The 210645-nt window shown below is 41.2% G+C and overlaps 2 protein-coding genes and 1 long non-coding RNA gene across 7 annotated transcripts in view; all 3 read left to right on the top strand.

The window, feature by feature from the left end:
* The first annotated feature begins 5538 nt into the window (after window positions 1-5538).
* Window positions 5539-17995, top strand: LOC137193706 (uncharacterized). Of its 3 annotated transcripts, none has more exons than XR_010930887.1 (3): window positions 5539-6671; window positions 15070-15177; window positions 16703-17086. It is a non-coding gene; the product is annotated as an uncharacterized lncRNA (long non-coding RNA). The 3 variants fall into 3 exon arrangements; XR_010930885.1 differs by having other exon boundaries at window positions 5540-6671; window positions 16700-17086; XR_010930886.1 differs by lacking the exon at window positions 16703-17086 and adding an exon at window positions 17476-17995 and having other exon boundaries at window positions 5543-6671.
* Window positions 17996-40661: 22666 nt separating this feature from the next.
* Window positions 40662-169553, top strand: LOC137193705 (uncharacterized). The gene is made up of 14 exons (XM_067605037.1): window positions 40662-40735; window positions 81020-82834; window positions 98164-98458; window positions 107743-107862; window positions 111095-111262; window positions 133701-133882; window positions 145764-146020; window positions 147257-147393; window positions 149626-149747; window positions 153385-153502; window positions 157374-157694; window positions 160321-160528; window positions 161766-162255; window positions 163543-169553. Exons 2-14 carry the CDS (start codon window positions 81311-81313, stop codon window positions 164545-164547), a joined length of 4947 nt encoding a protein of 1648 aa, XP_067461138.1. The 5' UTR covers window positions 40662-40735; window positions 81020-81310; the 3' UTR covers window positions 164548-169553.
* A 27491-nt stretch (window positions 169554-197044) lies between these two features.
* carmil3 (capping protein regulator and myosin 1 linker 3) overlaps window positions 197045-210645 on the top strand; it is a 77183-nt gene continuing 63582 nt past the window's right edge. For all 3 annotated transcript variants that reach the window (XM_067605035.1, XM_067605034.1, XM_067605036.1), the window contains exons 1-3: window positions 197045-197324; window positions 201351-201445; window positions 210599-210645. The exon at window positions 210599-210645 is cut by the window's right edge and continues 4 nt beyond it. In XM_067605035.1, the coding sequence (XP_067461136.1) occupies window positions 197267-197324; window positions 201351-201445; window positions 210599-210645 (200 nt within the window). In that variant the 5' untranslated portion in view covers window positions 197045-197266. The remainder of the gene's footprint in view (window positions 197325-201350; window positions 201446-210598) is intronic.

Genomic DNA, 210645 nt, shown 5'->3' with positions numbered 1-210645 from the left:
TGACAATGCTAACATGCTGATGTTTCGCAGTTCATGTTTACCATGTTCACCATGTCAATCTAGTGTGTTGGCATGAATTTTGCAGGTATTTGGTCATAAACCAAAGAATTTTGACAAAATTTTGATGTGATGACACCGCTAGATAAAAGTGAGGGGGTCACCATGGTCATTGCAGTTCATCCTGGGGGGAATATGTCTGCACCAAATTTCATGGCAATCCATCCACTCGCTGTAGAAACATTTCACGGAGAGCCACAAATGTCGACATCATGGTGGCACTAGAAGGGAAAGTAAGGGGATCACTAATGTCAACAGGGTTCATCCTCCTGGAACCATAGGTATCTGCACCAAATTTCATGACAATCCATCCAATAGTCTCTGAGATCGAATCGAATCCATCCAACAGTTTTTGACACATATCAGTCTGAACAAAAGTAGTGAACAGACTGACCAACTGACTGACATTGACATCCCTCGGGCCATGCAGCTAGCGTGGTTAAATAACCTCTTTATCATTTACCCTATTGTTATGTAGAGCAATGCAGATACGATGTCTGTGAAGATTCTCAGTTATCCAGGTCATGGTTATCCAAGAAGGTTTGAATTGAGGGCAACTGGACTTGGTTGTAGACTTGGTTGTACCACATTGCCAAACATATATCTACCATCCTAGCCCCCTTGGTTGGTAACGCTCCTCACCATATTAAAAACTCCATGGACTTTGTGAACAAGGTTCAAGGATTGAAACTGGACCTAGATGAAACCGTGATGTCCTTTGATGACCTCATTGTTTACATGTATCTCACTATGGAGGCAATGGAAACCATAAGGAAATGACTGCTACAGGAAAACACCCTTAACAATAACACCAACCTCTGCTCAGGCCAGATTTGCACCACCTATTTCCAGTACAACAGGTACGGGGGTTACAGACAAACGCATGGCTATGTAGATGACACATGGGTCAAAATTAACACATTAACTCAATGGACAATAACATCAAGATCACACAAGAGGATGTCAGGAACAACAGATTGGCCTTTTTGGACTGTGCTGTACACTTTGAAGGGGACTCCAAATTGGAATATATAGGAAACCCCCCCACACACAGACTAATACCTATTCTTTGACTCTCACCACCCATTGGAGCGTAAGCTAGGAGTTATTAGGACCCTGCACCACCAAGCTGGTAATGTACCAACAAGTGCCCAGGCCCAAGAGAAGGAGCATAAACACCTGAAGGATGCACTTAAAGCTTGCGGCTACCCTAATTGGACCTTTTTTTAAAACAGCCACAAGATCCAGGGGGAACAGCAACACTGTGGGTGGTGAAGAAAAGAAGAATAAACACAACAACATTGTCATGCCATACATGCCTGGTGTATCTGAGAAACTCAGGGTGATTTTCAACAAACACCACATCCCTGTTTTGTTCAAACCCAGCAACACACTAAGACATTAACTGGTCCACCTGAAAGACCACACACCCAAACACAAGAAAAGCAATCTAGTGTATGCAGTCCAATGCAGCGAGGAATGCACAGACTTGTATATTGGGGAAACTAGACAACCATTGAACAAACGCATGGCTGAACACAGGAGGGCCAACTCTGCAGGTCAAGACTCAGCAGTTTACCCACACCTGAAAGATAAGGAACACTCTTTCAAGGATACCAACGTACATATTTTGGATAGGGAGGACAGATGGTTTAAAAGAGGAGTGAAGGAGGCCATCTACGTCCAAGTAGAGAAACCATCCCTCAACAGAGGAGGAGGTCTATGACACCAGTTATCCCTCACCTACAATGCTGTCCTTTCATCCCTTCCCAAGAGACTTAACAACCACTCACATTTGGCCTCACGTGACAACGCCAACGACTGTCATTTACACTTGGCCTCAGGTGACTCTAACGACACTAGCGACTCTAATGACTGCCATTACAACAGCCAGGAGCACTAACGAACCAAGTGGTATCAATGGCCCTGATAACGACCCCACAAGGGTGAAATACCTGGGGCTCCCCACCACTCAGTTAGAACTGAAGAAGCCCCTTGGATGAGTGGTAAAACATCTTCAAGTATTTATAACCAAGTCCAGTTGCCCTTGATTGAACCCTCCTTGGACAATGCAGATAAATCTGACATTGTGGAAAATATACTTATTTGCTTTCTTGCAGTGTGTAAGCTGAGAAGATTGATACCACTCTCTTGTCTTTATGGTAAATATGTAGCTGGAGCCATCAGTCAATTAACTTAACCTGATGTAAAGACTGGAAACAGCTAGCCTGGTTCTGTCCAATGATTAAAAAAAATCATTATATCTTGATTGTTTAATACGCACAAAAATCGAAGTGCAACAACAATTTCTTGAGTCTTTGAGATTGCCAGGCAACCAGCAGGAACTCCAGGAAGTCACTGTGTACAGCCAAGAAATAGTCAAGCACATAACCCTGTAAAGTCACAAATTGTTGGTTTTACACTTTTTTGAATGGATTAAACAAATGAGATTCAAAGATTAATGAGGTTTATAGGTACTAGTGAGCTGATTTTTTAAAAACCTGTTTCTAGTCTTTATGCTAAATTAAGCTTCCGTCTGATGGCTGTAACTTTATATTGCGAGTTGGATGGTTAACCACACCTGTCATCACAGAGCTTGTCACACTATTGGTGTGCATGGATGTATACTGTATATATGGGTGTAGTATACATTTTTACGAATATTTTGACCTGGCAAAGATCTGAGTAGGATGTTGTCCTAACTGAATAAATTTTGTGGCTTGGATTATGTGTGCAGGCGTTACTACTTTTTTCACCGCAGCTTTATATTTACCATACCGATATGAAGAATTTTTCCATTAAAGTTCTAAAAAGCTAGGAGTTGAGGAGTTGAGATCATTGGTAACTCATACTATGAATTTTAAAGTCAGAGAGATAATTTCAGATCAAATATTTGTTTTTTTCCTCCACATTTGAACAGTTGTATGAATTTTGATTGAAAAGTGACAGCCCTAATGTATATACAGTAGTAGTACAAGGAGGAGTACTGAAATTTTTGCTGTCTCCCCAATAAAAGAGCTAAATAAAAAAAATATTGTGCTTCCCCTGTTACTCCGGATAATCCAAACACTGTGAACAATTTCCATGGGAACATCTACTGAAGAAAATGTCTCAGTGAAACTACCAAATGTACAAATGGCAATGTGGTCTGAGAGTTCAGTTCAGTAGGTGAACCGTCCAAAGAGTCAACTATTTTCCAATACCAAAATTTCTCCAGTGCACTTGATGTTCAACAAAGCAAATCTCCAGAATGCACTGTAAAAAACAGTGAGCATTGCTTGGAACTGACATCACTGAATATCCCCTTGTCTGCACTTCCTATAGATCTTTTTTAAAATTTAATGCCAAGAGTACAACAATGCAGAGCTGACACAGTGAAAAAAATAATTGTCACACTATCTTGTTACAACAGGAAAGCTTTCTCTTTATAAGTAGAGGGATTTCCCATGAAATCAAGACGATTATTGCAAGACTTTATCCACAGTTATAAAGAGAATAAACACTACACTGCTGGTTGAAAGTTAGGGAGATGAACAAATAATGAGAGAACAGGCTATCCCACGAGTAATAATGCAACATCTTTGATTAGCCAAAGTAGCTCTATTGAATAGAAAAATCTCTGCAACAAAGCTGCGGATAAGACACAATCCCATATACTGTCCTCTTACTAATGACAGACTTGTTGCCTAACAAGAACAACATTTCATAGTGTGTTTTTAAGCCCTATAATAAAGACTTAGATCACTTAATTCAATGCTCACTCATTCATTTCTGTAGTATAACAACTTTTAATATTTTGATGGCAGTTCAAGGGTGTTGCTTAAGGAAGACACAGCTGTATCTTATAAAATAATGATGCTACTAATGAGTAAGTCTGATTTAGGTGAGCCAGTATGGCAAGCACTTAGATTATACTGAAAAAAATGCAATCAAATATACCTATGATTAATTTTATTAGCTGCAGCTGTGGTTTCCACAGTATGACACCTCTATGAAAAGGCCTCCCTCAGAAGCAAATGTAAACACTGTTACACATTCATATGCTGTACAGTGTAGTCTCTATTTTTATGTCTTTTCTTTTTTTTTTTTTTTTTACTCAAGACCATGATCACATGGTATGGAGCACAAACAGAACACACAATAATAACAAAACAATAGCACAGAGCATGGCTTAAGTACAACAAATGTTACATAAACAATGGAAGTACATTTTTCAAAAAGGCACCTAATTTACAAATAACTTTTGGCTTATCTGATTGTAATAACAAAATTATTTTAAACAAAGATAGCTGGTTTAAAGGTCCAGTGTATAGGATTTAGTGGCATCTAGTGGTGAAATTGCAGATTGCAACCAACTGAATCCTCCCTCCCCTTTAAAGCATGCAGGAGAACCTACAGTGGCCCTCTCTAGAGCCAGTGTTTGGTTTGTCCATTCTGGGCTACTGTAGAAACATGGCAGTGCAACATGGTGGCCTCTGTGGAAGAGGACCCGCTCCCTATGTAGATATAAAGGGCCAATTCTAAGGTGATAAAAACACAATGATTCTTATTTTCAGGTGATTATACACTAATTAAAACATACCTTTGAATATTATATTCCATTTCTTCTTCTACACACTGCACCTTTAAGAAATATGAGTTGTAGTTTTTCCAATATATCTATTTTTTTGAAACCTCCAAACTTCACATGCATACAACATAACTGGTGTAACTGTGTTTACATTTTATTCTTCATAAGTCAGGGAAAATAGTTAATGTGTAAGTCACAAGTAATGTCCTTTTTGCTAGTAGAGTTATTGTAGCTCTATATCACGTAGCTCCTCTCCTAGGGTGCCAATCTCAGCGAAGGTGACTTTGAAATGAAGCCCACTACATCTTTATACCATACAGTGATATGTCCTAAAGCAGGGGTGGCCAGCCATATGCCATAGAGAGCATACAGTCTGCAGGTTTTCATTCCAACGGATCACTTCAGCAGGTGTCTTCACTGATGAGTTCTTCCCTTCTACCTGAAGGAGTGCTAATTAGTGGGTCCTTGATCAGAACGGAAACTTGCATACAGATGGCCCTCTATGGCACATGGTTAACAACCCTACTGTTAGTATACAAGAAATTGAAATGATGTACACCAACAGAAGTCCGTCAAAATGTGACTTCAGAAATGTATTGCCAACTGAACTCAACAAAGAGGAGGCAATTTTTTCCTCCCAAAGTTTTAATAATATATTGTTTGTTTACTGAGATTCTCCTGGAGCTGTCTTGACACCATCTGCAATTTGTTTAAATTATTTCCAGCTGTGAGCAGCTCCTCCATTTCCTTTGTGCAATTTATTGTGGGGTGATAGTGTCCATCAACAGCACACTCAAAAATGAAGCAAATTTAATATGCATACTGATAAATTTCCGTATAAATAATTTCAGTTTTTCAGTGTGAAAGCGGTACAAACTCAAAACTGTGTTAGAATTAGTATTTATTATGGAATTGGGATACAACTCACGACTCAAAATGTCATTCAAGAAAAAATCCACCACAAAACTAACTGCTGTATTACGTTAATTTGAACATGTGTTCCAGTGTCATGTTCTTGTGCAGCACAAAATTTGCAGGGAGGTGGTGGATGGATGATGGACATGCAAAGCAGAAGAAGCTGTTTTTCCATCCAAATGGAGAACAAATTTTAATTGAATTTCCAGAAGATGGGCTAAATTCGAATTAATGCGCATTTCCATGCACCTCCATTATGCGAATTTTGAAGTAAAACAGCTGGTTGCTCTAATTTTCCAGTCAGGGGCAACAAGATGATGTAATTAATAGAGAGGCAGTCAAACCTCAAACGGTGAAAAACAATTTAGAAAACATGATGGAAATATGGCATTTATGATTGTTTCATGTATTAATTTGAGGAGTATTACAGTCTCTTAATCGCTCCACACAGATCCGATGTTTTTGCTCTCTGCTATTTTTTAAACTTTTTCTTCAGGGAGCAGAAGCTCCATTTGATATCTGTTTCTCGTATGTCATGATTTATTTGCTCATTGCATTTTGTCGCATTTGGTTTCATCGATACACCAAATTTTCCACTTCAACCAAGTGTAAAAACGTTTTTGTGATATTTTGGGATTTCTTCAAATTTCTAGCATTTCCATACAGGTTTTTATTTGTGCAGATTGAAAATGTGAACAAAAACAGGTGGATGGAAATGCATGTTATTGACACTAGAAACTGAGGTTCACATCCTGTGTCCTATGTGTGGTTACCTTAGGGCTACAAAGGCACATTGGATAAGGGCAGGTGAGATTGTGGTTTTGGTAAAATATTGAAATGAATGAATGAATAAATGAAATAATATCTATGAATGTTTTTCTAATTCGTATGGAATGAACATTCTGCTTTTTAAATGTTAATTTAAAACATTTCCGTATTATGTTGATAAAAAACCTAATCCAATGGCATTACCTTTCTCTCAAATCATGGGAAAGCACAGGTGTAACTAATATAATTAATCGCTCTGGCCTATTCAAGTATGCCAGTATGCCATGCCAGAGAGCCAACATGCACAACAGTAGAGTGCTGGAACTGGAACACCCAATGATACGCAGTCGTCGATTATGTTGTAAGTCATGCCCGTGTGTGATGATTCACAATGTCTACTGATAGAAGAGTCTGCAAGCCTTTTTTTTCAGAGCAGATATTTTGACATGTCACAGCAGGGAAAGCACAGGTGTAATGTGTAACATTAATAATAACTGAATTGCATTCTGGTGTGCCAGTTCCAGGGCCATCCAGTGACTCCCTGCCAGTGGCATACTGGGACACCAGTGGAACAGAGCCATCATTAATGTGATAGGTCCCACCTGGGCTTCTCATGCCAAGACGAGTCAAAATGTTTGCTCAGAAAAAAAAGGCCTGTTTGCAGTGTCCTTTGATTTCTGGGTTTATTTAGTTGTTCTGGTGTATTTTTCTTGTTTTGCGGCTAAGTGGCCAAACCCACAAAATATAGCAATAACATTTCCAGCCAGTATGTTCTGTCTCAACTCACCATTTTACACTGACATAACTATTATAAAGGTAGAAACCCATCATATAAAATGCAGAGATACCAATTACTCCACCCACAGTGGCCTCAATGGACTAGACTTAACCACAGCAAAGATATTGAGCAATGTTGTGGTTTGAGTACGGGGCATGTCTCTGATGCTCCTTGAAAGAAAGAACTCTTGCTCTGGCAACACTAAATTACAAAATATCACTTTACATTGCTTGTTATTAATATAAAAATGTATCTAAGAATATTTAATTATGGCTTTTTCTTTTAGACACCACTGTTGTCTTTGCCAGATGTTAAAATTCTTGCTGTGTCTGCTCTGTTTCATCCACATCCTGTCTTTTTCTGCCAAGCCAGCTCTGCTGTTTTCTCCCCTTTTTTCTCTTGTTAAAACATATCAGAGTAAGCCTAGTCTTTGCTTTGCTTTTGCCTGTAATCCCTATAGTGCTTGTTACTACAATACCCTTCATCTAACTATTCAGTAGCGGGGTTTCTTATTGCTTTGGGAGGGTCTTCCAGTACCGATGCTTGTTGTGGATATTTACTACTGTGTCTCTCTGTTGCGGTGCATTGTTGTTCCTCAGCACAACCTTGTAAAACTGTTCAGGTGTATTTATACAGTGTCTCCTACACAGTAAGCTGTGCCGCCGCTGTCCCAGAACATAAAACATTAAAGTGTTTTTCTCACCTCTGAGCGTGGCAACACTTCTTTTTGTATACTTTTTCGTTTCATAAATATATATTTTTTCAGGACTGTACCCCTTATCCTCTGTCAAAATAGATATAAACCCTTTTATTCTCTCATTCTTTATCTTAACCTTTTGCTTGTTATTGTATCCTGTCTTATTCCCATAAATAAATGTAAGCTTTCTGTTGAACTAAGAAGAAAAAAAGAGAAAGCAAAAAACAGCCTTGAGATCTTAACTAACTCTACTTCTCATTGTCTGTCCCTCCTCTCAATCTGCAAATATCACAATGATTTGCAGCCTTAAATTAAATTTGTTTGTTTGCTTGTTTTCCCTTCTCACCTGATTCTTGGTAATCTCTCCTCTCCGCCTGTGATGTGGCGGGTCTGCTTTGGCGTAGGCTTTCATCTCGCCTAATTGGTTCTGATGGCCTCTGCAGGGAATTTCAGGAGCGAGATGCCGCGGTGCTCGCCAGGCACAGGCGACGAGGGGTTAAAAACTCACTGCGTGGGATTAATGAAGGGTTAAAGCAGCAGATGAGAGGAGAGGGCAGGCGATCTGACCGGCGTGCATAACCCAACTGCTCCTCTTCCTCTTTCCTCTGCTGTCTGCTGCCAAGACCCCAGGCACGAGATAGAACAATGGAGAGGAGTTGGTGGCAACTGTGAGCTACACTGTAGAGCATTATGATGCTTGTTAACATGTGGGATGCATTTTGCTCACTTGTTTTTGCCTGTGGTAGTCTTTCTAATTTGTTTACGTGTGGTGGATGGTGTGTGAGTATGTGCATGTGCAGGGTAGCATCTGTGCATGCTGCGTGCGTGCAAGTGGACGGCATCAAGGCCGCCGTTCCCTATTTTCCGTGTGGTTTCATCTTGTCCATCGGGGGATGCGGGTTTCTGATGGTCTTCCACTTGAATACAGTTGACCTGGTGCCCATAGCGGCCCCTGTGACCTCCTTGTTTCTCTCCCTCTCTCCTTCCCTCCCTCCATTCTCAGCATTGTCTCGCCACACCTGAGGTCTCCGAGCACAGGCTGCTTCTGCCAGGTGTGTCCCTAATACCAACTGAGACACACAAGCACATATAAATACACACAGAACTAGTGTGTGTCTACCATCCACGCCTGTCCACAGATGTTAAAAGTGGATGATTCTCATCCTGTGTATGTACTTTGCTTTCTGTCCTTTACTGAATATTTGAACTAGCTGAACATCTGAGGAAAAAGTCCCATCACTGCACTCTCTATTCCCACTCGTCTCTTTCAAAAGACTGCGATCACATTTTGTGACATAGCTCTTCTGTCTCTAAACCAAATATCACTGTCTCCACATCTGATATGCATAGGCTTTGTGCAAGTTGAGGTGTATGTGGGTTTTTTGAAAATGTCAAAATTCAGTTTGTTTTTCATTTCCATGCTGTTTCTGTGCTTGTGCATAGATATTCGTATCAGGGTAACGCAGCAGGGGCTTGCATAGCAAAATATCAGTCTGTCTGTCAGTCTGTCAGTCTGTCAGTTTTCCCATCTGTGCATCTGTGTGATTGTCCAGCATGCCTGTCAGACTGTCTGCTTTGCCATTTTTTCCCCCCCTCCCTGTTATTCTCCTAGTTGACTCTTGCCACATGTGTGAAGCAATCACTCCCCTCCTCAGGCTTATGGCGTTTATCTCCCTCTGTGCCTGAATTTGCCTCATGGCTCGTGTGTTTGTGCTTACATGTGTTTGTGTCTATCCATCCACATGTGGGCTTAGTAAATGTGTGTCTGCATGTTTGTGTGTCAATCTCTGTTTGTATAAGAGTGCTGCGTGCTTGCCCACCTGTCAGTCAAATGTCTCTTGGCATGCCATTAGCTATCTGTAAAGGCAAGGTCATGGTGACTGAGACACACAGAAGCAGGTAGAGCTACCACTGAGCCTTCAGGGCAGCACTACAGTGCTCTTCATTCCTTTCTCGAGTGGAGGAAACATTAAAGAAATATTTTGGTTTATTACAACTTGGGACCAGTTTATATTATAACCAATAGCCAATAGAAATTAACCAGTTTCTTTTGGTTATGGTAACACTATTCACCAAGTTAATTGCTGACATTCCAAAAAATAGTTAGACTGGCAAGAAATAAGTAGTCAGACAATCATACAGATGATCATCCAGTCATCGTTCCTAGTAAAACATTTAACTAGGAAAACTAAGAAGGGTTAATTATGTCTTCCAAGAACAAAAACAAATGATTTGAAAGGTACTGTACTATACAGAGCATCCTCAGACTGGAACTGTTTACCAACCAACATCAAATACATTTCTAATCCATAAAGATTCAAACTGCAAGTCAAATATATATAAATTCATATGGTGTAATATAAACATCTAACATCTATTTAAACTGACTGCAATTAATTATTTTAATTTTATATTCCACTTGCAACTTTAGTTTTTCAATTACTGTTATTGTGTAGATCTTGTCCTGAATATATTTGTGTGTACGAACGGACCCCAGGAAGACTAGAAACCACGTCAGCGGAGGATAACAATAAACAGGTTTTAAACCTGCGTTCATTGATTTGGCCACTTGGGGGCAGTGGAAACAAGCTGTAAATACAACACTTACATATTATGACATTAAAGTAATCTGGCAAACGTGTTAGCAAAAAGCATGGCATATTTACATATCTAGCAGTTAAGCAACATTAGCATTCAGTCATATTTCTGGCCACCTGATGTCCAGTATTCACTCTCCTTTTAGCTCTATTTTGTTCTCCACCATCTCAAGACTCAGGGAAATGTCTGACTCTTTATCTGGCCCTTTTTAAAAAAAATCTTTAACCGCTTGGTATTACTGTATGTTCACCAGCTGGTCACTAACTTTGTCCGTGTGCCGTTTGGTGCTGGCACGTAGCATAGAGTTGGTTTATAGAGCTTTTTCACTGAAAACAGCTGTCTGCTTCTGCTAGAAACCATGCAGATGAGAGCGGTGAGAATGAATCAAAACAGCAAAGCTGTAGACAGTTAAACCAAAACAATTAGCTTAAAGATGCTGAAATCCTCTATAGAGCTGAAAGGAACTGCAGAGTTGTGATAATTCTTTGTGGGTTCATCACTACGAGCAACCCCTTTCATGCGTGTTTATTAGTTGTTCAACTTTAAACAACCACTTTAAACAGACTCCCTGGATAGCCTAGCCCCAGTTTGTGCCTCTCATGTATTATCATTACATTGGCATCACAGAGTAAGCATCAGTTTTTCTGAAAATAAATACCTGCAATTTTTGAAAAACCTATAAGGTAATTTAACAACACATATTGCAGTTGGTGAGGTAATTCTGAAGGCATTTCTAGGGTCCTGAAAGACTAACCTGTTTCCCATGTTGCAACTGTATTTCCTATCCAGGTAGGTGGAAATGACATATCTTCAAAATGAAAATATAAATGTAATAGAGAATGACATCAGTGCAGACAAATACAACTAATAGACATTTTAAATTGTTTTCATGTTCACATATATGCCATATATCATTTCCAAGTATCAATTTTGTTTGTATTAGGGGAAAGAGTCACAGCTCAGGAAACAGGTTAAACAGAATAGTTTCTCGTCCAGATGGCTAGAGACTTTGATTATTGTTGTTAAATGGCCTTCTGGTTTTATTTTTCAGAAAATTGGACACTTAAGCTTTGTTATCAAACTGTAACACATGAGAGGCACAAACTGGTGCGAGGTTAGCCAAACTTTGTTGGAAGAGAAAACAAAGGCAAACAGTAAAATTATTACCCAAGCCATTGTGAACCTCCATCACAGTTTACAGACTGATTTCATGGTCCAACTGAGCTAGAGGCACACAGTTTTCCTGTGCAATAAGGGATTATTACCAAACTTTTGTGTGCTCTCACTATCTGTATTACCTCTAGATAACATAGTTTAGAAAATTTGGCTTAACTGTTGGCTTGTTTGAAACCTTTATGATTTTCTGACTGCTCATATTTCTTGCCTCGGCTGACTTTTTATTTCATGATGTTCCCTTGTTATCAAATCTCAGCTTGTTAAATAGAACGTTATCATAATGGCCAAAACTTTGAAGATATAACCCAAGTTGCAATAAACCGTAGTTTTCCTTGACGCTTTTGGCAAGCAGATAAAGCAGGATAATCAATGCTGAGACAAAAACAAATATTACATGTACACTTCACTCTCAAGTGAAAACACATTTTAGTCTGTAATCAGACAAACACCCCCCAAATGCATAAATACACTAACAGATGGTGGATGTGCTGCACAGACACACAGACAAATTTGGCTACCTAAGCAGATGTGTACACAAATGCAAACATACACACACACAGACACACACAGAAGGAAACACATGAGTTTTCAAGAAGAACCATTGTCAGAAATGGCTTCAAAATGTGGGCATACACACACAGAAACTGGCAACCAAACAGATGCGCGCAAACACACACAATCCGTGTAAGAGGGGAGCGAGTCACCCCAGTGAATGCACAGCGTCGGAGGGAACTGAGGGTCCTGTGCATACAGAACTTGGATCTCTACCACATGAAGCACAGAGCAGTGGGGGAGAGAGGGAGACGGAGGTGGAGAGTGAGGGAAGGAGAGGGGGAGCAGATGGGTCAGCCATCTGGTGGATGGAGGAAAAGCGAGGGAGATGAAAAGAAGAGGGAGGGTGCGCTGAAGAGAGAGAGAGTTGGAGGGATATGTGTGTGTGTGTGTGTGTGTGTGTGGGGGGTTTCATGGGAAATATCCGTGTGTGTGTGTGGATGGAGTAGGAGTGAGAGATGCGTTTGCGTGGGACTGTTTATGTGTGCAACGGGGTTGGTCAGCCGAGAATCAGGTGCCAGCGGACAGTGCAGTTGAATTACTCTGGCATGCTGTTGAATGCACTTATGTCATATTCACAAACACACAAACACACACACATACATACAGACATACATATACATACACACCTACACACGGGTGGTAAGTCCAAGCCTAAAGACACAGCATAAGATTTTCAAATATGATCACTCACTACTGACAGTATATCTTATTTAAAAATGTAATCATTTTCTCCTTATTTATAACTCATTTAAAATATGTTGGTTATCATTTGATGGCAGAAGCAATTTGTTACTTAGCAATTAGTAATAATTACTTGTTACATTACTTTCCAACATTGCCTTCCAACAGTTCCAGCCACCGATCCTACTAACAAGCCTGATAGATAAAGCTTGTTCCTCTGTGCCACAGCAGAGCTCTACTGTTGTCCAAAAACAATTAAATACCAATCAGATAACCACTAACTACATTTACATTTCCTGATGGGTCTCTGTGGCTCAGGGGGTAGAGAGGGTCCTGTCCATGTGTTGAAGTGAATTCTCAAGTATCTTCTGATGGTCAGGCTAGAGCTTTGCATTTTACCTCTGCTGCCATCAGTGTGTGAGTGTGTGTGTCCGAATGGTTGAATGAGAGTCAAAAATTGTAAAGTGCTTTGTCCATTAAGGTAGGAAAGCGCTATATAAGTGCAGTCCATTTAATAAATATAGTGACAATTTTTGTTTTACATGAGGTTATGTGCCAGACTCTCTTTTGGCAGACAATGGAGACTCCAGGAAGTAACCAGTCCCAGCCAAGAAATAGTCTGGTGCATAATCCTTATAAACGTTTGTTAGCTTTTTATACAAATGAAACAAGAAGTGCTAATTAGTGATATTTAGAGGTGTTGATAGGAAGATTTTCATAACCGTTGGACAGAGCAAGGCTAGCTGTTTCCACTTGTTTTGAGTCTTTGTGCTAAGCTAAGCTAACAAGCTGCTGTCTGTAGCTTTATGTCGAGTTGTATTGAGAGACTGATCGAAACATTATTGGTTTTGGTCTTTTCATGGGATTTTTTCAAAACAAATTAGCTAGCCAAGAGAAACTCCACCTAAAACCACAAAGTGTGGATTTTTACTTTCCATTTCTGTTTTTGTACAGATTTAAAAAATGAGATATATGTATAATTAGTAACCTTTAAAGATGCAGGAACATGTATTTTTGAAGTTTTGGGAGAGCCAGGCAAGCTGTTTTCGCCTGCTTACAGTCTTTATTCAATCCTAGGCCACTATCACCCCCTGGCTCCAGTGCACAGACATTTACCAATCTCATCTTACTCTTGAAAGCAAATAAGCGTATTTTCCAAAATGCTGAACCATTCCTGTAAAACACGCATCCTGTCACACAGGAAATCATTTTGCATATATATGGAAAACCAAGGACACACGCACACACAAGTCAGGACCTAAACACATGTGTACATGTATGTACGTGTATGTGGCTTTATATTCTTACTCATATGCAGAAAAAATGAAATACACACATTGATATTCACCATATACACTGAGTAAAGAACATCAGCTAAGTATTAAGTGTTAGAGGTAGTGACAGAGGCACAGCGAGAAGCAAAAGGAAAAAGGAGATGAAACTGGAAGATAAGAAAGAGGATAGATAAAGAAAAGATAAGTGACAGGATTGCAAAAAAAATGGGGGAGGCAGATAGTTTGATGAGACAGAGAGAGAGATAGACAGTATAAGAAGAAAGAGAGAGAAGGAGGCAGAGAGGGTGATGATGTAAAATGGAATACCAGAAAACGTCTGGTAAGGCTGAAAAGATCAAAGAAATCATACTTCCAAAAGCCTAGATGTCAGAAAATGGAGACCAATTTATTGTGGATGGCAGGAAGTCTGGCTCCACCTATAAATTACACTCTGTCAGCCGGAGCAGTGCCGAAACAATACCGGCCCCTGATGAAAGAGAAAGCGAAACATGATGGAAAATGACTTTACATGGAGGGACGACAGAGATCCTCTTTCACATTCCACCTTGAGTGCGGTAACTTTGTATTCCGCTCACGGACGCCGCTTTCATCACTGTATGAAATACACTAATGCTGTAATTATTGTTAATATGATCGCAGGTATGGACAATTTATCATTGTTAGCTGCTCAGCCACTGCCAACTCAATTTTCTCTGTGTGCTGGGTGGGGGGAAAAAATTAACCAGCATATAATTTGTTCAAACTTTATTTTCTCTCTGCTTGGATGGCTGGTGATTATCATCATTACAGTGATTATCACTCACTTGGCTCTTGTTGTTTTCGTTGTTCATGAGCAGGCTTTTCTTGCAGGCTTGTCCCGATGGATTGTGCAGATGTATTTCTGCTTTTTTTTTGTCCTCCCTTATAAGCGTTATGATATTAATGCAGATGTGTATACTCTTTGTTGTCTTGATATTCTGGTGTGGTCTCTCACCTTCAGGGACACGCTGATGCACAATCTTCACTATGGGAACATAAACTAGAAAGGCAGAAAATCCTTCCATCAGCTGGCAGGTTGACATTGAGCCTGTGCTCTTGAAGATCAAAGGTGACACCACACGCCCACACACATATTCAAATCACACATTTTCAGACACTGGATACATTTCCAGACATTTCACACATTAACAATGTATAGTGAGACAATACTACGAAATTCAGTTTGAAGAACATGTTCATTTATTTATAGTGGATGAAAAAGCTTTTCTAAAGGTATTCACTTTCCTTGTTTTTTTAAAGTTACAATGTATTCATCAGGTTTTTCTCTTTTTTGAGAGCCTTGTGAAGTACTCTCATTCAGAAAAATAAATAGATGTAAATTTTAGGAAATGTCATATACAAAAGAACATTATCCTGCCTAGTTACAGCTAATAACAATAATGACATATTTGTGTAATTTATACCTACCCATATTAGGTTCAACTTGTGTTTTCAAGTCATCAGTTAAACACTCCACCATTCACTACACACGTGTGCTGTAGCACCTCTGTATAATTAATAGTGACCTCTGGGCTCTTTCTCTTATGTGTCATAAAGCAAACCTGAAAATTTGTAAAATAAATCATAGATGTTACTTGAGGCTCTCCGCCACTTCGATGATGGTCTCATTGGACCACAGTAATTACAGGCTAATCCTCCAACTAATTTATGTATTGCGCTACTCGAACTGAATGCAATTTCACTTAAAACAGTTTTGCTTAAAGTATATGTTTGGGTTTTCCCAAGTCTGTCTTATTACAATACTGACATGCCTATATGTACATAGAAATGGGTTTTGGTTGCTGTAACAATTTCTACTCTCCATACTGACCCTGAAGCTATTCCCACAGAGCCTTTTTACATTGTAAGAAATGGAGGCTAAAATCTACATCTCTCGTTCTGTGTAAAAATGCGTTCCAAAGTTCAGCTGAAACTACGATGCTATATCGGGTCGGTATCTTCCGATGTTACAGTAAAAGCTAGGATGTTTGGATTGTCCATGGTCGGCAATCAACCCCTCTTGACGGATGAAGGCAGCCTATGAAAATGCTGATGTTATTCAGTGTTGAAACACCAGAAAAAATTGTTTATGACATAAGCTTTAGAAAAATAGTCCAACTTGTCCACATGTTGGCTATAAAGACAAAGAAAATCAGTATGCTTCAAACAAAGTAGTGCTTGTCGGTTCGTCAAACAGAATCTGAAAGCATCTTTCTCCAAACCCTTCTAACATCAGAATTGAGGGGGCTACACAGCCTAACCTTTTACACAGCAATTGGAAATATTCATATTTACAAATGAGTGTAACACTATGAATCCTTTTTAGGAAAGACTATGCAAGTGTGTGTGCCGTTATCCTCATTTGAATAATTATTGCCTATCAACACTTTTGCCTTTAGATGAAAGTCGGATGGCCCCAACTACTTTATTTCAAGCTTTATCCAACCTTTAATGTTCTATGTAGTAATTAAGCCTTAGCCGGCCCTCTTCAGAATTTGCATATTTAGGATTATGAATTAATAAATTTGAAATCCATGAATTGCTTAATAGTGTGACGACCCTCTGTGGACAGACTCCTTGTCCTCTCTCAGCAGGAGCTTGTTGGGCAGAGTCGGGTTGTCAGGGAGATTCAGCTCATCTGGACTGACTGGTTTCTATATAAGCTGGTAGCAGTCAGTCACTCCCTCTCTCCTCTGGCTTCCACCATGTTTGGTTCTGGATGTGTTTAGTTTCATTTATCTTTTAGTTATACACAATAAATCTCTGTTTTAGTTACAATTCATGTGTCGTCTCCCCTTCTTGGTCCAGCCTTGAGCCAGGTTTTGACAATAGTAATCAGATGAAATACACCATCATTTAGTACAAATTTTAACAATATTAAGTCGTGGTAAGGAAATATTTGCAGAGAGTGTGGTTTTAGAGGGATCATGAAGATTTTATTTAAAATGAAAACTATTCAATTGAGAAGAAGTTTGGGGAATTGAGTGTTTCGTTTTTTCTAAAGCCCTGGCTAGGCTTGAGGTAACTGATCATTTTTTGGAAGTCAGGATCTCTATATTTTACATTTCTTGACAAAATTTGTTTTAAAAAGGTTGAATCTTTTACAAAAACAACAGCATTATTGTATAGGATTAGAGGTGAGATGCCACCTCAGTAGTGGCAGCTTGTTAATTTCCATTTACAACCCAGATTAGTCTATGTTAAAGTCTAAAATTTAATGTTGAATGTTGCACCTTTAAGAAAAGTGAAACAAGGTCGAAGTTCAAAATCTTCACACTTTTGGCTCCACCAAGCCCCAAAATCTGCAGCTGCATCTTGTCGGGCTCGGGGCTCATTTGACAGGGAACCTCTTGTGTTGTTTGGGCAGTGGTCCTGGAGGCCAGGCTGTGAAGCTTTCCTCACCGTGGGAGCTGGTTGTGAGCTGGCCAGGAGAGAGACAACAGAAGCCACAGCCACTGGCACGACTCCTGCGCAGGCACTGGCCTGGAACTGCTGGAAGATGAAGGACAGGTGGCTTTCAAAGGGGCCCAGTGGCCGGCAAGTGGAAGGAATGCCCGAGTATAGCAAATATTTGACAGCGGAAAATGAGTCTAGAAGGACGTGTTCGATCTCTGGTAAATCTGCTGCAAAGAATCCGGAGATGATAATATACAAGGTCAGTTTAAAAATTAGGTTTCTGGAATGTACCATAACTATCTGCAACAACATCTCATTTATCAAGTGTCGCCTTGTGTAATGGGGATGTTTGGAACATCATGCTTTTTTCCAGCAACAATGTCAAACTTGCTGCTTTACAAAATAACAAAATAAGTATCTGATTACAAGCAACCGTACAGGAATTAATTTGTCATGAAACCTTGGAGTAAAGAGAAGTGAGCTTTCTTTTAGACTGAGTATACTTTTACTTCCTGGACCAACTGCAGGTTTGAATAAATGTTAGTTGTTTGTTATCATTGGTTTATTATTATTCCCAGAGGTGTTTACATGTTGATGTCTTTAAACCTTTATTATAGAACCCTCTATAGTGATGTCCTAAAGGCAATCTGCCTAGCAACAGGACTGAGAAGCACTGTGTACTTAATGCTAATAGTTGTTTCACACTATTTAACACTCCATTTAAAAAAAATTATCAACTCAGTTTGGTTCAGTAGAAAATTGAGCAAAATTGAAACATAGCCCATCTGAACTGATGTGATTGTGAACTGCTTCAGTGTAAAAAGGATTAAAAGCAATAATTAGAAATGAATAGAATCAGAAAAAACACAATTTTGTGCAGCACGTTTCTGATACACCAGTCCTGGAGTGAATATGAACTTCTTCTCATTAAATTTTAGTCCAAGCCGCACACAATAAATTGTTGCCAGATCCAAGTCATGAGATTAAGTTTAAAGCTGAATTTTGATGGATTAGATTTATTCCATGCATGATTGATGAAATAAGGTATTTAACCTGCTACGGAATCAACTTATAAGGCGAGTTAAGAGAGCTCTCTCTGTAGTTATTAAGGTGTTGGAAAATGTTACGCTTGCTGTAGCGGCTTAAATGAGGCTGATTTGGCCAGGGGCCGAGGTGTTTTACCTGATTTTTCTGCTCTGTTGGAGCTGCTGCTGATGACAGCAACATCTTCTGCTTGTGGGCTCCGTTTGGCTTTTGTTGGGTTATTTTGCATCTGAGATCCAGCTGGTAGGCAGCTAGCATCTGGGTGCACGTGCCCTGTTTGCTCTCCAGCATGCACACTTGCAATTTAATATGCTCACTGACACTGTTAATATTCATCCTGTAATTATCTAGGTAATTCACTGACCAACTAAGTGACTGTTGTCCTGCTTTGACATAATGTTAATGCTATGATCAGATATGATTAACTGCTGCCTTTCTACATATCTGATTCAGATGAATGTAAGTGTGTCATGGTGTGTATGTGTGTTTTGTGTGCTTTTCTTGGATGAAACAAAGCAAACAGGTTATAGCAGTCTATTATTGCAAGGTAATATAAAGGCTAATGTAATATAATATGCAGCAACACCCTCCCATTACACACACACACACACATACATTGTTATAAACAAAAGACACACATATACAGTTTTTAATACAATATGGGCATATTTGTTTTTTCACACTTCTAAAAAAAATTGTGTAATGTGCATATACTGCTTAATGTGTTTGTTGGTGTTTTTTGTGTCATTACCATATCCAATGTGACTTTTTGAGATATCATCATAAGAGACAAGTACTTCTGCACAGTTTGTGGTAGTGAAGCAGAAACAAAAAGAAAAGAAAGAAAAAAACCTCAAATTGCATCTGTGCTTCTTGCAGCTCAGACAAAGAAGGGTTTAAGTTCTGTCTAATCAGATGTTCGCTATCACAGTAAAGTAATCCTGAGCAAGCATTCCTAAGACCATATATTAGACTAAATATGCTGTCTACTTGAAGTTCATGGGGCCTTCAACTAAGGGTTGTGAGGTAGAATAAATTCCATCAAGGTCTCGCTTAATTGGCACAGCGCAGTTTCCCAGCTCATTCTGATATATACGGGTATGATTTTTTAAAGTATTTCTTCTTCAAAAGCGTTGCGTAGGTGTAGTGTGGGTGAGACTGGTTTGAAAAATACAAAACATGTCTGGAATTAACTCATCAGAATCAACTTTTGTACAGTCTAGAAATATATAGAGCTGTGCAAAAATCTGTATTTTGGATGTTTTTTTAATCCCAGGGTTAAATGATAATGAAGAAGGAAATTATTCAGCAGAGTTGACAGAGACTACATTACCTCTTGGTTGAGAAAGCTAAATACAAATTTTATGGATGTAAAAAATACTTTGAGATTAGTGAAACATTTGTTTTCTCACCAGGGGAACCAGCAAGGACAAATTAATGTGCAAATCAAACACATTTTTATGTAATTCTGATTTCAAGAATATATCATTTTTCATTCAGATATATGCACAGTTTTTAAAGGTAATTTTCCCTGAAACTTAAGGCATATGACAAATACATGAAATGAGATGACCCTGAACACACTGACTGCCTTTGGCATTCGTTTGATATCTGTGATTCAGATGCTGCTAAAAACTTCACTTTATACTGTAGTGAAATCAAATCCAAATACTATTGAATCTATTTAGGGTTACCTTTCAACCTTGTATGTAGCTAAAATTAAAAGTAACAAACTGAAAGACTCAATTGACATCTAGGTAAGTCCGGGTCAATTCATCACACTTTTGGACCGCATTGTCATAGATATTAATGAAACTTGGCATGCTGATAAGAAACCCATGGAACCGCAATTGCACCTGTCTCGGGTCGCTATTAGGGGAGATGAGGGCTAACAAAGTTTGAACTGATTAGCGTGCCTCTGTGACTTTGACTTGCCATATCTCCCTTAATATAGGTCATAGAGAAATGGTTCTCATATCATGTGAAAGCTCTTTTCCAGCTCTATATTTTACTCTCATCGTGTTAACTCCAAAATGAAAGTTTACAGTATTATGTGTGATTATCATCTTGAAAGTTGAATTGTAAAAAACACTATTTTTCAAAATTTTCACCAAAGTTAGGTTATAATGTCATCAACACCTCCAGAAATTTCAGTCTTTGGTTTTTGAGTTGTTGCCGAGATGTCATTACTTATCTGAAGTGGCATAACATCATTAATTCCTTACAATGTTGTTGAACAGCAGTTACTGATCAGTGCATGGTCAGGCACATGCAAAATTACAATTCAATACTTTCCTGATGGACTCCCAGGCCACTGGATAGTGTGCTCAAAGAAATACAACATGGGTGGAATCATGAATCTGAAGACAAATGTTAATTCAATTTAATTGCAAAAGTACTCTTACCTTACTGTTTGAATGTTGAGGCGGTAATGAAGTTAGGACGCAGTGGCTACACTCTCAATTTGTGCTCCTTCAGAGCCTTTAATGCAGCAATTGTGTCTTTGTTCGACATTGTGTACGTCCATCCTGTTGCCGTCACAGGTTCAACTACCAGTAGCACATGCTGGTGGTCCATCACAAATGTATCAGGGCGGTATGGGATGTTTGATGCATATGTTTGATGGAGATGGTCCATGAGGATGCAGAAAGTTCAATCTCAACTCTCCAGCGCTGGGCATCGTCTCTTCAACACATCCCAGCCACCACTCATTATCATATGCAACCACAACGTAACCTTTGACGCTCACAAAGTCGAGTAATTCCTTAAGTGAGCACACCCTTTCAATCCTGCTTTCCTAATATGCCGAAAAGGGTCCGACATCCAGTTAATCAGCTGACAATGGACGAAAGCTATGAAATTTCAGAGTAGCTGGTGAAAAATGCAGGCTTTTGATTGAATCTTGTATCTTTCCTACTTCTTTTTAAGTAAAGAGCAAACTACAAAGCGTCCAGGTAGGAGGCCTCTCATTTCATGCCAGTGCTGACCTTTGCTATCACTTGTTGAAATGACAAAATGTTGTTGGTAAGAAATGATGTCAGCTCACACGATACATATTTCTATTTTTACACATAAAAACACTCCACTTGCAAGTTTTTTCAAGTATTTGAATGGTTTGGCTTCATGCAGAGCACTTGCATTGCCAGTTGGACTCAACAATCCTACGATATACAAATGTGACCAGCTGGACTGCTAAACCCCGCTATATCAGACCCATGGTAATGCTATTCAGTGACTATTTTCCACACGGGCACACGTGAAGGATGATGTCCAGATTTAGCATAGAAGAGCAGCTTTTTCACCCACACCCCCTTCTCCCCTTCCTCCTTCTTTCTTAATTCATACCTTTCCTTCTTTCACTGATCCTCAACAGCCACTCAAAGGCTGAAATTATTTGCTAAAAGGATCTGTGCCAGTTGGATGAGTGACAGAGAAAAAGAGGCTGAAAGAAAAACTAAAATACAGCCGCAAGCAGCAATTGAAGGGGTCCAAGCAAAATGCACAATTTTAGAGAAGAACAGAGCTTTAAAAGCTTGAAGAGTAGGCAAGATGAAATTGACAGTGTTCGTAAGGAGGACTTGATCACCCTGGAACTTGAACCCAGGACCTTTGTATCCACAGGTGAGGTGACTTACACTGTGACCCACTGATGACATGCTTTGTCATGTGCCTTCTCACACTGTGAGGGAACTAAATGACACAGACCAAACAGGAGTGTTCTTGTTAGTTTAAACCTCACAACAATTTAACTATCGGATACAATTCTGAGAAAAATCACACATCAATCTGCTTTTCTCAGGTGTATTGTCAAAGATTTTGGTGATATTTGCTCAAAAATCGGATGAAACAGAAAATGTTGTTTTTACAGTAGAAATTACAGTAAGACACTGAATATCACTGCAGACTCACTGTTTGACACCTCTGAACACCAACTGAAACATGTGGTGTCTAGTATCTAAAGAATGTCAATTTTGGTAGCATTTAAATGAAGATTTGTGGAAATATAGATGTTAATTGATTTTGCATATTTTGAATAATATAGTGACAGTCTTCTGAATTGACCATAGGTTCCAGTGAGGCAAACGTTTGTCACACATAAATGGATGTGCTGAAAAAATTTAAATGGTTTTGGGAGTTTTGACTGCAATATTGATTAAAATGTGAGCTTACACTTATAAACCACTACCCTCTTCACCGATCATGACCAAACTTTATACAATGATTTGAACATGACCGTAGAACATGTGGGAAAATTTTCACTTAAATCCATGCAGCTAATTATGAGATATAAACTTTGACATTTTTAGAGCAGAAGACTAGATGCAGATGACTTGAGAGATTAAAATTATGTAACAATTTTGACTGTAGGCCAAGCTGTTTTCAACATGAGGTCAATGAGTATCATTTTATGTGCCTGAGTAGTGGGTGGAATTTGCAACCCACTTGCCAAATTTGGTGTTTCTAAGTTTTATGGTTTTTGCTGCATAAACACTTTTAGCGGAGAAAAATAATAATAAGAAGAAGAATAATGAGAACAAAAACAATAGGGTTCCATCAGCTTCGCTGCTTGGACCCCTAATAATGCATCCATATATGGTCATGTGCACTCAGACAATTGCTCATGCACCCTCTCTGGCACAAAGCCCTCGTCAAGTTCATACCTGGAATCTTGCCACCAACAGACACACAAATATACCATCCACTGGCTGTGCTGTCTGTCCATGGTATTATTGTGAGGGCAGCATCACTTTAAATGGTAAATGCCACAGAAAAATGAAAAGGAAAGGAAGGGAAAGGAAAGGGTAAGGAAGGGGAAGGGAAAGGAGACATGAGCGAGGAGGGGAGAAAAAGAGAAGATGACAGTGCCTGAGGGAACAAACATCACCTCCTGTCTGGCTCCCTGACAGCAAGGAGCAGACAGGTGGAGAAGGGAGGAGGACAGCAGTGTGTGTGTGTATGTGTGTGTGCGTGTGCGTTTGTGTGTGTGTGTGTGTGCGTGCGTGTTTGTGCGCGTGTGCAGAGGTGCAGCATCTTTCAAGCCGAGAGAAGGGCATCTGTCCGTCTCTGCTCGACTCAGGCTGTAGCGTGCAGCAGATGTCTGTGTCTGTCTTAGCGCCGTGCTATTAAACGCTATACCTGGCCAGTGTCTCACCGTAGATCTGGAATACCATCATGCATCTGTCCAGCCGTCTGTTATCCTCGTGCTATCTGTCACTCTGCCTGTCTGTCCTTGTGCCTGTCTATCTACGAGGCAAAGCCGCACGTTCCGTTTGCAGTGAGCACACTTTCTGTCTATCTGCCCACCTGCTTGTCTATCTGATAAATCCATAGCTGTGTTGCTTTTCTGTCACCTCACATACCATCACTGACTTTCAGTATACGCTGTGCATATGCCAGCACTGCCTGTCTCTCAGTTCCCCGTGGATCTCATATACTGATAGATGACTGGAAGATATACTGGGATCAAAGCTCCGTAGTTGCTGCAGGGAGCATCCCCTCCTCCCCTCTTTACAACGCATGACAGTGGCCTTCAAAACACACGCATGCTGTCAGCCTGTACACATGTACGCACAACACGTACACACTCGCTGCACAAAAATAAAGTGTCTAGAAGCAGTCATGGGATTGGGAGGGCGGTGGATAAATCAAGTGTGCACGTGTGTGTGAACACGGATCTACACTATTGCGCAGGTTTGTTTGATTTTCGTGGTTGTTTTAGATCCCTGAGGGTTTAGAGAGTGGCTTAGCATTAAACTGTGGGCAGACTGACACAGAAAACAGAGCAATTGAGATTTTAACCTCACACCAGCTACATCTGATAACTTATCTGAGTTAAAACAACTCACTAAATAATTATCTCTGATACTGTAATTTAAATAAATATCAGTTTTGTTACTCAAACACGATTAACATTCCACAAAAATGATTCATCCCACTCCCTGTTCATGAAAGCGTTTACATTTGCTATTAGGTCTTTCCTGAGATAAATCGCTTTGCCACACAGGTAGTGATGAATTTTGTATGTGTGCTTTTAATAAACATAATAAGGGGTTATTATTATGTTTGATCAGAGATAGCCTCTGTGGGCTAGAGAGAAATAAAACCCCATGCGCAGATACACAAACCTCTGTAACTGAGAATTTCTTCAACAAACTTATGAACAATCTTTTTTGTCTAATTTGAAAGACAAAACATGCAACAGAATATGAGGTAGTGTGTATTGAACATTCAGCATCCATCACAGCTGAGAAGGTGGCAAGTTTCCCTGTCAATCCTCAGACAAAACTGTTGACCATTTTCACAAGAACATTACTTCAGTAATAAGTAGTTCCAACAATACTAAACAGCTACGCTAGCAGCTCTGTGACGATGCACTTGGCCCGAATGGTCCTTTGTGCAAAATGTGATGATGACAATTCTACCACACTAATAAGTAGATGTGTTTACCATGTTTGCCATCTTAGTTTAGCGTGTTGGCATGCTAACATTTGCTAATTTGCACTTAACACAAAGCTGATGGAAATGTCATTACTTTTGCAGGAATTTGGTCATAAACCAACATATTAGAGAAATTGAAATTATGACCTGATGATGTCGCTAGATGAAATGTCAGAGGATCATTACGTCAGTAGAATTTATTTTCTAGGGATCTTGAGTATCTGGAGCAAATTTAAGAAGAGTCCATCCAATAATTTTAAAGATAATTCACTCAAACCAGTTAACTATTAAACTCATGGTGGCACTAGAGGAAAAGTCAGTGGATTACCAAAGTCATTAAGATTCATCCTCTGAGGACCATGACTGTCTGTACAAAAGTTAACGGAAATCTATCTGATAGATGTTGAGATATTTCAGTCTGGACGAAAGTGATAGACCAACCAACTGACAGACCTACAGTCTCTGTTAACGTGCACTTAAGTAACCAGGTTACAATCAGCTTTCTCCAGAAAGGTAACTAGGTTTTTGAGACTGTCCTTCCAAGAAATACATCACAGTGGGTCATAATGTCAATTGCCCAAAAATGACATATTGTTAGGTTTAAGTGACAGATGCCATCTAGCAGCCGTAGTAATTATGACCTGTAGCAGTGGTGCAGTTGAAATGATGTATATATAAGTTGACGAATTTTGTCATTCAGAGGAGGTGGGGTGGATGGATGGTGTAACCCAACAGTAGACCACAGGAGACTGCTGTTTGTTTCCCATTTCCAACCATGTGTGTCACAACTCCAACCATGAGTCCCCTAATCTTAACCCTGTGATTATTATTGTATTATTGTTATTAACAAGGTGATCATTTTAACCCAAACCATGATCTCTCCCCAAACCTTAGTGTTTTTTGTACATAAACCTAACCAGACCTTAATCACAGTGTTGTCACATCAAGTGATTTGTAACGATTTTGGAAAGCACAGACAAATGATGTTGTCCTGCAGATTACTGCTTAGAAAACGCTCCTATGTGTTATTCTGGAGTGCACACAGTCGATCGATGTATTTGGTCGTCTAATTTGAAGGACTTGTTGGTCTTTTTACAAGTGTGCATGTACATAACAAAAGACTGCAGACAGAGAAAGCGCTTTGTGGAGAGGCTGAATGAAAGAGCTGACATGCAGTGATGCGTCCTTGTATTTGAAATAATTCCCCACGTTCGGCTAAAACTGTAACAAACACAAAGTAGCCCTTAGAAGAAGATGAAAAAGCCACGCTTCCAAAATAAGGTCGGGGGTAGGGGAAATCTGGTTACTGATTTGACTGCATGTAATACTGTGTATACATGCAGCAGATCACAGGTTACAGATTATTACAGGTTGCGACAGTAAACACTGTCGCAACCTGTAATAACCTGGTTTCTGTGAGTAACATTTTTACATAAGTGCATGTAAACAAACTGATTGCCATCCCTAGAGCCTGCTCACAGCAAAATCTGTGGATTATCCAGAACATATTGTCCTTTAGTGCTGTTTCTGGAAGGAGATGTTTCTGTTGATTTTTTAAAATGTGATTTTTCATGGCTGTGACACCACAAGCAAAATTCCTTTCACGCACATTGTATTTGGGTGGAGGCATAAATCTTAGAGAAAAATATCACATAACTTGGGCTAAAAAAATCTGAAACTATCTACATGACTCGATACCACAAGGGGTTAGTGAAAAAAGCTTTTTTTTTTTTTTTTGTAAATTGGGTGAACTGACCCATTTAAGTAGAATAAGACATAGCTCACTAGATCATAAACTGCACAGCTAAGACAGAATTGGTCTGACATACAAGCTGAATTTGAATCTAGCTTGCTGTGGCACAAGTTGTCTCTTTACACAGTGCGTAAAAGCCTAAAAGCATATTTTCTGGTTGTGTGTACAGTACATCCAGCCTGGTTCTGCTGCCTCGCCAACTGTCTTTGCCTGCCAAACACATGTATGGCAAAACTGACTCTGCAGGCTGCAGCAAAGTGCGGCACATCCAGGCAGGCGTGTGCTCCCTGGCCAGAGGGAGAGAAAGAATCAAAGCCGGCTGTATCACACAAACACACAGATGTATGCGTTCACTTTAATAATGCACACACACATATGCTCCGTCGTTCAATAATAAAGTCAGCAAAACAGGCAAATACACACTACTCCCTCTCTTTCTTTCGCTCTTCCTCCATCTTGCTCTTCCTCACACGCACACACACACACATACACACATTCAGAGTCACTCCCGGGTGGATAAATCAGTCCTTTCATGCTCTGTCGTCTGGCTGGCCCTGTTCTACTGTGTTTCTATAATAGAGAAGGAGCAGTCCCTCTCTTTTACTATTCTAATGGTCACACATACATCTTCCTCTTCCCGCTCTCTCTCTCTCTGTTCTTCAAAGGGCTTCTGCTGGAGTCAATCTACAAGTACAGTGTAGACTGATGATAGGAGAATTACAGCATGTGTAATGACTGAGGAGGATATATAAGCCTAATGAAATGTGTGCACGTGTGTGGTTGTGTGTGTGTGTGTGTGTGTGTGTGTGTGTGTGTGTGTGGAGATGATGAGGTATAATTTGCTCTTAAGTGATAAGGATGGAGGTAATGGCTTTTTGAGATAGGAAGATGAAGATGGTCTGATTAACATGAATATTGTAATGTTATCATTGACCTGTAATCAGGTGATGTCTTAGTGTTGATAATGATGGTGTTAATGATGATGGCTCCCCTGTTGAAACACATCTGCAACGATTCAAAAGAGACATTTTATAAAGTTGCTATACAATAATAACAACATACATGTGTATGTCCACATGTTATATATTATAGGAATAGGAAGAGTACGCTGTATGATAACTGACAAATACTGCAAATATAGGAAATTTTAAAAATAAACTTTTGGTACCACTTTCTGATAAGACACTGTTTATAAAAGGTTTATGATTTGTAACTAATGGCTTAAATAATAATTCATACATCCATTACTAAACCATCATAAATCAGTTGAAAGTCAGTAATAAAAACAGCTCTTGGGTTGTCAGATTTATTATAAAGTGAGAAACCATTTATTAATGGCTATTAATAAAAAACTCTTATTTCTCTTATTAATTGTGACTGTGTCGTTACCACAGGGAAAGAAGTATCATTTTCCAATAAGACATCCTTTATAAAGGGTTAAAGTTGTAAGTAATGGCTTTAGTAATGTTAATTAAGTTAAGTTAGTTAATAAATAATTTACTGATGCTTTATAGAAGCTTGATAGACATTGTAAGCATTATAAGTGACACATTAGCATTTATGGTTCTATTAACCCTGGCAGCCCAAATGTTGTTCTTATTAATGGCTTATAACGGATCTATAAAATATTAGTAAATGATTTCCATTAATTAAGTATTACTTACAACTTATACTGTAAATCTTTTCTACAGGGTTCCTAAAGTGGTTTCTTTCTACTAATGCAGCCTTTGTTGGCTAGACATTAAGAAACACATTTATTGGTTATATACTGTATTAAAAACCACTAAAAAATACTCTCCATTTCTAAGAAGCATGCAACCACAAACTTAATGGCTTTAAGATGGATCAATTCAGCATCTTTAAATGATTTATAAACCATTAATACAGCCATAATGTACTACTTATAAACCTTTTATAAGGGCTGTCTGATTAGAAAGTGATATTAAAAAGGTCCTTAGTATTATGAGTGTTCCTGTAGTGACTTGCAGTAGGAATGTATTGTGTTGTTATTATGATATCCTCCTAAAATGAGCATTTATTAATAGCCATCAATAAATACTTATGTGTTCCAATAAGCCTGGCAGTGCTAATCCAAAATTAATGGCTTATAACTGATCTATAAAACATTAGCAGATGATTTATGAACTTTTTTGTGTGAAAAGACACAACAGTCACAATGTTTGTTCATACTAGAATATTGTAGAAAAGAATGATACAGATACCTGTTTTAAGCCACATTGTACACACAGTGTCTCACCGCGGGGATATTACGCAAAGTAGAATACCATTGATATTTGGATGTGATGATGGTGTTGATGATGATCATGATGATGGTGATGATGATGATGGTGATGGTGGTGGAGGAGGAGGAGGTGGTGGTGAGTAGGCTATGTCTAATGATGGGAATAATAGCAACACTTCCGAGAGAGCGGTGATGAAGAGATCAGGAAAAGAAAGAGAGACAAAACCGAGAAATTAGAGGGTGTAGAAACGTGCTGAGGGATTTTCAAGAGTCACGGTATTATTGAAGAGAGAGAGAGAGAGAGAGCGAGGGAGAGAGAGAGAGGGAGGGAGAGAGAGAGAGAGAGAGAGAGAGAGAGAGAGAGAGAGAGAGAGAGAGATAACAGCGTTTGTCCTTCTTGGACTCAGTTTTGTGACCGGCTGACGGGCAGAACGGGCGACGGACGAAGAAACTTGAGACAATCAGATCGACATTCAGAGGTAAATAATCAGTTTGTCTAAAAGCAGATAATCCTGTCATTGTGAGCATGTATGATTTTTTTTTTCGGCGGTCAGGCTGACTGAAGAGCAGACCTAGTTTCCCCTCGCTTGGTATTTGGGAATTGCGTCTCTCTCTCTCTCTGACTGCCTGCTCTTTGGCATCACCGCTTGACATTCATCATAGATTCCTCTTTAAACTGAAACTACGGTACGTGACACTTAAAATACTCAATTACCAATTTGTGCTGTTCTTTGATTCTTACAGAGAAATAGATGCATGTGTTTTTTTTTCTCACGGCGGACAGGTTCCGTGCGTATTTGCGAGACCCTGAATGGTTCTAACTGGATTTTCGTCATTTTTAAGGTATATCCTTAACAGCTAAATGTTAAATGACTTGAACTGTGGTTCTAACAGTGGAGACAGTTTTGCAATAGATGCCATCGAACATAGAGTCCTAATTGGGAGCTCTTGGTCAAAGAGACGGAGGACCTGTCCGCTGGCGCACACTCATATATCTTTTTATGTGGGGGAATTTCAGAGCCATAATAACCAATGTGTACACTGATTGAGTCATTTATTGACCCGTTAATCGATTCTACCAGAGATGTAGTCCATATCTTCCTCCGGTTGAGAAAAGGGCTGTCACTTTTTTGTGCAAATTGGACCAGCGCAATATTTTTACGCGTGCGAGCTGTCTCCTAACAGACGGCGTGCGTGTGCGCTATCCTGTCTGTCTGCAGGCAGCCGTTACCGGAGAACGACAGGGGGGCAGCGACTGACAGACTGTCACATACCGAGCACCAACACCCCGGGGCAAATATTTTACCTGCGTGCCGTCCGTATGCGCAATTTCTATTCGGTTCAGCGCGTCTCTAATGAGGTTGATCGGCTCCGAGTCGCTTCAAAACCCCGGCTTAATTGCGTCCATTTATTACGCGACCCTATAAGTCGGTGATAATAAGTATTTGGCTTCATATCCAGCGGTGTCGGTGATGCGCTTGTGCTGTGCAAAAAAATGCTCCTTTTTACGCTGTAAACAAGTGTAATAATGTTAGTGTTTGTGTGGGACCTTAAGCATCCACTGCCCTTCTGGGAAATACATTTGCTTAGATTTATGACCCGCCTTCTCAGGTTATATCGATTATTGCAGCCTGCCGTGCAGTATATTTTTGTTAGAGCAAGAAAAGTGGGTCTGCTATATCTAGATATAATTTCTTGATGTTGTAGACAGCACAGCCAGCTTTTGATACAGTCATCTCTGCAGCTGGGTCAATTCTCAAGTGGAAAATCTGTGCTCTTATGGCCCCTTGTTGAACATATACATAAAAACTAATGTGAGACATGAATGACTCCCACATACACACTGACAAACACACACACTCACATGATTACACACAGACAAACACACACACACACACACATGATGGGCCTTTAGTGACTGTAATGGCTGTGATCAGAGTGGGATATGTTTATGTATGTGGAAAACTCATGTATTATACATCACTGTTGCACCAGGGTACATGGATACAATCAACTTAATGTGTGTGAATGCTATGATTCTATATTTGTTTATGTGTGTGTCTGTGTGTGTGTATGTGTGTTATGATGCGTGCACATTTATTCATATGTTTATCTCGGTGTATCAGTATCTTTTACTGCATGAGCACTTTTCTGCTCAGCCGTGGCATCGCAAATCTTTTTTTTTTTCTCTCTCTCTTTTTAGGCAAAAAATAGGACGAGGGAGACTAGTGATTGGCCACACTCTCTCCTCTTTTAATGTGTTTAAGAGAGACAGCGCCGCAATCTGTGTGTCAGCATTCAGTTAGTAATTGTTTACACCAGATAGCTCTTGCATTTACCCAGATGGGGACCAGTGAGTGATAGGGAGCTGTAAAGGAGGGGCAGGGGAAGGAGAGGGAGAGGGGGGGGGATGTTAGGAGACATCAAGGGAGGAGAGGAGAGGTAGTTAGATTGAGGGAGTAGATGAAAGGTGGACAGAGGTAGGGGTGGGACAGAACATGAGGAGAGATTAAAAGACTGGAAAATGAATGGAGAGTGGGAGGAAGATAGAGGGGAAGGGGAAGGGGTGAGGCTGGCTCGCCTGAAAACAGACAAGTCGCTCTGAGTCGGTGACTTACGCCGGTGATAAAACTGCCTGAGGAATAGAAGCTGGAAAGAGAGGTGCTGTTGTTGTGACAAGAGAGGGACCCACCGAATCTCATTAGGGGACATTACTTTGTATTATAGCCGGCAGTTGAGGAAGGGGTTCAGGGTAGATGAAATTAGAGAGAAATCAGGTTGGACCGGCAGACAGAAACCCCCCCACCAAGGACGTATAAAAAGGTATATGTGAGTTCAAGAAAGAAACTAGAGATGGAACAGAATTTGAATTCAGGTCTTGACTGAACATTTTCTTTGACCATTTTTTCCCACCAATATTACATAACCTTGTTTCCTCTTCTGCCTGGGGTGCCTTGTAATGTTTTGCCAGGAAGACAGATTACTTACTAATACTGTTCTAAAGACTCCACTGGCTGTCCTTCTGAAAAAACTTCATCAAACTCTATCAATGATGTACCCTCAAAAACGTTTGAGATGCTTCTAAACATTGCTGATCACCCTTCTGTGGTGAGAAATAATAGCTTCAAATCCCCCCCTCCTGCCCCCCCTTCAACCCATGGGAGACATACACAGGGAACGCGGTAAACGATCAGGGAGCCTCTATTTCCTTTTGATTCCCTCCTAATGAGAATGGGAGAACCCCCAAGATGAGCACCCATGGGGGCTTTTCTCCTCCTAAAGTGTGTGGCAGTCGACGGACGCATACCATTCATTAGCTGACAATTCAGTGAAAGGAATCAGACAACATGGCCTCCTAGGGATCCTCTTGAAGAACAAGGAAATAAATGCTTAGTGCTCAAGACGTGAACATTCCCTAGGGCCCTTGCACAGAGAGATAATGTAATGGCAGAATTCAAACGGGAAAGGAAACAAGGAGCTTCCAGGATCTAACATCGCCTCAGATCCTGCTTGTACTCCCCTCTTCTTGCTTTCCAGGCACGGGGAAAATGTAATGAGCTGTATAAAACCATTGGAGGAGTACTCTTTTCCTCTGGTGTCAGTCTTTTGAAGGGGGAGTGAAAAGCCGGTGACTCTGCAGTGACTTTTGCGAGGAACCGAATCTCAACTATATCATCTCCAATTACCTACTCAAGGCAAGTGACTGACGAGCCATCTTTCATCCATACGTGATGCCCCCTTTAAACTCCTGATAGATGTAAAGGATGATGCACTATACCTTCCCTCGGTGCCCTTTGATGGTGATCGTGCATCAAAGGAAGAGAAGACACATGATTGCTGATGCTGACTTTTAAAGACTAGGAATCAGCCAAAGCGTTCGCCCAGATTTCATAATAAGCATCTCCCAGGAAAATGTGGGATTTAGCTTGAACGTCCTTCACACCCTCCGCGACCCCATCGTCCCCCCGATGCAACGTCGCGTCCCCGGCGTCCCTCGTTAGAGGTTAGAGCAGGACACACTGACCCCATCCCTGAGCAGTGTTATGTCGAGACATGGAGCCATTTTCTCCCCGGTGGTGATGAGAGGAAGGGAGGGGAGGCCAGCGGTCATTTAGAGGAAATGGCTATATGTCTAACGGTGCAGTGTTTTTCCTCTGTGGAGGCCTGTGGGATGGTGCTGCAGAGTCTGTCACGGTCTGATTGTTTTCAGACCAACAACGCTATTTACTCTCGTGCGTGTGGCAAATGCATGCAGGTGGGGATGCATATTTGCACGCACGTATTCATGAGAGGCCACACACAGTCTGCAACTGCGAAAAAGTCATACATAATCACTATCTTCAACCGGCATCTAGAAAGCGAACATGCACACATTCACCTTATTCTGATTTTTCTCAATTTTCTCCCCTCGACAAGAATCGAAAGTATGGAGGCGCATTCTCTATCTGCTGCCAGCAGGGGGTCTGTATTACTGCCTGAGTGGACTGAATTTCAGTGCGGGATGTTAGATTGGTGGACGCAACTCCCAGCTCGGTAGTGGATGGATATTTGGATTTGTGAAGGATGAAGGAGGACTCCAGTGAGAAAAGTACAGCAGCTCGCTCTACTGTTATACAGAAAGACAGGAGGCTGCTCAGGGCTGAATGTGTGTGTCCGTGTGTGTGTGTGTGTGTGTGTTTGTGTATTTACATGTGTAGAAATGAGAGAGAGAGAGGCCAAGAGGGTCAGACATTGACAGAATGAGAAAGCGTCTATGACTTTTGGTCAGTTGTTTGTGTTTGTGTGTGTGTGTGTGTGTGTGTGTGTTGGTTATGGACTTGCTGCCACTGGCTGGAGTATTGGAGGAGCAAGCTAAAATGAATCGATTCTGTAGTTATTTCTGATAGAAAGTTGAATTTCAGCCAGGAATCGAGTGCTGGATAATGATTCAGGGCATTTTCTTACATTTCTTTCAAATCCTATTGGAAAGATTTCAATGTTTGCACGTGTCAGGTGCACAAATATCAAGAGCATGTAGTGTAGGAGGAAGAAGAACACAAAGTAAATAATTACATCCCAGGATCCCTTCAGTTGAATGGAATTAGCAGCAAAGAATTAGCTTAAAACCAGTGTTGTTTCAGCAATGTGATTGCTTTTTCCCCATAACGAGTAGTGTAAGGATTACAATGTATAATTCAGTAATTACATTACACTCACAAATCCTGGTGACCCTACGTTGCGTTTTATAAGGTTGACTTGTTTGAGGTCTCCCTGGGAGTTTGATGGCAGGTTGATTTTAATATCTTCTTTATGTGCTCAGAGAACTGACTGCTGTGGGATGTGTTGGCTTGTGTAGGGGTAGTAGGTGCGGGAAGATAGATAGTCTCCACCACAAGAAGAAAAATGTGCCTCCCTGTACTTCAAAAGTTGTCTTACTTACATGTTGTGTCCTCTTAGCTTCGTTACACTGGTTAGCCTTTTCTGGAGAGGTGCATGTGGTCCATCAGTCAATGAGTATTTTTGGAAAAAAGACTTTTTGAAGATACACTTTCACGCTCCTGTTGGGAAAGTTTCCCCTAAGATACTATTTATCCAAGGAGAAGCGAGTCCTCATCCTTGAAGCCTCTTCTTCCATAAAAATGAGATACTTCCATTAAAGCAGAAGACAAATTGCACATTTGTGTAGCTTGTCTATCAGTCACACATACACACACTCTCTCCTGTCAGGCTGTTGGAAGCATTGAAATGATTTTCTCCAGCATATACCATTTTTCAGACTGTCTTTTTGTCTGTTTGAGCTCCTCATCATCTGTGACAGCGGTAATTCTTGGCTGCTTGACAGATCGGTTCACCATCCGTTTCTAAAGTAAAGATGTCGGAAGACACCTTTGGACTTGTTTTCACTTGTGATTAATTTATTTCCTCCGTGGCAGAAAAACACGCTACACATGCCTTCAGAAACTCCTGCAGGTTAAACTGAGTTAACAAAACACTTTCATGGCTGACTAACTCTAACAGACACACTAACAGACCTGGAGACACTCACTAGCCTAGCAACGTTAATGCTCCAAACAACCAATAATGCAACTCTCTCATAGGAGACGGTGTTACAGCTGATCTTGTTAACATGTAATTGTCTAGTCCTGGAATATAAGAGCACCCAACGTTGCTTAAAGCTCATTTATGTCAAGAAAAGGTCTGCTTGCTTGTCAAAACTGCTTGTTATACAATAATTTGACCTTTTACTACTCAGCAGATGTAATATAGGCGTCAACCTGACAGCACTTGAATATATTGTGATTGACATATTTACTTGCCTCTGTGTTAGGACAGCAGCTACAATCCCTCCTACGTAACTCAAGTGAGGCTCAATTTATAAAAGAAACTTGAATTTTGGTTGATATTTGTATGGAGATTTGCCCACGAAATTAGCATGCTCATAACATTCCTTGAAATCATGAGTCATGTTGGTGGGAGGACTAAGGTGTACCAGTGATGAACAGATCAAAGAACATTCATATCAGTCACACAGCTCAGTTTGCATTACTTACATGTACAAGGATAATGAGGGTGGAATCCATAAGCAGGGTCAAATCTCACCAAGCTGCACTGAAATGGAGGAGGCTACAATTAAGACTTTAGCACATGGTATCGCTTATCATAATATTAAATGTTAAATTTGGTTTTCTCTATTTAGACCGTGAACTGAAGTGATTAGTTCTGGTGGAAATATTACACGTGACGGACTTGCAGTTTTCAATTTTACAGCTTTCATTGGCTTTTCATTGACTTGGCCTGATTTCTCACTTCATAAGCACACATGAAATTGAAAGCACTAACTGTAGCTACTTACTGTAAATAATTTCACCGTGGTTTAACACAATTTAGAAAGACTTTAATAAGCTCTGCAACAAAAGGTGCCATTGACTGTAACCAGTGTTTTGGAATTGAATTTATCACACTCTGAAAATGAACTATTTTTCTGAACGTCTGCCTTTTGAATGGAAAATTTTGCTTCGTTTTCTTGCACAGAATGTAGCTCATCTTTTCGGGTTATTCATCACTTCTTTGTTTTGACTCATCTTTATCAAGGCTGTCAGTAATTCTGGGAAATGCTGCGTGTGCCTGAAGTAGGAGTGACTGTGTAGGTGTTTGCTTGGTCTGGTGCTAATGTGCATCTGCACGGCTGCATGTATCACATCAGCTCCAGACGTGTGTGTGTGTGTATGTGTGTGTGTGTGTATGTGTGTGTGAGTGTATGTGGGGGGCCATGACAGAAATAAACCTACAGTATAAGCTGCCACCCCTGACATAGGAGTCCTGTAGGAATTGAGTAAATCCTATTGTAAATTTGCCTACTCCATGAAGATAATTGGCTTATTCCTGTGTTAAATAGCCGGTCCTACAGGACACTGACTGGGCTTAGCATGCTCCGTGTAGACAGTGTGTCTGTTCCTCTGCTTCTTGGGGACTTAGAGGCACATTACATACTGAATTACTGTATGACAATGATGAACTGATAGCAGCAGTGTCTAGCCCACAGCTCCTGTGCAGGGACTGACAGGAACCTGCAAGGGCACAAAGTTTGATTCCCACGTGGTGCTCCCTTTTAGAGATGAGCCCACGTGGTTCATGCTGCTTGATGTATGAAAAGTATGGTTACACAGACAGGCTGGTTTAGGAACAATCTGCTTTTTAGAGCTACATTTCCCATGCCTCATAAAGCTCTCATAAGTGAAGTGAATTTCTGTTTTTCATGCTCAAGTCTACACGACAGTTTCAGGCTTCTATTGAGCTTGGATGTGGAGAAAGTGTTGCATAGCCTTACCTAAATCATTATCCACACATCAAACACCATCTGGGTTTCACTCCGATACTTTGAAGATTCCTTCCTCATCAGTCTTGTGCCTAAAGGAAACACCTCCGATAAATGTGTGTGCTTGCGCACATGCAAACGAGCTTACATGTGGCTCTTTTTATGCCCGTTTTAACCCCGTAGTTGCTCAGTAACCACACTAACAACGGTTGCCTCTCTGTTTCTTGGCCTCTGGGCAACTGCTTAGTGATGAACCCGGCTCCAGCTGATCCAGCAGCTCAGAAGGGGAAAAAAGCACCAAAATGCTCAAACCAGAAAATGAGAGATTCAGAGATGGATGAATTGTCAGCGGATGTGCAGCTGTTCGTATGTGTGTGTGTGTGAGGGAAGCTAGAGTGCTAGCACGCATAATTCTGGGACATGACCGAAAACTGTCTAGTTAGAGTGCATCAGGAAATGGATGAAAGGGAGAATTCCCTGCACGTGGTGAGAGGAGAGAGATGGAGCTCGAAATGCTTCATCTGTGTGTGTCCTGATGGCTGCTAAGTTGAACAAAGACAACCGAGAGACAATATCTTTTCAAACCAGCGCTGTGAAAACACGCCGGACATGCTGTGAAATGAAATGGTTGAAAGCATCTTTTTAAAGGTTGACTGATAATATTGAGCTGATGAAGTGGCAGCACCCCAGGGAGGGTTTTTTGAAGCTAAAAATACAGAAGCAAAGGGAACTTTTGTTCATTCTTATCTCATTGTCAAATTACATTGATAAATACCGTGATTCTCGGTTAGGAATGACACACTGCGTGTCCTGTTAAGTATTGGAGAGCCAGCTGCCATTTCTGACACTGTTCAGACTCTCTTCTCATGCATTTCAGTGCAAATGTACATTTGTCCAGGTGTGTGTGCATCTGTGCCTCTTCCAGCCCCTCTACAATCAGAAGGAGGCGAGCTCCAGAGCACGAAGGTTCATCAGTAGTGTAATTAATGTGGTGCGGTTCAGTTGTCATGCGTGATATTTCAGCACTGCAATCTACTTGAGAAGCTTTTTGATGAATGGCCAATTAGGAGCAGACTCCTCATGCCTGGTGGCTGACTGATCTCTTTTTAATGGCACTCCTGTTTCTTTGATAAAACGCAAAATGAATCATCGATACCCTGGCCCCCGGAGGAGCACCGAGCACAGAATTTAATTGTAATTGGGTGTGTGGCAGCACTTTGGGGTCGAGGCTATGACTGTGCGTGTGTGTGAGAGCACTTTTGTGGTAATGGTGGTCAGTCCTAGTCATACTCTGATGCACATGGTTGCTTTTCCGAAGCATTATATATAATCCACTGGTGAATGTGTGTTCGCCTTTATTCCTCTATCTCCATTATCTACATTGATCTGCTAAATGTAGATTTCAGCCACAGCGTGTGAGTAACCAGCTGCGTGTGCTTACAGCAAAACCAATTGAGTCTCATTGTTGTTGATTTTTTTGCGTTTGATTGCTATTAAAGCGTACTTCAATTAAACCTGGCGAATTTTCCCTTCCGAAAATCCATGCTTAAACCGCGCTGCTGTGTTTTTTTGATGTTTTAATCAAAAAGTCTCATTGTATATGCATAATTCATGTTATAGAAATGAGGAGACGACAGGGAAAAAACAGCCTTTAAATGTTCAAAGAAATACTAAGTCTCTTTTCTGCTTTATTTGCCATTTCCTCAGGAGATGGCCAAGATGCATTTGCTTTTTCTCAGAAGGGGGTGTCATGGCAGGGGAGGGGATTGTTTGAACTGAAGCTGTGAAAACACACCGTGTAACAATTTGAGCAAGCAGCTAGCATCTTGAACCAACGAGCCCACCAGGAGCTTTTGGACCACCCGACGGGCAGCACAGATCTCTGCTACGCCTTTTATTTTGCTGCAGCGTTTTCCTGGGTTTCAGCCGCTGGAGATTTCTTTGCTTCCCCAAGCAAACAGAACAGGTTCAGAATGAGGTGATTAGTGTTGTCAAAATGTCACTGCGTCCCCCGCTGATGTCGGAGGGTTGGCACGATAATCTTATAATTCAGTTTTTGAAACTGTGGAAATGTGCCACTTGTACCTTCCTGGCTGTAAATGGAACATACGTACACAATGAGCGCACCCTGCACTGTTCGGTTTATGTGTGTTTTCCTCAGCCTGCTTCCACAACTCCACCGCACAATGTGACGTGGCTTCTAGAAGAAATTGCGAACCGGACCTTTCACACTTAGTCACAATAGAGGCTTGCTCGGCAGGTAGGCACTTGGGGAGATACAGAGGGAATCCTATTTTGTGGATTTAGACTTCATAAACATCATTATCATCTCCCCGACCTTGAGTTGCTGCGCTGTTCAGCAGCGACCCCAATTTTGTCAGGAACCTTGAACGGGGGATGTACGCGCTGTCCCGGGCACATGGGCAATCGAGTCAACAAAAAGGAATTTTCAGTGTGGAGTGTGCGGCATGTCTGCATGTGTGTCTGAGAGAAGGTTCGCATCTACGTTTGTGCGCTGACTCAGTAATCTTTCTAGCCTGCTGCCTAGAACCGTCAGCATCTTTCCACCAAACAAAGTTTTCTGACTGTGCCTCTGCCAGATTTAAACTGTGTAGAACATTAGTGTAACAGCTCGCGCTCTTAGAATACAGATTTGTTCTTGAGTGCACGCCAAATGGCCTCTATATTTTATGAGCCTTCTCTCTACTAACATACCGTCTTGAGACTAATTATCATGGTCGCACTCAAACACAAAGCTCGTTTATTATTGCATTGACATCACATTTGTTTTGGCTTGGCCTACATGGCAGGGACTTCACAGTGCTACGATGCTGGAATCATGTTTTGAGCTTGACAGAGCATGCTTTGGATGGAGAATCTGTTCTTTCTTCCATTGTACAAGGTGTTAGGCAGAAAGGTTGTTTGTTCTCTACAGTCTTGTCATACATCTCTTTTCAAGTGGACTGTTTTTATTTTTGTACACACAGGGTTTCTGCACACCAAGTTAGCTGCTCACTGGGGAGTCAAGCACGATTCTTGGGAAGCAGTTTTCCTCTCTTGGTCCTGCCCTAGAAATGCCTTGATACTTTTTTATTATCATAATACTTCCCCCCAGCATATTGTATCTGTACACTGATTCCAGCTATTTTTAAGCACACTGCAAGACTATTAATAAAAGCTTGAGTAATGTTGATCTGAAAAAAGTAGAAATGGTACATAAAAGGGGACTTGGAAATTTAAAGGAGCTCCTAGTAATTGATGTATAACTGATTTTGGCCTTTTTTGCATTTTTTTAGTATTGCTTCCCAATGTAGTCATGTAGTGTGGAAAACATTTAAATACAATGTCTTGAATATTGCAAAACATATCACAGAATAGCACATTCTTTAGGGATCCACAACTCGTTCTTAAACTGAATAACAAATAGGTATTTCAGCAACTATTCATTAAACAGGCCAACTTATTCCTGTACATGGTCATAAGTATGGCAGAGCCTATCCCAGCATGCACTGGGAAGAAGGCATGACATATTCTGGGCAGGTTGGCACTCCAGGTTGAGAACATAGACACACAAACACATAAACTGACAAATAACATAGGCAGGGTTTGAACTATGATGCTTTCATGGTAGTCTCTAAAAATAACATTTTTTGTTTAATGTGTAGGAGTCAATGATTTTCACATGCATGGCATAAAACACGGCAATGTAGTACAGAAAATATAACCATTAAATTACAAATGTCCAGAAACAAATAGGCCTCGTAGTGTGAAATCTATGCACATCTACAGCACATTAGAGCTCCTGCTCACTGGTGGTGAACCCACACAGGTGTTTTCACTTAATTAGCTCCATCATCTCAGTTTCTAGACAGGATGAAAGCAGTCATTTCCCCAGCCAGTTTCCAGACCTCTGAATCAACACTCACATCTCAGATTTGTTCAACAATTCAACTGGTCAGGTATCGAGCCCATTGACAACTGTTTTCGCCGGTTAGGGAAACACTCGACATGTTATGTTAATTGTACATGTTATTGTAAATTGACTTAAGGACCTGTCTTGACTTAACATCTTTCTGATTGGTCCGAACCACCGGACTCCTAAGGTAAGACGGTGATTGACAGGTGATAAGTTAAAATGTGTGCTACATTTGGATGGAAACCTATCTAATGTACACCTTTAAGAGTTTTGGTGACTTCAGCAGTCCCCCAGCATAGCTCTGCCCACACTACCTCTGTTAGGTATAATCAGCCACAATAAGTGAAAACACCTGTGTGTGGGTGTGCAGGGCTGTTGAGGCCAATGTCTCTGTGCAAAACAGATGAATATCATTGTTATTATTCAATGCTGCAATCAGCTGAATTAATACCTAGTACACACTGGCAAATCAATTTGTCAGGAAAGGGGTTGATTACAGTACGTATCACCATCAGCTGGATGTCAGTAATATATTTAACGAAGTTGCAATGGTACATACAATGCAAACTATATGAGAAAATATCTTAGGAATGGCAATTCACTCTGACTGCAACTAAAGTGAACCTCTCAAATATATAGCACTGGTTTTTTTTCGCTGAAAGACTTGCAGTGTATTTTGCAGTAGAACTCAGCTTTCCTGTGCCTCCCCTCTGTTTAAAACCATGACTGACACATCATTTAAAAGCCTGCAGCAATCACAAATTCCAGCGTAGCACTGTAGGAACAGATTGTTCCTATGCTTGCTTGACATTTCTCCTTATCCACGAGTAAATAAGTCATAGGTGTATCCAAACATAATAATTACATGTGAATATGTGCTCGTTGACTGAGGTGTTTGTTCACCTGTTGCCAGCGGTTGTGCACGAGACGCTTTTTCATGGTGGTAGCATGGACTCTTCTGTTGCCTTCTGTTGTGTTTGTCATCTATGATCACAGGCTGTGACGATGACTACTGTACACCACTGATGTTCAGATGACTCCCACAAATTGGCTCATAAATTTTATGGCTATTTATGTCTGAACGCTTTCCAGATTGAAATTTGTTCTTTCTCGATCGGGCAGTTGAAATGCCTCTGAATGCCTAATAATCTGTGCCAAATATGACTGGCCCGGTGCACTCCTAATATTGGATTCAATGTACTACATGTATCATCTCTGCTCTTCCCACTTCTTCACTGCATTTGATGCGTTTAGAGTGTGTCAAGCTGACATGTTCTGAATTGTTGATTCGTTCCTGTGTTGTCCCAACAACATACACACTAACATCTTCCACTGTTCTACTTTTGTCACCCTCTCTTTGCATGCATCCACGCAGATATGCTGTGACACACGCAATATGGCGAGTGTCAGCAAAGACAAAAGTATGCACATGAACAGATACTCCTCTGATCTGTACTGTAGTTCTGCACACACACACACACACATACACACAATCGCAACCCTGAAGTACATCCCCCACCCTCTACTTACGTACTTGCAGTGGGAACAGCTGGAGATAAAGCAAATGTGTAGGGTGTGTGTGTGTGTGTGGTTGTGTGTGTTCTGGTGTGACACATCTGGGTAAAGCGACAGAGGGGGGTCCTGACAGATATGGGCTGAGTGAGAGCCTGTTCTTTTTGTGCTCTGTCACGCTGAGGCTTCTTCCACATGCCTGCCTTCCACCGTCTGCTTGACACTCCCGCTAGCTGTTAGGTAACCTGATGCTATTCTGTGTGTGCGTGTGTGTATGTGTGTGTGTGTGTGTGTGTTGATACTGGTGCACTTGCAGGATTAAAAAGCACCAGTTCCTGTGCACCGTGGCCTCGGAACAGTGCGTGACTTGACATTGTGTCCCTTGAAAGATGGCGGGTGAGAGATTAAAAGGACGTGGCGCAAGGGCGTGATAGAAGAAGCGGCGACGTGAGCTGCTTTATGTCACTTGCGTCTGAAACGGGTACAAAGTTCAGCTGATGAATGAGCACGTCGGCCACATCAGCGCATCGGTATGTGACTACGGAGGTGACATCGAAGGACTCGGCAAACACAAACGATTTCCATTTTTGTATGAAATTCCATTTCTCTGCTTCTTTTGCCACCATGTGCTTCAAGGTTAGCTCATGAGTTATGCTTTGTGTATGTGTGTGTTGATACCTGACATTTTTTTGATTGTGTATAAGCTTGCAAAGGTGTGTGTGTGTGTGTGTGTGTGTGTTTGGGCTCCCAGTGGGGATTGTATTTCGGTCGGTCAAGCCTGACAGATAACAGCCCACCGTGCTCGTCACATCTATTATTGAGGGGACGGGAAATTGATCGGCTCTAACGGTGAATGTTACCCTGCCTTCCCCTGCGCTGCAGTTCCTCTTTCTCCACTCTCTACCGCTGTGTTCCCTGCGTTATTTGTCCTTCATCCCTTCTCGCTGTCGGACTCCCCACTGCCCTTGTTTTCAGTCATCCTGTTACTTTTGCCTTCTGTCCTCTCTTTCATCTCTCAACCTCCGTGTCTGTCCCGCTTCCTCCACTGCTTTCTCTTTGAATTCCCTCATTTTGTCTGTCCTCTTTCTCTTAGATCCTTATTTTCTTGGTAAAACTTTAGAATGCAGACAACCACGCTGTCTCACTTTCTCAATTGACTTCTTGCTTTTCTGGCAAGCTATTCCTCTGTTGAAGTTGTTGTTAAACAGTGTATCAACACACCCGATTCCTCTTCCCCCTCAGTCTGCACAAGCGAATTAAGGCCCTTTTCACCCTCCTCCTCCTCCCTTGCCTCCCCGCACTCTCCCCTCTCTCCCCATCAGCTAGAAATCACGACTCCGGCTCACCTTTGATCACACTCCCTGGGAACTCTTCATCGCAGAAAGTCAAGTGTTTTATCTTTGTTGTGTGACAATTCACTCTGGAAAGACCACGCTCTGCCAGCCAACACGGCTGTTTGCGCCGAATATGAGGCCCGGAGAAGAAGAAAGCCTAATTTGAGCTCAATTCATCATGGCAAGATTGCCCTGCATTTATTGATAATTGCTTTTTTCCGTTTAAAGGCATGGCGTTTAAATCGTCAGTCGTGTAAACATGAGAGATGCAGCTGTTGCCGCAATTAACTTCTCACTTTCCCTAATGAAAGGATTAATCCGCCAGCAAATCTCTCGGCTTCCTTTCAAATGCCAAGCCCCCATTCAGCCTGCTGCCAGTGGAAGAAAGGCGGCCCGTATCGAATAAAATGAGGCTATCTATAACCCGAGCCAAAAGTCACATTCATCGGCTCTGCCTGGTGTCACATCACCAAGGTCCCTTTACTGCTGTAGAACAAGAGACCCTTAACCAACTGCTGTTTGATGATTTCCTGAGCGCAGTCGCTGCGAGCGGGTGTGTTTTCACAGGCAGGCCTCTCCACAGCGCCACCTCCGCCACCCCTCCCCCTCCCCCTCCCCATCCCCTGCCCCCACCTCCCCGCCTTTTCTTCCCTCTCGATCGAGAGCTCCGATTCCTGCACTCAGCCCCCCGAAAACACACCCATCGCCTCTTGTCAGAATGCTTCAGAATGGACGACAGGGAGTGCTTTACTTTCCACAGACAGTTGAAAGCCAGAAAGTGAATAGCTGTCTCCTGCTGGAATAAGATGTGTCTGGGCAGCCAGTGGTGAATGACAGCCGGTTGAGAAAGAAGCAGAGCTAGGGCTAAATCTTTGAAGCCATCGATCAGACGTATCGATGAGTTTTGGTTTTTTTGTTTTTTTCTTTGCAACACAGCGACAGGAGGACAGGTGTGGAGATGACCAGATAGATCAAATCTATGACAAATGCCAATCATCCTTCCTATTCTGGTCTGGTCATCTATCAGGAAGAGGAAGGGGTCCTTGTTATTGTCGACATTTGCTTAAGCTTGGTTTTTAGATGTTAGTGTAGATAGTGAGCTCAGTCTGGTTATAGTCAATTTCCTAATCACACTGACTTTTTTTTTACAGGCAAAGCAAGAGCTTTCAACATAGTGTTATATGAACAGCGCTTCAATGAAGCACTGAAGTCATGCTCTTATTACCTGTTTGGCATCAGCTGTTTCACAATAATTGGCTTATTCACAGAAGCACGAGTAGTAACGTCCAATCATTTTTGGCGCAGGTGCACAGTGTGCCATAACAACGTGACCCTTCTCACTATTACTGACACCGCACTGCAGCTCCCTCCCTCCACCACCCACAATGTCCTCCTCGTGTGCTATATTTTTGGTGCTGTTGATGGAAGTAAGATTTCATGTCCATGTTTTTGTTTGTTAAGGAGGACAAGCGCTCTCGGCAGAATCGATGCTGCACAGAGTCTTTGAGAAAGACCATTTGTTGTTACATGTTCTCTGGTGTAATAAAGAACTCACAAAGAAATAATTATGCGCTTTATTGGTTGAGACTGCCACTTGACCTCATGTTATATTTGTTTTAATGACAAACAGGATGAAACAAAAAAAGAGAGAGGAAAAGATGAAAGAAATATTACTACTGGGATAGTTACTGTGTGATAGCGATATTTTACTCATTTTTTAATGAGGGACTGCCAAAATACACGGACAATGTAACAAGCACAACACGTCTTTGTTTGGTTTTCTTTTCACTTTATGATTGTCACATCATATTGTCACATGTGTATACATGTTACCATGGTTACTACAAGATCTTCCTTAAATATGGACACGGCTTAATTTATCAGTTAGTTTCTTGACAGTCTGAAATCACCAGATAGATTTTAAGGCATTCAAACTGATAGTCCATTTGCTCTGGTCTGAATCAGTGGATAAATTGGTAGACTTGCGTTTTCCTGTTGGTTTGGTTTCTTTTCAGACAATAGAATGCTATAGTAACATGACAATCTTCACTCCACTCATTGGTTAGATGTGTCAGATGTTAATTCATTCTCCGGCTAGCTGCTAGTAACTGTTGACTTCACCCCAATATGCAAAGCGCACGCTGTCACAGGAGACGCTTAACTCAAACTTGCTGCTGTAAATGCACCTTGTAGCTGGGTCAGATCGAGATTATATGACGTTCCCATCATAAATCAACTGCTCCAGAATTCGTTTGTGACACAAGCAAGACCACTTCCTGTAAAGGGTGTCCGTGTGGTCGTTTTGTTCCGCACCCGAGTAACTTTGTTGTGATTCAACCAGACCAAACAACGCTGGTTTGAAAATGCCCTTAAATAGTAGTTTGTGCTAAAATAATACATCTTCTAGCACAAAAATCCTGCAGTTGGTCCACTTTGCTCTCACACCAGAAACAAACTGTGCTTGGAAGTGGACTGTAATCCATCTATTCAAGCAATCTCAGTCCAGTCTCCACAAGACTGTGACTGACAGCAGAGTTTTGGTTTAACTAGACCGAACTGTTTAGGTTCGAAAGTCTGGACCAACTGATCTGATTACCAGGTGTGAAAACACCTTTAAAGATCATATTAAAAGTTTGATATGAGTCCCTAATAAGGTGGCTGACATCAGTCCTGCTTCTATTACTTCAGTAATCTTATTTATTTGGCTTTACCAACTCCATATCCTTGGTTATTAGTCTATTGATCGTCTGTGAGAACACTGGATAAAACAGCCATTATTGGTCAGACCTAGAATGCTCAGTGTTAAGTGGCTGCTCTCGTTTAAATAATCATCTCCATGGCAGTGGACCCTTAACAATTTACATTCATTATTCCGTCTTGTTTATTTTGCTATTTTGGGATCTGTAGCCTATTTTCCTAATTTCTCTTCAATTTGCATAAATCATTGAAACAGACTGTGTACAGTGTGTTGTTTACCGAGGTAAGTATTACAGGTTACAACTCTGAGATTTTGTGCAGCAGCTACAGAAAGTGACTTTTATCTGAGACAAAGACTGAAATTTTATTTATGCATTTCTGTGAGTTTGTGTCTTGTGTGCGGTTTGTTCCGCTTGAACTAAATGAAGTGATATTTGAAGGGGGATTAAGTATCAGCCGGCGTGCAGATTTATAAAGAGCTACTGTCTTGATCCTCGGCTCGTGGAGCCCTTTATCTTTGTCATTATTAGTGTCTCCGTATCGCTACCTATTTCTCTCACAATCCCTCCATTATAATCTCAATTTAGAGCTCCTCCTCTGACCACAGCAGTAGCCAACTAATTTTAAAGCCCAAGATTACACAACTGCCCTTCTCCGTATCTCAACCTCCTCATCTCTCACTCTCTAGCTCTCTCTTCGCTAATCCAAGTATCTTATCTCTCAGCTTTGACCGTCTCCCAACTGTCCACCTAATTCTTTCTCTCTCTCTCTCTCTCTGTCTGTCTGCCCCTCTCCCCCCTCCTCCCCTCCGTCTCGCTCGACTTTGCCTTCGTGCCCTCCACGCCACCCCTGTTTCCCCCCTCTTTTTCACATTTAGGGTTTCAGATTGAGTTTATTGGTATGACAGGCGATCATCAGCAGAAGCTACAAAGCGTAATGGGTGCAAGCACGCATCCACACACACGCACGCTAGCATCCGTAGTTCAGCATAAAAGCACGCATGCGGCGGGTTGAACACACACACACATACACACTCATACTCACACAGCCTCTTTCACAGCTGAATGAGCTTTCACTTCCTACGTGCTCTGTTCTCTCTGTCTGTAAAAGGAAAGAGAGGGAGAGAAAGTGGCCGGCTCGGACCTCAGCAGATAGAAACTAATGACTGTCTGATTAATTCATTAGCCTGACACTTTATTGCCTGGCTGCTGGAGTCATAGCTGTTTACTTTTTTATAATGGACTGACCCCACATATATCATCTGCTCTCTACATGCGGCCTCTTTCTCTCTCTCTCTGTCGCTTTTTTTTTTTTTTTCACTTTGTCTCCATAGCCTCAGAAAAGATAGCAAAAATGATGATGTTCTGAGCACACCAAAGCAAAATGATACTGTGCTGGAGTGCTCTTTGGCCGGCTCTTCTGAGTCTAGTTTTTCTCCCATCTTCATCAAATCCCCCCGTCTTACTGACAATCTCCAGTCTCAGCTGGCCAACTATTTCGGAGGCGAAGTCTTTTTCTTTTTTTTTTTTTTGGCTGAGCACAAGTGAAACCGGGACCTATTCCACCGCAGCCCTCAGTAAATTCAGATTGATCCACTCGCTGATTGGTGATTAGCTGGCCACTTAATTCTATCTTTAGTCAAAACCCCGGAAAACAAAGTACTTTTCCTGAGCACTCCAGTTGGGCAGGGGAGTTTGAAGAGCGAGATGAAAGAGCAACCGGCTGTCAGACAGGCTTTCCATCGCAGGGTTAGCTAACTTGGCGCGTGAGAACGTGGAGAGCAAATGGATTTTGAAGAGTCAAAAAATGAACGAGCACGGCGCGGATACGGAGGGGAGGAAACGATGAAAAAAAAAAAAGGGTGAAAGAAAGAGAGAGCTGTCCTAAATGAGAACAGTAACCTGTGGGGAGTGATAAGAGCTGGCAGATGGATAGAGCGATAAATAGACAGATGGGTAGTTAGATAGATGGAGGGGACTGATTTGCTGAGATGGAGAAGTTGGGAGAGATGATGGGCAGATGGGGTAAAGAGATACGGTAGAAAACGGGTGAAACTTTTCTTCCCCCGCGCGAGGGCTTTAAGGCTCACAGTTGTCTCGCAGGTTTGTTTCGCCAGTCAGTCAGTCTCTCTCTCTCTCCCTCGTTTGGCCTCTGTCTCCTACTGTCACTCCTCGCCCCCCCCCTCCCCTCTCTCTCTCTCTCTTTCTTTCTCGCTGTCTTCGTCTCAGCCACCACTGCACTCACAGGATATTTTTAATAGAATTAGGCTGCTCTTGTTATCAGTGGAGCGGGTAGCCACGGAGTGAGGCGAGATTGAAACAGCGATTTCCAATTTGAGATTGTGTCACACACATCTCCCTGTGCCCAGATAGCATCAACGAATCACCGCCACCATCTCGCTCACCCACTTTGTCCCTCTTTGCCTCTCTCTCTCTCTCCCCCCCCCCCCCTCTTTCAGACATCTCTCGCCAGATATTTTTGCCCCGCTCGGGCCTTCCGCACATGCAAGACTAACATCTAAATGCATACATGCTCCCTCTCTGTCGCTCTGGATTCACTGGCTTCTCTTGACAGTTTATCTCCTTGTCTCTTTCGCTCTCATCCAGGGCGCATACAGAACACATCTCTTTTTCTCCTCTCAAACCCTGTCCACGGACTCACTTAGTACCTCCAAATGAAATTCTGCTTTCGCTCTTTCTGTATTTTTTTATTTTATTTACACTTCGTGTTCGTGTCTTTCCCACTCCTCCTACACTCGCTCATTCCTCATACCTCCACCTCTCCTCTCACGTAGTTTCGCATCTCTCCTCCCACACAGCCTCCACTTCCTCCGGCCGGCTTTACCAGTATCCGCCCCCCCCCCTTCTCTTTTTTATCCTCGTCCCGTGTCACTCTCTCTATCCCCAAGAATATTTCTCCTCCCCTTCATACTTCATCCTCTGCTCCCTCTCCTCATCCTCTCCTCTCTTCTGCCTCAAGGCGTTGGATCCCTTTGACTTGTCTTGTCAGGTCTTTGGATTTCTGTCTTACCACTAGAGATATATTGTGTGTGTGTTCATGCAGTACAGTCCTCATTGCTTGTGGCCTTGTGTGAATTGTGTGTACGAGCCTTTGTTTGAGAGGCGTGATTGATGCTGTGGTTGCTGTGTATGTTTGTGTGTGTGTGCGTGTGTGTGTGTATGTGTGGGTGTTTGTCAGGTCCTTTACTGGTTCCCATGGCCAGAGGGGCTTTTCTCTCCACCACAATGCCACAACTCCACCTTTTGAAAGAGCCCGACAGAAGTGCTGCCCTAACACACGGCCCTTCTCTAATTTCCTCTTCCATTAGCCAAGCCAGCCGAGCAACCTGCATTCTCCCACTCCAAAGAAAAAATGTATTCCACTCCATGCCAACATTTCTATCATCACAATAATTACCAAATCCACAATGTGTGAATGTTTCCTATTACACACCCTCTCAACTTCTTTGAACTTCTTTGAATGCAAAATTTGACTGGTGCTTGCCTAGATGTGACCCTTCCATTAGGATGAAGTATGTCTGCCTTTTTGTCCTCCACCTCCTTTCTCTTCTTTTGAATAAACTTGGAAATCTTTGTGGACTTCGTTGCTCTGCTGAAGCTTGTAGTCTGTGCTAAGAAGAGCCAAATTAAAATGGAACAGAATGACAGGTCTTAGGTCCACACTGTCAAACAACTATGTACATAAAAATATGAATTAATGAAGCATCCTATAGGCAGGAAGCCAGCTCAGGCTTTTTGAATTATTCAAGTTTTGAACAAAAGGGTTAATAGTTCAAAGAAGAAGCTCCAAACAAACTTCTATAACGTAGGCATGGGCATGTTTTATACACCCACATGCATGCACAGACGTAAAGATCCACATGTGCACACGCAGGCTGGGAAACAAAGGAAGTGGTCTCCTTTCTTTCATATGCTCCGCTGCACTTTAAATAGTATGTGCTCAAGGCTGTAGTTGGATATACTTTCATGTCTGCAAAAGTCCCCTAAAGCTTATTAGCGGATAATCAGAGGTGGAAACAACATTTTAATGTCAGCTGTCAGACGCCCACATGCGCCTGTACAAGTGCGTATGCCTTCCATGAGCTACACTATAGCAAAACACCGGTAGTATGGTATTCTGTGTATTTATTTCACTGCTGAGCTGGTTCAAGTGTTTGGATCCCGCAAACACTTGAACTCCACTGAGATGAAAACTATTTTTCACTTAATTGCATTCAGATAACCACTGGCTAAAGTAACGTTTTACCCAAAAGATTGCTTGAGGCATTTAATAAAGTGGAGGGAGAGTCAAGGAATGTGAGATGGAGTCCTTGGCGGATAAAAAAAAAAAAAGATGGTTCAGTATCTGCTTCCTTTAAACCTAATGTGCTTTTATGTTTGAAACCAACCGTGTGTTTGTATGTGCCTGTATTGCAAAATGATGATTCGGACAGATTGTTATTCTAAAGAGCATGAATCTTTTTTTTTTTTTTTTTTTTTTTTTAACACAAGCAGACATTCAGTTTGTAAGTATAGGCTTAAGCTGAAAAGAATGTACAGTTGTTTAATTCATTCATTTTTTTTAAGGGATCCAAGTACCATATTAAAAGAATATAATTATGCCTATTTTCTTTTTTTCTGGGAGTTACTTGCTTGAGAAGATCGATATCTGCTCATTGTTGCCAACTCAGTTATTTTTTCGCTAGGTTTGGCACAGGTAGTGACAAATCTTTTGTGCAGATATTACTCTTCCCGCTGCACATTCAGTCTACCTAACAGCATCCAACCCAGAATCATGAATGAGATGTGAATGCGTATCAGCATTCCTAATGACCAATCACTAATCCCTATTGTTTGCCTGGGGAACTTCTTCTCCTTTGTTCAAAATGAAATACATTGGCTTTTTAACTTGGTTTTAATTTTTCACAGACTACTTTACTTAACTCTTATTCACAAGAATATATAAGTACATTTTATTCCAGTGTTTTATAGGTAGATTTAGATGCATATTGATGAGATCATAGCAGCCTGAATAATGATAATACATGATGATAAAGCTAGCTAGAGACAGTTAGGCTTAGTTTAACGTAATTTTGTGAAAAAATGTAATCTTTAATCTTTTATGGACATGCATTTTGCATCATGATGTCATAGACTCTATATTCAAATGCAAAGTGTCATCTGTCCACTTTTTGAGCATGCTATAGCTACTGTCTATTGAAAGTTCTTGGCAACACTGTATCCAGAATGGTGTTTAGCCTAGCTTACAGCACACAACTCCCACTGAAACTGTCTTACAATTTTATGTATGGATAAAACTAACAAGATTTAATGTTTTAATTTTGAGTTTTAGAGGTGTTGCTATTTTTTTTTTTTTAAACTTTGGACAGATCCAGGCTAGCTGTTTTTTTTGCCTCGTCTTTATGCTAACTGAGGCTAAATGTGTTCCAACTGCAGCTACGTACTTGACACACAGACATAAGATTGATAAAAAATTCAATTTGCCTAAGAATGAAGTTCAAAGCACATAAGTGCTTTGTAGCAGTGTTGAACTAGTTCTCTGAATATAAATATTGTAATTCTGATGTTAAAACTAATTTGCATCTGCAGTCCCTCGGCAGGTCACAGTTAAAATGCACACAATGACTTATGACACTAAGCAAACAGGACAGGGGACTTCTATCTCATTATATACACACGTACTGTATATACACACATAGACACTAATATACTGAGGAGAGCTGTTTAGTCATGAATGATGAGCTTCTGATGGGAGTGATTTGATTACGCCGGTCGTTTGTCCTCGGATGTCGTATCCTCCACCTTGCTGTCTCTCTCTGTGTCTCCTCTTTCCCTTCTCTCCGCGGCAATCCATTTCCCTCTGAAAGTGACACTTTAAAAGGTTGATAGCTCTTTGGCCAAGTCTCAGAGCCTCAGATCGATGGCTGGCGGAGAACAGCATTGAGGTACTGTGAACGTCTCATGTCTCCAGACACAGGAGTTGAAGTCAACACACCAGGTGAAGATGCTTTTCGATTTGTTGCCACCACATGATCCTCTGGTCCCTGTAGGCAGGAATGGACGGCCAGTGACATTTTTTAGCTTTTTCCACTGTGTGGTCTGAATCCAGGTGGGGTTGTGTTGTTTTATCTGAAGAAAGACAGCTTGTAATGGAGTTCACCCCAGTGTAGAGATAAAAGGGTAAACATAGACAGAATACAGCAAAAAAGACAGTTCCATTGTTCCAGAAATGTGCTTCAGTTAATTACACAGAGCAACATTTATTGTAAAAAAAAAAAAAAAAAGACAAAATCTCTACATTTGTTTCTCTTTTGCCAAGAAATTTCCCTGTACGCCTTTCTTTCTCATGCTGTTTTTTATTGCTATAAAATTCTTCCCCCGAAACATTATTTTGCAATCAGAGTGCTCATTCTGGCTCCTATAATTACTCTACCTCTTCTGTTCAGCTCACTGCTGCTGAACAAAGTTGCAGTGAAAATGGAACCCATTTTTATTTTGACAATGGCTGCTGAGGTGTGCAGCTGATTGCGAGGAGCTCGAGATGGGGAGGGCATGTAGGGAAGTCTGGCTGTGCTCAGCCTGAAGCCTGTGTTTCTCTCCCAGCCCTGTGGTTACTAGTGATCTATCCACACCACCTGGCTCCAGTTCAGCTCCCACTGAGCCCCCCCAGAGGAGGACCCCCAGCCTGGCTCTGCTGCTTCCTTCCCCAAAGCAGCCTGCTTGGCCCCTGTCTGCAGCCAGCCCGGCCTTGGGGGAACTGAGAGCTGTGAAGCATGGAAGGATAACTATCCAGGGGTAAAGCCCACCTCGAGGTGCAATGAGCGGCATGGGAGAGGGGTAGCAAAGGCCCCCTGGAGGTATGGAGAGGGAGTAGAGCCAGAGCAGTCAGCCAAGCCTGTTTCCACACCGGCTCTTTGGACCCCAGGGCCTGTCACACGATCAAACCATGGAATCAGGGACATGAAGTAGGGAGAGTACAAAAACACACTAACACACGTTGCCCCATTAGAGACACAATGTCCTCAACTCTGCAACTTTACTCTCACATTCACATGTTAGAGTATCACCAGCAGTGTAAAATGGCACAGCTGAGATCAGGCTGTGTTTAAGTGTGAACAGTATAAATATTCATCAGTCAGTGAGCAGCAGCAGTGTGGAGGAGAGGCAGTGAAGGATCTCAGAGGAGAAACTGAGATTTTTCTTTTTTTATATCCTTGCTGCTTTGAAAAGAGGTATTATTGTGTCAGAAAACTTGCTCCTCTGCTGTTGGAAATGCCATCCCTGTAACTATAGGTTAAATCTATAACCACCTCTCACCACAAGGACTCTCCTCTGACTGGTGGTGACTGGTGACGTTGTGAAGCCCCTTTTTGTTGTCAGTTTCTCAGTTTCTCACAGGCTTTTAGTCCACCCTCACGCAGCCAACCGATGCTCTGCCTCCCGCCGTTGACCCCCCGCAGGCACTGGATTGCGACCCAGCATGCCGGGCCTCCGGGCCTCTCCTCTCTTCTCCTTCCTCTGAGTACGCTCTACTCATATCTCCCCATCTCCCTGAGTCTTTATCGCAAAAACACAGCACACCATATTTTAATCATGCCCCCCGAATAGAAGACACTTTTCCAATTAATGGAACTGCCGTTGTGATGCACTGTGACTCTGTCAAGCCGCAATGCGCAATTGGCCCAATAAGCCACTGCCGCCGCTTGATGTATAACCGCCTCACAAGTTTTGAATGTGAACAAGATGGCTTTTGAAATAGAGAAATCTGTAGTGAATGAAAGCCTATTGGTGAGGCAGCAAGAAGGGGAAAGTGAATAAGTAATGCTCCGGTGAAGCTGCTGAGTAGCCAACAGTGGATGTTTGTGGTGGTACTGGGCAAATGTATGAATGCGAAGCAGGGTATCACTAAAATAGAGCATGCACACTCAGCAAAAAGCTGGCCTGGATAAATAATAAAGGGTCAGAAACTATTGTCATTACTCTAGATTGTGTGATAGAAAATCAGAATCTATTGATAGGTCATTCGGTCACACAGCAGACAGCCCCTATTATCCCTCCCACACAGGCGCCGATTTATTTCCAAAAACTGAATGACTTTAAAGAGGGTTTGGAGTTCTTGTGCCTGGCATCATAAACAGTGAAAGGAAGTTTAGCAATAAATGGAAGCGTTGCAGAGTTTCACTTGCTTCTGTATTGGCGCTTTATTTCAGGGATATATTTCCCAGTGTATATTTATAACTTTGGGTTCATTCCAGCTGAGACGGGGACCTATCACTTTTCCCAGAGACACAGCCCACAAGCACACAGCGGTGAGGGAGACATACTGTTGTGTGTGTGTGTGTGTGTGATTATATTTGGGTGAGAAGACATAGTATACGCTCTGAGTCATTTGTACTTGAGTACAAATGTGTGTGCGCACTGTTCAATTTAAGTCGCTTGTGTGTGCGCACGCACCCATAAGAGCACGACGTACAAATGGCAGACACCCTCACACTGCAGCTCTTTATGCAACTTGTGCACCGCACAGCTTGCCTCCTTGTGGCTTCACATATTAACTTGCCCTCCCACTCCATCAACCAGCTTGACACCAATCAGCGTGAATCTGCTGTGCGTAACATATTTATGAAACGAAATAATTTTCTATTGCTTCACCACGCTGAGAAATATGTTGAGCATTTTATACCTGGTTCTCCTTGAAGACACACTCCTTCGAATAGAATTAAGAGGGAAATCGTTTCTTTCTAGCACTGACAGGGAAGGTTGAACGGGTGTATTAACCAGAGGTAATTGAATGTAGAAGTAACAGTGCACAGTTTAGAGCGGGGGATTAACCCGTGCACCTCTGCTCTCTCAACCAAGGTCTGGTAAAAAAGACTGGTGAGGTTCAGCTACAGTACGTCCGCCTTCGGTTAGAGGAAGTTGTTGTGCTGGCCTGGAAATATGTAGAGTTTGGGGCCTGCGAGACCTCCACAGTTCAACTCAGTTCATTGCTATTTATCATGAGTGATGGATGTGGAGTGAAAAAAACTCAACACCTTTCTGCATGAGCAATGGACCTGTCTTATTACCCACAGTTAGGAAGCCCACTGGGTGCTTACTCGAGTTCTTTTCTTAAAAAGACAGAAACAAGCACCAGCAATTCATCCTTTTTTTCCTTTTGCATATTTCACTCTTGTAGGGACATCATTTTAAAGGAGTCCGACAGCAGAGAGGAGATGTGAAAGTAATAAAAATCGGCAGATGTTGGATTTAATCTTGACTCCGAGATGATATAGCATGCTGACATTTGGTGCAGCAGTCTTGATATAGAACCCATTTTACAACAGTTTTTTACTACAACATTGAATCTGACAGGGAAAAGCAGATACAACCTTATCATGCTAAGGTCAGGGTTTTTTCAGTATTCTGCAAGCATCTCAAGTCAGGATTTTTTTACCCCCTCTTTTAGTTTTTACTCCGAAATTTTGTGAACTTCAATGAGAGGATGTGACCCTCGGAGAGTGTGTATGTGTCCTCCTAATGGAGATGTTGGAGACGGCCATACACGCAGTCAGTAATTGGTTTTAGAGCATAATAAAGAGGAGGGTCAAGATCACATGAGCTGAGGTTAACCAGTGAGAGGAGGAGAGTATACTGTGCATAGTAGGCCAAGGTCAAAGGAAAGGTATGAAAATTAACATGTAGTCATTGTGAAGCTACGCAATAGAGACGACAAGGACTGAAATAGAAAAGAAAGTACGGAGAGGTAAAAGGAGAGGAGGTGGAGCCGTGAATGAGAACAGAAGTGAAAAATACTGTAATTGCTCCAAAGGGATTTTGTCTTACACATGAGTAGGTTCAGCATTACATAGAACAAAATCAACAAGATGAGAAAACAGGAGGAGGGACAAGTAGAAGGAGCCAGAAAGTGGATGGCGGCGGAGCGGGATGGAGAGATAAAGAAAGACAAAGTAAGAGAGACAGTGAGTAAGCGGACTACTATGTCTCCATTTCCACGGGACCACAGACCGAGCTAGTTTCCAGCAATTACATTCATGTCAGTGTGCGTCCTGGATTCAAAATGCAACAACAGCCTCGAGGGGCCTTCACTCTCCTGGTCTACGCTCAACATCTCTCCCTGCCTGCCACTGCCCAGCCACCCTACATCACCCCCAACACACACACAAACACACACACACACACACACATCCCACACGCGCAGACACTGTGTATACACATATCACACTCACACGCATAATAATCTCATCACTCCCTCTAGCTTTGTCTCTCTTTGTCACCCACACTCCCTCACTCACACACCCACCTACCAACCAGCCAAACACATTCCCACCCAGCACTCACACACGCACACATGCACACACACACACGCACGCACACAAACACACATATACACAAACTTGGGCACACGCAAATCTTCACTCGTGTCACTCCCCTCCACTGTCTTCCAATTCCATTTCTCTCACTCTCTCCTCCTCAGGCTCTCCATCCATCCATCCACCCCCTACTTGTCTCATTCTGTCTGCACGCACATACACACATACACACACACACACGTACGTACATGTGCGTGCGTCTTGGTGCGTGTGTGCCCTCCTCTCCTCTCAGATGATAGTAATAAGGCCGGTGATTGCCGGAGATGGAGATGAGGGATGGCGCCTATTGATGATCGTGCCTGTGACAGCCTGGCAGCAAGCTAGACGTAGGAGATTCATTATTAGTGGTAACAATAACAGCAACACTCAGGCCTTAATTGAATGAAAAAGGCTGCTGGCAGCCAGCATTACTATCTGGAGATGGGTGGTAGAGTTGGAAAAAAGGATCGACAGGGGGTGGGATTGATGGCGAGGTAGAGAGGACGAAAGATGACGACAGACAAGCTGGGAAAAGAATAGAGGAAAATAGGAGCATGGGGCATGCACACAGCGAAGGAGGGAGTGTAAATGCACAGAGAAAGAGAGATGGAGAGGGGGGAAAAATAGGGAGACATGAGGTGAAGTGGAAAGTGTAAAAGGCCTTCTAGAGTGCTCTGGAAGGAGCGTGACGAGGCGACAGAGAAAAGTGTGGACAATTAGGACATTTTTATTGAGTGGAGAGATGAATAAATAATTGACAACATTCTGTTTGAGTGGGATAGAAGGGAAGAAATGAGGGTACTAAAGCAGAGAAGGCACTGCCAGCCAGGAAAGAGAAGCACGGAGAGAGAAATATAGGCACGGGGGGGAATTTAGGAAGGATTTTGTCAATTCACCCAAATTATGAAAAAAGCTACGCGGATCATTTTAATTAATCCAGGTTTCAAGACATTTGTCTCTTGAGATACTGGCAACGGAATAGTAGGGAGACAAAAAGTCCCCCCACTTTCAGGTGTTATGATAATAAAGTGGTAATGTCTAAGCCAGGTATTACGGACACAGCGATCATGTCTAAACCTACTCTGAGATGTTGGACCTTTAAATCCAATCGTAATCAGAACACAGAGAACCGTGAGTATTATGGCTGCCAGTTCAGACTAGTTTAAATAATTTGACCACCAAATACAACATAATTTGTCGTGCAATGACCAAAGCAGACAGCACATGGACAGTTTGGTATTTTCCTGACCCTGACCTTTGCTTTGCCTGTCTATGTGGTATTGTGGTGCACAGCACTGCATGCACAGGGAACTACCGGGAGGAGATACGCAAATAGGCAGCGCAAAGTGAGATGTTGGTGTTTTTGTGGAAAATGGGTCTCAGACGTCTCAGAACCATGTCTGTTTCTGGAGCTAAGTCACTCCGCTGCTGCTTGGTGATTTTATCAGCAAGAGCAAACAAAATACTTGCTGTAAATGTGCTGCAATAACAGATTAATGTTTGAAATATAAATAAGTTATTTCAATTAAACACTCTCCAACCAAAATCGGCACAGAAAATAACGTTGTAATGTGGTTAAAGCATCTGTATTGATCTGTGAATGAATGTGGCTGATTCTTACAATATCTGCTGTCCACAGCTGCTTTATACCGTATGAAGTGCTTCTTCTTCAGTTCATTAAATCTCTGCAGCATCTGAAGGCAGCTGGACTGATATTTTGATAAATCCATAGCCTCTGAGAAGTGCCGCGCCAGAGCGCAGTGCCGTTACGCACAGCCGTTGACTGTGTTTACCCTCATTAAATCGGCTGAAAACACCACCAGGCTTCTGCAGAATAACCACAGACAACTCTACACACATCAGACTGGTTGGTTATAACTCGATATTCTTCCTTTTTATGAATGACACGTCGGGTTAGCAGGGCTCATCATAGCCTCTTTTCCAACTTTCTTTTCAGCAAAAGTAGTGTCTCATGTTTTATTCTTCAGACACATCGCAGTGTTGTGTAACATTAAGTACTTAACTATGTGACCATTTACGAGGTGAGATAGGCGACATTAGAGTTATGGCTGAAATAACGTCGGTCTGATCATGACTATTACATCATCCAAAGCTGGTTGTCCCCCCACTTCAAAACTTGTTATGGCACCGCTGTCTTGAGATGTCAGCTTCTGTCCAAATACAATGGAGGTGAATGGAATTTCATTTGTGATGCTCAAAGTGTTGAAAAAAACATCTCTCTCTGAAATGTCACACAGTTGAGGCCCAGCCACACCAGAATGGTGCACTGCAAAATTCATCCGGGTTTCCCTGTTAAACAGGTGATGAAAAACATTTGGACGACTAGCGGGGCTAGCTGGTGAGCTAACAGCTGACAGGCTAGCAAGCCAGTCACAATAGCTCTCCTAGTGTCTGTCTTTCCTCTCTGTACTGTCAATTAGGAATCTCGTTAGCTTGGTTGCTAACGGGACAAAAATTTCAGACAATTTATTCATGAGACATATTTTTGCCTGTCTTGTTACTGTCTGTAAACCATTTCTGCCTTGTGGAGCAGTTTATACTCCGACAGAGGAGGTTAAATGAATTTTCTTTGCTTCCTAATTCTGAAATTAATTGAGTTGAGGTGTAATATTTCAAATTCAAATGCTGGTGTGACCAAAACTGTTCACTGGATAATCTACAAACCTCATTGTCACCTCACTATTTTAAAAAGGGGCTATTTCTTCTGTAGAAAATAGGCTAATTGAAACTGTAGTAGAGAAAACTATTCACAGGGAGGTCTGTGGATCATCCAGAAAGGTTTCTATGGATCATGGTTATGGACCGTGTGCTGTAGTGGTCCTGCTTGACGCCCATGCCTGCTATTATTATTATAAGTCATATTTCTATTATTACTATTGTTGTTATTGTCATTATTGTTGTTATTGTGCTTCTCTGTGTCTCTCTCTCCTCTCTCTCACTCCTTCTTTCTCCATGTGAAAAGTGCCCTGAGATAACTTTTGTTGTGATTTGACGCCATATAAATAAAATTGACTTGACTTGACAAACAACAACAACAGTGTTTCTGCAAAGACATGTTGCTGCTGAATTTTTAAAATGTCATCTTTCAGTGCAGTTAGCACCACAAACAAACTTCCATCTCGGGGAGAGATATCCCAAAACCTTAGTAGACAGAACCGAAGCTGTCTGCTGCTAGATTCCACTTGGAAGTAAAATGCTATTTTGTAATTTGGGTGAGCTGACTCCTTAAAAGACAGCAGGTAAATCAAACAGTGTGGATACATTTTTATGACACAGGGGTATTATAAAGGCCAAAACAATAAAACAGACAACTTTACAAATGGCTTTCCTGACAGACTATCATCATATGTGTATGTGTACTGTAGATGTGTGCATTTATTTTATGCATGTATGGATCCCAGAGTGTTCATGGCCCTTTTTTATCACTGTGAATTTGTGAGTCAACATGAAATGGCAGTCAATCTGTGCCCTACTCTTTCTGACAGACTTGATTTAGCAGCGCAATGACTCCACATCCAAAGCTGCTAATCAAATTGTCACGGCGAGCCGCAAACATGCTAACATTGCGACGAGACAGGTCTGGGGATCACGCTAACGACATCATCACTCATGGTAATAACACAGCATGCTTTCCCGACGCCCTTTCTCTCTCTGTTGGCATTAAAAAGACAGAAAAAACCATAACTGAGGAAAAATCAATTTTTGCATCTGCACCTTGTTTCCGCTCCATCGTGGGAGAAGGAATACATTAATCAGGGTCAAATCACGCTCTGCCTGACATATAAAAAAAAAAAAAACAGGAAGGAAGAGAGGGAAAGAAGGAAATGGAAATGAGGTTGGAAGAAAGAGGAGCGCAAGGAGAATAGGACTCTGATGAAGTGAACTTGGAAAGGAGGAGAGACCAGGCCAGGGGTAGGGGACTGAATATTGATAAGGTGGTGATAATGTCTGGAGCTAAAGAATGGGAGAAAAAAAAAGACTAGCAAAAAGACAGACAGGTGCATTGCGCTGTACCTTAGGTGGCTTAATGACAGAGGGAAACTCTCCGGTGGCGACAGCAGCAGCTGCCCTGAATTTTTTATAGCTGGCTTCACGGTGAGATGGCTGAGAGACACCATGATATGTCTCACCCATGTTCCTCTGAGAGCAGCCTTTCATTAGCTGCCCCCGACCCGAGGTGAAAGCGACGGTGAGACGAAGTCAGAAGGAAATAAAAGTCGAAATTGTTTTGAGAAAGGGGGCCAAAAGAAAGTTAATACTGAGGAAGTTGTGAGTGTATTTATGGCCCCCTGAAAAATAAAAGCATTTGCTCTTTACTGTTGGGAGCTGTTATGATGGATTTTGGGTAATGGAGTTTTGATGGATGAGGGGTGTCTGGCCAGTGCTGGGGTCTAAGTGGAAGGCGGGTATGACTGACTCCTCTACATTGATATCTGACCACCAGAAATTACAGCATCTCAAGCTTCTGGTGCTCTACCCACCATATTTAATTCTCTAGCTAAATTGTTTAGGTATGTAATATTGAATATCCCATAACCTTTTATAAGTGCTATAAAACGACTGCAAACCCTCAGAGACAAAACCACAGAGGAGCCTCTGAAATCCACTTTCCCTATGATCTCAAACATCCAGAAATTCCCTTTTGGCCCCCCTCCTTTAAAGACTGCAATTAGACGAGGTAAAATGATAATGTTTTCGTCTTCAGCGTCCCTTTGGTAAACATTGCCGTTAGGATCAATTAACCGGCGGCTAATGAGCAAAGTGGGGGTCTGCCTCAATATTGCACCATTGTTCATTGGCGATTTTTAATTAATTGGTTTTGAAGTAAAAATCGCAAAAGTTTTTAATTGTTTTTCTTTTCGAGTGGGGGGGAGGGTAAGCGAGATCAGAGTGTTAATTACAAAGTAGGGGCTTTAAAGTGAGGAGGATTTAGACTTTTAATTAAAGAGGAATTTGATGCGACCAACAGACTGAGTTCAATTGCCATACAATCCCCTGTTATTGTGCCTTGCCCCTCTTTCCAACTGCCTGTCTTTCCCTCTGTTTTGCAGCCTTCCATCTTCTGCCACTCATCTTGCTCTCTCCCCACCCCTGTATGGTGTTGATGTCTCCCTCCTTGCAGGGTGTTGCTATCAGCAGCCGGATTAGGGACTTTGAGAGCTCTGCTCTCAAATGGTGAAGATGAGGCCTGGGTGGGGAGGAGGAGGAGACGGAAGGAGGAGGGCAAGGGGGATGGCTCAGTCACTCCACTGGATTTCCAAGATTGAATTAGTGCGCTTTAGACAAATCAGAGCCCTTTTGGACATGTTCATAATGTTGCTTTCTCCCGTTTCCCTCTTTTCTTCTCTCGCCGTCTCTCCTCTCGCAGCTTTCCCTCCTCCTCCCTTCGTCTCTCCATCTCCCCACCTCCTCCTCGTCTGCTTTCCCTTAATAGCGCATAAGATTGTTTTCATAGCAGTGATAAATTAGGCTGAAGTGATTAGCGTGGTGTGAAACGTGATTACATACTGTAGCTCTGCTGATTTGTCGAACAGATGCCCTCTACCAGCTAGACTTTGGTAGGTTACAGTGTTAAACTCAGTCTCCCCCACAGCTGGAGATCCCTGCAGACGTATACAGGTTAATTGCCTTGATTGTGGATATAGCTGCACCATACCGCCGGGAATGCAAGCTGCAGTCCATTTGTTATTGCGGTAGCTGTTAGCAATCGCGCACACCTACACACCTACACACACACACACACACACACACAGAAAAACCTGTTTGCAATCCAGTACACATGAATAAGGGAGGAATGAAAAATAGTACCAGCTGGGAAGCAGCAGTGACATGGGATTTTTTTTGGTGTTGAGTCATGATGCCATCAGTTTTGACTTAAAAAATTGATGACAAAGTTGTTAAAATTAGAATATAATAACACAATATTTGCCAGTCATCGGGATTAAACGCGCTAATGGCGTAACTTCCGTCAGCAGCAATAAGATGTGAGACAAAGTGCTGTTATTTTTCAAGGAGCCACACCAGCAGGGGTGGAATAACATGAAAGAATAATAACTAGAGAAATGGCTGACCTCCTGTTGTCTCACTCCTTCCGCCCGTGTTGCTGTGATTACGCCAATCACTGTCATTAGCATTCCTTGCGATTAATGTGATTTCTCATGCTTTGTTGCATGCATGCTAATGTCTAGCACCCAGCTCCCTTTTCATTTCAGCCGCATAAACTATCCACAAGCTCTCTCTTGAAACACTCATCTGGCACTGAATTAACCCAACTCCTCAAGCTGTACTGTATTAATACATGCCGTGCAGCCAGCAAATCCACTCCTGATTAAGGCAACAACCTGACCTGGCATTCATCTACACCGTAATCAGCCTTTATCAATTTTAGCTCAGTGTGATACTCATCTCCCATCCATCTTTCTCCCTCCTTAACTCATCTCATTTCCTACCTGTTCTCGTTTTTTTTTCCCAGAAAAGGGCAAAGAATCAAGAAAAGAGGAGGAGGGATGGAGCTGGGATTACCAAACGTCAATCTCTCCCCTCATCCCCGTATCTTTTTAACTTTGTTGCTCCTCATCACTTGTGTGCTCTCCTTATCTGTTTATCCTGCTCTTGCTAATCTTTATAATTTTTTTACCCACTACCATCTCTTGCTCTCTGCCTTTATTCCTTTTGTTGCCTTTATCTGAGTCTGAACGTCTCATACTCTCACGTGTGCCTTGGCTTTTCTCAAGGTTTCTCTTCAATTGCACATTAACCATATTCTTTACCGAACAGATTGAGTGCACAGGAGCTAAGAGATACATTTGGCTAGTAGCTAGTAGCTAGTTGTGTTATTAATGTCTCTGGGGACAATTTATAACACAAACAGGATTTGGAATATTTATCTGAAGTAAAGAAACATGTGCTATCACTGTGAGGGGATTGGAATATGCCTCTAAGATTATTACTGTATAGTTTTGCTATAAGTGTAACCTTTATGAACATGTTGTGTATTTTAGCCATGCTAGCAGCAATGGCAACGTTGATCTGTCAGTCAGTCAACCACTTTGGTCCAGACTAAAATATTTAAACAACAATTGGATAGATTGCGATGAAATTTTGAACAGACATTCATGATCCTCTGAGGATAATTCCCAATGTCTGTGGTGATCCCCTGACTTTTCCTCTAGCGCCACCAGTGGTTCACCAATGGTAATTTTGAGTGAGATGTCTTGACAACTATTAATGATATTCCATGAAATTTGGTTCATGTCCCCCTCAGGATGAATTGTAATCAGTTTGAAGACTAACATTGGTTCAAGACCAAATAACTGGAAAATCAATGACATTCCCATCATCTGTGCTTTGTGTTTAGTGCTAAATGGTAAATGTTAGCATGCTTACATGCTAAACTAAAACGGTTTTGGTCGATGTTGTAATTGTTAGTGTGGTCATACGATGTCCTGGAATTTTGGTTGTTTTATGTGAGCACACCAAAGTAAATTCCTATCAACTATAAAACTAATAAAATATTGTATCTTGAATTATGGTGAACATAGTTAACATTATATCTGCTAAACATAAACATTGTCATTTTGCACATGTTAGCATGTTGCTCAAAGCACCACTATGTCTGTGAGTACAGCCTCACAGAGCCGCTAGCATGGCTGCAGACACTGTGTTTCAAAATTTTGCAATTGAAAGTTCAGAAATGTATGTTCTTTCACTGACACTCTTAATATGAAGGTCAGCACTGAAAAGCTTTTTTTTCCCCTCCAGCCTTGCTTTGTATTATCTACTTGGACAAATGCAATATACAGTATTTCCTACCATTTTGTTTTTTCGATCCTGAGGGCTCACTCCACGCAGGATAACATTCATCATGATTATGCCATCCTGATAATGAGAAATAGTGGAATTAATATTCATTTGTCACTCTCCATCCACTGGGACTCTAAAATGTAAATGGGTGTACTCGAGTGTGGCACACCGGCTTATGTATATGAGTCCAATCAAAGTGGGATTCAAGGTGAAAGTGCGTGGCGTTACTTTGAAACTTAGCGAGTTAGTCGGCCATGTAGTTTGGCGATGTGGCCTTTATTCTTGTTGAATGTAAAACTGTAGTTATTAGTCAGATCTGGAAGTCAGGCCGCTGCAGCGCTGTGGAGGCAATCCAACATGAGTAGCATTTAGTGCACAGGGACGTTATTTTCGCTAATTAAGTGGGTTTTGACTTTTATTGGCACAACATGGAGAAAAAAAAAGCAACGTATTTAGATTTTTAAAACTGTACCTAATTATACTGGTGGTTGCTCATGCATTGCATTTGTTGCTATGTTTCTCCTGAGCTCAGTCTGTGCTTTTAAGTATAATGTTCCACTGGGGGTTTGAAGTTGAAAATAACATCAGGTGTGTATTTGACAAAATGAGTGCCCCACCACACACACACGTAGCTTTCACACGGAGCCTTGTGCATGGTGGAAAATTAGAACACAAAATTGTACATAATGCAGTTCTAATCACAACATGATTTGCCACACTGAATCAAGGCAGATGAGGTGAAAAACTATACTTTTGGATTTACGAATTGCCCCGGTGTGGAGGTGATGCACTGAAGGGGACAGTTTCCACTCTGCCTGGCCTTTAACTTTGCAGTTCATTAATTCCGCTCTGTGGTGCTGTAGCCTGCCAACAGTGTACAGCGCTGCCGCTGTCGATGGTTGTGATAAGGGTATAAGGGCTCTGAAGGGTAGAGGGCGAGTCTGAGTGCAATCCAGTACAGGCGGCAAAATTAATCAAAATGCAAACCTTGAAAAGGTTAAAAATGAAAAGCCGCTTCTGAAAAATGAGACACAATCGAACTTTTGATAAATGTGCGTTTTTCAGTAGCAGAAAATTTAGATGTCCACGCTAAATTGAATGAGCCTTTCATTAATCAGACCTTAACTACAAGTGTTTTTGTTCTTCCTCACTCCTTGATGCGTTTCATTGTGTCGGATAGCGAGTGTTAACATCTGTTTTCCCTCAGAGTTTGTGCCCACGAAGCAAGCCAGGTGAGGACACGGCTCAGGGTTAACAGGCCGGGTTGAACGCAGAAGTCTCGAGAGCCTTTTGAAGCGAGAGTGAGAAAAAAAAAAAAAAAATCTAAGAGCAAGAGGTGGAAATGGAAAGAGATGGCGAGGGAGAGAGACACGGGGGCAAAGCAGAAATGACCTCTGCAGTTTGTTGATGACATGAAGCAGAATGAGAGGAGAGATGAGGGAGAAGAGGGGAGACAAACTGAGCAAGAAGGAGGATTAAGAAAGCAGCTGGTGAGGATGATCCAGAGGAGAGCGAGGGGGTAGAGAGAGAGAAAGAGAGAGAGAGAGCCAGAGAGACGAGGAGAAAGAAGGAGGTAGAGGGAAGTAGAAGGGGAAGTGCAAGAGATTGATGAGGGAGAGTGAGAAACTAATTCTCACTTCACTCTGGGCTGGAAGATTAAGATTAGAGAGATAGAGTGAGGGAGGGAGAGAGATGGGGTGATAACTTCTACCACATGCCACAGAAAGATCTTTGAATGCCTAATACCCAGAGAGAGAGACAGAGAGGGAGAGATTATGAAACAGAAAGAGCGTTAAAAAAAAACGACTAACATACAGAGTGAATTTGCCGGGAAGGAGGAAAGAGACAAAGAGTTGGAGTGACAGGAGGATGGATAGATAAGGACAGGAGCAAATCAGGCTCAGAGGACTCCTAATAGTAGTGATCCGTGAGCGTATAAATGTCCTTTATATTAGAGGCCATTTCTACCAGCGTGCAGTAATCCATGCCATGGGAGCGCGGATACAAAATCCAGGTCATCTATATACCTCTCCAGTACTCGCTTTCACTGAGACTTCCCATTGGGATTCATTCTCTTGAACTGTGCAAGTCTGTGTGACGGTATCTTTTACATTCTGTTCTTTCACTTGCAGAAAGGGAAACCTATTTTCCATTCCCTGCCACTGACATCTATTTATTCACTCTCTTGACTGTTGGTGCAAAATTTCAAAAGACGCAGCTATAGGCTGCCGTACATTTTTTAAGGAGAAAGGGGTGATGGAATGAATGCAAAAAGAGTACATAGACATATGTGTGCGTTATACGGACGCACACGTGCCCGCACATGCGTTCCTCTGTCTTTGATGAATGTTTGTGTCCACACACGCGTGCTGCCACAGAAGTTTCTGTACGAAAAGAGGAGGGAAAGAAAGAGAGGGAAAAAGAGAGGCAGAGTGCTGCAGTGGCAGACTCAATCCGTCATGCAGGATTACAGTGTAAGCTTCTCCACGGCCATAGATGTGGTTTTTATGGGAGAAACACAGGGCTTTTCTGAACGCAGTGGCCCCTGCTATCCCTGCTCCATATTAGAGACAAATGCAGAGGGCGGAGGAGGGTGGAGGGGATTCTCCCCCTGCGGTCTTTGCTGTCTGACTGCCACTATCTCCATCCATGGAGCAGGGGAAAAGGGGTTTCCGGGGGACAGGTTGGAGGGCGACCTGTGCTCCCAACTCTGTGCCCTCACACGCTGGAGGTGGGATCATTACTGCGCCTACGCCGGAGAAGAGGTGACCTTGGAAGGCGACAAGAGACTTGCTGCTCCTTGTTTGTGCTTGTCTGTTTCTTTTTGATGCTGGGATTGGTGTGAGGTGTTTTAGAGGATATTTCTGTCTTGTTGCATGTGTGTGTGTGTGTGCGTGTGTGTGTGGATCTGCCCCTCGCGTCTTAAACAGAATTTATAGTCCGAGTGCTGGAGCGGCGCCAGAACATCCCAAATATTACACAGCATGAATGTGCCCCGCAGAAAAAAATCGCCCTGAAAATATAACATTGCCAAACTTTGATCTCCTACATCGCCCTACAACATACCACTGAGACGGGCAAACGTAGCTTAGAAATCTTCCCTCAACATACACCCACAGCCTCGTTGGTCTTCTTTGAACTTGCACAGAAGAAGGTCCCAATAAAAACAATGCTGCCACAAATATCGTTGGAAAGTGAAAAAAAGGGAGGATAGTGAACTGTTTGCCCACGTAGCAGAGGCTGTCGTTTAAGCTGATGACTGCCCCCCTGTAAACAACTGCTGCACTGCTGCTTTACTGGATGTTGCACAACATCTTGCTGCACAAAGCACTCAGTTTTAATTTCCACATCCTTTATCCGTTCCTCACCCAAGGTGGCCCCGCGCTATAACCTGCCAGAGATAGCGACTTAAACATGCCGCAATCTGCTCTGTCTGCCTGAGCCGCTGTAAAATAAACAAAATGACAAACTGACCCAAATAGAGAGAGACAAAAGCGAAATGAATTTGAGATTGAGGCGACGTCATTAGAATAACAAAAATATACATGCCAAGCATGAAGCAGGAGAAGACCCAGGGAGCATGAAAGTCATACAAAGAGGGAGGGGGGATATATGCTAATAAGGCTGGGACTTAGTGACTTCAACGAGGGGGATTAAAAACTGTGACAGTACAGGCTTCCAGGCCCGCGTGTTCACACGACGTTCAACCAGCGCAGCAGAGGCGTGAATACAGCAGTCTACGATAAGGCAGCAGGACACAACAACATCCTTGGGATAGATGGTTCTGACAAAACACAGATAACAAGTCAGTGTTGAACAGATGCAAGCAAGTGGAGTGATTCTTCCTTTTAGACTGTTTGATTTAATGTTTCTGGAGGCATGGAGAGGTAAAACTACGCTGTATCGAATTATCCACTTAGAAAAAGTAAAGATGAGGGAAAAAAGATTAATAATAATAAACATAAAAACGTCTTGATTCATCCCGTGACCCCTTGTGGGGTCGCAACCTCCAGGTTACAAACCACTGGTATATATTCTGACATAGAGGTCTGGGCTGCAGTATAATGCTTTGCAAAACACATATAAGGCATTTCAAGTTAGTCAGTCCACCACTTGACTGACCACCAAACTGAAATATCTACTATTTGATGGATTACCATGAAATTTGGTACAGATTCATATTTACTTTGGTGATCCCCTGATGCTCCATCTATCTAGTTAAAAGATCACCACTTCTACTAGATCCATTGACTCAGGACTCAGTTCTTTACAACTGTTGGATGGATTGCAACAAAATTTGCCCCTGATGTTTCCTCTAGCAACACAATTTGGAATTTCAATTTGTCCAAATGGTTTATGACCAAATACCTGCAAAATTAATGACATTCTCTTCAGCCTCAGCTGTACTTTGTGTTTGGTGCTAATAAGCAAATGCTAACATGCTTAATTAAGAGGGTGAACATAGTAAACATTATACCTTCTCAACATCAGCATGTTAACATTGTCATTGTGACAATGCCTACTTTAGCATGTATCTCAATCACCACTGTGTGTAAAGGCTGGGGTATGCTTGAGGGGGGACTTGAGAGGGGGACCAAAAATTCCCAGAAGACATGCTTTGATGAGAAGACTGTTAAATTGGATTTTCATTTTGACACCAGAAGAGCATGGTTTTTACTCAGATAACACATACATATGTGGAAAATTATAATGCTATTGTGGAATTACATTTTCAAGTTTACATCATCATTTTAATATAGTCCCCTGTAGGCCTCCATATTATTGATTCCATCAGACGGCCATTAAAAGTAAGCCTGTTCCATCTTGCCTCTTTTCATTTTCTAAATGCCTGGATGGGAGATAAACATGAAAAGGATCCTTAAATGTAAATTGAAGAGTGAACTGGGCCGATTAAGGTGGAATATTAAGTGTCATTATTCACTCTCTTTCTTGGCCAAGAGTATTGGTGCTTTTCTACAATGTTCCATCTCCTCTCTGGCAGTGCCTCGCTTATTATCACCGACAACCTTGGGTCTGTTGTGTTTATTCATCTCTGAAATGACCCTCTCCCACCTCGCCGTGTCCTCTCCACCAACCTCTTGTTCAGCCTCAGTGCTCCTTGAAAGTAATGCCCTTGAAAGGCAAATAGTTGAAGTAGTGGAAGGAAAGGGTTGTCATGAATTAAACCTTAGACAAAACATCCTCAAGTGCTGTGTGGTAAAGCACCTTTTTTCCAATAAAGGACTAACTTTATTAACCTGATCTATGATATGTTGTGGTTCATAAATATGACAGGTGAGTGTACTCTCAGCTTATACCAAAAGGCTCTTTTAATGGGCAATTTTCTTACAAACTATGAGCTTGCATGAAAACTTATACCTTCACACACACATTTTAACACACACACACACACAGCTTTGGGGAGACAAAGTCCATCTGCAATTCCCAAGGACTTTGCTGAAATGTCAGCCAGTGTGTTGAAAAGATCAGATAGCTTTTTGATGTTGCACATGCAGCCAGGTGGAAGAAGAAGAGAGACAGGCTTGATAGGAATCAGGTGTAATTTCGGTAACTGCTTTGGCAGCTGATGACTCACCATTCGGAAAACGCAGGCTGAGCACCTACCTATGAAGACATTGGCTCCGACCAGATGAGCTGCCTGACACACAAAAAAACATCCCCTGACCTTTTTGCATGAAAATCATTGAAGCTGATCAGCTCCTTCAACTTCTCAGCAGAGAAACAGCACAGGGGCTTAAAGGTGGAGAGATTTCAGATGTTGTTATAGGTCAGTGACATAATAATAATTTGTGGTGGGTGTATGATGTCAGAACTGGGATCATCCACGCTGAGTAGAGCATTGTCTTTTGTTTTTCTATCAAAAGATATAAGATTTCACCTCAGTACTGGTCTTCATATGTCATAAAAATTATTGCTTGAATAACTTAGAGTGAGACTATGTTTGAGATAAAAATCAACTTCACTTTCATATAAAATACTGTATCCAAAATAGATATAACCATAGACAAATGTAAGTTTAAAAACATGTTTTCTGGAAATTTCTTTAGGGTGTTAATGCAGGACTTCCAGGACTTCCTTGCAGCTTCCCCTTCTTACCTTTGACAGCATTTGAGTTTTAGTTTTAGACTAAAGGAAGGGGCACACAGTATGGTTGCTGGGACGATTACAGTTATGATTTGGACGTCACAAAAGATGGGAGCAAGTTAGACCAAGGCCATCCCAGTATGGTTAGTTTTGACACTGTAGAGATAAAATCATACAGTATGTGGTGTATGTGGATTTTAATTGTTCTCCTTCTGATCAAACCACTTCCTGTCATTGAAATCATTTTAAACATGGATTTGTACTGAACTGGAATTAATGTCACTTAGTGGAAGAAATAACAATTAAAAAATGGTCAGGTCACCTCACTTTTATGAACTTTCCTTTTGCAGCTCCTCATCCATGAATTCATCCCAATTTAGCATTCTTTTTTCAACTTTAATATTCAAGACAGACAGAAAAGGAATGTCTGAGAATTTGTTTTTGTGGGATTTGGGTTGTTGCCTCGCTATGCGCCTAATCTAATAAATGAGGTTTAGATCTGAGAAATGTTGGATGTACAGTCATACACAAAACACACACACACACACATAAAGCAGTAAAGACTATGCATCTGAAACACTATGTGGAATACACACAAGTTTATTAGCACAATGATAACTTGGACTGCACAGTGACACAGATTAGTGACAAATCAACAGATACAGTTTTCAAAAGGCAATCGACTGAGTGAGAGAAACCCAGAACATCCTCAAGCCTATTAAACATGAATAAAGGCCAGTCCACATGTATTGATCAGTGACAGCAGAAACACAGTGGTTTATATTTAACGTGCATCAGTAATGCTGTGATTCAAGTACTCCTATCGATCTGCACATGGCGCTTGATCTCTGAGGACAGAACAGACCCAAAACTTTGCCCCGTGCTTGTTTGTGAACCACGTGCACAGCTGTTGTGTTCACCGTTGTTGGTTGATATGTAAGTCGATGTGAAGCAGGAGATGTTCAATGAATGCGACACTTTCAGTGTATTTTGGAGTCACTTCAACACTGAATACTGACCTTTGTGTCTTTCTGATGATCCACCTGCTTAGTTACAAATGTTGGGGTGACAAATATACATATATTCAAGTAGCTTTGCAGATTTTTTTTTAAAATGAATGCAGCAAATGTTTGGCATGGTTTAAATTGCTGGCTTCTTACCAATAATGCATAGACTTTGTTATTTGTGCGTAATTTATAGTTTAAAAGGTCTGAATGATGAGCAGGATTTAGCTGTAAATCACAGGCCTTCAGTGGGTCAGTGCTGTCACTATTGGTTTATCCACACACTCTTATCCAGCACTTTACCTTACGACCAGACAAATCAGACTGAAAACTACTTGAATCCTCGCCAAGGCAGTAAAATATGGGCCACAAATGTTGTCCCTGTCGTGACCCACTGGCACGTCTCCTGGCATTGTGATTCTCTGGACTGTCTCCTGTCAAGATTTATTTGATCTTTATGGCACCTCTCACAGTTTATATACTGTAGCCTAAGATAAAGCAGCAGCAGTGGGAGAGAAGCTCGCATTGCAGTACATGGTAGAGATGGAGCCAGCTGCAACAGCATCAAACTCATCCTGGTCATAAAGTAAGTGGAGTGGAGTTTCCTCATCTCTAAATTAAAATGGGTCGCACCACACAATTACACAGTGATTAGTTAAATATTAATATAACTTCCAGGTTTAACTGTTGCATAGCTAATGGAATCAAATGACATAACTAATGTTAGCTTGCTAATATGAGTTAGAGTTAAAAGTAAAAGAGATAATATGGAATATGGTTGACACATCTGACTTTACACTTGATAAAAAACTGTTTAATGATTATGAAAAGTGGGCAGATCTTAAATTACATATTACAAAAATAACACAGTACACTTCAAATTACAGTTAAATGACACGATAACGTCAGCTAGGTTAGCATAACTGGATATTTCCCGCTCATGCAAAACTGTAGGAATACTACTAACTCTAAACAAGCTAAGATATTTTAAACAAGTTTCAATGGTGCAACCTGATTTAGTAAATCACTAGTTTGAAACTAGTGAGTTATGCACTTAGGAAGGACTTTAAATAAATTTAAATAAATTATGAATAGCTGGTACAGTCCAGTCCTGTATCTTAATGTAAAATGGCACTTAACAAGACTTTGTTCTCTCATCTCATGTTTGCTGTTTTCAGTGCACATACTGCATTTTGATATGCAGTGTTCTTGCTGGATGTTCTACAAACCTCTGACTCTTGCCATTTAATGTAACCCCATTGATCTAGCTGAAAGCCAAATCCAAAGCCTTCTGTCGCTGTCTTTTTAGACCTAATCTCACAAATAGGCAAACAGCCACCCATAAGTGGACTGAATTTCACAGCTCTTACACCATGCAAAATTCATTCTACTGTTTTTTACTGTAAACCCGGTCACATTGTTTACCTTCTGTTGTTTCTTTCTTCATCCTCCACAAACCCCCAGCTGCTGGGGAATCATCTTATGTCTGTAGGCTGGCGCTATATGCTCTCCCAAGGGAGGTTAGAACCTCCTGTCAGTATATCAGTAAGGCTGAGATGACGACAAGGTTGGAGACACAGGTGAAGCAGGTATTCATACATTAACAGATGAAAGCCTCTGCTGCTTTTCTGCCACCTCACACACTGACAGGTCTGCTTTTATCTGCCAAGGTTCAAGGCGAGGCCGGAGCTGCTTTACGGCACTTTGCACTTAAAAACTACCCGGTCGATCTTCCGAGGCGGGCCCAGCCTCCCCTCCCTCTGCCCTTCCACACCTCCCATCCTCTTCTCACACATGCTTACACACCCACAACCTTTCCACCAAACTTCCCTTCTTTTCTTACTTCTCCGTCTCTTTTCAGTGGCTCGCCTTTGTTACTCCATGCATAATTCTTTTGGGGTGGCAGCTTCTTCTCCTCACTCCTGGTGTGAGAGAGCGCTCCCTTTCTTCTCTTTGACTTCACTGCGTCCAGAGAGACAGTCCCCAGAGCTTTCTTTATTTTTCTTACTAGCACAGATATAAGTGGTATGGAGAGGATGTCTTTGTGTGTGTGTGTGTGTGTGTGTGTGTGTTCAGGGATGTTTGGAGTATGCAGGTTTTTGTGTGCGTCTTCATGAATGTGCATTTGAGAGGGTGGATGAATGTGGCTTTGAGAGTCCAGGCATTTTTTTTTGTGCGTGTGCGTAAGTAAATAAAGAAATGCTTTTTCTGGAGAACGTTTTGTCAACAGGACTTGAAGTCACACGTTGTGTGTTTGTTTGTTCATTGTTGTGGAGAGGGTGAGCGTGGGCATGCTGCAGTGCTGACGCGCATCTCTGTGTTTGCCTGTTCGACAGGAGGGTTACCGGGAGAAAAAGAAGATAGACAGCAAGCAACGAGGTGAATCGTAATTAAAATTTCTATTCTCGTTAAGTTGGTGACAGCTCGCGATCGATGGAAAGGATCTGTCTCCAATACTAACGAACCAAAAGATCATTTGAGTTTTAAGTGGGATGGGACCAGTAAGGGAAAATTAATTAAGATATTTATGACCCCAATTAATCAGTTCACTGAGAAACTCGCTGTAGGTCTACTGAACTTACAAAGAAATACAGTACAGTTGCAATCTTGTGGTCTTAAACTCTTTGAGAATATACCTCAACTATACATTTTCTGAAATTCTAATTAGGAAGTGAGAGCTTCCTGGAGCAACCAACTGTATCAACCTATCATCTTTATTTACTCTACTTGAAATCATGGTACTGGATGTAATGGCTACGGGTGAAATCCCCGTCCTGATCCTTGCTGGTTCCACAAGGATGAAAACAACAATTTCAGCATATTACATTATATAAAACTCTAATGAGGAAATATGAGCTCCCTTGTGCTTCAAACCGTAGCACCCAATTATCTTCACTTACTGCTGTACAGGCCGATGCACCCAGGGTAATGACATAACAATAGCTCTCCCTAAAGGTGCCCAACACAATGTGAAGGGCTGCGACACGGATCAATACGTTCCAGAAATGCCTTAAAGGACCAGTGTGTAGGATTTAGTGGCATCTAGCGGTGAGGTTGCAGATTGCAACCAAATGAATACAACCCCCCCGCCCCCCCTTTTCCAACTGTGTAGGACAACCTACAGTGGTTACAAAACTAGTGAAAAACAGGAAAGGCCCTCTGTAGAGCCAGTGTTTGATTTGTCTGTTCTAGGCTACTGTAGAAACATGCCGGTACAACATGGCAGGCTCTGTGGAAGAGGACCCACTCAATTCTTATTTTCAGGTGATTATACACTAATTAAAACATACTTATGAATATTATATTCCACATCTGCCAAGTCTGTTCTGCTAGATGCCACTAAACTCTACACACTGAAACTTTAACAACCTTTACTCTCCTCAGAGTAAAACTGTGGCCTTGACAATGGTGTCAAAAATAAAAGAATCGAGGAACAAAAGCATTTTTATTCCTAATTTGGTGCCTCAAAGAAAACCTCAATTTCAGAACCTCACACATGAAATGTTATAAATTTGTGCTCAGCTGGGGATGGTGCCATGTTGATATTCTGCCCTGCATCCCGCCACCTGCCCCAGGCTTGTTAACAAGGTGCCCGTGGCAATGATTGCCTGGCCATCAAACTCCCAGCTGATAAGTTCCTCTGGGAGGGAGAGGAGCTCTGTCATTGAATTCACCCCGATCAGCTCCTCATGCTGTACATTCGAGATAACACGCAACCAAACCTGGACTCACATCCTCCATAATCGCTGCTATGACGTTTATATATGTCTTATTTGATAAAATCATTCCAGCATTTTGCAGTTAAGCCTATGTAACCACTGGATAAATCCTGCCCACTGTATTTTATCATTTGATGACTAGATTTATATGCACAATTATGGTACTGTAGCCTGTTGTCAAGATGGTAGCCAGCGAGACACCTGTCAAATCCAATGTTGCAAGGCCGAGGAGGCTGATTGATTGAAGCTTCAGAGTGCACAGAGGGTGAGGGACGTAGTGACAGGCCTGTGATTGACACAGATGAGAGAGAGGAAAAGGGGATAGGAGCAAGCAGCGGACAGGATACTAAAACAATAGCGAGTTAAAGGGAGGGGATAGAAGGAGATTTAGGGAGATAGATAGACTGAGAAAGAGACAGGTGGTGAGTGGGAGAGGTGGGAAATGGAGGAGGGGGAGGGGTGGATAATCTTTTTTTTCCTTTTCTGTTCATCAAAAGGGTTTGCTTAGAGAAAACGGAAGGAAAGAAGCTGAGGACATTGAGGAGAAGATGAGAGAGAAAGAGGGTGAAAAGTATTCCAGGAGGAACATCCCAACTTCAGTCATGCCCCAGCGAATGTGCTGACAGGGTCTGTCTGTACTACAGCAGAGCAAGTGTCATACACCCAGACAAACCACACCGCACTGCACAGGACAAGATGAGACTGGTACTACTTAACCCAATACACACAAGTTTAACAAAATATATAAACACAAAACACATTTTTAGTTTGCTAATTCTGTCCAAAGAAAAATGTAATTTAAAAGGGCATTACTGATATTACACATGAAGTTCAGTTTAAGTAATAAGTATACTATTCAACCTGTAAAAACACGTGTTCTGAAAATAACCCCGATGATGTCGTCACAGTTACCTCAGATTGAGGCTTGAGGCTTTTTAACTGAATGCCTGTGTTACAGATTTGGGATGAGTTTGAAAGATGTGGGCATTTACCAGGCACGGGCATGTCTGGTAAAAGAGGCTATTGATTGATGGATTGATTTTATTTGACAATTTCATTTTAAAAACCCCAGCCTTGCCAAGGAATTGAGTGTTTACGAAAAAGGAAAAGTCAGGATAACACAAAAAAACCCCTAAGGCTTATTTCCATTGTGGTCGATTTGGGGATTGGGGTGTGTGCAGTGGAGGGGTCAAGATGGCAGATCTAACATGGCAAGAATAACACAAAAACATTAAACAAAGCAATAATATAATACAATAAAATTCAATACAACCAACACCTGTACCTACACTGTGACTCAGCAAGTTATTTACTGTACATCAGAAATCTCTACCTCAGTGCTTCGTTGGACAATGCCTGGCCAATTCTTAAGCGTCAGCTTGAAACCTCCCAAGATGCTTATGATTTAAAGATTTTCTGGCAATCTATTCCACAGATTTACTGCCATGTACAGAAAAGTTTTCTTCCCTAGGATACTCCTAAACCTTGGAGGAGCAATTGAGGGACAGCACATGCACAATCTTATGTACAATGCACAACTCGATCTGAGAGACTCTTTCCTGTATTTTCAACCACCCAAGGCTCTCAAAATGAGAAGGGTCAAGGTGAGTTCTCATGGGTAGATTCAGTATAACCCTAACTACCTTGTTTTGAGAAGTCTGAAGTCTGTTTTTAAGGTACGAAATTAGGTCATTGTACCATGAACAGCAGGCATAGTCAAAGTAAGGCTGGACAAGAGCTCCTGCCAGGGTCACTATTGCTTTCCTGTCCAGAAATTTTGAAATTCTGGCTAAGAAGCATGTTCTTTGATTGACACTGGTGAGCACCTTTTCAGCCCCACTCCTGACATATTACTATCCTGCACACAGCCAAAGTAATTGACTGACTCCTTAGCTGCAAGCATAGTGTCATTAACAACAACATTAAAACCAGGGGATCTTTTCAATTTTATCTTTGATCCAAACAGTATGGATTCCAATTTTCCTAAATGGAGTGACAGCTTGTTATCTGTCACCTACCTGCTGACATTAAGAAGTTCTCTGTGTCCTTTCAACTATGTTTTTTATCTTTATTAAACCAGTACTGCAGAGTCATCTGCATATAAAGAGAGTTCACATGAATTGACAGACTTCACGTCATTTATAAATAAGAGGAAAAAGAGTGGTCCAAGTACACTCCCTTGTGGGACCCCACACTTTACAGACCTAGAATGAGACATTACACCAACAACATCTACCACCTGCCTCCTATCTTTTAGATAAGCTCTAACCCATTTAACTGCTACATTGATAAAACCAATGGCTTTCAGTTTAGACAATAAAATTGTATCAACTGTATCAACTGCCTTCTGTAGATCTAACATCGTCATACCACAGAAATTCCCTTTGTCTACCTCTTTCCTGATGTAGTCAGTTAAATACAATAAACAGGTGTCGGTGGAGTGGGATTTTCGAAAGCCAGACTGAAAATCATACAGTAAATTTTGTGAGGACAGGAAGTTGTCAATCTGATTAAAAAGGATCCTCTCAATGATCTTATACAGAGTACACAACATAGAAACAGGCCTACAGTGTCTGTGATCAAGTATACACCCTTTCTTTTTGAGAGGAATCACTCTAGCAAGTTTAAGATTACTGGGGAGAAGACCTTGTTCAATAGACTAATTTACAATATGGGTAACACATGGAGTTATGATTTCAATTGCATCTCTTAAGAATCCAACTGGAATATTATCAAAACCAGTTGCTTTGGAGCAGTTGAGCTTGTTGAGCATCTCAAGTGAGGGAGAAGCCATCAGCTTGAACCCCTTGCTGACAGTAGTGCTGATGGACATGTCTCTCCCCGTATTGTCATCCCCATATCATTTCAACTAGCCTGCTGGCAAGTGTTGTAAAATAATTACTGAGACTGTCCACCACCTACTTCTTATCTGTTGTAACCTGTTCTCAATGCTTAAACTGATGTTATCGGTTTTTGTTTTCATCCTTTTAATGGAGCCAAGTTGCTTGAGAGATTTCCATAGCTTACCTGTGTCATTACTATGTTCAACAATCTTCTCCTTAAAAATAAGCCTTTTTGGTACTATCCATTAATCTTCTCACTTCATTCCTTAACCTTTTGTATTCTGCCCAACTCTGATCATCCCTGTTTTTCCTTTATTTAAAATATTATTATTAATGTTTACTTCTCTTCTCTTAATAGCCTCCAGAATATCACCATTCATTCAGGGCTCTGTCCTGTCTTTTATTCTTACCTCTCTTAATGGGGCCAGTTTGTCTATAGCTTCTAAAAACATACATTTAAAAGAACACCATGCTTTATCCCTGTCAGTACAATGCAATACAAGAGACCAGTTCATTTTACTCAGACAATGGATGAATGCTTATTTGCCATAATTTTTCAGAGACCTAATTGTTATAGAGTTATGGCAGTTCAGCACATTTTTCTTAATCTTCCTTGTACAGAAAACAAAAGAAAGGTCACTCAACCCATTATGTAAAACACCACTATTTGCTATCCTAGCCTTGTCGGACACTAAAACAAGGTCAATAATAGTTTGAATGGAGAACAAACGCGTGTCGGTTTATTAATCAGTTGGTGAGGACCAAACAGGCGAGAGAAATTAATTAGAGCCTTTTACCCCGAAAGATCTGTCTTCCTAATGTCATTATTAAAATCACCAGTTATGATCACTCCAGATTTAACAAAGTCCTCAAACTTAGTACAAACCTGTTCCAAAAGCTCAAAAAAGTTTCTCTGATTGGAGTGCCCTGGTGGCTGGGTGGTTGCTGCATACCCTGCGTGGCCACAACGTCCCTGGTTCGATTGTAGCTGGGGACCTTTGTTGCATGTCATGTCCATCTCTCTCTCCCCTTGTTTCCTGTCTTACACTTTGCTGTCCAATGGAGGCAAAAATGCCCCCCCCCCAAAAAAAAATCTTTTAAAAAAAAGTTTCTCATATCAGGAGGCCTGTAACAAGTTCCAACTAAAACAAGCTTGCTGCTCGGCAAAAGAACATCTAGCTGCACTGCTTCAATATGGTCATCGATTAGGTCTTCTCTCTGATTAAAACAAATATCCACTCTTATATAAACACACACTCCTTCTCCTTTTCGATTACAGTCTTTCCTGACTAAAACATAATTCTCAATTTCAATTTTAGTGTCTTTAATTGAGTTATCCAGCCAAGACTCACTAATGCATAGAAGTCCTAAACGGTTCCTTTGCAGATTAGTCGTATCTTGTTGATCTTGGGCAGAAGGATTCTGATAATCAAATGAAGTAGGTGCAGTCCTCTCTCGGATAAAAGCGATTCTACACATCCGAAGGCGTCTGTACCAAAGGCAGATGTGGTCCCCGTTTTTCGTCCTGTCCCACGACATACTCCCTGTGGGATGCCGTTGCTCCCACTAGGACTGGTTCTGGTCCTCCTCTCTCAGAGTTCTCCAGCACTCTTCCTCCCAGGTGATCAGCCAGCATGGAAGTATGTTCAGTCCCATCTCCCCTAGCCTCCTTGGCGACGAGACGACCCCGACATAATGTCACCAGGCCAAGGCATTAATGTATATGCCCCTATAATAGCAGGCAGATGGATATAATTAGATGGTTGGTTTGGTTGGTTTGACATACAGGGATACAGGAAAGTCTCGAGGCGAGCTTTCTTTCCATAGCCAAAATGTTTATTGGCTATGTTATTGTGAAGGGACAACTGAACATAATTGTTTTGTAATAGCTTCACTATGAAAGTACTAGAATGAGTATCTAAAAAGTTTATCCATAGATTAAAAATGTGAACAACACACCAAACTTTCCAGACTTTCCAGCCACCATTTAGCCATGCCCCCTGATATTGAGTTGCATCATGGGAAATGTAGGAACTAGTGTTTTTAAAGCTTGACCCATTTTAGGGACTAAAAGTCAGAATATCTCAGCCTCTTTTGCTTATTTGTGCTTTTGTTCTATGAATTACACACACACATGCCCGTCTTTCTCAGCACACATAATAATAATAATAAAATATGTTTTATGTTAATGCAATCTGGCAAACAGTCACATTATTGACTTGTCAGATGCGTAGGCTGATGTTATTGAAATACTACTGAAGTGCGCCTGTTCTTATCTTAAAACAAGCACACTGATTGATATCTGACATTTTGATTTTTGGCGTAGGATTTCCATTAAGGCTCAAGTGCATGAGAGACACACTGAAAGCGCGAATCAGAAGCATGAGAGCTGAGGAACCTTTTCAGATTGCTCAAGGCACTGTGTACAACAAAGTGCATCTGCATCTATGGCTTGCATCTGTATTGACATTCTAACTGACTGATCAAAGCACAATGTTAATCCAGCTAATTAATCACGCATCAAAGTGATATGAAGCTAGTTTCATATCGTGGCTGCTCCCTTTCTGCACTGCAGTCAGAAATCCTTGACAGTCGTTCTCATTAATAAGTGCTCAGAGCATTTTCTAATAGTATTATCCTATCTAATTCTGTGTAAAATAATATGATGATAACTTTGTCCCCGTCTATCTAATAGATGTGAGAAAAAACACTTGGGTCATTATGAAGGTATAAATGGATGTGTATTGTGGGCCTTAAAAGCCCTCTGTGCTTGTGAAATTGTGATTGCTGCTCTGTTAAAAGGTCTGTCCTGCCTGCTTGTCTGTGAGCTCTCCTACCTGTCTATGCCGCTCCGCTTTTAATTAACGCAGCGCAATGATTAAAGTTTTAACTTAATTATCTTTATCTTTTCTCTCAGGGTGTTCAACCCTCCATGGGAAACTGAATGAGACGCTTCGCAAGAGGAGTGGGAAAAAACCAGCAAAGAGAGGCTTGGTGAGATAGAGGAAGATATTAGGTGGTGTGAAAAAAAAGAGAGAAGGAGTGATTGACACCTGCCCTCCAGCTCAGTGTGAAGGGCACAGAATGAAAGAGTGAGAGGAGGGGCACGAAAAGAGGGAAAACAGAAGAGAGAATGAAGACAACCAGAAAACAAGGCCTGCCTCACAGCAAACCTTGCTCAAATTAGGACATCTCACCACAAGACAAGATGATTACAAGAAATCTGCTCCTATTGGTTTCCCTGTGCCTGTCGGAGGGGCTGGCAGGAGGTGCCTTGGCCAGTAAGATTGTACGAAGGAGAGGAGTCAGTGGTTCGCACATGGTGAAACTAGGGGAGAGCAGAGCTGCGGACCAATGGGATGCAAGCGTGGACGCCAACGCAATGCCTGTGGTGACTCTTAGAAACCTGATTAGTCACGAGCAGGCGGGTGACACTGGACCGTTTTCCTACTCCAAAATATTGCAGAATCATGCCGCTCCATCAGTAGCCAACAAAGAGAGGCAAGCGTTCAAGCCCAAGCGTGAGGTCGATTCTGTCAATAAAAAAGAAGTGACTCAGCACATTTTATCCAATAACAAGGAGTTAAGCCCTGATGTAAAGAAAGTTAAGAACAATACTAAGAATGTTGAGACCACTACCAAAATTGGTAGGTCAGAGAAAACATTTACAATCCATCACAAGCCAGATCTACATTCCAATAAAACCAGGTTTAAATCAGGTTCGAGATCCAGGGCCAGACCTGATTTGAGTGTCCACACTACAGGTGTGCCAGGAAAAGGATTCAGCATAGACTCAAACCGAAAACTCAACCTCACTGGCAGCTATGGGGTTCTGAAACTGCTTTCGAAAGAGAACCTCGTTAGGATCGTCAATTCCCAGATGCAGAGTGTTCCCAGCCTGAGCTTTCCAAGCAAGGGCAGCCGGAGCAGGAAGAGAGATTTGATTGACGTTAATCATGGACAGTTAGAGGCTCTGAAAGTGCAGAGACAAGATATGGCTGTCACTCAGTCTCACACTGGATTTGATAATCAGACTGCATTTCCTTATGTAAGCCCAGCCACTACTCCAGATCTTAATCGAGACCAGAGCGCTGACACTCGTATTAATCCACTAAATGATGTCAACCCAGCTTTAAGTAGGCAGGATAACTTGGCGATGCAGGCTTCAGACAGTGGTGATAGCAAGAGCAAACATCATGTCCGCTTACTGTCAACACCTCGCAGCGAGGTCAGTCTCAGCCCCGAGAAAGAAGTAATGATCAGCCAAACAGAACCACCATTTACATTGACAAAACATCTTCCACTGTATGTTCCCTCTGAAACAAATGATTCTCCTCCTTCAGTGCTGACAATGCAACCCCTGGGAGTAAGACCGGGGAACAGAGCAGCAGAATCCCATAGAGACCCATTAACAGAGTCAGTTCATACTGCTCAAACAGAACTCACTACAGCTCAGTACCCTGCAGATGAAGACAACAAACTTGTCAACAGCAGTCATGTCCTGAGGCTCCAGCCAGTTCCTGAATGGAGTCACAATACAAAAGACGCCGGGATACAAGCTGTCGATCCAGAAAATGGGAAGGGCCTTGTGTTTGAAGAAGAGGTGGAAGAGGAGTCGCGTGATCGTATGGAAGTGAAGGGGTCGCGCTCTCGCAGCAGGAGGAGCTGGATCTGGAACCAGTTCTTTGTGATTGAAGAATACGCCGGGCCTGAACCTGTGCTCATCGGACGGGTAAGTAAAAAGAAAAACGTCATTCATCATTTACAAGGGCTATGAACTATTTTATGAATGTTTTATGAATATTTAAGACACTGTTACAAGTCTCTTACATGGCTTATTTAACCTCAGGTCCTTCTCTCAGGTACACATCTTATAAAAAGAAGCACTTAGCATAATTTAACCCCACAGTCACGCTCTGAGTTTTTTTGTGCATTGTTATAAATCTGCAATTGGAATTGATTTACATTGCTTCAGTGCGATGTGGTGCCTTCCAGGTAGCCGTAAAAACTTCAATGAATCAATGGTGCACTGAGGTGCAACAAAGGCCCCAGATCCTGTATGCCCAAGGGGCTAGTCATGATCACTACCAATCTGCACCCGCCAATGGGAATTGACATATCCTGGAGAATTAATAGCTTTACTTTTTCCTTCCACCATTGATCCTCACCCCAAGGCAGAAAGCAAGAGTAGTCCGAGTGTTCCCTCATTTCCCTGTAGGTCAGCCCTGTCAGCTCTCCTCCCACATGGTCAGAGGTCTGCAAGGTCCCGCTAATGCTATTTCATTTGGACTGATTTACACTTGGTTTGACAGGATTTATCATCGTATTCTCCCCCAGCACAACACACAGAGGGCTGTAGTCCTATTGCTCTGCTCTGTAATTTATTACAATCATTGACTGGGCATGTCTCACCCCCAGCGCCTGACATCTCCCTCCTCTTTTGAAAGAGTGAGCAGATTAGCGTGGAGGAGGTCACGTTGACTGGACAGAAGGTGTCTCGGAGCCACGCACTGTAATGGCTGCTCTCTCAGTCCTCAGCATGCGCCAACTGTCTCGGTACCCAGCTGCGGTAGATGAGCTAATTTATAAGCCTGTGTGGCCAGTTTGCTGAGCAAATGAATAGTAATGATCCCTGTGTGACTGCTGCAGGCTGTTGAAAACCACGAAGTAAGAACTTGGTGTGCGTATGTGTGAATGTAGAGGTAGGGCTTGTGGTTAAGAGCTTCAGCTCAGTGGGAGGTGTCTCGCGCTCGATAGACGAAAAGGCCCAATTTGCTTTGTGTTTTTAGATTTTACAGGTATACACAGATGGACAGGACCCTGCAGCCTTTATGGACAGCCTCCCTGAGTCAGCCGATGATTAGCTAACATTTAATTTAGCTGTTTTTACCTTTGCACTATGACTAATGATGGTCAAAACTGAATGCTATGAAACACTGTTAGTGGCCATGGAGAAGATGCAAGAGCTAGCGGTCCAGCTTACAGATGGCACTGCGTGTAAAGCCATTAGTGCCAATCTGCTGTGTCAAGCAGGTATTTATGCCAGCACATTGTACGGCACTCAAGGAGGGAACAACGCCAGACCACACACACATGCCCATATGATAGTGCTGACACTTGGAGTACACCCAGAAAGCTATTGTGAGAGTGTGTATGTGTGCTGGGCCAGAGATGCGTACGATTAGTACCCTACTGTATTAGACAGTGACGGCACACACATGAATAATGCTCTTATAGATCTTAATACGCTTATGAATTTTTAATCTCCTGCTCTGCTCTGGTGTAGGCCAATGCTATAGGTAGAGAGATCAATGCAGACAGGCTGCCTTGTTTTTTTCCCCTATCAGGGACCTGATTGTGCTTTAATAGGGAGAGAGCTGAGATGGAGAGTGTGAAGAAATTGACTGTACAGGCCAGAACAGCTCCACCTGCCAGATCCAACGCAGTCCAAAAACAGGCTCAATCGGCTGCAAACACGGCTGCCTGTGACTCATAAAACGTGTCTCTCCTTCAGTTGGCTATACTGTTCTCGTGCACACACTCAGACACATAAAACATATCCATGTGCATGTACATCTGAAGGTGTGATCCTGTATTTAAATGCGGGCCCTCTTTAAAAATCTGCCCTCTTACACTGTTTCATGCTGGTTTTTTTATGTGATCTGGGACAGTTCAGTCGGGATAAATCTCTACTAAAGCTGAAAACAAGAGCCAAGACTCTAATCTGTGATGTCAATGGGAGACAAAGGCTCTGCTGCTAAACTGATAATGAATTAGGGGCCAACTTTGTGGACACAGTGACAGCACCCAGTGTAATTTTCCGGGGATATTTATAAGCACTTTCTCTGGTTTCAAACTGTTGGAAGCACAAAAAACAAAAAACATTCATTTGGTATTAAATCTATGAGTCGAAAGCTGTCCATTCACTGTTGTTGCCCTTGAATTTTTTTTATATCGTCAAAGATCTAAGTTCTTCTTTTCTGTGGTATGTTGTTTTGAGAGAATTGTTCAGGTTCACAACAGTTGCCAAAAAGGTCAAGAAATATATTCTGAGTAGTGGATTGTCTGACTCAGTTTTCTGCTCTCTATCAACACACTCTCTCTCTATCTCTCTCTTACACACACACACACACACAACCTCATACACAGAGCTACGCACACAAACACATACATGCTCATGCACACACACACACACACACATACGCGCGCGCAGACTCACAGACGATGCTGTGTTACTATATTTTCTCACGCTGGAGAGTGTCTGCCCCATGATAATTGTGAATTTAATTGATGCTGTCACATGGTCTGTAACGGGGTTTCAAGTGATTGCAGAGGCAGATTTTTCTTTTCTTGAGGAGAAAAGGCGCCTCAGCAGAGCTGGGATTAAGAAAAAAACACCCTTTCTGATTAGCTTTTTTTCCCCCCTCACTCTCCTCTTGAAATGCAAACTCCCTAACACCCATGTGGGCAGAAAACGTGACATATATAGTAGTTTCTTCCTCTCTATGAGGAAATTCCATCGTCTCCATCTTGCCCTGTTTCACCTTTATAACAGCTTAAGTGTGTGAGCTCCCTAGCAAGTCGGCAGATACGCATGTGTAATTCACTAGTGCATCAGGAAATGGACCTAGGCGATCATTGTCATTAGCATATCATTAACATCAGCACGGACATACATAATTCATAGTAAGTGAAATATGCCTGTATTACACAATTAACATGATTGTCTTTGCCACACATGACACTAACATTACAGCACAGTATGAATATAAAACAAGCAGATATCAATGTGAAACAGTAATTAAATACTCTCAGTTTCTGACACATCAAACTAGAAGTGTATTCTTAGCTTTCTTGTTATGTTTAATCATTCATTAACATTCATTGCTGAAAATTGCACTGCAAATTGCTGTTAAAAGATTCTTCCAGCCTGAGGGCATCTAAAGATATATAAATAACACAGTTATTGACCGTTCTGTTATTGATAACTCCTGCGCCTCTGTGCGTTGCCTCTGGGTGCAACGTGTGCACACATGATATTGCGAAAGCACTCGTAGGAAGTCGACAGAGTGATGCAAGGATGAGAAGGAGACTGTCACATAAAGTTAAGCGGTGGTGTGTGCATGCACGTTTTTCTCTGATGTTGACTGGGGGAGAGACCATTCCTCATTGGCTGTGGTGAAAGTTAAATTTACTTGAGTACAAATTTGATTGTATTTCCTTCAGAATCTCGAGTTCATCCTACTTAATACTTTTACTTCACTGCATTTCAGAAGGATATACTGTTCCTTTTACTCACTACATTTATTTCACAGTTATAGTTAGTTGTTACTTTACAGATTTTACATAGAAAACATGGTTAACAACAAAAATATGATGCAAATATACAATGCTGCATTACCAATTACATGTTTACAATCTCAATTCTCAATTGAAAGAACAGTTATCAGAAAATAGTAAAAAATGACCAACAGTCCACAACTATATATAAATAGTATGCTATCACAGAAGACTAAGAAAATCAACAAATATTCATATTTGGAACCAAACGGGAATGTCAGACCAGTGAATTTTTGCTTAGAAATTGACTTAAAATGTGAATTGATGATCAAAAATGTTGCTAATTCATTTTCTGTCAATCTACTAATGGATATATGTATGATAATATTTTTGTCCACTATTATCACCCATTGAAGGAATAGTTTGACATTTTGGGTAATACACTTATTCGCTTTCTTGCCCTGAGTTAGATAAGGAAATTGATATAACACTCATGTCTGTATGCTAAATATGTAGCTACAGCCAGCAGCAGTTAGCATAGCTGCATAAAGACTGGGAATAGGGAGAAACATCTAGCTGACCTCTGTCCCAACGTAACAGGCAAATGTGAGAGTGGTATTGATCTTCTCCAACTAATCTAACTCTCGGCAAATAAGTGCATGGGCGCATTTCACAAATTGTTGACATAGCAAACTCATTAGCAAACAGTGGATTATTCACACATCCAGCAGATATAGAGCATCGTTAGCGTTCAATTGGAGGCCTCTTTCTGGCATCATGGCAAATGTAAGTCCAGTGTTCGCTCTCCTTTCTGCCATCTGGTTTGGCCCAGGCAGACTGTCACATATAATGACTTTATGAGAGCTTTATCACTGAGTGATGAGACTAAATCAAAGCAGTAAGGTTGTGGACCAGAAAACCAAAACAATGAGCTGAAAGACGATAAAGCTCTGTGGAGCTGACAGGAACTGCGGAGTCCGGTGATAATTCTCAGTGGGTTTGTCACTACGAGCAACACCTTTCACATGCAAGTGGTCGTGTGCTCCGTTGTTAAACTTAAAATATTGATTATAGATACTTTAAGGAAATAACTTCTTTGTAACAGGGTATTTTACACTGTGATATTGCTACTTTTATGTAAGTAGAGGATCTGAATACTTCTTTAGCTGCTGCTGTAAGCACAAGCTTCATTTTCTCCTGTGATATGAAACAGAGGCTGACACACACGCTGAAAAACACACCAACACTTGTACTTCTTAAAAATCCACATTGTGTTGGCACACAAACCCATCACAAAATACAGGAAGCTTGTAAGTCCTGCTTCAAAGACATAAATAATACCACTCAGATAAAAGGGTCCTTTATGAGGCAGGTAAACTGAAGGAAGGAGAAAGGAGAGAGGCATGGAGTCACACAGACAAAAAAAATAAAAATAAAAAAGCGTGTTATGGTGTCAATAGAAGGGCCACTGCTAACAGTAAACACACACCTCCTGACAAGGAACTCATCAATAATTATTAAAAAAAGACTACTTGCAAACAACTCTGTGTTTTCTTGTGTTTCCACTCTTACTCTCCCTGCAGAAATCATTTAGCCTCCGGGTCTGAGCACAGCAGGGGCTGAGACAGCAATTAGAGAATGACTACTGTGTTGGAGGGAGGGAGGGAAGGGGGAGATAACAAGACAGAGGAGAGCACCATTACCATGCAGGACGAAGAAGGGACGATGCGGAAGAAAAGGGGTAAAACCGGAGAGAAAAGAGGAAGAGGTTAAGAGAAAGTGGATGTACTGTACAGTGAGGGCAGTGTTAATGGCATGTGGAGGGGTACAGAGTGAGGAAAAGTTAATGGCTTACAACCGACGGAGAGGAAGAACGTGTGAGGCAGTTGAGGAAAAAAGAGGGAGGGGAAGGACTGAGAGATCACACATGTTTCTAAAGTTGACCTCACAGCCTGTCAAGGCCTGAAGCAAGCCGGAGAAAGATGGACCAGAGAGAGAAGGAGAGAGTTATGAAAAAGAGGCAGCCAGAGCAATCCAGGGCATCAGCGGAGGGAAAGGCAGGGTTTACACAGATGAAAATACAAGAGAGTAGGGGAGAGAGTGAGAGAATGGAGAAAGCAGTTTGCAAGCCCCTGTGGAGGCCACATTCAAATGTGTCTCTGTGCTGAGTGGGTGCAGGATCACAGAGAAAATAATAAGATGGGATGACTGAGGGAACAAGACTACGAGGAGAAGAAGAGGAAGAAAAGAGGAGAAAATGTGGAGTCTATTAAAGATTGAATTCAAAGGAAACACAGTCTGTCTTTCTCTCCTTTACTTCCAATCTCCCTTCTCTCTTTATAGGCCGTGTTTCATCTCAGGATAATGTCGAACAAATCAGCAAAGCGAGCTTCTGAATTTAAAGCATCATTTTTCCAAATGCGAGAACGGCAGTATTTTACCTCTGAGAGTATATGAACCTCTTTGAATACATCTACACCATTTTCAACTTAATATGAAAATGCACTTGTAGATAACCCCGGATATGTCGGATAGTATGTGTGTAACCTTAACAACCTCAGGTAATGTGATAACATAAAATACAACACAAATTGATGTCGGAGTTGGTTTATTGCCTGAAGTTAACCTTTCAAGGTCAACCGCGTCAATGGTGAGAAATACAGTGTGCGTTTAGGTGTGGAGCCAGTGTGCGCTGATGTGACGTAGTGAATATATGAAGTGAAGAGGCTGTGCAGGAGTTGAATTCATGATTATGCATAACCCAGTGTGAGCTCTGTGCCCGTGACCTTGAGGTAATATTTATGCGTTGGCCTGGACCGTGCACTGCACTTCTCCCCGTGGCCCTGAAGGAGCCCATGAGTCAGGGAGTGGAGGGCACGGCGAGAGAAGAGGGCAGAGGAGGCTAAAGAAGAGGAGAAGTTAAATGACTGGGGTTGTCTGGCAGTCACTAATTATTGTCATAATCATAGAATCTGGTCACATCTGATTTTGTTGGCTTAACTGTTAGCTATCGGTGGATGAACTGGGTAACATATCGATATAATCAGTCAATTAATATATTGATATAAACCTCTCTGTCACCAACAATTATAGCCAAAATATCAACTCTTTTTTTAATACCAAAGTATTTAAAAAAAATTTACAAATATTGATATTTTTCTCCAACTGCTGTGGAGTACTCCCATGTCAACATTAATGCTTTGATAAATTAGGTTACTTGGTAAGCCTCTGAGCTTTGAGATTTAGTGTTCTTGGACTAGATTCCAACACTAAAGGCAGCAAAGCAAATGTGCTAACAAATTTTCATCTTAATCAGAACATTCATTTTTACTTCTAACATGCCTCTGCTCCCAAAGTCACACTGCATACCACACTTTAGTCATAACCTTCAGTGTTGTTGAATTCTAAATAAAATGAACAAACGAAGCATTGCGTTAGTTCAGGAAGAGCATTTAAGTCGTCTTTATTAGATGATCGGCATCAACAGTTTCATTCGCTCTTCTCAATCACTGGCTCATTCACAGCCGTGTGACTTGTAACGTTCAATCGTGTTCATCGAGGTGCCGATCATGCTCATGCCAACACCGTTTGCTTCGCAATCCCCCCCTGCCCAGCCTTCTCCTTATGTGCTAAGTTTTTGCTATGTTGATTTAACTAAGATTTTATGTTATTTTATGTTGATCTCAAGAGAGGATTAATTATCCTAGCAGAATCCTTGCTGCTGCTCATATTCTTTGAGAGCCTCTCAATGAGTCAGCCTTTTCAACTAAAGCTAATTGTTTAACCAGTATAAATGGTCAAGTGTCTGACTGAAGTGTGATCTTGTAAAAAACAAGTATACAGCCACACTAGCGGCATTGTGCTAATTGTAAAGAAAACCAAACAGTAAGACGGATAAAAGTTGAAGTTTCCTTAGCAGTTGTGGCAGAGTAAATTTAAAAATGATAGTGGCTGGTATGTTAGTAGTTATCATTGGCAATAGTAACATGCTGATGTAGCAGGTATGTTCAACATCTTAGCTCAGTGTATTAGCATGCTAATGTTTGCTAACTAGCACTACCATTAATGAGCTGAGGTTGATGGGAATGTTATTTGCGTTGAAGGTGTTTGGTCATAAACCAAAGTATCACTCACATTGAAATTTTGACCTGATGGTGGCGCTAGATCAAAAGTCAGGGGGATCAACAAAGTCTATAAGATTCATCCTCTGGTTATCTTGAATGTCTGCACCAAACTTTATTGCAATCCATTCAGTAGTTGTAGAGATACTGTACTTTCACTCTGGACCGAAGTGGTGGACTTACCAACCAACCAACCAACCAACTGACTGAACAACATTACCATTCCTAGAGCTATGCTGCTAGCAGTGAAAGAATTTCATGTTGAATTTTTTACTGGACATTTTCCTGAAATTCCTGTAAAAGCTAAATGAGCACCCTAAATGAGAATTATTTATGGCTGCTATGTTTTATATATTTCTCTAGCTTTGCAATAAAAACATCAATATTTTAATACATTTCTTTGAACACACTTGGCAGTTATTTGTGCACAGCAGCTGGTGTGAGCAGTGGAGGCCACGGCAGAGAGAAGAGGGGCCCCGCCCCAGAGGAGAGGAGGTGGACGGTGAGGGCAGGTCAGAAAAAGAGAGCAGGGTCAGAATGAGATGAGCAGGAGGCCAGGGCAGAACAGAGTGCATGGGTGATAGGTGGCAGCTGATGGGAGGGTGTGACAGAGGTGAAGGAGGAGGAGGAGGAGGAGGAGGATAGGAGTAAAGGAGCTGGAGAGGAGGGAATCCTCTCTTCACCTCGCTGACACACTGGTTAATTTTTTAATGCATCCTGAGAGGCAAGCCAACCCAAAAGCACACATGCTGTGAGATAATCCAACTACAATAACACTCAGTACTCATAAAGCATAAAGTATGTATTCTTATCATATATTTAAAGCCTATGATGATAGGCAAGGACTCTACATACACTTTGCAACAGTACAATAATATATATTATATATTTTTACAATAATATATTTAAAAATATGAGTATAATACATTGCCTATTTTTCCTTTATATGTATGTGATAAATAAAATACCATATACAGTATATATGTATAATGTTTTTTTTTTTTTACAGTTTATGAAAAGTCTTAATGACATTAAAATTATGTTAAAAATCTCTTACATTAAAATAATTCCGATATAATATATAAAATAATATATTGAAATATGGTATTAAATATATGTGGTTTATCCTCATATTCACCATACGTTAGCTTTTCCTAAGTATTAGTGTACCACTGTGTGCACATGTTAATCCTACACAACTTGTATATTTTTTCCACAAATTTAAAAAAAAAAATCAATTCTACACCCATTTCACAAAAACTCAATACTAATAATAAAGTGAAAAAGAAAAATATGTGTGAAATAAAAAGTGACACAGATAATAAACATCGCTTGAAACTCCCTTTCAGTATTGCACACATCTTCTTCCTTTACACACGCACACACAAACACACACACACAAACACACTTAGGCTTTCTGATGGTAAAAGCCATTCCTCTTGGCAGTGGCACGCGGTGGCATATATGTGGGCGATTTGCCCTTTAAATGTACAGCAGTGAGTTAAGCCTCCAGTGGCCTTTTCCAAGCCCGTCTCCCTTGGCTAAAAATATGATGTGAAGTATACAACACCAGAGTGGAGCACTGAAGCAATAAAACACAAACAATCACCCGGCGAGCAGCCACACACACACTCTCATACATCAGCTGATTATGATAATCAAAAGTGGGATTTGCATACTCTGAGGCTAAAAGCACAGTTTTGTCCTGAATAATGTATTGCGTAGGAAGGGAACAGTGGTGAGATGCATCGAACAGCTTATGGTGCTAAAGGAAAAGTCTAATAATGATGAATAATGAATGTTCTATTAGGAAGTGTGTGTGAGTGTGACAGAGAGGGATTTTGCAGTCTGTGTGTGTGTGTGTGTGTGTTGAAGTGGAGGCCACGCAGTGTGCCCTCCAGAGACAGACTGAATTAGATCAAATGAGAACAGGGCAACATGTCCACACCACAACTGAATTAAAGAGGCAATCGATGCTAACTAAACTTCAATGCTGAATCAATGGCGGATCAATGCTAAACAATTAACTGCTGCTCCTCATGACGTATTTAAACTGAGTCTCGCTTTAAGACAAACAGACAGATTGCGAGAGGAGACTGTTTTCAATATCGTCTGACATTTCACTGTGAGCGCAGAACAAAAGGGAATTTCCCCCCACACTTGCTGTGAGAATGGGTTTGATTGAAAGTTCAGACGGAATTTAAAACTTGTCACAGTACAAGGGTCTGTCTTCTGAAGTCAAAAGTGCTCCTCAGAGGCTGGTTTGTTTCTGCTCCTGTTTCTGTTGGGGGGGTGGGAGGGAGGGTGGGGTGGGGGTGTTTGAGTGGTTCTGCATAATTGGAAAATGTTTTTGTTATGTGTGTCTGACTCTGCATTGATTAGACAGGAGAGCTGGGCAGTCAAATGAGATTGTTAATTTGCATGCTTGTGTGTGCTGCACCTGTGTGAAGCACTATTTGCATTCTTTTTATGGTTGTGGTTGTCATAGTTATAATGGTTTGGTTTAGCCTGGCAGGGGGTATTTTCACCTAATGACTATTTTTCTCAATTGATATTGTGGTGAATTTTAAAATTGAAGGATAATTATAACTTTGGTTTTATTTTCACGGTCATTTCTATTGCTTAATGTACTAACATAGTAGTGCATACATGATCAGATGCATTTTAACAGTTATCCTATTCAGCAACAGTGGTAATAACTGTTAATATAGTTGCTCTTGGTTAAAGAACGTTTTTTTGTTTTAGTGAAATTTCCAATAATAAATGAAGTAATGAATGTATATATACTTGGGTTAAAGTTTTTTTTAGGAGATCCCTGTTTCTCCCACATTAGTACCAAATATTAGATCTTTCCAGGAAACTTCTTGGAAATTATTACAAAATTCTTCATAAATTTGGACCCATATAAAATGTTGCTGCTTGTCCCCCCTCTAATGTACAATTTGGTGACTTTGTGAAACGTATGGCTGCACTAAATATTACAATTAGCATGGAGGTTAAGTTATGATATTAGAGGACAGGAATTTGCATTTTTTATTTTTATTTTTTTTATGTCAAAGAGAGCATCCAAAGGAAATTATTAATAATATGGGGGAGGGTTTTGCTTTTTTTGAAAGTTAAAGAATAAGGTTCAGCCACCACTCCAATCATTTTCACACAATCCCTTACCTGGTAAAATGGGAATTGCCCTGTTGCAGTAAATCCCACCCTTGGATTGGAGAGACAACATATATGTCCTCTGTGTGTGTAGGTGTGTGTTATGTCTCGCTCTCTGGAGGTCCAGTAGGGGATCCATTGCTCTTTAGAAGGGAAAGAGAACAAAGACATCTGATGATCGCAGAGCAGATCACAACCAGCCCAGAGAGTTGTTGACTTTAATTATTAGTCGCTGTGTAGATGCTGGCCTCAGCTTTGTGCTGTGCTCTATTAACCACCACACACTTCCTGGCCTGCTCTCAACTGTTTCTTCTCTCTCCATGTCAGGCTCTGCCAGCACTCAATGACACACAAAATGCACAGGCAGGCAGACACACACACACACACACACACACACACACACACACACACACACACACACACACACACTCACTCACACATATTCTTAGTCACGCCTTGGCTCCTTGTCCACTCTGTGCAATGACTGTGCCAAGTGAAGGTTCAGCCAGGGCAGAAGGAGACTCAGGAGTCATTAAACCTCTTTCTTTATAGTTACTGTGGCCAACACACACACACACACACACACACACACACATTCTCACCTGGAGAGGCTGTTCTTAAAATTGTCATGTGTAGTGTAATACACACGTGCACAAAAAACGTGCCCACATTAACACTTACACATACCCTTTAGTTTTACCTGAGCTGGTAGGTAAGCTGGCCGCAAGGTACAGTTTCATTTCAAACAGGTTCTCTGAAGTCATATGGGCCGTGTCCCAAATTAATTTTGCTGCTGTATTCCCTGATCGAGCTTTTTCTTCAGACATCTTTCTGAATTGGTGGGCCTGCTCCAAATCGATTGGCTGACCCTCTCCTCTCTGCCCCGCTTGACACTACCTGCCTGATATGAAAGAGCTGGCTCAGTCCCAGCCCTGATACCTCCACCCAGCCTAGTTGTGGAATTTGACTGGCTGGCAGGACCTGCGGTTGTCCTATAGGCCTCTGGTTCTTTTGAAGTCGCCACACAGAAGATGAATAGGCTCCCCTTCCTCCACAGGCTTGCAGAGGAGATCGGAGGATATTCTCACACCTGTCTGCGTGCCCTTGCAAACTCTCCCTGTTGTGTTTGGGGAATTGAACCTCACTGCCACCGCACACCTATTGGCGTTTTACGTGAGCTGCCAGCCGATTTTCCGCACTTTGTAATTTTTCCTGCTACTGTAACCTCACCTCCGTTTCAGCCTCACACAAGCATAGCTACCACACACACACACACTGAACTTGTGGGAGGAAAACATCCACATTCATTAGGCTAATGCACAGCTGTGGAAAAAAACACATTTTCCTGGTGTTTTTATGATTTATTGTGCGGCAGAAATGTGAAATTGTGTATATGGGGTATTAGTTATTTAAGTGATTTAGAGGTTGGCAGAGAGTAGTTTTCCTCCTCGCTTCATGATTTATGGTTATTGCAAAAATATGAAATTGAGTATATGAGTATAAGCATATTACCTTATGATAATATAAGTAATTGAAGAGATTAAGGAGTCTGGGGAGGCTGGGTGTTGCATACACAGCAGGCGCCAGGGAAAATGGAAATGGCAGCTTATCAGGCTGAAATCATTCTCAAAGCAGAGGTGACACATCAGTAAATTTGGCTTTTGTGGCCAGTGGCTTCATATTGTTTGGCTCCTGATATATTTGATGGTATATCAGGGGGATATGAAATGCAGGAGTTATGAGATGTCATATTATTCAAGTTAAACTGATGTGAAATATGGTGATAGCCAGTTTTGTTATGATGTTGTTTGGTTATTTTTGCAAACTGACAGGTGGCTGACAGATATTCCAAGGCTGTGCCACCTCTGTAGCCATAAAATATCCATAGCCATTATATCTGGTGAAGTGCATTTTCCTTATTACACTTTTCTATTAATCTTGGAGGGAAAGATAAGGGTGAGAGGTCAACCTTAAATGGATTTGGTTTCCTTAGGCTGGGCTCTCCTGCTCCAGAATGACTCTGAGCAGTGCTTTCAATCAGCGCTGCCACCACTCACTGTGGTAATGATGGCCGGGGCTTCATTAAGAAGCTCGTTAAGTCCCCTCGTTAAGCTGCAGGGCCGTTAAGACTTTGATTGTTAATGGCTCTCCGTTAAGGAGAGTGAGGAACCAGGCTCCCATGGTGGTTCTTACCAGCCGGGTGCTTTGGCCAATTGGCCCCAGTTGGCCTCCACATAAGATGAAAGATGAGAACAAAACTCAGGTCAAAATGTAAACACTTGTAAGTGAACTTGTGTGACTCTGGCTGCAACAATCACCTGCACAGGAGGTCTGGTAATGCGAGAAAACAAATGGTTGGACCTCAGAAACAGCTCATGCTGTGAGTCAAAATATGAAAAGTGCGAAAAAGTAAATAAACAAAAGTGACTGTAAAACATTTAGCTGATACATACAGTACATGCCACTGACACAGATGTAGTTCAGTGACAAAAACTTGTAGCAGGTGACATAACATGATTTAATATGACTCAAGCTTACCTGCTGGTTGCCAAGATTAAAGACACTGGCCCTTTGTTCGCTGCATTCATGTAAATTTGTAAATTTAATTTTGTGCCTCATTAGGCCTTTAAGATGATGCTGTTGCCATGACAAGCCTATATTAAGAAAGTTTTGAAAGTTGGTTAAAATCTGTCTTTTGACTATGAAGCATTCAACCCTTGTTTTCACAGTGGAAAAACACAAGATGTCCATAGAGACTTTTATAACTTTCAAAGTTTTACCAAAGTATGGCTAGATACAAAGCTTCCATAGCAAACTTCACACTCTATGTTCTGACCATTTGAAGCAATACTCAAAGGAGCACCTGCTCAAGAGCTTGACAGAGTTGTTCATGAAGACTGACATGAAAATCTTGTAGTTAGAAATAAATGGTTGTAACATAAGTTTACTTTTTTATGAGTTTTTACATCTACCTTAAAGGCTTACAAGGATGGAGAATCACTTTAACACACGATCACTTTCAATAGTTTCTAGAGATAACTTCAGAAACCGAGCTAGGATGAGCATGCTAAGGCTAGTTTGTGGTATAGCTGATTAAAGATAACCCCTTCAGTAACATTACTGTATACTGTGCATGGGTACAGAGAAAAGCCTTCAAACCAGGACTAGGTCTTTTTCTAGTTTCCTAAGTGCATTCTGCTTTAACACAGCTCCCTCTCTGCTGGCTAGAGTGCTTTCAGATTTCCCAATTTGCATTGTCATTTAAATAGAGGGATCTTTTGAAGGTGAATTCTTGTTTAACTTTTGACTTTGTGCCAAATTTGTTCACACAGTTTTAGCTTTCAACTTTCAAACAGTCTGAACTTATGATTACTTTCTTAGCCATAAACAACCTTGTCAACATCCGTACTTATCGTTTACCCCCCAGGAAGCTGCCGTATCCACGCTATTTCCCCCCTTGAAAAATGGCAATCCTCAAAGTAAATGAACATTTCGATTCACAGTATCCATTCTCATTTCATTTAGCAAATGTGCTTAGCTGTTGCCAGGCAACAATGCTTCCTTGAGCTAAACCCTCATCCCCTCCCCAGCCGGCTCTCCGCTCCTCTCTCCAACTAAAGTCACAATGTCGCACTTTCTTGCGAGTGAGGGCTAATTTAACACTTTTTTTGTCACAGTTACTATTCGATCCACGTAGGTGCGGGGTAATGAGATTGAATCTTGATGTGCTGGGCGCATCCCGCTGGCGTGTCTCTCTTGTCGGGGATGGAGGACAGTGTGGAGCCTTCCCTGATATTACCTCTCCCTGCATGAGAGGAGGCTGGTCGCTACGCTTCTCTGCCATCCCGCCAGGCACTGATCCAATAAAGCTCAACACAGGGCTGTGATCGATACAGCATGTCCCACTACCATGCACAACTCCACTCTCCCTCATACACACCTATTAGTTAGGGAATAATTGATTGGCCTACTGTTCATTATTCCTTTGATTTGGTGCTTTCATTAAATAGCCAGGGCACTGCATGTGCACAGACTAATAAGCTGTCGCCATCCACAGCTGCTTGGAAGTGAATAGAGGCTTTAAGAGTGAGCAGAAGAGCATGTGTTCTGGATATCATTGAGATTAAGGAGATCCTGGTTCATAACTGCTATGCTGCAGGAATAGAGAGATGAGCCACAGTAGAGTGGAAGGAAAGTGTATGTGAGACAGTGGGTGAGAGGGAGGTATTGTACGTATTTCTTTTGTCTGCCTCTGTTTAAATTCATTATATCCTGGAGGCATGCAGAGGATAATCTGCTTGTTTTGTCTCCACTGCCTGTCTTGAAAAAAAAACAAACTTAATTTTTAACTGGTGTTTACTCTTTGTCTTTCTTTCCCACCCTTTATGTTCCTATCTGTCTCACAATCCACTTTCTACTTCCACCCATTTCCTCCTTCGTGCTTCCATTTTGTCTACCTTTCCCCTCTTTTCTTCCCCCTCTCTATACATCTTCTCTCACCTAGCTCCACACTGACATGGACAGGAATGATGGACGCACTAAATATGTCCTGCGAGGCGAGGGGGCAGGTTCGGTCTTTGTGATAGACGAGAAGACGGGTAACATCCACGTCACCAAGCCACTGGACCGTGAGGAAAAGGACGAGTACCGTCTCATTGCCACAGCCACCGACAGGCAGACGGACCGTGCCCTGGAGCCGTCGTCACAGTTCATAATTCGGGTGCAGGACATCAACGACAACCCACCTGTCTTTGACGAAGGCCCCTACAGCGCCACTGTGCCTGAGATGGCAAATATAGGTATTGGATGCTGGGTGGGCAGTGGGACAGTTGGTTTAGAATTTATTCAGGGCCAAGGAGGAGCAGAGTATGGAGTTTCAAAGTGTCCAATATTAAATAAATTAATAAAACCAATACACTGTGAAATTTAATAAATTATCAAGACTCAATTCATTGTTATGGCAACTATTGTTACTATTGCTCCCTCACCTTTCAGCCAATCAAGTATGCCCTCAGTTTCTTAGCAGTCTCATCAACTGTTACCAAAAGTTAGCCAGCTAGCTCTTGTTAGCTAGAGCAAAAACAATGTCAAAGTAATTCATCAACTAACTAGACTACTGCTGTAAATAGTGCATATTTACAGTTCAGTGACTAACCTTTCCTTTTATTTAGCTAGACTTGTATTAAACTAGGCTACACATGCTACTTAACTAGCCAGCCAACTAGCGGTGTTGTTTTCTGAACTATTTATTACTCAATAAAGTGAAGAGCCACTGTTAGCATCAGCAGCTAGCTGGTTAATTCAGTGTTACCTCTACAAAAAAAAAAAACACTACAGAGATATCAGACACAGGTTTCTGGTCTCATGACTGTAATTTTCACACCCACTGTATGACATCTGAAGCATTAAATTGAGGGATTGTTAGCAGAAACTAGTGCACTGTACATACCATAGACTGTTTTTTCCTCCCACTGCAGGAATAAATTTCAGTCACAAGTGAAATGTTGAATAGTGAATATAGTGCACTGGTAAATAGGGAGTGATTTTGGACACAGTGACAGTCTTTCTGTCTGGTTGCTGTATCCAAATGGATCTACAGCAGCTAGCTTGATGGCAGTTGGTTAGCCTGCTGGGAGGCTGAGGGCACATGGTTGAAAAGTGAGGGGGCTGTCACTTGTGACAGTGTGTAATTCCACTGTCATGAAAAGTGACATTATGAAATAAAAATAGACTTTTAAAATAGGGCATTTTGAAGCAAAAATGAACTCCAATAAAACTCTAGAATAATAAAACAAAATAATAGTTAAGGTCATTTGAAAATTAATGACATCATTTTATAATATATTGGTTTTGAAATATATTAATATTTTCATGATTATTTATTTCATAATGTATTTTATATTGAACAATGCCATAAAAAAGTTTTAATTAATTCTTGTGTCCTTGCACCTGTCAAGAAAACAAATTCCAGTTCAAAAACTAGTTGCACTAGTACCTGCAAGGAAAGAGACTCAAAATTGTCCCATAATATCATCATCTGAACTTTCTGCTGTGATCTGATATGCTCAGTAGTCCACAGAAACCCAATTTGTTGCATCTTCCCCGCAGTTATACCATGAACAAATTGCCACTGCAGTGCCATCTGCCATCCAGATAGTAGTGAATGTTAACATCTTTTGTAGTAGAATGGTGGTTTAGTTTAATCTTCAGTCCAGAGATAAGCAGACATGGATGTCTTGTAGTTATTATAATCGTTTGACCAAGTAACCTTTATGCAAAGCTGAACATGAGGTAACATAATTAAAATCCTGGATTTGGGGAGTTTTCCTGGTTGCTCAGATGGCTGAGGCACAAACTGTGTGGTTCCGACATCCTCCAGCCTGCAATTGTTCTTACATGTCACACACATTTCTCTATCCTATCTTTGATGTCTCTCTCTGCTGTGATATAAGAGCAGTAAGAGCAATAATGATAAAAAAAAAATCATCCTAATAGCTTGGATATGAACTTACCTTGATTGATTGATTGAAGTCACATTCTGTATACAAACTAAGGCTATAGCAATTGATTGGTTTTCTGTTTAATCAGGATAAAGTACCAGCCATTCACTGCCGTCAAGCTCCAAAATGATGGATGTTTCCCCCGACCACAGCTAGACAGTATGTTTTATTATTTCTATCTCAGAGGACTGAATTGTCTGAAGGTATTTTATTCAACACTCAAGTATAGTAGAGTCTGTATATCTTGCACACAAACTCCCTTACACTGAGACAAATGTGTGATATACTGAAAAACACAAAATGTCAATTATTGGCAGCTAAATTAAACAAATAATGTACACAACGTTGGGATTTTGAAACCTCTCAAGATGAGTGTGGGACATGAACTAATATTTGAAATAGAAAGAACAAGTTAATGTAGCCATAGATGTCTTCAATATGAGGTTCAGACAGCTGCAGTTATGCTGCTATTATACCAACACCAGTGCCATAACATTAGTGCCTGCCAGTATTCCATTCACAATGTATTACTATTTAATACATAGCCTTTTTAGCCTCCATCAAAATGAATTCTAAAATAGATTTTGCCTGCCATATTTATGAAGGTTTAATACAATACTGTGGGTTGAATACATGGATAGTTTTCAGAATGCGACATTAGAGTGGAGGAGAGTTTATTTATAACTAAATATGGATTCTCAGTCCTGAATCCTAATATCAAAACAACTTTACATAGCTTACTGCTGCTGATAAAAAGGAATCCTGAATTTTGATGAACACTGTTCCCCAAAGCTGTCGTTTTTTTATTCGTATCATCACTGCACTGTAGCCACAGCAAAAACAACAATCTTCATGATGATGTACCTGTTCCACATTCCATGAGTTTGTTTTATCTGTCACAAAAAAACCTTACTCCTTCAATCCAGCGTAAAATGTGATTAAAAATTCTAAATTATTCATTTTTTCTTGAAAGTGCATCTTTGAAATACGTGTGAAAAGACCTCTTTATATGATCACTTTCAAATTCAAAACTGACACGATTAGATATCATACATTCTGTTCTCACATTGCTAAACTCTCATGCTAAATGCTAAATTATGTAGTACATTCTTATCAACATCACTGTGGCTTGTAATCAAGGTTAAGTTATACACTCAAAGTGAAAAAATAATTTGTAAAATTGAATAGGCTGACTTTCAGACCGACTTCAGTACAATTCAGCTCAGTGCTATGCTATTGTCTTGACAATTCCATTTTGCTGAGCTGAACTGATATTGTATTCAAAACAAGCAGCATCTTATGCCTCCAGTGATTTCCAAATTATAGCACTTAATATGCTGAAATATAATTAAGTAAAAACAGAGATTAACCTGCTCTAGGTCTAATGAATGAACAATTCAGTGATGCATGTCCATATGATATGTTAATAAGAGCCTTGTTTGATCTACATTGGGTTTCTCTTTAGGTTTGTAGACTTTGGAAAGTCAAGGTACTCTGAGAGCCACAATGTTAGACGTCTGGCAAACTGGTTGGCAGGCGCAAAGAGGGTGCAAAATATGAAATAGTGAAATATTCCCACCTGCATTGTTCCACCAGAGCTGTGTGTCCATGTAGCACAAGTCAGAATACAAGGATCTGGGGAGTCCTGGGCGCCCTTTTCAGATTGTAACAGAGTTTATTAAGGGACCTTCAGTGCAGTTATAAACTAAAAGTGGCACAAGGTGAAGGATATGTGTACTGCTATAATATCTTTATACGTAGGACACATGCTATATCTGCCTTCAACAACTTATATCAGTAGCAGAGGCTAAGTATGCATTTTACATAAAACAGTATATGATTTCTGTAGACGTTTTATATGAGTACTCAAATTCACTTGGTCTCCACTTTTTGTGGGGAGCAAGCAGGTCAAGCGGTGATGTTCAATTTTATTACTCTTTTTGGCATGAAATTGCATCTCCGTTTCCGCCTGCTCAGACCAGACAGAGAAAAAAAATTTCATGGATCAAGTTGGCGGATATGCAAACACAGACCTCTCCCAAAATCCCAAAATCAAATGCAAATGGAAATACAATTTAAAGGCGACGCAGGCAGAATCTGTAATGGGTTAGATTAATGGCTGACTTTTTAATAGTAATGTCACCACAACTGCTGGTAGGATGTATGAGACCCTTCCCTGTTGTTGATTAAATACCTGTGGCCATTATACAGCAGCAGGAATGATACAGTTGATGCATTCTATCTGCGGTCTCTAATTTAACAGATATGCAGCTTGTAATTATGCACTGGTCATACAGTGTGGCCTATTATAATAATGATTATATGGCTATTGTTATTATGAGGAGGTCCCAGTTTCTGCACTTATGCAAATGACTTAAACACACATTGTTTTTATCACAGCATTTGCAGTTGTGGCTTGATTGTGTGCATGTAAATGTACAGCACACAGATATGCCTAACTGAATACAATGCTTTTAATCACTTGAGCACACAAAAATATATGCAAACAGTCCCACATTTTAGTGTAGTACACTAAAAGAAGACATAATCTGCCTATTAGGGTTGCTGTATTCAAGTGCTGTATACTGTGTTGCTGCTTTGGGACTCTGCTCCCTCCACAGAAGAACAGTTTTCTACTTTCCTCTCAGCTCATTAGGAAACTGTCTGCTGCTTTTAAAGGGGATGAGGAGCTGATGTGACTGACCGTAACTAAAACCCGCCCTACTCCACCTGCGAATAAACTATTCCACTTACTAATAATATATTCATCCTCCTCCAATCTCTTTTCCACATTGCAGGGGGTTGTGTTTGTGCCTGTGTGAACCAAAATTGAAAGAATTTAATCGGTTACACCCACCTGTGGTTTTGTGTATGCACCCACTTTCAGGAAAATAGAGCCCTCAGTGCAGTTTTTGAAGCAATGCTGTACGCTGTGAAATGTTTTTACTGTAGCAGATATATGGATTCGTCTAAAGAAATAAATTCAACCACTATGACATTTATGGTGTAAAAGAAAAGCGTGTTTCCCTAAAATCCATCAAAAGTTGATCATGGATACCTCAGTTGGTAGACCATGTCTCTGTATAAAGCAAGGAATATCTGTCTGTCTGTCTTGTCTGTATGTATGTATGTTTGTCCTTTGCATATCTCGAGAACCGCTCATCCGATCTACTTCACCTTTGGCGGGTGTATCGCTGGGGACACAAGGGAGTGCAGTGTCGAATTTGGTGCAATTTGGACACGCGACATGTTTAGTATGAATAAACTTGGAATAAACAAGCGAACAGCGAGCCACTCAGCTCCATATCTGAGTGCAGTGGTGGCTATTTCATATAAATACCATCACATCACAGCAGGGCGGGGTTTCTGGACTCTGACTGGAGTTCACACTCGACCGGTGTACTGCTGAGGACCAAAGGAGGTGCAGTGTCAAGTGTGAAGTTGTTTGGACACGCGACACGTTTAATTAACTTTGAATAAACAAGCGAACAGCGAGCTGTTTAGCTCCGTCTCTGAGTGCAGCAGGGGCCGTTTGATATGAACACCGACATATCACAGCAGGGTGGGGCTTCTGGGCTCTGACTTGCTGAGCGGGACAAACTGCCCGAGAAGAAAGAACGAGTGCACAGAGGATAAAAAAAGAGGCGGAGGCAGTAAAACTAGCAAATAGGACTGCAGACATGTTTGATTGGCAGCAGAATTAACCAATGGAAGGCTGTAAACTGTGTCTATGATTCAACCTCAGTTTAGTCTCACTGGTGAAGTTTCTGTCTGCATTTAAACCATTTTATTTATTAATTCCTTATCATTCTAATTGATTCGTTTGTCAATTGATATATTTACATATATAGATATATGTGGTTCTTGAGAAATAATAAGCAATCGGCCCGTTCCGAACAGGCATGTTTTGAACGGGCACTGCACTAGTAAAAATCTAAATCTGGGCATACAGTGATGAAATTCCTGTGCAAACACTGTCTTGTTTCCTGTTGGCAATGATTTACGACAACTGTTTGTGTATCAAATAATGTTTACTTCCCCCAAAAAACCACAATACCGTTTGTCAACTAAATCCACTGAGACAGAGTGGCAAAAGCAGTGAAACTCTTTGATATTCGGGTATAATTTCATACAAATATGAGAAATTACACTTTCCCCAAATTTAACAAGAAATGGTAAAGGATTATAAACTCATCTGATCCTTTGACAAAAATGATTTTCACTTGTAAAGCGGTGACAGAGTGCGTGCCGCAGCCACAGTGACCTGATAATATTTCTATGACCTCAGAAAGATCATGTACAATGTGACAGAAGTGCTCGGAATAGAAATGAAATAAGAGGTAAGGAGTGGAGATAGGAGCACTTTTTGCACACATATTGCAGTAAGGTATTGGACTGACAATAACTGTCTGAGATTGTAATTCAGAGCATGACTGCTGAGTGCCTGTAGGAAACAGTTTGTATGTACGAAAAGTACTCTAATCTCCATTTAAACTCCGCTCTGCCCCTTGAAAATGGGTTCTACTTCGAAGGAGCACTCTTGCCTTTTAAAAGCAAGGAGAATTGCTTTCAAGAAAACTTTGGCCAGAGAAGAGGGTATTATTTTAAATAATTCACCCTTAAACTGGTTAGTTTAGAAAAGTTCAGGAAATTTAGGCCCAAGTCCTTGCTATCTGCTTCTTAAAGATTTTTTTCCAACATCAAGGTCCCTGTTGCACTACATTGTTTAATTCAGATTAGAATAACGACCCTGCCAGCAGACTGCCGGGGCAAGGCCCAAGGAGAGGGGGCGATGATGACGAGCACTATTTAGTAATCCTATCAGCCGCCTTATGAGCGTCTGCTCTTCATAGCAGCTCAGTCTTCAGATTGAGTTGTTCAGTCAATCATGGATTCAATATTTACTTGACGATTCAATATTTACCAAGGTGCTTTGCAGCAGGCGTGACTGAGGAGATAGTGCTGCTGTGAGGATCCTATCAAAGACTCGTTACACGAGACATTTAAGGGCGAGGGTGGGGGTGAGGAGGAGAGGGGTGTGTGTGTGTGGTGTCTCATCTACGGCAATGAGACACTGATGCAAGGTGCGCTGGAACTGAGCCAGTTTCCTGCCTGAAATTTGTGTCTAAAACTGTTTTGCGTTGGATTCACACGACTGCATATAAACATTTTGCCAGATGTGTATCGGCATTCTGGGAGAATGACTCACAGTTAAAGTTTAACCTTGAGTATAAATGTTAAAAATCCAACACACACACACACACACACACACACACACACACACATACATATATATATATATATATATAAATATATATATACTGTATACAGAGAGAGAGCGAGAGAGTATGATTCCTGATCCTTTCCCCAAGAGGACAGATGTCTTATGGTTCCAGATGGATGCTTGGCAGTGTGAATATTTGATCCTTGTGGAGTGTGACTGGCTGTATAGCACGGCTGGCAGGCTGAATACCAATAGGTTTGCCTCCGCCTTTGCACTTTTTGCATCAACCTCACAGCCAAACTGTTTGATCTCTAAGTCTGATTAGTTTTTACTGCTGTCAAAAGAAGCATTCCTGTCTACTTATCTACTTATGCCCCCCCCTGCACTTATCTACAAAATGTATAGTGAAAAGTGAAACATTAAGTGATTCAATAAGGGACACTTTGTAGCTTGTGTTAGTCTGGGAGCTAGGCTGGTATGGTGAGCGTGTGCTTTGAAATAAAAACAGAAATTGCAGATAGTGCTGTGAAAGTGTTTTTCTCTAGCTGGATAGCAAAAAAAATCGAAATTGAGCATGGATTAAAAATAATGATCAAACATCTGAAAACAGGTCAAAAATGAGATACTCATCAATGCAGTTTAACACAAAATTATGCATTACCGTACATGTGCAGACAGACAGGAGTCAAACTGCTGCGTGAATGCCGCTGCTGCACTGATTTAACTGCACAAAGTGCTCGTCCAAAGATTTGATTATTATTTTGCTGTTCTCCTCGAGTTGTCTCACAACCATCTACCATTTGCTTTAATCTTTTGCAGCTGTGAGCGGCTCCTCCATTTCATTTTGGCATTGCATTGTGGGACGGCGGAGCACATAAACAGAACACTCAAAAATCAAACATTTCTTAGTATGCATACGAACTCTTCTAAGTATACTTAAAGGATCATTCTGGTTTATTTAAACTTGGGTCTGAATTTTGTAGGTTTGACCATCATTTGTGTTGATTATGATAACATTACACTCATTGCTGAAACCTGGGAACACAACAACAGTACTAGTTTTCCCATTTCATCTTTGATCTACAATAATTACTGTAGTTATGTTCTAACACAGTTTTCTTATGCAATAAGTTATTTTTATCAACATTATGGGTGAAGTCATGTTCGGTTTTACCTCTAGTTAGGGTGGTTTAGATAATCTGGCTGTTGGTTTATTTAACCTTACTCTATGAGTATGATGTTATCATAACCAACAGATCGGATGAGTAAAGCTACAAAATAAGTTGTAAAACAGAATAATCCTTTAACCCAGTCATTTTTTTGCAGATTGAACACACTATAGACTCCAAACCTGCTTAGGAGTAGCATGCAGAATAACATTTCTCTCTCTCTTTTTCTCACACACATACACAGTCTCTCTCCTTCTTCAGCTCTCTCTGGTGCAATCCCTACAGACATTACATCTGCCATCTGTCAATAACCCCTCTAATTCTCAACTACCTGTAATGTATCAACAACCAGATGATCACATGCCCGCCTCTCCGTCTTCCTCACACACAAACACACACTCAACCTACATGTATCTTTCCCATAGAGATACTGTCAGGGCTTTGATCAGAAATAAAATAGCAGCTGCTCTCACAAATCCCCTTCTTCCTCCTGTCTTGTTCGTCTGGAGTCCCACAGGGAATAGTCGCTTCCCCCTGCACTTATATATAAAGATGTATTAATACAGTATCAATACACTGTATATGAAATATTTTTACTGTATTTTATATATTTCCATTTTTTGCCCACAAGTTCAAAAATGTCTGTGCCAAATTGACACTCCATGATCCGTAGAAAGAAGCTTTAAGAGAGTGAGAGGGAGGCAGACGGTCCGATTGAGAAAGGGAGCAAAAGGGAATTGGAGACGGAGATGAAGAGAAATGAAGTGAGACAGAGGGAATCAGGGGGGAGAGAGGCAGGAAGGTGAGCAGCAGGATAGAGGAGGGAGAAGGTGCGTGTGTGTGTGTGTGTGTGTGTGTGTGTGTGTGTGTAGGGGGGCAAATACAGTATTCGTCACACTGCTGTCTGAAAGAGATTGAAAAAGGAGTGGGAGAGAAAAGTGGAGGTTGTCTTGATATAAAGCTTTCTTATGCACTTAAAGTGCTGCTGTATTCTGTCCACTTAGCTCCATCTCTGCCTTGTTTTGACTTTGTCTTTTTTGCTTTTCCCCTTTCTTTCTCTTTTCTTCGCTTCAAAACTCTCTTTTCCTCCGCTTTTCCTACCTCATTACCCTCTCCCTTCTCACTCTCCCTCTCTCCTCTTCTTCATCTCCCTCCTTTCCTCCCTCCTTCCTCATGTCTCCTCCCCGCAGGCACGTCTATAATCCAGGTGACAGCGACAGATGCTGATGACCCGACTTATGGGAACAGCGCCAAGCTAGTGTACACACTGGTGCAGGGCCAACAGTACTTCTCAGTTGATCCCCAGACAGGTGAGTGTGTTTATATATCTGTGTGTGTATGTGTGTGTGTGTGTTCACGTCTGAATCTGTGCCTCGCGCTACACACATGGGCCGAGAAGTGTAAAAGACGCACAGATGTTGAAAAGCAAATACACACATGCTGCAGAAAAGCAAATATACTCGAGATTTGGAATGTAAACAAATGTACCGTACAAGCAAGCCAATTTAGTCATGAATGACACACACACATAAACACACAGAGCATGCGAGGGTGGACTCACACCTACATGCAGGTGTATGAACATGCAAACACAGGCAGAGTTAAAAATCTGAGAATCTGAGGGGGTGGAGAGAATCGCTCTCTCTCTCCACCTTGGCTTTCTTTCGCTCACTCACATCTATGCACACACACTCGTACAAGCGTTCAAACTAACACTTTTCCCCCTCGTGCATCCCTCGCTCTCTTGTCACACTTAGTCATCTATCTTTCCCACTTCCCTTTTCCCTCTTGGGCCCCCTCAACCACCTTCCTCTCAAACACACACACACACTTAAGCACACGCACACACACACACCGACACATCTCCCCCTCTCCCAGTGTTCCCCACTCCCCGGTTCATCCCAGTATGAGTTGGCAGAAATGTATTCATGCTTCCAGGGCCTGTGTGCACGGAACAAAACGCAGCAGCAGCCTAATGTTATTATTTCTGGATGAAGCGAAAACAAAAAGACATGTGTTGAAAGAGAGATGTCAGCAGAGGTTTGTGAACTATTACACAGGACAGATTACAGAGGGCTCAAAGGACCCGTCTGCTGTGTGTGTTCTCGATATGCCTCAGTGTCACGCATGTCACCCAAGGGCAAAAAGTTTTTTTAGTTGAGCGGAGGGTGAACACTGATGGAGGGTGCTTTATTTTCTATTTTATGATGATAACTTTTTTAGCATTGCACCTTGGAGGGAAATGGATCCTGTCTGATGCTTTAGATGCTGTTTTGACTGGCACATGCGTCGAAAAACTTAGATTTTAGCTCACGATGAGGCTGTTGCAGTTGTTAGTTTTTTTGTGCCTGCATGTGAGTGTTTATTTTGCCCACACGGGTCAAAGGTGGCCCATATTTGCTGTTTTGCTCATTGAATGTCAATGTTTAGTAATTGATTGCACTGACATGTGAGGACTGCTTCAACGAGCTAAGAGAGCTGCAGCACTTTTTGAAATGCTAATTGGGGAATATAAGCCTAATTCCACCCAGTGTGTATTAGCCGTGACACGGTGCTATTAGACGAGGTTTAGTATTCTGAACGTGTCTGCTCTCTTCTCCCCTCCTCCCGCCGCTCTCCATCTCCCGTTTTCAATCATCCTGTTTCTCGTCAGCTCCATCACCAAAGGTCTTATTCAAAATGTACACTCCAAGGCGAGCGCACTTGCTCATGTATTCAGTTTGTTTGCTTATGAATTCTGCTCAGAAACCCAGACATATTCCTGCTTGTTAGTTAGCATTCAAAACAGCCCCTGTTGAATGTGATTCACCTTGAGCTGCTAAGTCATCCAGGCCGGTGTTTTGGCTAATGTTCGGCAAGAGCAGCCAGCAGTTGATGTGTGACACCTAGTCATATGTGGCACAATGAGGTCATTTACACAGAGGAGGTGATCGATGTTGAATGTGATGCGCCTCGGTGTGCCGTTAAAGAGTGTGAGATACAGAACGAGATTTTCCGCTCTGTCAGCACGTCTGGCTGTCGCCGTTTGGTGATTTATCTTTTCCATATGAGCTTCTTCACACATCTGTGTTTATATGTGCGTATTTGTGTATTTTTGAGCGCCTTTAACGGGACATTAAGTAATATATTGTTGCTGTCAAATGGAAAGTGAGAGTCTCCGAAATGTCAGGAAAGCTGTCAGACTGTCAGGGAAAGTAGTCACGTCTTCAGCCTGATGACAATGCATTTTGACATTGTCCAATAGGTTTTGAAAGGCCTTCAATAGCTCAAGGGGTCTTAATCCATCAATTAGAGTGAAAACAATGAAATTACTAAAACTGAAGCTATGGAGTTTCCTTAGATAATGATCAAGGAGCTGCTGACAACACTTACTGTTTGATGGCACAGCTTACAGCCTGTTTACGTGCATGAATTAAATCAATAAGTAAAAATACAGTCCTATCATTACAGAAAGTATGAGTACATTACATCATAGGAATTGGCACCAATTTGTAATGAGGCATATTTTATGAAGGGTTTATTAGTTGTGCTTTCAGTAATGGCTTCTAAATGGTTTATTGATGCTTTATAAATCAGTCAAGTCATATATAAGTCAGTCCAATGTTTGACTTGCCAGAATGTGAAAAATCCATCTGGCTGCAGCCTAACTTTCTGTCTTAGTAGCTGTTTTACCAGTTACCTTCCTGCAAACAGCTGCAGAGCATCTGGACCAAACTCCATTAAATAAGGTCTTATTAACATATATAACTTCAGGCTAAGTGTCATATTGGACAGCAAGAAACCCATGACCCTTTATTAATGACTTACTAACATGCATAACTGCAGTCTTGATGAAGTCTTTTATAAAGGGTCATGACTTTGTCAGTTCATAATGTGCAATCAGATCTGATGTAATCTAATGTTAATAAGTTATTAATAGAAGGTCATGGTGTCTATTAAGATTCTCAGTAATCCAAGTCATATGATATCTGCAGTTATGAATTGGACTTGCAGTTTTATTATAGAGAAACAGCTAAACCAGTTGCCCCTGATAGATGGATTTATCACTTTATAATAAGCCATCAGGTCTGCAGTTATACTGTAAATGATAGTAAGTCATTAAGAAAGGCTTGAATTATAAAAGGTGTTAATAAATGAATTGTCCATTGTATTGAGATTGATTAAAGATTTAGAATAAGAGACAAATTATGCTTAATCAGAAAGTGGTGTCTACAAATGTATATTGAAAAGATAAACTATCATGTTGTGATACCATTCTTCTACATTTAAGTAGCTGAAAATGTGAATAAATCTGGATGTGATCCCAATGTGCAGGGACCTTTTGTTCCAAAACTGAACACAGACCAGAATTTTGGAAGCCAGAGGGTTCAGTACCTGGTAATCACTGAGTCATAAATATTGATTAAAAAGAAACCTTTTGTCCCACATAAATATATTATGGTCATTTGGTGCCATTTCACTGCAGTAAAAACCTTTTTTCCCCCCTGCTTTATAATGCATCACTGCCACCCTGATGCTATTCTTTGTGTGTGTGCTCTCCAGGTATTCTGCGCACAGCTGTGCCTGACATGGACAGGGAAACCCAGGACCAATACCTGGTGTTGCTCCAGGCCAAGGATATGGGAGGCCACTTGGGAGGATTATCTGGGACCACCACCGTCACTGTCAGGCTTACTGACGTCAACGACAACCCCCCACGCTTCACCCAGAGTGAGTTACTCAGCAGCTTGCACAGCCATGTACAGAAAATGAATGACTACCAGGAATAGACAGGCAGCACAACATAATAAAAGAAAATTACTGTTTGTTGGACATACTCCACTTTCTGTATGTACGCATATGTACAGAAATTGTTTGAACAGCCTCCCACCCACTCCCACCCCCAGCCTCACATACATGCAACGCTAACACAGCTTGCAAATACTTCATTAATGTTTGTTTTACCCAGTTCGGCGAGCAGATTGTCTGGGCTTCACCTCATTAGCACAAAGCAATATTAAGTGAGACGTCAGTCACTGTAAAGTAACAGAAATTACTTTTAATTACTTTGTTAACTTTCTGGTATTCATTATATGGAAAATGCTATGAAAACAAACACTAGTCTGCATAACAGCATAAACACAGTGTTTGTTTTGCACCAGAAGGCAGACGAGTTCTCGGACCTTTTTGACCCGCAGGTCCTGTCAGGATTTTAACAGCAGCAGTCAGGCAGAGGAGACTCCTGCAGGGCTAAAAAGTGCCTCATCAAACATGCAGTCATGGATTTCACTCGCCTGTGCAATTATAGATCTGCTACTATTTCCAACTGTAGCAGATTCCAATTATAAGAAATAATCCGACAGACCCTTAGGCCACCCTAATTGGCTTCCTAAATTACTCCTTGATATCATTTAATGCAATTTCACTGTGTTTGTGATCATGAAGTAATTTCAATGTGAAGAACAGATGGAAAATGTCTACCTTGTGTAAAGCCTTGTGATTGATATTATTGATAAATTAAATTAGATTAGGCCTTACTCTTGTGGCCTAGTCTACCTTTGCATTAGTAGAAACAAAATGTAAACCAAATGAATCCTTTACATGATGGCTCCTCGTCACCATGAACATTTTGTAATCACATTGGATCATTAGATATTATTGTCCTACTTGGACGCAACACTGTAAATCGTCTTTTAGTTATCCAAAATGAGGCTGATGTACTGGTTAGAGAACTCCCTGTGTGGCTGTACTCTTGCATCTGTGTTTTTTCAACTCTGTTGTTGGACGGAGCACACTGATGTGTCTTAGAGGCTGATATTAATTAATTCCACTTTTGATATACCTCCAGAATCGGTAGGTGTGTCTTTAATTACCTTCAAAAGGACAAGCCGGTTAGACCTCCTGAAAATGATCACGGGAAGCAGATGGCCTTGATGGCCAATGTTCTTGTCTTGTTTTACTTAATGTCTGCCATTTCTCATCTAAGCCAGCACCGTCTCTTCCAAGATAATTGCTGACCTTATTCCAATTAAAGTGAAGAGAGTTGAAGTTGAGATATAGTTTTTGAACAATTGCACTTCATTTGGATTTTTAGAGGGGCTGATAGGAAAGATAACTTACTTTTTCATCAAATTATTGCTGAAATTTACATAATGAGAGTTTAAACATCTAATTTTTTCTGATCGATATTATGATTGTAGTTTAAATTGTGATTTTTTAAAAATAAATAAACTCCAAGCCTGTAGTTGTGGTCTACATAGTATTAAACAAGATAATCACTAATTAAATCAGTTTCTTCCATGAACAGAATCAGATAAAAGTATCGCTTGTTGTCGAGATCCTTCCATGGTTCAAAGCAGTCAGAAAAGCCAACTTCTGATTAAACTTGGCAAGTTCACCGTCTTAGAGGTAATATTATCCAATAATTCAAATATAATCATAAAAAGTGACTTTTTATTGAACAGCTACGTAGCTCTCCAGTTAGTAAAGACAATTACAGCTATGACACAATAGACTACAATTGCCTTGCATTAATCATGCAAATTTGACTGCTTAATTATTTGTGGAGTCAGTCTAAGTTTGCCCCAAACAGCCACTGTACCAACTGTACATAAGTGTCAATTTTTTGCTGAAGTTCAAACATTTTCAAAACTTTGCTTCAGTTACAGCCACTTGTGTCTTTCCGCTGACTTCATATGCCATCTCACTGCCTTAAAACCGACTGACTGACCTTTGAATGAATATAACTTAATGGTACTGTTGACAGCTCTGCACTTTAGCTGCTTTAAGCTAACGTTTATGTTAGCTTAACAGACTGAACAGACTGCTTCTCCTCTCTGGATCCAGAGAGGTCCATAATCAGAGCTTTGAAGGTGATCAGCTTAAAATGGTGATATGATGTACTTAGAGTTTAACATGAGATTCAGACAACTTTGTCTGCTGTCTGTTACACTTGAGAACTACTGAGCTACATGCTAGCTGGTTGCCCAAAACTGATATGAAAAGATAGCCTATATTATTTATCTGGTGTAGCATCCACCACTTTGTGGGTGTTTTTTAGTAGCTAAAAGACAAAGCCTGCTGCCTATTTTCACAAACATACAGAGAGCATAACAAGGCAACAGTCAAAAAAAACTAATTGTTTGTGAAGTTTTCTAGCTGTTATAACTCAGAATTAGTTTAATCAGCTGAGCAAAATTGCTGTCATTATAGCGTGCCAATCAACGGTTTGCAACTAAACTTTCACCTCCTATATTTTCTTAAGACACTATAAATTTCATAAGTTGTAATTAAAAACATGTTGAGTTGTAATTCTGCAATTCAGATGTAAACTGTAAACTAAAACTAGAATGTTAGATTGACTTTTCTTACTGTTTGACAGTCGCAAGAGCAGGTAAATATGGCAGCATTGAGTGCAGATGAATGCAAGAAAAGAGTTGTCAGGGTCCAACAGACCACTGGCTTTAATTCCAAAATTGAACTAATGATGTCTTGGGGTGGGACGTTTGTTAGTTGCATTGAACCCTCATCAAAGCTGGTGTTTTGGACCGGCTGTGCTGACGACTAGAGGGCTTCTTGGAGGAAAACTGGGCTCACTCTGATCTGTGTGGGTGAAGATGAGCCTCAAGGTGCCAACGGCTGCTCTGAAACCCCACTCAGTCTACCAAACCTCTTGGCTATTCCCTTTAGGAGTCCTGCTGATGACTCCCTGCATGTGTGTGCTTTATTGAATACATTGATATTGGCCTACAGGTGGAATTTGTGTGTATTTGTGAGTGTGAGCAGCCCACAAATTCACGCATTTGTTTGTCTGTGTGTATCCCGGTCCTTTGCTCGCCTTTTTTCTGTGTGTGTTCCCTCACTGTTCTGTGCACGCACTCCTGCTCACATGTGCTTGTGCGAACACCATCAAAGCCAGCCACCCCACCGCTCTACTCAATTACACACCCAGGCTTTTAAAAAGACACCCTCAAATCCGGCCCCCCGTGTCTCCCAAGGTCAACACTGCTTATTCCTTGTGGCATTTACCAGAGGGAGAGGATTACATTGGAGCATATGAACCAGGTATCGGCTGTACATTATAGCCTTAACAAGAAGAAAAAACAGGTCCTGCTTTGCGGGCTTGTCTTTTCATGGCGCCCTAGAATTTCTCCCGATCCAAAACACGATTCCAGGAACTAAGTGGGTTTTGTTGCATGTACGGCTTTGAACGTTGTCAGGGGATTTCTTATGCCCGGAGGAGGCAGTATAGCAGAGGGAAAGTAGGCTACCGTACAGATTGTAGTTGTTTTTTGGTTAAATGATAAGTGGAAAATGTGGGATATTTTCAGACGCTTCATTGGCAAACATAACACTCTCTTCACACTTTCCTTTGGGTCTCACTATGAAATGCCACTACACTCCAAATGTATTTGGACAGCAACATGTTTTAGCTCTGCATTCCTCTCAGTTTGAGTTTCAAATGACTGGGTGCAAGAAAAGCTTTAATTTTATTTTCATCCATATCAAATAAACTTTTTAAAGCTAGTGCTTTTTGAACATTTTAAGGTGACAAATATTCAGACACACAGTTGACAAAGTAATCATTTTTAGTATCTTGCTGAAAATGGTTCAGCAGCAAAGATTATTTGAAGTCTTCATCCCAGAAATATCACTGGACTCTTGATATTTTCCTGCTGTGTTCGCATGAATACTCACTGGACTACATATTTCTCAGTGGGCCTGTTTTTCATGTGAACATGTCAGATTGTGAATAGATAAACTTTTCCCGTAGCTTCCCTAAAATGTGTAGTTAACAAGGCAGATGGATGTAAAAAAGTACCCTAAAGGGGACTTTCTATTACCTTCTCATTCCACATCTACTGATTGCCTGATTAGGCTCTTAATTATGGCAGTGCAGTGAGGAATACATGGTTGGCTAATTGTCTGAGAACAAACAAGGGTGTTGGGTATCAAATCACATCTCAAATGATCAACTTCCTGTTACAAAGCTTCAGGATAGGCATAGTCAATGATGTTAGTGGTTGTTTTTACTCCTCTGGTAATCCACAGGGAAATTAAGATGATGGGGCTTCCACAGCATCATAGAGCTTTGTAGTAGGGCCGTAGTGTTGTTGAAATCTCATACCCTTGTTTCCATGTAGTCATTTATTCAGACATGTTTTTCCATGTTTACTGTGGCTGAATAATTTATGGGTGTGTGTACTCCACAGCTGAATTCTCCGCGGGATAAATTGAAATAGAGGCCTGTAGCATTGGCAGGATGTGTACCTAAAAATAAGGTGACCACTTAATTTAATACAAAGAACAACCTTTTTTTTTTTTTTTTTATTACAACAGCTCTAAAAAGTAGGTTATTTAGGAGGATAGCATCCTGTGTAGGAAGTAACTTGTCTGTAATACTACCATGCTCAAAGATTATTGACATTATCAAAAAATAAAATGAAAACACAATCTCTGCTTTTTAAAACAATCTTCATTGGATTTTATTGGATAGCAAATATGGCATCCCCATTCGCATTATAGTCTCCCTTAATCTCCCTTATTTTTCTCATCTCTTACATACAGTGTCAAAATTAAATACAAATATTTCCTTGTAGTTTCAGCAATTTCAACATTGGCACCTGAGGATAAAATATACAACACAGTGCGAACATTAAAAGAGAAAAAGGTGCAAACACATGCCTTTCACATCTAAAAACATAAAAATAAACATGACCCAGTTCTTCCTGATGCATGAGAAGATTCCCAATATTGCACCATATTAGAAAATAATGTGCTATATTTCCAACCCAAGTATGAGCATCAGTATTCTTACAGTTTAGCACAATCACTTGATTTGCTTGTGACACACATTAATGAGCTGCACTCATAAATAACTGAATTAAGATCAATGGAGTATACTTCATTAATTATTTGGTTACAGTAGTATCAAGCATTATCCTGATAAAGGGCTTTTTTCTCCTCATCTCCTAGGCTTTCTCCAAATAACTGAGGGACTGAATTTAAATTATTTGTATGTGACAAGCGGCAACTACCACGGCTTGATGCTGAAGCCAGTGTAGAAGTACCCTAAAGTGCAATGCAATACGGCTGCTAGATGCTGGCTCCAAAAAATCCCTGGCTGCGGCTATAATCTAATAAGTGTGCCGGTAGTCATTTTGAAAATTATTGCTCTGTTAATAAGATTTGACGAGTTATAGTAGCTTTGATGTTTGCCTTGTGGGTGTTGATTGACAGCTGTAATTGACAGTTGGCTCACCTGCTGCTCTCCCTGGCTCCAGGACCCGTACTGAGTTGGACTATTCTTGCAATATTTTGGCAAATTCAATGTTACTTGATTATAATACCTGTCCTGTTAGCACAATTTAACTAAAGTTGCTAACGTTAGCCCAAGTGTGCACTGCTGTGTTCCCAATAAGCTAGTGTTCACTTCGATCCGAGGTAGTGGGGCGTGTTTAGTGTGAAAGGCAACAACCCGCACTCCTTATTTGGAAGGTCCTGGTTCCAAACGGAAAAGATGGCACTGACCATAAGCAGTGACTCTGGGCTTCAAACCGGCTCCAATGAAAACCAATGGGTGACATCACTCCTCGCTTCATCCATCTTTATATACAGTCTATAGTATGTGAACAGCCTACTCAGTCTTTGTGCATTGTGGAGTATAAGTAGAAAATATCACTGTGTTCCTTGTGAATATTTACAGACAAAATCTAAGATTGATAAAACAATCTCAACTAAAGGCCCCTTACAAGCTTTTTCTGGAGCTTTTAACCTCATGCCACAGTCTTCATAGCCGTTGGAGTTAAATCATAACAGCTACTGTACTGAGCTCGCCTTTCAATGGATCCATCTCCAATGGGAACAAAGCAAAATCCAACTGTTGATGAAGACCATGTGCTATAGTTGAGTTAACCTTGAGCTGGGATTGTTTAGAAGAACTACATATAGGCTTACTATTGCTTCAAATTTAAGAGTTATTTATTGGTCACCAAGCCTTGCAACCTTACCACATTCTCAAATACAATATAAGAAAGTTCCTCGAAGTGCAGTTTTAAAATACACTCAGCAAGGTCCTCGGGTTGTTCACAAACCATGTTGCACTCTTTACACTTTGCTGCAATTAATTCTCATCATCTCCCTTCAGTAGATCAACCAATTAAGAAGTTTGAAATTCTGCTGTACTCCTTATTGACCCACCTACTATATTCATTTTATACTATAAAATAACATTTCATGCACAGGCTGTACTAAATCTAAAATACTGAATAGATAAATAAAATAAATATGATTAGTAGTGCTGAAGACTGGAAGACGAATCCTGTATTTTCACATCCAGTGTGCTACAACCATAAAGAGAATAATTAAAAACACACTTTCTTCCATATATTTCATTTTCTGTATAAGATGATGTTGGCTTTAATCTAAATCCTCTAAATTAAAAAACTTCTCAGAGATGATTCAGAACCACATAATTCTATCTGAAATATCAGGAAGTGAAATGTCAGTCTTCGTATGCTTCTTCTTGCTGAAATGTCAACATTTGATGTGTGATCCGGCCCAATCCCTGAGATCCATACACCAACTGTACCTTCTGTATAGAGCTCAAATGAATTTGTAGACTGTCAAAGGGCAAATGTGTAATTCATTGCCTTGTGACAGTTGGAGCAGCACTTTGTTATACTTTAACTACACAGACAGAAACTCCCAGACGCACCTGGGGGGCTCATAACCCGTTCTCCTGGAAAACCTTGCTTCTTCAGCTCTGCCTGCAAGAACTGTTTGAATAGCTACAACTCCACTCTTTAACAAGTCCACAGACAGAGACGCAGGTCCTATTTCCCGTTTTTTATGTAGTTTCCAAACAACCTTGGCTTGCCAACGGTGCCACATAAAAACGTTGAGGGAGCCATCACTCTCCCAGCGGTTTGATGGATGGAAAGATAGATGGGCTGACAGATGACTACATAGGTAGCACCGATAAGATCAGTGTCATTTTATGCGCCAGGGAGATGAGACAGAGAGAGGGGAAGAGATAGAAGGAGTAGTTCAGAGAAGGCTTCATCATAAATATTACTAATTCATTTCCCCGGAGAGTGAGGCTGTTACAGAGAGAGCGCATGAATGGGAGGAGATAGACAGAGAGAGAAAGAGGAGGTGTGTGCAAGTGAATATACGTCTTCCTGTGTGTGTGTGTGTGTGTGTGTGTCATTTTGTGCTCGTGTTAAGTGTGTATTTTTTTTCCCTGAAAGACAAAAAGAGAAAGATGGAGCCGCTAAGAAAGGTGCGATAAAGTTGTCAGAGGAGTAAGACAAAGGAGAAAAGCAAAGAGTGAGTGGGTGAGAAGAGGCTCAGAGAGCCTAGAGGAAACCACAGAGAGACGGAGGAGACAAGGAGACAAATGTACAAGAAAGGGAGCGGGGGAGTGAGTGAAATGAAAGGAGTCAGGGGGTATAATCAGGGTATTATGTCCTTTAGTAAAAATGAGACGCAGAAAAAGGCGAAGAGGAGTACAGACAACAAAGAGGGATGAGCGGGTGAGCTAAAAGAGGACTCACAGTTTGGCATAATGGCTTAACCTTGTCTGTGTTTTCTTTATACATGGCGCAAGCTGCTTCTCCATCTGGTGGAATCTACCTTGATGTTGTTCCTTCTGATACATACGCACATGTTGGCACACACTTGCATGACCAGGCAGAAGTGAGGAGACAGGGAGACAGAGAGGTGACAGACTTTGTCATCTCCTATCAGGCCAAGCGACACACATACATTATGTTCCCCTCTGCAAACACACACACACACATACACTAGCCCATTCCTGACTCCCACTCTCTCAGTGTGTGCTCTTCACACACCCGCTACCCTTGTGTCCCTTATCACACTCTCTCCCATCTGTTACTGTTTTAAAACACCCTCAGCGTACAATCATTTTTAGTCAGTGTGGCAGAAAGTGTCAGTGTTGAGAAATCCCACTTGTCAAACCAACCTCTTTCACAGTCCTACTATTAACTACTGTAGCTATTAATGAACATTTGTGTTCACTGCTGAGCAATAATTTCTATTCCCGGGGTTAATATTGGCAATCGAAGTTTCTTCAAATACTGCTCTTAAATTATGAATAATGCGTTATACAATATTAATGTGTAAAATAATGTTAATAGAACATGGGGGAAGTACTACAAGTTGCCTCTTTTTGTGTTTTTGTACTGCTTTCTATATAACTACATAACACTCTAAGACAACAAAGAAAATGTATATATAGGATTAAATTGCCTATATAAAGCAACCAGCCACCAGTGCTGGCATCATTATCCGCTATATCCTATTTAGCAGTTGAATCACATTCAATCAAATCTAATGCATATCGAAAATAGCTTGTGTCCTCTTCAATAGGGCATTGATAATGAATTTGGTTAAATGGCATGACTAATGTGCATTTGTGGACTAGTAATGGGCTCATCAAAGTTAAGGGACAAGCACGTAGGCCAATCCGGTCCGGCGCGGCCCTCCCACGTCTTGTCATCCCGTCCAATGACTGCCACCCACGCTTTGACGTCTCCCATTGTTTGGACTGGCATGATAAAGACGTGAAAGCCGGCACTCTTTAGAATGCATGAAAGCGAATCCTGGGGCAAGTTCACCAAAGCGTGAAGGAGGGAGGAGGGAGGGAGACGACAGGATGGAGGGATGGAGATGGAGGGGAAGAAACGCAGAGAAAAGAGAGGAGTAAAGCTAATGGCTTTATGGCGACAGTGATAATCAGGCTTGCTGAAAATCACTTCATCTCACACAGAGCTGAGGGGACGCTGGGAAATGGAACGGAGCGGGTTTTTCTTTGGTGTGTTTAGAGGCCATGATGCAGATGTGCCTGTATCTGTGCATGCTTATTTCTGCACATATATGTTTGTGGGTGGACATGTTTAAGGCGCACTATGCATGATTCCGTATGTTGAAAGACATCCTTGGAGAATATACACGTGGACACACGGTCTCACATACAATATACAGAATCTGTAGACGCAGCCAGCTCAGGGGTTTGAGATGTTGCCGAGGTATGAAAAGCCTTTCCTGAAATGGCTCCCTCATATCACAACGCACAATTAGGCCTACCATCACAGCGCCTTTGCCCTCGAGTCAATGGTGGCACAATACAAAGCTCTGCTTGGATAGATTCCTCTAGGCCTCTACCCTGCGTGGGTATGAATGCTGCTGCAGCCCACTAACTGCATTATGCGTGTGTGTGTGTGTGTGTGTGTGTATTGTGTCCAGCGGGTGCACGCGTGTTGAAGTAGCAGGGTCAGTCAGCCTCGTGGGTAGTGGCTTTTTGTTCTCGTCCCTCTCTCGCTCTCTCCTGTTCCCCTGCACATGTACACGCGCAAACAAACGAGGCTTTACACTCACATTAGAGCCGCATCAAATTGGCGGCTCCTGTGAGGAATCTGCGGGCAGCCCTCCCTCCCTCCTCCCCCCCGATGGAGCTTTTCTTCTACAATCCGGTGCAGCCAAAAGAGCCTGTGAGGAGAGATTCATCGTGCGGTAATCGGCCCATACAACACACGGTTTCCAATAGACCTACATGCAGTCAATCCAGCCTTATGGAAGCCCAAAGGGGTCTTAAATTCTCCACACTCAGAGAATTTCCATTCTCACAACTTTCCCTGCCATCACAGAGGAAAAACAGGGAAATTTAAAAGTTTATTAAAGCCCCCAAACGGGGCCATTTCTGTCCCTGTTTCTTTTTCTTCTCCTAGTGTATAAGCTTGGTCTCTGGTGGAAATTAGGTGAATCCATCACACTTTCTCAGGGAATGGCTGGGTCCTCTGCTCCCAGAGAACACACAGGAAAAGGCAAGGAGACAGGGCACAAATAGACTGTCTTGACAATTTTTTATTTTTTTGTGTTACTTTTTCATCTGACCTGGCAGTGTGCCCCCTCACGCAGAATAATAGGAGCTAAAGCCATTCTCTTTTTGCCGAGCCATCAGTGAGCCATGGAGAGTCGGGGAAGAGGAAGTGATTTCCATGTTAATGGGAACCTTCCCCGGCAGCATCTAAAACCTTTCTCTCCTTTCCTTCCCATCCCTCACCCCTTCCTCGCTTCCTGTCTGTTTTGTGCTTACCTACCTTTACCTGCTGTCGTTGCTGGAGCACTCAATCCTGCTGCTGTTGTCTTGCAACGTTACCTTTCACCTCTCAGCCTCTGTTTACTTCTCTTTTCTTCTTCTCCTCTCTTGCGCTTTCTTTCTCTGTCTAGCTTGATGAATGGAGTCGCTGGACTGTGAGCGGCACATCCTCAACGGGGTGTGGCGGGCCGTTGCTAGCTGTCTCACATCACTGTGTGTTTGGGTGTGCTTTTTTTTCATTCAGTTAGCCTGCCTCTAGTATACAAGAATGCAAATCCTGCTTCAAACTCAAGCCCATCAAAATGGATCCTTGGAAAGTAGCTGGACAGTGAAGAACACTTTCTGGGAGTCTCTTAAATCCCTTATCCCCTGCCACTGAGAAACTACACTGATGTCCACTTGGCTGAACTTGTACAATCCCCACCTAACCCTCCCTGGATCCCCGAGCAGCCAACTGAACATGCTCCCTGAGGTCTTTGCCATCCCCTCCCGCCCTCTTAGCACTCTTGACCCAGCTCTCTTTGGGCACCTCAAAACACAGCTGGAAGTGGGCCAGCGCGTTATCTCCCCCGAGATATGCTAAGTAGCTCCATCCACTACACGGTCTCTGTCAGAAAAACAGCGGTGGGTAAACTACACTGCCGCAGGGGTGCAAAATAAATCGCCACAGTCCTGCACTCTCATCCCTTATACATAAAGGCTGGCAAGGCCACACTGAACGCTGCTCGGAGAGTTTACAGCATTCTTATAAATCATAAATATACCTCAACGTATTGGGTAAACAGGTGATCATTCTGTGAGCTGAACAGGTACAAAGTAAACTTCGGGGGGATGACGGCAAGATGGAGCCTGCAGGGCCTTGCGGGATTCTGTGGCTTCCAGCTGTTTAAATAGGATAACAGGAGTGGCTCGTTGTTTGATGTGACTGAACAACACTTTCATGTTTTGGAATGAGAACTGCAAGAGGAGAAGGAAGGGCATTGGCGAGAAAAACAGGGGTAGAAACTGGAGGCCTGTCCTAAACGTAACCTCATAAAGTCGCTCAGAGGAGTGAACGAGCTGTTGTCACACCTCCAAACTATTTATTGTTTCACCGACTGAAGAGGGAGAGGAAACGTCCACACGGTCGGTTTCAAATGAAAACGCCTGTCTCTGTTTTTTTTTTTTTTTTTTTTCTGTGAGTAGTGTTTTTCTGCCGAAGCGCTGCACCTGCACTGTCATTGTTTTTCCAGAATTGTGCCAAGGCTCTTGTGTGGTTTCGCACGCTGTAACTGCTGCACTTGCAATTATGGGTTCAATTCTCACCAGGCTCATTTTGCTACTGTGCGTGAATGCAGAGCACACTACTTTGCATAAAACACGCTAAACGGAAGAGAGGGGACGGGCAGTTTCCAAAAGAAATCTGTTACAGATAAATTGCTTAAAATACATTTATCTATATTAATGCGAACGACACATTTATTCAGCTCACAATCTGTCATTTTATATTCATAGTGTTATCGACATCTGCCGCCATTATCAGCTGTCGTTGTAATATGTGTAAAATGACAATAATTGCAATAAAAACGCTGCTTTGACGTCACTCTGATGTGTAAATTATCTTTTGTTTTTTAGTTCTCTCCTCTCCTCTCCTTTCCTCTCCTCTCTTCTCCTCTCCTCTCCTCTACATCACAGATCTGATGATCCAGATCCAGACTCACTGTCATTACTGTACATAATACATGCAATCAGTGTAAATTACTTTGCACAAACAGGCTTGCAAAAGTATTCATTTTTGAGTCTCACTGAATCTTTTTCTCCCATGCTTCTCTCTCCTCAAAAAACCTGCAGTGTTGTCACAAATTGATGCTTTTTTTTTTTTTTTTTCCGTCTCACGAGATAGCGTTTCTCATCTCTGCAAATCCACGTCCAGTCTCCAGCCTGCCTCCGGGCTGGGACAGCACCTTGTGTTAATTAAACCCGGCCTCTGGATTTGCCTGCTCCGCGCCAGAGTAATCTGGGGGAAAATTGAGCGTTTGATTCCTGAAAAGGTTTGACTAATTTCATCTGGCTCTAACGCTTGGTTGTCGTTGCAAAGAGTAATAATGATTACGGTGATAACCTAAACAATTAGGTAATAGGCAATAATTTCCAATAATTGTAATTCCCTAATTAAGTTTTACATCTTCAGAGCCAAAATAAGAGATGGAGGAAATGAAATGAAAAGGAGAAACTAATTAAAATGGAGGTGGCTAATACAAGCCTGCCTTTTTTTTATCCTTTTATTTCCTCTATCCCTCTGTTTCTCGTGCTCCGTATTAATATTTCATCTAAAGTTCAGCGCTTTCTGCTTCAATAGACAGTAAAATCACTGCTGGAAACATTGCTCTCAGTCACATCTCTCTCTCTCTCTGTCTTTTTCTTCTTCTCACTCACAACCATCTTTCGCTCTCAGCCTTGTGTTGTATTTCTCTCTCTTCTTTTTTTTTTCTCACCTTTTCCCTTTGAGCTCTCGCCGTACAATACGTTTCTCTGTTTCTCTCCTCTCTCACAATATCTCACAGGTGGAGGCGAGTGTCAGTGGATAGTCTAACCGGTTTGAGCCAATCGCAAACTGTTCTCACCCTTTTCTTAATCACATCAATCAGTCATTCAACCAACCAGCCATCCAGCCTGCTGCTTCGTCATTTTATCATCTTGTCAGTGGGCGCCACAGTCAGTAAATGTAAAGCTTTTTAGCCTCTTGTTATCCCACGAGGCTGGAGCCGGTGCTTGGCCTCTTTCCGTAACCTTGCAGCTGGATTTCTTTTAAAATGAACACATGCGACTTATAAGAATATTTCAGTCAAGCTGCTGCAGAAAGCTCCATTATATACTGTAAGTTACTGGCACATGTCCGCTTTACTTTATCCTGTCCTGAAAAGAACCGCCGTTTATTCAGGATTGACGCGGGGTGATGGAGTTGACATTGTTTAGAGCTTTTTGAACTTAGGCACCTGGGTGCGCCCACGCCAGCATGCAAGCACAGACATTCACATACTAATGGACTAATGGACACACACACACACACACACACACACACACATACACGCACACCCTGCTTTTCCTCCTACTCCATATGGCATTAGAGCAGAGCTCAGTAATGGCTAATGGCCTACCTCTCTGCACAAGGCAAGTTAAAGAGCAACATGCAGTGTTTTATACCGCTTGCCCTGGAGCCTATAAAGGAAAAATATCTACACTGTTTCATTATTAACCCCATTAGCACTGAGACAGAGAGAGTCATTTTCACTTCCACTCATGGTGCATGCTGTCTAATTTAACCCTGTAGTGGCTTGGGAAGAATAAAAATTCTGCCTAGACAGCAAAGTCGGCACTGTTTACATCTCTTGATCCCTGCCTCAGCTATCATTTCCCCGCTCTGTCTCTATCACTCTCGATGTAAATCACATCCTCTGCTTCTCTCCTCCCTGCCTTGATCCTACCCTCCGTCTCTCTAGCCTTTTCCCATAAGCCCTCTTCAGTATGAGTGCCCGTATGATGGACTCTCCCTAAACAGATGCAGATTTTATTCAGGCTATTTTCAAAACCAGTGCGTGCGCTTTAGCCAGCTAGACATTTTTTTAATGACTCCCCTAACTGGACGCCTTCTACCACCGCCACCATCACTAGAAACACTTCGCCTCTGCTTCAGATAAGATGCGGCAGAGTCACACACTCTTGTTTTTTTTTATTCCCATTCCACCCACCTCTCCCCCTCCTCTCCTCTCCGAATGCTTTTACTGCACAGGCCCTGGTCCACACTTGTCTTTAAAAAGTGGTTCCCGCTTGTTCTTCAGCCTCTGCTTTCCCTTCTCTCTGTCCCTCTTGTGCTGCATCTTTCATTTCAACATTTCTCTTTCCTTTAACAGTCGCCCCCTCTTCTTTTAGATCATTCTCACTCCCCCTCCCCACTCCATCCAGCAGTTTGTCAATTTAAGCTCTTTTTTGTTTGCACTTTTAAACCTGTATTAAACTGCAGCCTCCCTAATTAACACTCACCACCTATCATTTCACTTTATTTCCAACTAATCCCCTTGCCAGCCTGGCACTGCTCATCCAATCAGAGCAAACACTGGCAGTCCCCCGGTAGATTGTGATGTCCTTTATAGTTTGACATCAGTCATGGGGAATCGGAACAGGCTGATATGGACTAGGTGAGAGAGAGGAGGAGAGTGTCTTCTTGTCTGTGAAGTAGAGCCCAAATACAGCACACAAGGGTTTTCGATCTTCTCTCCCTGGCACAATTGTAGTTAGCTCAGTGGGAAGCACCCATATTAGTGAGACGAGAAGCATTGAACTGGTGCACCCATGCTGTTTCCTCACAGCCCGCTCTAATGGCTTTACCTGTGCGAACAAAGGCAGAGGACAGATCCCAGCCACTCTCTATTTTCATCTGATGTGTGATTTTATCAGGGGCCTGTGCCGCTTTTTGAGGTTCTTTCTGCGCAGAATGAGCTGGGACTCCCTCTGCCACTCACCTTTTCACTCTCCTTTCTTTCCCCTCTCCCCCTGCTGGATCTCCCTCTCTCTCTTTTTCCTCCAGTCCATCACAGGTGGAAATGATGTATGACTCGCATTTCCAGCTGCTCTCCTGTGAGAGCAGAAAGCTGATAATGACTAGATGTAGCCTACTTTACCAGCATCACACCCCCTTTGTCACTCTCCTCCAGAGCACTCCCTGTGTGTGACAAGTGTGTGTGTGTCTAAGGGAGAGCGAGTCTGGAGCACGTTACTCTGTCAGTGTATGTGTGTGTGTGTGTGTGTGAGAGAGAGAGAGCACCCGTGACAGGGCGATGTAGGCATGCGTTGCCCCGATTCACCGTACAATAGCACGGATCAATAGAAACCACAATCTCTGACTTGTAAATAACTTCCCCAATTTGCTGTCTCATTAGCAATAGGCCTGTTTATTCGAGTTGTCTTCGTCTCAGCCGTCTGGTGCTGTGTCAGTCCCAGATGGTAGGCATGGTAGTCACACCACATAAACTGGCATTTAGCGCTGACTCATTGGCACACGCTGTCCCTTTCAATGGTAAACCCCTGCAGGGCTATGTGGGCGTTGGCATACTCTGTCAGGAACAGAATATATTCACTTAAAAGATTGTTGCGTGACACTCAATGCTTTCTTATGTTTGTCATTTAAAATGAACTACTTTCATAAAATTACATGCCCACTATTGTCTGCAATATCACTGTGTGCTGAACAATTGATATTTCACTCAATGTGAACAAAGGGGCCAATATTATTGTAATATTATTAGAGTTACACACCAATTTAAAGGCTCCACACACCCACACAGATGTTTTAAATCTCTCTAATTACACCTCCACTCAGGTTGATAGGTCTCTTTGCGCCAATGCAAATGATAAAGGTCTAACGAAGTGAATTTTAGAGGCAGCGCAATTGCATATGAGGTCAATGGAAAGATGCGAGTAGACACAATTTCGAACGGGCAGTATGATTTGACAATTAATTGAAAATGTTTCAACTTCAGCGAGGAATTTGTGCGAATCCCAGAGCTGTATGGATCTGCTTAATGAATGTACAGGGAGGAAAGGGAAAAGGAGAGAGACTGGAGGGAAATAACGGAAAGTTTCTGGTGAGTTCAATCAGAAGCTGAGCTGAACACAAACACGCAGACATGGTCGGTCCGTTCTTTGTTAGCTGGTTTACAGTAAATGCGTAGAACAAATCAATGACTGGATGTGCCAGAATTTGTTTCAATTAAACAAAGACAAAACTGAAGTAATTGTTTTTGGTGCCAAGGAAGAACGATTAAAAGTCAGCTCAGCTTCAATTGATAATGTTAAAAACCACGAACCAAGCCAGAAATCTTGGTGTAGTCATGGACTCAGACCTGAATTTCAACAGCTACATTAAGATAATTACAAAGTCAGCCTACTATCACCTGAAGAATATATCAAGGATTAAAGGACTTATGTCTCAGCAGGATTTGGAAAAACTTGTCCATGCATTTATCTTCAGTAGACTCGACTGCTGTGTCTTTCCAGGTGTCCCTAAGAAATCAATCAGGCAGCTGCAGCTGATTCAGAACGCTGCTGTTTGAGTCCTCACAAGGACTAAGAAAGTGGATCAGATCACTCCAGTTTTCAGATCTTTACACTGGCTTCCTGCCTGTCAAAAAATTGATTTTCAAATACTACTGTTGGTTTGTAAAGCACTGAATGGTTTAAAGCCAAAATACATTTCTGAACTGCTGCTATGTTATGAAGCATCCAGACCTCTCAGGTGGTCTGGGACAGGTCTGCTTTCTGTCCCCAGAGTCAAAACTAAACATGGAGAAGCAGCGTTCTGTTTTTATGCTCCACATATCTGGAACAAACTCCCAGAAAACTGCAGGTCTGATGCAACTCTCAGTTCCTTTAAATCAAGGCTGAAGACTTTTGTGTCTGCCGCTCCCTTTTATTAAATCAAATTTGAGGCTCTTGATTCATTTCTTGCACTACACTGTAACTTTTAATCTCGTATTTTATGTCTTATTCTACTTTACCTTTTATTTTCTATTCTCTTAACTCTTTAATAACTATTTTTAATTGTATTTAAAAATCCTTTTATAATGTGTTTCTTTTGCACTTTGTCTTAATCCTTTTAATGTTTTATGTAAAACACTTTGAATTACCTTGCTGTTGTAATGTGCTACACATTGTGCCTTACCTTACAGCTAACACACAGTTGGTATTGTGAACACTATGTGTAGACTGAACACAGTGAGTTGTCCAACTATAACAGATCCAAAAAGGTTAACATGTGAGGGAGGTGTCAGTCAAGCTCAATGTGTACATGCCTGCACTGTCTTGAGGACAGGTTTAATCATAAGTGCAATCAGTGTCATCAGCAACATAAGTGATAACACCTGTGTGGGTGTTCAAAATCTCAAATTTCACCCTAAGTATCAGATTATGATTAAAAAAAAAAAAAGAAACACCTTGCCAACACCTCACCAACATTTCCACATTTGTCTTCCACACAACAAGTTGCTGCCCTCTAAGTAAGTTTAAAGTAGAAATACATGAAAATTAGTCTTTTTGGGGCTAAAATTATTCTTTGGTTGGATCAAGCTGAAGAATGCCATTTGGTGTTTGACACAGGAATTGGAGCCAACTTCCAAATTTTACATGTAGTTAATATTTGAGGGAAATTGCCAATTTCCAGAATTGGAAGAGAAATAAACAGTTATGTGTAAACATGACTAAGAGTCTACAACCATGCTAACAGTCCTGTGAGGCTGTACTTGGGCACATTGGTGTTTTGAGCTAATTAAAAATTGAATCTCATCATAATGCCAATTGAAAAGCCAGAGGATCACCAAAGTTGTTACAGTTCACCCTGTAGGAACATGAATGTGTGTACCAAAAAAAAAAGAAAAAGTCAGAGGATCTTTTATGTCCTTACATCATCTGGAAACCACGAATGTCTGTGTGAAAATTGGTTGCCATCCATTTGTAGGCCTGGATGTTGAGGTATTTCAGCCACGTCGCTAGCATGGCTAAAAACTAGTATTCATACAGAGTAATAGTCACATAATAATATAAATTCTGGCACGTTAAGAGGGATGAATAATGAGCTCTGTGGGAGTTTTTCTAACTGTGAAGTTCTGTTGAGAGGCTGTGTATTCATGGCCTATAGTACTTTTAAGTGACCTTAAATCACTTGTTCCTGTTGTTTTTTCCTTTTCAAAAAGTAGCTATTAGTCTATAAGTTATGGTAAGTGCATCGAAACCAGCCATTACACCTTGTACATTATACCTTTAAGCAGTGAGAAACACTCTTCGAGAGCATGCACCTTGAGTAAATTACAGAAGAGGCAGAGGAGGAGGAGGAAGCAGTTGTTCACCAGGAGGTAAATGAAGTAAAGTAAAAAAGAAGTGGGTAAAGAGGAGCCTGGAGAGAGGCATATGGTAATGGGGCCAATTCATGGCCCTTAAGAGCCGTAAGGCCAGCAGTGAGCTTAATGCTACTGTCACAGTTACTGTTTGTAATATGTGCAGAGAAAGTGCTGTGGTGCTAGCTAGCCGCTAACCACTTACGCATATTTAACTGTGGAAAACAAATCCTGTTTGAATGTCAGCTGTGAATTTGTGTCATTTGTGCTGTTATGTAATCTCCATTGAGAATCGCTCGGCAAACATCTCATAGCTATTACAGAGGCACCCACAGAAGGATAGCACTAATAAACTAATAATAAATTTGATTTGTAGAGTACTTTTCCAGGAGAATTCCCCTCAGACAATAAAGCATCAATAAATAGAAAACCAATCAGGTAAACATGGAGATCATAACTGGGAAACAACATGATTATACAGGGCAGATTATTAGAAAATGTTAAAACTATTTAACTCACTGTGGTTTCATTTTGATCTTGATGGAACTGAGTCAAATCCATCTTGGCTGTGTTTTCAGCAGAGACTTGTCCATGTGATTATACTGACTGAATCACCACAGCAATAACATGTTGATTCTGAAGTCGATAACTTGTGTTTGTCAGCTGGGATAAATTAAGGGGTTAGATTTTCTTTTTTTCCCCTCCTGCCATTTCTTTTCATCTTTACTGCGAACTATTACATTTTTTATATGTAATTGAAGGCTACGTTTCTTTCTACTGATCCTCTTCAATCTGACACACCACTAAATAGCTTATCTTACAGATGGATGTTCTCATTGCAAGGGTGATGCCATGTTCAGTTTCTGCAGCTGTAGAAAACAGAAAACAGCTTCTGTTTTCTGTACAGACACATTATTCCACTGCTCAACAGTTAAAGGGGAACTCCAACTATTTTACACATCAAAGTCAGGTCTTGGGGAATGCTGTTGCATATGTGAAAAAAGTTGTGTGAAGCCTTTTTGTGGCTCCAGACAGAGGTGCGTAAAATCGGATAAATTGCCTCATGTGATGTCACTTGAGTCAGTGCCAGTTGGACTACAAGTTTGTAAATCATATTCTCAATCTTTGTGATGAATTTGGTAATATGCTGTCCTATGTACAGTCTATAAACAGTCTCTAAATTTGTGCTGTTCCAAATGGATTCATTCCATTCATTCAACTTGTGAAAAGCCACTTAAGTTATGGTGAGAATAATATAACACAGCCTTTACTGATGTCGGATGGAATTGAACTAACAGATATAAAGTGTAACAATAAGCATATTCGCCAATTTTTTCAAAGAAAGAATAAAACTACCTAGAGGCCAGTTTTCCTGGAGAACATAAACTGAAGAAGGGCTCAGCTCTTACCTTATAAATACTGTATTTCAAACAAAGCTGACAAAGCATATTTCAAAAGATTTACATAAAATATGCCCTGATAATTGGCATATAGCTAAGTTTACAGACATTGATATTTCTTGTAACTTTTGTAAACATAATACAGAAACAATTTCTCACCTATTTTTTGATTGTGAAATATCTCAAAAGTTTTGGACACATCTAGAGTCTCACATTTTTGAAGCTGTTTACTCTGTCTACTCTTTTAATCTTAAAAATATTATTTGTTACTATGATATTCCAGATGATAGCGCTCTTGAATATTTGATTAATTTATTCTATATGCAAAATTTTTAATTCACAAACAGAAATTTTCTAAGATCTCACATGTTCTCCTAGAACTGAATTCTCATCTTAAATCACTCAGTTTATTATACAACAAAAATACAAACTATTGAAACATAATGAAACTTTTCCCCCGAAACCTCTGACTGAATATGTTTATGAGTATATATGTGTACTCTTGTCTTTTATTTTTGTTATTGTCTTTTAACCTTTTCAATTTATGCTCTTCTTATGTATTTGTGTCATTTAACCCTTTCATGCATAAATTATTAAATCACAGAATACCCCTTTTTTATCATTCATTTTTACTCTTAAACAAGAGAAAAATCATGCCAATAACTTTTTTTCTTTTGATATATTGTATTTTGACATGTATCCACTGTAGTGGACACCATGCATGAAAGGGTTAAATTAGATTTGTATGTGCTGATATTGTTCACCTGAATGTTTGTATATTACCCTTTTGTTAATAACAAAAAAGTTTGAAAATGAAAAACATGACAAACACAAACTGCAGGTGTGGAGGAAAGTAGTGAGGTCTTGTCTTTGCCTAAGGCTACTGGCTCAAGGCTACATTAGCCACAATGAATCTTTAAGAATGAATCTCTGACTATTGGATTCTGAGTTGCATCGTGGGTAATGTAGGTGGCATGTTTTGACCAGGAAGAGGAACGCATGTAATAACAAGGACAATATTCTGCTGCATCTAATTTGATACGTTTTTTAACTGTCCATTGTAAGTCCAACCATGTTATAGGAGTGCAGTGCTAAATTAGTAGGGTACACTTTCAATGATGGTAATCCACAAGGAAATGTAGTAATGCCCCAACAAATGCAAGGAAGAAGAAGACTGCAAACTAGCAAACATGGATGTATTTAATGCATGATTCAAAATATTTGAAAAAATTAGCTTTGCAAGTGTCTTATGAGGAAGGAAATACATTGAACACATTTGTTGGACCTCGAGGATACACACAACGCGTTCTGGTGAGAAACACTGAGGGTCCAATTGTAATCGCATAAGCATGATGACCGGCACAAAGTGGTAGATCTTTGGCACATGGGCTGTGTGGACATCTCCAAGAGCCTTGACTTTAATATTCATAGAACATGCAGATCAGAAAACGCAGAATCAGTTGTCATATGGATCGTTTTCGAGGGCAATGACAAACGTGTTGGTGAAAGAAACCCCCTTAAAACTGCAATATTAGTAATTACTAGTCAGGAAGCCTACAGATATGACATCAACAGACTTAAAAAGACAACAATCAGACACACTGAGTGATAACTTTGGTTGCTGATGTCACTTTGATGTCTAAACTCTAATCCTGATCCACAAAGTGAAATAACCTCACATTTTGTCATGCTGTGATGTCAGATTTACAGAATTCATCTTGACTGTGTGTTGGCCCAGATAGTGTCTTGTTGAAGTGCTGGCTATCTTTTATTCTGTCAACCCCAATGTGTTTGTGCGCTGTTGTTCTCCCTCACATTTACAGGTCTATCTGACTCCCTTAGCTTTAGCAGTAGCAGATAACAGCTCTGTTTGAATGAGCCTGTTCTGTTTGTGCAAGCCAAATAGTGATATCTTACCTTTTCCTTCGCTCAATTTCTATCTCTCCTACCATACTTATTCTTTTCAGAGCAGCTTGTGTCTCTCTCTCTGTCTCTATGCGTGTGTGTGTGTTGTGGTTGAAATTAAGTGGTAGGTGGATATTTGAATTAATGTGTGCATACGTGCGTGTGCTTTTCTGTGCAGTAATGTGAGTTCACAGATGTACCACCAGATTCTGCTACACCATCATCAGAGAGGTGCATCTGGTGAATCATTAGAGAAATGTACTGTGTGTCCCTATAATATAAACAGCAAAGCCAGCAAAAGGACTCATAATATGCTGCTTTAACAGGCACGGCACTTAAAGGAAAAACCAACATGTTTAAACATGAAAGAGCCCATTATCTTGAATGAATCTTAGATGAATACTTGGACTTGTTAACAGGAGGCAGGACAACTCAGAGACTAAGAAGTGGATGTTTGTGATGAGTAGTTGCCTCATGTCATCAAGTTCAGCAGCTTTGCTTAACTGTAATCTTTACTTTTTCTTTATCATGTCTATTCCCCCCTGTTTTTTAATCATAGCTTATTTTAATTTAGTTGTTTTTTACAGCAGCTTTTCTGGCCATATTTTCCCTTTTAATTATACCTCAATGCAGAGCGCTCAAACGCAGACCCTGCCTTTCTCTTCTTTTATCTTTCTCCCTAATCCTCTCAGGTCTGTTAAATTAAATGCTGCCTTATCTGAATGAAATATTGTAAATATTGGCTTTGGCACAGATGGGGAACATTTTAAAACAGTTCAAAAGACCAAATAAATGTTTAAATGACAAATGAAGCATATCAGTGGTAATGTAATAACAGAAAGATCGCTTCCCTATCTGTTGTCATGTGTCTCTCCCAGGTATGTGGTCCTTCTCTGTTTCCGAGCTGGCCATCCCGGGCGCCGAGATAGGCCGTATCTCGGCAACTGACGCTGACCTCGGCGAGAACGCTAAGCTGGACTATACCATCCTGGAGGGGGAGAGCGGGGACACGTTCAACATCACCGGGGTGAACCAAGAGGCGGTCATCACGCTCAACAAGGTAAGGGGAGGATGAGACGGGAGAGGCGGATGGAGTGAAAAAAGAGTGTGTGTGTGTGTGAGGGGACGGAGAGGAGGGGAGGGTCATTTGGATGTCAGGAGCGATGGTGGCAGAGGGAGGAGAAGACAGCACGTGTACTGAAGGGCGTCAGTTTGGGAGCGTGAAGGGAAGAAGGGCAGGGGAGGTGAGAGGAGGAGAAGAGGAACAGATGATGAGGGGGAGGAGATGCGATGACACAGGTAATGTGGGCAGGTTTTTGAGAGATGTTTTTTGTCTGTGAGTCAAAGCATAGCTAACAACATGTTGCCTAAGCCCATTAACCTGGATTTACCTGGAAACACAAAGATACTCTATAAGCCTTATAAAATGATTCATCTCTAAGCAGCATTTAAATGATGATCTGTATTCATCGTACCCTTTCTCCTCATTTGACTCCCATCCGATGTGAGCGTTTTGATTGGTGTTTTGACAAATTGATTTCCTGGTTGATTCACTTGCTGTGAACCAGCCTCTTTTTTTTATTTTTTTTTTAATCAATGTTTCCATCTGTTTACAGCAAACATAATGAAACACCCTTACGGAAATGCAAAGGTTTGCAACGGCTGAGTTGAGTGTAATTTACTGCAAAAGGATGTTTTGACCATTGTTGAGGTGTTTTGACTGCAGCCTTTCGGCAAAAGGTTTCCATGCAGAGCATTTACATACACAGAAAGATCAATGAGTCTCTGCCTTTCTATTCTGGAGTTCAGCTGGCTAATGGTTCCCTTTAGTGTAATGCTAGATGATTTCAATTTCAAACGGTCATTCCCTAAGCTGCCTGTCATCCCCAATAATCACATTTTTATGAAGATGTGTGGGCACGTTGGGGGTGATGAGCGCTGACACCCGCTCATTACCAGTATGGCTTGTTAAAGTACATAGTTTACATGTCTGTCTTGGGAGAAGTACAGGGCCACGGCGCTCACATGTAATGTCGACTTAATGGGGAGGAGGGGTCCTGTGTGAGAGGCATATCTGAGATATAATGCTTTCATTTCAAATCAGCCCTTCAGAAGTGCTTCAGTCACTTCAATAAAAATATAGGTGAATCTCCTTTGATGTTGTCAGCCATGTCTCTGATCTACGTGGATGTCGTTCATCCAGGATGTGTGCTTGTTGTTGTGTATCTTGTGTAATGTGCACTACGGAGCGATTTCAACCAAAGCCTGATGTATCTTACTCCTTTGTGACATATTGTTGTCCAAAAACTAAAAAAAACACATCAGTGTGACACACTGTTGCACTGGGTGTTGTGTCGTGACGTTCATCCCTGCACTGAGTAAGTCAGAGGGTATATAGAGACAGACTAACATATTTGGTTTTGGTCTTTTCATTGGATTTATTGACAATAAGAACAATATAGAATATCACCATCCTTATCCTTTAATGGTCGTTTTGTCAACAACTAATATGATGGAGGTTTATGATAACAGAAATAAAAGAGTTTTGTCTTTTCAGACCTTATAATGTTCAAAATGTTATCAAGGCTGAATTTAAGGACCATTTTCATTATCTGTCGACTATCTTTCAGATTAATCAGTTAAAAATTGAGTTGATAAAATGTCAGAAAAAAGCGAAAAATCACAATTTCCCAGAACCAAAGGGGCCTGTGACTTGAAAGTCATTTTCATGACTTACAAGTGAAACCCAAAGACATTCAATTCAAAAAGATGTAAAACAGAGAACTACAGCAAATCCTGACATTTACAAAGCTTTTGAGTGTTTTTGCTTGATAAATCACTTAAAAAATGAATTGATTAAAGTTGTCAATCAGTTAACTAATCAATTAAATGTTATCCTGTCAGTGATTTAGATGAAGACAGTCATTCTTACAAGGCTGCTAGTTTAGGGCTAAAATGCATGATACTCAATACTGTATGCTGCTGCTGTCTCTTGAAAACTCTATATCTCCAAATTTGGTATATTTTTTGAGGCATTTTATATCTTTATCAGACAGCGACAATAGAGAGATGACAGGAAATGAGAGGAGAGAGAGACTGGGAATGATATGCGACAAAGGTCCCCAGCCAGACAGGAAGTGAAGATGTTGAGGTTTATGGTGGAGGTGAACAGGCTTAGAAAATGATTCCACCACACGCGCCCGTAACACCCTTTGAAAACCCATCGAATTATCTAAAAAATGTTTCTGAATCTATCTGTACAAACTGAAAGCAACTTGGAAGAATCTGTCAAAAAATATTTCTGTTTGTATTCAGAAGTCTAGATTTGTGTGTTTTAGTATTTGTGTGTTGTGTGTTCTTGCAGTCATGTAGGCACGCTGGTATGTACGCGCACAAGGGAGTGTGTGTGAATTTATCACTGTCTCATGTCTTACCCCTGGGTCTGCAGGATTCGTTAAAAAACAATCTGCACCTGGAGGTGGTGTGTAGAGCAGGATTTCCAAACCCAGTATGAGCTCCTTTGAAGAGAAGCAGAGAGGTACAGGGAGAGGACTGGATACGGTGAGAGATGCGAGAAGAAAGAAATGGAAGGCGAGGACCCAGGAATGGTGGGGGAAAGGAAGGAGAGAAGATGGGAGAGCTGAGGGAGGAGTGTTAAAATGAGGTCCTGAGAGGCAGTGACAGGAGTGAGTGCAGTATAACAAGGGAGTAAGAGTAAAAGAAACCAGAAAGAGACATACGAAGAGAGAAGGAGAGAGCTGCAGAGACGGCAAGAGCTTCAAAATCAGTGACAGCCACAGAGAGGAATTAGCACAGCTAGAGACTGAGATGCACAGGGTGGTAGAAATACCCATCCGGAAAGACAAGCAGGAGAGAATGAAGAAAAAAAAAAAAAAAGAGAGCTAAAATGAATATTTAAAAAAAACTTACTGAGAGAGGGAGGGTGGCAGCATGGCAACCACAAGACGAGTGAAGGAGAGATGAGAGGGAGGGAAGAAAAAAAAATAAATAAAAGAGAAACCCGCCGCGTGGAAAGAGCAGAATCGATCGCTTCAACATGTGCCGGGCGACTGGCGAAACGGGCGGGAAAAATGAAATGTAAACAAACACAGTAAACACCTCCCACCCACAATATTACTCCCACTGGATTCAGCCACCGCATTCTCCGAGACACAAACAAAACGTACAATTAGTATTTCAACATGGCCTCCTTCTTGCTGTTTTGTGTTGCTTTAATCTCCCTACAAAGGCACCGAGAGACGGAGAGAAACAGATAAGAACACGACTGGGTGAAATATGAAATAAAACTGAAAGTGCACAGGTTACATGTGGATTCGTTTCGAATGCTTCCAAGCAAAGTGGAGCAAATATTGAATATTTACAGATGCTGCTAGGCAACATTTCAGTATTTACATCAGCTGTAGCACTAGCAGTATTGGGATTTTGTGTACAAGAGCAGAAAAAAAAGAAAACTCAGGTGGGTGTGCTACACAGTATAGTCTACATGAATTAAAAAAAAAAAAAAAAAAAATCCGACTTGAAGAGGTTAAAAGGGATTTAGCCTTTCAGGGAATCCACGCACAACTAATGAAAAACATGCAAGATAGGCTCTAATGGAATTAAAATAAACAAAGCGTAAAATTAGCGCTAAGCTCCCCCTCAGTTTCCACATCGTTAAACAAAAAACAAACACACACACACACAAAAAAAAAGAACTAAAATATATAAAAACAGCCATGCATTTTTGTGTGTTTGTGTGTGTGTATGCATGCGTGTGTATGTTTAAGTTGTGTTAATAATGACTCACATGCCCCAGTGTCCATTTTTTGGAGTCAGAAGGCTTTCAAACTGTGAAGAATTTTAACAGGGGAATGAGATGATCTGCGTGCCCCCCGGAGAAGGGAGGATTTCCGAGCGGAACAATTTGTGTTGCCACAGAGTCGGCCTTGACCTTGCTGGTCATCTCTCTGCTGTGGGCTGAATCTCTTTAACCGTTGATCTGAGATGCGCACACACACACATACACACACAGGCATAGATAGAGAGAACGGAGACATACACCTACACAAGCACCAATAAACCGCAGAGAGATATATACAGAGGCACACATCAATATAACACACTTGACCTTGCAGCTCCTTGTGTTTAAACCGCTGGGAATGAGGGAGAGGAGCAGCGAAGAGGCGTCATTACTCATTTAAGGACGGAGAGAGGGATGCCTTTAACTCAGGATGATGTGTCGGATGAGAGGTGGATGGGTGAGAGACTTGGAGCGGGGAGGAGGAGGGGGGGTTAAAAGCAGATTAGGGAGAAATAGAGCCAAAAGAGGGAGCTGGAGCTGGAGGAAGGAGTTGGGAGATAGTTAAAATGAGAGGGAGAGAGAATGTGTGATGACAAAATGGAGCTAGGAAGCAAAGGAGAGGAAAGGCAGACAGATGAGGAGGAGGCAGACGTGCCTACGAGCAGCGGGAAGAAAAAGGACACAGTAAAGCCATGGAAAGGCGAGGGTTAGCCAGGGACACGCGGGTCATTAACATCCTACAAGTCTGGGTGCCGACTGAGGCTGCCTGCTGCTTATCACTGTTTATTTACTGTCAGTCCCGCAGAGACCCCCAGCAATAAAAAGATTTCTCTCCTCCCATTCTCCCTTCCTCTATCTCCTCACCCTCTCCCCTTACCCCCACCCCCCACCCCCCCCTCCTCCCATCATCAGCCGCTGTCTCTCTGCGTTTCGTTACCCTCTCTCTTCGTCTGATCTCCCCACACACGTCCAAATATGCAAGGGTGAGGGAGACATGCGAGCTAATATGCAAGTAAATGCAAACACACACACACACATACACACAGACCATCCCCACCCCTCCTCGCTCGCGCCATGGCTCCCTCGCCTTGTCCTCGCTCTGTTTTGAGTCTGGAGGCCATGTCAGAGTGTGTGTTGTTTGTCTGTGGCTCTGACTCAGCCCAGGTTCACCTCATTCAGATTCACACACACACACACACACACACCACATCATGCAGGGATGGGTTACAATACACGCACAAGTGGGCTATTCATTCAATTTAAAATAAATCTTTCTAGTTTCTATCCTATTGTTTTTTATTCTACACTAATTTGTTCTATTTTGGTTTTTTTTTCTTCCTTGCTCTGTGGCCGGTCAGCTCTGCTGCACTCCATTTATTTACTTATTACATATTGCTGTTAATGAATGTACATATTGCTGCTAATAGATTTTTGATACAGTGTGTGAACAAGGCCACAGTGTAAGTAGCAGGTAATTGAAGAATTAGCATAACACTCTCCAGTGCAATAACTCCTTGCCATTGCTCTGCAGCAGTGCACCCTAATGGCCAGAGGGGTAACATTCAAAGCTCTAACTGGTGGCTGCAGGCTGAGGTTTCCTTGAATCAATCAACTCATCAGAATCTAATCACTTGCTACAGTGAGGGGTAATTAGCAGAAAAAGGGAAAATCTTGTCATCACGTCGAGCTTATGGAAGCAGATACTTTACTTTTCAGGCAATCAAACACAAATTAGAGGATTTAATGAAGGCCCAGTGAATAATAATAGTAACTGATGCAGACAAAAACCCTCAAAAAACTTTAAAAACAAACTGGGATAATGCTCCTATTTCACAATACCTCATTACATTTGTATGTCCCATTTAATAGCACGCATATAACAAAGTCAGATCACTAGACACAACTAGGCATGTCACAACATCATTAATACGAACCCAGCATCGTCCCGATTCAGGAGGTTCCCTTTTGAGGTTTTTTTTTTTGGGATGCTGTGAGCTGTGTAAGCCTGCTATTTGTGCGCCTTTCTTTCCTCTTACCTGGGGGACAATCTAGCTCGCGCATGTGTCAGTTTGCCGTTATTATTTCCATATGCTCTCACTTAAAACGGCTGGCTAATCCTCGGTCACACGCCAGCAGCGCACCCAGGATTATCTGTGTTTGTTTTCTCACGCGGAGGAGAGATTGTGTTAATCTCCTCAGAGGGAAAAAGAGGGAGAGATGGAGAGAGAGAGAGAGAAAGAGAGAGAGAGAGAGAGAGCAATGTCTTGCTCATAAAAAAAAGGGAGACACGGGACATCTGAGAGTGAAATAAGACAGAAGCAGAAGACAAGAGACAAGTGACAGAGGAAAGGGGAGGCAGCAGAGGAAGAACAAAGTCAAAAGGAAGCTTTAGAAGAGTCTTTGTTCTCTCAACTCCGCAGTTGTGCTTGTTGGCAGAAATGTCCAAAGCTGCGTTTCTCATCAGACAATTGTGATGTATGATCTTGATTTAGAATGCACGAAAATCAAGAAAGAACTCAAGCTGCCAAGGACAGCAGGGCGTTGAACGCACACTAACTCAGACACATACACACACACAAGTACTGAGGACCATGCAGACGTGGCCGAAATTATTGGCTGAAATTATTGATACCGTTGCATTTTATCAAAATAATGCAGCATTCGCGCTTCAGTGTTGAAATTAAAAGATCTTTTGTTATCATTACATGTCTATGTTTGGTTTGCAGTGGAACGAAACAAAAAAGTTGGGAAAATAATTGAATTCATGTTTATTCTACAAAGACATTCTGAAATAGCCTGGACAAAATTATTGGTACCCTTTGAAGTTGTAAGAAATAGTTGATTTGTAGTGATACTTTTAGCAGTATTTTAATTAGTATCACAGGTGTTTTCAATCTTATAATTACTCATGCAGCCAGTTTAAAAAGAGAAAATTACTCACTCTGTTGTTTTGTGCCACTGTGTGCATCACAATGAACATGGAAATCAGAAGGAAAACTAGAGAAGGTCTGAAGACATTAGAAAAAAGGTAATAGCCAAACATGGTCAACGTAAAGGTTACAAGACCATCTCCAAAGAGCTTGATGTTCCTGTGACCACTGTTTCCAATATTATTAAGAAGTTTAAGGCTCATGAAACTGTAGCTGACATCTCTGGACGTGGTCACAAGAGGAAAATATGGCCCGACATTGAACAGAAGGATTGCTTGAATGGTCGAGAAAGAACCAAGGAAAACTTCAACAGATCCAAGCTGATCTTCAAGTTCAAGGTACAATAGTTTCAAGTCCCACCATCTGTTGCTGTCTGAATGAAAATGGGCTCCATGGTAGAAGACCCAGGAAGACCCCACTTCTAAGAGGGAGACACAAAAAAGCCAGACTGGACTCTGCCAAAATACATGTTGACAAGCCACAGACCTTCTGGGAGAGTGTGCTTTGAACAGATGAAACAAAATTAGAGCTTTTTGGTAAATCACATCAACCCAATGTTTACAGAAGAAAAAATTAAGCCTTCAAAGAAAAGAACACCATGCCTACTGTGAAACATGGAGGAGGCTCAGTGATGTTTTGGGGTTGCTTTGCTGCCTCAGGCACTGGGTGCCTTGAATCTGTGCAGGGAACAATGAAATCAGAAGACTATCAGGCATTTTGGAACAAAACATACAGCCCAGTGTCAGAAAGCTGTGTCTTAGTCACAGGTCATGGGTCTTCCAGCAGGATAATGACCCCAAACATTCATCAAAAAGCACCCAAGAGTGGATGAGATGAAAACGTTGGACTGTTCTGAAGTGGCTGCTATGAGTCCTGATCTGAATCCCGCTGAGCATCTGTTTACAGATCTGAAACTTGCAGTTGTGAGATTGCACCCATCAAACCTGAGAGAACTGGAGCAGTTTGCTCAAGAAGAGTGGGCCAAAAGTGTAGAAACCTTATTCAGAGTTACAGGAAGTGCTTGACTGCAGTTATTGCTGCCAAATATTAAGTTAAGGGTACCAAACGTTTTTGGCCATTTTCATTTGTTTAATTATTTTAAATAATATGTTAAGTTGTAAATCAAAAGCAAAGTTTCAGTTATAATATATAATAGAGAATGACGGATACCATATACTTCTGTCAGTTTCAACTTAATACAGAGGAAATTGAGTTTGTTTTTTTTTCAAAAGGTGGAAGGGTACCAATGTTTTCAGCGACGTCTGTATATACTGCACAGTCTGTGGTGCACACACACAGACACATACTGTGAACACACAATCCATGTGTTCACCTGCAGTCACAGAATCTTCTGATACTCTGGTGATTTGAAGCCTTGCCCAGCAGTAATGTACAGTACATCTATTGTACGTGTAAAGCATCCACACACACATTCACACTCACACACACTTTTTCAATCAAGCATGTACGCCTATGGGTTGGCCTCTTTGAGGAAAGATGTATTATGTATCGCCAGTCTAGCATGCAAGTTAGCTAATTAATTTCTGCTAACTGTGAAGTGAATTTAAAAGGGAAATTGTATAGAGAAATTTGAATTTCAAAAAAGACTGTCAGGGCACTGCATCGCAGGACAGGGGAAGGTTACACTTGTAGAGCGTGTAGGCGTGTGTGTGTGTGTTAAAGAGGAGGGCAACATTATGTGTATGCATGTGCTAAGTCTGCAACTAACGATTAGTTTCTATGTCAATTAGGGGTGTGCCCGAATACAAATACATTATTCAGCAAAGCACAAATAGTGGGTTTTATACGAATATTTGTTTCATACAAATATTTTAAAAATTATTTGTTTTTGGGAAGAAAAAAAACAACATGTCAAATACCAGCTTGCAGGTCAGTTACATCGTTATCTCAGTCTCTCTCCTCCGCTCCACTGTTACATCTATCAGGAGTAACTCCCAAGGGACTCTCCATAACCTGTTGTTCCCACTCTCCTTTCTACAAAGTTAGGTTGTAAAAAATAGGCAATAAATGAAAAGTGCAAAGCAAGAATCACCTTTGAAGCTCTTCTACATATTACACGGTGTGCTGTCTCTGTGTTATGGGTGTATAAATAGGTAGAGGTCTGCCTGCAATGAGTTGATGAGTAAAATTTTAGTTCAGTAGTCAGCACAGTCGTCTGTGATCTGGGAGACTCCAGTTCGAGACCTGGTGTGGAGACCTGGTGTAGGGATCTCCTTCGTAAGGTATTTTATTCATGAACATCTATTGTAATACTTTAATTTTCTAAAATTTAAAGTGTAATAAATACAAAAACAGGATTTTTAAGCCTCTTTCCATTTTTATTTGAATACAAATACAAATAAATTTGCTGCCTCAACAAATACAGATACAAATACAAATACAGGGCTCTCTGCACATTCCTAGTGTCTCTATCGATAATTTTTGTGAGTGTCAATGAATAGTTTAGTCTGTATAACACCCAAGATAACGCATTCAATTTCTTGTTTTGTGTGACCAATGGTCCAAAACCCAAAGATATTCAATATTAATTATATAAAACAGAGAAAATCAGCAAATTCTTGCATTTGAGAGGCTGAAACAAGTGAACTTTTGTCACTTTTGCTAAATAAATGACTTGAACAACTAATCGATCAAAATTGACTGATTTTCTGTCGAGCACTAGCACGCATACATATGCATTTTTCAGCATTTATTTATGTGTGTGTGTTAGAGAAATTGTTTTAGTGTGTTAAATAGAGGCAGAGGACTTCATAAAGCGAGAGAAGAGAGTGTGTTTGCGTGCAAGTATGAGTCAGAGAGTCACCTGTGTGTAAGTGTCTGTGTGTGAAAACATTTATGAGGACTGTTCACATCCGTTCACACACGTGTATGAGACAGAAAAACAGAAGAACATAGACAAACAGAAAAACAGCCGGGTCTCTAGGTGATAAGTGCTTCCTCTGAGGGCGGATGAGGGAGAAGGATGAGTGTGTGTGTGTGTGTGTTTGTCAGAGCTTGTGCCCTGTCGCACACATACTAGGGGGAAAAAAGGTGGTTGGGGGTCGGCGGGTGGGTGATGGAGTGTGTGAGGTAGCGAAGGAAGGGGAGCAGAGTGATGGAGTGCTGGATGGAGGGAGGGCGGGGGTGATGAGTGTGTGCTCACAGTGTAAGTGACACCTCTCCTCCTCAGACAGATTGTCTCTTTCTCCCTGTAATGGGGAACCTGTTAGAGAACCTTTTTCTCTCCATCTACCAGACACACACACTCTCACGATCTCCATCTCCCTTGACAATTCTTCTTGTTTATTTATTTTTTCTTCCCAAATTGCCTGCATTTCGATGTCTTTCAATTCAACCTTTTCTCTGCATAATTTTCAATCAATCTTCACCTCTTTCTAAAACTGCTGATTTTCTGTGAAGCGGTTTAAAGCTCAGCGAGATGGCAGAATGGAGAAGAAGAGGGAAAAGAAAAAGAGAGATCTGAATTGAAGGAGAGAGCGCGAGAGAGAGAGGATATCAATATTTCCAATGCTGCTGGGATCCTCAGAATGATTTTTTTTTTCTTTCTGTTTGACTCTGACAGCAAATATTCTGCATAGCCAGGGAGCCTATTTATCCTCTGTCCAGCATGCTTCTCTATGCCAATCACGCTGAGATGATTCATATGCACACTTACTTTAAGAACACACACATAGAGTATTGACTGAGGATCTGAGGGTGCACTCCCTCAAAAGAAAAACTTGCACACAAGCCCCTGCACACACACCCCAAAATACTTCAAACGGGTATTTTGAACCAGACCCAAACATGTTGCTTTCTCTAAATTTAATCAACAGCAGGTGAATGTTAGAGTGTGTTTATGAGACACTGGATGTTTGTGATTACCCATGTGTGCCTCTGCTCTTGCTAAAAGCCATCTCGGCACACTCGATCAGAGGCTATCTCATTGCTTCAGAGCCGGCTCGCTGGTGGGAGTGTGCCACGCAATCACACGGACACCTCAGACGAATAGGCCTCATAACTTCTCTGTAACAAACAATCAGTGGGGCCTGAGCCCCTATCCCAAATGAAATCTCTCCTACCTGTGCAGATGCGAGGATACACAGGAATTTTTTAACCTAGACGGGTACGAGTCTCCATGGAGATAGTAGAGTCACCATGGTGATGGAGATGCTGTTCTAAATAAGAAAAATGTTTTCATGAAGCGTGGTTTTGTTTTCCATATCACTGTGGGAAAATGTATTGTTTATGGAAATTATCTGTCAACGTCGCAGCAGTCAATCCGCGCTGCCTCTGAAACTCCAAATCCATACATGCTCACAAAAAGAACTTGTTTCTCCCACGATGTTTCACAGGGTCTATAATCACTCCCACCAACATGTTTGTAACATTATAACAAAACACATTACCTGCCAGGTATCCACCAACACGCTTACTCGTGTCTTGCCAGCACTGCAGCATCAAACAATGCGGGGACTAAATACAATGTCGAACTTAAGTACCCCAAATACATGCTAACACCCATCTGTGCTGCATGTATACAGCAGCGCTAATCTTACACAACTCCCACGATTGCAGCGCCAGGATTCAATTCCGATGCAATGACCACTATAGTTACAGTATATACACCCTCCAGCCTTGTTGTCAAGAATAACTCAATATCAGCAATGTCGAGCCAACATTCAGACATGTCATTACTTCAGTGTTCTCAAGAATCCTTTCAACTCTTTGAGCATCAGGAAATGTCATTGGCAATGCTGTAACATCAGCACCTCATGAATATCTTTTCCTACTTCACACATAACTCACCCCAAGCATCTACCCACAACAACCTTCAAAGCACTGCTCCAAAAATCCAAACATCATAACATGCAAGGTAACCATGGTATTCTTTTCCAAATCATTCTCAGCCTCCATTCTCCAGCCTCTGCAAGCTGTTATCTGTTGGAATAATTCATTATTTGCCACCTTTCTACTTTTGATATGTAATTGCTGGGAAGTTTTGTGTGGAAATTGGATCTAATGAAAGCATACAGCAGATGAGTGGATCTGATGTTTGTTGGAGTGAAATTTGCATAATTTCTTGCTATTAAAATGAATTATCATTACTCATTTCACACAAGTGCATACCTAAATCTTGAATGATTATATACTACGTGAAGCATGTTTAGCTACTTGTAATGCGGCCATTTCACTCCTCTTCTCTCCAGGCTGTGGACTATGAGAGCCGGAGCTCCTACTCCTTCTCTGTGGAGGTTCTCAACCCCATCGTGGACCCTCGCTTCTTACGTCGAGGCCCCTTTAAAGACCGGGCTTCAATCAGAGTAGCAGTGCTGGATGCGGATGAGCCACCGAGGTTCTCCAGAGCCCGATACCACATGGACGTGTCTGAGAACTGCCCACCGGCCTGCACCGTGGGCCGGGTCAGTGCTGTAGACCCTGATACTGGTCTTACCAATAATATCAGGTAAAGCAACAAGGCCCCTGTCCTCATATTGCCTATAGTTATTTAGAGGTTTAGCTCATAAAGATTAAAAAATGTGAGTGAACTCTTAAGCTTGAGCTGGTCTACTTTTTTGTGTCCCTTACTATACTCTTTATGGAGGATTATTGATGGTCTAGAATTAAAGGAATAATGCAACATTTTGGAGAATTATTTGCTTTCTTGCCAATGGTTAGCCATCCAGCTAGCCTGGTTCTCCTTGTATGAATGAAACAAACAAGATGCAACATGTTAATTAGTGAGCTTTAGAGGTGCTGCTAGGTGGGTTTTGTTATCTAGCTAGGCTAACCAGCTGCTAGTTGTATTCATATTGTTCATATTTACTGCACAGACTTGAGAGTGGTATCAATCTTTTTTTGATCTAACTGGTACTCTAAATCGTATTTGCCAACATCTTCCTTTAAGCATTCACTATTTATGAAATCATATGAGTACAGTTTTTATCTACAGCAGAGAAGGTTCACTGCTAAATAAGCTTTCAAACATTTAATGGTCCTGAGAGGTACATGTTCTCGGCTCAGTTAATATCTTTTAGGATAGTATTGACTGTTGAATCTCAACACAAACATTTTGAAGCAGGGGATATCTAGTTTTTTGGACGGAAATTCAAACTCAGCTCTTCAACTAAAAGAAACAAGATAAAACAGTTAGAACTAAACAAATAAATATGAGCCAACCAAACGCCCACTCAGTGTTCCCCTGAGTCAGACAGTAACCATTGAAGCTTGCACAGTATGGTAGGTCCAATGCATTCACTTCTGTTTGCTGTAGGTTTAGTCCTGAATGGTTTGAGGAGGGGAGGCGAGTAATTTGTCTGTAACAGCCACAGAAAATAAATCGTGTCCCAATTAGCACCGGCAAAAGTGCTAAGAGTGAGTGTGTGGGAAGGAATGATAGTTGGTCTATTCATAGAGATATTTAGATAATCGGTGGCACTTCAAAAGAGCTCCTATCAGCTGCGATAATCTCCCTATATTAATTCTTTGGCCATTTGAATGCCGACTTCCTTATCGCTCCCTCACACACTTGCCCTGTCTTCTTCTTTTACTCTGCGCCCCACTGTCATATCTGCCTGCCTCCTCCCTTTCTTTTACTTCACTCATCCTTACTATACTTTTCTCTGCCCCTTCCTCATTTCACTCCCACTCCTTCTTCCAACACAACTATCTTTCATCTCCCAATCTACTTGTTCTTCTCCAGGTTCTCCATTGATCCTCAGTCAGACCCAGAGGCTTTATTTCGAATCACCCCGGACACCGGCCTCATCACCACAGCCATGGAACTGGACCGGGAACGCGAGCACTGGCACAACATTACAGTCATCGCTACCCAGAGAGGTTAGAGGTCACTCTCTCGTAACACTGAGACATCTTTAGAGCTTGTTCATTGTTTTGTTTTTTTTATGTAGAGCAAAGACTCTTCAATGAAACCAACATTTTGCCACTACTGATACCTGCTCACACTGATGAGCATGAGGGTTGTAAGAGGGTTAAGGGAGTGTAAACTGTATATTGTATGGTACCTGAAAAGCACAGTATCCAGTGTGTGATGCAGTTCACTAAGCGGCTTAGCTCCCAAGTCATCAAGCCATGAGAGGAATACTGTTTGGTGGCACAATAGTTTGTAACAGCATTCCAAAGGATCAATTGATCTATATTGTGTGAGTTATCTGATGCTGCGATAGATCTGTTCCCATAAGGATTCAACTGGAAACGAAGTAAAAGTAAAGCAGCAAATCGAAGACAACCGTTGCTTTACACCATACACAGTGATTGCAAAGGAGAATGGTTGCTGCACATACTCACTAGCATGGCTGTAGACTCTTATTCTTGTTGGACAACAATGGAGCTCTATGGCACAGAAGAATAAGCTATATCAGGCCTTGGATAGAGTACTTAGATAAAATACTTGTTAGTCCGATAAGTTAATTGTTGGTTCTGGTCTTTCAGTGGATTTGGTGACAATAAGACTAATATAGAATATCACCACATCATCTGTAATTTAAATAACCTTCAGCTAGGATGATCATTGGTTTGACATAAAAGGAAAGCATGGTTGTTTGTTTAAATGCTTAAATTGATGTATGTTTCCCATTTCAACAGTCAGTGTTGTTTTCTTTTAACTGTGACCACTATATTTCCCTATAACCAATTAGTTTTTTGCTTAAACCCAAACTTAACCATTGTTGTGGCAGATTAGAAAAGAGACTTATGATTTTTATTTCTTTATTTCTTTATTTTTTTGTAATGGTAATATTTGTGAAAAAAGGCTGAAAATGTTACCTTGCCAGATCAGAAAATGCTCATTGGAGTTGTTTTGGAAGGCAATGACAAGCAATCTTTTTTGGAGGACTTGTTGAAATTTACACCAGCTTCTTGCTAAATCCTGGCTACGTTCCAGCAGTCTCTTTGGCAGATGACAAACCATTATTTGGGTCTTCTGTGCAGCCATGAAAATCAAGCTGTCTGGTGTAGAAGTGAAAGTACTGTTGGAGAATGCTGTCCAGTGGCCACTGCGTGCAAGGAAGGGAAGTTATTTTCCTGCCAAGTCTTGCTCTGGACAAAGTTAATCTTTACTTAATATCTACTCAGGGCTCCTTGTGGCAGCAGTATCGGTCCGACTGTGGAGGCAGCACAGTGAGCGCCTGTCTTGAATAATGAGCTCTATCTAATAAACAGACTGTTGGAGGCTGTGTTGACATAAAGCACAGCAGGAGCCCTGCCATGGCCACAGGCAGGCCAGCTCACCCAGTGGCATTACAGCAAGACCTCATTTTCAGCTTTTCAGCGATGGGAACCAGTTGCTGTCATCCATGACACACTGTTACTGCTCTAGGTTTGAGAGTGTACGTGTGTGTGCGTGTGTCTCAAAGTGTGGCTCAAGCTGTGTTGCAGGATAGATAAATGAATGAAGATGTGTGCTGGTGAGCCTGGATTGTGTCTGAGCCTACACAAGAGCAGCCTAAAATGTAACGGTGAATGTTCAGCTCAGAGTATGACTCCATGCCTGTCAAGCGTGGCTGAGAGAACTTCATGTTTGAGTGTGTGTATCCAAGTGAATGGGGTGTGGGAGACCCTCTGCCAATCCATTTAAACTGTGCCCTTGTGTAACTGCATGCAGATTGACTGCTCTCTACATCCCTCCTCTGCTCCCTCTCCTTCTTTCTTAGAAACACACACACATACAGGCATGCACACAAACACACACACACACTTGATGCTGTGAGATGCTTTGGCTAAGAATGGAACAGTTTGATGTGGAAAAATGTGACTGCTATGGAAGCATCAGTCGTACTCCAGCTGGGAGCCTGTGAGCTGTAACACAAGCCAAATTAAACCGAATGTACTTCTGTATATTTAGCCAATTGTGTGCTCGCTAATGTGATCTGAGTGCTGTTGAAGTTTCTGGACAAAGACGGAAATGCTTGATCTTGCTTGCGAGTACAATTGAATGAATTTAATGGAGTGCACAGCGGGAATTGTATTCATATCATTTTCCATATTCAGCTGTTTGTGTCGCATGTTCAAACACTGTATTGAAAACTGTTTGCCTCCCAATGGTTCTTTCAGACAATCCCAGCCAGGTGTCCAGGGTTCTGGTTGCAATAGAGACATTAGACCTAAATGACAACGCACCCGAGCTGGACAGGCAATACACAACAGCCATGTGCGACTCATCGACCATCGGGCAGGTTAGTATGTGTTTTCATCTTTGACCTCCCTGTCTGCTCCAAAACTAATAATTAAAGCCCCACTGGGTTTTTTTTTTTTTTATTGTAGCATCTTTCAAATTAGTCTGCTGGCACAGGTTTTTGTTGTTGTATAAAAATGAGACAGTCTGGATGAAATGTATTGTCTGTTAGCCCTTTTCCACTGCAGAAATATAAAAAAACATCTAAAAATAATCAAATTTTGTCAAGGGTTCTGGGTTTGTTCACTGCCTGCTTTGGGGACAAGTTCCTGGAACTGAATTTTGGCACTGCTCAGGATGTGATACCGAATGCAAGTCCCAGGTACTTTTAGGGGTTACTGGCAGTGCTGCTGATTTTAATTGATCAAACAGACCACATCACAACAATGACAACAGTAACCAACAAACACAACAGTTACCATGGTTTTACTATGCATTTGTGTGAAACAGTACTTTAACAAAGACGAACATTGGAAAACGCTTGTCGGATGAACCAAGATGTCCAAACCATTAGTCACTATCATTCGGAGGATAAGAGGACTTTCAAAGGAAGTTGGAGTCAGACATGAAAAGCTCCAGCAGAATATCTCTCAGCGTGTAGCAGAAGTGAAGCAAAGTCTTTTAGCTAGTTCAGGCAGTCAACTCAAATCTGCCACTACATTCATAGACATGGCAAACTCCTCTAACCGCAACATATATCCAACATACCCTTTGAATTATGGCGGTGTACTTAAGCAGTCAGTGTTCTACTTACTCTTTTCCTGCATGCCTGCTGCCCCCCACTGCTCACCTGTATGCAACGCTGACCCTCGCTGCTACCACTGAGACTTCAGGTGTTCACACAGCAGTTCAAACTTCTACTTCAGCATCCAACTATAGGCTCTGACTCTACCTTCCACAAGGAGGGGGGGGGGGATTATTATGATCACTGCCCACTCCCTGCTGTGCTGAGCTTGGTGCTTCCTTGTGAGTGCAACAAGGTCAGAGTCTTGATTCACATAATAATCCATTCTGTGTGAGTTGGCTGAGTGAAATGAGGATACGACGTGCAGCCCTACAGTGCAGGGAAAACATTAAAAAGATGGAACAAGGTTATTGAAAAATAAAGGATCAAACTGCATACAGTGCAGCGAACTGAAATACTATGAAATGTGCTGGATACTGCTTTGGGCCACTGACTGCTTGTGCTGGCACCAGCAGTACCTGGATTCATTATAAACGTAACAGAAAATCAACAATATCCACAGTTGTCTGTCCCACAGCTGATTACTTCACTCACACTATTCAGTCCCAGTTTTGCCTTTTTATTGACTCCAAAATCTCCTGGTTTATAACATACAGTGAAAATGCAAGGACCCAGAGCCTTACAAGGTTCTTAAAAGTTCAAGTTATAGATTTTTAAGTTCCTGCAGTGCAAAAGGCTTACAGTATCTGCATTCCTCTAAGACCATTCATCTGACCATGGGGGGATCATGGTGCATTGCTGTCTACAGCATCTTTTATGATACTGATACCATTGGATGGCCCAAAAGAAAAGACAGTCCTACACATTGTGGCTTTGAGCACATTTTAGTATATACTGATGTTGCAATAATATACAGTTTATTTCCTTCAAATACCAAAATACAATGTAAGGTAATACAAAGGTAATACAAAGTTTTGTATTATCTTACTTATACTTTGTATACATTGTACTTGGTTGATCATTACCCTTGAATGTTTTATAAATAATGTATAGCTTATTAGCCATATGCAAACCATATAGTATAGTGTAATAAAACTAGTATGAACAAAGCATATACAAATATTCATAATGTATCAGGATTAAAATAGCCATTATTATGACAAATATAACACACAAATATTGCACTATATGTCCATATACACAAGACATATAAATATGACATGGCCGACCTGTAAACACATCACTATTTTGTCAGACAAAGAATTTCATAAGACGTTCTTGCTGTCAGCAGTCATGAGTTGGATTGATTTATTTGAAACTGTGATGTCTCCTGTAAAGCATATACTTCAAAGCGATTTCCATTTAAAGCTGGAGTGCGGGACTTCTGTCTCCCCCCTCTGGCAGTGAGAGTAAAGGGGTGGGGAGGTGGGGGGGGGCACTCGGTTGTGATTGCCTGACACAGGCATGCAGCACGCTCTCCTGTGCATCCCAAATGAGAAGCACACATGAGAAGGCAGGTAAACACAGATATGGCGGCACAATAGCTCAGTGGGTTAATACTCAGTGCTCTTGACCACTGGCACTGGCAAAAAGAACTGGCCGCTGCACTGCAACTTCCCACTGCTCCTTGTGCAGAGGGTAAATGTTGTTTCAATGTATGTAAGTGCTGAGAAACGACAGTAAAGAGGGTCTTGATCTTAATGTTATACAAAGCTATGTCTATTCAAGTAGACGAGCGTATATAAACTGTATTGTTGCTGTATCCATTCAGATCTGACAGCATACAACAACAGTATGCCCGTTCACCATGGAGGCAGGTGAATCCTCCATGGCCTGTTATCAGACACAGCAGCTATTCACGTTGTAATTAAACTCAAACTTCCTCTCAGACTGTCTCCCTCTTCCCGCCATCCGTCTTGCTTTATTTGTGTTCTTGTCTGTTTTTCTGCATCACGGTGTTCTTACTTTATCCTACCTCAATTATAGAAATAATGTCTGTGCTCTTCAATCTCTCCCTAGAAACCATTCTTTGCCCCCCCCCCTCCCCTTCCATCTTCAGTATTCCACGCTGGCTTTGTCGCCACAATTTGCTGTCTTGGCCCATCTGTTGTTTTTTGCTAGTGTTTTCATTGCTCTGCTTGTGTCTTTGTTGTTTCGCCACTAAATCTGTGATTCTATGGCAACGACGTTGATTTGTTTTTCGCCTGTGATGCTTATGTTTGTGTTTGTGTTATACTGTTATTGTGAGCGAACGGGAGTGAGTTCAAGAAAGAAAGATTATGATATCCTCGAATGTGTTTCGGGCGTGTACGCACGTCTGCTTGTGACAAGTCATTAGCCGCTATGTGTTTGAATATTCACACACAGCAACTGATAACATAATGCGACTGTACATAACAAATCTTCTCAAGGCCTAGAGACACTGACTAACTCAGAGAGCATGCGGCACTCTTCATCCCTGCATTCAGTCTCCTAACTAGCACTCGAAAGCATCTCTGAAAGGATGTCTTCCATAATGACGACCAGAGTTTTTCATTAAAAAGAAATTACCCATCAGCTTAAGCGCCGAGAGATTTTTTTTTTCAGATTAATTTTGTTACGATTGTCGCTATAGACTCGTGCAGATGCTATTACTAAATTGAAAGCCACACTGCACTGTATTTGTGAAAGGCGAGTCACGTCAGACACAGTTATTTATTTGGTGCGAGTATCAGACACAGTTCGCTTGTGTCTCCATACTAATTGTTTGGCTTGTTTTGATTCCTGCTGACGTCGGCTAATGGTTTGTTGCTTGCTTAAAGCCTTCTCTCTGTGTTTCTCCCATTACCTACTTTTTCTCTCTTTTCTCTGCTTTCCTCCTCCACACATACACACACACACACACACACACACACACATGTTCACACCCTCCCCTCACCCAATCTCCTCTGCTCTCTCTATCTCTGTATTTCAGGTGGTGCAGGTGTTGCGGGCGATTGATAGAGATGAGGGAGGGAATGACAGCACTGTGTATTTCAGCATCCCTCCGGAGTCCGGCGCTGCCCTCAACTTCAGCGTCAGGGACAGTGGTGGTAGGCACTCAATCTTTCCCTCTCTCTGTATTTCTCTTAATTCCTTTTTTTTTTTTTTTTTTTTTTTTTGGATCCCTTGGCAGACACACACTGTTCTTTCCTACTTTTCTTTAAGGCTCTTAATCCCACGTTTTCTTTCCGCCTTTCTCTTTCCATCTTCATCTTCTTTTCCTATTCTCTCTTTCTTTTAACCCTCCTCTCAAAATCTTTGCCTTTTCCTCTTCTCTCCGCCTCACTCTCTTCCTCCTCCTCTTCCCTTTTTTTCTGTCTCTGCCTCTCTCCTCTACCATCCATCTCCCAACTCTGGTGGCCCCATTGTTTTGCTTTGTTATGCTCCTCTCTTTTGTTCGTCCCTCTTGTTTGCCTTCCCATATCCTGTACATCCATCTTCTCCTCCCAGCCACCACATATACTTACTCTTCCCAATGAAAAGCTTTTGAAGAAATCAGAGCTGCTCTTATTCAATTTACTTCAAGTGAATTGAATTTAGCTACTTAGTATTTGTTTCTAGTACATTCTCTGCCTGTGTTTCTTTCTTTGGCCTCTATTCATGTAGTATATAGCACAGTAGAGTGCATGTACAAACTAATATAGGAGACTCTCCTCCCAAGAAAAACAACACAATGGGTCGTAATGTCGGTCGGCATACAGTTACGTTTGAGTGACAGATGCCATCTAGAGGCTGTTGTAATTTTGACCGTAAAAACTGTAACTGCGAGCCATGATGACAAAGGTCGCCTAACTTTAAAGAAGTAGTAACTTTAACCTGCACCACGTGTTTCTCTAACCGCAACAAAGTGATCATTTTAACCCAAATCATGATCTTTCCCTAAACCTAACCAAGTGGTTTTTGTGTCTAAACCTAACCAGCATTGTCACATCATAAAACATCATTATTTTTTAACAGTGATGTAAAGCACAGACAAATGATGTTGTACAAGTAAAGAAAGACCAAAGGATTGTCTTATCGTTTTAATAAATAAATACGATTCTGTGTCTTGCAGCAAACAGGACATGTTGAGGGGTCGAAGGCCACATATGGTTCTAGGCTCTTCCTTGATTTGCGTCCTTAGATGATGTGGCTCCTAGTTAACATACATGTACATGTAGATGTATCTCGTGGCTGTTTGCCATCGGTTATAATCCATAAGTTTGTGTGATTTGACCAATCAATGATCATTTCTTTGTCTCTAAAAAGACTATAAAAAGGTCAGTTTGGCTTTGTATAGCGACACAGAGGGATGATTCGCTTTGTGTGAGTTCTGTCTCCTTATTGATCAATAATAATTTCATCCATCTTCAGATCAACTAGTGTCTGTGCTTTTATTTCTCTGTTTGTGTCCAGTGTTTTTGCAGCAATTCCACTACAATGTTGTCCTGCTGATTACTGCTGATAGAGGTGCCATATTAGAAAAATATATCATCCTGGAGTGCATGGTCAAACTGTGTATTTGTTTTTTAATATACAAACACGTTAACGTTCACTTTCACACATGTTGGGCTAAATATGTTTCTACACTATTAGGTATTATTAGGTTCATTAGTATTTTCTCTTATTATTTCTATTACAGTATTTTCACATTTTTTGTATGTATAAACAATATATTTGTTCCACAAATATAGTTTTATAGAGCGGACTTCTGTTGAGTTTTCTTCTAAACAAGCATCAAAACAAACTGTGCGCATTTAGGTTGAACAAACATGCTGAGTGAAACATAAAACACCTGCAAAGCCAAAGTTTTCAATATTTTGAAACCTGCATTTTTTTACATCCCTATTTATGTCAGCTAGAGTAGCAGTCTTCTTTTTTCTTGCCTTTTGCTGTCACATTGCTGTATATTTTGATGCATTAGTGCCTTCAGTTCATGGTGTAGCATGAAACTGAGGGGAGTTTACAGCTTGCATGTTGTACACATTTACATTGAGGTCGCTAAAACAAATCTAAAAATTGTGCCTTCAGTAGTCAGAAAGTCCAAAGGATACTTTTAATGTACGCTAACACGTTCTTGGGCTTACATAATGTGGTCGTTTCTCTCCACCTGAAAGAATTAATTCATTGGTTAACTCAAGTTGTTAATACTTCTACTAGTTGAGCTCATGTGTCATATTAGCTAGAGATGTCAGTATCATGTTAAAATATCACACACACACACACACACACACACACACATATATATATATATATATATATATATATATATATATATATATATATATACTTCTAAAATAATATTTTTAAAGAATTAGATGCAAGGTAAGGTGCAGGCCAGAAAACCGAAACAATGAGCTGAAAGACACTAAAATGCTCAGGTCAGGTGATAATTCTATGTGAATCAGTCTCTGTGAGCAACATCTTTCACATTGCATACAGTCATTTAACCCACTGTTAATATAAAAATGATTGATTATTCCAGCTTTAAGCAAATTGTACATTTTCTAAATGATGAGAATGTTCTTATAGGTATCTTGATGTGTGTATTCTGCTGCCTGGTTGTGTTCATCCTGCTTTATCTAATGTGAGTCTGATATTATCGTTAATGGTTGAATATTATTATTCAACAGCATGATTTTGTGTCCAATCGTGAGCAGCTGATGAGCTGAATACTCTTTGGCCATCATTGGCACCACAGTGGTGACCAGTCAGTTAATTGTTGCTAAACTTGGCAAAATCATGAAAAGCGAACCTGTTCTAGTTGGACTGCTGAACAGGAGGATAAACTCACTGACATGTGGAATCAAAGGCCTCTTTGATGTGTCATCCAACAGTAGAACAGAGAAAGAGAAGAACATGCTCTCATCTCATATGGACAGCTTGTCTGACAAGGACATGCTACAGTATTTGCTTTGTTAGAAAAAGATAATGATTTGATTTTTGATTTGGATCACAGAAGATTGTTTTGGTAATTGCCTTATGTTTATTTTGACTTTGCAGTGCCTTTGAAATTTTTCTCCACACTATTTCTATGTACTGTCTTATCGGTGGCATTTTCTTTTCTGGCCTTGCACATTAATTTAGATGGAACTTGAGTAAAAAAACATTCACCACACAGACACCCCACAGCTCTGTAGCCCACCAGCAAGTGGAATCAGACAGAGAGAAGTCATTAGCTCCTTTGTTGTTGCTGCTCTCTGTCCTTCTAAATTGTTGTATGTGAGCATCTCTTTATTGATGAACATCTCAAATCTCATGTTAGCTGACTTTTCAGCTATTAAAGTGTGAACGTTTACTGAGTTCCGTTTATGGAAACAGACGAATGCAGAAATAGTGTGTAGTGTGCTTGCTGTTCTGAACACGACTGCATTGGAAGTGTCAACCAGTATTGTATTTGACAATACTTGACCATGAGAATGGGTATGTAGTAAAAACGAGACAGCCATCAAACAATATCGTTGACAGCAACTGTAAAGGCTAAAGTATATCAGATTTTATGTTTTGTAGCCTCTTGTGAGTCATAAATCTTAAAAGTGTTGCTGCAATATAGATGAGGATTCAGTCTGCCCCAATTTAGACACTCTACAGTAGATTTATCCTATTAGCCCAAATTATTATCATTGTTTTTCTGGTGTGAGACAAAGCTTCAGTGCTGGAAAAAGCTCTCAAATGACAGGATGTGTGAAATGAAATAGTAGGAATAATGAAAAAAGCTGGACTCACCAAACTTAGATACTTTGCCTTCCTCCGTCCTTTGTGGGAAAAATCAATCATCAATTGATTGGAGTCACAAATTTGCAAACATGAGCACAATGATGTTTGGGGATAATTTCCTATTTGTAACCTCCTGCTGCTATTAAGCACAGAAAAAAAGGGCAGGTGCATTATGCAGTTTTACAAAAGCTGAATTATCTTCCTCTCTGTTCTGTCTGTCTCCAGGCCCCACAGCCAGCCTGGTGCTGCTGTCCCAGATGCAGCCACTGTCCCGCTCCCCATCCTCCACCCTGACGCTCTATGTGCCGCTGGTCCTGAGGGACGGGACGTCGGGCCTCACCAGCACCGGGACGGTCACTGTGTCTGTCTGTCCCTGCCTTAGAGGAGGGGCACGGGCCGGGGAGAAAGAGAAGGACAAACAGACCGAGGGCGAGTGGGACTGGGAAAGAGAGGCGGTGTGTCTCCCTCAGCAGTCCACACTGCCTTCCCCTGGACTCAGTACCGCTGCCCTGCTCGCCATCCTGGCTTGTGTTGCTACACTACTGGGTAAAGATTTGATGATACATACAGTTTATAATACATACTGATAAAGTCAATGATCATCATAAGTAAGCTGTTAAAAAGGTGTAATGTGTATGTTTTCAGAAGATAATTAGATTATTTTTTGTCCCTTGAAAGACCCTTTTTTATATAACTAGCACATCTGGTTTTTACTACAGCACTTAGTATTATGTATACAGAGAAGTTCTATCATTAAGAATTTCAGCCCGTAAAGGACTTTAATGCTATTCTACAAATAAAAAGATGAGTAAATAGTGTTTAGGGCTGTTTACCCTTCACCACATCCCTGGATGCTTAATCTGCATATGAAAATAATGAAAGCAGCAGCGTAAATATTTCTCTTAGTCACAGCTGCTCAATAGCAGGGGTTTACTTTTCCTCACAATTTTGGTCCAGTTATCTCCTCTGGCAGGGTCAGTGCTAATCACTGCTAAAACTACAATTCTGAGTGATTATCTGGGCCCTCTGGTTTTTGATAGCGGCATAATAAAATGTCACCGCCACCTCAACAGAAACTCTCAAATGCTCAATTGGATAATGTCTAGGTGCTGAGAAGGCTTTGGCTCATGGCCAGCGTCATTGTCATTTCTATTCAGTCTGTTGGATCACTACTCATGCCTTGTTGATAGGGGCATTATCATTCTGGAAGAGATCAGTTCAATCACGAAAGAAACGCAACATGGCGTGAAGGTGATCATGCAGAGTGGCTTTTGGTGGAGTTTTGAATATAGTTTTCTAAGTGGCAAGGGCAGAAACTATACTAGGAGATACACACACTTTGTAGCTTTAATATTGAGCTAGAGTTTTGTTCCTGGACAAATGTGTTTTTATGAGGTCCATGCTAATCCCTAACAGTATAACAGGTCCGGCCCTCTACCAAATGTTCGTACAGAAGCTCTGACAATAGCTCAATCAGGATCCCATCTGGTTATTAAAAAGGGCTTGGCATACATAAGGTAGATATCATGCCATTTGGTAACTACTCATGCTGTGTGGATAGAGGCTCCCATCAAGAAAGAAATACATGTACGTCATGGCATGAAGGTGATCCCTCAAATTGTTATGAAAGATTAGATTTTTCCCACCCTTTACAGGGATCATTGGATTAGTTCCGTGGAAATCAAATAATGCAACTTCCAGCAATATTAAAGCTGTAGATTTACTTACTGCAGCTACTTAACCACCCACGGTACATTCATATAGAGCCACAGGCACATCCTCTTGCACAATATGTGCACACACACTGACACATAAGTAGAGGTCTTTCACATTGAATACAGTATAATTGACAGTTCACTAAATCCCTCCTTCCAACAGTGATCGTCCAGTCATAGTTTAGACAGGTCTGTCAAGGTCTGGATTTCTCAACATGCCAAAACTATTTGCATGGGGCTTCTAATAAGAGTGATCCTTGGTACCCAAAGAGTTTGGAGGGTAGTGTCTTTTTTTTTAGCTTTTACAAAACCAAAAACTCGAGCAAAATTTTAAGGAATGGATTTAAGTTTGGGTATCTGCTGTATAATGTAAGCTGCAAATGTTAACTGGCTAACTAGCTTACTAACTACAGTAGTGACCTAGCATTATTTCCAAAGACAAAGAGGCATGTCATTAGCTAACTACATTATTTTGCGGCGTTAAAGGTTTCTTCAGAAGAACTGGAACATCCACCCTGTGGGTATCAAGATGATAGTATATCAGAGTTTAACGTTGCTCTTTATTTATAACCTTTGATAGGGTTCCCATTTTAAAATGAATCAAATGGAAACATTAAAAAGTCAGCTGGTGACAGAGTTTTCAACCAACTCACTGACTTTTAGCCTTAGCATTAGCTTACAATAGCTACATTTGATAAAAACTGCTAGCAACAGTCATCATTTCAACTGGCAGAACCCAAAGTTGTCAGCTAGATATGAGAAGCCTGCTTTTTTCTGTGTGAAATTGAAGATGCAGTGGTTAAAAGAGTTTGGCATTAGGCGCTGACTTGGGTCCTTAGTGGATTGGGTGTCTTTTTATTAAAATGATTTATGCACATTACATTTGTGTAGGGTTCTCAGGGTTCAGTTTCAGACGGGGTTCAAACTTTTGAACCCCTATGTTTACTGTATACAACTACATTTCCCCATTGAATACTTGTTAAATTTAACAAAAATTCTTGTCAAATAGTGCAGTCCAAATCCATCTGGTGGGTTTTTTATCACAGGTAGCCTTGTTGGACAACTGTCGAAGAGCTTGGTTCTTTGCCCACAGCCCTGGGTCAAATGTAGCTCTCTGCTTTGGGAATATGGAATAAGAGTCATGGAGTCATGGGAGAATAAAGCGTCCATTTGCCTGGCTGGGGCTCAAAGTCAATTACAGAGTGGAGGCATGCAGCTTGCTGATATGATATACCAGCCCTCTAACCCAAGGCCTCTTCTGTATTCGTTTTGTCTCCCCTCTTTGTCTGCCTGAATTTTTCTCCCGTGCTCGCCTCCTCACTCCCTTTCTGCCTCCTCCTCCTCCTTCCCTTTATTTCCCCCATGACTTCTGCCCCCTACCGCCTTGTTCATCATTCTTTTTCCAATTTCTCTCCTATGCCTTAATATCCTTTATTCCCTCTGCCATCCCTTCACAGCGGTGAGTGCCCTGTCACTGTCTTTGCGCCGTCAAAAGCGTGACTCTCTGTCACCGCTGGAGGAGGACGACGTACGTGAGAACATCATAACATATGATGACGAGGGAGGTGGTGAGGCAGACACAGCTGCCTTTGACATCGCCGCGCTCCAGAGTGCCCCACACAGCTCGCGCTCACGTGGCTATCGCACGCTAGACAGCAGGAATGTGTAAGTAGGAAGTGGGAATGTGTAGGAGTTTGTTTACATGTGGTGAGACATATTATGCTTGTTGTTTAATTACATCGGACCTCATGGCTGGCCTCTTATTACATGCTAAAAGAAGGGCAGGAAGGAAACAAATTTACCCCTTCAGAGTAAAAGCTTTCATCTCTGTCCAGCACTTAATTGGTCCACTTAAGGAACAGATCCAGCCATAACTCCCAGGTCATAATCAGTCACCAATCAAAATGGTGAGACAGAAGGCTATCAAGCTTTGCAGTCCTGGGAGACCACTTTGTTGTGTTCATTTTGTTAAAGCTCGTTTATGCCCTGCTCCATCAATGAGCTGTTTGCACCCACTTTGATGTTTCTGTGAAACATTGTTATTGCCTTTGGACTAATAATTAGCTCCAATAAATTCATGCAAGTCATATGGAGAGGCCATAAACAAGTACAAAGGATGCCTTTAGTTTATTGAAAATTGCTTCCTGCAATTTATGGAGGTGGACACAGCAACATGAAAAACTATATAAATCTAGTGTAATCCAGTGCAATATCCCTGCAATAAATATTACCTTTGTGAAGCTTTTAATGTCTTATTTTTTGTTGACACTGTGTCACAGAGGGGATAGTTTACAGTAACTTTTAAAGCATGAGTTTGTGGTTTTCATGCGTTTTTACCATTCTCTTCTTAGCCAGCCTCTATAGAGATAGCAATGTCAGCCTGTCATTATGGTCCACCAGTTTAGTCCAGACTGAAATATTTCAACAACTAATGAATCTATTGACATGAAATTTTGTTCAGACATTCATGGATGTACAGAATGAATACTAAGGTCAGTTTCTATTTGACCAGCACTTTGTGTTGTGACCAAATACTAAGACCAATGACATTCCCATCAGCCTCAGTTATACTTTGTATTTAGTGCTAATTAGTGAAGATTAGCATGCTCACACACTAGACTGGAATTGTGAACATGATAAATATTATACACATTAAACATCAGCATGTTAGCATTGCCATTATGTTAGTTTGCTGACTTTAGGATTAAGCTCGAAGCACTGCTATGCATTGGTAAAGCCTCACAGAGACTCTTGTATGGATGTAAACCATGGTTTCAAAAATACTCCAGAGACCTTTACTACCTGTCTCTCTCTACTGCCAGCTGTCAAATAAAGTGATAAATACCAGAAAAATAACCTGAAGAAGGAGAATTAAATGGATTTGTTGTTTTTTGTCCTACAGACGTTACACCCAACATAACCAAGAAAAAGCTCGCACCTATAGCTGGGCTCAGAATCCGGGTGTGGATCACAGCTACTCAGGACCAGGAGGACCCCTCTATGGTCGCCTCTGCTACAGCAGCCACACATTACCTGTTCTCCGCCGCACACCAGGCGGAACGTTTGAACCAGGCCTGGCAGAGCTGGGATATCGCTTTCCTGGAGGCCAGCCAGACCACTCCCTGGTCATCCAGAACCAGGGGGCCATGGTTGGAGCGATGGAGTCCGGGGCCGTATACATAGCCCCCACAGACCTCAGCACAGGAAGCCGAACGGGCAGTCGCACAGGCAGCCGTGATGGGACTGCGCCCCAGAGTGGTGTGAGCACTTCGGATGGAGGAACGCCGCGGACCAGTGACAGCCAGGAGAGAGGAGGAGGGACAGGAACTGCAAGCAACTGCACGGAGGGGAGCGGTGAGGACAGAGTGATCCACAATCAAGATGTGGACTGGGTAAGCATTACAGTGACACTGTTTTCACACAAAACGTGCAATTTTAACATTGCACAGAGCAAATGGAGAGTGTGGTTGCTGTGTAAACCATAGCATTGTGCACTGTCCTGATTTTCTGCCACATTTTGTGGCCAAAGTTGAACTAAATTTGACTTTGACACAAAATACACTGACCTGCATGACAAGCATCCAATGGCATTCTGGCATTGATAGTTATGACAGCACCAATTTTACTTTAGTGAAAAAAAGAGGAGGTTAATTTTTTGCATATCTGAATTCAAAGAGTTATGCAATTCTTCTCTACAATTCGGTCTACCGGGTCATCAGAGAGATGATGGGGGATGCTAAGTTGGAAAATAAATATTGAAATTGTTTAAATTGCGCACATTGTAGTCCGTAGCTGTTTTTGCAGGATGGTAATGCTTCAGGTAGTTATCTTCATTCTTCAATCTACATGGTGCAAATGATGCATACCTGCACATTTGGTGAGAAACTGGTATATGATTGAAGATAGTGTCATATATAAATGGATGGATGGATGTTTAAGAAAAGAGAAAAAGTGATAGATGTTGCATTGAATAAAGAATTAAAAATGAATAAATGACTTGATTAATGAAACATGGCAGCATTGAAGAATGCATTAAAGTTGTATGAATGACTCAATTATTCAATTAAATAAGCAAACGGGCGAGTAATTAAGCAAATATAAAATAACTTAACTCACCTTATTTCAGTGATTTCTACACTGTAATATTTTTAATCTGTGAAGAGTAGCAGAAATGTCCAGGACAATGCTGAGGGGAGATGATGAGTCAGGCATATCAGCACATTTATATCCTGCTGTTCATTATCTTCTCTATGTTTTGTTTTATTTATTAGGCCATAGCAAGGCTCTCTGGCCCTTCCTTTATTTAATTTTCCAATATTTTATCTCTCGATCACTTCCCTCTCCATCTCCCTCTCACAGTGCAGTGTTAGCTCATTCTAGTGTTCAATTAATATCCAACTCTGCTTCTCTTCCACTCTGCTTTGCTCAATGTCTCTGCCTGTCCTTCATCTCAATCTTTTTTTTTATCATCACCATCTCCTACTTCTCATCTCCATTTGGGCACTATGTCATCACCCTCCCTCATCTTTCTGGCTTTATTATGCCTCTTACTAAATGATCTTCCCTGCTCGGGCAAATTGTTCTCATCACATTTTCTTGACTGTGACCAAACCTAACAGTACCACACCCTACCCCAACCCCGGACTGAAACCACTCGTGCTCACCTACGTTCCCTCCAGGTGCAGTCGGAGACATTACCCAGGGAGCATAACCTCGTTCTGACCCGATCCGGCTCCATGATCGGCCAGGGTCACAGTGCAGGAGGCTGGGTGTGCGATTCAGCTACGCTACCCATGGCGGGACGCAGGGCCTCCCGTGCCGGCTTGTCCCCAAAACGCACAAGCTCTGGCCAGGCTGAGTCTGACCCCAGCGGAGGAGGAGGTGGAGGAGGAGGAGGAGGAGGTAGTGGAAATGGAAATGGGGGTACCTCCACAGATGGACAACAGCAACCTTCCAGCGGACGCAACTATGCCACTGTGCTGCAGGGGGAGGTATCTGGACAGAGGGACTACCCTGGCAGCCTGGGGAGAGGAGGATTGGAGATGGGGAGCAACTTTGTGGTGGCAAGGCCAGACAGGGAGGGCGGAGGGATATCGCTGACCGGGACTCAATCTGTCTATCCAGAAGCAGCTGGCTTTATCGGGGACTGGCGTGATCGGGTGGGTTTGGGGGGGTATGTGTTGGGAAGAAGGGATATGACCCCTCAGCTTTTGCCCTTCCCAGGTCAGCCTCAGGGAGCGTACGGCGGAGTGATGGGCTTTGGGGCCGGCTGGGTTCCAGGAATGGAGGCTGCCAGAGGGGCACCAGGGCCTGGGGGTCCCTCCTTGGCGCTTAGGGTGGGTGAATTCCTGCGCCTACGTCTCGCCCAGGTCACTTTTGATCCTTCACAGCCACCGTACGATTCGGTGCAGGTGTACGGCCTGGAGGGTACTGGGTCCCGAGCCGGATCCCTCAGCTCGCTCGAGAGCGAGGGAGAAAAGGATGCTGAGAAGGAGGACTGGGGGGCAGGGTTGGATGAGTGGGGCCCCCAGTTCCAGAAATTAGCCCAACTCTTCAAAGAAAGGGAGAAGGAGAGGGAAGAGAAGGAAAAAGTTGAAGAGGATCTCAAAAAGGAGAGAGAGGAGCCAGAAAAGAAAGAGAAAAAAGAGGGAGGGGAGAAGGCTGGAGAAGAGGGGAAGGACTGAGGAAGGATAAAACTGAAACAAATAGGGGTAAAAGGGGGTAGGAGAGGAAGGGAGGGAATAGGAGGATGATGAAAAGGCAACCAGAGCTAGAATAATGTGAAGAGAAGTTAAAGGAGAGAAAGATGAAGAGGCAAAGTAATAAAAAGAGACAGAGAAAAATGAGCCTAGGGAGGATGGAGAGTGCGAGGGCAGGGGAGGGAGTGATTGATGTAATTTAAAGCAATAAGTGTTGAAACGCTGATATGGTTGAGCACAGATACTGAGACAATGCAGAGGCTGCTTCTGCTCCGGGCAGCAACAATTTGTTAAACGCTTTGGACAAAGAAAAACAACCCAAACATCCAAGACTCGATTTAATTCAACTCTCACGTATGAAATGAGAAACAGCACGAAACAGGAAGGAAGACGTTTCTCTCATTGTGTGTGTCGGTTTGTTCTTTGTGTCTGCATGTGTGTTTGCGTGTGAGGAAAGTCAGCGAGGGGGTATGGATGTGCGAGCAAAAGTGCATATAGAAACTTAAATGTGTGCGTGTGTGTGCGTGTGCGTGCGTGTGCATATTCAATAAAGAGAGAGCGGGAGTGGCAGTGAAAAGTCATGATACCTGGAGACAATTTAAAGATGGGACTGATGACTGATGATAGTTTCTAGGACAACATGCAAGAGTAAACATTTAACAAGGGAGTTAAGAAAACTGGGATAGCACACAGGGGATTAAATATATATTTGAATATAAAGCAGAGGGGAAAGGGGAAGGATGTATAGAGACAGAAACCGCAGGGGAAGTGAGACGATTGTACGGAAACGGTTACTTTTTATTCCATCTGCAGTGGCAGAAAAGTGAATTATTCAGCTCACTACTTTATTCCAAATGAAAATGATGAATCATTTAAATCCTGCAAAAGATTCTCCCTCCTCTCAGCCCACGAGGAAAACAGACATTGTGAAAAATTTAAATGATTAAGGGATGTGATCCCCCCTCACCCCAACCCACCCACCCTTCTCATCCCCCAGCTTTTTGTAGTTGAGTGTTGGTATGTTTACAAAGATACACAAACACACACAGACACAAAGGAACTGATTTACACCACAAGGCTTTGATTGTACAACAGTAAATTATAAAAGCAAACCCATTCACAAGTATTCCATCTACTGTATGGAGTAATGATGACTCGATTACTGATCTGCTAAATGTTTGAGGACAAAGTATGCATGATTTTTGAAACCAACACACAAAAAAAAAACACTAAAACGGCAATCAATCCCCACTTTAAACACTTGTACTGGCCACATGAAAATTTCCATAGATCAGTAATGAAATTATTTGGGAACAACACCACAGAGACTCCCATGACAGGCGTTTTGTTCTTGCTAAAGGTCAGGATGCAAATGAGCCGGAGTTTTCAGCTGGAATGCACTTTTATACTGTGTAATGTTCAATAATAGATCATGAATAATGTCAAAGATTACAGTTGTTTTTATAAGATGTCAATTAAATAAAAAGATACAATGTTTGACTGTATGCAAAAGCATTTCAAATGTAAATATCACTGAATATTATTGCTAAAAGAGAGTATATAAAATGAAAAATGAGTATAAAAAAAAATCTAAAACAGAACTTATATGTCAGGAGCACTGTTGGGACTATCTGTATGTACTGTAGATTAGAAATGGATTTACTGAGCTGGACTTAACAGCCTCCTGGACTGAAAACGACACCGTGTATTCAACATCTGTGTACCCAGTGAACAGGTTTGGGTTTGTTTTGTGGTGGCTCCCGTCTGAGATGGACAAACTGAGCTTTCAATTATACATGTGGCCTCTGGCAGAAGTTTGCTGTGCAAAATATTAGTTACAAGAAGCCTCAGAGGTAGCCTGTCCCAGCGAGGAGCCAATTTGATGAAAATTCAGTGAAGTGAAGAGAAACTCCATTATTAGGGATACAATGAAAATTCAGTATTTTCCCTAATATTTGGATTGTTATTCTGCGATTGAAGAATAATACAATGAAATGGAATATTTAATTAGGTTCGAGGACATTTCTGTCATTAGTGTTGTGCTGCCTGGGAGATATGGAACATAGTTTTATAGATAGTTACTTCTCTCTTGAAATATAATAAGCTACATTTAAGTGAAAGATTTTTAATATAAGTATGAGAAGATGGCTGTCTATAAAATTTCATCTTTCATGCATTTCAGGCAAGGCAACTCAACTAATATTGTATTTTGCTTTAATTTGAGCACTACGTGTATTAAAATGGAGGGAAACTAATTTAGTAATTTTGTAGAATAATAAGGAATTTTTCTTAGAAAAGAAGACTAAGTTGTTTGAGTCTCGACATGAATATTGCCACAAACCCTAGCCTGAATGTGGATGTCCTTGGTGTGCCATCGCTGAAATGTCACCGTTTATCACTGGTTCACTGTAAAGCCACCCACATAAGTCAAGCTGCCAGCTTTGCTAGTGTCCACCAGTTTGGTCCACCATAATCTTGTTGTCAAGGTCTGCTAATGTCAACACTTAGTTAACCAATCAGGAAGTCAGGCTACACACTGACTGAAATGAAACCCATGTACACCTCTATACCCTTTACCTGAGCCACAGACTTGTCCATACAGTGCCACTGTGCAGTCTGGATGGTACTAGGACCAATGTACAAATACTGCACAATAACTGGAGAAGAGTGGGGAGTGCAGAACCTCGGGGGGCCTGAGCTGTAATTAATTTTGGCTGATCAAAAATACCTCAACACCCTTAAACTATAAACCTTCCTTCAGCTATCTAACAGTCAGTGTAATCCAAACCCATATGGGTTATTAGACACTTCACAGTAATATACTGTTTGCCAAACTTAAAGGGTAATTCCGGTTTATCAAAACTTGGGTCTTATTTTCACAGGGAAAAAGAAGTACAATGGGGCAAGAGACACAAGCGTATTGGTTTTAAATAAACCGTGTTAATGTTGAAAATGTGCAAATGCATCCATCTCTTCAAGACACTATATGTAATTTTTACTCCTCATTACGCTATCTGTTAAAATCGCCTTTATAGTGTCTGTCCTTTGACATTGACATTATCTGTTGTTCCCCTCGTCACATTTAACTGTCAGAAAAAAGCTTCTCCTGCGTTTTCAGTACGAAAGATCATAAAGAAGGCCTATTGTAGTGTTTATTTGATTCTTGATCATTTTGAGCTTTGAATGATCTGTGTGGGTTAGAGAGCATTGGTCTGTATGGGTGAGGGAGTGGCGTGAATGAGACAGTGAAGATGGTAAAACTTTTATCTCAGTTGTGGTCCAAAAATACCATTCACCCGTGTGTTTGTATTACTTGATAGATAGTTGTTAGCTAGCTAGCTAAGCTGTTCTTGTTGTAGCTAAACTGCTAAAGTGCGTACGTTATTCTTCTTCATTTCTGGCAGTTACCAAACAGCTTCAGGTGCATTATCACCACCTTCTGGGCTGCAGTAGGGCCGACATTGATAGTATATTAAATCTCATCTGGATGTTACGCTTGAAATGACAAGTGTAAATGGAGTTTTAGGGTGTGTTCCCTTTTAGTTTAGCTCCACAGAAACTGGTTTGGATAATATCACTAAACCTAAAACTAGCTAAAACAATCTGTTGGTTGTTGAACCTCTCACTATTCTTGCCCAATCTAACTTTGTTGTAGCAATGTTGCCATGTGCCCTGTTCTTTGCAATTAGTCTGGTGTGTGCAATGTTATTAAAACTGATAGAAATGATGGACAAAACTGCAAAAATTAGACCCAAGTTGTAATAAACCAGAAATATCTTTCAAACCTAATTTTGTTTTGTTTTAAATGACACACCGTTTGGAATAGACCAAATAAATGTATGGCGAGGCTTGAATGATCATTTTCACTGGTACACCTAAAATAACTGCCAAAGAACTTGGAACCATTTTGCTATGAGAATAAGTATTGTTTTAAAGAGAACTAATGTGTTGCTGTGCCAATGCATCATCTGGGCAATGTTTTCCTAAGCATTTATACGGAATGTGCCAACTTTTTGAGTCTCTCTCTCTCTCAAAGCACAAAAAAACCCCTCCTCATTTTATAACAGCATTGCCTTTTCTAAGGCAGCAATTGCAAAAGCAATTAGCATGGTATACCAAAAAGTGACCTTTCTTGCCATTCTGATTATATGGTTTATTCCACAGTCTTGATTGGTTGCAGGTGTTTCATCTTTGCTGATTGATCTAATTCAAAGTTCTGCTATGGCTGATTGGTCAAAATCAAAGTGATGCTTCTCCTGATTTGTCTTATTTCAGAGTTCTGGAGTGCTGCACAGACTAAACCACTTGACGGAGCTGATTATCCCACCTCCTGAGTCCGGCAAATTGGTTCAATCAAAAGCGTGATTAGTTGAATCAGTTGTTTTAAACAGAATAAAAGACCGCAGTCTCTGCAGCACTCCACAGCTCTTTTTCTCTCTTTTAGCTAGCTTAGATGCACCAATCCACAGTGACAGAAGAAAATCCTGTCAGGCCATTTGTCAAATCCTCTGCCAAAAAAAGCCTTTATACTGAAGAGAATGAAGTCCCACTAAAAGGATAAAAAGCAGTTATCTTAGCATCTAGATATATGAAGATATGTAGCTTAAGGGTGCAGGTTGAAGGTCATGACCTCTGGCCTTAAGAGCCCTCTTCACCCCTAACAGGTAGACCCCAGTCGGTTCTGTGCCCCCCAGCAACTTCATTGCCTGCACGATGTTGATACAATTCCACAATTGCGTGCTGAACAAAGTGTATTTATTTCTGTTGTACTTTTTCTTTTTGTAAATTTGAATAAAAAAGGAACTATTTCAAAGAGATGAGTCAGACCTGCTCTGTGCTCCTTTTTGCAGTCTCCCAAATTTCTGGGTAATCAGACTTCTGCTGCTTGCGTTTGCTTTCTGTTTGTGTGTGTGTGTGTGTGTGTGTGTGTATATATATATATATATGTGTTTGTGTGTGTTTGTGTCTGCTAGAGAAAGAGACAGAGGGAGAAAGCGATTGAGAGATGTGCTGTGCGGTGCATACAAATGTGTGCGTACCTTGAGCATGTGTCTTGTTGTGAGTAGGTGGGTGTGCCTTGTCAAATTGGCCCCTTGAAATTTCTAAACCACAGACAGTGTGTGTGTTTGTGTGTGTGTGTGTGTGTGTGCGCGCACGCTCTGACTGCAGGATGAAGGAACACCATGTCTGGTCTGATCCAGCCTGATGGGGGGATGTGAGGTCAGTAATAGAGGACAGACGGCGAGTTACGCAGAGCAATCACGCTTTCAGACAGAGGGGGAGAGTTTTCTGTTTGTTCGCTGGAAAAAAAAAAGAAAAAAGAAAAAAAAGGGACATTTTGAACTCCAGAGCAGCAGCAAATACAGCAGACCTGACAGCTGCGACCAAATAATATGAGGTCCCTTTACCAATCCTTACAGGGCTCCTGTATTCTACAGCGCTCATCCTTGGCTGAGTGATGGATCGAGGAGATGTGCGCCATTGCTGTGTGACTGAATAGCTGGTTAAAAAGATTTATTACAATAATCAAATATGAAGGAGGGGATTATTTCTACATGATGGTTTAGAGAATGATCGTGTTAGCTGGGCCTCCGCTTGATTACAATGATAATACCCGCCTCAAGTCAGGAGAGGGAGAGAAACAGAGGGAAAGGGAAGGGTAGAGAGAACCACATTAGCAGTTAATATGCAAGTCTGTTGCATTACATAAAACTGTATTTGTGATTGGGTTAGAGCTGATTCTGCAGAGTGCTGAAGAAAAAGCCCTCGCCATATCTGTGTCTATGCATTCTCATAATTATGAGATTCATGGGCCGCCACTGAAGCAACATATCTTAAGAGGATGGGAAGTCAGTTGGAGGCAAAACAGAGCTCAGACTGGCTTTAACCCTCCCTCCTCCACCTTCCGTCACCAAACTGATAAAACACATCAACTTGTAACCAACACAACATTCTTATCGATTTACGACTCCTACATGTACGTTTATCAGTCTGCCTCAAGCATCAACACTGCAATGCAGCATTTTAGATGAGATGCGCTGTCATTGCACTGTCAATAATTACAGCATGCATAATTGATCATAGTATAATGGTGGAGCTGGAGATAAAATGGGCTCTGTTAAAGCTGTACACCTGGGAATGACGAACACTATACTGGATAGCTACACACACACACACACACTTGGCATACTGCAGGATTGCATCACAGGATGCACGAGTTTGGGTGTGTGTGTGTGTGTGTAAGCGTGCATGAATTGAAGTACATGGAGATTCCTCATTCTGTTTGAACCTTACTCACACACAGAATCCCTCTGGCTATTCAGCACAGTGTGTGTTTCTCTGTGTGTACAGTGTGTGTCTGCGCACTCGTGCCTGTGCATCTTTGCATTTTAAGTACGTATAGGCTTTAAAGGTAGCTTTTAAACACAGGTAAAGTCGAAGGTAATGAGATGAAATTCGACAGCTCAGGCAAGTGTAACTTTGGACGTGACAACTTCCTGCCCCGTGGTTAAATGTCTAAACAACCGCCCGAGCAGCTTTTAATTCCACCCGTCCCTGCGGTTTTACCATCGCCCGTTCCTCTTCCACACCTCCCCTTGTCTTTCTCCCTCCTCGCGCTCTCTCGCTCATGCGTTTCGCTCGGGACGCTCTCAGAGTTCACTGGCTCATTTGAAGTGGAAAATTAAATCTTCATTAACAATCTTAATTAGAGTTCGATCTCCCCATAGCAAGCCAACAGGGAATCCATAGTGTAACAGGGGGAGACCTGGAGCAGGAGTTGGTTTCGGCAAGGTGGGGGAGGATTAGAGGGGTAATTAGTGAATGGGAACTTCAGGGTAAATTACACAAGAGGTATTTACACTTCAGAGGCAAGGGAGAATGGATGGAGAAGCTGGATAATTAAAGTGGCCCGCTGGTTGATGGAGGACAGTGAAATGATATTTCAACATGTGTGAGATGTGTTTTGAGAGCATGCGATTCTCTTTTCTGCATTGTTGGCAAACTGGGGCTCAAAGGGGGGGGGGGGGGAGAGGCATTATTAGTCAGAAATCTTCACTGGAATTGCATCTTGTCTTGCTTTTTGGTGACATGGTGTTACTTGAGGCAACATAATCCCTTATCATGCTTCCATAAGCATAGAGCATTTGCTTAATACCAGACTGTAATCATTCAAAGACACTGCTAAGCATGCAGCCCCAATGCTCCCTCTCTTATCCACATTTACATACTACAGAAACACCATTCAGCTGCTGCATTTTAAAGACTGGTGGGTAAATAAAACAATTATCTTCCAGCCAAATTACAATATGCATACTGTTCCCTAAAATGGAAAGCAGGAAACTCGTTTTTTTTTTTCCTGCAGTGCTCCTTTTTCAGCTCCTTCAGTGAATGATGTCTTTTCTTGCTGTAGTTCCATTGTCATTAGCCATCGTATCAGAAACCATGAAAATCCCCTCTGCAGTCCTCTTTGTGGAGGCAATGAGATGAGGAAAAGAGATTTTTGCCTGAGGGAAACCAGGCGAGTTGAACCGGCCCAGGACCTACAGTAATCCTATGACAAGAAGCCCACGGAAGCCCAACAACTTGGCCTATAAGTGAGATGGTATTTGTCCCTGTAGAGTAGTTTATTTGTTTAGCTGTCCGACTGCTGCATTATTTGCAGAGAATATAGAGATATACGTGGACAAGGAATATTTCTAAATGGTGAGGGCAGGAGATAGTGTCGGGACCTACGTTTTATTTATCTGCTTTGCGCGGTTTCCTGGGAGCTGAGCCGGTCGACTGCTCCAAGCAGGGTGATCATATCTGTGGTAATGTTGTTGTGGCGGCTGAAGACTCAGGAGAGTAGTCTGTGGTATAGTGTGTGTGTGTGTGTGTGTGTGTGTAGGGGGGTGACAGACTCTATTTACACAGCTGATCATTAGAGACAAAACAAAAAAGACAACATGATAAGCAATTACAGGCACACAAGCACAGGGACAGAGAGAGAGAGAGTTAAGTGTGTTCATCAGCCCGTTGTGTCAGATTGGTTAATTGTTCAATGAAGTGATTGGAATAATAAGTTGAGGGGGATATTATGCCTTTGGTGAAACGTTCAAGGGGATTTGTTCTCATCAGCTTTGCCTCTTATTGTCCTACATAGATCATGAAGAAATGCTAACAGCTGAGGGCTGCAGAAAAGGCACAGCCGGTATTTGGTCAACTGCCCATTCACAAAATACCAACAGACACTCAAACTGTGTGTGGCCATTAATAATCCCCTTGTCATTTGACAGAATTTTTCTGTGCCACACCAGACCTTTTTCCAAAAAGACCTCATCTGTCCATCTGACAGTATTGGTCTAGACTGAGCTATACTGTCTTTATTACAACAATAACAGTAAAAAATGAGTCAATTAATGAAGCTTTTTTTTTAAAGAAAAAGGTGACCACAAACTGAATAGATGCTCTGAAAAAGATTTATCTTGCAGTAATGACTTTTCAACATCAGACCTTCATCACTTATACTCATCATTTGACAAAGAAGATCCAAACAGACTCAATTAATTTGTTCATAAGTTTACACCAGTTTTGTCTGTCAGTGGTGATCAGGGATGGGAACCTCCAGATGTCAGACATAAATATGAAAGGATCCAGCTTTGAAACAGACTTGTAAATATGCCTGAACAGCAGCTCACCAGAAAAAATCTTTAACTGGGTAATTAAGCACGGATATGCCGGGATTACTGAGGTAAAATCATTATTTTGTATTATTAATTTATTCTTTTATTTCTCAAAATAGGTCAGTGTAATATTCACAATGGTTCCTTACAGTGTGTATAAGAAAAGATAAATTGATGTTGAATAAGACTACATTACAAACATATTCAACATATGAAAGATACCCAGAGTGTAGAGCCTTGTGTGAAGCAGAATTCAACTAAAAGGTGCAGAGTTACACTCAGATGACTACCATTAGCTATAGAAACAGACAGATTTCATTATTTTTTGCAGAGGAGTTTGTTATATGAGATCTGTTAAGTCCATTTCATGTTTTATTGCTCATTATATGATGATTTAAGGGCTACACATTTTAAGTCAAATGTCCTTCGTTTCTGATGAGTTCTTATGGTTGGATGATTATAACTTGATGGAACTTGATGGGGGTCAGATTTTATTTGTAAAGCTCGGGACAAGAGACAAAGTTCTTTGTGTGTAAGAAGTACATCTTGTGTACTGACAAAGTCTTCTCCTACTTGTCTGGCAAATGTCACAACACAGCAACATTTTTTGGATAGCATGGAAGTACATGACACAATAAGTAAAACAACATACCAACTACAGTATATGGGTAAATCTGATATATAGACACCTGATTCAACACTGGTGTAGGTATGTAAGGGTCCCAAACCGAGCCCTCAATTGTGCAAGCATATGCACTAGATTCATCCACATATTTTCAATAATAGCAACATGCAAAGTTCAAGATCCAAACATCAGTTACATTCACATGTGAATCAAAAGAATGCAATTAACTCCAATTTGAACTGAAAATGAAATATAAGTAAACAGGCCTACATGAACAACATTCTGATGCGACAAAGATGCGAGTAGCTTAAACTTTTAAAGTTTAAGTAGATTAAACTTTTCTGGCTTAGAGTAAGTGTGCAGACATTACCTTTTTTTCATTGATACTACACAAAGAACAGACAAGATTTAACATGATAAGAAAAGCTGAATGTCAAAGTGTGTATTCAGTCCAGGTGGAGACACAGTGTGAAATTCTGAAATTCATGACAATCAATCACAATAATGGACCAACTCTGATCTTCTATGTTCTGGTAAATGTGGTGCACATCAACTGAATCTACAGCATGTCCAATCACACTCACATAAACAAGCCCATACAGCTACATACAGTACATGTACATCAGTGTGTATCTGCTGCCACCTGCTGGAGTTATATACCTCCAAAGATATAGAATTTCTCTCTCTGCCTATATATCCATTCACTCAGCATCTGTCTGGTGCCAATCCCAGCATGCACAGAGGGAGCACCCTTCACAGATCATCTGTTCATTATGCAGGGCTAACTATCTTGTACAGTCACTTTCACACACCTGTAGTCAATTACAAGTCTCCAGTCTGCCTGACCTGCATGTCAAATCCTGCAGAAACCTAACAGGAATCAAACCTGGAGATTTAACACACCAGATATTCAGACTCCACAACACCTTGTCAATACTGATGCACAGAATTTCAATCTGGTTGACTAGCTTGCTAATGATTTATTGCGTTAATCAAATCAAATATGAAGGGAGGGATTATATCTGCAGGGTGCTTTGTAGAATGATCATGTTAGATCTTTTCTTGATTAGAGTAATAATATTATGTAAGCTGATTCTGCACCATGATGGATAAAAATATCTTTACATTACAGTATCTGTAAAATCACTTCATTAAACTGCAGTACAGACGGGTTTCATCCGTCTGAAAAAAAAGTTTATAAAACTGGTTTTATGTCACCTCAGAAATCCAAAAATTGGTATAGATGTCACGGAAGTAAAGAAGGGGTTCTAATCCCCTTTTTGCAATGTGGAACTTTTTCGTGAATGATGCCTGTATGACAGCTCCAATAAGATTATCCAGGTTTTATTAGCTCTCCGTAAAGTCTCTGATGAGCCCACTGTCTGCCTAAGAAGACAGCCATGAATGATGAACGTGATTCAAAAACCTGGAATATGACAATAGCATAATTAAGATGTCTTTATTTTGTGATAAATGTGTGTATTCTCTATTCTGGTATTGTAACTCCTATAAAGTGATTATAGCACTTCTGTCCTGTGTTTGTTTAAACAGTGCTATTTGTGGAACTAATCACACGAAGAAAAACAGTGATTATAGTTTTTAATATACAAGAGAGTCACAAGACATATCCACAATTTGCATTTGTCTATTTTTATAGAGCCTCTTGGTGGCATTGTCTTTACTTCATTATTTGGGATCTCACAGACCACACTGATGTTTGTGTAATAATAATAATAATAATAATAATAATAATAATAATAATAATAATAATAATAATAATAATGCAAAATATGTAGCAAAGTATTAGAGTGGTAATCTTTCCCTTTGCCACAAATAGTGCTTTCACATTTGATGTAGGTGACGTAACTGACCACAGAGAATTGTTATTGTTATAGGAAATATGTCATGTTTTATATCTTATATGGGCTTTGCATGAACACATTTATTTATTTGACCAAAAATGTATTCACAGTCAAAGGAATGTACAGTATGTCATCCTACATAGTGATGTTACTTGCTGTATGTTTGGAGTCAGTTTAGACCCCAGAGAGAGGTCTAAATCACCTCTTATAAACAAATGGATATAAAACTCCAATAACAGAAATCCAAAAAGATTTGTTTTTATTTTGACTTTTGGAGTTGCAGTGCTTCATAATCACAATCACAGGTATAGAGCATATGAAAATCTGTTGTATTTAACCATGTTTACAACTGGGGTCACTGACACCACAAGTAATGCATTAATCTTTGCAGCAGACTTCTAAAACAAACCTTCAGTTGAAAATCAGGTTTGCAATTGTATTCAAATTAGAAAAACATTGCATTACTAATCAGTCATCTTTGTATTTTATATAATGTATATTCATATATAACTGGAGAGTGAGGCTTACAGGTCAAAAATCAGCAGTTGATGCTTATAATATAATAATTATAGTCCTAGTTTTTAAGGACCATTACTGTCACTGAACTTTCAACAGCATGAGACAACATCTAAAACTTTGTTATCATTGCCGTCCAGTTTTAGTCCTTGTATTAGAAGACTTGTCAATCAATTTGGGAGTGATGGCAGATTTCACTTCTCAGATCTGTTCACATTTGGATCATTGACCTTTCAAAACTTGTTGAAAGGTCCTTTTTTTCACATCCTGACTAAATGTGGCTTAATAGGCAAACTGGGCTGCTACTGTTAAACCTTAATATGTTATGTGTTTTTGTAGAACTCTATCAGATTCTTCAATAGTGAGTCAGAGAAACGTTTTGTCTGCAATATCCATTTTGTCTAGGATATCCATTTTTTAGTCCCATAAAACCCTGCATCATTTCCTCGTTACAACTAACTACTATTCCTACTTGTATAAATAATAAATTACTAACTTTTCTAAAACAAAGACTTCAGGGCAAATAAAAGATTCACAGGCTGTTTGTACAAGAGAAGTGAGCAGCCCCACAGCATACAGTATAGTATGTGTACTTTTTCCTCATCCACTGACTTTTTTGCTCAGCATAGAGTTGTTTTTTTCTCAGAAGCCTCCCAGTCAGTGATCATTCTCTATCATCCCATGTCCATCAATCTGTTCTTCTCCAAACCTCTCCCTCTCCCCTCTGGCTTTAGTCACTGTCTCAAACAATCAGATTCAAGATTTGGTGCAAAATAACATACACTGGGGCATGCCAAGAGAGTATGGTGTGAGACCTCCTTGGACATTTTGCAACACGATACAAAAAAACTTTCAGTTTATATCTTTGCTGCTGGAGGTTACAATGAAAATTATTCATTTTGCATTGACTGAAATGGACTGAAACACCTTCAACAAATAAAGGAATTTACTCACAGTATCTTTGAACAGATAAAATTTGGGCTCTTTAATTTCAGAACAGTGAATCTGTGAGAAGGCCAATAAGGTTGCAACTTTGGACTGGCATATTTTATCTAATTCCATTAGTTGTTTGTATTTAACTCTCTTTTGTACAACTCCAAGCGACAGTAATTGCTTTTTCCATTTTCCATATTAGTCTCGAGTCCCCATTGAGCAGCAGCTACAAAGGGTCAAAATAAACTCCTATGAGAGACTTCAGCACAAAAAGAGTGAGATTAAGACTGAAAGAAAATATTGCATTTGGTCTCAAGATAACAATTTCATATTTTTTACAGACTTATAGACTCAGTAGGTTTTATAACCCAGCTGCCTCAAATCCTTTCTCTTTGATCGCTGTCATCAGTCCTCTGCTGATGCACTGGTGGAAAATGTAGACCACAGCTGCTTTATTGCCACTGTGAAGGATGGGCAAACAGAGCTGTCAATAAAATTAAGGGCAGAAACAGCAGAAATCCTGAATGGGCACTGAGAGAGTTGAGATGAAGAGATGGCATGGATGAATAAAAGTGGTTAAGTGCCTGGTGCTATTGGTGCATAATTAGGGCCACAATAAATCTTTTGATAAATGACATTAAAGTGCATGCTTAAGTGTCTCTTATAAAAATGGTGAATGGGAAAAAAAAAAGATAAAATGTATCAGGTTTCATTCTTCCAATTATTATCTAACCCCTTATAGACTGTACATTGTACTACCGTTCAAACAAAGTCATTTTGAAGAACTATTTATTAACCTGGACATAAAGTAACTTTCTTGCAAAGCACTTAAACCCAGGTCCAACCTGCTTCCTGCAGCATTGCCAAATGTTAACACTGCAGCAGCTACTGCCTCCTTGTCTTTAGGACATTTATGGTCCCCATAGGGTGATCCCCTCTGATTCCAGTGACCCCTGGACTTCACTGAGTAACACGACCAACGCTGTTGTCTATTTTTAAGGTATCTCAAAAATTAATATCTCCTCCCTTGAAATTTGCTGTACATTTTCATGGTCCCCAGGGGATGAGGCCTAATGTTTCTGGTTTCTGGTGAAATAATAAAGGTCTTAAAACTAGATTTTGACAAAGGGACTCTCCTCAAGATAGGGTCTCAGGATTAGATATCAAGCAGAATACACCTATAGGCTCTTATACCATGCTTTAGTGCTGTGTATCCTCAAACAAATGCTCAATAAACTGGCATAACGAAGTTGACCCACAGTGAGCCCAGAGGTTTGGAGACCTGGAGCAGCTACCTGGTTTGCGTTGGTCCCCAGAAGATGATTCATTTTGATGGCAGCGTGACTTTCCATCTAGTAATATCATCAAAACTACACTGGTCTGTTAAAAGTTATCTCTTGTTGTCTTTATTTATTGGGTTATATAAATAAAATTGACTGGTCTTGTCTAATATAAACTTAATGTTGAGTTGCCATTAAAGAACTCCATGATCCCCAGAGGATGAATCACTTCCATTTTGGATACTACATCAGCACTTCTCTAGCACCATCTTCAATCACCTTTAATGTCACCTTTGCACAGAGAACGTTTTATCTCATAAGATAGGGGCAGATTGCCAAGAAATTTGCTGAGCACATTAATGCTCCCAGGAGGCTGAACCATTTTTATTTTAATGTTTCTGTGGCCTCTCCTCTAGCACTCCCCTCATGACTTTTTTTTTTTTTTTTTTTTTGCAGGTACAGTAACTCTAAAAATAGCAAGATCATTAGCATGGTGTTCATTGCATCCATCACTATGTATGCATTGTAGCATGTGATGAACATTTCAGCCTGCAGGATTTAGAATTCTGGTGCATCAGTATGTCAGAGAGTACAGTCATCTTGTTTGTCCTTTCTCTTGTAATACTGAGATTACATATCTTCCATATTCTATCACACTGATATCAACTGCCTGACTTGGCAGACATCCTTTCAGTATTACTATTAATTAATACACTGCCTTGTCTAATGAGGACCAGAATTAAGAAGGAAATTACACACAAACACACACACACACACACACACACACACACACACACACACACACACACACACACACACAAACTAACACATGCAGACAAACAAAACAGTAAGAGATAATTAGTTTATTTATATATTTTCATATTGGTTGCAAGGATTCAAATAATTAACTTGGATCACCCCCCCCAACCCACCTCCTTTTTTTTCTTTTTAGAAACCTGATAGAAGAAGGTGCAGCATTAGTTTCACTATAGGAAGTGAGTCCTTGAGAATTGTAAACTTTGAATTGCTTTGAAAAGGGGGGAGAGTTTGTCTTTTGTTGTCATTGTGAAGACACATCAATGAATTATTTTTTCACGTCTCCTCTCCTGCTCTCCTCTATTTCTGCTAAGGTCAAAGACTACAAATAAAGGGAAAGGATATTTGTCACTTGCACAAAACCTAAGAGAACAATTCCTCCTCTGTTTGTCTGTTGCCCGCTGGTTATTGAAAAGAAATTTGATTCAAGGCCTGTGATGGATTAGCGACTTCGTGTTCAACCTGTGCTTCTGTTGCAAAATCAAAAAGCAAAAGCAAAATCAAAAGGTACAACTGTTATGAAATGAACTCTGTCACAGTATGTGGTACTGCTGTTTACACTTTAAATCCTCAAACACGGGTGAAATATCTTTTATCAAACTAACAATCCTTCTTTTAAATAAAATGGCTTGGTAAATGGCAAAGGCTGCACTGCATAGAAATCTTTATCTCAATAAATTATAAATTTTGTATTTACCCTCCTGTTATCTTCAGATTTACTAACATCTTTTATCCTTGGAGTCAGTTTGACGGCAGCAATTTAAATGTCCAGAAAATGATTATGATTAAAATTGTTACCCGAGTTCATGTGTCAAGTACTTACTATTTCTTTGTTGACTACCTAAATAGCTCTTTAAATAAAACACAGGCAGTCAAGTGTCAGCAGCTGTATGTGGCTGTGACCTTGTTCAACCCTTCCCTTTGTCTCGTTGTAGTCCAAGACCATTTGTGGTTTGTGATTTTCTGTCTTCTCTGCTGCTCAGGACAGCATCTTTGTGCATGGTGCTCATCAGCAGGACATTTTTCACTTTCTTGGGGCAATAGGAGATGACAGTGGCTCTGTCAGTGAAAGCAAACAATGAAGATGTTACCTTGCTGTTCTTCATCGCAATAAGGTCAGAGGGAAGCTCTGGCTGTTTCTATCTGACTGTGTATGCTGTCCCATATTTTGATACCATATTTGGCCGATTTGCTTGGTATGTGTTGTCTGAAGGGACAGCGCTCACAAAATGCAACCAGACATTCATCTACAGTCACATGGGGGCCTGGATTGTAAGGAAAGGGTAATCGTTGAAACCACCTGTCCCATACATCCCATATTGTTACGAGTTTGTCACTCTCTTGTCAGCCCTGCCTTGTTTCTCTGTTATCAAAGCATATGACATGGGGGAAAACATAAAACGTCTTTTGAGACATGGTGGCTGGAAATATTGTCCTTCCAGTGTCAGCATTCCAAAGGCTTGCTGTTGCTTCGCCTTTTGACTTATACACACCAAGCGGGTAGCTCCTGGTCTGAAAGGTGAAGCCAATGCAAAGTGCATTCAACCTGCATTCTCTCTTAGCAAGGGGTGATTCCACTGGCTCCAAAAAGAAGTCTGTTTGTATAGAAGTCTATGAGACAATGACCCTATTTCTCACTTGATTTATTACCTCAGTTTCCTGATGAGTTTATGGTCTCAATCACTAGTTTCAAGTCTTCTTCAATACAGAATGATGTTCATTTTGTAAATTATGTTCCCATTTAATTTAAATTTGACAATAAAGCAGGGTATGCTTTAGGATGTGGCTATGTTGTGATTGACAAGTCGCTACCATGGCGACAACGTTGGTTAGGTAATGTAACCTTGGTGTAACCCCAGATTCACAGAGTATAGGCGAAGCCGTAGCCCTCACGGTATTATCAGTTCATGAAGGTTAATTGTAACATTTTGGTCATCTAAAAAATAAAAGTCTTGTTCAGCATTTGGTTGTACGTAAAGACCCCCTAAGGAGTTGGATGTTCAGTTTTTCTGGTGAGCACATTTTGTTTTAATGGTTTTAAGCCTGTTTTTCGCTAGCGAAAATTAGCATTAGCATTAGCATTATCACAGTTAATCATAGACTGTAAATGCACCGTGCTAACCAAGCTAGCAGTAGGGTTAGCTCGACCCTCTCGTCCAAATATGGTGAAATGAAAGCTTGCAAATGGGTCATATCCAAGTCTTTCCAGCTGTCTCCATACAAGTGCCTCCCCTCTAAGTTTGTCATCTCATGTATATTTGTGTAACTTGAGGGTTCGATAGGTGGTAATTTGACACTCTTCATAAGAGAAAATAGCAGGATGGAGACAGGTGACTTTTTAAGCAGCACTTTTACTCTAGCTCCCGGCATCAGAGACATAACAACAACACTTCCCTGTCTTTTTGGCACATGTGACTAAACCAACCAATCATATAATAGGCTAGACTGAGGCAGATCCAAATGTAATGAGGTAAAACCACAGAAGCAGATTCAATACTGTTTCAACCTTCACAGGATGCTGATGCAAATATTTGAACCTGTAAATATGTAAATAATACAGCATCGATATATAAATAATTAACTGTGTAAACATTGTAAATACATATTTTGTGAATTAACTTGAATGTATAAATTAACTTCACTTTTAAACCTTACATTTGTTTCAATTGATGGTGTTACAAAGAGCTAAAATGCTGATTTTATGTCTTTGATAGCATATCTGTTGAGGCCTGGAACCATTTTGATGACATTAGCAGCACTAAGTCTACCCTGTTGTTCAAGTGGGGAGAGGGACCATAATAACTTTACATTTTTCTAATGTAACATGTCTGCTGGTCGATGAGAGAAAACAAGAGGGTCAACACTAAGGGTCTCATTCTCATCAGAGAAGGATGCCTCATAATAATCAAGGTCCTCCTCAACATTATCCTTTGTCTCAGACACATTGTCCTCAATGTCACTTTCACTGTGAAAGAGCTTTGATAAACCTCACTGGCAGGAAGTCTTTGCTTAGAGGTCATTTTCAATTGAGAGAGAGCATAAAGAGAGAGCACACAGAGCACCAAGAGAAATGGTTTAGAAGGCTGCTGTGCAAGCTTTTATATGTTTGCTCCTCCTACGTTGTATGAGCTATCAGTGTCCTCACGGGAACCATATTTCCCTGCCCCCACAGCATGGGAAATATCAAAGTTCTCGTGGAAATTATGTTTTCCCCTCCCCCATGTTGTGTGAACTATCAGTGTGGTATGGTTATGTTAGGTTAAGGCCCTAAAGCAAAGGCAACTTTTTTGAAGATTATAAAATTGTATGTTATAGTGACCTCAATATCATCCAAAACAACCAAAAAAAATGTGGGTAAAATGTTGATATTTCTTATGTGTTTTATACAGCTAAAACAACCTGGGGTCAAACTAACCCCAAAGAACACTGATGCATACGAAATGTGCACAGGATATTGAAAACATATCATCGTGCTAACCCCATTAAATTAGGAAAAGTCATTAAATATGAAACAATTGAATTGTGAGATTAAACAAGATAAAATACTGAGAAATAGATATACGATATAGATAGATATACTTGTAGCATGACAGCTCTGTTACACTCTCTAGCCCTGTCTCTTTCAGCTTGACCAGTTTTACTATCATCCTGAAGAAACCCACCATGTGTTCACCTCTCATGGAGAAACAGAGTAGCCTGAAGGGCAGATCATCATGGGGATCTGCAGCACAAATATAATCCGAAAAAACAACAGAATCTGTGATCGCTGTCACTACAACAAAACTCCTGCAGCTCAGACTCCTACTTGGAGATTTCTGTTATATGAGATCAAATAAAGGTCATAAAGATTTTGAACTTGTGAAATGATGCCCAGAAATAATTTGGGAAAATAAAGTTTGTATAGCCAACCCATTTTTTGAACAATGCTTTGACACAAAAGTTCTGAGAGAAAAGAAAAAGCTTTGTGAATATCCGAAGTACTCAAAACAGTGAAAGTTCCAGCTATGTTTGCGACATTGAGAGTAACAAGCATGATTTTTGTTTTTGCAGCTGCTGCTAGCTTCTGTTCCTCTATGATTTGTAACTCAATGGGTTTTTCTCAGACAAGGATTCTTTCATCAAAAGCTGAAACATGTTGCTGGAGTTTTACTTTTATATCCCAAGATAAATGGTTTTCAACCACAGTGTTGGCAAGTAAGAACTGAGCACCTTGTGATTTTAACTAAGAAAAATTATGTTTTGCCATCATTTTACAATTGTAAAGTAGCTTACATGAGGCTGTCACAGCACGGCACTTTCTAAGACTCATGGAGTTTGCTGCTGTTGAATGGTATCACGAATAGTGTTTTTCTTGATTGAGCCAGATGTCATCACACTCACAAACAATTAAAGTGCAACTTCACCCCCAGGTCTGACCTTAACTCCACCTACTGCATAATTTTGAAAAATGCTAAAAGGGGCTGAGAGAGGGTCAGGGGGTGCATGTGAGAGGCAGGAGGGCAGGTATGGCTAAGTGACATCCCCTGGCCAGAGAAAAAAATAAAATAAAATAAAAAGAATAAATTATAATAATAATGAGAGGATAACAAACAATATGACAACATTTAAATGAGCCAGAAGTCATTTTTAAATAAACCTGTCTATGTTTAACTTGGTCTACTCTCACATGAAGACAGTTTTAGCATCAGGAGCTAACAGCAGCACTGACCTGCTGGAGGAGATCTCTCCATCTGTGACTGTCTGTGGGATATAAAGCTGACAATCACAGATGGAACAATTTGCTCCAGCAGGTCAGTGCTGCTGTTAGCTGCTGTTAGCTGCTGTTAGCTGCTGTTAGCTGCTGTTAGCTGCTGAAGCTACAACTGTCTCGCATATATTTCACACTCAGTGCGCAGTTTCACCCTCAAGAGTGGGGGCTGGGGGAGGCAGGCGTAAACATTCTAACATTTAATACATTTCATGACGTAGAGAACTCCTAAATGGTCGACTCTATGTCAGCGTTGGCCCTGCCTTTTCAGAGCTAATTTTAAACAGCAGATAACAGGTTGAGCCATTTTCAACCCATGAAATGCTGATTTTTTTTAAATTAATTTGGTGTCAATGTCAATTATAACACCAGCATTGATGTGTTTCATCACAATACAGTCATATAACTTAGTTTGCAGCTCGAAAAACATGTTTAAGTGTGCAGTACCTCTTTAAATCAGTCATGTGAAGTTGTAATCCTGTGCAATAATGCTGTTATACCAAATCATCTATCTAATCAATGTCATATATATATATCAAAAGGTAGTATAGTAATTGTGCAATATTATGCATATAATATCTTTTATGTTATTATCTTTTGGACTGCATGTATGCAGAGTTTCATATCAAAGAGAAGAAACTTGGACATTGTTATTTTACTGACCAATGCTTGCAGTATTAACCCTGTTTATTGCAGTAGTCTGTCTCCTTACAAAACTATAGAAACAGGCTGGATTCAGGTCTTCACTGAGGCAGCTTCTCTATTCGAGATGATAAGTAGATTTTAAAGAAAGGTGTTATCTAGGGCAATTCTTCTGGGAGCGTGTAACACAGAACTCTACTGTAAACCTGCAGATTGCCAGAAAGGATCAAACACTGCATTTCTTATATGAAGGAAACTCTTCATTCTACTATTATTCTGCAACTCTCAGTGCTAAAACAAGTAACATTTACAGAAAACACATGCCCTCCAGGCCAGCTACTAATAGGTTGAAAAATACAGTCAAGGAAATTGTGCTGTTTAAAGTTCTTCTAGTCATAATTTTTTACATAAACAATAAATGAAATGACTACATGCAATGTGAAAGATGTCTCCTCCAGTGACAAACCATCAGAAAAAATGTGTCAACTCTGCAGCTCTACTGAGCTTTTTAGCCTCTTGTGGCTCATCATTTTGGTTTTATGGCAGATTTATTGTATGAGACAGCAAACAACTGATGAGTGACTGAATGCTACTTGTCCAGCACCAAGCAGTTGACAAAATTACTAAGTAGCAGTTGAGCTGTTGAGCACAGTCAAGTATCCAGAGAGTAAAGAGAATAGAACTAAAAGGAGAGTGAATATTGGGACAATAATGTTGCTCTGTGTCAATTGGGTGTGTAAGTAGGCAACTATTTTTTTACACTTTATCAGGTAATCAATATGTGTTTCTTCTTCCTCCTAATGGAGAGAAATAAATGCAGCCTTAATGTAAAGAACACTCCCTGTGATTTTAAGACACACACCAGTTTAGTACACCAAAAATTAAAGGAAGTGCAATCCATGGTGCAGTAACAGAAGCTTTGAGTTGCCATGAATTCTTATGTGTCTTTAAAATAAAGAGTTATTACAATAAATAAAGGACAAAACAGAAACTGACTGTTAAATCAGAAGGAAAATGGATTAACCAGTTATTTAAACAAGTTAACAAAATAACAAAAAAGAGAATTTAAAAACCTTCGATTAGGTATTTTATACATTTCATACATTTTATACATATATTCAGGTGGAATGCTCCAGACACCGTGGTATGGTCAAGTCAAGTCAAGTCAAGTCAAGTCAATTTTAGTTATATAGCCCAGTATCACGGAGCACAATTTTGCCTCAGGGGGCTTTACAATCTGTACAGCAATACAACATCTTCTGTCCTCAGACCCTCGATTCATATAAGAAAAGCTCCCTAAAAGAAAAACTTTAACTGGGAAAAAAATAGAAGAAACTTCAAAAAGAGCAACAGAGGAGGGATCTACAGACATGCAATAGATGTTGTTTGTACAGAAAAGAACACGAATTACAGAAAAACAGCACACACTAACAGGATGACAAACTTCTAATGGATTTAAAATATTTATGAAGAATGTGATCAATGTGACACCAAGCAACTTCCAGGTGCCGCTAAATGGAATAGGACCTGAGCCATGTGACCTCCATCACCATGGAGACCTGAGAGGAGGACAGACTACACGTTCACACAGGAGAGAGATAGAGAGAGAGAGAGAGAGAGAGAGAGAGAGACAGAGAGACAGAGAGAGAGAAAGACATGAGGTGAGGCTGAAACTCCTGTAGGACGAGGTACCGGCACCGACAGCCAGGGAAACAGAGCAGTTCCAGGATGGGTGATAGTCCGGCAAAGAGATGCCTGAGAGAAAAGAGAGAGCAAGGAGGAGGAAATAGAGAGAGAAAGGACAACAAACAAACAGAAGGTTAGAGAGATGCAATGGTTTTCAGAACAGCAGCAACAATCAATAATCTCCTTGGCAGGACAGACAAGGTTTTTAATTAGTAACACTTGGTAAATTCATTGAGACAGAATCCGACCCGCTGTACTGTACAAGGTCATGAATCAATCAATTAAACGTGACTAATTGAAGGTTAAAGCAAAAAGATTAGTTTTGAGTTTAGATTTAAGGGATTCAACAGACTCGGATTGTATGACATTATCACATTATATGATATTATTTTTTATTAAAACTGTGAATAATAATAGAGTATCACAATGTGGAATGAACAGAGTCTGTTCATGGCTGAGCAAGATGGACTTAGACAATCACCATTATATAAAAAGAATGAAGGCTACAGAACATCCAGACTATCCAAGTGCAGAAAAAAGAGAATAGGGCACATGTAGTAATTCACAATGCTGTAACATCTTCAAGCAGCAAATGATAAAAAGTAAACATTTCTCTGAGAGCTTCAGTCGAGATCTTAAGGCATCAAGAGACACACTGGAGCTGTTCTATTTAGAGGTGTAAAGTAAATTAGGGCTGCAACTAATGATTATTTTCATTATGGATTAATCTGTTGATTATTTTCTCGATTAATCGATTAGTTGTTTGGTTCATAAAAGAAAATGGTGAGACATGTCAATCACTGTTTCCCAAAGCCCAAGATGACATCATCAAATGTCTTGTTTTGTCCCGACCAACAGTCCACAACCCAAAGATATTCAGTTTACTGTCATGGAAGAATAAAGAAACCAGAAGATATTCACATTTGAGAAGCTGGAATCAGAGAATTCTAACATTTTTTCTTAATAAATGACTCAAAACAATGAATCAATTATCAAAATAGTTGGGGATTAATTTAATAGTTGGCAACTAATTGTTTAACCGACTAATCGTTGCAGCTCTAGAGTAAATTGTTTTGGTTTGGCATTTACACACCTAATTACATTTTCATTGCTGTGTTGGTTCAGTTATGAGTTCAGAATACATATTCTAGACGGAGAATCAAACCACATTAACTGTGCTCCACTCTGCTTTCTGGTGTGTCTGATGCAATGAACATTCTGTTGAAATGAGTTCAAGTACACAAAACTACACTCATACTCACCCAGATTATATTGCATTGAGCATTGCTCATTTTTCAACTCATGCTTCCCACCCAAGATAGACTCCAGCCGCCTCGGCCCCGGAGAATGAACAGATGGGCGAAGAAAATTAATGAGTGAATGAATGAAGACCTGCAGGTATGCTTGACTGATCACTGAGTCTTTGAGACGTACCTGTATTTACCTGCTTTGTTGAGGCTTCACATTTTGAAATGTTGATTAATTCCATTTAAATGATTACTATTTAAATTTTTCATTAAATACTTTTCCTGCTGCCAGGCATGTTTTTAACAGTTTTCAAGGAACACTTTGCGTCGCTGTTATTCACAAGAAATGTAATTTAATGTGACTGTTTGTTTCCAGTGAAGAAGGACTAGAACAATGAATGTGCTTGTTAAGTAACCCCATCTGCCACAGTCTGTCATAATCCTACATTCAGGTGCACAAAGTGCGCATTATTTATTAATGTCATTCAGACCATCATGCAGATACAATTTTTTTTTTTTATAACTGAAACTTGTTATATTGCAACCTGCTGCTAGTCACAAATATCTGAATGCTTCTGTCACAAATCTCACTAACTCTTAGTTATTTTGCCATGTCACTATTTCAGATCCTGCCACTCCCTCTTGCCATGCAATCACCTCATTCCCTTCATCTGGTTTTTCACCAAGCTTTCCAGCATTCTTCACTTCTGTTTTTTTCCTGACCTGCCTGTTTTGACCCTGCTTGCCCGCTTCCTGGACCTTGGATTCCCTGCCTGCCCCTTGTTGGATTTGTTTGCCTGAGTGACTGATCTCTTGGTTTTGACTTTGCCTGTTGACTAGTGAACTGAACTCTCCATGCAACTCTTTTCTGACTCCTTATCGTGCTTTTTGGGTTCAAACCTGCTAGTACCAGTGAACATTACAGCTTCAGCATTAGCTAACAGAACTGAGCTGACAGATGAGGACTACATGCAGACCAAGAGAGACTTTTTGTAAAAACACTGTGAGGTAAGGTGGGTGGTAATCATTCTAATGAGGACTACTGGTACTACTGATAACACACCCATGAGTTCTGTTCTGTCCTTAAATGCATAAACATTTTCCCACTCTTCCACTTCAGGTATTTCAAAAGCCTGCTGCTGAATTAAATGGAGTGCGCTTAACTGTGTAACTCTACACTCTTAGCCTCAACTAATGCGAGCTATGCAGATGTTACTGTACCTCCACTCCCATTGTAATTTCACTTCCATCAAAAGCGTAATGCTCTAATATATTCTTTAACTTTTTATGCCAACCGCTCCATCTCTTGCTCTATTCATTTTTTTTACCACATTTTTCAAGGACCCAAATTTCCTCCATTATGCCAAAGGACAGGAATCAGTTATTATGCTATAACTTAAAGCTGGGTGCAAAAAGCTACTAGCTAATTTTGAGATATTATCATTAGAGATATTTAACAAGAACAACCTAGACAGAGTGCAGACCTCCACGAGGGCCTAATAGCCTTAAAGTTAGAAGTTACTTTCACTGCACTGACATATGAGTTATATGAGCGTAGCTAAAGTGTGGTCTGATGGTGGGAGTGTGAACGTACACAACAGATTTTACGCCAATTCGACCATTAGTTCAAAATATGTTGATCAGACACATAAAATAAACACAGATGGACAGAAATGATCAGAAAATGTACTTAGTGGAGGTGTAGTTGAAAAAGATGAATTTTTTTATAAGTATTGGCACAATTTTTTTTTTTTTTTTGCTGCTTCACTGTGTTAGTGGTCTCTGATTCAGCTTAGATGAATATGCAGACAAAATCTGTGCTTGGCTGACACTCATTATAAAACATAAAAACAGGATTAAGTAAGTAAGTAAGTGTGGTTTTGCTTGACCATGAGCTCAGCCCTTTGGAAAGAACCACAACCCAAGTAAATCTGCTGTTTTCACACACGCTGCATGGATACTCTGCAACAGTTACTGGTATCAGTCTGAACTCTGTGGTCAACTGATAAAGCCTGCTCCCTGTCACTTACTAAAAGCAGATGACAACAGCAGATTCACAACTATTGACTCTTCAAGGGAAAGCAGCCAATATTAGCCTTAAAATATGTAGACTTGTCACCAGGCTTTTTTTTTCTTTTTCTTTTCAAATCAAGTCACAAAAGAGGCCAAACCCAGTGACGTGAAATAAACAGAAGAAAGTTTGGTTTTATTCAAGAGGCAATATTGACATATGAACATATGAACAACCACAGTGTATAGACTGATGATTGCACTTCTGACACTAAAAAAAGAAAAGAAAAGTGGATTTATGGTGTTGGATATAGGCCATCTATGGACTGACCACTGCCATCAATCCTTGTGTATTTCAGTTCTTTCTAACACTGTCATATTTGTATTTTGTCTATGTGTTCTTCTGTTTGCAGTATTTTCAGTTGAGATGAATTGAATTGAATGCGCCTTTCAACACTGTGTACTGTATATCAGACTTTAAGGGATATTCATTCAGCTGGCGCGCAACACTGACACTGTCTGGAGTCTTCACCAGGGATATCTGTTGTAAGAATTAATGAACCAACAAAACAAATGACATAGATGTAAAATATATGACACATTTGAAGTAACATAAATTCTAAAGGGGCACTCGCTACTACTCAGCCTGTAAAAACAGTTGTATGATGTCTTGGGTGGCTCGAGAGGGAGCTTTCCAAAACGCCATAATGATTATCTAAGATTGGGCTTGAGACTTAAACAGAAAGCCTGTCTTATAAATTTGGGGCGTGGAGTTTGAAAGACATGGACGTTTACCAGGCAGGAAGAGTCTAATGAAAGATGCTATCGAGTTGCATTATGGGGAATGTAGGATCCACTGTTTTGACACATGCTACGGACTAAAAGTCAGGATATCTCAGCCTCTCTTGCATCAATTTGACCATCATTAAAAAAAAAAGAAATTCTTATTTGAGTCCCTCGACTTAACAAAAATGCACTGGAGTACAGGCCTAATCTCATTCACTTAGAAAAAAGGCACCAGTTTACTGTACAGATTTGCAGATAAATATTAAACTTAAAACAATGAATAAAAAATATAAATGGTTAAATCTGTAGTGTTGTTAAAAAGTAAATTGAGCTTACATTTGAGTTTACAAGGACAAAAACACAGAAAACAACACACAAGCTTGCGGCAATTGTTGCTGTTGATCCTCTGGAATGTTTAACAGGATGTTAATACAGTAACTACAATGTTTATTGCTTCCTTTTTTCTGTTTTGATATTTTTGAAAACATGAAATTGTATTCAAGGTAAATGTTACCTTATTTTTCATGTGGTGACACATTATTAAAACTGTACAGTAAAAAAAAGGAAATTAACAATGCAGGTCTCATAGTGAAATTTACTACTGTGACAATTGAGCAAATTCTTACCTGCTGTTGAAGAATGTGAGATTTGGCTAAAAGGTCCAAAAATAAGTAAGTCGACTTTCACTTTTTTCTTTTTTTTACCATTTCCAAAGTCAAGAGTGAACTTTTTATGCATAAAAGTTGTTTTCTAGTTAAATTTCTATAGTGTCCTACAATATTATCACAATCTACTGTATCTCCAACAACTAGGCAGTGCATATAATCAGATCTGACACTCCTTCTGCACACTTCAATGCAAAACTCATCCTTGCAGCTACAACACCACCACCACTGCCTGATACTCCCTCCACTCTATTTCTCCAGCCTTCTCCTGCATTAGCATTTAGATTTGTGTGATTTCAGGATGTTTCTCTCTATGGGTTCATGTTAATTCAAATGTTTAAGGCTCTGCCGGAGGCTCTGTGAGCTCTGAGACTGTCTGTGTCAAGCTTTCACAGATTCAGGAGTATTTCAGGGGCAGAGCTGAACCACCAACCTCAAAATGGTTGTTGTAATACATGACTCAAAAGTTGATGTGTGTCCTGAGTGACATTTAGTCAAGTTCAGGTCATATCCCCCCTCCCACTTTGGCATGGAGTCAATCTTCCCTGTTAGGAGAAATCTAAAAACCTCAAAGATGTCTGGGAAAAGGACAGAGAAGCCCTTTAGGCATCATGTCCAATCAATACTCTGTTCAGCTTTTTGGTCTGTGACATTAACAGATCAGTGGAGCCACGAAATAGAAAGCCAGACTGTTGAGCTCATGCTGTTATCCCCTCTCCAGTCTTAAAATCTTCCATGTTGCCTCCAATAACTCACTGACTTACTATCTATTTTTTTTTTTTTTTTTTTGAGGCGCCAATGCAATGAAGAGAGGAATCAGACAAAATAAGTCTTGTAACAGCAGGAGCCCTGACAAAGCAGAGTGTGTCGCCTTGTGGAGTGCAGCACATGCAGACAGTCAAGCTGTCTGCATGTTACCAGCTGTTTCAGACTCCTTCTTAATCTGTATGCAGGCTCATTTAGCAACTGGCTGCTGTGGATTCACTTTTCTCAAGCAGAGTCATTGCTGTGAAGGTCAGATAAAATTTATACCCCTGGGATGCCCAAGAACCTACAGTCCATTTGTGAAAATGCTTCTGTGATGGTTTAGCAGGACTGTACATGAGTGCAATTTTGATATAACTATATTTATATTTATAATTCAAGTATTTCCTGTTTATACTACTTTATACTTCTATTTTTCAGATGGCAATATTGTACTTTTTACTCCACTACATTCATTTGGCAGATAGAGTTATTGGTTAGGCTACATTTCAGATTGAGATTTTATGTAAAAGAATATATGATAAACTTATAAAATATAACACATCATTAAAGTTTATACCTGTGGCTCTGAATGATTTTGGCTTGTGATCCCTTACAAATAATCTGTCTAGTTTGGGTACTTGGTCATGTTTCAATTATTAGCAGTTACACCAAAAAGAGATTCACCCTCTGCACTCCTCAGATTGGTTCATTTAAAACAATTTGGATTCCAAAGAGGTAAAATTATCCAAAATTTCACACAAAAAAAAACAAGATTGGAGAAAAAATTTTGTGTAGCAGAACTTTGTTTTTTCGTCTTTCCTGCGCAATTTACCATCTCATGACCCCTCAGGTTTATCTTGTGACCTTGTGGAGGGAGCTTGACCCTTTAGTTGGGAACCACTGGACTGAACTCCCTAAAGGTATATTAAGTAGTTAAAACTAGCAACCAGTAACAACAGTAAAATGTTATATATGCAATGATGCATTAATTCATACAATATATCAGTCACAGAGGCCATTTCTCTGAAAAACTAATACTTTTACTTTTGATACTTATCTACAGTTTGCTGATAATACTTTTGTACTTAAGGTGCATTTTTATATTGTTGTATTAATTAAAGAGCAATTTAACACCCTCTAAATATCTAGTTTTTGCTGACCTCAAGTGGTTTAAATCCTCACCTTGCTTTATTGATGTACGGGTGTACTCCAGGACACTGTGACATCACTGTTGGGTGTGGTTACAGGTGCAACAAATCACATTTCTGCCTACAACCAAACACACCCATCAATGACATTGTGTGTGGTCAGAGGTGACACAGACTTGAATCTTTCAACCAGAGAAGGAAGTAAAACACTGAGTTTCAGCCTGGTGTTATGTTACTCTTTAAGGACAGGATCTGAGTACTTTCTCATAGTATAACATAATAATTTATTTAAGTATGAAATATTCAGAGTGATCTATACCACCTTGAAATATATAACATGCTAATATACAATGTCAGTCTTCCTTCTGCTTACATGAAATATAAAACTTCTGTCCATGCGATGTTAGCTGTGTTTAACCAGATGAGGGCAGTGTATCACAGCTCTGCTGCCTGTAAGCTGCGTGTTACTCTATCACGTTCTATACACTGAGGAGAACCCAGCCTGTGGTGAGTGTTGGGAATGGATCGAAAACCTGCTTTGAAGCATCATCTTGAGTTATTACTGATGTCAGGAGGAACAGTGAGACAGTGCGTGCTAACACTTTTATATCCGCTGGCTATTACGGACTGGATGTTGTTGCCATGCAGTGTGTTACACACTGTTACCCCCCTCTTCCTCTTCACCCCCTCCCTCACTGCCCCTCTGAGGGAGGACTAAGTGTTTCTGTGATGTGAGGATTGTCTCACTTCTTCTATGCACAGATGTTGTGTTGTCTTCTGTAGTTACTGTCTGCCAAATGATTGTGGTCTGCAGAAGAATAGAAGCACAAACAGATTTTCGATGAATGTTTCCTTTTTTGCTCATGAGCTTTGTCTACCTTCAACACGTTGCTGCCTGAGTAGCAACGCCTTTGTGAAACCCTTTTATTCCAGCATTGTTTTTTATAAGCATATTCATACAGTACAGTACCTACGCAGACAAGTAATTGGAGGCATATTGAGTATCTCAACTCCCATCTATGAGATGCGCATTGATGAATAAATAATGGATCGTTCTTTCAAGTGCATCTTTGAACAGTGCTGAAGTTTTTAAACCCATGAAACCTGGAGACAGCTACAGTCAAACTATAAACCTCTTATTCTAGCTGTCTTGGCCCTCCGCCTTTTTCCTTCAACGCCCCAACCCCCTCTCTCTCTCTAGCATAATGCCCCCCACTGGGTCTTCTTTCATCAGAGTAAAGTATCAGTGAGACACAGACACAAAGGTCTCTCACACACATGCGCAAACATATACAGAAGCATGCATGTATATAGTCGACACCACACTTTTGTTATATGGCTCCAGGGTCCCTGAAGGGCCAATTTTTGGAAATGACACCATGGGACACCTGCACCCTCTGCATACACACAAGCAGCCCATTGATGTGATTTTTCATGAGCACATTTGTCATATTAAGAAGTGATATATGAGACTACAAGGGTTAAAAAATCTGGTCTAATTTTGACCGCATCCATGAGAAACAGCGGACTTGGGCTGCATAAGCGATGACATTGACAAGTAGCAGCCATTCAGATGAGTGGGTGGATCATATATCATAGTTACTTACAGTTTGAGCTTCAACCTGGCCTCCCAATTCTCCATCCCAAATCCTATCACAGCCATGAGTGGTGATCTCACAACTCCAAGGAGAAAGGCACTGAATGAAACTGTTTGATATATTGCTCTGTTCCCAAAATGTCCTCACATCGTTACAGAAATATTGCCACAAAAACACATTTATCAAAAGCATCAAATAAACTTTCTGCTCTGATATTATAAAACCATTACTTTTCAGTGAAGAGCTATAATTTAAACATACATCAAATGAATCCTTTGTTATTCTCTGTCAAAAAAAAGGCAGACACAAGGGAAAAACCAGAATCAAGGGGACTGCTTTGTCACATGAAAGCCTTTCTAATGATGTAATCCTGGATCTTTTTAATAATACTGAAGGTGATGTTGGATTCCTCTCATTCTATACGTATGGCAGAGGGTTGCAGAGTCATCATGATCAGATCATTATCATTCAAACACTTCCTTTAGAAGGAAATAATAGTAGGGTAGTGTGACCTCCATTTGCTGATCAGACTAACCTGACTTAAACAAGCTCCATTACAGAAGAAGGTGAGGGAGCTTTTGCTTCTCCCAGTGCCTGGAGCCTTCTGCACCGTTTGATCTACAACTACAGAATTTCTCTGTGAATATAAATTATTGCTGCAGAAACTGTCAATGTTTTGGGGGGTATTTCAAAACCATAATGTCAAATTGTTGTTTTAGAATGTTCTTATTTATTTTTTGGGTTTGCAGCTCTTTGGTAAGGTTCCATTAATGTTGCGTTTAGAATAAAATCTTTTGTGTGATTGTATCTGATGTAATTTTATTTCTGATTTGATAATCACATTTCTGTTTATTTATGATTTTGTGAGATATGTACATGTATATGTTTCATGATTTTAGTCATACTAACAGCTCTAGGGATGACAATGTCAGTCTGTCAGTCAATATGTCCACCTCTTTGGTCCAGACTGAAATATCTCAACAACTATTGGATGGATCAGCATGACGTCTGTGCTGAATCATGGTCCCAAGAGGATGAAGCCTGCTGACTACGGTGATCATTTGTCCCATTGACTGTATATATATTTATATACAATTAATGATCTGACCTTTCATCTAGTGAAACCTTGAGGTTGACATTTTTGATTTTTAGTGACATGTCTTCACAACCATTGGATGGATCGCTATGAAATCTGGTGCAGATTGGACAAATAGACGGTGCCAAGAGGATGAATCCTTGAGACTTTGTTGATTCCCTGACATTCCATCTAGCACCATCAGCAGGACAACATTTTCACATATCTTGTGAAATATCTTAAAATCTACAAGATCAATTGGTTCAAAATTTTGTACAGACATTCATGGTTCCGAGAGGGTGAACCTTAATGACTTTTGTTGATTCTCAGACCTTTCCTCTAGCGCCACCATGAGGTTGATATTTGTGTTTTTTAGTGACATGTCTTGACCTGGAGGAACTGCCATAAAATAAGGTTTACATTCATGTTCCCCTCAGGATGAACTGTAATAACTTTAGTGATCCCTTAACTTTTCCTCTTGTGCCATCATCAAGTCAAATCTTTAATTTGTCCAGTACTTTAGTTTGAGGCCAAATACCCGCAAAGATTCCCATTCCCATCAGCCTCGGCTGTACTTTGTGTTAAGTGCTAACTAGCAAATGTTAGCATGCTAACACACTAAACTAAGATTAACATTATCATTGTTGACATTAACATCTAGCACCAAACTGTCTTGTTTGTTAATCAATCTAATATGATCCCCTTCAGATGTTACTTCATGTTACAACATGAGACATTAAGGGATAACACTCACACAGGATCAATCAATTAATCAATTAGTCACTCAACAGAAAATTAATCAGCATCTTTTTAGGTAATAGCAAAAATACCAAACATCTCACATATGAAGATTTGATGCTTTTATCTGTTTTGAATTGTTGGAAATTCAGTCATTGTAAATACAATCTCTTCAGGTTTTGTTCTGTGGGTTTGAAGATGTCAGCCTGGGCTCTGGGAAATTGTACTAGGCATTTTACACTATTTTTTTGACATTTTATAGATGAAACAATTAATTTGAGTAAATCATTGCCAGATTAATTAGTAATGTTGCAGCACTAATTAAAGTTGCAGGCCCTAAAACAAGCTGCAGCTGCATTGTTTAACAAAGCATACATTGTTTCATTGTTTCCACGATGAGCCAAGTGAATGTCTAGAAATCATATAGGGCCCCTGACAAGTAAAGTCTGGGGCCCCTGAATGTAATCATCTTTAATGAGCGACCTAATTCCGAGCAAAATGTCGTGGATTTGATGATATGCGTTGAGTTTGGAACATGATGAATATACAGCGGCAGAACCTACAACCCTGCCCACCCCCCCCCCACTCCTCTCTCTCTCTCTCTCTCTCTCTCTCTCTCTCTCTCTCTCTCTCTCCCTTCTCTCTCTCTCTCTCTCTCTCTCTCTCTCTCTCTCTCTCTCTCTCTCTCTCTCTCTCATTCATGTGCCTGAGTACTGAAGTCGGAGGCGCTCCTCGGGTTTTGCCAGTGCGCACCACGGCATCGCTTTGCATCACTCTGACCGGCTGTTGCTGCGCCCGGAGCACCTGCAGGCGCGGCGGAGGGAGGAAAATAAAAAGGGGCAAAGAAAAGAGTGCGCAGCGGCGGGGACGCTTTCAGGAGCAGAAGAAGGAGAGCTGAGGGCCGGCGGGAGGAGCGCACCATGGCCTCAAAGGAGACCACAGCGGCGGGCTTCGTCAACGTCAGCAGGGAAATCACAGGTGAGCTCAAACATGAGTTTTTCCCCGAGTTTTTTAACCGCTCATAACATCTCTTGAGGAAGGGAAGAGGAGAAGGGGAACAGGTTTTTAGGACGCATGGGATTAGTTTTTTTTTTCTTTACTCGGCTGCTCTTTAAATCTCCGCTTTCCAGTGTGTTTGATTTGAAAGGAGTTATCACCGCAGGGAAGCGCAGGAAATGTCTCCCAAGGCTAAACCAGACTTAATGGCTGTTGAAGCTTGGAAAGATTGTAATCCCATCGATCTCGGAGCGGGAGTGTTCACTTTCGGATTGATTTGGCATAAAGATCTGCCGTGAAATTTATCGCGCACAGGGGCCCCGTTGTGCTGTCAGAGTTATATGAAAGTGTTACAGTGCGTGCGTGACGTTGATGTGCATTCATTATGAGTTTTCATCTCTTTCTTCTCTCGCGTGTGTGCGTGGGAGTTATTGTGCGACCAGGAGCGCTTTGCGTGCAGCAGGCAGCGTGGGTTCAGCTGCACAGAGCCTGAGCCTCTCTCTCTCTCTCTTTGCTGGGATTGGACAGTGCAACACACACACACACACACACACACACACACACACACACACACACACACACATAGATTTCCACACTAACATGTTTGGATGGTAAGATGTTAAAGAAGGTGTGTCTCTCACTGCTAATTATCCTGACATGGCGAGTTAAATCCCGCTGTTTACCAGCTCAGCCTGGTCAAACCCCGTCTGTCTGGCCTGCTGATAAGAGCCAGGCAGTATTAAGCCATCAACACACCTGCCACATCTCAGCCAATGGGGGATAAGATGGGGAGGGGGAGATGTGGGAGGGGGGAGGGCTGAGTGAGCAGATCCATCAAACTGTCAAAAAGCCAGTGCGGATATGAGATGGTATTAAAGGGGAAGGGGGGACTGACACATCCTGGTTGTTGGACTGGCCCCTCTTCACCCCTTCGGGAGCAGATGCCGAGGTCACACCAGTAGGCCTTCGGGGGGCCCGCAGAGTGTGTTAAAAGGTTTAAGCGATTGGGTCTTACCCAGCTTAACGTCAATAACTCTCTGTTTGTCTTTGGCTGATCCTTGCTTCGATCTGCCAGTGTGCCACCACACTCCCCCAACCACCAAACAGACGCCCCCCCCTCCTCCCTCACCCTTTCCCTCCCTCCCCTCCATTCCCGCCTCGTCCTCCCCGCATCTGCTGCTGCTCACTCAAGTGTGAGAGCCAACTTCATGGTTGTTGCCGGATGTGGAAAGTGAGAATTATGAGAGTGCAGCATAGTGAGAGAGTACAATGGAGCATCGTGACACAGCATGACTCGCTGTATCTCCATCTGGTGGGCTCTATGGGTGCATATTTAGCATGGGTGGCCCTTGCTGGAAATGCGGGCTGTGAATTTCACAGCTTGAAGGCATATGCGCATGTTTGAAGTCTGAGGATATAGGTTGCGATTGTGTGTCTCAGGTTGTATTATGTCGGTGGATGTTTCCTTTTGGATTGTGCAGGGGATGTAAATGGAGGAGGCCTCCGGTGCGGTTCAGTGAGCTTCAGCAGGGTCATGTGGCATTTTGTAGAGGCCCCAAAAGATTCTAGCTCTGGATCTTGTAGTCAGTTCCATTGAGATGAGCCGCGCTGCTTCTATCTTTCTCTGAGGCTAAAAATAGCCCAGTTATGAGTCCTCTACAGCTAGAGGTTGTGTCTGCATGTGTGTGTGTCTGCCTGTCCTCATGTTTGTGTCTTTGTAGCTGTCTACTTGTCTCTGTGACTGTTAACCCCTGTGCGGCTGTCTTTAAAGGAATAATCCGCCAGTGTATCCCTGAACTGACAATAAGAAAGACAAGAAACTATGACAGCATCGTCCGCATTAACATGGTGATTTTACTGGGAGATGATTTATGATTCGCTATCATCACATTCAAACAGAACTCATTTGGATGACAGATCTCAAACCAAAGCTCTCAGATAACACAGTCACTGATTCATTTTCAAAGGATCAACTTCAAACACCTGCTAATGATGTCCTAAATCCGAGTCTTAACGCTCAGATGTCCAGCTTTACTTCACTGTTGAAAATCACTTTAGTAGCACAATGTACAAGTGACAAATTTAAAGCAAAAAACAACATAAAGTGTCTCAGTGGGGTGTTGAGCCATGCAAACCTCCAGAACAGCTTCAGTGCTCTTAACTCTGCTGGAGGGACAAACACTGTTCTTGGCTGACAAAACAATCTCCACTCAAGGTCCTCTTACTTGCTTGTACTGGAGCTTTCAACCATCTCACACAGTCTCCATCAGCAGCAGCATTTTATTAAATTGTCATATAAATGTAGAATTTCAAACTTTTCATGATTTATGAGGACTTTTGATACTTTTAGGACTTTTTGTCCATGTTAGCTTAGACGTTCAGCTTGGCCTTGAGCAAACTTCATACACTGATGGATATGTAATTCAGTCAAAAGCTCCAGGATAAGCACGTAAGGGGAGCTGGAGTGACAATTGTTTTATCAACTGTCAAGCTTAACCATTCTTGGTGTTTTGATGATGACCAGGGATGTAGCAATCTGATATGCTGGTTTGTTATCAGCACTGATATTGACCCTGTTAAGCGGATCAGGTATTGGCCATTACAGTACGTTCCTGATGCACATTAAATATAATTTCTTTGTCAGTGTCATTATAAAAATTGTTTCCGCTATCCGTTACATTCATTCAGTCACAGAGGCCCGATGACTCATGACTGATGACTGCTTAGCAATACAAAAATCCCTGGCCTCATGTTACCTTACATACTTTATAAATAATCCCAATGAGTTCTACGCAGTGTGGTGAACAGATTTTAAAATTTTAAGATTCAAGATTTAGTCTATTGCCATTTTCTTGCGTATTTGCATACACTAAAAAACTAAAATGCTGTCCCTCCCAGCCCACAGCAGTGTAACAACAACAACAGAAAGGATAAAGGAAGTACATGTCTCAGTTCAGTGTAGACAACTTTTGCATGTCAACGAGTGACCAATAATCCATTTTACATTATCCTGTCCAGAGAACATTGGGCATTAAAAATTAGCCTAGCTTGCCCAGCTTACTCATACTCATTTAACCAATTTTTGCCACCCATTTGCAATGTTTCTTAGGGGTGCACCAGTCTGGGCTTTAGTATAAAAAATTCATTGATTCCAACTTAAATCAGTCTCACTGGACTGTTGACTGAATTTTGAGCACCACAGCAACTATGTGCACAATATAGTTTTATATTTACCAATATTTTCTAGCAATTACTATTGTTTTAGCAGAGGCCCCATTATAGGGTAGGGCGATGTCTACAGAATTGACATATGATGATGTCCTCAGTGAAACATAGCGATGGACGATGGAATCAAAGTAAAAGCCACATTAGCATGTGACTTTAACACACTGCATCTTGATGAAGCAGTACAAAAAACACACACGCAGAGGTATTACCTTCTGTAGGTTGCAATATGTCCGTTACACTTTTTACTGTGTGACATGCAGATTCGATCCGGGCCGGCCGTACCAAATTGGTGTGTCTGAGTGTGCGGTAGTGCGTGTGTGTGGTGTTTGGGGCAGCTTTTAAATCATGTTATGATGGTAGAGGGCTCAGTGGTGATGACTGTCAGATCGGCCCAACCCTACCCCATTAATTTCTTTTCTGCTCTGTTCGTTTGTTGCTGTGAGCTTATGCTTCTAAATAAATATACGCATCGCTTCCACTTATAGTTAAAAGACACATTACACATGGAGGGAAAAAAGAGTCAGAGCAGATCTATACTCTGCATTGAGTTTTCAGTATCTGGAGAGAAAATTGTGCTTCCCTAATGCTTCTTTCAGGAGTTTTCTTTAATTTGTTAACCAGCTGCATATTTCAACGTGTATATTTTCCCCATAAAAGCTTTTCACGCTGTTTCAGAGTGCATCTTAGGCCATCTTTTTATTCTTTTATGTGTTTACATAATGTAATTAGCTTCCCTGTTTTTATCTTTTTTTTCCCCCTCCGCTCTTCCTCCCTCTCCAGAGAGCATCAGAAAGGTGCTGGACAAGCAGGCCATTAAGTTTGTGCGAGCCATCAAACAGGACACCAGGAGTGGCAAATCAGAGGACAGGATTCTGGTGAGTGACCCCAAATCACCCTCATTCCCTTCTCACCAGCCGTCCTTCATCACTCTGCGGTCGCACCACCTCAATGGCCACGTTATTGAAGTGAAAGCGTCTTAACGCGAGAGGCGTTGAATATGGAACAGGACGACTTCTTACAGGGAAAATTGAAATCAATGGAACTTAATTGAGATGAATTGAAAGGGCTATAAGAAGTCGCAGATTACGCATCCCAAGACACACAACAGACGCGTTGAAAATCAGGCTTAAGGCAGATGCTGCCTAAGCAGAGCAAAGTGGACACCATGCCATGGCCTACTGAGTCCGTCCTCAGAGTTTATTAGATGTGGCAGGATGGCCTTAATGCCACAGGCAAGAGATTGGTGCGTGTATGTGTGTGTAAGCCCGACATAGTGTTACTGTACGTATAGGGGCATCGTTTATTGTTTTTTTGTTTTTCTTTTGAAGAAGAAGAAGAAGCCTTCTGCATGCCAGAGGGTGTGTGGGCAGCCTGCGAGCCAAGGCCACTGCTGCTATTGAGAAATTGTCAATTAGTCAGCCACATTAGCGAGTGATCAGTTACTCACTCGCAGTTGCTATGCGCGAGAGAACGAGCTCATTTCCTCCCCTGAAGAAGACAAAAAGGACAAGCTGATAAGCGAATCAAAACTATTAATCAGTACTTCTCAGTTTTCCGCCTCTGCTATTATTTAGCGTTAGTCTCCCCCCCCCCACCCCCACTCCTTATATCTCCATCATTACCACACCCCTCTATTTTTGTCATCCTCTCTCTTTGTTCCCTCTCTCCCTCCCTCCCCCTCTTATCTGTCCATCTCGATCATCCTCATCCCCGTCATCACCCCAGCCCCCCTTCCCTCCTTCTCCTCCCCCCCCCGCCACGCCGCTCGCCTCTCACTTTCTCCCACCTCTCCCTCGTTCGTGCCCTTCCTTCATCCCTCCATCTTTACTCAAACCTGTAAAAGGGTATTGAGCTCCTCTTTCCATCAGAGGCAATTCAATTAGGTCTCCGCCTTACGAGAGTTTTTTACTATCCAAATGGGTCTTGGCTGCCGCTGCCACTGCTCCAAATTCTTTCAAGGAAGGGAGGGGAGGGAAGGGGAGGGGGCGAGATGGGTATAGGCATCCATTCTAGCTCGTTGTGAAGGTCTGCCCTCTAAAAGGCAATCTTTTCACTCTAATGGATAAATTCGTTTGGATGTATGAAGGTTGAACACATGAGGGAGTTTGTAAATAGACTGTTTGTTTCAGTCTCTCTGGGTATTGAGCACAAAATACTTGCTCATGCTTGAAAATGTCACACATGGCACGGGTAGTTAGAAAAAAGGTGGAGTATATGAGGATTGCTTTCTAAGACGGAGCTGAAATTTAGCCTTGAAAATCACTTCTCTAAGCCTGAAGGCTTAGGCAAGGCCTTCCTTTACCTCTATCCTCCCTTTCATGTGCATCTCCCCTTCACGACTGAAGTAGATTTTAGCAGGTCGAATTGTACAGGATCGTGGCTTTCATCTCAATTGTGGATTGTTTAGTTTGTGGAGCCTTTAATATGTTATACATTAAATTTATATTGTATCTCTAAAAGTCTTTGTTCTACATCTTGCTCTTTGTTTTTGCCCCAGTTTCCCCTTCTGGAGACTGCTGGTATCCAGCTGTCTGTGTGTGTTGACTGTACCAGCCGTCACGCTGCGACACACACACTCACACACATGGGGTTGACTCCCCCACCCATCTCAGACAGGCACAGGGAGGGCTCAGCATGACACCCAAACGGCACCCAAGGCGATGTGTTGGGGAGCTTCAACATGCACACACACACACATACACACATGCGTACGGCTTGACATGTGCGGGGGGCATCTACACAGACACACATGGTTCAGTGCATCAAAATTTGCTCGCATACACACTCTTACAGCCATTATTAGATCACCCTATTTGAAGATTAGAGGCAACTCAGAAAACAAAGCATCTTCAAAGGCAGAGAGGGAGAGAGAGAGAGAGAGACAGTGGGGGAGGTTAGTGGGGGGAAGGAGTGGGTGGGTGTGATGGAAGGGGAGGGCGCCTCACCAGAGGAAAGGGAAGAGAGTGAGGGAGAAAGAAAGGGGGGGAAAGGAATTCTCTGATGTGTTGTGATGCCCCAGTTGCCGATTTGGCTCTTCCGCCACTTATTTATCCTGATTGGTCGCTCCGTTTTATCCTCTGTCAACTCTGCGGTTCCCTCGTCTCCTACCTAATAATGGGCCTATTACTGGCTGAGATTGCCACTGTTTGACAGTCCTGAGCACACTCGGATGCATCAGACACTTATTTCCACTTAGGTCCTGCGGTTACGTGGAGGTCCGTCTCATGAGACTCCAGCAGGACTGGGGTTTGAGGTCGAGTTTGTGGTGCCGCATTTAAAGAATTAGGTGTGTGTGTTGATTTAGGGGGGATGTGTACAGCAGGACTGTTTATGTAGAAAAGTGGTGGCGGTGGGTAATGATGAATAACAGCATGCTCAGCAATCACTTTTAAAGCTGCTTTATTCCACATACAACAAATAAGTTCTCAAATCACTTCCTGGAACTCCTCAAGCTTAATATTGACTTAATAATACATACTTTACTTTTTATGTACTCATTATTGTAGTGTACTTCTACTCTATTTCACCTCTTCCCTGTTTAATGTTTTATTTTATGTGAACTGGGGGTCTGAAAGACTGTAAAACTCACCGAGAGAAGCTTGTGATTTTGGGCTGTAAATAAAATAGACTTGTAGAAGAACAGTTTACAGTTGTTCGAATTCTCAGATGTGGATGTGCTGGATATAGCTGAGCTTAGTAGTTTTGGATGAAATAAATAAGTAAATAAAAGTAGTGTAGAGCTTATTCGTTCCAAGATATGCGCCGTGTTTTGTAGTTCATCTGCATCATCATTATCTTTCTTTGAGATTTCTTCCTTCCTCGCGTCCCAGATTTACCCTCACGAATCTCATTTTCCTTAATTCACTTGTCTCGTTATTTTAATTTTGTTGTTTTACTTTTTCCTTCTCATTTTTGTTAATAAGGTAATGTGTCTCTTTTACCGCTTGGAATTTCTTAACCTCATTTGCACAAATTAGCGTGTTCAATCTTCTCTCCGTGCATCTTTTTAATTATTGAATTTTAGTGCTGTTTGGGATTGTGAAATTACTTCTGTTCCTCAGCGCTCTGTCCAGTGTGTAAACTGATCGACTCGTGCTTAACTGATTTATTCAGACCCTGAGTTAAATCAGTGGTGGTAAATCCTAAAGCGTACATATTGGCATTGAAACTAGGTGTAACTGCTTTAGTGCAGTGGTTGCTAAAGAGCAAGAACCTCTCCAAGAAGTCATACATGAAATCTCAAAACTTCTTTGGAGTTACTGGACAATTTTTACTTTTTGCTCACTCTTCCACACACAGAGAAAATAAAATCAGGTTCAATTTGATATAGAGCGTAATTTTCTTCATTTTTAAGGGAAAATACTAACAGTTACTGTCTAATTTATAGACATATACAACATTTGAACAGACATGGCTTCCCTTTTAATTGATCACAAGCTAAAAAGTTTGGGAACTGCTGGATTCCTGTAAACCTTGACCTCCAGCTCAGTTCTTTTAACTGCATAGAAAACTAAGAGGAAGTTACTCATACTGTAGCTGGGTATGACAAATGATTTTTCAATTAAATGGTGGCTTTTTCCATCAATATAGTATAGTATAAAGTATGATATACTCCCTGCAAGGACAGCTAGTGTGTTCTACAGATCTGGGTCTACCTGTTGATGACGAGTCTATACCATGGAACAAAGTGTGGGGTACAGTGGTAGAATCCTCTAAGATCAACAGATCCACTTGAACTTTGGGTGGGGGTGGGAGGGTCGCCACCAGTAGGGTGTGTGGGGAGAGCAGGGTAAAATGTTTAGAAATACTGTATATGTCCTGTATTTTATGCGTATTGGCTGTAATTTCCTTGCTCTCCTTTTGAGAAAATTAAAAAAAAAAACATTTGATCACAAAAAAAGTATGATATGCTCTCTGTCCACTTATTAGATACATTTGTACAATCTATTGCAATCCAGTACAACAGCTCTGCTATCCTAAATTCAACTTTCATAAAGCTGATACATTTTCAGTTTTTGTTGAGACTGTTAGGAATATGATAATTATACTTTGTTCATTATTTAGATCACAGTGGGTGGTAGACTTCTACTGGACTATATTATATTGAAAGGTATTAATATTTTGTCCAGTACATTTACATACATAAGAAGGGTAAGTTTTAGAAATTTGTGCAACAAAATCCAGCACAGAGCTGCCTATTGTGCACATTGCTGGTTACTTTGTCACTTGAATAATGCACTTCTACTTTTTAACTTGCGGTTGTGGCAACAAAATATGATTAACGTGACAACTTTCCAGAGTTGTGAAATCTTGTCTCATAGTATAATAAACTGTTGTGTGTTCCTGGATCGTTACCTGAAGCAACACGCTCCTGCCGAAGCAGCTCCTTGCATTTATTTTACGCCCACTTGTGTCAGTAGATGTATGGAGAGAGATTTCATTGACACTGAGGCAAAACTCCACCCATTGGTGCTCCTAGACAGACACATTTATTTAATCTGAGATCACTGCATTTGACAATTACAAGTGTTGTAATTTACTTTTCCATTCAGCCCACTTTCCCTCATCTTTCTTGATCTAAATCTATCACAGCTTGGCTACATTTCTGAAATACCGTTTCCCAGAGAATGTGACTGACCATCTTGTGACTGACTAGGTGCAGAGAGCAATATAGCATCCAAAGCAACAAAACTGGTCCAGCATAGCCAGGAAGACTTCCAAATGCTGTTTTTGTGGATTTTTATGACTTCATTATCACTATATAATGACACCATATAGAAAGGACTGGGGGAGGGAGAATGGTGCAGACTCACAAGAACAGAGTCCTGATACAAACCCAATATTTTTGCACTGTGGAAGGTTCATGTTTTAGACAACTGAACCAGCAGGACAGTGAATATATGATCAGTGAGGCACACATCGTGAGTGGTGGTAAACACAGTCTAAAGCAGGAGACCCACTGAATTGCATAAACAACTTGTACAGTTTAAATGGTGAGACTGGGCCTTGCTTTCAGCTCAGATGACACTGTGTTGCAGAGAGAATCCAACTGTGTGTTGGACTATGAAAGAAAGCCGAGTACAAAGCAGTAAAGCAGAGACAGGCAGCGCTAGCGGCAGAATCTTACATTCTCTCGGTGCTTACACCGCTCTGTCAACACCCCCGATTTTTTTGTGTAATATGCTTGCGTAATGGCGAACATTACCACTGCATCCATATTATCCACGATTTCTTTTCACGGCTTTTCCCTTTGAGACGCTCTGCGTGGAGTCATTTTCTCTGCGAGTATCCGGATTTACCATCTGACGGTGCGTGGCGAGAGCTCAGTGCTGTAATTAGGTCTGTGCTTTCTTTGATTATCATAACACATGTTGGTAGCCTGTGGCAGAGAGTCTATGAAGTGTGACTACTGACCTTCTCTCATCCCCCATGAGGAGGAGACAAAGGGTAAATGTGTGTGTTGCCTTTTAGCCCTGCCAATACACACAAAGTATATCTCTGCCTCTATCTTTCCATCCTATTCATTTCCTTTCTCTCCTTTTGCTCCCTCACTCTTATTGTCCTGATCCTCCTGTACCCACCCCTCCTCTCTTCTCCCTCTCTTCTTCCTTCATCCATTTGGCCTCTCCCGCACTCGCCGCTCGTCTCTATCTCCATCCCACATCCTCAAATTTGCTCATAGTTTTTTATTTTCTTCTCCCCTTCTTCCTCTCATCCCATTCAACCAATCCCTGCCACTTTTCAGCCTCTTTTACTTCATCTTGTACACTCATCTCTTTCTCCCATCTGCAACCCTGCAACCCCTTCCCATTATCTGTCTCTTTTTCCCTGTCTTCTCTCTCTTTTTAAGAGGTCCTCTGGCTTTCAGAGCGCTTGCTTGCCATTTCTTTGATTTAGAAGCATTGGACTCAGTTTTTATGGGAGAATCTGGAACAAGATATGTGTTGTTTTTGAGCTTTGCATTTATTTCCTCTCATTTGGCTTCATCTCTCTCTCTCTCTCTTTTCATTCACCCCCCCCCCCCTCTCTCAACCACTCTAAAGTCCACTTTTAAAGCAGAACCTGGGGCATCTGTGCTTTCAAACCCCCCTGTCACCTACGCACACATGCATGCACATAAGCTGACAGATTGACTGATGGCAGGGTTGCGTTCTTATGATGCTGAGTTCACTTGAGTGATGGTGACTGACTGTGTGTGTTGCTGTGTGTGTGTGTGTGTGTGTGTGACAGAGAGAGAGGAGAAACAGGCAAGCGTAGTCTAAAGCCAGCTTAGCAGGCTGTTGTGCATCATTATACGTGCATGAGAGTCCAAAAGGAGTGCGTGTTGCTGTACCAGCATGCTGGACTTATCCAAATGTCTGTATCGGAATGTTTCTGATTTTGCACTGTGTGTATGATGTGTGCGTTTGTGTGTTTTAAAATGCCCTTGCGGTCGGGCCAGAAATACCGCAGGGGGCCAAATCTGGCACTGATCCTTGGCTTGTTCCCTCTGAGGCATCACTGCGACTCTCTCTCTCTCTCATACACATACACACGACCCAGAGACACACTTTGATTTGCACCATCTCCTTTGAAGTGCAAGACCCAGAGCCTGACAGCTTATGATTAATATAAGCCCCCGCCCTCTGCCCTCCGCGCTGCACGTTCGTACAAACACACACAGCCAGAGAAAGATCCAGTTGTTGTTTTCGGCTCGTACGTGCACGTACTGTACACACACACACACACATACACACACTCTCTGTCTGTATGACGCACACTCCCACCCTGCCCTCGCGGTCCGCTTCGGGGGCCGGCTGGCTGCCTCTTTGAACTAGCACTTCTGACACTGTGCCATCACAGCAAGGGCACCTCTGAACCCCTATCCCAATATCTTCACCTTCTCTCTCGCCACTTCCTCATCACTTTTTCAAAAATTTGTCACCTGCCGTGTCCGTGGCTGGCTGGGTCAAAAAGTCGACCATCTCATCTCGGAGGATTTCCTGGGTCGAAAAAAAAAAAAAAAGGAGTCTTCGAGCGGCTTTTAGGATTTTCAATTGATCCGTGAAGGAGGATGTAGCTGGAGCCACATGAAGGGGAAAAAAAATCTGGTCCCTGTTTAAAGTCGGCTAGTGGGGCTTTAGTTTAGCTCTGGCTATTTGGACTAATTAATATTAATACAGTAGTTGGATAATTTACCTGTACGCTTCAGAAAGAAACCATTTTTTTGTTACTTGAGAAAAATCCTATTTGTTTCACCTCTCTTTCAGACGACTGGTTCATGTGATACCCCTCATATGTAAGATGAATAAATATCCCTCAGATTTTTCCTTCACCTCTACACTTGCCCCATCCAAGAAGGCAAAAAATAACTGTCTGGAGTATTGATTGTCTCTAATGATACCTCAATAGGCTGGTAATGATATATCAAGAGAGGAGAAACCCTACGCAAGAGGCCTTGTTCAGCACCAGAGGATCAAATCGGCACCCGTCAGAGGGCCTGCATTATTGATGCCTCTGTTTACATGATGAGACCATCTGTCAGGATTGTGAGACTTTTGAAGGGAGTGGATGTATCTGTCTTTCATTTTCACACTATATATATCTCTTTTTTCCTCTTTCTGTGTGCCTCAAGGTCCCATCACGCTTCCCCCGCTCCTTTCTGGATTTATATAACAGAGTTTTCAAACTTGTCAAGGTGCTGTGATTGGACTTACAGTCCTCTGCAAAGGCCCCTCCACTGGCTTAGTGTGTTTTGTTTTTTTTTTATGTTGGGGAGGGGGGTGGATATCTTTGGTATCTGTCTGTCTCCTCCCTTTTTAGTCTCTCATTTTCATTCCTCTCCCTCTCCTCTGTCTCTTCTCTGTGGGAGTCTGTTATGGATGTCTATACAGTTAAGACGCACGGCTGATCTGTGAGGCCAGCTTCGCCTTGGGTTGGTGTAGTATAGTAGAGGGTAATCTGAAGACTTTATTATCAGGAGGGAAATCTTGTGTCTCTGTCCTTCTATCGCCTGCTCTGTCTCTCTTTCTTCCGCTCTCTCTCTCTCTCTTTCTCTCTTTGTATGTTTCATTTTCTTTCTCCCTCTCACTGCCACTCAGCGGGGCGCCATTAGCCATTCAGCACAGAGAGACCTTGAGGAATTGAAAGCGACAGAGCAGAAAAAGAATAGAAAAACTGAATCGAGAAAGGAGACAGGGGAGTTGGGAGTTGGGAGTTGGGAGGCGGAGGAAGGGTGAGGGCAGGAGGGGTGGAGTGAGGTGTTAAGGCGGGTGCGAACCAGACAGGGCACTGTGGAACACTGTGGAGATGGAGGGATTAGGGATTAAGGAAGAAGAAATAAACAGATTTCCATGGAGATGAAGAGAGAAATCAGAGGAATGACAGGATGCAAGGGAGGGAATTATGGACCAGACAGGAATGGAATTTGAAACCCAGCTGAAAAAGAGCAAAGAGAAAGTGTGGCCAAGAATTGCAGAGAAAGCCAGGGAGGGATAGAGATGCACAGTGCATGCATGGGGTATGCTAATTATGGATTTTTGAATTATGAATGAGATTAATTACATAGGCAGATGTGAATATATTCACGTTTTCCATCTCCACTTTACCCCAGACACTTTTAAATGGTAATGCATTTCTTTTGGCGAAAGCACACCTCTCTTTTTGCTTACTTTTCCCATCTTCTCTGTCCTCTTTCTCCCGCTTTACTAGCTCCTTGTCTCACCATTAGTTTCCTCCTGATGCAACGAAGCATCTGTTGAATAAGTGCTGCTTAGTTCCATCAACACAACTTACACGCGATAAATCGGACTGTCATATGACTCGCAGTCTCCCCACAATATTTCTTTCACACACACACGCTCACACGCACTATCATCATTAGCCTGCTAATGTCTGGAGTGCTTAGTATGACTTACGAGCCATTGCAATGAACTGCAGAGATGATTTGCTCTCTTTTATGGGGTGTTTGTGCTGTGGTATTTTTTGCTGTGATTTGCATTTTGCATTTCCTGCTCTGTGACAGAAAAATGAATGTGTTCTCCCCTCAGGTCCTGGCAACATGGAGACTGTATCTCTTTGCTGTCAAAGTGCCCAC

This window comes from Thunnus thynnus, chromosome 12 (assembly GCF_963924715.1).
Source record: "Thunnus thynnus chromosome 12, fThuThy2.1, whole genome shotgun sequence".
NCBI classification, from domain to species: Eukaryota; Metazoa; Chordata; class Actinopteri; order Scombriformes; family Scombridae; genus Thunnus; species Thunnus thynnus.
This window is presented reverse-complemented; position numbering and strand designations above follow the sequence as displayed.

Excerpts from the sequence above, each read along its gene's own strand:
- LOC137193705 (XM_067605037.1), top strand. The coding sequence starts at position 81,311 with ATGATTACAAGAAATCTGCTCCTATTGGTTTCCCTGTGCCTGTCGGAG. Across the intron at positions 147,394-149,625 it reads AGTCATCGCTACCCAGAGAG|ACAATCCCAGCCAGGTGTCC; the intron begins GTTAGAGGTCAC and ends TGGTTCTTTCAG. Across the intron at positions 153,503-157,373 it reads CAGCGTCAGGGACAGTGGTG|GCCCCACAGCCAGCCTGGTG; the intron begins GTAGGCACTCAA and ends GTCTGTCTCCAG.